General features: G+C 34.0%; 11 protein-coding genes and 2 long non-coding RNA genes across 36 annotated transcripts; 4 read left to right on the top strand and 9 right to left on the bottom strand.

The window, feature by feature from the left end:
* The first annotated feature begins 3,767 nt into the window (after positions 1 to 3,767).
* On the top strand, positions 3,768 to 58,546 carry anne (polyamine-transporting ATPase anne boleyn). Of its 3 annotated transcripts, none has more exons than XM_089710198.1 (20): positions 3,768 to 3,880; positions 32,698 to 32,759; positions 39,193 to 39,360; positions 39,460 to 39,530; positions 39,641 to 39,750; positions 42,790 to 42,952; positions 43,248 to 43,452; positions 43,724 to 43,910; positions 44,446 to 44,581; positions 44,777 to 44,942; positions 45,283 to 45,483; positions 45,923 to 46,123; positions 47,151 to 47,276; positions 48,102 to 48,255; positions 48,586 to 48,707; positions 49,881 to 49,998; positions 52,511 to 52,644; positions 53,980 to 54,141; positions 54,690 to 54,816; positions 55,221 to 56,627. In XM_089710198.1, exons 2-20 carry the CDS (start codon positions 32,712 to 32,714, stop codon positions 56,183 to 56,185), a joined length of 3,564 nt encoding a protein of 1,187 aa, XP_089566324.1. In that variant the 5' UTR covers positions 3,768 to 3,880; positions 32,698 to 32,711; the 3' UTR covers positions 56,186 to 56,627. The 3 variants fall into 3 exon arrangements, 2 of the variants coding, with proteins under 2 accessions (XP_089566324.1, XP_089566323.1); XR_016317542.1 differs by lacking the exons at positions 3,768 to 3,880; positions 32,698 to 32,759 and adding exons at positions 34,219 to 34,823; positions 57,414 to 58,546 and having other exon boundaries at positions 55,221 to 57,092; XM_089710197.1 differs by lacking the exons at positions 3,768 to 3,880; positions 32,698 to 32,759 and adding exons at positions 34,219 to 34,452; positions 34,619 to 34,823.
* Polr2L (DNA-directed RNA polymerases I, II, and III subunit Rpb10) lies at positions 28,906 to 32,515 on the bottom strand. Its single transcript, XM_089710124.1, has 3 exons — positions 32,347 to 32,515; positions 31,249 to 31,349; positions 28,906 to 29,159 (listed from the first exon to the last, which is right to left on the bottom strand). Exons 2-3 carry the CDS (start codon positions 31,341 to 31,343, stop codon positions 29,051 to 29,053), a joined length of 204 nt encoding a protein of 67 aa, XP_089566250.1. The 5' UTR covers positions 31,344 to 31,349; positions 32,347 to 32,515; the 3' UTR covers positions 28,906 to 29,050.
* Positions 58,547 to 59,350: 804 nt separating the features above from the next.
* On the top strand, positions 59,351 to 79,972 carry LOC149477687 (uncharacterized). Of its 3 annotated transcripts, none has more exons than XM_089710403.1 (9): positions 59,351 to 59,485; positions 59,927 to 60,029; positions 60,318 to 60,487; positions 71,942 to 72,201; positions 74,991 to 75,197; positions 75,583 to 75,901; positions 76,497 to 76,635; positions 78,445 to 78,640; positions 78,920 to 79,972. In XM_089710403.1, the coding sequence occupies exons 3-9, from the start codon at positions 60,442 to 60,444 to the stop codon at positions 79,889 to 79,891; spliced, it is 2,139 nt and encodes a 712-aa protein (XP_089566529.1). In that variant the 5' UTR covers positions 59,351 to 59,485; positions 59,927 to 60,029; positions 60,318 to 60,441; the 3' UTR covers positions 79,892 to 79,972. The 3 variants fall into 3 exon arrangements, with proteins under 3 accessions (XP_089566529.1, XP_089566530.1, XP_089566528.1); XM_089710404.1 differs by lacking the exon at positions 59,351 to 59,485 and adding an exon at positions 59,551 to 59,730; XM_089710402.1 differs by lacking the exon at positions 59,351 to 59,485 and having other exon boundaries at positions 59,551 to 60,029.
* Positions 77,650 to 78,373, bottom strand: LOC149477688 (uncharacterized). Its single transcript, XR_016317568.1, has 2 exons — positions 78,138 to 78,373; positions 77,650 to 77,834 (listed from the first exon to the last, which is right to left on the bottom strand). It is a non-coding gene; the product is annotated as an uncharacterized LOC149477688 (long non-coding RNA).
* Positions 79,973 to 83,865: 3,893 nt separating the features above from the next.
* On the bottom strand, positions 83,866 to 100,647 carry LOC149477686 (uncharacterized). Of its 2 annotated transcripts, none has more exons than XM_089710450.1 (24): positions 100,322 to 100,647; positions 96,777 to 96,957; positions 96,597 to 96,675; positions 96,348 to 96,482; positions 95,830 to 96,010; positions 95,303 to 95,467; positions 92,638 to 92,847; positions 92,213 to 92,362; positions 91,617 to 91,722; positions 91,317 to 91,381; positions 90,549 to 90,677; positions 90,206 to 90,359; positions 89,414 to 90,036; positions 88,867 to 89,109; positions 88,305 to 88,406; positions 87,824 to 87,940; positions 87,196 to 87,360; positions 86,752 to 86,900; positions 86,207 to 86,421; positions 85,777 to 85,928; positions 85,356 to 85,485; positions 84,927 to 85,047; positions 84,621 to 84,739; positions 83,866 to 84,071 (listed from the first exon to the last, which is right to left on the bottom strand). In XM_089710450.1, exons 1-24 carry the CDS (start codon positions 100,383 to 100,385, stop codon positions 83,909 to 83,911), a joined length of 3,918 nt encoding a protein of 1,305 aa, XP_089566576.1. In that variant the 5' UTR covers positions 100,386 to 100,647; the 3' UTR covers positions 83,866 to 83,908. The 2 variants fall into 2 exon arrangements, with proteins under 2 accessions (XP_089566576.1, XP_089566577.1); XM_089710451.1 differs by having other exon boundaries at positions 95,935 to 96,010.
* A 3,111-nt stretch (positions 100,648 to 103,758) lies between these two features.
* LOC149477685 (uncharacterized) lies at positions 103,759 to 105,735 on the bottom strand. Its single transcript, XM_089710280.1, has 2 exons — positions 104,347 to 105,735; positions 103,759 to 103,854 (listed from the first exon to the last, which is right to left on the bottom strand). The coding sequence occupies exon 1, from the start codon at positions 105,541 to 105,543 to the stop codon at positions 104,383 to 104,385; it is 1,161 nt and encodes a 386-aa protein (XP_089566406.1). The 5' UTR covers positions 105,544 to 105,735; the 3' UTR covers positions 103,759 to 103,854; positions 104,347 to 104,382.
* An 8,113-nt stretch (positions 105,736 to 113,848) lies between these two features.
* LOC149477684 (uncharacterized) lies at positions 113,849 to 114,861 on the bottom strand. Its single transcript, XR_016317560.1, has 3 exons — positions 114,705 to 114,861; positions 114,256 to 114,433; positions 113,849 to 113,979 (listed from the first exon to the last, which is right to left on the bottom strand). It is a non-coding gene; the product is annotated as an uncharacterized LOC149477684 (long non-coding RNA).
* A 1,263-nt stretch (positions 114,862 to 116,124) lies between these two features.
* Positions 116,125 to 121,022, bottom strand: LOC149477683 (delta(24)-sterol reductase-like). Of its 3 annotated transcripts, XM_089710265.1 has the most exons (10): positions 120,985 to 121,022; positions 120,481 to 120,682; positions 119,403 to 119,558; positions 118,504 to 118,728; positions 118,279 to 118,373; positions 118,027 to 118,201; positions 117,805 to 117,954; positions 117,144 to 117,341; positions 116,737 to 116,868; positions 116,125 to 116,460 (listed from the first exon to the last, which is right to left on the bottom strand). In XM_089710265.1, the coding sequence occupies exons 2-10, from the start codon at positions 120,670 to 120,672 to the stop codon at positions 116,257 to 116,259; spliced, it is 1,527 nt and encodes a 508-aa protein (XP_089566391.1). In that variant the 5' UTR covers positions 120,673 to 120,682; positions 120,985 to 121,022; the 3' UTR covers positions 116,125 to 116,256. The 3 variants fall into 3 exon arrangements, with proteins under 3 accessions (XP_089566391.1, XP_089566393.1, XP_089566392.1); XM_089710267.1 differs by lacking the exon at positions 119,403 to 119,558; XM_089710266.1 differs by lacking the exon at positions 120,985 to 121,022 and having other exon boundaries at positions 120,481 to 120,969.
* A 768-nt stretch (positions 121,023 to 121,790) lies between these two features.
* LOC149477682 (alpha-crystallin B chain-like) lies at positions 121,791 to 122,566 on the bottom strand. Its single transcript, XM_089710301.1, has one exon. It carries the CDS (start codon positions 122,405 to 122,407, stop codon positions 121,997 to 121,999), a length of 411 nt encoding a protein of 136 aa, XP_089566427.1. The 5' UTR covers positions 122,408 to 122,566; the 3' UTR covers positions 121,791 to 121,996.
* A 41-nt stretch (positions 122,567 to 122,607) lies between these two features.
* On the top strand, positions 122,608 to 124,879 carry LOC149477681 (carbonyl reductase [NADPH] 3-like). Its single transcript, XM_089710288.1, has 3 exons — positions 122,608 to 122,670; positions 123,547 to 124,189; positions 124,627 to 124,879. Exons 2-3 carry the CDS (start codon positions 123,556 to 123,558, stop codon positions 124,830 to 124,832), a joined length of 840 nt encoding a protein of 279 aa, XP_089566414.1. The 5' UTR covers positions 122,608 to 122,670; positions 123,547 to 123,555; the 3' UTR covers positions 124,833 to 124,879.
* A 392-nt stretch (positions 124,880 to 125,271) lies between these two features.
* Cnot4 (CCR4-NOT transcription complex subunit 4) lies at positions 125,272 to 145,745 on the bottom strand. Of its 4 annotated transcripts, none has more exons than XM_089710207.1 (17): positions 145,496 to 145,745; positions 137,333 to 137,449; positions 136,748 to 136,822; positions 134,634 to 134,747; positions 133,264 to 133,413; positions 132,469 to 132,564; positions 131,337 to 131,526; positions 130,842 to 130,952; positions 130,532 to 130,573; positions 130,262 to 130,331; positions 129,595 to 129,764; positions 128,715 to 129,437; positions 127,800 to 128,392; positions 127,074 to 127,237; positions 126,615 to 126,767; positions 126,234 to 126,325; positions 125,272 to 126,023 (listed from the first exon to the last, which is right to left on the bottom strand). In XM_089710207.1, exons 2-17 carry the CDS (start codon positions 137,363 to 137,365, stop codon positions 125,719 to 125,721), a joined length of 3,081 nt encoding a protein of 1,026 aa, XP_089566333.1. In that variant the 5' UTR covers positions 137,366 to 137,449; positions 145,496 to 145,745; the 3' UTR covers positions 125,272 to 125,718. The 4 variants fall into 4 exon arrangements, with proteins under 4 accessions (XP_089566333.1, XP_089566336.1, XP_089566334.1 ...); XM_089710210.1 differs by having other exon boundaries at positions 125,272 to 125,993; XM_089710208.1 differs by having other exon boundaries at positions 126,615 to 126,764.
* Positions 145,746 to 148,347: 2,602 nt separating this feature from the next.
* On the bottom strand, positions 148,348 to 173,166 carry lgs (BCL9 domain-containing protein legless). 10 transcript variants are annotated; one of them, XM_089710192.1, is made up of 20 exons: positions 172,928 to 173,166; positions 170,142 to 170,237; positions 168,729 to 168,911; positions 167,579 to 167,709; positions 167,116 to 167,274; positions 166,576 to 166,704; positions 165,751 to 166,134; positions 165,189 to 165,312; positions 163,833 to 164,440; positions 163,019 to 163,127; positions 162,146 to 162,246; positions 161,273 to 161,414; positions 155,834 to 155,932; positions 155,368 to 155,475; positions 154,162 to 154,308; positions 153,597 to 153,711; positions 153,074 to 153,195; positions 152,364 to 152,545; positions 151,429 to 151,756; positions 148,348 to 150,885 (listed from the first exon to the last, which is right to left on the bottom strand). In XM_089710192.1, exons 2-20 carry the CDS (start codon positions 170,209 to 170,211, stop codon positions 150,116 to 150,118), a joined length of 4,011 nt encoding a protein of 1,336 aa, XP_089566318.1. In that variant the 5' UTR covers positions 170,212 to 170,237; positions 172,928 to 173,166; the 3' UTR covers positions 148,348 to 150,115. The 10 variants fall into 10 exon arrangements, with proteins under 10 accessions (XP_089566318.1, XP_089566321.1, XP_089566319.1 ...); XM_089710195.1 differs by lacking the exon at positions 172,928 to 173,166 and adding an exon at positions 172,658 to 172,854; XM_089710193.1 differs by lacking the exon at positions 172,928 to 173,166 and adding an exon at positions 172,377 to 172,642.
* A 1,646-nt stretch (positions 173,167 to 174,812) lies between these two features.
* p120ctn (adherens junction protein p120) lies at positions 174,813 to 233,275 on the top strand. 5 transcript variants are annotated; one of them, XM_089710224.1, is made up of 20 exons: positions 174,813 to 175,011; positions 181,426 to 181,563; positions 215,314 to 215,434; positions 215,656 to 215,778; positions 216,318 to 216,455; positions 216,703 to 216,791; positions 217,006 to 217,150; positions 217,855 to 217,951; positions 218,644 to 218,832; positions 219,558 to 219,739; positions 224,099 to 224,258; positions 224,811 to 225,000; positions 225,613 to 225,704; positions 225,941 to 226,113; positions 226,456 to 226,597; positions 227,025 to 227,197; positions 227,571 to 227,736; positions 228,123 to 228,251; positions 229,650 to 229,783; positions 230,538 to 233,275. In XM_089710224.1, exons 2-20 carry the CDS (start codon positions 181,523 to 181,525, stop codon positions 230,661 to 230,663), a joined length of 2,610 nt encoding a protein of 869 aa, XP_089566350.1. In that variant the 5' UTR covers positions 174,813 to 175,011; positions 181,426 to 181,522; the 3' UTR covers positions 230,664 to 233,275. The 5 variants fall into 5 exon arrangements, with proteins under 5 accessions (XP_089566350.1, XP_089566347.1, XP_089566352.1 ...); XM_089710221.1 differs by having other exon boundaries at positions 225,926 to 226,113; XM_089710223.1 differs by lacking the exon at positions 174,813 to 175,011 and adding an exon at positions 175,065 to 175,360 and having other exon boundaries at positions 225,926 to 226,113.
* The last annotated feature ends 1,255 nt before the right edge of the window (positions 233,276 to 234,530 follow it).

The raw sequence follows: 234,530 nt of genomic DNA, 5'->3' as shown, positions 1-234,530 counted from the left end.
ACTTGTAGCGACAATGTGAATACTATACAATTTAAATAAATGAATTATATAATGAATTTGGTTGTTTTATTGATGATATATATAGATATGAATATAACTTATACAGGAACATGCCTGTTAGTGCTACACCTAGTTTCACCCGCGTCCCCAAAGAATATTTCTATTAGAATAAGTTATATCACTCACTAGCCTTTTAAGTTTTAACTATCTCTAGGCAAAAAATCATCTTATAGAATAGCTTCGTTGCGATAGGGAAGAAAGATAAACAGACCAAAATCCGCTTAAAAAGACGTCTTGCAAAAAACGACCGGCTTCTTTTGATGATCATTAAAAAATACAAAGAAAATTGAAACATGTAATTGTATAGGGAAAATAGTAAATTTGTAGTCAGTATCTATTTTTTTTTCTTCAGTTTGGCCAAGAGAGTAAATTATTTTCATTTTTTTTAATTTGCCACAAAATCAACAACAGTTCTAGGCAAAAACCGGTTCTTTAGTTAATAATAATAAATAATAAATATTATAGGACATTATTACACAAATCGACCTAGTCCCACAGTAAGCTACAGTTGCAGTTACTTTACCACTGCGCCAACGGCATCGTCCGTCGTAAGTTAATGTTTTCAATTTAAGTTTTATTTAGTATGGATCGTGAAATTATATATCTAGAATATTAATTCTAAGCTTACGGTCGTTATTATTAAGATGCAGTCCTTCATAATACTGAATTATAATATTATTAAGGTCGATCTGTATTTCCTATATATATGCTTTCCTGTCTTTCTCGTAGCTAACAGGCTTATCAACATACAATGCAATATATTTATATTGAGTATTTTATCGTTATTTTACGATAATAATATGAAGTGATAGAAATATGATGCAAACAGCTGTTGTGAAGATGTGGACAATGGGCATTACTAGAGAGAGAAAAAATAATAATATAGAGATAGAGGGACTCTCCCCTTAAGTTTCTAAACTCGGTGCATATACATTATAATATTACACCTCCTACTTCATAACATTCTGAAATTCTGTTTGTTTAAATATAATAAAAATATGTTATAGTTTATACAGTGAATGTTCACTATATAATTAAGGCAACAAAAGAATCTCCTAGATTCCTGGATATCCATCACAGATACTACTCACTAATAGATAACTAGGTATATACATACTGTCATTAAATTCTGGTATTGATTAATACCGGAAAATTGTCACCGTCATCGTCCAATTTGGTTCACTGTAGGGACACGTATAATATAATACTATACTAGTAAGAATAGGGCAGAATGTACATATATTTTACATTTTTTTTTTACAATTTCGTTTAACTCATCATAACTAATACGCACGATTTCCACCAAAACGTTGGTGTTTGGTTCATCTCGAAATCGCATTACGTAAGCAAATAATTACAATAATTTTTAATATGCAAAGACTACTTCATGTTATCAGTTAATCAAAGTGTTGTAACTTGTACATTGATTACTTTCGTGAGCAATAAAATAGTTTCGCAATGTACACTGACATCAATACATGAACATCTATCTAACAATAATAATATGATATTGTGTTCAATAAAAGGTATGCTAAAGCGTTAGTCACGATTCCTTTTATTTCTAGTTTTATGCATGTTGAAAACTAGTTATTTTAATAAATTAAGCTACCGTGCTTGTGAACTAAAACTATCATCCTGCTTATTATTAAAAATAAACCCATGAAAGCCTACCATGAAAGTTTGTCATTATGGATGGAATAATGGGTTGAAAAATGTGTGTTACTCTTTCAAGCAAAAATTACTGAACAGATTTTGATGACACTTGGTAAAACATTTTGAATCAAACTCAAACATTTATTAATTCAAAGACTTCTTTGAACAGTCATAACATAGTAGGTAGAGTAGATTTACCACCGGTTCGAAATGCAGAATAGGCTGTAGAAAAAAAATGTCTAAGCCATAAGCTCGTGTTTTCGTCTTCGAGAGAAACCGCGCTGCACTATTTTAAGATTTATTATTTTTTAATTAAGATATTATAAACATACCATCTTGTACCAGCTATATGTATTTACATATTTTTATAGCTAGTCCTTAGTCAACATAATATATATTAACAATGTTATTGTTTTCAGGGAATTTGGTTACTTAGATACATTTTTGAAATAACCGTAGCTAACATGCTTAGATCATTAAGTAAAAATGTATTATCTTTTAATTATTATTAGCCACACTCGTGGAGGAGGTGACTGATTTTGTTTCAGACGAAACATTATGCATACAAATTATTTATATGCACAAACTGGTTAAATTTGTAACGGACTCGTAAAAATTTTTTGCAGGTCCTCTTGTGTCCTTTATTTAGTGATAAGTTACAAACATTGTAAAACGCTTATTTTCCTTACCTATTTTGAATTTTGAATTTGAACGGAATTTACAACAATAAAATTAAGCCATTTTTACTACCAACTGTTGATGGAAGGTGTAAACCACGCAAATAAATAATTAATAATTAAATTGTGTTTTATTTTACTCCAAAATATGAACGAGCAATAACACAGAACTAATATTTATGTAGGTAAGTAATAAATAAGTAATGTCTAACCCCTGTAATTTTATAAATGCGAAAATGCTCTATAAGTCTGTCGGTTTGTCTCTGTGTATTTCACTTCTTCACGCCTAAACTATTGAATCGATTTCCATGAATTTTGGTAAAAAGATAGTTTGAGATGTAACCGCGGGCCGAAAGCTAGTACCTATTATATTATGTTCTTATACAAACCGCTAGAACAAAAGAGCCTTTTGAAGTTCGAACATGCAAGAACGCTCTTATGTAACTTCGTACGCTCTAGTTCCGTTCTTCAGATGAACAAACAATCTAATTCTATAAAAGTTTTGCGAACTTTTGTGGATAGAACGAAATAACTCTTTGGGTTTTTACACTAAAATCATTAATCATAGTGGGTGCAGGGTGATAGTGGAGATAGAAAACTCGTCTGATGTAGGTATATCTGCTTTAATAAATAACTAAAGAGTGCTTCTTTATTTCTATTTGCTCTCTATCTTCGTAGTATCTGAGATACGAGTAAATGTAGGCAACGTCAAGTAGGTTTAGAATGCTCCTTATACCTATATATCATACATATACTTAACCTGAAGGATTAAATAGATTACTCTTAGTGTTCACGAATTGTAGAGTCACTTATTAACAGTGAAAAATTATACAGTAAATTAATAAATACCCTATGCTTTCACTGCGTTAAATCTTGAGATTCAGTGCTACAAATTTGTAGAGTTTAGTAGAGTTAATCAAGCTTAAAAAACATCATTTAGGATGCAAAAAACCGGTCTTTTAAATTAAAAATTAAAATGAAAATCATGTAGGTCAACCTTAAAAAACAACAATCACCAAATATGGGTGTAATACAAGTTTGTATCTTCTTTGTTTACATAATTTACAATAAGAGATTATAAATGTTTTGTAGATGTTATATCACAGAATAATAATAGTACTATGTAGTTATATCTAATTTAGTTATATATAGTTTTTTTCTATTAATATGCAAATTTCCTATTCCATAGTAAAGAATTTGAGGTAAAATCTGTGCATTGCAAAATCTGAATCCAGTGTAGGAAGAGGAACATAAAAGCAGACAAAAAAGGAGACAATTACTAAACCTCTGTTGGAATCGTAAGCAGGCAAAAGGTCCGCTGCTTTAATTAAAATGCTTTATCACCTGAATGGCTCAGCTCAAAAGGTAACACAATTCAGTTGCAAGCTGTACGCTATCATTGACGCTTGTGAATGTTACGCGAATCGTTCGCGACGTGACAATGGTTCTGTGATTGTGATTGTATTGTGACGGTATAGACAAACATACAGGTAATCTTGTTTGTTTATTATGTTGTAATCAGTAATCTAAATTAAGTGTAACTAACGAAGGTTAAACGATAGTACAGAAATATTTTCCAAAATTTGATTGCATTTTTGTTTATTGAAGTTATTGGGCGGACGGAAAATACACCTTATCGAAGTTTTATTCTGTAAATACAAAAGTTACTTGCCGAGAAATTTTACTGTTATACCTCTATCTATAAGTACCGTTTTGCACTTAGGCTACTGCAATAGACGGAGACAGTGTTTTGAAAATAATATATTTTCAAACAAGACAGAAAATAACTAAAGCTGTTAAATTTTACGATAACACTATTTTACGATAACACATTCACAAGTGAACCAAAGGTACTAATTTAGTTTAATTACAGTTATAATTAGCCGATATTTTAATACTGAGAAAGTAGAGCTCAATGCTCATTTAACGACTCTTATAATTATCACTTATATTTTACAAAAGGTACTTTACATTTACTTATTACATAGTTAAATAAATAACAGACACTACAGATTAGGTCAAATAAATCGGTACATCCCAGTTCGCACGCTGTATCTAGGTTTGATAATCAGTCGAGTTGATCTCTCCCATACTTTTCTATATGTTGACTACTAGCTGCCCGGCTTCGCCCGTGGTACATATTTACGTTTTCTCTCGATAAGAACCATCCTCGTACTTCAGGGAATATTACAAAAAATGAAACGAAACGAAATCGGTTCAGCCGTTCTCGAGTTATGCGCTTACCAACACATTGTGCGATTTATTTTTATATGTACATATAATGTTGACTATTAACTCTTGATAATTTCTATTTAATGTATAAAAAAAAGATATCTTGAAAGATTGTTCTAAAAATTTCCAAAACGTAAACATACAAGAGATTCATTTGTCATTAATAGGTATCCTCTACATTTGGGAAATTTCTGGTTTGCGTGCATTGGGATACACATTATTATATGTGTCGAGTGTATAACCGATTAGGATTAATTTGCATACAAAAGATCGTGACTTAGATCAAAAGTCAAAACATAGAATAATTACCTACCGGTTTCTGCGCAGACGCTGCCCAAATACCGGAAAAGCTAGCTAGAAAAACATCCTATTTTCTAATGTCTATCATTTATATGTAGGTAATTGATGACACCAATATAATGAGAATTTCCATTAGTAACTATTTAGGTTCCCACTCATCGATTATTAAATCATTAATTAATTATTAATTCTCTACTCATAGAGCAGCGCAGACAAGCATACTCACGAAATAAGATTCATTTTTGGTTTCGTTGACGCACAGTCTAAAGTCATTAAGTTACCTGGGTCAAACATATCTTGTGGTTACGATTAAATATATTGAGGTCATCGGACTAACGAACCTACATAGGTTTTACTAATGAATATTGTTATAAGATTTGTTATTTAAAACTTGGAGGATATTATTTTATATTCTAATGCTTACATATTCTCCCTTTTAGATTTTTATATTCCTTTTGCAACATTTACAAAAGTCCATTTTTTATAGAAGCATAGGATAAGAAGCTTAATTGTTAAATTACTTATCTTAAAAAAACGTATAATTGTCGGTTAAAATAATTATGGTTTATTTGGTTTATTTTTAGAATACCATACTGTATATATATTAAATTTATTTCATGCCTGAAATAAACGAGAATTTCGTCCAATATCAACACAATCCATTGTTGTGTAAACAGTGCAGTGATAAATAATTCGTCAGCTTTGTTGTTGATTTTTTTAATTCCAATTTCGATAGCAGACATTTTGATTGCGACAATCGAGAATACACATTTTCATTTTTCTGTAGTAAATATGTACTAGGAAATAATGTTAATTAATTAAGATTCTAAAAAGTATTTTAATTTTTTACTTAAAACGAGGTTATTTATTTAGAAAATAATTGATTGTTTCATAGATTGTTTGTTTAGAAATACCTACACGTGATATTTGCACTTCACCCAATTATCCAATTATGTGACACCAAAATCTGGTATTCTATAGCATACCTAACCTCTCAATACCTCGTTTATAACTAGCGAATGCAACAAAAACTTAATATTCAAAATTTATACTTTTAGTCTTTAGATTAGTAAGATGTAGAAAAAATTTATTTTCAGTCTTTGCATGTCTGTGAGTATGAGTGTAAATAAATATTTTTTAAAGAAAAAATTAACATCCTAGAGTGATCAATTGGTGATAAATTGGTCGAAAAAAATGGTGTAAAATAATTTAATAGACAGTTTTTTTAATAGTTTTTAAAACATTATTATTTTATTATCTATGCTATAATGAAGAATGCTACAAGCACGCTGCAATATCATGTTTAACTCGAGTTTTAATAAACTCCCATCATAATTGATCCCAAAAATGGCATAAAGTACAACTTCAATGCTGTGAATAAAGAAATTGGTAGGATTAGGGGAGATGGGCCCAAAGGGGGCACCTTACGGGAAAATTAAAAAAAATGAAGTTTGAAAAGAAGTTAATCCATTTATTTTTTTGTCAAAAGTTCCATTAATTAATACTTTTGAATGCTAAGTGGTTAAATTTGTCAAACGTTAAAGTATATAATAATTATTAACAGATTACTAAAAGCCTACGATTGCCCGCTTTGCCCGAAGGGGAGGCCTAAAGCGGGCTTTCGTTTAGGGCAAAACGGGCAGTAGTTGGGTAAAGCGGGCAGGCCTGGATTTAAACAGTAGATTTCAAAATATACAGCCACAAATAATATATACAATAATAAATACAGTAAAAGACACAAAAATATTTTATAAGTTATGTATTTCAAACAGTCATGCAATTATTTTTAAATGAATATATGAAACAAAGGAACTTCTTAGGAGCTTTAAACTTTTAGGTACAATATTTCCAGATATATCTGAAATAATATTTAAAAAAAATAACGCCCTATTTACAGTCTATCATTATTTAGTCTCTAATAAGCGATACAATTATTTCATATATATTTTTTTTATAAATCCTAAAATAATGTAATAGGTAGGTATACAATTTCCAAAAATTCTTGTTTAGACAGCCCGTAAAATAGAGAGTCCATGTGGAATACGTATTCCAAAAGCTCCATTTCTTGTTCCGTAGAAAAGACAGTAAATAGTAAACCTACCAAGCTTTACATTACACGAACCCAATTTAAGATGTCTGCAATGTCGTTCTTGGAATCCCATATTTAGTTGTTACTTTTTTGACAGGTTTTCCTAACTCTTGCACTTCTCGTTTTGCTTGCTGCATAGTTGAGCGTTGCCATGAGGCTTGTGAAGTTTTACGCTTATATTTACGCCGGTTATAAGCGGTCATCTGAAAGGAAAAAGCAAATTAACAAAATAATGTAACATTTTAGCGGACGGGGCAAAACGGGCGCGTGCCCGCTTTACCCTGCCCGCTTTGCCTTTTTCGACATTTGAAAGGTTCAGATGAAATTCTACCTCAAAATTTTTAGACACGTGGATTTTTATGGAACCAAAATATGGCCATAGCCACTTAATAACTAACAAGTTTTGGTTAAAGGATTGTAAACACCAAAATAAAAAGAACACATATTACATACCTTGCAATATTTTTCAAAAATCGTCGAAAAACATTTATTTGTTGCAGCTTGTAAATGCGTGCTCGCAAGCGAATCCAACGACTGCCGCGAGGTGGGAGGGGTGTGGGGATCGTGCTCACGAGTCGCGCGCGCGCCATTATTTAAAATTCCGATACTATACCACAGATTAGAGAATAGTTACTTCGTAACAGATACATCACTCCCATACAAAAGCTAAAATACCTACGCTATATTTACCTACAAAATGCGCCGCAACTCGGCTGCAGTAAGAAATGTACTCTACGAACACGCACCGAGAAGTGAGTTTCCCGCGCACGCCGCGTGATTGCGTCATCAAACGAAAACTTTAGGGTTGTACCACAGGTTGTACCGAGCGCGTAAATTAAACACAGAGTTGCTGAAACACTGAATTTTTTATTGTTTACATTATACAATAAAAAAAATGAAATCTTATTGATAGTAGTTGTTTCCTTCGGTTTCACCCGCGTGGACTCGCTATATGTGTCTCGTGGATAAAAAGTAGCCTGGTTACTGGTAGGTTTGTGAGTTTCTTTGTTACTGCGTGGCTCCGACTCCGTACTCCGAACTCCCGACACCCGTCCACATCGCAATAACCGGGCATCTTGGTAGCGAGAGCGGGAAACGTGACGCGGGTGCGCAGTCTCGCGTGTGCCAACCAACTGCCGCTTGGGTCGGTACCGACCTACTGTGCGGTAGGCGCTTATAGCGCGACCTTGAGCGAGTGACGGAGGCCTGACTATACTGAGTGCCCTCTTTAGGCTCTGTGCCCACTTTAGGCCCCTTTCCCCTACAGTAATTATGATGTTAAATACACAATATGTGCTCATCGCGATGAATACATGTACAATAAAGATTGTATCTTGTTTGATGTTTTGTAATATCTGTAGCAGTTATTTTTGCATACATATGGAGAATACCTACATAAAATATAAATATTTATATATATTTTAATTTCTTAAATAGTAAGTTAAGTAGCCATTGACGATAGTCTGTACCCTGCCTATTACTAGCTGACCGTTATGCTCCCAGAAGGTATTTTTTTTTAAATTTTTGCATTTTTTCATCCATCTACGACATCTATAGGTCAGTGCCACCATAGGTAGTGTGGCGATATACAGCCTTCCTTGATCATTACACTATCCGATACAAAAATAATTTTCTATGAGAATCAGAAATTCCAGAGATTAGCTCGTTTTTAACAAACTCTTTAGATTTCAACTGGTAATATTATGTTAGTACAGATGTTTTTGCTATGAACAATATGATAAAACCTGTTCATATGAATAGGCCTTCGATAAGCCGCACTTTAAACTTTCACTTGTTCTGTCACAAATATAATCCATACTCATATTATAAATGCGAAAGTAACTCTGTCTGTCTGTCTGTTACTCAATCACGCCTTAACTACTGAACCAATTTGCATGAAATTTGGTATAGAGGTATTTTGATACGTGGGATTTCCGGGATAGGTTTTATCCCGGAAATCCCACGGGAACGGGAATTATGCGGGTTTTTCTTTGACTGCGCGGGCGATGCTGCGGGTGGAAAGCTAGTTCTATATAATATTGCATAATTTTATGAAGAAACTAGCTTCATCCCGAGTCGTTAGGTACACCTACTGCACCAATTTACTCTTCATTTAACACAACTGAACGATTAAATTGGCTCGTATATCCTACTAATATTATAAATGCGAAAGTTTGTGAGGATGGATGTATGGATGTTTGTCACTCTTTCATGCAAATACTACTGAACCGATTACTTACCTACCTACAATTAAATTTGGTCTGTAGGTAGGTAGCTGAAGACCCAGAATATGACATAGGCAAGTTTTTATAATGAAACCGTGGGCGGAAATCTAGTTTGAAATATTTCTGTTTTTCTTTCTACTTCATTACATTGTAAGTAAATTGCATACAATCTAATGCTTTCAAAGAGATATAGGCAGTAAAATAAATGGGAATTCAAAATTAGAAGTATTTTGTTTTTATTTACAAACACCTATTTTTCGGTTTCCGATTATCATTACCAAAACGAATGGTGTTGAGGTCAAACTGACGATACGAGGTTGAATTTTTAATAAGCTTGTAAATCTTACCTGTCTACCGAGTGGGTGGAGTCCTTAAATGTGAAAAATAAAATACGTAACCAAGTTTCGAAAGCGAAGACTTTCAAAGATAAATGACGTACATATAATAATATTTATTATTTGTATGCACTGTTGTGCTGCAACTCGCAAGAGGTAAATGACCTGTCTTTAGTAACAACTCGTTTATGCAAGAAAATCATACGTGGGTATGAAATAATAATGAACAGCTGTTGTTTCCATATGCAATAATTGGCCAGCTTCTCCATATAATTCTTAATTTCAATTATTAACCAAGTTTCTACTTGGACGACATCAGTGAAAATTTCCTCCTGGAAACGTGTCACGTGAAGCTTTTTTAAATTAAAACACATACAAAACTTGTAAACTTATACATATTACTTGCGAAAGTTGTAAGAAAGAAACAAAAAAGAAACTCCAGTACCATGTAAATTGCATTTTTTATTCTAGAGGTACTTAAATCCTAATACATTTTAAAAGAAAAACACTTTTATTATGCGACTGAACATAATAAGAAAAATGTATTTACTTCGTTGACTTGAAACAAGTAAACAAACACGGATACTCGATATTCTAAACGTGATGTTTAATTTAAAACTCTATCAATATTTACTGTGAAGACTAACCGGCCAGTTTATAGCAGCCTGGGTATTTATTTTTTGAGATGATTAGGTACTTTGATAATATGTAATAGATCTGAGTTCTGACTGTATTGTTATATATGTATAATAAAGCTAAAGGCTTTATTATACATATATAACAATACAGTCAGTAAACATAATATTTTGCAACTTCCGGTTTCTTACTCATAAACATATTCTGTAATACGCTACTTATCAGCATGGCACATTGTAATATATTTTTCATAAGTACTTATTTACAAAATTATTTTACTTAGTTATATCAATATACAGAAAGAAAAAAAGAAAAAAGACCATTTCCGTTACCAATTCGATTAAATTATCACCGTAGAAGTGTGTATAACGAATTCACACATATTCACCTTGTATGAAGGTCTTCGACCCATCTCAGTATTGAACTTGACACAGTTAGAGCAGCCCCTGCCTGCCAATTATATCACATGACAGACAAGTACCCATAATCGTGTACCATTTATTGTAACCACTCATATACTTACCTGGGTAGGTACCATTTAGGGCGGCCGTACACGGACCGCTTCAAGCAGTTGAGACCGAAGGCTTGAAGCTGCGACCGCACGGTGAACTATGGTCATTCATTCACTGCCGTACGCGGACTTCTCGAGCCGTCGCGACCACTTCAAGCCGTCAACTGCTTGGCTTGTAGCGACAGCTCGAGCAGTCAATGACCGACAACTCGAGCAGTCCGTGTACGTCGCTCAGCCGTTAACTGCTCGAGCCGCCCGTATACGGCCGCTTACTGTTTGTACCCAACATCACAAGTAGCACCCATACACATGTACCATTTATTGTCACCATAAACCACCCAATTTATTGTAGCACCCATACTCATGTACCATTTATTGTAACCCCGTAAAAATTCTTGATTATCTTATTTACCAACGGCACTCGTTCAGTGCTATGATTAAAAAAAATGAACTAGTTTCTCCATAATACTTCTCAGACAATACAATTCCTTTCGCACAACATATAAATCACGGGAAATCTAGACATAAGGGTCATCTCAGTCATATTAGTTTCAGCTATTTCTGATCATCGTTTATATGTATTAGACAGACATTTCACGTCAACATTTAATTGGAAGGGGACCTTGTGCCCCCCTCGATATGATATTATGTCGTGTATATGTCGGAGGCAAATTGTATAATTTCGCCATTTACAAACGGTATCATAGTTTACAAACGCTAGGCATTTTATAAGTTTGGGATCATACATTTTGTTTAGGTTCATTATATGAACAGCACGCGAAACGGTGCTCCGACAGCTCGCAACAGGCTCCTTATAGACGTTCTGAAAAAGTAAATCCTCGGTTCGTTTGTAATCAGCGAAATTATCAGTTTGCCTGTAACATTTAAATAGCAAACTGTTGCCATCGTGTGACCAACATTCTCGTTGGTATGGTACTATCGCTGACCCGATTATTTGCAATATTACAAAAGCAGGATTTAAAAGAAAATAGTAGGTACCTACTTACCTAATACATAGTAGGTACCTAATACTATTATCATTGACTATGAACAATCAACAAACCAACATGCCTTCGTAACTTACAAAACAAAGTGCATAACTATATTAATTAGTTACTTAGGTACAATTTGAAAATAAATAAAAAAATAAAAAATAAGCAGAAGTGAACTTACCCAGTTGGAGAGAGTGTGAATGTATGGTGTGAATGTTTTTGAGTGTGTTCGGTTTATATTATGATTGATTCAGGTAAATGAATCAAGTAAGGTCACGTCCAATTAAAAGTCCCATATGTCAGTTATTAACTACCGTTTTCAGTAGATGATAATATAATGAATGAACAAATAAAATGTATTGATGTTTATCATTATATTATGTAAAGGGAAATCAAAAGAATCTGTGACCGGTAGAGGTGTTTAATCTTATAGTAAGAGCCACTATATAGTTTCTTCGCTCAGTTAGATGATTAATCATTTAAGAGTTATGTACTTACATTGTACTTAGAAGTATAATTTTAAGTGGTTATGATGAAGAAATTATGTCGTATTTACACATACTTAATATCAATGAATGTTGTTATCTATCAAGTACTAATTAAAAACCTATCACCACAGACTAATAATAATATACTGCTATCACGCATTCATTCATCCTTGAGTGCTTTTCACCTATAGTAGGTAGGTATAGGTATGTAGGAACTTATATTCTCATAATTTCGTATTACCCTTAACACAGTATTACAATAGTGCCCTTAATTCCTATTACACGTAGTAGGTATATTATTATTAGTCTGTGCTATTACATGTTTAAATATAATAAACCTAACAATGTACTGATAATTATACCGTTACAAGTTTAAAAATTATATTATAACTAAGTATATCTTGTCACTTATTAACCGACTTCTTTTATTATCTATACCATTTGTAAATATTGGGTCACTTTCCAATGCTCAAGTCATTGTATAAAACTTGTTTGAAACCCATCAAAACTGGTTGGCTTGGTCATTAAATTTTTACTTTTTTGGATAATTTGCTTTTTATTTTTATATTAATTAGCTTAAATAGTTAATAATAATCATAACCGTAGAATGTATAAGAACTCACTGTTTGGGCCAATTCAATAAAAAATTGCAAGGTCATATCTATACATATAATAAAATCGTAGGAAAGTCAAAACTGTACATTGAATATTCTTTTAAAAGAATACATAATCCATGATCTATAATCGATATAGAAGCCAAAAACATAGTTTTTAGAATTTTTGTCTGTTTGTCTGTTTGTCTGTTTGTCTGTATGTTTGTCCAGGCTAATCTCGAAAAGTACTGCATAGATTGACTTCAAATTTTGCATGAATATTACTAACAGGTCGGGTGAGGCTTTTTTAAACATATTATCATGCTATCACCTCCGGGGGAGGAGCTGTGAACCTTTTTTTTTTCTTACGTATTCCATGTATTACGACAGCGTACAATCTAAAGACTCATGTTTAAATGTTGGTTTCGGGTAAGCCATGCTATTATCTAGCTTTACACAATAAAAACTATGTCATTTACGTAATTTGGGCAGAGAATCAGTTTAATGAATTTATTAGTATACAAATTTGAAACAGCGCCATCTATGAGATTTCGTAAAAATCAAATCAATTTACATGTTAACACTACTGAACACAATGTTAAAAATTAATAATTTAAATATAATTATGTTATTTATTTATTTAACTCTTTAACCCATATCTTCCCTTCCCTATAAGGTGCGCTTATAATTCGTGTGAATATACTACATTTTTAAAAGTGAGGGTAGATGTTTATTATTTTAAGTCAAACTAGACACCATTTCAGTTAATCTAATATTGATTGTGTTCATTGGTTACATTTTTAAAAATCTTCGTGTTTTAAAAATTCGATAACGAGGCGGGACTCGAACCAGCATTCTTTAGTGGTCGAATTTTATCTATTCTTTATAATACAAAAAGGTTAGTTCGTTGATAATTATTATTCCTTCATCATTTACATGTTGTAAGTAAAAATATACTTTGACTGTTAATACTTTTGTTCAGTATTTACCTGTATGATTATTGCTTGGTAATTAATATAATATTTTCATGTCGTATACCTAATTAAAAACATAAGTTTGATGTGAAACTAGCTGGATTTATTTTTACACACTCACAGTCTTATATTTTGTGTTAATGTTAAAATAGTATTAATAGTGTAAATCATAATATTTTTTCACAATTAAAAATATTTCCTTTTTTTTGATGGTGTTGGCATCGAATTAAACCGCGCTGTCGTTTCGTTCACAAAAAGTGAAGTTATGAGGACCGAATATGTAGCCACCTCAACTTACGGAAACGAGTAGTGTTGCCGCTCGATAGTCCACTATCGATAGTCTATCGATTAACTATCGATAGTTGGGGAAAAGCAATAGTATCGATAGCACTATCGATACTATCGATAGTGTCGATACTATCGATAGTATCGATAGTCCTATAAGCGTAAATACTATCGACACATAGCAATACCATCGATAGTATCGATACTATCGAAGCGCAATATCGAACGAACTATCGATACTATCGATAGTGTCGATACTATCGAAGCTCAATATCGAACGAACTATCGATACTATCGATAGTGTCGATACTATCGATAATATCGTCCCATCGATAGTGACCTTTTTCTCGATAGTATTGCTTTATCAATAATATTATAGTGGATGACAGAGAACTAGATGTTTGGTTATAATACTTTTCAAGTTATCTATTGGCGCTTTGTACAATCCATTTTTTTTAGTTCGTTAATTCGTAATCCAATAAGCCCATTGACTGACCCATTATACCAAGAAATCGTGAACAATACTATTGCACAATTTACTACTATCGATAGCTCAAAACTATCGATAGTATCAGTACTATCGATAGTATCGATTGTAGTTGCAATATTCAGTAGCAATAGTATCGATACTATCGACAGTATCGATAGTATAGCAACTATTGGCAATCAATACTATCGATTTTATCCATACTATTGCAGTTCATCAATAGTATTCCATGATTAACGCTATCGATAGTATCGATAGTATCGATAATATCGATAGTATCGATAGTTCGTTCGATATTGAGCTTCGATAGTATCGACACTATCGATAGTATCGATAGTTCGTTCGATATTGCGCTTCGATAGTATCGATACTATCGATGGTATTGCTATGTGTCGATAGTATTTACGCTTATAGGACTATCGATACTATCGATAGTATCGACACTATCGATAGTATCGATAGTGCTATCGATACTATTGCTTTTCCCCAACTATCGATAGTTAATCGATAGACTATCGATAGTGGACTATCGAGCGGCAACACTACTCGTTTCCGTAAGTTGAGGTGGCTACATATCGATAGTGCTATCGATATTCTGACTTATTTTCAAGGTCAACTATCGATAGTCAAACTATCGATAGTTCGGCAACACTAGAAACGAGAGTAACCTGCGTTGTCTGTTAGTTATTGTATAGTCGAATTTAACGTTACATGGAAATTGGAATCTAATTATATGTATACTTATATACTTATATTAAATCTGTAGAGGTCAATTCTGTACATGAAATATATTTCCTAAATAACTATCACGAGGTGATTAGGGATCGACACTGACGCCAAAAATTTTTGTCCGTCTGTCTGTCTGTATAACCGTTATAGAAACAAAAACTACTCGACGGATTTAAACGAAACTTGGTACAATTATTTTTCATATTCGTCAGCAGAGCAGTAACTCCATTTTTAAGCTTTAGTCGCGTGTGCAACCTTAAGGGTTAAAGCTACACAGAAATCAAGTATGAAAGAAATGTTCTCCATATTATATAAAAAATATCTCCCGACATCATAAATGTCTATCTTTTATGGTTGAGCTTAGGAGTTCAAAGCTTTCTGATTATATTTGTCTACTAGCTGTGCCCGCGACTTCGTCCGCGTGGAATAGTGACTATGGGACCTATGACCATGGGCTCAGGGTGGGGCAACAATAATTGTTTTTATTTTCATGCTTCCACTCCCACGCCCACTCCCCTTCACAATTGGTACCTACCAGATCAAAGCCAGGGTAAGCGCCCCACCCAGCCCCACCGTGGCTACGCCCATGCTGAATTACTAGGTACTTAACATACAATTATTGAGTAAATACGTACTACCATAAATAATTAAAAGAATTGTTATTAAAATTTCTTACTAAACTGAGCTAAAAAAACTTACGTACCAACCAACTTATTAAAGAAAATCAAGAAATGAAATGCCTAACCTATACCAAATAGTTACTACATAATATTGTAATTAAAAATTATGATTAGTATATAATATCGAAAATCAAAAAAGAAATGCCTAACTAATTCTACGTAAAATTTCTTTTAAATTATGTCATATTATTTTTTAGGAACCAGGGGGGGAGAGGAGCAAATTCTATTTCCTTCCTTTCTTAAATGGATGTTTTTAATAATGTATGGTGTAGCCACTGATCAGCTTAATCGATACTCAATTTTTATCAAATCCAGGAACAAATCCAAATTAGATGTTTCCTGTCTCACGCACGTAACTAAAGGCTGAAGAGAGAGAGAGGGAGCACGTAACTAAACCGTCTAGACCAAGAAAAGTGTATAGAAAAAGGAATAAATAATTTCATAAACTTCCCGACGATCTTTAAAAATAAATTATTATATCATTTTTTTCATTCCCACTTTTACCCCTATGTAGGTATAATAAGTGGATGAACCGATTTTGGTACAATTTATCTAAGAACCAGCGTCGGAAAATATGCTGCCTAACAAAAAAAAAAGCCGCATCTAATTCGGTTTACCTGTTAGCCAGCTACGGTGCCATAGACAGACACACACACACACACATAAATACATAGCAGTCAAACACATAACACCCGTCTTTTTGCGCCGGGGGTTAAAAATATAATACGACATAATTTAAAGGACATTTTATGTGGAAAATTTACCTATTAGAAGTAACCATAATGTTAATTTGACCCCCCCCTCCTACCTCAGCTTACCCCCAAACCCTTGGGGAATTTTGATATGATCATCTGGACATGTAAAGGAATAACTGTAGCGTATAACAGATAAATTGCGTTTTATCGTACACTGTACAGTGTACAATAGAATGCCTTAGCAAATGTTCGCCGTGATTACTTATAAATTGTCATAACTTTTTTATTTATGAACCGATTGACATGAATTAAACACTAAATGTTAAATGAAGATTACCACAATACATTAGTGAAAATCGCATCTAAATCGGATAAGCCGTTTCTGAGATTAGCGTGCACAAACATACAGAGAAACAGACAAAAAATTTTTTAACTACAGTTTTGGGTTCAAGATCGATTTAATAATAACACCTGCTAATTTTTTTCTACATATTTTCATTGTACAGACATCGCTTTTCCACAATTTTATTATATGTATTGATGATGATGATGATTGATGATTATAACACTCTCAGTCCGTTTTAACTTAATTTTTATTCACTCGCATCAGTGCCACCTAAAAAATCTTTATATCGAAATTCGAGCAAAGCTAAGAAAATGGGAAATAAGAGCTCTCAAGGATCGTTAGAGGTAAGAGGCTTACTATTGACCGAAAACAACATGTGTTATGCCGAGAACCTGAAACCGCTTCACAACGAGAATTGCGGCTCACAGCTGACCGCGAACGGCATGTACTATCCTGTGAGACCGAAACCTTCACTGAGAGGGTATAACGTCTCACAGCTGATCGCAAATGGCATATTTTATCTCGATAATCTGAAACTTTTACTCAATATGAAGACCGTTTGACAAATGATAGGGTGCACCATAATATTATTCGATCTCTTGAAGATGAACATGAGCATAAGCAATGACTAGAGTAGGGACGCGAATATTACCATTATTTGAGACAAGATTATTTGAGACAAGTACGATTAATAAGTTTGTTTAATGAAAGATCAAGAATTAAAACTATTTGGTCTCTTGAAACGGACGAATAGCGAGAGGCCCGTCTTACTGTAGACAGATTTCGACAGTCTTAATGACTTAGAGGTAAACATAGAAGATCAATCTACGAGTTCGGTGGTGTGGTCCGACAAATATAAAAGTGGGTTTGCTTATAACCTCACAATTGATTACAGATCATCTTCTGTATAGGCGATATTAACGTAGTATGTTCTTTTTGTAATGCTTTAAAGAGGAGTAAGGAGTCGGCTTTCGTTTGAAGATACACCAGAACCTTTGAAATCACTACTTTTAGAGGAACATGTGCAATCTAAACAGTTCTTAGACAATATTCGCTCTTATAGTAGTGCGTTTTAAATGATCCTTTGGTGCTCAACAATTATCAGAGGATCCTTTCATGCTTACTTTTAAGATACAAGGTCAAGTTTATAATTTGATAGGATCCCTTTTGCCTGAAGGCCAACATAAGTTTCTTCAAACATATTTTGTATTCGACTACAACGAATAGTCGAATACAAGAAATCAATATTTCTCGAATTTAAAATATTACAATTTTTCCTACAGTAGGGCGACGAATGTATTTTCGCATAGTAACGGAGGGGAACTCACGGGGGGTCGAGTGACGCAGGCCACGTACCACAAACATGCTTAGTTTGTTGTACCGAGCGCGAAAGAAAGTCATCGTGTTTTTAGTAAAATTACTATGTAAACTATAACGTAATTTAATACTTAGGTACATATTATATAATGATGCGCTCAAACTGTTAATCTACATTTAATTTAGATTATTATTTGAATTACTAAGTAATGTAGAATTTAAATCAAATTCACTCATGTTTTCCTCAGATTTTCGATGTCCTCCGATTTTAAGATTTTCTTATCAGAGTATTCAATTTTAATGTAGTTAATTTTTATAAGATACAATTAAGAACATTAAAAAATAAAGTGTCACGTATTTTTTTTAAACGACGAATGACGAAAAACGACGTAATCGCGGACGAAGTCGCGGGCAACAGCTAGTTCTTACATATTATTATACCTCAGTTAGGTATGTGTCAAAAATATTGTAAGTTTTTTAATACATTAGCTTAGCTACTTCCGCATTTATTCGATACCATATTCAAATTAAAATAGATTTGATAATGTGTAGATAATTATAAAATGTCTATGTTAAATGGATCCGTCACAAAAATTTTCACAGAAAATTAGTTAGCTTTCGCTAATTTATGTTCTTTCAACTATAATTGTTATTTCCGAGTAGACATATTTGTAGGAATAATAAAGAACATTCAAATTAAATTTACATGTAATAATCCTTCGCTAATTTCCATTCGCATCCCTGTCTGTTTTGATCTGGTTTTGACTTTCAGCTTGTAGGTATATACGCGACTCTACCACACATAAGCATACATATTTATGGAACAATTAAGGTAACGGCACCAGTCGTGGACAAGCATCCAGTAATGGACAAAATAAATATTAAATTTAAATATTAAGACCAAAATTAACGTTACATAATTTGGCAATACTTAAAATAAAAGCTTGGTTCATAAGCTATCAAAATACGACACTTCATCTTAATCGGCCAAAATGTTTGAAGATGGCAGAACGTTATTTTTAGTTGCTGCGACTCGTTTCGAAGAAATCCGTTTTTACTAAGGAAATCCTTAAGGAAGTGAGGACACAATTTTGGTTATAAGAATTTTTGTATAAATGCCAGCAGAATTTGATATGACTTTTATTTATAGTAGTTAAGTGTACGAAATATTACACGATTTAGTATCATGATAGGTTATGTTGTTTAAATAAAATTCTTCAGTGTCCATAACTGGATTTAATTCTATGGATATATCCATTTATGGACATATGTCGAAAATAAACTTTTTTTAAAGGTTTTAATTACATGCGCTTTTCTGTATTGTCTCTTCTTTCTGATTAATAATATACCTATCACGACCATTACAAACAAAGGGTTCCAATATTGTACAACAATTGTCCATGACTGGATTTGCTTTGGTTCCTATAATGGACATTGATATTTTTTGTTAAAATTACACTAATGGGTCCAACAACATAATATCTATCTAAATATGAAGAATATATTTTAGAACAATGGGTGATTATGTGCTGTGCGACTCGTTCTCGGCTTCATTCTCTATCACTGCATAGAGAAGTCGCATACTTATGCGTATTGTAACGCATCTATCATAGAGAGTTCTCTGATGAACTGTTTGGATCGCTGTCTGCTGCTAAATTCCACCACAATTTCATCCACACCATCTTGACAACAGTTTAAAAAAAGCTTTTTGCCTCGTGCTACAATTTGGAATCCATATTGATGGACCGATCAGATTAAGGCTGCTGGCGGATTCAGATTGGTGATTCACTTCACGAGTGTAGCGGAATGCCAGGAAACAGAGAGATATGGCGGAACATCGTGAAGCGGGTAACATCTACCCCCCCCCCCCAAACCTCATGTTGACCACGTTCGCTCTGACTAGAGTGATATGACGAAGAAGAAGAAGTCAGGAATGGCAGTAGTTTTTTTAGTTAAAAAGTTTTTTTAGTTGCCTAGAAAATGGAAATTAAGACTGTTTTAAATATTACAAGTATGCAAAATAATTAATAAGTACTATTTTTTATAAATACATCGCCGATTTATTGTATTCCAATCTTCATTTTCAAGATTCTATTGATAACTATAAGTCTTCTCCAAGTGTAAATAACTGGAGAAACAACATTAGGTACAGTCCATAAATGGGTGTTCATAACTGGATGTTGTCCAAAACTGGGTGACCATCATTAGATTTTTCACTGTCCATCACTGGTGCAAAAAAGTGGTTTTTTAATTTATAAATAACTTCATTATTTATGCATTGTAATCGGTTTTCTAACATTGGTTACGTTAAACTAACATTGCACTAAAGGTATAACTAAACAATATCCAATAAAGTTAAAAAACCTACGAGAAATTTGCAAAAAACTTCAATTTTTTCCTTAATCTGTACAAGACTGGTGCCGTTACGTTATGAATGCACATAATTTGAGGTGGATTTTTTTTTATTTTATGGTAAAATTCTTATCGTGTTAAATTATTTCATTTTACATCTCTATTATAATGTTCATACAAGGACCTACTTCTCATATTGGTACTTAGTTAGTTATTTTTTTTTAATGTTAAAAATTAAAATGTGTTTAAAGGTACATATTTGGATTTTGGTGGAAATGCTGGTGTCTTTTGACCAATTTTTATGTGTTAATAATAATATATATCTAGCAATAGCACCATGATATTACAGTGATAATTTAAAGTAATTGTTAAGACTTTTAATTACTTTTAGGGTTCCGTAGCCAAAATGGCAAAAACGGAACCCTTATAGTTTCGTCATGTCCGTCTGTCCGTCTGTCCGTCTGTCCGTCTGTCACAGCCGATTTACTCGGAAACTATAAGTACTACAGTGATGAAATTTGATGGGAATATGTGTTGTATGAACCGCTACAAAAATATGACACTAAATAGTAAAAAAAAGAATTGGGGGTGGGGCCCCCCATACATGTAACTGAGGGATGAAATTTTTTTTTTCGATGTACATACCCGTGTGGGGTATCAATGGAAAGGTCTTTTAAAATGATATAAAGTTTTCTAAAAAACATTTTTCTTAAAGTGAACGGTTTTTGAGATATCAGCTCTCAAAGTCGTAAAAAGTATGTCCCCCCCCCTCTATTTTTATAACTACGGGGTATAAAATTCTAAAAAAAATAGAGGTGATGCATGCTAATTAACTCTTTCAACGATTTTTGGTTTGATCAAAGTATCTCTTATAGTTTTTGAGATAGGTTGATTTAACTGTAATTTATTATATTTGCTGCTACGGAACCCTTTGTGCGCGAGCCCGACTCGCACTTGGCCGGTTTTATTTAATGAATATTTTGAATATAAAACGTGAGTTTTAAACTATATTATTGTAAGGTTTTTGTGCACAAAATTGCATCGTAAAATATTTATCATTAAGCAAAGCCGTTGACAAACCTTGCAGAATTTACCTGTTGCGATATTTACAAGGTTTCGTTTATTTAATACTTACTCTGTTAAATGTTTTTTTTTTATCTTCATCCAAGGGATTTACCTTTTTACCGTCAGGGACATCCCACCGGCATGAATCAGTCACCTATATCAAGTAAAAATATTACCGGGAAAGTAACAATGATAAATTTATATGTATTGCAGTCCTGGCTCCTTGTAGATACATATTTCGATTTTCAATGGTCACTTGCTGAAGTCTCAAATAAAAAATATAAATGCCGACAATCGTCACTGATAAGAAGTTAAATTAATTGTATTTTGAATAAAATAATTTAAATGTTCAATTTAAATTTTTGTTTTTGTTTCTAACATAACTAAGTAACTACACTGAACCATTTCTTTTTTTATTTACTTCCATATTGAGTATAGACTATAGACAATGCCATGAGTCACTTCAGGATTAGACTTGTATACGTAGTATATTATTATTAGTCTGTGATTAGACATAGTTGCCTGTAACTTGTAACCACTTGTAACTTTAGTGAAAACCAGCGCTATGTTGACTATGTTATCAACCATAATAATGAATAAGTACTTAGGTTTTATGCCTCAGAAGGTCTCTACATTTCGGTTTTACTTAGGTACATATATGTATTATATACAGGGTTAATATTAATTACATAGGTATATATTTCAAAAATAACTATATAAAAGTATCGTTTTCCTAATTATTTGAGACCCATCACAATTATTTTAAACATGTTGCGTGACCGGATATACTCACCATAAACGTTACCATGAAAATATAATTTGTTTTGTAATGAGGTACATATTATGAAATTTAAATAGTATTCAAAATATGGGTAAGTAGTTACTTACAAAAAATATGTTGCATAGCTATATTTTATTATAAATAATAATTTACCTAATAACAACAACAAATTCTATGTCATATGTCAGTGTAAAGATGACTAAATTACTTACATTTTTTTAAAAATGTGTGGATAAATTTCGTAGTATAAATTGAATGGTCCGGGAGCCAGCAGCAGATTTTATGACCAAGTTCCTCTCAAGCGGTAATTAGTAAAATGCATCAAAGTATAGTATTATGAAGCCTCGTGAACGTCAGCTGGAGCTCGGTTGGGGGGAAGAGCGGTTGTAGCCTCCCGTATCAGCTGACGGTTTTTCCACCAAGATACAGCCAGCTGACATATATATTTATCCACAGTTACATATAAGCTATCATCAGGTAAATTTTTGTTTGAGAGGAAATAACGGAAAATAAATTTTTCTTTAAATTTAACTTTCATGTTCGAGACACCAGCTGACGTATAATACACCATGTTGTAACCAGCTGACTATTTTTTTTCGTTGAGATATTGGGTTAGCTACAATTTGACAAATTTTTAGCTGAGAGGAAATGAATGAATGAATGTATTTTTTTTCCTATGTGCGTGGGAGGCTACAACCACTCACCCCCCCAACCGAGCGCCGGCTGACGTTCACGAGGCTTTATAATACTATACTCTCATGCGTCTGACGAATTATCTCTTGAGAGGAAATAGTTAACCAAATTTGCACCTGGCTCCCTAACCAGAACTGCTGTGTCGGGATCACGAGTGAATTTTAGCATAGCTTGCGACCCCTTCACTGAACTCTGAAGGCTCGAAAACATGCCCCGAGTACCGACCGATGCGTAAACACGTTCTCCATATAAAAAAATATAAATAGGATTTATGATTTTCAGCAACCCACGAAGGCTCTCCGCATTTGACGTTTGGTACCTGTAACAAACGCCGCGCCTAATCTCCTAACTTTAGATATCATTATGGAGGAGATTAGGAAAAAGAGCTATATAATTTATAATCTCAACAAACATAACGTTTATTTAAGTATTAACTCGCTGTTTTTCCAACTAAAAACGCAAAAACAAATACTCCATGTAAATGTCGCTGTTCACATAAACTGCATGTAGATTTTATGGTCAATCATGAAACATTACCGAGGTGTGTTCGTTCCGGTCGTTTAACTTGGATATTAACCACATTTTCTGACCTTCGCGATTTGTACTGCACTAGTGGGGCATGACTGATGTCAATTGATGTAACAAACATTACAAATGATGACCCAGTTCTAAAACAATGATTGTATGTTATCTTTATTATTCCTTCACCTTCAGTGAAGAGGAATAAAATCTAATTATTCGTTATGGCCATTAACTGAAACGCAATGAAATTAAAATTTTCTGCATTTTATTATAGAGCGCAATGAGAACGCAATTTTCCGTGATAATTAGGTGGTAGTAATATTGTTTATGTACTTACCTTATCAGTTGCCTTCAATCAAAACAAATAAAATGTCTAGATTTATACTAAACTTTTTAAGCATAATAAATAAACAGACGAAATGAGAAATACCTTTTTCTGTTGTCGTCAACTGAACCAATCATATCATCATCATATTTTACTTGCATCATAGTATTGCATTTGTAGTCCTGTAGATCTTATTCTGAACAGTTAAATGCAAAGATGATGGATAAGGTTTGAAGTAGGTACCTACCAACACTCCCGTAGGCCGTAATCATATTTCAATAAGTACGTATGTAGTTAGTTATGACTTTGCATCTTTTGCAACATTTCCGTGTCCTCAATAAACAAATAATCTTGCGCAGTTCAGTCCGTTCTCAGGCACGTTGTAAGATTGCAAAATTTTATGAGTTGTACAAAGTAGAACCTATTACTTATTAGTAGTAAAAACGACGATAACCAAGAGTATGTTTGCGTATTAAATCCAATGATAAGGTACCTAATGAGCCGAGTAATTATAGCACTAACCTTTTTTCACTGCAGTAGATTTGAACGTACTGAAAAATGTATCTAGAAAAATTTGACGGTAGATCAATTTTAAAGATACCTTACCGACATGAGGGAGGCAATTTTTTTATTATTTACTTGATATCTAGTCCATTGAATGAGTCCCTCCAAGGGGGGTCTAGAGTGCGTGAGTTAGTAACGTAAGATGTTTCTTCGGAAACATGTCAAGAGTCCCTAGGTAATAAACATACTAAAACCCCGGGCCACTAAGAGGAGCCCCGGAGTGGGGGGAGGGGGGAAATGGGTCCATTTTTTCATTTTTCGCTTAAATCTCAAAAACGGTACATGTTAGAGAAAAACTTTCAAGGAAAAGTTGAAAGGCCATAAAATTATCTACAAGTTGTACCTCAATCATTTTTTCCTATATCCTACCGTTTCTGAGTTATACGCAGTAAAACATGATTTTGGCTCAAACAATTTCCACATCAATCGATCAAAAAATATTTCTTTCTTCCAAAAAACTCAAATGTGCAACTTGTGACCAGTACTGATAGATTGCTCTTAATTAGGTCTATAATTGGTAAAATAAACACATTCATCCATGGAAGCCTTTAGGAGGAATCGATTGTCATAATATTATATTAGGGCAGTTTGAGTTACTGAACTTGATCTTTTTATTTTTTTCTTCCAAAAAACTCAAAAGTGCAACTTGTGACCGGTACAGATAAATTGCTCATAATTAGGTCTATCATTGCTAAAAATACCAGATTCCACCACGGAGGCGTTTATGTGGAATTGAATTTTATCAGGGTAGTTACGATACATGAACTTTTTAATTTTTTTCTTCAAAAAAGCTCAAAAGTGCAACTTGTGACCGGTACAGATAGATTGCTCATAATTAGGTCTATCATTGATAAAAATACCAGATTCCACCATGGAGGCGTTTACGGGGAATTGAATTTTATTAGGTTAGTTAGTTAAAAAGTTCATGTATCGTAACTACCCTAATAAAATTCAATACCTCCTAAACGCCTCCATGGTGGAATCTGGTTTTTTTATCAATGATAGACCTAATTATGAGCAATCTATCGGTACCGGTCACAAGTTGCACTTTTGAGTTTTTTTGGAAGAAAAAAAATAAAAAGTTCAAGTATCGTATCTACCCTAATAAAATTCAATTCCCGTAAACGCCTCCGTGGTGGAATCTAGTATTTTTATCAATGATAGACCTTATTATGAGCAATCTATCCGTACCGATCACAAGTTGCACTTTTGAATTTTTTGGAAGAAAAAAATAAAAAGATCAAGTTCAGTAACTCAAACTACCCTAATATAGTATTTTGACAATCGATTCCTCCTAAAGGCTTCCATGGAGGAATGTGTTTATTTTACCAATTATAGACCTAATTAAGAGCAATCTAACAGTACCGGTCACAAGTTGCACTTTTGAGTTTTTTGGAAGAAAAAAATAAAAAGATCAAGTTCAGTAACTCAAACTACCCTAATATAGTATTTTGACAATCGATTCCTCCTAAAGGCTTCCATGGAGGAATGTGTTTATTTTACGAATTATAGACCTAATTAAGAGCAATCTATCAGTATCGGTCACAAGTTGCACTTTTGAGTTTTTTTGGAGAAAATAAATAAAAAGTTCAAGTATCGTAACTACCCTAATAAAATTCAATTCCCCGTAAACGCCTCCGTGATGGAATCTGGTATTTTCATCAATGATAGACCCAATTATGAGCAATATATCTGTCCCGGTCACAAGTTGCACTTTTGAGTTTTTTGGAAGAAAAAAATAAAAAGATCAAGTTCAGTAACTCAAACTACCATTATATAATATTTTGACAATCGATTCCTCCTAAAGGCTTCCATGGAGGAATGTGTTTATTTTACCAATTATAGACCTAATTAAGAGCAATCTATCAGTACCGGTCACAAGTTGCACATTTGAGTTTTTTGGAAGAAAGAAATATTTTTTGATCGATTGATGTGGAAATTGTTTGAGCCAAAATCATGTTTTACTGCGTATAACTCAGAAACGGTAGGATATAGGAAAAAATGATTGAGGTACAACTTGTAGATAATTTTATGGCCTTTCAACTTTTCATTGAAAGTTTTTCTCTAACATGTACCGTTTTTGAGATTTAAGCGAAAAATGAAAAAATGGACCCATTTCCCCCCTCCCCCCACTCCGGGGCTCCTCCTAGTGGCCCGGGGTTTTAGTATGTTTATTACCTAGGGACTCTTGACATGTTTCCGAAGAAACATCTTACGTTACTAACTCACGCACTCTAGAACTTTTTATTCAATGGACTAATCGAAGTCTGTGTTTTAGACGTCCAATGTTAAAATATAAACGTTGTTTTAAAGTAGAAAAACATTGTAAAACTCAGAAACACTAAATTGTACAGTGTACACTGACTTAAAACGTCCGTTAAAAAGTTACATATATAAAAGCACAGATAAAAGCGACAAAAAGAGATGGCGCCACCGTAGCAGAACGATTTTATGTACTGAATTTTTTTTTAACTGTGTCAGCAGATGAGGTTCCTTTATGGTTCATTTTAGTGCAGATTAATCACCTCAGTCAAATGAATATCATTTATTTTTATCTCAAGACACTTCCTTCCCTTTACAACTGTTATATTCCTGATTCATGTATTTACTTTCAGCGTGGCGTTATCAATTTGAGTTATAGTTTACACTTTTTAGCATAGTTACAGCATGTCTATGCTTAGTAAAAAATAAATTCTTAAGTAATACAGTTTACAGATAAACAATGTTTCGGAAACAGATATGATTCCTAATTTCGGAAATTGACTGGGGTATTTTGCCAAACATTAAAATTGGTGACGTTGCTTTGCCTTACAAAACGGTAGTCAGAAATTTAGGTGTGTTGCTTGACCAAACTTTATCTTGGTCTTTCCATATCCAGGAACTAAGCCGTAGGATATATGCTGCTTCTGCTACGCTCCGGCGGCTTCGTAACTTCTTGCCTATTCCTACTAAAATTACGCTAGCGCAATCCCTTCTCCTTCCCATACTTGATTACGCTGATGCATGTTTTCCTGATTTAACAGCCGAGAATCTTGATAAACTTGAGCGTCTTCAAAATTTCTGTATTAGATTTATTTTCGGCCTTCGAAAATATGACCATGTTTCTTCTTTCAGGAAAAAGCTCAAGTGGCTTCCTATCCGACTTCGCCGGGATCTACACTATTTGCAACTACTGTTCCGTATCCTTTTTAATCCCTCTGCTCCTTCCTACCTCAAGTCCAATTTTTCCTTCTTGCACAATGAAAGCTATTCACTTCGCTCTGAGGACAGACTTATCTTGCGTGTTCCATGCCGACGCACAAATTTCTATGGCAAGTCATTCGCAGCAATTTCCGTGAAGTTATGGAATTCTCTGCCGTTAAACATTCGACAAGCCAGGACCGCTTCGGGGTTTAAAAATCTTGTGAGACGACACTTTCTCTCCGCTGTTGATCCGGATCAGTAACATTCTTTTATTATTTTACATGTATGTAGTAGTATATGTGGTATTTATGTATAGATATGCATGGCATTTATATATATATATATATATATATATATATATATATATATATATATATATATATATATATATAGGTATTTTATTTAATATCGGTGTGTTTCCTTCAGAATATGATATATAATATTTATGTATATATGTATATAATTTGTATGTATACCTATTTATTTTGTTTATGTATGCGTCTATGTAGATTTATATTTATTATCTTTGTACATGTATGTAAGTATATGATATTATATATATTTAGATATGTATTAATTTATGTAGACACATGTTTGTATGATAAAAAACTCTTCTTTTTCTTGGTTTTTCGTGTTATTATTATTATTATTTTATTTTTTTCCTGTTCTCGTCCCGCGTACCTTTTTGCTCGTTACCTTTTACCGTGGTTGCCTGGAAGAAGCTACGTAGTGATAAGGCCGCCAAGTTAGTTGTACTCTGTTTTTTAGCTGTAAGTAATTTTAAGGTTTTCCTGATTGTACAACTAATAAAGTGTTAAATAAATAAATAAATAAATATGAGTGTGTTTTTATCTCTACCTATAAGCTTTTTTTTTCATTGGAGGATGCGTTTTCATACCCTTCAGGTTTCTTACTTTTGGTAAACGAAAAAAGTAAAAACACTATCTACTATACTAATATGTTAACTACTACTATGCTACTTCGAAGTATATAAAAGCGGTCGGTAGTCTTCGTAATATTTTATACAATTATACAATACGTCATGTATTAAGGTAAAAATCTAAATATATAATACTCATGCAACATCATCAATTCCTATAAATAAATATATCACGATTAGGTTTTTATATTTACTATTTATTATAAAAAATTATGTACAAATTAATCAAACCTTTGTTTTCGGCATGTTTTGCATACATTGGGATCGCAGCAATTACAAAACCAGTTCATCAGTAATTTATTACAAAAACTAAACTTAAATCTACTTTTCTAAAGGAGCGTAATTGAGAAGTTTTTCAATCAAATCCACGTGACCCAGCAACATTCGCCTGCAGCAGTACCTCTTAAGACCAAGGGCGTCTAATGCGTCACTGAAACAATAAAATTTACGTAAATCTCCTTTAAATATGTCACTGAATAGTCCAATAAAACAATTGCTATAAAATGGGTTATTTTATTTTACTTGATGTGTTTACCTACGTTGTATAAATTTTATCTAATGCTAAGGGGGTTTACCACTATGTTTTAAAGCAGTACTTTTTCCAGTGTAGGAAAGTGAAGGAAATAGACAGGTCGGCTAGTGTTGTCACTTTCTCGCACTGCAATAAGTACTGCTATAAAACATAGCGGTAACCAGTAACTACCTTAGTAGTTAGAAAAATTAATATTTGCTACAACCTAGAGGTCACTGCATTCTGTACTATAATATGTATTTATAGATCAAGTAATAAACAGAAGTATTTTTCATAATGACTGATTTTAAATTCTTATGACTCTTTTTATAATTCAAATTAGATCTTGAATTTTATTCCGACTGCTAAATCTCAGTAATTTATTTATTTATTACATTTAATTCAGGTGACACACAATACTAATAATGAGAATATGAGATGTAAATAATCATTAAGATGTTACCTTAACATTTATATCTTTTTCTTAGTAAATAAGTTCGTGTGAAAACATAACTTTAGAGCATTTTATAGAATTATATATTCTTTAAGATAAATGGAACATGTGAAACAGTATTGTGAAGAGAATAACAACTCGTCACGCACGTAAATTATCTTCAGTGACTGGTTATTGTCATGAAAATTGCTGCTAATCTTATGCTTACATAGACGATAACAGTTTACAACTTGATGGTTAAAGACGGCATTAAATTATATGAGTTCCGTTTTACAAGGTGGTTTAGTAAATTTTTCATTTGTTTAAATAAAGGCTAAAAATAAAGTTTAATCTTAAGTTGTTTGGGAATTCACGCTAGAGATAATTTCTACTTTTTTTTTAATAAAATGGACTAATCTTTGAGATGTATCATGAATGTTCTGTAAATAGTATACTCTTCACTATTTATAGGTATATTGCACATATTTAGGTATCTTTAAGTGGTCTCCTACAGAGAGGATGAGATTATATGAAGTGAAATAACTAAATAAATAAGAAATTGTTGCACTATATTAGTACAAATAGCTGTGCCACACCGTTTTTTCCTCGGATGAACCAATGTATATAAGCAAGTACATATTTCTATGTACATCATGTAATGTTCTACTGCATAAGCACATGATTACCAATCGCCAATCATCAAAATCTATTCAGCAATTTTCATGTGAATAAGATATAACTAGCTGCCAACTCCACTCGGGTTGACCTGGCATAAAAACATCATTAAATAACCAATGTTCATCAGGGATGATGCAGGATTCTAATGGTAAAAGAATTTTTTAAATTGGTTCATTACTTTTGGGAGCCTATTCAATTCAAACAAACAAACCTTTAAAATGTATCGTCTTTATAATATTAGTCTAGATTCATAATCCATATATTCTTACAAACTTAAATTCCATCATAAACTAGCATCATAATAAAAAAAGAAACATCGAAATCGGTCCAGCCCGTTCACGCGTGATGCCGTGACCAAGGAAAATGGGTTTCATCTAATATCTAATATTCTAATATCTTTCTTAATACTATTATAAAGGCGAAAGTTTGTAAGGATGTATGGATGTATGGATGTATGGATGTATGGATGTTTGTTACTCTTTCACGTAAAAACTACTGAACCGATTACAATGAAATTTAGCACACATAGAGAGGGTAACTTGGATTAACACATAGGATAGGTTTCATCCCGGAAATCCCACGGGAACGGGAACTATGCGGGTTTTCCTTTGAAAACGCGGGCGAAGCCGCGGGCGGAAATCTAGTATATTATAAAGGCGAAAGTTTGTAAGGATGTATGGATGTTTGTTACTCTTTCACGTAAAAACTACAGAACCGATTACAATGAAATTTAGCACACATATAGAGGGTAACTTGGATTAACACATAGAATAGGTTTTATCCCGGAAATCCCACGGGAACGGGAAATATGCGGGTTTTACTTTGAAAACGCGGGCGAAGCCGCGGGCGGAAATCTAGTTTTTATATATATAGATTAGTAATAGTTTTAACACTTACCCCTCTGTATATTCAGCTTGAAGCAAACCCAGATATGCCTCCCATTTATTCCCAATAACTTTTCCACATGTGAAACAACGCACAGGTATAATCATTGTTGCCTGTAACAATAGAATATTTATAGAAAATATTCTCACACTCTTTTTAAGAGAAACATTGCCTATCATTAAGTGCTGGTTCTATTTACTTTTTCATTACTTTTGCATAAAATTGTTGGTCACAGTATTAGTAAGGAATCTCTTCAAAATATGTAGACCGATTTTTATTCTAATCACAATAATAGCATCTTAAAAACACATACTTTCGGGTTTTCGCAGGAAGGCTAAAGGCTGTCTGGAAAATGTACAAAGATACCAAACTAATATTTATGGCATCAATATTGAATTCATTATATTTTAATTCAATAGATGTCATTTTCATAATGTAAAAGTTATCATGTATGGATTTGCACTTATAGGTATGAATAACTAAGAAAAATGCATTGGCAAAACTAAAGTTAGGAACACAAACCAAATTGATTAATTGATTAAGTTTTTTAATAACTTAAAGTTCAGGTATACATTTAATAGACTAATCTACACTATCTACACTAATCTACACTAATATTATAAAGAGGAAAACTTTGTTTGTTTGTTTGTTTGTTTGTTTGTTCGTTTGATTGTAATGAATAGGCTCATAAACTACTGGACCGATTTTAAAAATTCTTTCACCATTCGAAAGCTACATTATCCACGAGTAACATAGGCTAGGTTTTATCCCGGAAATCCCACGGGAACGGGAACTATGCGGGTTTTTCTTTGAAAACGCGGGCGAAGCCGCAGGCGGAAAGCTAGTAAATAATATAGGTATGCAAAACAAAGAAATTTCAAAGTTGCAATAAGTAGAGATTGAGGTTAGAATAGTAGTGTATTACATATTTCGTAGTTATATATATGTATCCTAAGCATATTACATTTCAATTCAATTTCTTATTTTATCGTGTTTCTAGTAAGTTAGTAAGTTGTTATAGTAAGTTGAAATATGCCACTTATAATCTTGTAATCAAGAAATAATCAAAACAAAAAATATGTTTAAACGTTTGGAGAATCAAAATCTTACCTTTAATAGTGGTCAAATGGTTGTCAAATGGACAGGTGTTAGAAATTTGCGACTTATATGATATTAAATACACTCAGGGTTACTGAAATACTTTAATTATTTATTAAACACAATAAAACAACAAACCACATGAACCGCTTGATATTTCCTGATATTTCCATTTGTTTTTTGTCAATGTCAGACTGTCAAGTGTCAGTGCGAGTTGCGACCACAGGTTGCGACTGTGACGTATAGTATAACGTTTCGTCTTTCGATTTTGCCGTTTGCGTTACGTCGAATATGTTCCATTCTACGAACAACTATTTGTATCTATATTTTATATTATATTAACTGTTTTTCCTTTTGTTTCAGATTCCGGCCAAATCATGAGGTTGAGCATGGAACAATATCTGAATTATGACGATAGTCAAATGGTACGTTATGATTATACACACCGTTGTTATTATACACCGGTGGTTTGCAGTTTGCACTGTGGTTTTCACTGTGGCCAGTGCACTGTGCGATTCTTAAACCTTCTACTTTGATACGTATATTAATACGTGATATTTTAAAATTATTATATGTACAAACCTTAGATTTAAGGTACAAACAATATAAATATTTTACGTTGCGGTTTATAGCCGTACTAATACGCGGATTGAAATCAATTAAAATCAATACGGAAGTTTTATGATATGAGGTTCGTTGCGAATAGTTTGCATTGCAATTGAAATCTTGTGTATATGATAACTTCACTGTTCTGTGATAACTTCCTATTAAAAATATTAATTTTAATTTGATTTTAATAAACGTACTGAATTACGGGTGTATTCCGTTATGCACTGCGACCACTGTAAGGTGTGACGTCAATTCAGTATACTGTGAAGCCGTTCCTTTATAGCCAGTTATACTGGTTACGATTTAAAACGGAACGCAATCCAGTATACTGTCAGCCGAATTTTTTGACGCAGCATTCAAATGAGTGTATTAAAGTTTTCTAGAACATAAAAATAAACTGTTTTGGAGTACTGTCCAATTAAAAATATTTTAATTAATATTAATTGTAAATTGAATTTATAATATAATAAAAGTAAGTACTTTTTCATAAAAAAGAATAAAAAAGAACTTTCAGCTCGTATTGAACATTTTCAACACAGTCTAATAAAGTTAATTTTTGCAATTCTTCCATTGTTTTATTTATTAATTCTAACTAATTACAGAACTTTAAAATTTTCTGATTATACTGTAGCTTTGTTTATAAGACGTTAGGCACTCGAGTGGTTTTGACTGATCATATTACTTGCTCTGTGGACTGATCACGTGATCAAAGTACTGCGAGTACCTTACCTCGAAAACGCCTGTGCTCACAGTAGAATATGGCGGCGATTAATGACGTCATAAATTTCCCTAGGGTACTGCGGCAGTATACTGGCAGTCCATAACGGAACGAATTTTTCTACAGTGATAGCACTGTGCAGTGGTTGCAGTGCATAACGGAAGACACCCTTAGGGTGTCTTCCGTTATTATTATTATATTATAAATTCAATTTACAATTAATATTAATTCAAATATTTTTAATTGGACAGTACTCCAAAACAGTTTATTTTTATGTTCTAGAAAACTTTAATACACTCATTTGAATGTTGCGTCAAAAAATGCGGCTGACAGTATGCTGGATTGCGTTCCGTTTTAAATCGTAACCAGTATAAAGGAACGGCTTCACAGTATACTGAATTGACGTCACACCTTACAGTGGTCGCAGTGCATAACGGAATACACCCTTAATAGTTCACCCGTAGACCATGGCTATTTCATATTTCAAGATTGACAAATGTAAAATGTCATGTGACTGTCAAGTTGACTTGCTATTGACAGTTCACTTTTGTCAATTTGCGTGTTTACAATGCTATACAAAGAATAGATTTCTATTTTCTAGTTATAAATACATACAAATACAATGAATTATGTATAATAATTAAATTCAATTAGTAACGAACTCTTCTCATATTCTGTTACTAATTGAAATTAAAAGTCTCACGAGAACACGCATTTAGTAATATACCATAGTGTCTTCGAATTTCGAGGTCTCAACGCCCCTGTTACTAGTCCTTTATATTTTCTAGTGGGTAATTATACGTCTGCAGTTCTATATTCATTAGTTAATTACTCAATATCGTTCTTCAAGTTTTAATTTATTGCTATTTCATTACACAAACAATCATAAAACTCCATTCAAAATAAACAAAGAAAAATCTTAAATTTACCTAAATATCTAATCGCGTTGAAAACCAGACATCGATCCCATAATCTAAATATGGAAATATGAATTGAAATGGCTAGTGATAAAAAATAAAGCAAAAATAAATAAGAAGACCAATAAAAAATGGACTCCGGTGAAGATATTCAGCCACTTATTCAGTATGGATCAATTGAGAGGACCGATTTATTATTGGGAATTAATAAACAAAATTTGAACATAGATCCTGATTTTGAACAGGTAATAAATATTATTTTATTTGTTTAAAAGCCTTAGTTGGTGGATATGAAGATGTTATTTTTGAAGATGATTAGTTTTTTATTTAGTGTGAATTTAATTATACGAACATTAGTTGAATTTTAGTAGACTATTAACAAGCTAAAATAAAATTTAATTTTTCACTGTGCAAGTGAGCTTATTATTATTCTTAAAATATATTGAAATATTTTTTCTTAAATTACGGGATGTGTCCTACGGTTTTACCCGTATTGTTCTGCTCCTGTTGGTCTTAACATGATGGTATATAGCCAGAAGGCTCTGTGATAAATGGGCTATCTAACACCGTAAGAATGTTTGAAATCAGACCAGTAGTTCCTGAGATTATATCTTTGTCCTACATATGGTCTATGTAGAACATGTTATCTAGAGACTAGAACATAAAACAAGACCTAAATACGTAAATTATCTTGTTTATGATGTTTATTATTATAATTAATTAAACAAAGCTATTTATTTATATGTATAGCTCATTAGATAGATGCATGGTTTTATTCTTATTGTTTAAATGTGTAAAGGAAATCCAAAACTATAAACATATATATTTTTTTTTATAAAATTGCATCAATATTCATTTAAACATAAATATCTAAACAGTCGTCATATAATAAATGATTACAAGTTATGAAAAAATTACTATTATACTAATTCTCTTATCACTAAATATTTCTGGCATTATCTTGAATAATAAAATGTAACAACTGGCCATTTGTTTGGAAACAATGAGATTATTATGTAACAAATATCATATCATATTTTGTAAAGCTACATATAACATGTCATATGAAATGTTAACATATTTTCATGATAACATTAATTGCAAGTTATGTTTTAATTAAAATACCTACCTAAATTTGTGATGTAATAGTGAGGATACAATAAAAAAATCACTCAAAAAAAATTAAAATAGACTTGCTTAAATAAAAAATTATATTTTAATATTAATGTATGCTTAAAAAATTCACAGCTGTATCAGATATTAAAGGATAACGGTTAATGAAAATATATTTATCTATGTATACTAATATTATAAAGCTGAAGAGTTTGTTTGTTTGAATGCGCTAATCTCGGAAACTACTAGACCGATTTGAAACATTCTTTCGGTGTTTGATAGCTCATTTATCGAGGAAGGGTATATATCATCACGTTACAACCAACAGGAGTGGAGCCACGGGGGTGAAACCGCGCGGAGCAGCTAGTATTTAATATTTTTAAGTCAATAAAAGAAAATAAAAATAATATAAAGTATAAGTTTATATTTACTGTGGCACTTGCCTGTAAAAAGAAATACAATAAAAACATAGGTAATTTAACTAAAATGGATATAATTTCTACTTATTTGTAAGCCTTTTCTAGCAGAAGTGGGCTTAGAGGATGAAAGCCTATAATTAAATAAAGTAGTGTTATTAGATTAGTATTTTAAAGGAAATAATATTTATTTCTTTCTTCTACTGATGAAAATTGTATTGTTGTATGTTATTTAAGATAAAATATATTAAAATCAATAATTATTTAAGTTTCACAGTACATATTTCAAACAAATACTATAAACAAAGCTGGAAAAAATAGCAATTATGTATTTTTAAAAGATAATACATCTCTTACCTTATATCATTCTCAAATTACATTTAAGCAGGTAGGTGACATTTTTCCAAGTAGGATAATATTATTGCAACTTTATTTCTATTCATTTTTAACTTATGCTATGTATTGAAATAACATAATATGAATCATTTTTAGCTAAATTAGTCTCATTTTACTTTATATAACACCTGTACATCATAAAAGAAAATAATTTATTCATGTTTAATGTTCTAACGAAACATTTACTAGCAATAAATACTAAGTCCTATATTTTATATAAAACAATGCTATGATGGAAAATACTTTTCTATTGCAGTAGTTTTTAGTATAGGTAATATGTTAATATAAATTATGTTACTCCATTATTACTATTGCGAGGTTTGATTGAAATCTGGAGATTTAAAGATCCTTAGTTAGCTTGAGCACAGAATATAAATCCCATTAAAGAATCGAAAAGTTAAGGTAGCATTCGGATCTGGGCGGTCGCGACCCGGCAGCCGCTGCCCCGCAGCCGCGACCGTGGTCGCGCCGCACCGCTTCGTAGGGAATTGTATGCGATAGTTACCGACGCAAGCGACCGAGCCGCGCGGCCGAGGGGCGTGGCCTGCTCGCGACTTTGGCAGCGCCGCCGGGCCGCTCCGGAGGCAGTACGGTCGCGCTGCTCGTACGCGAAGTGCCGTTTTATCAGGATTTGATAGCTGCCTTCATCAATTCTAGACGTATATAATGAATCGATTTTATTCCTCTTTGATGATAGTAAGACCAACATTATTTGATCATCCTCTTCTTCGTCCTCTATCAGTCTCTTCACGAGTTCTCGCTTTCGTATATTTAAACTGTCAGACATAGTTAATGTTCGATACACGACTGGAATGCACAAACGTTCACACTGACTGAGTGCTGTTTGACTACTGCGCGTGGCAGTCGCTGCCCGGGTCGCGGACGCTGCTATCCGAAAGCTTCTGGCAGCGCCGCACAGCAGCGACAATGGGTCCTGGCTGCAGGGCCGCGGCTGCCAGGTCGCGACCGCCCAGATCCGAATGCTACCTTAAGAGACACGAAAATGATGCTGCAAGTCATGACTTGCTGCATCATTTTCGTCTCATGAGACCTCATAAATCCTACTAATATTATAAATGCGAAAGTTTGTGAGGATGTGTATGTGTGTGTTTGTTACTCTTTCACGCGGTAACCTATTAAAAACTCGAATTTCTATTACCCGAATCTTAAAACCCCGAAAACGGTTGTTAGAACTTTTAAAAGACAGATGTAATGAATGACAAATTTTTAAAATACCTTTTTTAATTTCCCAGATGAATCAATTTCCAGATGCACCAAAACCAGATTTTTAAAAAGTATTTTTTTGTTTCTCGTATTCTCATAATCCAGATCTCATTAAACCAGATTCTCAGAATACTTTTTTTTGTTTCCCATCGTACCATTTTCCAAATAAACTATTGCCAAATTTTCATAATCTTTTTATTTGGTTCCCATATAATCGTATAACAGATAAACTATTGCCAGATTTTCATAATCTTTTTATTTGATTTCCATACAATCGTGATTATACCTTTACTATCGACTGAAAATAAATATTGTCAGTAAGTAAATTTATTGTTTTACTTGTCCATTACAGACCGGTTTTAGTGTCAAAGTCGACTCAGTAGGTTAGGTTTGAACTACGACCCCCACGCCAGAACCGACTCGCTTTTGTTTTACTTGCCCATTACAGAAAGGTTTAAGTGTCAAATTCGACTCAGTAGGTTAGGTTAGGTTTGAACTGTGTCCCCCCATGCACGAGCCGAGCGAGCGAAGCGAGCGTGCCGCGGCAGCGGCCGGCGAGTGCTAGAACCGACTCGCTTTTGTTTGACTTGCCCATTACAGAAAGGTTTAAGTGTCAAATTCGACTCAGTAGGTTAGGTTAGGTTTGAACTGTGTTCCCCCATGCCAGAACCGACTCGCTTTTGTTTTACTTGCCCATTACAGAAAGGTTTAAGTGTCAAATTCGACTCAGTAGGTTAGGTTAGGTTTGAACTGTGACCCCCCATGCACGAGCCGAGCGAGCGAAGCGAGCGTGCCGCGGCAGCGGCCGGCGAGTGCCAGAACCGACTCGCTATTGTTTTACTTGCCCATTACAGAAAGGTTAAAGTGTTAAAATCTATTCAGAAGGTTAGGTTAGGTTCGTGCGGCGTCCCCCTGGAAGGATTACGTTTTGCTGGATATTGTTTATTTGAATTTCAAAAATCTGGACATTGTTTGTCTGGATATCAATTAACTGTATTTCAAAAATTTGTGTTTTAAAAATCTGGCTTTCGTGCATATGAATTACGGTCATCTGGATTTTGTACATTTAGATTTCGTATGTCTGGAACTCATTCGTCTGGATTGTAAAACGTCGTACAAATAAAGAAATAGGCAAATGAAATTCGGAGTTGCGATTATATGGCAAACAAAACTTCTAAATTTTAAAATTCGGGGTTATGAAAAAATGTCCAAACGTTTTCTGGATTATGATATTCGGAATATTAAAATTCGAGATTAAGATAGGTAACCCTTTCACGCAAATACTACTGAACCGATTACAATGATATTTAGCACACATATTGAGGGTAACTTGGATTAACACAGGATAGGTTTTATCCCGGAAATCCCACGGGAACGGGAACTATGCGGGTTTTTCTTTGAAAACGCGGGCGAAGCCGCGGACGGAAAGCTAGTATTAAATATATTAAAAAAATCATGTTTTCAGGTCGTCTATGGTTATCGCAAGAGTCGATGGAGGACTTACATAACATATTTCCTGTCAGTACTAACATGTGGGATTCCGTTTCTGGTGTTCCACTGGGTGCCGAGACTGTTGCTATATGCATCTTCAGTTAGATCCAGCTTTCAAGAAGCTGATCAGGTTTTAGTCATTGTAAGTGTTTGCAAATTTTCGACTCATAATAAATTCTGTTTAAATTTTCTTTTTGGACATGAAAAGACTTGGAGACTATAATTATTTTTTCTTTTTCAGGAAACATATCAGAAAAAATGTAAAACTCATTATATACACAAGATATTAGTTAAAAATATAGCAGATCCTAGGTATGTATGGTAAAAAAATTGAATGAAACATTAAAAAATGATTTGGTATATTATTGGCCATAATGATGATACTTATTTCTAACTAAAGTTAATTTTGTTTTATGTTTTAGTGGCCTTTTAAATGAAGGCTTTGAAGACGAATTTGGAAGTGAAAAAGTTCCTATAGACAGTGCTGATGATCTCTATACTCCTATACATTTGGACGATGGCACTACTTTAAGTAAGTCATTAGTTTATTACTTCATGTATTTGCAATTAATTTTATTACATATGCTTACAATTTAACAAGAAATACGTACATAAACTAGTCTTTGGTTAATATTCTGATAATGATTATTTAATAGTTGGTCTCTACGAGTAATCTATATTTAATTGCTTCAAAAGTTTCGTAGCAGAGTTTAAATATTATAGAAATAATATTATAATATCTAGTTTTTACTATCATTTATTTATTCAGAAATTGTTTTATGCTATTACATATATTATATTTCTTATTCAGATCCAAAAAGTAATAATTTATTGCTCCTAATGTTCAGTCAATACCAATAGCTATTTGAGATACATCATCACTACATAGTATAAAACAAAGTCGCTTTCTCTGTCCCTATTTCCCTATGTCCCTATGTCCCTTTGTACGCTTAAATCTTTGAAACTACGCAACGGATTTTGATGCGGTTTTTTTTAATAGATAGAGTGATTCAAGAGGAAGGTTAATATGTATAATAACATCCATTAAATAGTGGAGAAGTACTGTTATTTTTGAGGTTTCTAATGTGATGTCGTAAAAAATTATTTTTTTTCCGCTTACTTTGCAAACGCAGGCTGAACCCTACGAGTTTTATCAAAATAATGTACTAAGTATTATACACATTGAAAAGGTCAACAGAAAAGTCCGCGATGGTATATGTCTATCTCTTATGGATAACCCACAATAATTTTTTTTTGTCATTTACTTTTTACGATAAATAATGGCTAATTTTCGAAGCGATTTTAACCAATACAGCATTAATCCTTAACCCATTAAATACCTTGAATACATTGTTCATTTAATATAGATCTATATGGCCCTTTACACTGTATGATTTAAGTGAATATTTTCGAAGATATTACAGATTTAAAAATTGCGGGACGTAGCGTTTGCGGCCGGCGGTACCGGCCGGCCGCCCGGCTATATATTTTATACCCGTGCGAAGCCAGGGCGGGTCGCTAGTTAGTTTATATATTACTAGCGACCCGCCCCGGCTTCGCACGGGTGCAATGGCGGCCGGCCGGTACCGCCGCAAACGCTACGCCCCGCAATTTTTAAATCTGTAATATTTTCGTAAATATTCACTTAAATCATACGGTGTAAAGGGCCATATAGATCTATATTAAATGAACAATGTATTCAAGGTATTTAATTGGTTAAGGATTAATGCTGTATTGGTTAAAATCGCATCTAAAATTAGTGATCCATTGAAATGTTACATTTTTTAGGCCTGACCTTGCGTTTTTTAGAGGACGCAATTTTATTTTTTTGATGTGTAGGGGGGGTCAGTGTGAAGCTAAAACCAAGTTTGTGGGGTCGCCACCCTTGTCCCATGGCCGCCATCTTGAAAATAGCGGTTGAAATGGTTTTAACGATATATCTCTTAAACTATTTATCTGATAATAAAACAATGTTAACATTATTTGTTGCAAATTAAATTCTCTACAACTTTGATTCAGTATCTTTTTGTCGTAGAACTATAAATAAAAAAGTTATAAGCGAAAATGTTCAGAAATTAGAGCTATTTATATTTTTCAATAAAACTTTTTTTTATCATTTTACGAAGAAATGATATAAGACTATTTTTGTAGATTGTTTTTCGAGGAACAACTTTTATATACAACATTTTTTCATTACGTCAATAGCTAAGGTTTTACAGCGCTCAGAAGTGAGTACTATTTTTCAGTAGTAACTATACATAATAAATTGGCTATTGGCTCTTTTCCCAGACTCCACAAGAATGGAAGCACACTGCAGAACATTTCAGCCCTGCTTTTCGACGTAAAAAAAAAACGCACTTCAAGACTCTACCTCCTGGGTTGTGGGGAAAAGATTCAATATATAATTATTAATAATATTGTAAAATTAATTAATAAAAATATTATTATAACAAAAATAAAATAATTACTGGTGACAAATTATTATTAGTACACACATAATAAATCGTATTCGGTATAGTAAAGAGTACTTAAAATAGTACTCACTTCGGAGGGCTGTAAAACCTTAGCTATTTACTTAATGAAAAAATGTTGTAAATAAAAGTTGTTCTACGAAAAACAATCTACAAAAATGGTCTGATATAATTTCTTCGTAAACTTATAAAAAAAAATTAATTGAAAAATATAAACATCTCTAATTTCTGAACATTTTCGCTTATAACTTTTTTGTTTATAGTTCTACGACAAAAAGTTACTGAACCTAAGTTGTAGAGAATTTAATTTGCAACGAATAATGTTAACATTGTTTTATTATCAGATAAATAGTTTAAGAGATATATCGTAAAAACCATTTCAACCGCTATTTTCAAGATGGCGGCCGTGGGACAAGGGTGGCGACCCCACAAACTTGGTGATAGCTTCACACTGACCCCCCCTATACATCAAAAAAATAAAATTGCGTCCTCTAAAAAATGCGACCCCAAATGTAACTTTTCAATGGACCATAGCCATTATTTGTCGTAAAAAGTAAATGACAAAAAAAAGTTATTGTGGGTTATCCATAAGAGATAGACATATACCATCGCGGACTTTTCTGTAGACCTTTTCAATGTGTACAATACTTAGTACATTATTTTGATAAAACTCGTAGGGTTCGTTTGCAATGTAAGCGGAAAAAATGTAATTATTTACGACAACACATTAGAAACCTCAAAAATAACAGTACATCTCCACTATTTAATGGATGTTATTATACATATAAACCTTCCTCTTGAATCACTCTATCTATTAAAAAAAACCGCATCAAAATCCGTTGCGTAGTTTCAAAGATTTAAGCGTACAAAGGGACATAGGGACAGAGAAAGCGACTTTGTTTTATACTATGTAGTGATAGTGATGATGATATTGTTTATGCCCTTTCCGAAAGTGCACAGTATATTCATGTATACAAGGTTTCCAAATTGTTAAGCAATTCATATGTTAAAATAACTTAATATTAATCCAATTTACAAAGCGACTGCACATTAAACTTTACCTGTCTTTGTAAATACATTTTATTATATTTTAATCCTAGATGTACAGCAATTCCAATACTTCCGACACAAGAAACAGTGCATAGTATGGGATCCGGCTAGATCGAAATGGATAAGACTCGCGGGTGTGGAGCGCGGGGCCACGTGCGCTCAACTACATTCGCTGGCTGCAAGACCGCCGTGCACGGAACGACGGCTTCGCATGTACGATAATTTATTTTAATATGCCTAAATATTAATATACAACAAAAAACAAGACTCACAATTGCCTAAAAGATCACCAAAAAGTGTCCAAAAGGCTATGTATAAAAAATTTATTGAAATTAACAACTTATTTCTCGGCAGTAATGTTCAAAGTCGCTAAATACGCTAATTGGAAAACTATGCCCAATATGCGACTAGGCAGAGTTTTGCTTCGGACAATTTGATTGAATGTGAATTTAGTTGTTTATTGTTAATCTATGCACATCACAAATTTAATCTAAATAACCTTTTGCAGGTTGAACATCTATGGCCTGAATGAAATCAAAGTTCCAGTACAAACAATATTGACTCTAATCCTTCTAGAAGTTTTCAATCCCTTCTATGTGTTCCAATTGTTCACAATAGGAGTCTGGTTAGCTGAGCCTTATTACTATTATTGTATTGCTGTTGTATTGATGTCGACTTTTGGTGTAGCCACTTCAGTTATACAAACTAAAAAGGTTAGTGCTAATTAATGTTTTATATCTATAACATTTACTGAATTCATCCAATTCGATCTATAAAATTCAAAGAAAATATATTGAAACAGTGTTCTGGCAAGATTTACCTTGTGGTAGTTTTATGTGATACATATTTTATTATCACGTAACATTTACTAACCTAAACTTTGTTCATTTTGCAGCTTCATGTTCATTTTTGCTTTATAAAAAGTATTTATTTGAGAGATATTTATAGTGTTTTGATAATTTCATTGTTTTTTCCAACTTTTAGAATCAGCAAAGTCTCCGAGCGACCGTGGAAGCCCATGACACAGTGGAACTATGGGGCGGAAGACGTGTGGATAGCAAGGCCTTGTGTCCAGGAGACGTTCTGGTGCTACCAGCTCATGGCTGCCTGCTGCACTGTGATGCGGCACTGCTTACTGGCTCCGCTATTTTGAATGAGAGCATGCTCACAGGTATAACGCGAATCATGTAAAAAGAACGCTGGATGAAAGTGATGGGGTGTGTTTTGGCATGTATCGAGTTTAGCACGAAAGTTATTTGTTGCTTATTTTATTGTTGAAGTAGGCTCTCGAGTCGTGGCTTCGCAACTACATATTTGTTATTCTTACACCTCATAACACCAAATAGACCAATAAATCGCCAATGCGCAGCTTAACCGTCAGCGTTCTTTTTACATGACGCGACCTATAAGGTGGTAGTTTTGATGGTCGGGTCTGGGGATGTCTTGATGCAAGTTTTCTTACGTTTATTTTCGATGCCAATAAATCATTTCCATTAAGGTTGGATTATACATTTTTGTCCCATGTTCCACGTGTCTGGATTTGTGATTTGATGATTTAATCAATAAATAAATAAAACTGTTCCACTAAATTTTCTCCGCGATTTGATAGATGACATATGCCTTACGAAATTTTTAATTTATTCGACTTAAATTTCGTCAATTCAAAATAGTTAATATATCGTACAATAATTACAATATTTTCCCAGGTGAATCGGTTCCCGTAACGAAAACAGCGTTACAGCGAATTGACAAAGAGTTTAACTTGAAGGAACATAACTCAAGCGTTTTATTCTGTGGCACTAAAGTTATTCAGACACGTTACTATAACAACGAACCGGTAAAGTAAGTATATAATTTAATACACTTCTACTAGCTAAAACTTCAATTTATTTATTTATTTATTGATAGAAAAATAAATTATGTCATACAATTATCAGGTGTGCCCCAAGGATATGTTTTTGGTCATTTTTCTTTTAATATTGATAAGTTCTTTTCAAATTTATTTCTTGCATCGTAAATTATTGATTTTTGTTTTAGAGCACTCGTATTACGTACAGGATACAATACAAGTAAAGGCCAGCTAGTTCGCAGTATATTATACCCGGTTCCAGCTGACTTCAAATTTGACAGAGATTCATACAAGTTTATATTTATTTTGGCTTGTATCGCCGTATTGGGACTTGCGTATACAGTCGCACTAAAGGTTGGAATGTTATGATAATTAAATATTTTTTTATGTTTATAACACTTTTATATTTTACTGATTCGATAATTTAGTCAATATTGATTAAATTAATTGAAATATTGAGGGCAGTTTTAATTGGAAATAATCGTAAATATTGATTTTTAGCATGAATATTTTAGATAATATTGTTACAATGCTTTAATTAAGTTAATCAATATTTTATAGATGTTTCATTAACTTTAATTTTAACGTTAATGTTAGGTATTTACTTATCATTAATATTTTTTCTTTCGCATTTAACTATTTAATGTTAACGTTTACCCATACTTTCTCTTATATTTAATGTTTTATTTCACAGGCAGCCAGATCGCTAACAGCCCGCGACATAGTGATCAAAGCGCTAGACATAATAACTATAGTAGTTCCCCCGGCGTTGCCCGCGGCCATGACAGTTGGACGTCTGTACGCAGTAGCGCGGTTACGACGCGCGCGTATCACTTGCCTTAATACTAGAGCGGTTAATGTTAGCGGCTCGCTGGATTGTATCTGTTTTGATAAGGTGACGATATTTTTTAATAATAAGTATATTTTTATGAAGTGAAACTTCTTTTGGCGCGTTGAAAGTATATTCTTGATGTCAATTTATTAGTAGATAATAAAGTATGCGAAAATGTTGGTATTTAAAACGCATATCGAATATCGTTAGACACTGAGCAATTATGCAAACTGAATTGCACTTTGTTGCTTAACAGTTAGAGTCGCTATTTCTATAAATTGTTCAGCGAAGTGTTGCTTCTCTACCTATTTATTCTGTGCCTTTACTATTTTAATATTATAATTAAAAAAAGGGGTAGATTGATTACATTTTACTTTCCATTCTACTTTGACGTTTAATCGTGTTTGGTGTGCCGTTTTTGAAGATCGAATGTTAAGTTGGTAATTTATCTACACCTTTTAACTCATAACATAATGGTTATATGACTAATTCTGGTTATTAGACGGGCACATTAACAGAGGACGGTCTAGACATGTGGGGGGTGGTGGCCGTCAGTACCGCGACCTCCCCCCCACTGCTGGGCCAGGCTCAGCGGGACCCGAGGCAGATGAATGATCTACACGAGCTGAAGATCGGTATGGCCTCCTGTCATAGCTTGACGGTCCTACATGGAGAACTGGCTGGTGATCCACTTGATTTGAAGGTAAAGTGAGGGTAGTTTCGGAAATGTTATTTATTTATTTATTTATATGGTGGTAGCCGTTAGTACTGCGACCTCCCCACTGTTGGGCCAGGCTCAGCGGGACCCGAGGCAGATGAATGATCTACACGAACTGAAGATCGGAATGGCCTCCTGTCATAGCTTGACGGTCCTGCATGGTGAACTGGCTGGTGATCCACTTGATTTGAAGGTAAAGTGAGGGTAGTTTCGGAAATGTTATTTATTTATTTATTTATATGTGGGGGGTGGTAGCCGTCAGTACCGCGACCCCCCCACTTCTGGGCCAGGCTCAGCGGGACCCGAGGCAGATGAATGATCTACACGAACTGAAGATCGGTATGGCCTCCTGTCATAGCTTGACGGTATTACATGGGGAACTGGCTGGCGATCCACTTGATTTGAAGGTGGGTAAAGTGAGGGTAGTTTCGGAAATGTTGCAAGGTTTTGTGATGGCTAAGAAGTGTGAAAATAAATATTCAGTGATGCAATGCTCTACTTCTTACTTCAACTCAGGTATAATATTGTTGTGAAGGACACTTTTAAATGTAATTTTAAAAGTGACGATGAAAAGTACATTGTATTTTGGTTAGCTATATTATTTTGTAACAATGTTGTCATGAACTAAGATTATTATAAATGTTATCCATATGTCTATCTGCTTTATTATAATTTTGAGACGATTTTTTTTTATGACAGAACAAGCAAAGGGGCAGGTGGGCCACCTGATGTTAAGTGGTCACCACCGCCCATATACACTTGTAACACTAGAAGTGTTGCAGGTGCTTTGCCGGCCTTTTATGGACAAATAAGCTCTTTTCTTGAAGGCCCCAATGTCGTAGTTGTTCGGGAACACCGCAGGTGGCAAATCGTAGACGATGCATACATTTCTACGTTTACATATTATAATATGTATATTGATTTCTGCGATTACATACCATTTTTTTTATATAATAAAAATAATTTAAAATGTACTATAACTATTAACTACATTACTGGATGTTTTCAACAGATGTTCGAATCAACCGGCTGGTTACTGGAAGAGCCAGATGTTCCAGAATTATCTAACTATGAAATATTGACGCCTACCATTGTGAAACCAAAGGGATCTGCTAATATTAACGTAGATGATATGCATGTAAGTCGAATTTAACTTTGAAATGGCAAATGTGTTTTTATTAGGTAAACAATTTGTGTATTATCCTACTAATATTATAAATGCGAAAGTTTGTGAGGATGTGTATGTGTGTGTTTGTTACTCTTTCACGCAAATACTACTGAACCGATTACAATGAAATTTAGCACACATATAGTGGGTAATTTGGATTAACACATAGGATAGGTTTTATCCCGTAAATACCACGGATACGGGAACTATGCGGGTTTTTCTTTAATGTTATAATTACAATATTACAGAGTTATGTTTTTGATAGTATGCTGATTTTATCTTTAAAATCATTTTAAGGTTTCACTAATAAACCAGTGAAAATAGATTCTGTGTTTTATAAATTGATTTTATTATACCCTGTGAGAAAATTATAACAGAGAAGTTGTTATGTGGCTATACCTTCCTGTTACAATGTACTCTATGGTGTACAACATAATGTCGATATTGAATTGATATGAAATGCACGTATATAATCTTCAAAATACCTAATACAATCAATTTTAAGATTTCTCTTTCTTACTTTTGGGCATTTTATGACAAATGTTGCCATTTTTTTTTTTTTTTTGTGTGGTGTCTCTCAATGTTAGCCAGAAGGGCTTCTACATTTTAACGCGGACGCGGGGGTGAACTGAAGGTTCACCCTGGTAGCGACATGCACAAGGGCGTCCCCCCTTGACGGGGACCACGAACCTCGGCTTGAGCTGTCGCTTGAGTGGAGGAGGCCAGAAGGGCCCTAATCGGACGGGAAATGTTGCCATGTACCACTATTATATGTATATTTATTACCTATTTCAGATGCCTCTAGAAATAGGGATAGTGCAGCAGTACCAATTCGTGTCATCACTGCAAAGATCTTCAGTGGTGGTGAGGTTACTGGGTGAAGATGTGCTAAGGGTGTACTGTAAGGGTGCCCCTGAAATGTTGAGGGGTTTGTGCAAACCGGAAACTGGTAAGCATTTGTTTTTAATAGGAATTGTTAGGAAATGTTTTATAAATATTTTTATATGGGTAATAATGTACAACTGAAACTGTGTAAATTTTTTTTATCCTGATTTCCTTTTGGTTATTTTCGGTTGGATTTGTCTGTTTTATTCCTCTGTTATAAAAATAATATAAAATATTATTGGGAATTAATTATAATAGATGATAAGAAACCGAAACTTTATTCTGTTTTAAGTAGGTATATAAAGGACAAAGTTACACTAAACTCGATAAAATTATTATGACATGTAAATACATACTTAAAAAAGTTATTAAAGAAAAAATCTTTTATTTGTAGTTCCGAATAATTTAAATGAAGTGTTGAGTTCATACGCCGAGAAGGGATACAGAGTAATAGCAATGTCGACTCGCATTATGGAAACTACATACAAACAATTGCAAAAAATGGATAGGGAAGAGGTAAGGAAAAAAAATGTGTGCGTGTACTAGTGTACACTCGTAAGAAGTGAAACTTCTTTATGACCTTATTTTTCAAAAAATAATTTATTATATGCAACTTTACAGAAATACGTCAATCACGCGTGTAAGGGATAAAAACAAGATGGCGCGTAACGGAAAAATGTCACGCGTAACGAAAAAATGTTACACTAAATTTTTTTCCAACCCCGATAAATAAGTTTCACTTCAAAATAATATTAAACATTTGATATTTTGGTTTTATGGCATTCAAAGGTTTTATAAATATTTTTTTAAAGAATAGAAAAAGGGTGACCGATTTGGTCATGTGTCGCCCCGGAATGGCGGAAAGACGCGGGTTCGAATCCCGCCTCATGATCGAATTATTTCTATTCTTTAAAATTTTATAATACATATAATATAACATTTTCAGTTTTTTTGCGTCGATTCAGTGAAAAAACCTGAATAAGAATATTTGTTAAATAATTAATTATGTATGTGAGTAACAGAGTATAAAATATGTAATAGATCTTTGTATGTATTAAGTCATATTAAGTTGCAATCTTATCTCTTTAGAGAATGTTTCTCTGAATACATAAATAGATCCTAAACGTGACAGACACAAAGTAATTTCTTTATTATATAATCATATGTGGAAACTGAAGAATTTATAAAATGAACAGATGATTATATTGCGTAAGAATTGAAATTTAATGAGACTAATGTATTGAAAAGATAATAATCTATATAAAGCCCTCATTTCACGCATACTTATCCATTTAAACTCACGCACAATCTTATACCTATAAACTCAACCACACACATAAACACACACACACACACACACACACACACTAACACACACACACACACAAACTTTAATACACGTTATAATGCTGGCACTATGTCTTAAAGAGAGGTAAGCGTCGATCGACTATAGCACAGGTCTAGTACCTAGTTTAGTCGATCGTCGTGTCCTTAATTTATTGTGTAACAATTTTATAATGTGTGTATAAATAAACGTTTTTCATTTTCATTTTCATTCATAATTTTAAAATTGTGTTTTTGTCACGCCCTTCAAATATCTTACAATGCTAAAATTGTACAAAATATTGCAAAGTAAAATAGACAAAGTATTGTATTGATAAAATAACATATTTTATAATTTAAATTCAGGTAGAATGCGAGTTAGAATTCCTAGGATTAGTAATAATGGAAAACCGACTAAAAGCCGCTACGACAGGAATCATAAGGGAGCTGAAGGAGGCAAATATACACATAGTCATGATTACAGGTATTTATTGTTTAGTTAAGCTTCTAGATTTTTCTTCAAAAATATGCCCAATAGTCCATTGAATGAGTCCCTCCAAGGGGGGTCTAGAGTGCGTGAGTTAGTAACGTAAGATGTTTCTTCGGAAACATGTCAAGAGTCCCTAGGTAATAAACATACTAAAACCCCGGGCCACTAGGAGGAGCCCCGGAGTGGGGGGAGGGGGGAAATGGGTCCATTTTTTCATTTTTCGCTTAAATCTCAAAAACGGTACATGTTAGAGAAAAACTTTCAAGGAAAAATTGAAAGGCCATAAAATTATCTACAAGTTGTACCTGAATCATTTTTTCCTATATCCTACCGTTTCTGAGTTATACGCAGTAAAACATGATTTTGGCTCAAACAATTTCAACATCAATCGATCAAAAAATATTTCTTTCTTCCAAAAAACTCAAAAGTGCAACTTGTGACCAGTACTGATAGATTGCTCTTAATTAGTTCTATAATTGGTAAAATAAACACATTCCTCCATGGAAGCCTTTAGGAGGAATCGATTGTCAAAATATTATATTAGGGCAGTTTGAGTTACTGAACTTGATCTTTTTATTTTTTTCTTCCAAAAAACTCAAAAGTGCAACTTGTGACCGGTACAGATAGATTGCTCATAATTAGGTCTATCATTGATAAAAATACCAGATTCCACCATGGAGGCGTTTACGGGGAATTGAATTTTATTAGGGTAGTTAGTTAAAAAGTTCATGTATCGTAACTACCCTAATAAAATTCAATACCTCCTAAAGGCCTCCATGGTGGAATCTGGTTTTTTTATCAATGATAGACCTAATTATGAGCAATCTATCGGTACCGGTCACAAGTTGCACTTTTGAGTTTTTTTGGAAGAAAAAAAATAAAAAGTTCAAGTATCGTATCTACCCTAATAAAATTTAATTCCCCGTAAACGCCTCCATGGTGGAATCTAGTATTTTTATCAATGATAGACCTAATTATGAGCAATCTATCTGTACCGGTCACAAGTTGCACTTTTGAGTTTTTTGGAAGAAAAAAATAAAAAGATCAAGTTCAGTAACTCAAACTACCCTAATATAGTATTTTGACAATCGATTCCTCCTAAAGGCTTCCATGGAGGAATGTGTTTATTTAACCAATTATAGACCTAATTAAGAGCAATCTAACAGTACCAGTCACAAGTTGCACTTTTGAGTTTTTTGGAAGAAAAAAATAAAAAGATCAAGTTCAGTAACTCAAACTACCCTAATATAGTATTTTGAAAATCGATTCCTCCTAAAGGCTTCCATGGAGGAATGTGTTTATTTTACTAATTATAGACCTAATTAAGAGCAATCTATCAGTATCGGTCACAAGTTGCACTTTTGAGTTTTTTTGGAGAAAAAAAATAAAAATTTCAAGTATCGTAACTACCCTAATAAAATTCAATTCCCCGTAAACGCCTCCGTGTTGGAATCTGGTATTTTTATCAATGATAGACCCAATTATGAGCAATCTATCTGTACCGGTCACAAGTTGCACTTATGAGTTTTTTGGAAGAAAAAAATAAAAAGATCAAGTTCAGTAACTCAAACTACCATAATATAATATTTTGACAATCGATTCCTCCTAAAGGCTTCCATGGAGGAATGTGTTTATTTTACCAATTATAGACCTAATTAAGAGCAATCTATCAGTACCGGTCACAAGTTGCACTTTTGAGTTTTTTGGAAGAAAGAAATATTTTTTGATCGATTGATGTGGAAATTGTTTGAGCCAAAATCATGTTTTACTGCGTATAACTCAGAAACGGTAGGATATAGGAAAAAATGATTCAGTTACAACTTGTAGATAATTTTATGGCCTTTCAACTTTTCCTTGAAAGTTTTTCTCTAACATGTACCGTTTTTGAGATTTAAGCGAAAAATGAAAAAATGGACCCATTTTCCCCCTCCCCCCACTCCGGGGCTCCTCCTAGTGGCCCGGGGTTTTAGTATGTTTATTACCTAGGGACTCTTGACATGTTTCCGAAGAAACATCTTACGTTACTAACTCACGCACTCTAGAACTTTTTATTCAATGGACTACAAACGTAGTAGAATAATAAAATAATTGTGATTTGCATTATATATTTAAAGGATATATACAGGGTGTCCCATAAAGTAGTGATATACTGAAGCTGGGAGGTAGATGACCCAGAGGGCTATTAAAATCACCCACATGTATGTTATGCGTAACACCCTGTATATAGATAGATATAGTCGAACAATTGTTATACTGGTACAACTAGATTGTTAATACTTATAAACTTAACTGGATCTATCATTAAACTCAATTTTAGCGTATAATAATGGACAAAAATAATAACTAAAATTATTTTGGTAGTCTTAAAATTCGATAGAAAATTACATTTTTCACTATATTTTTCTTCTAATGTTCTTTGACGTTAAGTGATTTAGGAATATTATACTTACCACGATTTTTTCTTCTATTTTTTTTTATGTTAAAATATATGAATATTAACTTACAGGTGATAATATACATACAGCAGTGAGTGTGGCGAAAGAATGTGGTATATTAGCGAGCGGAGAACGAGTGGTCCACCTCACTTTACATCACGAGAATGACGGACCCGTTCTATACTGCCAAAGCACGCTGCATGGGGTAAGTTTATAATAAAAAAAGACTTGAGAGATGAATTTGATATTTTTGGTTTGTATGGCATTCAAATGCTTTTTATAAAGAACTAGCAATGCCCTGCGGTTTCTCCCGCATAGATAGCGATATCGTGACAGTGAAAAGTCTACTATAGGTCGGACTATAGGTTTAATTTTTAATCACATGAAAATCACCTTTACTCCGTCCCGCACTACGGCCTGCTTCTTGTATTGAACAGTATACCTACTATTTTCTGTAGATTGACACTTTTGAAAATTCGTTATATCTTTTGAATGGAATATCCAATTTTTTTCATTTAAAAAGTATTTTGCTGGTATTGAAACAGTCTATAATAAAACATCATTTAATGGGATAAGGATTAATATATGTATATGGATAACATGGTTTGATTACTGTCGGCACTTTTATTTACTTTGAAAACGTAAAAAAGTTGTTTTAGTAACATAACTACTGAAGATGGACATATGGTATCGCGGACTTTCTTGTAGATATTGATCCATTCTATAATACCGTAGAACATTTTTTTGTTCTATCTTCAATAGATTTCGCAGCGCACGCGATGACAGAAGTTTTTATTAAGGAATTTTTTACACCTTGGGTTACATTATTGCATTTTTGGTAAGGATCTCTAATTTTTTTGAAAATATAATATAGCCTATGTTGCTCAGTAAAGAAGCAGCTTTCTAATGGTGAAAGAATTTTTGAAATCGGTCCAGTAGTTTATGCGTGAAAACCATACATACATACATAATTACATAATTACAAACCTTTCCTCTTTATAATCTATACATATAATAAATATTAGTATATATATGAGAGAGAGACAGACTGAAAAACGCGCGCGCGCCGCACGGCTTACAACAAATATCGTTACAACTTTTCGTCTTAATTTTTTCCGTCTACCCCCTTTCATTATTTTTTTATTCATTGAAAATCATAGGTCTACTTGTTAATAACAATATTCTTATAACTGTGTTTGTAATATTCTAAGTTTTATACATAGTTAAATAAGTTAAAAGGCGGTTGGATGGAAAAGCTTCAAACTATGAGCCTTAGTGACTAGTGTATTATAAAAATGCGTAATAGTATGAAGTAGATAATAATAATCTGTAAAACCATTCAGAAAGAACGATTTTTTTTGTTTACATATTTTTTACAAAATATAGCACATCTCAAGTGATTTACATATCTTTTAGCAACCAATATGATTCAATATCATATGATGCAAATATTTTATATACAAATGTGTATTCTACGAACTTATCTAGTAATTAATTTTGGTCCTTCGAGCCGGATCTTATAAATTTTTCATTATTCTAGGTACCTATAGGCAAGCGTGTGCCGTTCACGGGGGCCAGTAAGACGGAGGACAGCGGGGTGGGGTCGTGGGGCGCGGGGGGAGAGGTGGCGAGTGGGAGGGGGGACGTGGAGGCCCCGCGGGGGGTGGGGTACAAGTTTGTGATGAGCGGGGACGCTTGGAGGGTGAGTTTGTTGTATTTATTTTATTTTTAAAAACATTTTTTAATAGATGCATAACATATTTATTTCACGAAAAATAAATGTATTATAGAATATATGTACACTTATCTTTCGGTCAGTTTCGTGAATTCGTTAAATATTTACAAAACACTGTAAGTCATTGCGCAATTTGCGCGTTGAATGCGCGTATTCTATTGCTAACAGCGCCATTCGTTCAATAAATAAATTAAATTAAATAAGTAATGGAATACGCGCTCTCAACGGATAGGTGCATACTGAATATCCATAAGTTATGAAGCTGGCTAATGAAATGGTATTTTTTAAGCATATGTTTGTTTTGACGTGACAACGTCTTATAATTCGATAGAGATGGCTGCACGCACGAAAAAACATGATTCATGCGGCGTTACCTCGCTCTGAGGCGTTCCTTGTTAGGCTTGAAGTGCAAGTGAGAGCGCGGAACGAGCGACAAAGAAGCACAATCGGACGTTGTCACGTTCAACTATCGTCAGTAAACCGACTTTACAGACAACCTTTTTTTTTTTAATAAGGCTCTCCGTGAACACCACCCGTCCAGTGTGGGTCGTGTGATAGAAAGAGGCGCGGTGTTCGCAAGAATGTCGCCGGATCAAAAGCAACAATTGATAACTGATTATCAGGCCCTTGGCTATTATGTTGGTGAGTTATTTGCTTGCTAAGTACTTATTATGTATAAAGATACTGCTTTCCGAATCGGTGGTAATTGTAAAAAATATGTAATGACGATTCGAAAGTGCTGCGAAAGTCTAATTGAATAAATAAATGTTTGAGTTTGAGTTTGAATTATTCATCATTATTGAAGCTATAAAAGTTTCTTGTTTGTCATCGATGAACGTGAAGACGCGATTTGCGTCAGATACTATAATATTTTACGGAATTAAATCCTAAAAAAATGTTATACTTAGCAATAAATTAAATTTATTTGTACACACAGGACGAAATGAGTAAAGTTCATTCGAAATAACCTAACTTATGTTTAAACGCTTGCAAATGTTTTAATCTCGATAATTTTTTTTAACTAGATTTGCAATATTCACTTACAGGTATGTGCGGTGACGGTGCGAACGACTGCGGAGCCCTACGGGCCGCTCATACGGGCATATCACTATCAGAACTTGAGAGCAGTGTGGCCGCGCCCTTCACTAGCTCGCACCCCGACATCGTCTGCGTTTCCCGAGTACTACGGGAAGGAAGAGCGGCTTTAACTACCAGCTTTGGCGTCTTTAAATTCATGATTGCGTATTCCCTTACAGAATTCCTCTCCGTCGCTTTTCTGTACTATTTCGATTCGAACTTAACAGACTTCCAATTTCTGTTCATAGATGTCGCTCTGATCGTCAATTTCGCCTTCTTCTTTGGTATGACCGAAGCTCATACGGGCAAGTTGTCCAAAATACCACCGTTGACTTCTTTACTGGGTATTGTTCCCCTCGTATCGCTGATTGGACAAATGTTTCTTATAACAATCGCTCAATATTTAAGTTATCTAGCAATAACGTACTTCCCGTGGTACGTGCGTCATACTTTCGAAGGTGAAGAGGCCAATAAGTGTTGGGAGAACTACGCTATTTACACCATTTCTATGTTCCAGTACATTATTCTGGCTATCGTTTTCAGCCATGGAGCCCCATATCGAAAATCTGTAGTGACAAATAAGCAATTGATGATTAGCATTCTCGTCATGTTAGCGATTTGTATTTATATCACCGTGTCTCCCGCGCAATGGTTAGCTGACTTCTTAGAATTACAGATGCCAAAAGATACTTTAATGGCGTACATTGTTTTGGCTCTAGCGTGCCTCAACTTCGTCTTTGCCCTGTTCTTTGAAAGGGTCATCGTTCAGTATTTAATGGAGATTAAGCAAATGGTGCCGAGCTTTATAAAGGAACAGCACGTTAGGAAAACTCCGCATTTATTATTGAAAAGGCAGTTAAATAACATGGACTATTTGGAAGGAAATAGCTCCGTTGATTTTGTCGGCGAAGACACCTCAGTGGAGGGTAGATGAAAATTATTTTCGCCGTGTATACGGTATACTTTTAGACGCGTTTTAATATGTTACCTCGATTTGAAATTCGCTTTTAAGCGTTCGAAACGAACGAAATTATTTCTACATTTCGTAAATGCTTTTTTATTATTGTTTTTGTTTTTATTAATAATTTACATGATCGCGTATTATTTATGAGTATTAAAACAGATTGATATGTTTTTGATATTATTTGCTTAACATATTCTAGTTAAAGAATGTATTTTATATTATTATTTTTGTTGTGAATATTTGTCACAATTTGTTTATTTATACGTAAGGTTTTTGAATGCAAGATTTCTATGCATTATTTGTTTAATATAAGTATAATACGCATGTTAAAATCTCATATAACACTATAAATATTTAAGGGATATTATATTATGATAAACTTCGTAATATTGCATTACGCATATCTTTCTTTTTATTAATAAAAAATTCTTATAAAATAATATCTGTATGAGAAAAAAATCTATAATTTTATAAGTAATTATTGTATTATGGTTAAATTCACTCTTCTCTTTGGTTTTATAATTGTTTAATATTTTATGAACATTTCTTATGCATTATCTTATGAATAGTGTTGCTAAAGCACAGTGTGATAATTAGTTTTATTATAAGTGCCTTAATAGTTTTAAGATTTCGAACTGTGTTCAATTTTAGACCTTATCGTCTAGATTATAAAAGTAAAGTCACATTAATACAATTTTTTTGAAAAATAATATTCCTGTCTGTTATGTATCTAACTAAATAGTATCTAATGCTAAGGGTGCTTTTCCACCAATAATGAGCTAGGATGTGCAGCCACAGATTAAGTTACTATAAGTGTAGCCAGGAATGTGTTTGTAAAAACGTTGCATTTAGTTTGAAGTTTGAAGCAATACTATTGGTTAGAGTCTGGCCAGCCAAAGCTGAACCCAGTAAAGGGCGGCAAAAAAAAGCCGATGTTACCAGGTCCATATTTAAAAAAAAATATGGACCTGGTAACATCGGCTTTAGTAGGAAAAAACATTTTACTTTTGATATTCTTAAAGGTGATCATAGTATATAGGTTCATTAGGTACACAACATAGCAGGATTTAAACATTATTAAAGCAAATGATTTGAACCGTTTTCAACAAAACTGACAACTAACTACGCAGAAACGCCATCACGACATTTCATAGTGCGGCCGCTACAAAAAACACTGGGTTCAGCTTTGGCTGGCCAGACTCTATTTACAAACACAATCCTCGCTACACATCCTCGCACATTATTGGTGGAAAGCACCCTAATAATGATACATATTTCACAATCCTAAAATTTTAGTATGTTTTTTTGTAAATTCAATTCACAATCATATTGTGTTATATTTTCTTTAATATTTGAATGCATTTATATCATGGTGCTATGTTACGTATGCTTATTCAATTCGTTATTATAATTGCATTACATTCTTTGTAATAGCCGTCCTTACTTACTATATACAGACTTTACTTTTATAACTCTTAAAAACTAAAACACAAAGCATTTGAAACTGTAATATGCATAAGTTAATTTTTAAAAATTAACTTGCAATTGTAGTTAATTTTGTATGTTGGTGCTTAAATTAATATATTTGAAATAGAATGCGATTGTTACCATCAACTGTTAGTCAAAATATAAATCAGCTTGATCCTAGCGCAGCGTATACAAATATCGTAAGTTTATAAAATGGATATAGGTAAGTATGTGATAAAAGTATGATACATTGTTGATAACATTTGAAATATATTTATTAGTAATAGTGATTACAAGGTGTGTCAGTTTTCACAAATCGTGATAAAATGTAACTATATAATTGTGTGTGTGAGTAAATTTACCCAATAAAATTAAGTTACGAATTCATCTATCTCAATTTTATAAAAATTGGAGACAGAATCTGCCACAATTTAAGTATAGATCCTGAGTGTAATTTAAACTACAAAAATTAGTTTGCACCGCATGTCAGTATTGTAATAAATTATTGAGTGTAGATAGAGGAGTACAATCTCTATGAAAGAAAAGTGTCCGTTAAAATGTACGAAATACGGATGACGCTACGAGAAATGGCAATGGAAATGGCGCGCTTTTTCCAATAAAGACTATGTAGTGTATAAGATATAACTACATTATACATTATTACTAAAGAAATAATTATTAAAGTTTTTCTCACTCTAACGCTTGTTGATTCTTTGTAACATGTTTTTGCCGTCTCTTCACTTATTATATGTATGATGGATTGTACTCTTTGATCTACCCTCCTTAATTACAATATAATTGTAATCGATTTTATGAAAAACCTAGATAGTGTGTAGGTGTAATATTAAAAATGAATTCACAATATTTAGCGTTTTTTATTGTGCCCCATGACCTTGAATAATGCACTGCATTACCTTGTTTTATATCAATACTAGAGGTCCGCCCCGGCTTCGCCCGTGGTACATATTTCGCAATAAAAGGTAGCCTATGTCCTTTCTCGGGTATCAAAATATCTCCATACCAAATTTCATGCAAATTGGTTCAGTAGTTTAGGCGTGATTGAGTAACAGACAGACAGACAGAGTTACTTTCGCATTTATAATATTAGTATGTATTTTTATTACTATTTTTGAACCTTAAAATAAGTTTCTAATGGATGGAGCCTTGGAGGTCAAATAGGTACAAAATTATTTACTGACTATTAAAATATAAACTAATATCAAATTGTCTGTTAATTATTTTCTTCTTGTTTAGTTAAACAAATAGTTTCCGAATTTTTTATTTTAGAATAACAAACATACAAGCTAAACTGTACATTATAGGGCGTGGAGTTGAGAGTCGTAAATTTTTTTGTGGTTAGCTATTGTCCTATGGAACCTAAATCTGAAATTTCACTTTGAGGAAACTTTTAGTTTTTGAGTGACGAATTTTTGAAAATCGGAAAATTACCATAGTAAGTTACTCCATCTTATTTTTGTTACGCATAACGGCATAATATTTAATATTTAATTCCAATTTATTCAATATTTTAATTTATGGCTACCTTGTTTCATAGATAATTCACAGATACAAAAAATATTAATACATCGGATCTGACATTTATTTAGTCCATAGACAATCTAAATTATAGACCAATGAAGAATGTCAAAGTCTCCCCTGACGCCCCTGAGTATATATGTTCTGTGGTCAAAATGCTGAATACAGATTTTTAAAACCTATTACAAAATTTGGTTTTGTAGTTCGATTTGTCTACATTGACGGCTGGCTTTTTATTTGATTATCGGCTTCGGCAAATAAAATAAAGTACGTACTGGTGACTTTATATATAATACAAATTAAACAACATTTTGCGACCTTGCAAATTGTGATGCTACGTCTACTATTTTGATTTGTTGTTACGCCCGGTTTTTTGCCAGTAGACATCCGAGTGCTGAACGAGTTATACGGTCCCTAGTTTGCTAATAAAGCGGTTTATGAATGAAATTATCAATTATTTTCGTAGGAAGCCTCCGCAGTTCCTATTTGGTCAGTTCTGACCTTAGTTTTAAGTAAGAAATAACGTCCCACGCCGCGTAATAAAGCTTCCTACGCGCCGCCAATGAAACTAACTACGTTGCGACAAAAAAAACGATGAAATACATTCGAAACTATACGAATTGAAAATACTTTCCAATCATTAACCATACACATTCATTATTACGAAGTAAAAGTGCAGTTTGAAGTGGTGTCTTGTGTTTTTTGCAGTGATTCTAAATTGGCGGACTTGTCCTATTAGCAGGTGATTTTCGTAACTTGTCAAGGTTAAAACGCATTAAAAGGAGCTGGCTTCTTTTTATCGGAACAGATGGTAAGAAATATAAATGTCTATTTTACTTAACTTTAAAAAGGTTTTCTAGACTTCGATTTGGTAAAAGATTAAACTTGCAACAATACATAGGCAAATTTACTGAAAATGTAATATTATAATGAGGTATAAAATATTGAGTGTATTACTTATTTATTTTGGAGGAACACCAATATCTGAGCAACATCACTCACTAGACTGGTATCTTTATTGTTTTATTGATCACATTGACAATAATGTTATAAATTATAATAAAAGCACATTACACAATTGTAGAATATTTCTTTACAGATGCATCAAAAAATTAAATCAAAATGGATTCCAATAAGATGACTTACGGATAAACTGTAAATAGAACTAAGATATCAACGGATTGGAAGATAAAATAAATTACTTTTTATGTTACAAAGTGAGAATGGATGAGAATGATGTCATCATATCTTCCACTGAGATTATAAAAGGTAATATATCTAAGCATTTTATTTAGATTTTGATTTGTGACAAATGTAGGTGTAACTATGATGTGCGCTTCCATCTATTGTTTATCAAAATAACTATCATGTGGAATATAAGTTACTTTTTGCAGCATAATATAAGGTGGTATATAAGGTGTTTGATTATATGCAAAAGTATAAAAATATTATATGGAGACGCCACTGGGCGTTTGCCATGCATGCCAACATTAAAACTTTTAACCACCAGCTTAATGCTTAATAAGGCAGATTGCAGGTTTAGAGGAGATTTAAAAAAAAAAACTTTACTTACCCAATAATAATGAATTACAAGATTTATCACATTGGTAAGAATAACGGAATGAAAAATTTCTTCTTCATTAATATATACAAAGGCTCTGCAATACAGTTGTTTTGCAAAGCATTTCTGAATTCTATATCTTAACATTTACCTTCTATGTAATGAAAATATATAAAATGTAGCGAAGGAATTTGTAGGCAACTCAATTTTTGTTAAAATCTTACTGTCTTCTTGTATGTATGTTTGTCAAGTATTCAGACAGTTAATTGCTGTAAATGTACTGTAAAAATTGTACTATTAATAATAAGCACTTCTAATTGGTAAAGCTGAGATTTTTACACAATATTAATAAGGTTCCTTCCTTTATTCATTCATTCATTCATTCCTTTATGTAGCACTCTCAGAGCGCTATGCACTATGGTATATATAGTGTCTATATTGTGTGTATATGTATTAGCATTCCTTTACTTAATTCATTTGTCATTTAACTCCTTAATATTTTAAATTTGTTTAATTATACCTCCTATAATACTTATTTCAAAATGAATCCAATTGGGTGTCCCAAATGCAACATATATGACATTTTTGATTATAAAAAGACAGTATGTTTAACAAAGAATGCTCACGAATATACTGAGCTATAATATTTGGTTCATCAATCTAATTCTATTAGTCTATAAATTGTGGTTTGAATAAAAAATATAAACCAATAATGCAATACACATAGAAATCAAACAATTTATTGTTTGATTTATTATCCTTCACTAGCTGTGCCCTGCCGTTTTACCCGCCTTGTTCTCGCCTTGCACTCCTATTGAACTTAGCGCCTATAGCTTTCCTCGATAAATGGTCTAACTAACACTGATAGAATTTTTCTAATCGGACCAGTAGTTCCTGAGATTAGCGTGTTTCAACAAACAAACAAACTCTTCAGCTATAAGTATACAGGGTGACTGGTAATTCGATATGATCCTTCAAAGGGGTTATACTAGAGGTCATTTGCAACAAATTAAGTCCAGTTAACCAGGGGTCAAAAATGGATGGTCTTGTTGTTGATGATCTTATATTTGTATAAGATCATCAACAACAATAAGAGTAATCTTTCGAAATATGATCGAGTTTAGTACATAATAAAAACATCCTTGGCAATGTATGCACTTGCACCATATACATATCATAACATATAATGCAATATTTAACTGTGACATCAACATAAACAAAGTGAATTACATCACTCCAACACTTTACAGTTACACAGTTTCTAGTTAGCCTTCGTTTTCTAGTTAATCTGTCACAAATCGTAATGGTCAGGGTCAGGCAAATGGGATTAAAATTGAAATACGAGACAAATATAATATAGGTATATTGTTTAGTTTTTGTTATTTTATAAAGTACCCCCTTTTTACTTTAACTTCTTCGGGGTAACTCTGGTCACAAGAATCTTGTTACGGTTAGAAATAAAATATATATATATATATATATATATTACCTATGTTCATCAATTCCCTACGAAGTAAACTACATAGTTTGGGTCAATTTCTACAAGATCTTAATAATAGCTGGAAAAGTTAACTTATCGCGATCAGCAAAAGCTGTTAATAATGCTGTGAGGCATAGTAAGCATAATTCAAAAACTATTAATGTTGATGTAATATCAAAAATATAACTTCCATCCATTATATTGAAAACTACTCAATTCAAAGTCAGAAACTTCCAAGTTTCACCTATCAAAACTTTGTTATTAGAAGCTCAAGTTTATCAATTATCACGCAACCGCGAAGGTCTATTCCCTTACAAGGAGCTACTAAAAGTTTATCGAAGGTTTTCAATGTTTTTTAAACTTCATATATTACCTACTTTTAATAAATCACGAATGATTTCGATGACTTGATTAATAAAAAATAAAAATAAATATAAACAATTTTCTAAAGATAACATCTTGTTGTATTTTCATTCAAAAACCGTCATTAAAAAAAGAGCGTGTGTGTCGAGCACACGTGTCATAACTCATAAGTGAAACTTCTTTGACAAGATTCAAATATACCAAAATTGTCGCCTTAGAGCGAGCGCGCACGAGCAACTTTGTCTCCGCAACTATTTTGTCTCTCCCATCAGTTTGTATGGGGAGTTGCGTCGCTACGTGCGCGCACTTTCATACTAGCCCATGGGTGAAGAGACAAAATAGTTGCGGAGACAAAGTTGCTCGTGCGCGCTCGCTCTTACTACATGACGTGAACTTGAAATTTTACTCTCAATGCACCTAAAGAAGTTTCACTTCAAAATATTAAAGTTTAAAACCTATAGCTACTTCTCGATCGCGATTTACTTATTCATGTTTCTGCACTTGGGTATTATTTGCAAGCGCATTAACCATAGCAATTGCATAGGTACTAAACCTAGTCGTAAAATGCAACTAGGTACACACGAAATTAGAGTTCTACATTATTCACAAAATTATCGTGGTCTGAGTAATGTGGTATAAAACTTGGTACATAACAATTTTATTCGACTACATTAATTTATGTTGTACTTTCTTTCTGAATGATTATACTGACAGACAATATACTAGCCAACTTTTTTGAAATTTTCTTTTTTAGCACGCTTATTATTAGTTTCAGTTGTATGTTTGTATGCTTGTATGTAACCGACTCTTTTAGATTTATTTCAATTTAATTCAAACTTTGTACACTCATCCAGGATCAGTGACAATACAATAAACGTAAATAGTTAATCTTATTATATCATGATTTTTGTTTTTAACTATATTTACCTTTAATTAAATTGTATCACAAACATCGCAGATAAATTTTAGATAAGCCTGTAACCTTTAGGTTCTATTTAAATAAGGTAAAGTGAGTCGCATACTATTCAAAATCAAATATTTACTCGTACCTATACATACATACACTACAGTGTGGCTCAAGTAAACATCCTAAACAAACTAGAAATAAATTTGGCTAGAGTTTGGACGCTACGGGCATTGTCGAACTAGGTATGAACTTTTTATTTATTTTTGAATAACCGCACGCTCTATGAACGGAACGGATCCATTTGTTATAAAAACACATATTTATAGACGAAGTATTATTTTGATCGCTGACTTCGCTCGTTTGAACGGGGTTAAAATAAATCAATCTATACTTTATATTATAAAGCTGAAGAGTTTGTTTGTTTGAACGCGCTAATCTCAGGAACTACAAGTCATAGTTGAAAAATTATTTCGGTGTTAGATGTTAGGCAAACATGCTCCATCCTAGACCACGCTTGTCGCTTTCCATCAGGCGAAGCGATGGTCAAATGCTTGCCTAATCCTAACATAAAAAAAAAAAAGATTGCCCATTTATCGAGGAAGGTTGTAGGCTATATATATTAAAACCAACAGGAGCGAAGCAATGCGAGTAAAACCGCGGGGCACAGCTAGTGTGGTAGTAAAACGAGTAAAATGTGTAAAACCTTTTTTAATCTAATCCCATCCTGGTATTGCTGTAACTAAATCACATAATAAATCTTAAACCTAGAGATAGAAAATGTACATGTACATAATATAATAGTAGGATTACGATTGCATGTTGCATAAATAATGAGAGCGTGTAACTGAAATACGTAATAGTTAGTACAACTATAACATACCTTTAGTTATATATAACCATACCCTTTAAAGCTTTTTAGTAAATAATTATTATAAATGACACGAGAAATACTTTAACTTCACTTTAAAAGATTTCACGTTTTATTGTTGCTCTTGTTTATGTAGGTAATACTAGCTACGCTCCGCGGTTTCATCCGCGTGGCTCCGCTTACTGTTGGTCTTAGCGTGATGATATTATATAGCCTTCCCCGTTAAATGGGCTATCAAACACCGAAAGAATTTTTCAAATCGGACCAGTAGTTCTGATTAGCGCGTTCGCTCTTCAGCTTTATAATACACACACCGGCACAATTAGCGGAACAGAAACCGATACGCGAGAACATCGTCTGGGATTTGAACGAATGGCAGCAGGTTCTCTTTACTGATGAGTGCAGAGTTCTTTTAAAACAGATCAATGGGAGACAACGAATATGGAGACACAGAGGAGAACGCCAAATATAGTCTAATTTTGAACACACAGTGGCTTATGGTGGCGGCTCGATTATGGTTTGGGGAGGGATATGTTTGAGAGGTCGCACGGAGTTAGCGATAGTCACAGGAGGGACCATGACAGCAGATAGATACATCAGAGACATTTAAGAAGAACATTTTGTACCATTTGCCCCATTTATTGGTGACGACTTTATTCTAATGGAAAGTAATGCTTGTGCTCATAGTGCACAATCGTTACAGGCATATCTGAGCCACGTAGGTATACTTGTGATGCATTGGCCAGCAAATTCCCCCGATATGAATCCGATAAAGCATGTCTGGGACTTGCTAAAAAGAAGGGTTAAATCCAGAATGCCACCCCCCAACAATCTGAATGAACTTGGAAACAAATTTCTTGAGAAGTGGGAGCGGTTGCCTCAAGAAATCATCGATAACATAATCTGTAGCAAGCCCAGGCGAATGAAAACCGTAATCAGAGCAAGAGGGGGAAACACTCGTTATTAGTTTTGCTTTAATTTTATTGCCAAATCATTTAATGCTTACTTTTTTTATTTTTTTGTGATGGTTCATAATCATCTAAAAATTTCACTTATTTCAAATTTCTTTATTTTTCAATAAAAAATAACGAAGACTTTTCAAAGTCGTTGTTAAAAGATGTTAATCAACTTGTTATTTTGTATCTAATTACACTTTCGTCAAATATATGCGTTATTATCTCATAGTCTCACTTTTTTTTCTGTTCCGCTAATTGTGCCGGTGTGTATATTATAGTATATATACATAGTATAGATTTTATTTCAAATGCTGATATTGTATCGGCATAATTAATTTACTAAATGGTAATTAAGATAAAAAACGTAATTTACAAGTTAATTTGCTTTCACGAGTTCCGATAATTGACTATTCATTCAGAACAATGATTGCTCAGTGATAAATGCATACCGGTTTATGAGTTAATTCATTGATGATTTTCAGATCATCAAACGTGTTATTTGTTTGTAAGCTAATCAAGCTCAAATTAACAGTGGCCTGAATTAATTTCCATAACTGATTTTAGAATACTATTTATTATAAAAGACTATCTTTTATAATTTCTGTAATATTTACTTTAAAATAAATCTGTTTGTCTTTATAAAATGCCGCTATTATAAACATGAAGCTCAACAAGCTCAACAACAAGATCGATGCCGCATTCTTGCAAAGTTGCAAATGTTATTCGATACTTTATATTCTAGACTCCGCCCTCGATGACCTGTAGTGATTAAAAATTTAAATAAGCTACCCTTACGGCGTATAGAAATAGCCATAATTTCCTACCCGCTACACAATATACATGCAATAAGGGTGGGGTGCAGGTGACAGTGTGGCCTTGACGTTACATAAGTGGTATGGCCCAAGAAAGAATTATTTACATATTATCTTTTCCGAATTCATTATAGGAATCGATAAGATCGATGTATGCCGGTTCGCTCGTCAAGTTTGACGTGATGTTAGGAAATAAAGTATTATTTGAGTTTTGCACAAACATCTCTGGCAATGAAGAATGTTGGCCATGTTATGTCATGCTGCTATTTTTGTAATATTTGGATGGTATTCTAACTTCTAAGTTGTTATAATGCAATTGTTTGACATGCATAATAGTGTTATTTAATACAATAAAGAAGAATTAAAACTCTTAAATAAATATTCCGGAAAATCTACTACTTATTTTAGTGTTGAATGAAATTGTCTTTTGATGCATGCCTTTTAATATGTTGAAGATGTTGTTGTAGTTGTTTCAACGATAGCTGACTTACATCAGAATTCATATAAAATTTTCCAAATAAAATATGCTTTTTTCTAAAAGGTAAATAATTTAATACACTTAGAATCCAAATACCAAGAACTTAACGCTCTTGGTATTTGTATAGGTTGACTAGAAAATTCACAAATTTGTGTGACATTTTGATATTCCAGAAGTTACTTTAAAATCTTCTATTTAAAAATGGCTGTTGCTAGTTGCTATTTATACAGCAAATCGCCTTCAGTTCATACCTTCCACTTTTACTGCATCTTCCGTTTCAAGTTAATAATAGTGTAAGGTAAAGTAATCGCCACTTAACGATGCAGGGTTACCCGTCAGTGCCTGAACAACCACTTGGCCGCTATAATTAAAAATTGATCTAATTTCCAAGCTCACCTTGAAATTCAAAGTATCGGATAACTTTGGCGTGCTTTCTTTTGGTATTCAAGGTGATTGCGATTTCATTTTCAGCGTTCCTGACATAAATGGGTTGGAAATGTTCGTTGTAATATTGCTTTGCTTGGTTTCTTTCTTTGTAAAGTTTTTATTCATTCATCCGTCGATAGAACGTTAGTATTTTATATTTATGTTGAATTTAAAATTCAACATTCCGCCCACGGAAAAATAAAAGACAATTCCCTTAGGGATGAGGTGTTTCACAGCGGGAAAAAGTAGCCTTTATCACTCTCAAGCCTTAATATCTCCAGACAAAAATCTAATCTTTTAGTCGTATTTCTCGTTCCTATGCCAGTGGAATGTTTTTTAAACGTTTTAATTTAGAAGTAAGTACTTACGTACAACTTTTTGCGCTCACGTGCTCATTCCCCACATAATTGAGCAAAATATCTGATTGGTCATTTAATAGTAATGGACCCAATTCGGAGTAGTTTTATATGCATGTCCCAATTAAGCGAATCAGCGCTTGCCGCATATTGATGAAGAATTCGGAGTCAAAAGAATAGCTTCAATTAAAATGAAGCCGCGGATGCAAGACCAGATTTCCAATGTTTGGTTTCAATTAGCAGAGACTATTGATACCTGTGAAAGTTCAGTTTTGAATTGGAAATATCGAAGTATACAGTTGTGCATATCGTATCTATCATAACGTATCTATATATTGTATTATAACGATCTGCAGTTTTGTTTGTTTTGCACGCCTCATAAGCGAAGCGTTGAGGTGGGTACTACTGTCACTTCGCGCAAAACATCTGATTTTTCAAACTTAAAATGTCTTTATGTATCATACATTGCACTTGTAAGATAATACATACACACACATATTAAGAAAAAACACTATTTTTAACGTTCATGATATTTTTGATGTCATTTTTGTTATTTAAACTAGTTAAAAAACAGTTTAAAAAAGTTCTGTCTTGGACGTCCGTGTGTCTGTATGTGCGGATCCTTTTTCTTGTTAACACGATAGCGACCGAAATACTTTACTAATCGAGTCTTTTTTTTTCTCTTACGCTTGAGTATGCTCAGGAATAGAACCCTTTCATTTTTCAGGGTCTGATTCGATGTGGTTTAATTGTTATTAAATAAACAAAAATAATAATTAATAAATATTTATTAAAAAAAAATTATGAGGCGTGCACTTTTGGATTTTCCAAATTTTTTTAAGATTCTAATCTGATAAAATTCAACATGCTCTCTGCTATATTGAACGTACAACCACGTAACGAATAATTTTAAAAGCATAAAATGTTTTTAAAAGCTTGAAGTCGAGCAAAGCTCTACATCAGGATTATCGCGCCAATAAATAATCCTTGCTGGAATAAAATGGAGAACCTAGAATGGCCAAGGCATTAAAACAGTTCCTTGCACAATTGTACGCTAAAGAAAACATTAAGGTTTTATGCCGTCTAGGTGAGTTAGAAACTGCCGGGAAGCATGCAATAGCAATGTTGTATTTCAATTGTCTACGTATTATCATACAGATGTATAGGAGCAGATAATTGAATGTCTTATGTCTGATGTTCGCGATATTTTCAACTTTTCGCCTTAGTTTTGAAGTAAAATGAAGGCTTATTTCATTCATACTGGATGTGTTTGTAATGTTTAGTCTGTCTGTAGTGTGGGAGCTTTAAATTAAAATGGACTAAACCATTGTGATATTTCATGTTACTATAATGATTACTGATAGATTCAGGATCTTTTTATTAGAGCTTCTTATATTTTCCCACTATATCCTTGTATTATCTAGTTATTATTTTTTCTTCGTTTCTTTGGGAGGAGTATCAACTGGCCAATGACTGCAAGTATTTGAAAATTATTGTATTTATATATGATATGGTAAAAATATACAATATAGGTACATGCCTCCTACACATATTGCATACAACGCACGAGGCATGTGGCACGGTAATTGGCTTATTCTCGTATACATAAGGTTTTAAATTACATAAGCAATTGACTAATAAAAACTGTTTAAAACGTACCAACGGAATCACCATGATTTCATCCAACAATAAGTGTTATATATTGAGACAGGAATCTATACCTAATATTATAAAGATATTTAGAGTTTGTTTGCTTAAACACGCTAATCTAAGGAACCACTTGCCCGATTTGAAATATTATTTCACTATTAGTTAGTCCCAGGAGGAAGGCTACAGACTATGTATCATATCAGGCTAAGACCAATAGGAGCGGAGAAATGCGGGTAAAACCCCGGAGCACAGCTAGTCTAAGATATTCAGTCTCAACAATATCTTTTGTAAGAATAATAGTATGTACATAAAATCCTTGGAAGATAATCGATAACCTCGTACGGGAATTTTAATGATATCAGCTTAATATGTCCCACAATGTCTTCTGCTTTTCAAATATGGCATCTTACATAAAAACAGATTCGTCTGTCCGTACGAGGATTCACTTTGACTGTTTTTTTTTTTGTTGGTGAACAAAGATATAACTATATGAATATTCAAAATTAGCAATATCCATTACTAGTTCTATTTAAGTAGGTAATTAACGATTTAGCACTACAGAGTACAGATATGCGAGTAAAAGTAGATTGAATAAATTTTAACCAACTTTAACATTACGGAATCTCTAAATCTGCGGCCGAAGCGTGTCTCTTTAAACATACCTACTTTTAAAATAAAACTGCAGTCGCATTACATGTTTGAATAGAAATGTACAGTTTGCACACTATCTGAATTGAGCTTAGATCATTAAGTAATGGATGGAGCACGCTGGCAAATGTTCTAACTAAACTTTCTGCCGGTTTTGGTGCGGGGAGGGTAACTCACACTTTGAAACACTATCACACATTCACAAAAATAATTTGTGTCTTTACAAACTCAAACTATTACAAAATGGACAGACTAGCATGTTTTTGCACACATACATCGATTACACAGAAAAATCTCTATACATATACGTAATAATACAATCGCTCTAAAGGGATGTAACCATATCGATATTACAAAAATAATAATTTTGTTGAAATTAGAAATAACATTAATATTATATTCATAAAAAATACTACACAGGTCATTTGTAACGTTTTCATCATTATTATATGCATACGAAAAAACAATAAAACGCCATTTTATTTGTATTTGAATATGTATTTATTCAACACATCACATATTATATTCAATAAAATAAATATCGGTCCAGAAATTTTTATTATTTCTGTACCGAGGTGTCCATTCTGATTTTCTCCCACAGCATTCAATCCACCTTAGCCTTAAAGCAGGATTTTTTATAAATCTGAAATATACGCAATATTCGTACATACATATAAATAAAGTAGCTGCTCCGCGCGGTTTCACCCCCGTGGCTCCACTCCTGTTGGTCGTAGCGTGATGATATATACCTTCCTCGATAAATGGGCTATCTAACACCGAAAGAATTTTTCAAATCGGACCAGTAGTTCCCGAGAATAGCGCGTTCAAACAAACAAACAAACAAACTCTTCAGCTTTATAATATTAGTATAGATTACATAATAGAATAATTACAAGATTAACATTACAAAAAAAACGGCTAAATGCGAGTCGGACTCGCGCACGAAGGGTTCCGTACCATTAAAATGTTCTGCCAGTTAAAAGTAACCGAGCGTAAATTTTAATAAATATATACAAGACTTACAAAATAAACATTATACTCCTTTTTATGCAGTTGTGTAAAATTTTAATATAATAAAGATTAATTCTCATCTCATTTCAAATTATACTTAGAAAAATATTTTTTTATCGACGTTCAAGTTAAAAGCAGTCCGTCACTAAGAAAGTCGTAAAAATTAACGATCTTTTAAGCGACGAGTTTTTAAATTCAACTCTATCACTAAGTTCATAAAGATTAAATTTGAATTTCTCTTCAAGATAGTCTCGCTACATCACTTTATAGTCTCGTGGGGAGTGCGGTTCAATATCGCTTTCTAAATTCAACTTTATCGCTTAGTTCATAAAGTTTAAATTTGTATATTTTCTCTTCAAGATAGTCTCGCTACATCACTTTATAGTCTCGTGGGGAGTGCGGTTCAATATCGCGTTCTAAATTCAACTTTATCGCTTAGTTCATAAAGATTAAATTTGTATATTTTCTTTCCATGATAGTCTCGTGAGGCCGCATCAATGATCGAGTACACACATGACTCGATTATTTGTCTTGATCATATCGCTAAACGATACATCGACGATTATTAGAAATTGCATTTAATTAGAAATGTACGTTAAAAAAATAAAAAAATATACACAAATGAAAGGTTATTCCATCTTTTTTAATATTCGACATGTTTGAATTGCTTCTGCAAGACTTGACAGTGCAAAACGGCATTTTTAGCGGAGCACTCGCTGACGTCCTTTCGATGTTTTACGAATACGCAGAGTGTTCGTAATCGATTACGCAAGTAGTTTTTATGAAAGCATAAGATTTTTCGATTCGAATAATCTTATACCTCGGCAAAAGGGGAAACGCCTGCGTGTGTTATCCATTACTTAATGATCTAAGGAATTGAGGCACTTTCTCATAGCGTTAAATTCTTTTTAATTTTCTTTCTATGTATTTACATTATAGCTCTATGTAATCGTTCATCGGTAAATAATTATTCGACATTATTCTAAAAAGGATCTCATTATTAAGCCATTATGGGGGTATTGATTATTTTATTTCTACAGTACCTAATTACATTCTGTCCCTTTAATTTCCAAATTATTTAAAAACATGTAGGAATGACCGAATTATTAAATAAAGTTTTGATTGAAATAGTCGTTATTAAAGACGCTGTATACATTGTCGCCCATTCAAGTAATTATAGATGACAGTAACACTATCTTTCTTTCAGACAGATTATACTTCGCAACCCTCAAAACCGGATATAAGCCGAAGCCGACTCGAAACAGTAAATACTTCCACATCGAGGATGAGATCGTTTACGAGAACTTCTACTTCGACTTTGGACCTTATCACCTGTGCCATTTGTACCAGTTTTGCAATAAGCTCAACGAGGAACTGGAGAAAAATCCAAAGAAGAAGATCGTATTCTACACGAGTAACAATGAAACGCTCAGACTCAATGCCGCCTATCTTATTGGGAGTTATCAGGTTAGATATTTAATATTTTTCATATAAATAAACTCAATTAGTTGCCCTTAATCACTACAATATAAAGTCCTCCGTCGAGCCTAGCTGTTTGTTCGCTAATCTCAAAAACTACTGCACCAACTTTCATTCGGTTTTGCGGACAAAACCGCGGACAGAAAACTCAATCTAATCTATGTTAGATTGTATTAATGTCATGCAAAAAGGTTATATTACTAAAGCAAAAACTTCATCCGGTGGACGTCAATTCTTCATGATTGGGGTAAATATACTTTCGCATTTATGATATTAGAGAAATAAAATTGACGACCGACAGTTAAGGTTCACTTATCCATATTGCTTTAGTACAGTTTTGATTTTATGTACTACATTATAATGTTTATGTATTATGAAGTTACTTAAAATATAAAAAAAATGTATGTTTAGACAGAGAACTTAGAGTTTTGTTATGGCATTTGCAATCTAAAAATACTTTTTTAAATCATCAGTTACGTTTGTTCAACCGACATTAGGTCACGCACGCACCACACCCTTCAAGATCGACAAAGTGGTCCCTTACCATAATACCACATAAGTACTCGCATAATTACTATGAAAACGCGTGTTACGAATTTACGATGCACGTGGTTGACTATCCCTTTCGGATTTTAAATTATTTATTTATTTATTTACAAAATAAAGTATAACAAAAATAATATTACAAAACAGGCATTGTTTGTACAAGAGGCCTTATTGCTAAGCAGCAATCTCTACCAGGCAACCTGATAGAAAAAGAAATGTATAAGGTTCATGGGATAGCGCAAAATATCAAAATTATCTGTGCCTCGCGGAAAATCCACGCGTTAAACTTCATCCCCATGATTAGGGTTGAATTATGAAAAATAAGTAATTATTTTACCCTGACCTTCCCTATTTTCAGATCAAATTTCATCGATATCCGTGCTGTCAAACTTTTACATTTGTAATGCATATTCTCTCAAACCAACTCAAACCTTGATTTGTTATCTGCCACTAAAGACGTTGATTTTCTAATTGTTGTGAATATTTAAGCGTTTAATTTTCCGAAAAAATAGCCATCCAACTTCCACAAATATACGAATATAGGTTTTATGTAGTTTATCTCTATTCATTGGATAATCGCCTTGCGTGGGAACAAATTGTACACCTACAAAGAAATAAACCAGTCGCTTTTATAATTTAACACGTACCACAGACGTAATAGAAAATGGCGTAACTGCCTTAAATTATTTCTATATATACGTGACATTATAACAAATTTTTATTCATGTTTTCAACTTCCGTACATTTTAAGAGTTAATGCGTATTTTTTAATTAATATTCTTCATAATTTGTTATTATTAGCATTCGCACCTTAACTATCGTACCTAGAGTTACTGTAATATTGACTTCGGAAAAAAACAAACACGTCATTTTATCACAGGAGTAAATATAGTTAAAAATAAAAATTACGATTAAATAAAATTAAAATATGGTGTTGGTGACCTCCAAAAGCATATATACCTATATTAAAACACATTTAATTCATCACCATTAAACCAATAACAAAATTAAACAACACATTGTCTCTTCATTGTAAACGAACATCAGTTAAAATAATTTACAAACAGCAAAAATCTATCTATGACGCTTCAAGAACAATAACTGAGCTACACAAATAGTATATCAGTGTTTGCGACGCGCAATCCAAGGATGAAATAACTCCTTACAATTATAATTAGTAAAGTAAACATTAAGACCCCATTTAATAACGGTGCATTTACATCAAACGAACATAGAGCTAGAGAAGAGCATTCTTTCGTGATCTTTTAGTGTACAAACGAAAACTCGTATTCCGTATTCAGTGTTGTTCAGTATTAGAACATTGCATAAAATCTTTTCGAACGCACTAAAAACAACGAAATAATTATCTACGCCTGTTTACACTAAAACAATTTGACATAGTCGGGTTAGAATGAGCATTCGCTCGTTTGATTTCAATGCACCGTAAGAAAACCGCCAGTTATTAGTTTCAACAATTTTGAAGTTAGAGATAACGCTCAGTCGAAAAGCCAGGTTTTCGACTGAGCGTTAGCGTTATTTTGCATTGTAGGTAACTCTGAGCTCTGTAGCACGGATTGTTTCCATTCCTTATTAATTAAACAATATCTCAACGTAAGCTCCAACTATTGAGATTTTAATAATTAAAGCGGTGGATTGTCACGTTGTTGACGAGGTTACTTCTATTTGAATAAGTTTCTACAAAGTCAAAGGAATTTAGAATATATTTATAAATGCTTTACCTCACAATATGATCTAAGTATATCAATCTAATTTATCTTTTAAACATTAAAATATTCATAACAAACATCTAGGTACCCATAATTCGCGGAAATTTTAGTAAAATCTACCTATAAGAATGTGTGTGTTTATTATCCTGTAAATTATCCTTGAGGTTTCCTCGCTTATTCTACTGATAAACAGTAGATATTAGAAAGAAAAAAATGTGTGCGTGTACTAGTGTACACACGTAAGAAGTGAAACTTCTTTATGACCTTATTTTTCAAAAAATAATTTACTATATGCAACTTTACAGAAATACGTCGAATCACGCGTGGTAGGGATAAGAAGAAGATGGCGCGTAACGGAAAAATGTCACGCGTAACAAAAAAAATGTTACACTAAATTTTTTTCCAACCCCGATAAAGAAGTTTCACTTCAAAAAATTACCAGAGTCGTATCTGATTTATTAGTTTTAGTTGTCTTAAACAGTAACATTAAAAATTATCTTCTAGATAATATATCTAGGCAGTTCACCGGGCGCGGTGTACAAGCAGCTAACGGAGGGCACGTGGTCCCTCCTGAACTTTCGAGATGCCTCCGGAGGTCCGCCGCTCTTCGATATATCCCTGTTGGATGTCCTGCAGGGTATCAAAGTGGCGCACGATGCCAGGTTCTTTGATTTCGAGCATTTCGACGCTGATCAGTATTTGTTTTATGAGGTATGTTGATTTAATTATGGCAAAATGTTTTTAAGTAAGGTAATCAATATCAATGTTCATATAAAAAGATGGCTAACCTCACTTTAACCAGGATTATATTTATTGCAATTTAAACTTTGTATAATGAGATGGTTTAACTATTACAAATAAATGGTCATAAAGTATTATCATAATAAATAACTAATCAGTCAACTGTAAGATCGTAAGATAAGTGGCAAAATAAGATTGATTATAAATTATACATATATAATCAATCTAATTTTGCCTCTTATAACTGAACTGATAGAAGGAAAGATTCTAGGATATTTGAAGCATTTTCAAAACCAATTCAATTTAAAATAGAACAATATTTCACCATTTAAAACTTCACCTGCCAACCTTCCAGAAAGTCGAGAACGGCGACCTAAACTGGATCATCCCGAGCAAAATGCTCGCGTTCTCTGGTCCGCACCACCGCTCGCGGCTCGACCGCGGCTACCCGCTCCACAGCCCCGAACATTACCACGAGTACTTCAAGAAGCACCACGTGACCACCATAGTACGACTCAATAAGAAGTCATATGACGCAAGACAGTTCACAACGCACGGCTTTGAGCATAGGGAACTGTTCTTCGTTGATGGTTCAGTGCCGTCAGATTTGATCGTGAACAGGTTTATACGGATCTCGGAGATGGCGAAGGGCGCGGTGGCTGTGCATTGTAAAGGTTTGTACGATTGTTTTGTTGGAAAAACTTAAATTTGTCTACTGGCTGAGAGAAAATAGTCACTCTTTTACCTTAGCAAATTGCTAATCTTTTCATAATTTTTTTACGCATGAATATATTTTTTTCAATTATTTACCTCGATATCTTAAGCTACCTTTAAAGCCACATATTAAAATAAACACTCATTGATATCGCTCCACATCTATTACAGGATATTCCTTACTCGGAAGTCAGATGCTTTTTGAATTGAACCATATAACCATCACAATAAAGCTCTATTTCACTTACATTTCCTGCTAATCTCGGCTTTTTAAATTAAACCTTATTGCCATTACAATAAAGCTCTATTTCACTTCCAGCGGGTCTCGGTCGTACGGGCACGGTGAACTAACTATGAAAACGATGACTTTTTAAATTGAACCGTATTACCATCACAATAAAGCTCTATTTTACATTTCCAGCTAGTGTTGGGCTTTTTTGAATTGAACCATATTGCCATCACAATAAAGCTCTATTTCACTTACATTTCCTGCTAATCTCGGCTTTTTAAATTGAACCGTATTACTATCACAATAAATCTCTATTTCACTTGCAGCGGGTCTCGGTCGTACAGGTACCTTAATAGCGTGCTACATGATGAAGCACCACGGGTTCACGGCGCGCGAGGCGATCGCTTGGCTGCGCGTGTGCAGACCGGGATCTGTGATTGGACACCAGCAGTGGTTTCTTGAGAAGTTAGTGTTTTGTTGTTGAATGTATTGTTGGAGACTAATTTGTAGTGAATTAAAATATTTTAAATATAATTGTTGTGTTATGTGTGTATGTAATTTGAAATGGTGAGAAATTTATTCATATTTATTAATTTATTAATTTGGAGAGCACACAGGTAAAATTACAAAAATAATAAAATAATTATCGTAACACATATGGTTTTTAAATCTAAATTGTACCCTAAACGTCTCACTGTGTACATATTAAATACATAAAAAATAAAAATATAATTTATAATTATGCGAGAAAGTACTTACGTATGTAATGTAAGTACTTACGTATGATATGTTGCAATAAGGTTTTCCATTTCAAATGTTATTTTAGACATTGAAATACATATGTAGTGTAATTTTCTCTATTGTTTCACCAGATGGGCCATATTCACAGAACAATAAAAACAAATAGAAGTGCGATAATGTCATAATTAGTATGAAAACCAGTGTCGCCAAACCCACACATTTAAACCGATAGTTATACAGTACACTACAAGTAAACTATGCCTTTGATTGGACAGCTTAATTTGAGTAAAAACTGACTTAGGTTATAAATTCAGCATTTCAATATGTACCCTAACGCACCATGTTACGGTTTATTTTAGTATAACATCTCTAGGTATATTAGCTGTTTTGTTTCTCATTGCACAGAAATTCCAAATTCGAAAAACATTCAGCTACTCCACAACAGAGGGCGTTAGTTTTCGATAGATATAACTTTGAACCTCAACACATAGAGATAAGGTTGAAATTTGTGTCACTCAACATTAATGACATTAACTTGATATTTATCTGATGCTATGCCCTGAGGGATGTCAGCCTTGTTATCGATATCGAGATATCGATAATTCAAAAATAAATATTTTTTGTGTATTTTTTTTTCTTTCTATTATACGAGTATAGTATAATGTGTCACATTTTGGAGTATGTTTATTACTACTAAGTACGTCTTTTTATATTATTATTATTAAATAAAAAACGGAATAGAATAGTATTAATCTATATTTACAAAATACAAACAGAAAATATGCATTATTTTAAATCTTGGAACTGCCGTAGGTTTGCTGTATCGATGGCCTTTGTTAGACTGCTTAGTGCTGTTCGGCATTCAGTTAACTCGTCACGTTGCATTTATCCATTTCTCTTTTAAATTAGCCTCTTTGGGAAATCTGTAAATAAATTGGACAAATGAAAGCTAAGGAAAAATAAAATAAAATTTAATATTTATAATGTTTGTCTTTTCTAAAGTATCGATACTGTCGATATGCGCCACAAGCATCACTAAAGCGACATTCGTTTGTTTATTGCAATAATATTCCAGAAATTCTTCTTTGCTGTTCAATCTATAATAGTACTAATTTCTTACGGATTAAGGTTCATTTTGACTAGATATTTGTATACAATTTTGACAAATTACAAGCGAAGATATAACATAAAATATTATATGTAAAATAAATAAAAATAAGACTTACCGATGGTATGAAATGCCTCCATTGCTGATATTATTTCGTCTGCTATCATTTTTGCACTCTTATACCGAACAACACGTCCTAATTAATGAATAAATACGGAAAAAAGGTTTGACAGCTGACAACCGACTCGAATATTTTTCTGCGCACAACTGAGAGCAAGTTAGGTGATCTTACCTTACAAGTGACACGTGGGCCACGCCCACATCACACTTCTATCTACTTTACTGTTCTGTGGCCATATTCAAGCAGGATATTCTAGCTTCATTCGAATTTTTATATTATATAATATATTTTATATTAATTGCAGCATCCAGCCGCGCATGCACGCGGAGGGCGAGTCGTACCGTCGGCGCAACAACATTACTGCGCTTCCTGTGTTCACGCGTGGGATATACTCGACGGCGCCCCACGCCCCCGCGCCCTCCGCGCCCCACACCGGCGCCCCCGCGCCCGAGCGGCCCGTGTCGCTGCATGCTATACTGGGCAAGGGCGCCGCTAGCAAGGTGCGTGTGTGAGTGTGTGTGTGTGTGTGTCCCCGTGCATTTGTACGTGTATATGTACGTGTGCGTGTGTTCTTGCCGTGCGCACGCGTTTACTGCAGACCATATTGGAGAACAAGTATGATTGTAATCGACAAGATTTTTAATGGTATTATTACCAAAACGTACTTAATTTTTTAGTTGTTATGTCCAATTTAATTAAAATTAATCTTATTCTAGGAATCAACCTATAATATACCGGTAACTTGTATGCATTTTATAATAATTATTTTTTGTTTACAGTTGGATAATGCTAACGCACTAAACGCGAACGAAACAGACACAGAGAACAACATAACATCAGTGATAGGAAAGTATAAAATAACCGCGTCCACGATGTTGCCGGCAAAAGTGTTCACGCCGAAAATGAATTACATGATGCCGACCAATAACATACGGAACGCGAACAACACGAATCTAAAACCGCAGCCGAGATTGATCAACTCGACTCTAAAGTCTCACTACGCGGCCAAAACGTCCACTTTCCCGCCAACAAGAGGTGCCAACTCGCAAGCCAATAAACTGACCGGTGTAAAATCACCCTTCACAGGGAAAAGTGGCTTCCACGGACAACGTGCCAACCTCGCCCGACCGGCCAACTACACGCACGGAACTAGTCCCATCAAAACCTTCACCAGAAAAGCACTAAGTGTCACCAAAATGACCACAAACGACACAAACACGGTCACCACCGTCAGTGTAACTTCAACCTTATCGGCTATGACGGAGAACTGCCATTTGAACGGCAAAAATCGCCTGCCCTCCGAACCGAATCTCAAAGCGGCGCAGAACAAAGTTCCAGTGGTCAATAACACGAGGAAGAAGCTGATAGTTCGGTCGAATTCCAGTTCGAGGAAAAAATTGCCAAAGAGCGTTCCGAAAGGCAACCTAGAAGCCACACAGGATCTTTCGTCCAGTGATACCAACATTACGAACATTTCAGTCGACTCGTTGGACGCTCCGTTTAGGTTTAGACGAAAACGGGATAAATCTAGCAGCCCCGAGCCGATGGACACCTTATCAAACTCGATAATAACGGCCGACGTGACGCCAGAAAATTACGAAGAATCGAACAATTCTCAAGGGAATAAACTGTATAAAATAAAAGCGTTGCGCAAGAAGTGTCCCGCGTTCGGTGTTAGTTTGTTGAAGAAAGACGGCGTTCAAACTCGCTCGAGTAGTTGCGCCAGTAGCTCGACCGTTAAAAAGAAATGATCTCTATGAGTGTTAGTTACGCACGTTCTAAGTTTACGAGTTAGTACTTGTCGTGTAATTAGCGTCTTAGTGGACATTTTATAATATATATTTTAGAGTCGAGCGTGTAGACTGAAATATGAACTGTTTCGTTTTTACTTTATACCAACGCAAAGAGAAGTGTCAAACATTTAATTTAAAATCTTGCCTAATTTGTAATTAATCTATATTAACCCATAAACAATATTTTGTAATACTTACTTGCTTATCATTTGATAATTTATTGACACTAAAAACATAACTATTGACAAGTACTAAAACTCGCGTAAACTAGGCTTTAGTTATAGTTAGACGTGCATAGCACATGTAACGTATAGGTCTATTTAGATTCGTGCCGACTGACTTAATAACCCATATCACAACGTTCCCTATTAAATTAATAGTTGTCTAAAAGAATATTGTATAGAGATCGTTCGCTGATTAGACCCCAAAAGACAAGCCTAAATGTTTATAATCATTTTAATGTTTATATCTTAGGTCTTCGTTGGGGTGGTTGAATGTTCAATATTTTTTTTGGTATGTTTATTTTTTGCATTTTTTTTTTGATACAAGATTCTATGTTGTAACGACAACTAGAAATAGGCTGAAAAGTCTTTGTTGTACGATTTTTTTGAAGTGAAACTTCTTTATCGGGGTTGGAAAAAAATTTAGTGTAACATTTTTTCGTTACGCGCCATCTTGTTTTTTAACCGACTTCAAAAAAAACGAGGAGGTTATCAATTCGGCCGGTATATTTTATCCCTACCACGCGTGATTGACGTATTTCTGTAAAGTTGCATATTATAGTAAATTATTTTTTGAAAAATAAGGTCATAAAGAAGTTTTACTTCTTACGTGTGTACACTAGTACACGCACACATTTTTTATATATTTCTTGTATTTTTGTAATCTTTTTAAGTTTGGAAATAATTTATATTTTTTATGCATTTATTTTTGTGACCTTAAAAAGGATGACATGATTTTTTCAGACACCTTATTGGATATTCAATCACTCTTTTTAGTTTTAAGAGGAAATATTTTTGTAATTTAAAATACTTATTATAGATCTATAAAACGCCATTTTATTAGGCTTCCTTGTTATTTACATAACATATGATTTATTGTGTTGATAATATGTTGTTGTATTTTTGATTATTTCTCGCAATAGATAGCTTATAGATTATATTGATACATTATTAGGTTTAAATTAGTTTTATTATATACAAATGTGTTATACATTACTGGACATTTACTGGACAGAGAATACTGACAGCTTTTTTATATAATATATAATATTATAGTACATATTATATCATATATGACATAAAGTGCACTTTATTTCAATGCAAGTTTTCATTTACGATTGTTATATTTTCCATATTCAATATGAGAATCAATGCAATTGCTATTTAATAAGTTGCAACAATCTTGGAATTTTATAATTGTTTCATTTTTTTTTTTATTTAATAAGAGACATGGCTTATTATTTGATTGTATAGTTTCGAGTTATCATCGATTAAAATTCTATGTGAAAAAGAGATAATACTATTTCTAACTAAATCTATTGAGTGTGGAGACTTAAAAATCAATTTAACTTCTTCCATATTCATTTTTATTGTGTCATGATTCTGTTATTGGCAGAAAGAGGCACTAGATATAACAAAATTTTTTAACATTTATACAAAATTTCGAGTTAAACCAATTTTGTTTATTAAAGTCGTGCTTAATAAAAATGTTCAAAGAAAAAAGATTTAGTTTTTCAATAACAAATGTTTATTGAAAAGGATTTGTTTACAGAATAACTAAAAACAGAAAAATAACAGAATATGTATAATGTATATCAGCTAGTGTCTTTAACTGAGATCATATAACTTATTGAAAATAATATGTTTGATCACTTTAATATTAAAATGTTACTATGCCCGATTTAACGTACATAGTTTTAGATAGCTGTTTTATAAGACTGTTGTCTTCGCCATTTTTATTAAATAGTTTACTGTCAGGAGAACTGTACTTACAGTGAGGCGTCATTGAATACGTTAGAAAATAAATATTTTCTAAAAGAACTATTTTGAGCACATAATTATATTGGTATATAATGTTGATTCTACGCAATAATATTATAAGTAAACTAGCAAACCGGGCGAACTCCGTTTCGCCACCAGAGACACCTTTTCTTTGCTATAAACCTCACGGAGCCCGAGACCTTTCCAACGAATGCAAAACCGTGGAAATTGGTTCGTGCGATATTCACCTCAATGTTATATCCATAGAAATCTAAATAACAATACACTAGAAGTCGTAAGCGCGCGTGTACTTGTCGCCACTCAGGTGACTTCCAAGCCACAAATAATTGTGTAAATGTGTACTCATTTACACAATATAGAGAATATCCTGATTTTCAATTAAAAATAAATGTTAAAAATCATCCTTATTGTAAGTACAGTTTTGTCGGTTGTTGATAATTAGGCAGCTGTTAAGAGTGACTAATAGATAGATTCTGGGAAAGAATGTTGGTTGTGCATTTAGCGATGTTATATTTGAATATTTCTTCATAACATTGATGATTATCAAATCATTAAAAATAATAATTGAAACTATAATATAGTATTTATTCTAACTAAACTAACGTAAATTTTGAAAATAATAACATAATTTGTTATCAAGATTTGTCAGTCTTTCGAGGAAAATCTATAGATTTACATTTTATATAAAAAAAAACAAGCGTGTGTGCCGAGCACACCTGTCAGAAGTGAAACTTCTTTGGCAAGATTGAAAGAAACCAAAATCGTCGCGTTACTCCATGACGTGACAGTATTGACATGACGCAACCTTGAAATTTTACTCTCAACGCGCCTAATGAAGTTTCACTTCAATACAAGAAGAAATATTCAAATATCGTCGTGTGAAAATGGTGCAAGATTGAATAATAGTTTTGTTAAATATTATATTTGTATTATACTTACCATTGTTTGTACGGCTTAGATATTCGATTTATTTACATATATTTTGATTGCATATTCATTTGATGAGACATTATAATTAATTATTATAGTATTTAATGTTAAACGATATTGAATGTAAGTGTATATGAACCATTTATATTGAAGTAACAAAGTTTTGATCGTCAAATAATAATAGGGACGTACCTATCTAAGTAAAAACGTATCTTTTTTTTTATTTAGTATTTAAATAAACAAGGAAAATATCATATTTTTTTCAATATATAGGACGTGGTATGATATAATACTTCTCTCAATACTTTCGTTCTTTATTTCTTTCGATGATGAGACGAAAAAGCAAAACCTTGTTAGGTAAGTATTTAATTTAAAACTATATTTGTTCAGTAACTTTCTTTAAATTTGCACATAAATAAATACTTCGAAATTTTGAACAAAACAAAAGTAACACTAGTATTAATGATGATTACTTAAAAAAAATGACATGACGGAAAAAACTGTATTTTTTTTTAAATAAATATTACCCCAGTATATTTCAAATATATTCTTTTATATAAATGGTTCATAAAAACGGTGCGTATTAAGATGGATTCGGGACCAGAGTATAGGGTATGAAAGTTTCCCCAATATGTTTAGATAATTTGAATTATTACATCTATTAAATGTTTTGTTGTGGTTGAGAGCTAATCGTTTACTAATGCACCATTACATAGGTATGTATATAATCAAGTGACACCTAATGAATGTGGTGTAATGCTTGCGCTTAATAAAAAGATATATTACTATTTATTTTGTGTTTTATTTTACAAAGACTACTAAGATTACTTTGGTTTCAGGTTTCAACTATTATTTGAGCACGATTTACCATCCACCAGGTTAAAACTTAAAAGTAAATGAACCAATAGATTTTTTTTTAACATTAGCAACACCAGTATTGCATTTTCCTAGCAAGACAACGGGAAATCTTACCCAATCAGATTAAAATAAAGAACCAAATACATATAAAAAGTTTTATTTAATCTACTAATAACTTAATAAGCTAAAAGTCATATTCCGACACGATAACGACCAATCGTGCCACAGCGCTGCCCGCGAAAAGCGCGCGTTGGTATAAAGACATGGTGAGCTCCAGCTCGGCCACCTGCGGCCCGCCCAGCGAGCACACTAGCGACACCACGCAGATGTTGCCTGATGGACGCATGCTGCAAACATTCGTGGGTTAGTACATCACTACATAGTATAAACAAAGTCGCTTTCTCTAACCGTATATTATTATGTGTGCTTAAATCTTTAAAACTACGCAACGGATTTTGATGGGATTTTTTTTGATAAAGGGATGCAAGAGAAAGGTAGGTATATAATTTATATTGTCCGCGGCCCGAAAGCTAGTTATTATATTTCAGGAAATGGGATAGCGAAGCGGTTACTTACTTTTTAGTTTATTATAAATTTTTAGATATTGTAACTTACCGTAATAAGTAATAACACATAAGCTATTAAAGAACACGTGTTTATAAATAAGAATTAAATATTGGAATTATTAAGCATTTGGAGCAAAGCCATAATTAAAACTTTGATTGCAGGGCGCTGACGTAAAGAGGGCGCAGAATTTCCATTTAGCTTCATAAATATTTAATTAAAATATGAGATATAGTTACTGAGTTATTGTTAACAACAACTTAATTAAGTTTTTACTCTTAACATTTTAAAATAAAAAGTAATAAACTAATCAATTCTTAAAAAAAACTTACTCGAAACATGACAAGTCAGCAGGTTTGACTCCCGGTGAAGCCTGCACCTCGATCATCCGCATTTCGAAGCTCACCACAGAGTCTTGCCATGAAGGGCCGTGCATTGTGAACAGGTCCACCTTTAAATAAATAATATTTTGAATAAGGTTAGTGTTCTTTTAAATTATTTTATAAAAAAACTCTGTGTAAAAACATATTTTGATGATAGTAAAATCGTTTTAGGTATTATAACTAATCTGACTTAAAAGACTTAAAAATATAATCCTCAGATCTAGAAGCTTTGGAAATAAAATAATGGCCACTCACACTTCCCATAGGTAGATATATATTAGACACGAATGTAATGAAGTTGTAGCTGTACGTGCTCGGCTGCTGCAGGCAGTTCCAGTCTGACACTAGGCACGAACGCTGGATGCGGCTGCATTTGCTGAAATTTACAAATAGCTAGGATGAGCAATTTCAAAGGAAGATGAATCATACTGTATAATCAGCCTGTGGTCAATAATTCAGTTTTTAGTTATTAGTCTATAACAGATATATAGAATTATATTCCGCTTTTGCAAAAAAATGCGTTACTGCTTCGTTCTATTTGTCGTGGCGTGTTATGTATTCTTTCTCAACAAATGGGCTAGCAGTAGTGTTGAATACACACAAAATTCAAGTCAAATCAGTGGTTCGTGAGATTAACACGTTCCCTTTTTATAATACTAGCGTAGATTAGAGAGCGCTGCATACTGTTTCCCCTCGAGGCGGTATCCTGGTGGGCAGCGGATGTGGTGACAGTGGAAGCCACCTCGCGTGTTCTGGCACACGGCGCCGGGCTCAGCGCCGCAACCAGCCTCGCCGGTCTCGCACTCGTCGATGTCTGAAACGAGTACAATATGTTTGTTGGTATGTAATTGAGATTTTTATATTTGTAGAAGAAATGTGTGCTTATTTGTTACCGTATACATATTTGTATGAAATCTTTTTGCGTTTTAGTAACTACATAGATGAAGTAGTTCGGTGTTGACTTGCCTGCTATAATATCGAAGCCGCTCATGGCATTTAATTTTAAGTTTTTGATTTTGTGTGTTTAAAAATATATTTTTTTTTCAGTAGATTTGGAAACCATCATAACCTAATGTTCAGGGCAAAATTATGAAGTTTATCTCACCAATACAGCTCCTCTCATCATCAGCAAGCCGGTAGCCAGCTGGGCAGGCGCAGCGGAAGCTCCCCGCAGTATTCACGCAGCGGCCGCCGCAAAGCCGTCCGCGAGTGCGTGAGTTACCCCATTCAGAGCACTCGTCTATGTCTTCGCAAGTTCTGTGGAATTAAGTAAGTACATATATCATTTGCATTGATTTATTGATAAACTTTAGAGTATTATTTTATTATAATTTTTATTTGTATCTGGTAGTAGTGTTATTTACAGACTACAGAGATAATATTATATTACACCGCAAAGTCTGTTTTACATCAGTATATCTAAGTTTTAATATACACTTTTCATTCCATGTCTATTTATTTTGTTTGATATTTCCCCAATAATATAATACTTGAAAATGTACAATATGTATGATAGTATATTGCATAATACGTACCTATTATCACTCCTCAGCCTGTACCCTCTATTACAGAAGCACCGATACCCTCCCCACACGTTAGAGCACCCATGTTCGCACGCTACAGGTGTCTCCGCGCACTCGTCCACGTCGACGCACACCTTGTCGTTGGAGGGCGCGTTGCGGAAACCGCTGCCGCAGGAACAGCGGTACGAGCCAGGCGTGTTGATGCATCGTGCGTTGTAGGAACATGGCTGGGGAGATAGTTCAGTTAAATAAGAATTGCTATAGCGCTTATTTACGCTTTATGTTGTAGGTACATATTATAGCTAACTACAACTGTCTATAGTAATTAAATATCGATAAAAAGTAAATCTTCACAGTATCGATCTAGTTACCTCGACAAATAGTAGAAGTAAATTGTATAATTAATCATTATTTAAAATAAATTTCATGTTTCAAACCACTACTTACAGGAGCAAAACAATGGTTATTGCGCAGTAATCTTAGGCCTTAACAGGAGAATGGTTTTCCCAGCAATGTAGTTAAAATAAACAAATAAAAGAAGATGAAATCACACTTACATTGCCAAAGTTGCACTCGTCAATATCATCACACTGTTTGCCGTTGAGTCTATGGCCACTTGGACACTGGCACGAGTAGCCACCGAAGAAGTTCTCACATTTCTGTTGTGGGCCACACTCGGACACGTTGCGCGCACATTCGTCGATATCTGTGTGTATAAAATAGTGTTTTATTGGTTGATATTGATAGCTATAGAACTGCAACTTTTCATCGTCATCATGATAATAATAAATTATTTTAAACGTATGTTTAAACGTTTATTTTAAATTGAATTGATTCGCTTATTCTAATTTTTAAAGGAATTTTATTTACTTTAATGAAAAGCAGTGTCATGACACTCCTATGTGTTAATATGCAATACATATAAATAAATAATAACACAGTATATACCACAAATGCTATGAAAAAACCATTTTAAATAAAATTTTCAACTCAAATCATACCCAAACAGTGTTTATCTGGGGTGAGCTTGTACCCCCAGGGGCAGGTGGTCACAATGGCCCCAGTGCCGGGAAGGCGTGCGCGTGACGGGCGCAGGTAGCGCGGCCCGCGGCGCCCGTACTGCGCGCCCACCGTTATCACGTTCGAGTCTGGCCCTGGTTGGGACTCTGAAATTATAATAATTATTGTGTAATTTGAACTACAGTAACTATGTATGTATTTTTTACTGAATGTTTGCTTGTTTATTTTTGTTAATAAATATCAAAATAAAAAAAATTAACTAAAACATATTGCGAAATGATGCATTTTAGATTCATATTTGAAATTATTAGTCAGATTTTAAAACTCGTGCAAGATTTTAATTTTTAATCGACTTCAAAAAAGGAGGAGGTTATCAATTCGGCCGGTATAATTTTATTTTTTCAATTAAATAACTAATGTACAGTAAAATAAATGTAAAACTTGAAGTATGTAAACTATACATTAGTACATTATAATAGTACTACATCTGCCATATATAATTATAAATAACATAACATTCAGAAAATACTAAACTAAACATTAAAATAATATTATGTATACTGAATCACAGAACTGAATACACAAAACAATATTATAGGTAGGTATTACCATAGGTAGTGTCCCCGCGACAGGCCCGGCCGCACACGCAGCGGTAGCCGCCCTCCGTATTGATGCAGTCCTCTTTGGGCGAACAGTTAGCTCGGTTCGTGGCACACTCGTCCACGTCTGGAGTTTAATTTCGTTTCATTTTAAATACTATATAAGTTTTTAATATAAGTAATTTGTTATTTTTATAAAATGTAATACCTATATGTACTTAATTTGTTAAAAGTTTGAATTTCATTTTGTTAAAGCTGTTTGCCAAAAAAGTATTGAACAGAAGTGAACTCATCATTAATGTTATTAACGCAAAATTAAACGAGGAATATGATATTTTGTAAGGAATCAACTGGACAGAAAACAAATAGTAGGTATAGGGGTAATTTTATCAGATTTTGTCGAAGCATATTTTCACACGTTATTTACCTAAGAACTAACTAAACGGTAATAAAACAATGATAAAATTTTCTAACATTTCACTCAAACTTACCAACACATCTGCCCTGGGACGAGCTGAAGGTATATCCCTGATCACACGGCTGCGGGGGAACCCACCGGGAGGGAGGGTAACCCCACTCAGGAGTTGTGGATGCTGTGATAATATCGATTTGAATTTAGTGGAAATGTGTTTTTAATTTAATCGTCTGTGTCCAATGCAGTTCGTATAAAGGTTCACTTCAATATTTTCAGTATTTCGTACATACATAAAACATTATTTCCAAAAAGCTTTCTGGTGAATTCTGGTATGTGCGTGCAGTCGAAGAAAAAGGAAAATAAATAAAAAATTTTGTGTGGTTTTATGAAACCACGGTAAAAGTGAAACTGTTCGAACGGTTCCGAACACTGCTTTGTGTAGCGCATGTCGCGTGACGGTCGGCTGCCGAGTAGGTATACCTACTCGGCAGCCGCGATACACGCGACATGCGCTACACAGACCAAAAAGTTTGAGACGATGTAATAAAAGTTTCACTTAAAATACTTAACTATAATAATTTACGTGTAACGGAAAACTTTACTGTCCACTATATTTTTAAAAACTAAAATAAACTTACCCGTGGTACTCTCAGTTTCGTAAGTATAAACCACAGTGCTAGTGGTAGGTCTAGCAGTGGTGGTAGAAGTGGTAGTGGTAGAAGAGGTAGTGGGAGTGGTTCTCGTGGGTGTTATGGCCGCGCACCACCCGGACTCGTCCCGGGTGTAACCGGGGACACAGACGCACTCGTAACCACCCGGTCTGTTCTTGCAGTACTCTAATGTATTGCAAATGTGGCGGCCTTCGTCGCACTCGTTTATATCTGAATTTAAAAAGTAATTATTAAACAATTACTCTATCATACTGTAGTTTTGAAGTGCTGAAAGAAATGTAAAGTTTTGAAAGAATCTTTACGGTCAAGGTGTACGTTCAATGTTCCAATTTCGGCGCATTGTTTTACTCATAAGAAAAGTTGAAAGTACCATAAACATGTGTGCTTTATTTCTTATATTGCATTTAATTTAAAAATATTATAATTCAATTCGTTTGACCTGGAATAATTAGATCCTTAAGAAGATCGAAATGATTACTTTGACTAAAGATAAAAATAACAAATACAGTCTTACCAACACATTCGCCCCTTTCGTTCCTCTCAAACCCGTTTAAACAATGCACCAATTTCGGATCAAATTCAGGCTCATTTTCCTTCTCAATAACATTCGTCCATTTATCCTTAGGAATATCTCCAGTATCAATTGCATAACTGCCATCTGGGGCTCGATCTCTTTCTATTGTGTTTATATCCGTGGTAGTCACTGTAGTTTCGACTGGAGTAGTATACGTAGTAGATGTAGAAGTGATCGGTCTTCTGGGATAGAACTGTGGCCTTCTATTGTATACTCTTCTGTCCGTATTGGTAGGTGCATCTGGTTTGTCTTCTGGTTGTCTGGGATAACCCGGTGGTCCGGGGTAAGTACGTGGGTCTGGGGTTGTGGTACTGGATGAAGTTCTCGGTCTTGGTCGTAAGTTGTGGTATCGGCGCGGTGGCTGGTAAGGTCTGGGTCGTGGTGTTGTGGTGGAAGTAGTGGTTGTACTGGTAGAGGTTGTTGGTGGAGGTGTTGTCGTTGTTGATGTGGTTGTCGACGTTGTTGTTGAAGTTGTTGAAGTAGTTGAAGTGGTTGAAGAAGTTGTTTCTGGTGCAGGCGCTGGTGCTGGTGCGCGTGCTGGATCAGGTGGGCTATCATCTTCACTAGGTATAGAAAATAAATAAAGTCAATAAATTACTAATAGAAGTAATAAACATACAAGTTAGTTGTGTAAGTTATTTTTAATTAATTGGAATTATAGTGTAGCTACCTATAATGAGGAAGTTCCTGAATCTTCAAAAATTGAAACCAAACAAAATTATAGTGACTTACCCGGATTCATAATACTCATAATAGTAATCTGGCGATAGAGTGGTACTGGTAGAGGTGGTGACAGCGCGCTGAGTGCACGTGAACGAACCCAAAATGTTGAGACAATGCTGACCAGCTTGACAGTTGTCTAGTTTTAACGCACATTCGTCGATATCTGAAAGAAAAATGGTTAGTTATAAAATTATAGGTACAAGAACAAGGTTTAGATACTGAATATGATATAGTTTGGTAGAAATTATATGTACATATATACTTATTATGAAGCAAAATAACGTTGGCAAAGTGCTTTAATTGACAAATGGAAACGTAGTAAAGTCTCATAAATAATCAACTAATTACAAACCGACACACGAGCTCGACGAAGAGTCCAATTCAAAGCCATTCTTGCACCGACACTCATGTCCACCAAAAGTGTTGATACAATTCTGGAATTGGTCGCACAAATGAGTGCCTTCACGACACTCGTCTATGTCTGAAATAGAAAGATAATAATACACATGATGTTGAATCACAGAATACATAATAGTAGCTAAACGCTACAGAACGGACACTCTCCGCCTCCCGCCAAAATTAAACTTACCTCACCCCCGCGCGATCAGACATAAAATGGGCCATATTTTTCTGCAAGGACGATACGCAACGAAGATTGACAACATTAATCAAATTGACTTAAAGTAATTTTATTATTTTGGATTTGTGATTATCGTTTTTCGTAGAAAATGGATAGATATTGTGCTGTTTACGGATATATTTCATCAGAAAAACGCGAATTTTTTTTTACGCTAGTCACAAATGTGCCAACCATAAAGCGTTAACACACACATTTGCAGTCTCTACAGTGTGACTGTCAAAACGATCATTTTGTATGGAGTGTCCGGGGTGTGGTTGAATTTAAATGGATGAATGAATGAATGAACGAATGAATGAATGATTATGATTTGTGATTCTTTTTCATTATGAAATCGGATAGAGGAACATTTAAATAAGTCATACTGACTAACAAAATTAAATTTTATCCTATTATAATGTAATAAACATTCTTTATTCTTTCAGGGGATTATAACTTCTGCCGTTTTTGTTTCTTCTTAATTATTAAATGAACCCTTCATACCTTCACAAGTTGTCCCACCGGGGCGCAATCTGGTTCCTTCCTGACACTTCTTTGATGGTGCTAATCTGAAAAAAAAACGTTTAAAACATAATTTAGCATACCTTCTTTTCCATTTGCATGGGATATAGATAATAAAGTAAGTACATAATCACTGAATAATTCTATATATCGTTTCCAGTAGCAAGAAATGTTCTAATATTGCAAAGATATTAAAAAAATACATGCAAACATCGTACGAATACTTCTAACAAAGCACTAGACTTGAAGCTAGAAATTTAGGTACTCTTGCACATCTCTTACTTAGGTAAAGTGCTGATCTTGGATTTGCAGTTGTAAGCGCCGGGCAGGTTGACGCAGACCTCAGTGCGTTTACATACTTCCAGACTTTCTACGCACTCATCGATATCTACAAAAAAAGCGTAATGTAAAACGGACTTGAAAATTCAAACAAAAGCTCTTTTTCAACAATCATACTGTTTTGTCTCAAAGTCTAAAGCGCGTCACATACGGTGAAGATACTATAATATTTTATCTTAAGATACTGTTATATTTTATATTACAGTATCTTTACGCATCCGGTATCAGCGTTCGGACCATCATTTTTCTTTTTGTCATTACGTACTAAGACCCCTGTAGAACCGCCATCCTGTTACAAGTGACGCGATATTTTGTGGGTCATTTGTAACAGGATGGCGGTTCTACAGGAGTCTTAGTACGCAATGACAAAAAGAAAAATGATGGTCCGAACGCTGATACCGGATGCGTTAAGATACTGTAATATAAAATATAACAGTATCTTAAGATAAAATATTATAGTATCTTCACCGTGTGTGACGCGCTTTATGATTAGAAAATACAACAATATTAGAAAATTTCGTCATTATCCATCATCATACCTTCACAAATCCCAGTAGCAGAGTTAACTTTGAACCCTGGAGAACACCGCTTGGACACGTGGTCCTGGCAGAAGTAGCTGCCGTGTGTGTTTATACAATACTGGGACAGACGCTGGCAATCGTCTACTCTTTCCTCACATTCATCAATATCTATAAAAAGCAAGTTATTTTGAACGGTAATAATACTAGGCAGATAATTAGTACCTAATTAATTAAATACTTTAAAACGTAAGGAACGCGATGAGCGGTAACGACAGGCAATTTTTGACAAGCGAAAGGCAATTTTTAGTTTTAACACTAGTCATATAGTTAGTAGTAATTTTTATTAAGTTTAAATAATTAATTTGGTCCTGATAAAATGTAATTAGTTAGTAAATAGTAAAATGAGCAAAAAAGGAGTTTTGAATTTTCCAAATCTTGCATACCCAAACATTCATCATCCTCCCCAGCTCTGAAGCCAGGAGGACATATATCGTTCTTCACTTCTGGTACATCATCAGGTTTAGCAGTGGTGGCACTTGGGGCATCTTCAGAAAACGGCTTCCCAGGTTTGCCAGCACACTTGTACCCTCCTATCGTGTTCTCGCAAAGGTACTTTGGACACGGAGGCCGGGGTAACTGGCATTCGTTGATATCTATGAATTTTAGAATTTATTTATTGCAGGATAGAGTATTTTTTGATATGTATTAGTAAAATTATAGCAACAAAATGTTTTTTTTTTTTAATTTGTATTGCAAGAAGAATTAATGATATTGTAAGCGAAGGTTAGAGATTTTTTCCAAATCTATAATCCAATATAGTCCATTGAATAAAAAGTTCTAGAGTGCGTGAGTTAGTAACGTAAGATGTTTCTTCGGAAACATGTCAAGAGTCCCTAGGTAATAAACATACTAAAACCCCGGGCCACTAGGAGGAGCCCCGGAGTGGGGGGAGGGGGGAAATGGGTCCATTTTTTCATTTTTCGCTTAAATCTCAAAAACGGTACATGTTAGAGAAAAACTTTCAAGGAAAAGTTGAAAGGCCATAAAATTATCTACAAGTTGTACCTGAATCATTTTTTCCTATATCCTACCGTTTCTGAGTTATACGCAGTAAAACATGATTTTGGCTCAAACAATTTCCACATCAATCGATCAAAAAATATTTCTTTCTTCCAAAAAACTCAAATGTGCAACTTGTGACCGGTACTGATAGATTGCTCTTAATTAGGTCTATAATTGGTAAAATAAACAAATTCCTCCATGGAAGCCTTTAGGAGGAATCGATTGTCAAAATATTATATTATGGTAGTTTGAGTTACTGAACTTGATCTTTTTATTTTTTTCTTCCAAAAAACTCAAAAGTGCACCTTGTGACCGGTACAGATAGATTGCTCATAATTAGGTCTATCATTGATAAAAATACCAGATTCCACCACGGAGGCGTTTACGGGGAATTGAATTTTATCAGGGTAGTTACGATACTTGAACTTTTTATTTTTTTTCTTCCAAAAAACTCAAAAGTGCAACTTGTGACCGGTACAGATATATTGCTCTTAATTAGGTCTATAATTGGTAAAATAAACACATCCCTCCATGGAAGCCTTTAGGAGGAATCGATTGTCAAAATATTATATTAGGGTAGTTTGAGTTACTGAACTTGATCTTTTTATTTTTTTCTTCCAAAAAACTCAAAAGTGCAACTTGTGACCGGTACTGATAGATTGCTCTTAACTAGGTCTATGATTGGTAAAATAAACACATTCCTCCATGGAAGCCTTTAGGAGGAATTGATTGTCAAAATATTATATTAGGGTAGTTTGAGTTACTGAACTTGATTTTTTATTTTTTTCTTCCAAAAAACTCAAAAGTGCAACTTGTGACCGATACAGATAGATTGCTCATAATTAGGTCTATCATTGATAAAAATACTAGATTCCACCACGGAGGCGTTTACGGGGAATTGAATTTTATTAGGGTAGTTACGATACTTGAACTTTTTATTTTTTTTCTTCCAAAAAACTCAAAAGTGCAACTTGTGACCGGTACCGATAGATTGCTCATAATTAGGTCTATCATTGATAAAAAAACCAGATTCCACCATGGAGGCGTTTAGGAGGTATTGAATTTTATTAGGGTAGGTACGATACTTGAACTTTTTAACTAGCTAACTTAATAAAATTCAATTCCCCGTAAACGCCTCCATGATGGAATCTGGTAATTTTATCAATGATAGACCTAATTATGAGCAATCTATCTGTAATGGTCACAAGTTGCACTTTTGAGTTTTTTGGAAGAAAAAAAATAAAAAGTTCAAGTATCGTAACTACCCTGATAAAATTCAATTCCCCGTAAACACCTCCGTGGTGGAATCTGGTATTTTTATCAATGATAGACCTAATTATGAGCAATCTATCTGTACCGGTCACAAGTTGCCCTTTTGAGTTTTTTGGAAGAAAAAAATAAAAAGATCAAGTTCAGTAACTCAACCTGCCCTAATATAATATTTTGACAATCGATTCCTCCTAAAGGCTTCCATGGAGGAATTTGTTTATTTTACCAATTATAGACCTAATTAAGAGCAATCTATCAGTACCGGTCACAAGTTGCACATTTGAGTTTTTTGGAAGAAAGAAATATTTTTGATCGATTGATGTGGAAATTGTTTGAGCCAAAATCATGTTTTACTGCGTATAACTCAGAAACGGTAGGATATAGGAAAAAATGATTCAGGTACAACTTGTAGATAATTTTATGGCCTTTCAACTTTTCCTTGAAAGTTTTTCTCTAACATGTACCGTTTTTGAGATTTAAGCGAAAAATGAAAAAATGGACCCATTTCCCCCCTCCCCCCACTCCGGGGCTCCTCCTAGTGGCCCGGGGTTTTAGTATGTTTATTACCTAGGGACTCTTGACATGTTTCCGAAGAAACATCTTACGTTACTAACTCACGCACTCTAGACCCCCCTTGGAGGGATTCATTCAATGGACTAATAAGGAGAGGACATCTAAAATTTTCAATAACATAGAGATTTTAAATCGAAAACAGTATTTCACTGTTATAATATCAGAAATACAATTTCTTCTCTACTTTCTACAATAAGTTCTCACCATCACAAACTTGGTTGATGACGTTCTTCTTAAACCCTGGCGGGCAACCAGAGCCAGCTTCTCTCTTCTTGATGGGAACACATTTGTAGGAGCCATTCGTGTTGTGGCACACTGTATCCTCCGCAGTGCACAAATCATCGGTTGATTCGGCACATTCGTTTATATCTGGGAAAGAAATTAATTTCGTTGCATGATAGAATACTTATTTCTGTTTACTTTTCATCTCGTGGAGTAAAATAATATAACTAATATTTTTCTCTAGACATATTTTAGTGCGTTAAAACCTTTTGTCTACAGTAGTCCAGTTATATATCGATTTGTTTTCAATACCTATATCATAAAAAGACGGTTTGGGTACCTACTTAAACACAAAACAAATTAAGGCAGAGGCTGAAAGCAAAAGCTGTAATTGATAACATACACAATAAGCAAAAACAACAAGCAAGCAAACAAAAATGGTGACCAACCCAAAAAATCCAGACCACATCTCACAATGGACAGACACAATAAACTATCTCAAGTGGTACCTTTACACGATCTCTTATCAGGCTGAAGCCTGTACCCTTCGTTGCATTGACATTGTACCTTCCCATCTTGCTCGCTACAAACATGCTCACAAGTGTTCTCCTTACATTTCTCTTTTTCTTCCACCTTCGCTGTTGTCGTTCCTTTCTTTTCTGTTGTTGTCTCTTCTTCTTTTCTTGAGTCCTGAAATGTATGGGTTTTGACTTAGAGCATTAGAAAATATTACGAGAAGTATTTAATGTAGGTCATCTATAGTTTATACGAACACAATGTTTAGAGTTGTGTCGTTTTGAAGAGACATTTAAAAAATATTATGCAGGATATCGTTTCAACTATAATTGAAATCCGATATGTACCTATCATACAATTAAAATCGTTTGGAGATCTTATACAAGTGGATTGTTCACTGAATTCTACATTATGAAAAATGGGAGAAGAAGCCGAATCAGGCAACTAGTATAGCTAGTTATATAAGTTAATAAATTATACTATATATAACTTGTTAATAAATTATAATTACCATGCAGCATTGGTAAAAAGCATGCCTCCTTAGTGAAGATGAAGACGAGTAAAACTCTTCTGTAGGCTCTCCGCACCCCGCCTCGCCTTCCAAGCCGCCGGTTAGACGACCAAATGTACATTCGTTGCAGCAAGTCTGTTCAGTATTATTAAGTATCAATTAAAATAACTATCGACAATGAAAAATATTGGAGCTTCAAAAAACGGGAGATTAAATTTTAAGCCTTTGCAAATACACTGAAAAACCTACCTTCCCAATATCACTTTTTGGACTGTTACATTGCTTTGAGTCAGCAAGTTTTATGCCGGCTTCACATTCTTCTTTATCTCTGTAATAACAATCAATTTAAAAGATGCATTATAAATATCATTAACTTCGCCTTAACTGTTAATTTACTATTATTTATCTTGAAACAGCTAAATTACTAACTTGAATTGTTCCTCACAGCAACTGCTCAATGCAGTCACACACGCGTTCCTCGCTTCATCCTCTATACCTTCCGGAAGATCAGCCTTTGAACATGACGCTACTGAAGATTGTGTCATGGCATATGCCTGCCCGTGGGTGCAACATGATTCTTGCACATCAGCTATTTCATCCGAAGAAAGACCTGGAACATGAAATAGCAAGATTTAGATAATAAGGAAGTATCCTTTCATAGTATTTCGTACTTATTTAGGAAATACACAGTCAGTGGTGCAGTTCAGACCTTCATTAAGATGTAAAGACAATCATTTTAATGAAGGTCTGAAGGTCCCTAGTCGTACGAGATTTAGATGACAGAATATAATATCCTTAATCCTATTGTACGTACGTGTACCTATATTAATGTAGCATTTATCTATATGTAAGAGAGTGTGTGTTTAATAGATTCTTCGTACGGTATTCTACTCAAAAATATATTTGCAACATTTTCATTGCTGCTCCACTCCTGTATACGTAGCTCCTATTACAGCCTTCCTCGTTCAAAATTCAACAAACAAACTTTTTTCCACTATAATATTATATTACTCTGTAGATACAAACCGAATTGGCACCAATGCCACAGCCCACATTGCTTTAAACATCTCTACTATAATTCCCAGGATTCAGTAAATTGATGCGTTACGATGCGGATGATGCATTTTAAATTGTACCGAAGATAAGTCCATATTCTACAACAATTTTGTAGTTCTATATTCCTTTGGTCGTAGGATTATGAATTACATAAGCTTTCAGTGAGATTTATAAATTGATAACATATATTATGATTAATAAGAAAAGGACCTAAAACGAGGTATGTCTTCGCCAATATCTTATATATTATGTATAGAGCCACTAATGCCACTATCTTATCTATGTTGTTTATCAGAAAGTATTCTAATATTGAAGAAGAAGCTAACTACAATGACCCTTGTTTACATATTTTATAAATATTATATTGAGAGAACAAAAATATGTACATATAGGTACCTACCTTGGACAAACCGAATCTAGGTCATTCTTTCAATTCAGTCCATCCATAAAAATCACTTCCATAAAACTTATATAGGTTAAATGCCAGAAGCAGCATTAAGATAGTATCAATAAAAAGGCTAACCTAAATATTTTTATTTTTTGCAAAATCACCACGGTAAGAGTACCTAAGTATCTAATACTGTGCGTGAAAAAAATCATGAAAGTAGTCCAAAATATTGAAAACGAAGGTTTCATATTATAATGATTTCATAACACATACAATTTATTATTAGATTCATAGATTACGTCAACAATTCAAATCATCATGATCAACATGATTCTTCTAATTCTATTTTAATATTGATTTGTATTATTTTATCCCGGTATAATTCCTAGAGTTATCAATAAAATCATGAAGTCATCAAGTGGTTGGATAATAATTAATAATGAACTTCTAAACAGCATAGATTTCCGTCTGTTTACAATTCATAATTGCTACTTGAGATAATTCCGCTGACCCGAGATGCAGTCACCGTCAGATACGCAATTTAGATAAACAAGAAGTAAGTAAGTATCATATATTTTATAATATGTAGATACTTATCGGTAATGAAAGAGTATATTTTCCTGCCTACATATTTTTTACTAAAAGTGTTCTTCCAGGAACTTTTGTAGAGACAAAGATTTTTCTGTCTCTACCAAATATTGTTTCATTCCGTTCTAATATTAATGTAAATCAATCTATTACAAAGAGTGTGGTCTGCTTCTGGGATTCCCTACATAAATATGAATGACGACACCTCACACTATTTAAATATTTATTGAAAACATTCTCGGTATCCAAATTAAGTTAAGTTTTACATGATTAAAGATTATTTTAATTTTCATTTGTCGTTATCATGTTTCGGAGTTATTTGTAACGATTTCAAGAACCTTCCCTTACGCTAGTTTCTGAGTATGTCATTATCTTTAGCTGATCACAATAGAATGTGGATTAGACACGCGATACCAGATAATCGCCTGTATGGGTTCTCAATACGTGGACCTAATTAACCGATAAATTTTATATTTTAAACGCCTTTTACGGGAATCTAATTTCTTAGAAGTAACATAATTTAATTAAGAAATCTACCTGACTGTTCTCTGGATTAATAAAGGATATTAACCAGCTGTAATATGACATACCAAGACTTTAAATTCATAATAAAGAATAAGAGAGAGAGAGATTATAAGTCATTTTCTAACGAAGTTCGATACCTACGAGCTTCGCTCAAACTTTTACTATTGTAATACCTACATATATACGAGGCTTTTCTTGAAGACACATTATTTTGATCATAAGTATTTTAACTATCTTTGGATTTTCCATGATATTATCATGACGCATAATTACGTGCATCTGTTTAAATATTGGATTATTTAAATTCTCTAATAAACAGCAGGAAGGTTCGTCAGCCATAAATATGGCTGACGAACCTTCCTGCTGTTTATTCATCTGCATTTGCAGATGAATAAACAAATATATGACAATACAACAGCCTTGGGTAATGGGTTTATTATATTACTGTCCTTGTAACTGTAAACATTGTTTTGCCTTACTCTTATCATTTAGGGGTATGAAAAATAGAGAAATATTTCAGTAGGCCTACAAAATTTCCATGAGAATTGGTCCAGCCGTTTCGGAAGAGTATGGTAACTAACATTGTGACACGAGAATTTTATATACCTACAGAGAAACGAGAAGAAAATAATAACCAGTAGTAACATTAATTAATTGATCAAAATAACATACTAGGTCTATCTAAAATATAGGAACTATTCTAATATTAAGAAAATAGATATTCTAAACGGCACAAACAGCCACATTAAATTCAATACTAATACAAAAGTTTACTGTTAAGATCTTGTTCTTCACACTGTTTTCCTTCACCCAGTAAAGCAATGTTGATAGTGATAGTAATTAATATGCAGATAAATTGATAGATAATTTAATTTTTGCACGCTTCTCTCTTGAACCCTCGACCTTATAGTCAGAACAACTGAGTCATTTCTATTCTACTTGCTTAGATATCATTGGATTATTATTATGGAAAAAACTTCAGAAATATATCTAAACATATAATATATGTACCTACCTAGTTGATCCTTGAGGCGAGATCGTCGAGTTTGTATTATTTTCTGTCTGTATTAGTGGTTACTCAATAAATGATTTTTATTATATTTACATCACTTTTTGACTTTTTTAGTAGTTAGTTATAAAAATGATTGTTTGGTTACTACCAATTATTTCTATATACCGGGTCGTTTTTCGACACAAGTAACTATGTAGTAGGAAAGCTTTTAAATTAAAACTCAAATCATACTATGCGATAAATTACTTTTAAAAATCCTGAACAAAAATAAAACCCCCCAAATAAAATAAAAATAATTATGAATTCATATTGCTTGGCTTTACTTCCTCTTACGAACTTTTCCAACAAAATAGATACGTTATTTCAAAGTATTTACTTTTCAAATTGTACCAACAGTAAACTTACCAAAAACATTCCTATCCAAAACTGCACACAGCACTGTACACACAATAGAAAATCTCATTTTCATGAATAAATAACTTAACACTAAACTAAGTTTGTTACGAATTTACACACGACATGACCGCGGCTTGCTGACAAGTGTTATGGGTCAAATGATAACGTTCCGCGACGTACTATGTAGAGCGTGGTCTATTTATAACAGACGTCTTATTTTATCTATCATTTATGTATTGATTTTTAATGAGCTTCCAGCAGCCAAACATGCACAATACAGTACCACAGAGTGCTATAGAATTAGTAAATACGCGGGAGGCTTATTTCCAGTAGTAGAGGATTGTAATGAGAGGAATGTTCTTCGAGCATTGATATTCATCGATGCAGGAAGCTTCACGATACAGTATCGTGTAGGTATACGTATTTACAAAGAACTATTTAATGTTTATCACTACATAGTATAAAACAGTAGTCTGTCTGTCTGCTTAGAACAACTTGCAACCGATTTAGATGTGGTATTTTAGAACTTATTACTTACTAGCTGCTCCGCGCGGTTTCACCCCCGTGACTCCACCCCTGTTGGTCGTAGCGTGATGATATGTAGCCTTCCTCGATAAATGGGCTATCTAACACCGAAAGAATTTTTCAAATCGGCCCAGTAGTTCCCGAGATTAGCGCGTTCAAACAAACAAACAAACAAACTCTTCAGCTTAATAATATTAGTATAGATTAGTCTGAAATAGAGCTTAGTTATATTTATCTATTATAATAATTGCATATCTAAATAGCCTTCCAGATCCAGGATCATGTGTAAAAATGTATGACATACCTACCTAATGTGAAAAGTAATTTTAAAAGAACATTTTCTTTCTTAATTTCATGGCTGTAGTGCTGAACAGAATTGTATGAGTTTATTTGCTCTGCCATAAACCCTATTGTTAAGTAAATTTAAGTTTATTATTCACTGATATATTTTGTAGTATCTTATATATAAAATTCTCGAGTCACAATGTTAGTCTGCATACTCCTCCGAAACGGGTGAACCGATTCTCATGAAATTTTCTGTGCATATCGGGTAAGTCTGAGAATCGGCCAACATCTATTTTTCATATGTACCACGGGCGAAGCCGGGGCGGACCGCTAGTTATTATATAATGTAAGCATGAAGCGAACATTTTCCCATCATTGTGTAGAGACTCGGAAAAATGAAGCGCGTAATATACGGAATTCAATTTACATATTACGACGTTAGGTAAAGTAAAATATGTTGCTTCCGATACGACACTTGTGTTTATCGAAATAGACGCATTTTCGTACATGGACTAGAATAGCAATACTTCAATAAATAAACATAAAATTAAGAAATAAATGCAAGGAATATACTAACATATATTTTTTGCGTTTCATAACATCCGCAGGTTTCTTGTGAAAAATCGGTCAGATTTTTATGATGTGAAATGTGAATCTGATACTTGAATTTCTTATTTCTTCATTATGTCTAAATTATTTTGTACGCTTGTATCTAAGGCTTGTATGACATTTTCTTTTCAGATATTGTTTTCTGTGAAATGCAACTTGGTGACGAATACATTCAACAAGGTCATTTTAAGTAGGTATTTAGGGCATGATACAATTTTGTTGGTACCTATTAACTATTTTTCCTGGAAGACAATTCGCTTCTCTGGAATTACTTATTCGTCAATAGTAAGCTTGATTGTAATTATTAGTACCTAGTGAATAAAAGAGAAGTGCCTTGTTGAAGAGGATAGGTACAGTAGATATTTAAAATGATTAAATTGGTGTCCGAGCCTTGCTGGAAAATTAGGACATTTTCAGGTAGGATTTATTGTAATGTTGAATTCTTGTAAATTACGACATATAGGTAAATATATACCTACATTCATGACACAAAAATAGGATTTATCGAGGAAAAAAAATATATTAAGTAACTATAGGTAACTATATCTAAGCTGAAGAGTTTTTTTTGTTTGAACGCGCTAATCTCAGGAACTACTGATCCGATTTGAAAAATTATTTCGGTGTTAGATAGCCCATTTATCGAGGAAAGCTATAGGTGGTCTCTAATAAAACGTTGGGATTTGGACCGAAACTTTACGATGCGGGTGACATTTCATGAACACTAACAGGTATAAAAATCATGCTCGTTCCACGCTATTGCCTTTTATTTCCCTTTTTAATATAAATTGGACAAATATAATATAATATGTACTGCAGTACCTACATTGAACAAATATTTTATCAATAATTCTTGACCTGTGGGCTACGTGTTATCCTACGATTCAAATAGATAACTAAAGCAAACATACCTAACTACATTCATAAATTAGAAAATTAATAAGTCTTATATAGGTACTTACTTATGAAAAGACACATATATTCTACTAACTGTAAAATGATATTCTTTATTCTTTATTTTTCCAATCAAGTAATTTACAGGATATGTTATATTACTAATTGGTTCCACAAATAATATTATATACCTAATATTATAACATTCATCATCGGGTTTCACATTTTAAAATTTCTTCCCATCTTATACAAATAATATAAAAATGAATCGCAAAATGTGTTGGTAAGCGCATAACTCGAGAACGGCTGAACCGATTTCGATAATTCTTTTTTTATTATATTCCTTGAAGTACGAGGATGGTTCTTATGTAGAGAAAACGTAAACATGTACCACGGGCGAAGCCGGGGCGGACCGCTAGTTCATAATTAAAATAGCTTAAGCGCGAGTTGGATCTGCGTATTTTTTTAGTGTATGTTGTAAATTATAAGTTTTTGCGCAATGTTTACTTTATACGTTCTATAAAACATTGCTGTGTACAAACTGAACCTATTTCAAAATTCTGACTTCAGGGGAAGTACCCTGTAAGATTAGCAAGCGACGGTAAACCGCAGTAAACGGTATTTGATATGAATTGATACCTCCACGCGTTCCCGAGATAAAGGGTCTTAATCATGTCTTAATAAACGGACAAAAATACCATGTTTCCTTTTGTGGTTCGGTGACCTAACAATGGGTACAATGTTTCACGATTCTCTAGATCGCTTTGAAAATATCTGCATTCTATTCGTACCTATTTGGTCTCCGCAAATACGATCGTTTCCAAATTCCACAAAAAAAAATATAAGGGGCTTCTATGTGTTGCATTGCAAGTGAGTCTTAATATATTATGATGTATTTGGTGTTTAATTAAATCCTAAGACTCCCTCTTTTTAAAAGAAAAATCATATATTGGTATTGGATATATTTTACTTCCATGGCCGGGTAGGTATAACATAAAAACGAAAGAAACTTGACATATTTAAGACTGCAGAACAAAAGCAGAATTAAAATAAAGCTACTCCAAAGTATCGATAAGGTTAAACATAAGTAGGTGTAAAAATAGGTAGGTACTTAAAAAAAATAACATTTAGGATAAAATTTTTAATTAGGTACATATAATATATTTTGTCACATCAATACTGAATGAATACATTGCAAATTTTTTATAATAAAATTCTTAATATAGTTAACACTAGGGATGTAACGATACCGATACCGATACCGATATATCGGCCGATATAATCGGCAAGCCGATATATCGGTATCGCCGATTATAAAACAACCGATACCGATATCAAACAATTCAAAAAACCGCGCCCAATGAACGATGCGGGAGGCCGCCCGCGCGTGCGCACTTTGTTTTTTGAAAAAACTCTACCAATAGTAAACTTTTATTAGGAACTGATTGTATGTGTATAACTTAAAGTTTAACTGACTTTGCAAAATAATAATACCAAAATAAATGGTTCTCTTGTTTTTTGATTTGGCATTGTTATTTAAAAGAATACGATTTACAGTTGAGTCACTGTTAAATGTTGGTAACTTTTATGCATAATTCACTATTTATTTTTCTACCAAGCCATTGATATCGGTATCGGTATCGGTATCGCCGATATTTTATTACAAATATCGGTATCGGTATCGTATCGGCAAAATCATGTATCGTTACATCCCTAGTTAACACCTTATATGAATTAAAGCTGTTGTTATTTATAGCTTATCAATGTTGTGATATAAGGACAACATGAGGTTCTAATTCATTGCCAAGTTTTTTGAATGTTATATAAAATTCATTACCAAGATGTAAAAGTTTATGTAATTGATTCTGCCAAATTTGACTTTCAATGGTACAACAACGCATGCTTATCGGAGGATATAGAAGTCTCTCCGAGATTTGTTTTAATTTCAAAATCGACAATTCCATTGATTTTCCTAAATCTACTAACTCAATCAGTGCTTTAGATTCTGGTACAGTCACTTTCTTAATTAATCCTCTTTCATAATTCACATGGTCCAGTGTAACCAGAACCGGCATATTTTCTGTTAACTCTTCACTTATTAAAGCTTTCGAAAGTTTAGCATTTCTTGATATTTCTTCTTTATGTTTTAAATATTTTGCAAAATCACACTTTTCGGCAACAAAAAATTCTTGTAAAGTTTTCCCAAATTGAACTCTTACATGAAGTTTATCATCAACCTTCAGATTCTTTTGGGAATAATATATTTTCTTTGGTGAAGGATGCCCAAGTCTGCTAACAGCTGGTTTGACATATCCAAAAGTGGAGAAGCCAGTTATTGCAAGCATTGTTGCTATGTCATCAGGGCATGTATTAATCAGTTCTACAGTCAGCTTATTGTTATTTTTTCCTTTGATTATTATCTTTGCTCGTTCCCTGCCTACACATGACTTCATGGCTTCAATAGTTTTTTTCGTCCATGCACTGTCTTTTACAGGTTGACAGTGTTCCAGCTCACAGCACATAGATAATGGTGGAACTTGCAAGCAAATATTACTGCTTGTCCATATATTTTTCGATTTTACTTTAGTGTCAATAAAACCATAGTCTACTGCAAATATGTCGTACAAACAAGTATCTTCTTGTTCAACGATACCAATTATTTTACCCCTTATATACTGTTCACATTGCCTTTTAGTATTTTTGTATACAACTAAGTCTCCCTGATATATTTTATCAGGCTTCTTTAGTGCGCCGGCTAGATTAGTACAAATCTTCTCAGTTAATAATTCACTTAAACACGTCAATCGTACGTAAAAGTTATGTGGATCATTTATATGGGTTACATGAACCCAATGCATTGATCCTAAAGAAAAATTTTTAGGAGATAATTGACGAAAAACATCACTTAAAACTTCATCCATAGTTTTAATAGGAAAATTAAACAAAAACTTATCTTATTATATCATGTATTATATCTTATTTTTAAAGTGATGAATGAAAAATATATTTATTTAATTAAACTCAATTGTCCTTAAAATCTTGGATTGTTATTTCTTCATTATTAAGAAGACTTAAATAAAAACAACAAACATGTAAATATTTTTGGTAAAATATCAAATGACAATTTGACAGATTATAACTATTGTCTGAAATCTCTGAACAACGATCATATGGAACTGCCATATGCATGTACTTTTCCTGCATACCTAAGTAAACAAATCGGGGTACAAACATGGCGGGCTAGGGACGTTCACTTGTTCGTCTAGTCGATAATATTGTATCGATTGATGATAGAGTTAAGAATGGGTAATTCAGGTAATTTAAGAATTTTGTCTTTTTGAATGATAAGTATGCAGTAGGTGCTTACCTAGTAAGAGGTACTTCTTTCAACAAAATAAAAAAAGATAACTACTTCTATCGGGCAATCGTTACTCGGTAATTCGTGATTCGGATTAACCATTTTGCAATTGTACCTACCTACTAGGGATAGCTGTAGTGTGTAATCAATACATTTTGATATTTTCGTTCTGCAGTTTTATATGAAACAGCCGATTTTTTTCGCGATTGACAGGGTTTTTTTATATACCTATGTATCCTCACTAATCCTATCCTATCATACTTCCTACTGTGTTCCTAATAATATTATAAATGCGAAAGTTTGTGAAGATGGATGTGTAAGTTTGTTACTCTTTCACGTTAATACTACTGAACCGATCACAATGAAATTTAGCACACATATTGAGGGTAACTTGAATTAACACATAAGATAGGTTTTATAATATTATAAATGCGAAAGTGTGTATGTATGTATATTCCGTTTTCACGCTAAAACGGACAAGCCAATTTTGATGAAATTTAACATCGGGTTTTATTTGACCATGGAGCCATCCATAGGGTACTTTATTTATTTATTTATAAGCTTTATTGCACACAAACAGAAAATACAAATTTTACTTAATAGGACATATTTAGTCAAAAGGCGGCTTTATTGCTCCAAGCATTTTCTTCCAAGCAACCCATTCGATCATAAGAGCATTCTTTACCCGCGACTTCGTTCGCATGTCCGAAAATAAAAAAGAGCAGAGCCGCTGGCTAAAATACATGTGAGTGACTCAAGCAGATGTCAAGGGCAAGTATAGTTAAATAACAAACACAATTTTTTCATAAAATAATTTATTTAAGTTATAGTGGTTACTATATATGTTTAGGTACATGCGACAGTAGTCACAGATGCTGCAAATGAGCTTGGCCATATACAGTGTGGAAATTTGTTGACGGACCACTTCATTTAAACATTTAATTTTCTTTTTCTGTTTCTCCACTTTTTCTCCTATTTTTTTAATTATTCGAGTGCTGAAGCCTAAAACATTAAATAAATTTTAATTATTGATAACAGTTCTCATAATTATGTAGAGTGCGGGTTGCGGGGTAATGAAACACGTGTATCTTCCTCGAGTGATTTATTATAACTGAACTTATAATACACTACAGTACAAGACAAGAAGCTTATATCTAATACACTACACCACAGGGGTAGGAGATAAAAAAAAATTGTTATACTAATTTTTTTTTGTTAAGTAAGAAACAAATTAAAAGAAAATTCCTAATTTTTATACAATTTTGTTCGATTTTTGTGTACAATTTCTTCTTTATTGTTCTTAAAAATTATAACATTAGGTTCCTTATCTTCAATAACAATAAATGGACCATTATACAAAGTATCTAATTTATTTGCAGTTTCATTTTTTAACAATATTAAATCACCTTTCTTATATCGGACTTGATTTATGTTTTTATCATATACAGATTTTCGCACTTGTTTACTTTTTAACAAATTGTTTTGTGCGTTTCTATGTGCTACTTGCAAACGATATCTTAATTCTAAACTATAATTATCTGGGTTATATAAAGGTTCTATGCTAGTACTTAGTCTACTCGGAATTTCACTTGGTTTTCCAAAAACTAATTCATACGGGGTATATTTTGTAGAGGAATGTACAGTATTATTAAAATTAAAACACCAAAAGGGTAGCCAATGGCTCCACGTTTCAGGGTAATTATTGCATTGTATTCTTAAGAATGAACCTAAATGTTTATGTGCATTTTCGAGTGATCCAATCGACTCGTGATGGTAGGAGGTTGAGTTTAATTTTTCAATTTCTAAAAGTTTACAGACCTCTATCATAGTAGATGACATAAACTCAGTGCCTCTATCTGTTGCTATAATTTTTGGGATTCCGAACCTTAAAATAAATTGATTAACAAATGCTCTAGCAACGGTGACCGTTTCCTTATTTTTAAGAGGATAAGCCTCAACAAACTTACTTAATTCACACTGTAACGTAAGTATATAACTATTACCGTCTACATCTTGATCCAAAGGACCAACTAAGTCTAAAAATACTTTCTCGAAAGCAAACGAGGCTGTGGTTGTTATAACCATCGGCTCTTTGGTATTGCGGGAATACTTAGATTTTTGACATTTTTCGCATTTAGTTACAAAATCTCTTATGTCTTTTTCCATTTCTGGCCAGAAATATTTTTTCTTAATATTATTTATCATTCTACGAATGCCTGCGTGGCCACTAGTGGGCAGTAAGTGATAGTCATTAATAATAAATTGTTTATCATTTTCATTATCAATTCTTTCTACACCTCGTAATATACATATCCGTGGACCGGTCCATATATCTTTACTTTTAATTTCTTCTATTAGTTCTTTTATAAATAACGCGTCATTATTTGTTTTTATTATACATATTTCGTCGACATTAATATTTTTACTTAATTCACTTAATTTCTTCACAAAAACGGCTCGCGTGTATTGTGCTTTGAAATCAAGATTAATGTATAAAATTTTCTTATTTTGGGAGAAAGCAAAACACTCGGTTTCTACATCTATACCCATTCGATTTCGAATCCTATTTAACTCTTTTCCTTCTATTAAAATCATCTCTATCGCACCACTCGGAACTCGCAATAATTCCACGATTCTCGGTTGATCAGGCCGATAGTCTGTGTCATTATTGGTAGTTGGAGTGTCACTCTTTTCTTTAACTTCTTCTAGTTTCTTTTTCTGTGCTCTAGTCATTACGTTAATTATTTTATCGTTGATACATTTCAATTCGTTTGAGTTTATTGTAATTCTAGACAACGCGTCTGCTACGGCGTTTTCTTTGCCTTTAATATACACAACGTTAAAATCATATTCTTCTAATGTTAACCTAAATTTTAATAATCTACTCGATGGATCTTTAATTCCGAATAAATACAATAATGGTTTATGGTCCGTCATGATTGTGAACTTTTTACCTAAGAGATACGGCCTAAAATATTTAACTCCCCACACTATCGCAAGTAATTCTTTTTGTATAGTTGGGTAATTTTTTTCAGCTTTGTTTAAAGGCCGACTTGCATAAGCGACTGGTCTTTTATCTTTATTGCAAAGTACTGCTCCTACTGCAATGCCAGAAGCATCAGTTTGTAAGATGAACTCGTTTTCGTCTGAAAAGTCTGGATATTGTAAAATGGGGGGTGATACTAACGCTTTTTTTATGATTTTAAACGAGTTTTCACATTGTTCAGACCATATAAAAGGGACATCTTTACGACACAAATTATTTAAAGGGATAGTTATTTCCGCGAAATTCTTTATAAATTTTCGGTAATAGTTACAAAATGCAACAAAACGTTTTACTTCTTCTGTATTTTTTGGTGTTGGGTAATTTTCAACAATTTTTATTTTAGTTTTATCTGGACTAATTCCATCTGCTGACACTGTGTGTCCTAAATATAATAATTCCTTTTTCAAAAAATTACATTTGATGGGATTTAATTTTAAGTTAACTTTTCTAAGTCTCTCAAAAACATCTATTAAATTTTTATTATGACCTTCTAAGTTACGTCCAAAAATTACAAGGTCATCAAGATAAACAAAACATTTCTCATACGTTAGACCTGACATGGCTATAGTCATTAACCTTGAAAAAGAACTTGGACTGGTTTTAAGACCCATTGGCATTCGTTTCATCTGGTATTGTCCAGTATTGGTTGTAAAGGCAGTAATCTTACGTGATTCGGGGTTCAAGGTCGTTTGGTAATAAGATTGACTAAGGTCTAAATGGGTAAAATACACGGCACCAGCAAGGGACTCTAAGATATCAGTGATATTCGGTAGCGGAAATTTATCATCTTGTATAACTTCATTTAATTTACGGTAATCTATCACTAATCTCCACTTTTTGCTATCATCATTTGACTTTTTAGGAACAAGTAAAATGGGGCTAGACCACTCACTTTGAGCTTCTTCTATAATATCATCCTGTAACATTTTCTCAATTTGCTTATTTATTTCAGGTTTTTGACTATGTGGTAACCTGTATGGTTTTGTATAAACGGGGCTAGCATTCGGTTTTAAATAAATATTATGTTCATATGAATTAGTAGTTGTAAGCTTATCACCCGGTAAGTGAAAGATATCATTGTATTTAGTACAAATTGCTTGTATAGTCTCACGCTCGGTAGGATGTAAGTGATCCAATTTTAATAATTCTAACAAAATATTAGCTCTCTCTGCGTTTGATTTACATTTATTAAACTGACATATTTGGTAATCGTTTAACGAGTGTAGGTCTGGTTGAAAGGTCGGTATAGTAATTGATTCTTCTTGAGTATTTAATATTTTAATGGGAATAACGTTATTTACTGGCTTCACTATTAGAGCTGCTAAAAATAGACCCTCTTGTAATTGTTGTGGTAAAACAACACAGTCATTATTTAATTTATTATTCATAATTGGTATGTAGTGAATGGACTCGCTTCTCGCAGGAATAGTTAAGTAGTTATGTGAAGTAGTAGGTGACGCATATAGTGGTATAATATTTTTGCATTGGTTATGTAGAATTAATGTATCGTTTTCTAGATTAATATGTGTATTAAATTTCGATAAGAAATCTAAACCGAGGATTCCATCTGATTTACACGGTAAATGATCGAACAAATAAAATTTATGATTAAATCTACTATTTTGAGTACGCAAAGTAAGATAAACATATCCTTTTGAGCATATTTTTCCACCGATACCATTTATTATAATGTTATCTTCATACAAAGTAGTATGTTCTAATAAGGCGTTCTTAGTAACAGCAGAAATGGACGCGCCGGTATCAAGTAACCATGAATACTTAGAATTGTTTATGTCGAAATGGACGTACCTAACATTTTTATTGCAGGTTAAAATGTTATAACATTTAGGACCGAAAAAACTGGTTTTTGGTCTCTATTTCTTCGTTATTTGCTTGACGGTTCTCGCTCTCTTCGGCTGAGAAAATTTTGTGTTGGTTGTTCCTACCTCGACTACCTCTACCACGATAATATCCTGAAGCATTATGATTATTGCCAAATTTTGGAAAATTATTACCTCTTCCGCGTATATATCCACCACGGGGATTGCCATTATAATTCTGCCGATAATAATTATTATTATAAACTTGACTTCGAGAATTGCCACGGAAATTGAAACCTTTATTATAATAATTATTCTGCCCTCTTCTAGTGAAATTATTATTATATCTGTTGTTTGACTTACCCCTGGCGCTGAAAATACCTCCGGAAGTCGAGAGCTGCCCCAGCTCCTCGTCCTCCGCCGCACGCACCGCATCTTTCAACTCGGAAAAGTTCCGCGCTGAAATGATAGTGCTCAAGCGTTTATTTCTTAATCCATCAGAGAATCTTTTAATAGCAATTTTTTCGTTTATAGGTCTCAGTATTTCGCAGGTCTTTTCGTTACCGTTAGCCTGTGCAATAGTGAGGTCTATAAATAATTCTGATAGTTTATTTCCATAATCACAAATTGACATATCATTTTGACTCAAATTATTTAATTGATATAGTATTGCATTGGCGGACTTTTTTGTAAGTAAATAAGTTTTTAAATCTTGTAAAAGGCTTGCTACATCATCATATTTGCATTTTAGTTTTAATTTAGCGGTTTTAGTTAATCTAGTTTTCAAAACAAAAGATATTAACATTTTTTCTTGGTCTGTGTCCTTTAGGCAATCGCTATATAATTCTACCGCGTCTATGATTTTTTCTGTCGTACTTTCTGAACCATCCATAACAGGTATCAAGGATGTTGCAGTTTTGATTTCGAACTTCTCCATGTTTGAAGTAGTTGTTTCTACGTAACCTTGAAAATCATATGATAGAATCTTATCGTAAATAACGTTTATTCTCTCCTTCAAGACTTCATAAACATATTCAGCTAATTCTAACGAGGTTTTTCGCTCAGAAAATATACTAATAATAGTTTTATAAGATGAATATAATTCCTTAGCTCTTAATATATTATCCTTAACTTTACTTTTATATTGTAACCTTCTAGATGGGCCTAACTTCCTCAAAGTAATTTGAATATCAGATAATTCATTAAAAATCCCTTCTAAATCTTTTTCCATATAAAACGAAATTAAAACATACTTACATAAAAATGATTTACCTAGTAGTTTGGTCCTTACATGAATGCATTATGGCCAATATATTTTCCATGTGACATTCCGAAATACTTAGGCTGTAAGATACAAGAAACATAAAATTATGACAAAAGTAACAATTACATTGGCATTGTAATATACATAGTTATTAATTATTTTTCATCCGACACTTATAGTTCCTATTATGTCGATAGTAGATGACGCAACACAGTTCGTTGTTTTTATTACTTTTGTTCACTAAATGATTACAAAAAGAAAGCACAGTTTAATATACGATATATGTTTTTCACTAGGGCTCACTAACACGGAAATCACTTTTTTTTTTTTTTACACGGACTCGTTTCCTTCTTCACATTCTCGCTTTCCCGACAACCGCAAACGCATTCTTCTTATAAATTGTGATTCAATTTGTTTCTCGATCCATTTCTTTTGTCTGTCCTTCAGCTTTTTCCATATAAATATGACAATTATAACAGCGAAAATTGTCAAAGCCGTCGCCAATAATATATTATTTATCTGGATATGGGATTCGACCGCAGAATTACTTCCTTGAGATGCATTTTGTGCAATTATCACCTCCTTGTCTCCCGTTTTAGAGTAACTTTTGCCCATTTTAGAAGCGACGTACGTGACTGGTTATGGAGAATGTTCCTTGCGTTATCTCCATTTTCATTACTTCAATATTATAAACGCTCTAACTTAGAGCACTGAGGCACACAGGAATCCGCTGAATTGCATAATTCGCCCGATACGCGACACCCGGTAACTTACACCGCGGCGCTCGCGCATGGCAGGGTCGCCATGTAGAGTGCGGGTTGCGGGGTAATGAAACACGTGTATCTTCCTCGAGTGATTTATTATAACTGAACTTATAATACACTACAGTACAAGACAAGAAGCTTATATCTAATACACTACAATTATACACATGAATCTCAGCATGTATGACTAAGACTATGAAAAAGTTACGTACATTGAAGTTCCCTTTTTTTTAAACAAGAATAGGCATGACGAAAGATTTTGAAATCCTCTTCCATAATGTGTGTATACGTTTACTATACAAGAAAAACCCTATATTTCGGTAATATACTTAAATTTAACGAAGATAAAAGCCATTTTTCAAAAAATATTTATTAACTGTGCCAAAACAGCTCGCAGGTGTCATGGCGTAGGCGTGACGTCACTCTTCAGTAAAAACGTAATTATTTGTACACACTGCGAAGAAAATTAAAAAAATATTTATTTAGTATGTGTTATAGAAACGAATTTCAAAGTTTATAAGTGGTGTGCAGTATTGCAGTGTGAATCCACATAAAAATAATGCTCAAAAATGTGTTAGTAATTATTTCAAGCGAGAAAATAATAAGAAATGATTGTATAAAGTTGGCGCGGAGAACCCCGAACCATATTCGTGAATTCGCAATTATATTTCTGCTCTGAGTCGATAAAGCATACGTGAAACAATAGAAAATAAATAAAAATGCGTATTCTCAACATATTCCTATCAACAAAACACATCTGACGTGAGTTGTTTACTTAAGCGTGACGTCACGCGTGTTTTAGTCAAAATGGCCAACTGCAGAATTTCAATGTTTTATTTTATTGATAATCTCATTAATCTTAATGTTTTTAAGATTTCTAAGTCACTATATTTAATTTATTTATTATACATTTTCCCTTAAAAACACTAATACGATCATTTATGGATACTGTCGTCATGCCTATTATTTCATATAGGTTTTATTCAAGAACTGCTCTTACCAATTCAAGATCCTTGGCATCTTGTGGATGTGGATAACCTGAGCATGATGGTTGATCAGTAGTATTTGATATGTCAATTAAAGCAAATTGAGATGGATGGTCTGCCTGAAAGAGATAAAAATGTTACATTAGATATGGTCCCAAGTAATAATAAATAGATTGCTACAGAAACATGGACTCAATGTTTGGTAAATTGTAAAACTTTTAGTATTTTTTTTATTAAAATAATTTATTGAACAAACATAGTGTATTATATACTTATGGAAAGTGTAGCTTTCCAACAACGAAAGAATTAAAAAAATTGGACCAGTAGTTTTGAGGTCTTTTTGTGCATACACAATCAAAGTTGTTGTTTAATAAAAAGATTGATGAATTATTTACCTTTGCAAATACTGTTGGGATAGCATCATCTCTCAATCAAACAATGTTTAAAGTCTTATTAAATGCGCTCTCTTCAAAGTGCAATGAGCACACATTAATGTTTTTAGTTCCTGGCCGGATATTTTCTATGCCAATCTTTTCCAACCATGCCTTTCGCCGGGATTCGTTACTTGGTAAACTAAAACGAGAAAATATACAACAATATATAACTTAGCACGTAATTAATAAACAAATTAATAATTTATCGATAAGGTGTTTATGCGATGATGTTCGACACTAGCACTCATGTTTATGTTTTCGATGCAAATGAAATAAGGAGAATATTGCGGGTTTCTACAGCTCATAATAACTAAGATGATTAAATGTAAAATGATTAAAAGATTTCTATACACTTGATAATAAATACACTTTAATATGAGCAACAATTTAACAAAATGTTAGCCACTTACCATTGAAAGGTTAGATTGGCCTGTTTTTGCTTTGGCATAAGCCACAACCTACTATAGAACACTTCATGGTACCTATTATTATTTTCAATTATACTTATTACACTCGATTATGGTCGAAAAACACTGGAAAATCATAAAAATTTCACAATGACATCTTCTCACAAGTAAACAAAACCGTATACTAAGATGGCGTCCGTGGCAGCAAAGGATATCGATGCCAATGAAGAGGGCGCTAATAAAAAGAGTGTAGATGCTTTTTCTAAGGTAAAACCACTGTTGTGAGAAAGAGATGGGTATATCATTATTATTTCCGCGTCAAATTGAACAATTACGGCAGTTCCATAGGATTCTTTGTTCTGAGTCTGAAATGTCCGCTGCCTGTCATAGAAATAAGAAATTGACATGTACGTATTTGCATTTCAAGTGTGGCATTTCAAATACTTGCCTATTGGCCACTTCAACTTCAATAAAGGTCATAAAACTCGGAGCAACAACGTCGTCGTCAATCATCGAATACTATGAAGAACAGAAGAACCAGCTACGAAGGCGTTCACTCAGTGTGCATAGTCACACACGTAGCGTATCGGCCGTGTATAAACATTCGCGTGAACTGCGTACGGGCACGCTCGTACTGCGCCTACCGCCGCGATATACACGGTCGCATATTATATTGTTTCCACGCTACAACATTTTTTGGATCACTTGAACATCCTTTCAAATTCGTAGAGAATTCCTCTCAAATAATCAGATGAAAAAAAAGCGAACATTGTACATATTAACTTTTTCATGAACATTATAAAGCCAAGTCTTAGAGCCAAGTTTACGTACTTTTAAAGAGTTTTTGGTGGACATATCCGATGTGTCTAATGGCAAAAATTGTATATTATTTAGCTGTTAGGGGTGCTATACGCTATACACGGGTAGAGTGAACTAGCATACTACCAGTCTACCAGTTCTCAGTACTGTACGGTGTACTTTTAGTAGAAATTTTAGTACTCTACTCTACCAAGGGTGTCTACATTAGTATATTTAGTACTCTACCGCTACGTAAGAAGGATAGTTAGTACTCTACCGCTCTGCTGTACCGTTTACTCTACAGCGGCCCATAATCTTATATATAAAAATCTTATATATAAAAATGAATCGAAAAATGTGTTGGTAAGCGCATAACTCGAGAACGGCTGAACCGATTTCGATAATTCTTTTTTTATTATATTCCTTGAAGTACGAGGATGGTTCTTATGTAGAGAAAACGTAAACATGTACCACGGGCGAAGCCGGGGCGGACCGCTAGTTATGTAATATTTAAGTGTAGTTACCTATATTAAAATACTTACATAAAAAACAAACCTCTTCATTTTTTAATTCAGTAAATAAAACACAATAAATACTTTATAATATTTTTATTTAGATCAATAAGTCAATTTTATTTATATTCATTAATTACTACTTATCTATAAGTTCAAGTGAAACAAAGCATGGTTACACAGTACAAAGACGAATAATAATAATAAAATTAGTATATGTCTCGGACACTCATACAGTATAAATATTATTTCCTAACATGTCTATTAACTTTGCCATATATTTCTGGAAAAGCATCTTTACAGTACGGCAGTGCATCTCGCATCTTGTCGTATAGCGTGTGATCAAACATATCTCTGAACTCGTCTCGGGTAGTATACGTGTCTGCATATAGCATTTGGTAACCATTTTGCTGAGTGACGAATTTTTCGATTCGCCTCGTCGATGATACCTTCAACAAATATATTAACATTTAATTACAATAAGTACAGCTCTAAAATAAATAACTAAGTCACAGTATTACAATATTTCCTAGGAAATATAAAATATTGTAAGTAGGTAATACTGTGACTAAGTTGTGTAAATGTTAAAAAATACCGATTCGGGCAGTCAATTCATAAATTTTTACGTTGAAGAAAACATGATATTAATTTTATACAGTTTAGATAAGTTTACCATGTACTTGCATACTCTTTTGCTGTCTAAGATTACAATAAGTTCGACTTACCGTTTCAAAGCCATCAGCTTTAGGAACTCCATAAACGCCGATATCTACGAACATTTCCCACTCCCCAGAACGGATTTTTAGCTGTCCTGGATTATTAAATAATTTAAAGGGACACAACCATATTGGATATACCTGAAAATAAACATCACGTGCTTAAAGATGAATAAGGTCTATGCAAAATAAACTTTATTTCATGTATTTTTGAAGTGAAAACTTCTTTAGCGGCGTTGGGTATAAAATCTTAAACTCGCATCAGGACACGTGACCTGATCGAAAAAGCGTAAGACGGATGGATATCAAACATGCTCAACGTTAATAAATAATAATCAAGTTTTCACTTCTGCCGGCACTCCCGGAGTGCAACCCGTCTTTTTTTTTTTAAGAAAATCGATGAAGAATATTCTTACTTCAAACTCTTTATGGAATAGTTGTACCGCGCTTTCTAAGGATTGAATTGGCACTAGCATGTCTTGTATAACGTGCGCTTTATTATAAAGCTTAGTGACGGATTCTGGTTGAGTAAGCTTCAGTAGAGATACCTCTGGAGGCATCAACCAACCGAATAGGAGACGGAACAACGGGTGATTGCCGAATGGGATTATATCCTGTAAATAAAATAAGTATTACGTTATCTTTACAATTAATATCCATTCTAAAGCGCGTCACACACGGTGAAGTACTATATATATATAGATAGATACAAATGACCCGAAATTTTGTGGGTCATTTGTAACAGGATGGCGGTTCTACAGGGGTCTTAGTACGCAATGACAATAAGAAAAATGATGGTCAGAACGCTGATACCGGATACCTTAAGATACTGTATCTTCACCGTGTGTGACGCGCTAGTAATTACTTATTTTATCCGATTAATTTCGGTGTTTATACAAGCAGAAACATCTTGTAACACATTTTGATGAAGTTATGTTTCATTTATTGTTAAAGATTTTCCATTCTATAATATTGTTCGCTATGATCTTAGGCTCGGCCCAAACGGGTCATCGACCACAGCCATCGATGGCCACTTGACACATTCTACATACAAGTGATATAGATTTAAATACTGACCCGCAATTCCCAAAAGAAGCTGCGAGTGTGTCTATGATAGTAGTCCCGAAGAGGAATGTACTCCACATTGCTTTTCTGGTTCTTTCTAATCAAATATTTCTCTACTTGCGTGAAAAACCATTCAGAATACCACTTGCCAATAGGGTTAAACTAGAAATAGTATTAAGTATTAATATAGATTAACTTTTACACTTTAAATAAAATGCTGCGTTTTGGCCATACCTGTCCATCACTCCCAATTTCATCTACCATATCACCTGTCATCACAACACCACTATCTCTATCGTAAAGAAGAGCTTCAATAAACTGGTGAGGACTATCTTTAAGAGACTCCTGTCTAAACTTATTTGCCAGATCTGATAAATTGTGGTAGGGATGGTATTCCAGACGAACGTACCTGAGAGAAATAATAATGTTAAAGAAGAGAGAATATAGTTATTTAGAGTAAAATTTAAGCTTTCGTGCTGTGCTTACTTCTTTGCCGGAACCACTTTTATAGTCGCAGACGTTAAGAAGCCTAAAGTTCCATATGACCATGGTACAGCATAAAATAAGTCAGCGTTTTCATCCTGAAGTATGAACACGCTTGTAGATTATTATAAAAAGTAATACTCAAATAAATATAACGACTTTTAAGGATTCAATGTGAATGTTTTCATTATATTATGTACTTAGTATAAACATTACAGTACAACTAACCTTACTGCACGTTACCACAGACCCATCAGCTAAAACGAGCTCATACTGGACACAAATGTGCTGGAACAATCCATGAACGTGTGACGACGTTTCCACCCCTGTTCCCATCACCAGCCCCCCCACTGTGAGTTGGTCCAACTCTGGGACCACGGCTAACGCAAGACCCAGTGGTTCTAATGTTTTCGAAACTTGACCCATCGTGACTAAAGGCTCGCATCTTACCATCTAAAACAAATACATAAGCATTGAGGTATTATTACTAGAGAGGACACCACGAACAAAATCTGTGCGACAAGCGCGGCGGCGCGGGCCGGCTAGGCTAGTGAGTTACTTTGTAGATATTCTGCCTCTTATTACTTATAAATTAAAACCAATCAATGTAACAAATAAATTTTGTTTATCTTATTAAAAAAATATGAATAAACTTATCAACTAAAACCAATCAATGTAACAAAAAAAACTGAGTTTGAGACGATTGACTCTAACTCGTGTTACAAATAGTCTAGTAGCGATGTACATGTAACTCAATGTACATAAGTTTATTTGAAACTAGCGGTCCGCCCCGGCCGCGGCTTCGCCCTTGGTATATTTTAAAGTTTTCTCTCCATAAGAACCATCCTCGTACTTCAAGGAATATTATAAAAAAAAGTATTAACGAAATCGGTGCGGCCGAAATCGTTTTCGAGTTTTGCGCTGAGCATCACATTCATTTTTATTATTTTTATCATACAGAATAAAAATAATAAAAATGAAACATTATAAAATGATCTAAACCCGTCTAAACCCATCAGTATATTAGTTATGATTTGTGCAAAAAAAAGCTCATTCTGAAGACTGAAATGAGTGGTGAAAACTTTTTTTTGCGGTCTCTCGTCTTCCAAGTATATTATCGTACAAACCATATTCTCAGTATCCACTTCCAGTATATCTACGAGATCAATATGTATATTCGTGAAAGTTTTCTTATACAGTCCTTGTCTGAAAGACATGGCCTGCCATGATGGTCGAGCGGTACATAGTCGCGTGCTGCGGTCACCAGTTAACCAGCTTTTTACCTGAAAGTTTTCAGAGGAATTTCCTATTTAGGTTCTATTTTCTACATGACGTTCTAATGTGCCGAATTAGTATTATAGACATTTTCTTGGAGTCCATTCTGGATGAATTAAACTTATACACGGTAACTTAGTGTATAATATATAATATAATAACAAAAAAATTAAGCATGAAGCTATCGACATAATCGAGGCGACTATAAATCTATTCAAGAAACCTTTTGGCTTCACGGTGAATACCCTGAATACCTCTGAATAAATAAATAAATTTTGAATTGATGCTGTAAAATTGCTTTTCCAAAAAAGAATATCTAGAGGCACGATTTAGTTTTGACCTAAGAATTTAAATTCTGAATATTGTATATTGATACCCAATTTGAGATTGTAATCTGAAGTTCCCGTGTTGGAGTTTTTTTGCGCTATGAAATAAAAATATTGTTCATGATTTCAACTGCCTTTGTCGATACATTTTTTTTAGCTGTAGGCATTCACATATCTACATCACGTAATACGTTCTTGGTGCCGTAGCATAGAATATAGTGATCCTCAGTAAAATGGGACAGAATCGGATACAGTTAGACAGATAGATCATTACTATAATTAATTAAAAACACAATGTTAAATATCTGAATTCTTCTACTGAACAATACTTGTCCAGAATGTACAGAACTAGACGACCTAGGTACTAAGATGTGTGGGCGTACCTACTACCATACACCAATTCACACCAATTATAAAATCAAGTCAATATCATGCTAGACAATATTTGCAATATAGAATAGCTACATAGGTAGTCATATGTAATAGTAGATTTTAGATATAATTAAGTATTTCATTTAGAATTTGTTCAAAAAGAAATGAAAAAATAGAGTCGAAGTTGGTGTTCCATGTTTTTATTTAGTTTGAGGTCATTTTTTTTGCTTACCTGCCTTTGAACATCCTTAACTTTTTTCTCGTGTGCTCGAGGAGCTGTGTTCAGTTTGAAAACCACATAGTTTCTTGCAAATGACCAGATCTTCCACAGGAATGAAAGGGGCATCAAAACTGTTACAGCAAGGAGCCATCTGTACTCAATTACGAGATATTCAACTAATGATTCTGGCTGCACTGCAGTCATGGTCTAGGGACTGAGAAAATATTTATTTAATTTTATTCAATATGTATACTTACTTACACCGAGAATTTTTTGTACTCAAGTTAAAGATTTAACTTCTATAGAGTATCTCAGGAGACGAAAAAATGCTAACACTAACGAAAATCTATAGTTATGAACATCTCAAGAACCGTTTAGAGCGTTTTAAGAGGTGCTCTGGAAAAATTTGTGATAACATAAATATAAACAATTGCTCGTTAATTGCAATAATCAAAGCGAGTATACAATTTTGATAATATTGCAGCACTGCGAAAAAAATAAAGAAATAAATCAAACCTAATTTTAACTACACGTTACGACAAGGTCGCGGCCACGCGAGATGTGAAGATCTCGGGTCGGAAGCTGTAATGAGTAAAAATCTTCTACACGCAATTCTCGACTTTAGTCCCTTACATTAAAGTTCTATAACACAGTTTGTGTCTGGTTAAGATGGTAATTGATCTTAAAATTATGTACAATCATTACATGTATGGTGTGAGTTTTAAAAAACGTATATTATATCATTGATTATAATAATTTTAGGTAGCAATGTAATATCATCGTGCAAAATTGCGAACTTTGTACTGATAACTCTTGACCTTTTTCGTAGCCTTTTTCATATGTTCAGCGTTTTATTGTGGTTTTATCCATTCAGTTGTCAAGTAATAAAATGTATGAAACTTGCAAAAATATACTCTCTAATTATTTATTATAGATCTAATAATAAAACCAGGAATTATTAACTTGAATATGAACCTTTATGAATGGCATGTTAAGGTATGAACTTTGATTGTGATGATACATTTTATATATTATGTATATGCATATGTGTATACCAAGTGTATACATTGACAAAATTTATACCTGAATAGGTATTTATTTTATATCTATAATAACTGACAGGTACATAATTTTATTAATAAATATAATATAATATAAAGTGACTAGTGAGTAATGTTTATAATGTAAAGAACATAATATTATTATTATTAAGTCTATAGAATTTGGAACTATTATTTTGTGTAGTATGAGTAAAGGCAGATCTCAGAATAAATTTCTAAATTGTCAATACATTATGAATAAAATAAATAAAACAACAGGTATACAATGGAATGATATTTATTGAAAAAAATAACATATAACTACTAACATAAAATGCTCATGACCCTTTATAAAAGACCCATAAATTTAAACACAATAAATCAGACACCCTTAACTACTTATACAATTATTATATAAAAAATTAAAAAAAAAACACATCATTTTTCCTTTAACACACATTTTCGTCGATATTTCATTCTTCTTCATCTTATAGTTTAGATTTAACACCTTCATGGGTAACTGGTATGATAGTGTCACGCTTATTTTTTTCTTTACGTGGAATGGCTATAACCAATACGCCATCCACAGTAAGTCTAGACTCAACATTTTCTGCTTTAACACCTTCGGGTATAGCGTACTTTCGAACGAAATGTCTAGAAACATAGCCATGCTCATCTTTTTTTTCTTCTTGCTTACCTTCAACAACGATAAATCCGTCCGTTGTTTTGATTGTTATCTCTTCGGGTTTGAAGTCCTTAAGATTCATTCGAATTTCATATTTACTATTTTCTGACCTCATAGAGCTTTCGTTTCTCCAAGGGAAATTTTCCAGCCAATCGATAGATCTTAGAACAACTTCATCCCCAAATAATGGTCTTGCCGCCGGCCACAGAGACATCCTTATGCTTTTATTGTTTGCTTTATAATGACGATTGACTAGTGACTACAGAATTCTAGAAATCTAGATCGTTCTTTATAGTAAATAAACAGGTTAACTGTAATCAATGCGAAATGATAACATATTGTCATATTCACATAATATGTTATTATCAAAATATGTCAATTCAGAGTTGTCAATTTGACACTAGACAGTTGATACTGACAGTCAGCTGGTGTGTGTTTCTTTTGAGATTTGTTTACACGCTGCTCTCTGCTGAAAAAGTAAGTAATTTCACAAGTGTCGTTTTAATATTTAGCTATTTTGTTACTTAATTATTTTAAACTTATTAGTCATTAGTCAGTAAGTCATAAACTGAAACTAGGATTACAAAAATGCAAATATTCAATCACTAATATTTAATTATGGAAAGTGGAACGTTCCATTAGGAAGTTATGTATTATTTAATTATTATTATTCCAAAGAACAAGAAGCTCCAAAGACCCATTGTTAATGATAAATATACCGATAACCCTATATGTATAGATAAGAGAAAAAAAAACAATTAGGTTTAAAGTAGGTATCAAAATTAATCTTTATCTTGGTTCTCTGTATATTCAACAATGTTAAGTACAGATAAAGTAGGCACGTGCGTTCTTTTAATAATTTTTAACTCGTGTATGTAGTTCACCCTATGAACCTAAGATGTTTTTAAAGTAATAAGTCAATGCCTTAGATTAAATTTAGAGAAGTTAGCTGATTAATCAGCTCTTTATAATAAACCCGCGAAATCTCCCAAATTTAAATTAAATTCGTTGAGGTTTTTGTTTCTAGCTAGTAACTTGCAAATCATTTGAAATTTGAACCTTATAATTTGTAAATAAATTCTCTTCTTGTTCGTTATACAACATATTAAGCAAACATACTTACCTCTACAGACTTACCTGTTGACTTTTCAGCACGGCACCATAACAATTTGAAAGTATGAACATAATCTAAAAGTAGTTTGAACAGCGATGTATCAATTTTTTTTACATAAATTTTTGAAGAATAGAAAAAAATCGATCATGAGGCGAGTTCGATCCCGCGTGGCCGAGTGGTCAGGCGTAGTGAATGCTATATAAAACTTAATATCAAAATATTTTTTTTTTTATTTTCAGTAAAATATTATGGAGAAGAAAATTGCTGTTGTGACTGGCGCAAATAAAGGGTTGGGCTTTGCTTTAGTAAAAGGGCTATGCGAGAAACTAAATGGAACTGTTTATTTAACTTCAAGAGATGAGAAAAGAGGCATTCAAGCGCGAAATGAATTAAATAAAATCGGGCTTAAACCTGAATATTGTCAACTGGATGTAACAGAAGAAAATAGCATTCAAAAATACATTACTAATATTAAAAGTAAACAGGAAAAAATAGACATATTAATAAACAATGCTGGAATACTGTTCCTTAAAGATGCGCCAGAACCCAAAGTCTTTCAAGCAGAACAAACAATCAAAGTTAACTTCTCTTCTTTGGTCAATTTTACTGAAGCCATATTGCCATTTTTAAATGATAACGGTTGTATCTTAAATATATCCAGTTCTTCTGGTCATTTATCGAGAATACCTTCCGAAGATATCCGAAAAAGATTAAGCGCGACTGATTTGAGTTTAGAGGAATTAAAAACGTTAATGCAAGAATATTTAGATGCTGTGAAACAAAATAAAGAGGTGGAACAATGGGGATCTTCACCATACGTCGTATCTAAAGTTGGTGTCAATGCATACACTTTCATGTTAAATAGAAGACTAAAGAATAGAGGTAGATACTATTTTTATTAAAAACATTAGTTATAATCTAAATTGTAAGTTATAATAATTTAGACCGGCAACCACAAAGCAAAGGTATGCTGTGGCCTGTGGGTCAGTAAATATCTTTTCTAGTAATATAAAGTTAATAATAATTTAAAGTTATTAATTTGGACAAGTTTTCGTTTCGTCTTCTCTTATTGTATCACAATTTGGTAAACTGCCAAATTGGTACTCTGCGATATAAGAATGGGATCGATTCGTCGCCATTTTGTGACGTCATAAATGCGTAAGTTTTTGAGTAAGTTTAATATGATGTATTACTACGGTATTTACTACTGGACGTATTTTGATGAAACTTTACAGTGATATAGGTAAACAGAAAAACTTGATTTTGCGGATGTAACCACGCGGCATTGCTAGTCAATAATTTATCATTTGAAATTGCAGGTATTCGCGTTAATTGCGTACATCCCGGCTATGTAATATCAGATATGACAAAGGGAGTCGGTTCTATAAGCCCTGATGACGCTGCAGTAGTTCCTTTGCAAATTGCTTTGAATCCTGAAGACGGAGGTCTGTTTGTATGGCATGATGGTTCGCGAGTCCCTTGGGATGGACCTGACCCTAGAGGCTATATTGATAAGATGATGTAACTGTAATCTCGGCTTATTCTTGTGATTATATGAAATCTAAAACATTAGACAGGCCTTTTTATTAAATTTATCTCTTACTTACCACTTTTCTTATTGAAATAGAGAAGTTTCTAATAATCTAATAATTCAATAAATGCTTGTATTTTTTTGTTTTGTAGAATAACTTCAGTCCATCCTTCTCTATCCTATTCATGCACTACAAAAATTAGAAGTCTTAGTATTTTGTTAATACACAATGCTTTGTGCATTTTATTGTTAGTTTCCATGCTTTCAAATAATATTATCGAGTTGTTGAATGTCGGCAATACTTACCATGCAAAAAAATAGGCTCAGACCACACATTAATTACTGTTAGTAAATATTTATATTTGAATATTTACAAAAAATAGACATGCATATGCAAAGTTGTTTGGATAAGGTGTCGCATTAAAAGAGCGAATGATAATTCTTTAAATTTAATAATTTTTATCATGAATAATGGCTCAATAAGGTACAAATTCAACCGAGTTGGCATCTCATTTAATATAGAAAAAAATAATTTCAAGTAACACGTAGACGATCCTAGCGCAATATATAATATATTAACAAATATACATATATCATCAGTCGCGAAACGAAAAGACTCAGAGAGGGAAGCGACAGCGAGACCGAGACAATAATAAAGAAAAAAAAAATTCATGATAATATAATAAAATATAAATCAAACTTTTTTAAATAAAACAAATAGGTTAATTTATTTTACAAATTCCTTTGTTATCATATTTCTCTCGTTAAAATATGCTCTCTTAATACAAAGATTTATCGATCACATCACCAACGGAAAGAGGCTAGGTATAAGAAAATATAATATCCAGTGTCGGGAGCGGAGGGGGTTCGGATTGCACGTTTACTTGGCGTCGATGCACTCGGCGGGGTGTTGGGAGGTCTTCGGGGGGGCGAAGCCGGGGGGCAGGGGCATGTTGTAGGCCCAGGGCTTCTGCGCAGTGGGCCAGGGCGTGGGCTGCTGGGCATGGGCGTGGGCGTGGGCGTGCAGCTTGACGCCGTTGGGCTGCACGGCCAGCGTGTTGAAGCGCGCGAACAGCTCGTGCTGGCTCAGCGCACTCTGCGCCTTGCCGAAGTTCACCGACGTCGACATGATCGCGGGGTCCATCTGCGTCCAGTCTGAGAACATCGCATTGCTATTCGTGAAACCTGCGGATCGGTACCGTCAATTATTTGCATCTATTCACTCGTGAATCCGAGTAAATATTCAAATAATATATTGTGAACGATGTACAGAATGTGTAGCAAGCTTGACATATTTTTTTGGAAATTTTAAACACAAACAAAAGTAATCATATAGCTACTGAATGTCTTTAAGAATAATTAATATACTATATCAGTTTTAAATACAATTGATACCTTGTTGTTGTGGTTGTTGTCTGCCGTAAACGCTCAAGTGACTGAAGCCGGGTGGGGGCAGGCGGGTGCGTCTGACACGGTCCATATTGTCTCTGTAACAGAAAAAATTTAATAAATAATATTGTATAATTATATAACTAAGTTGTAGAAAGTATTTTTTTATACAGTGATAATTTATCGTTTTGTGTATAGGTGACTTCCAAACATTTTTAAGTAAAAAGTGATAAACACTTGTATAAAAATTGGTCTACAATTTGGCGCGCTTCAGGCGCAGCAAAATTTCAAGATCATTGCAATACCGTAACGTCATGTAGTAAGGCGAGGATTTTTGTAAAAGTTTCACTTCTGAAACGTGTGCTCTTTTTTATACGTTCAACTCACCCGCTCGAGATATTGCTGAGCATCATTTCCGTCTCCATCATTTCGGCCAGCGCCTTCTGCGTCTCTTTGAAGGGATCGAAGTCGAGATCATCGTCCCCGTCGCCCGCCGCGCGACCGCCCGAGTTTTCTGACGCGCGGTAGTTGCTCATTCTGCTGTACGTAATTAATTAAATAAATAAATAAATATTATAGGACATTATTACACAAATCGACCTAGTCCCACAGTAAGCTCAATTAAGGCTTGTGTTTTGGGTACTAGGCGACGATAAATATAATATTTAATAAATACATATATAGATAACACCCAGACCCAAGAACAAATAATTGAGTTCATCACACAAATATTTGCCCTGACCGGGGATCGAACCCGGGACCGTCGGCTCAGTAGGCAGTTACTTTACCACTGCGCCAACCGCGTCGTCATTTATTAATGAAACATAAACATCGTCCATGTCCCACCTCTTGTGCTCCATCTCGAGGCGCTCCGCACTGAGCATGTTGTGCGGGTAGCGCGGGCGCTCCGCCCCCGGGCCTGCGCCCCCGGCCACCAGCCGCATCTGCTGCGCCTTGTGGAAGTCCGTGAAGAACTTGTCCATCGTGTCCGCTTGATATCGACCCTCGCTCTGCAATGCGGCAAAACGTTTTAATCCATCAGGCCCCGGAATCACAGACACAATAGAAAATCTATTGTGTCGCGGTCGGATCTGGCCTCTCGGTGGTTGAGAGGTTAAGGGTGCTTGTAAACCAGAGATGTGCGAGGATGCGTGGCGGGGGATGTATTTGTAAAAAATCAATCATATCGTTTCATTTAGCGTTTGAAACTATAAATGAAGCGATAGGAAAAGGATAGGAATAGGAACCAATAGTAATACAAACACATCCCTCGATCGCCCTAACTCGAATCAAAACAGAAGAAATAAAGAATAAACATTTTGTGTTCGATTGTTTTTAAATCACTTCAAAGTAGAAATAAAAACAAAATGACAAAGTTTTAAAACGATGCAACAGCTAGAGATAATTGTTAAAACATCAGAATAAAGCCCATAAGTAGCACACATAGAAAGTGAACAGTTTCTGCCCATCGAAACATGCTACACTTTCAGATGATCATAATTAAAAAGTGCTTCAATCTAAAATGTCTTTTCTTTATTAAAAAAATCATGTGTTGTAAAGAAATATACTCACAACACTCTGTGGCGAATCGAATCCGTTTACAAGTCCACTCTGCTGCATATGTTGCTGATTCTGCATCTGCATCTGTTGATTGTGTAACATGAAGCCGCCTATTGTGTTGCCCATTGCATTTGTCCCCATTGAATTTACGCCTAATGTGTTCACTCCCATAGAATTCGCGGCTAATGTGTTCACACCCATAGAATTTGTTCCTAACGTATTTGCCCCCATGGAATTTACACCTAACGAACTTGCCCCTAACGAATTTGCCCCCATTGTATTCGCGCCTAAAGAACTTGCCCCTAGTGTGTTTCCGCCTAACGAATTTGCCCCGAGTGTGTTTGCGCCTAACGAGCTTGTACCTAGTGTGTTTCCGCCTAACGAATTGACGCCCAGTGTATTCGCTCCTAACGAATTTGCCCCCAACGCGTTAGCCGACATAGAATTACCACCTAGCGAGTTAACTGACAACGTGTTCGATAAATTCATAGATAGGGAGTTAGCTAATGTGTTTGCCGTGTTGCCGAGGGAATTTGTTACTAAAGAATTGTCTACTCTCATTCCGAAGGGTGGAAGCATATTGGGGTTTGGATGATAATTAGCACCTGGAAAAGACAATTTCTTTGTTAATGTTACATTTTTTAATAAGAAATAATCTATAATATAAAAATGAATCGCAAAATGTGTTGGTAAGCGCATAACTCGAGAACGGCTGAACCGATTTCGATAATTCTTTTTTTATTATATTCCTTGAAGTACGAGGATGGTTTTTATGTAGAGAAAACGTAAATATGTACCACGGGCGAAGCCGGGGCGGACCGCTAGTAAGAAATAAAAAAATATTTGTTGAACATACTAGATATTTTAAAAGATCAATTTTTTACATTTTCTTTTGTAAGCCATAGTTCAAATATGCGCAATACATACCTAATAATTCACTAGCCGTCTCCATTCCTATACTAGACGAAGGCATATAATGTTTGAGGTCCACCATAACGTTGTGCTGTCGGGCCAGCAGCTCGTTCTGCCGCAACAGCATGCTACGGTTGCGTTCCCGCATCAACAATTCCTTCTGGTCCATGAGACCTTGGCTAATTTGACTAATCTGTCTATCGTTGGCTAGATAGCCCATAGTATCCCTGTCTAATAACCCGTAGCCGTTCATGAGCGGGGCCTTGCTGTGCATTCCGTTGTCCACTAGACCTGCGAGCATTTCCCTGTGCCTCTGCATCATTAATACTTCGTTGTTGGCGTCGTTCAGCAGGTTGTGTGTGTCGTCCTCGAGCAAACTGTGATCGCTGTTATCTAGTAAATCGTGGTTCTCCAGGAGGCTGTGTCTATCTGATTCTAATTCGTCCAACTCGTTCGTTAAGAATTGCGTGTCATTCTCGAAAACGGACGTGTGCGTTTCCGTGTCCGTCTTCTCTGTGGCCGAACTGGATTCACTGCTTTCGTTGCTAATACTATTCTTTGTTTTCGATTTGTCCGATTTACTCTTCTTGGCCTGTCCGTTTGTATTGCTATTGCTGTCTTTATTGCTTCTATTGCTTTTTTCCGTTTGATTATTATCTTTGCCGTTTTTGATCTGTGATTGCTGATTGTGTAGTGTTGGACTGGACGATTCTGATGTGCCGTTTTCTTGTGACTTTGCTGTGGAAAGATAGAAAAATATATTTAAATGTGTGTCGGTATCTCAGTTACTAGATGTTTAAGTTGTTGTCGACAAATAAAAAGAAAATAAACTAATTCAACATTTTTGGTCATTACTTATCGAAATCAATTTTCATAAAGATGAATATAATCTTACCCGTAGACTGTTGTGGTTTGGGACTGAGTTGTTTTCTCGCGGGACTATCGGAAGGTGGCGACGAGCCGAGGCTTGGCCACGCCTCTTTGCCATTGCCACTATTGCCATTATTGCCATTACTGCCATTGCTACTGTTGCCAACATTACTACCATTTGTGTCCTTTTTCGATCTAAAACAGCGCACATTTTTAAACCCTATGTATTAAGTCATAAGAGCGAATTTAAGTTGTCAACGACATGCTTGTTTGTAGGTTTTGTCAGTATTTATCCAAATATCAATCGTATATCTAATAGGTGATTAATATCAATAAAGCATTAAAAATATATATGTAGTAGATTTACAAAAATATTCCTTGTTGCAAGTGCATATTATGTTGTGTTTCATATAATAAGAATGGTTTCTTTTTCGACAACAGTTCTGTTGTTTAGAATGAATTACTAAAAACAACCATATCTCTGATCAAACCGTAATGCAATGCAAAACCGTAATTAAATTTTTATCGTATAAGTTTTCAAACAATATCAGTACATCTTTTATAAAATGTTACGACTCTAAAACTTTATATGAGAAATTTGCAAGAAAATAGTAAATATACCCTAAAGTATTTTAAAAGAGATGGCCACAAATCACGGGCTTTTATATTTGATGCATGTGAACAATACTCACTTAGATGTACTGACTGAATTAATTTGAGACGATGTGACCACTGTTGTCGGTATAAAGTTCGATTGATTACCTGAAAGAATACGAAATATTAAAATAACGAGTAAAAAAACTATTTATACTAATTCATAATAATTTAATGATTATTTATAACATTAGTATTTTACTAGAAATTACAAATGGAAAATATAATTACCATATTTCCATGTATTGTTACATTTATTATTATTTTGAACAAAATTAAATGTATATAGAAACAAGATAAGTACTCACCATCTTTTGTACTGCCTTTATCTGCATTCGTACTAGAATTACCTGCAATTTTAAAAGATTGTGTTATTACAATATGTTCATTTATATTGTTCCTACTATAATATTATAAATGCGAAAGTTTGTGAGGATTGATGTATGTGTAAGTGTTTGTATGTATGTTTGTTACTCTTTCGTGCAAATACTACTGAACCGATTACAATGAAATTTAGCACACATGTTTTATACCGGAAATCCCACAAGAACTATGCGGGTTTTTCTTTGAAAACGCAGGCGAAGCCGCGGGCGGTAAGCTAGTTAAGTATAATAGTACCTAGTTGCTTGTCGTCTGGCTTGGCGAGCAGCTGCTGGTGCAGGCGCCGCTCGTACACCTGGTGCAGCCCCGCGTGCATCTCCTCCTTCGTGAACGACGCCTTCGGATCACCTGCACATAAACATAATTACGTTCATTTAATGGGTAATCAAAACTACAATAGGCTATGGTAGTTGCAAAATCTTGTTTCATTTGTCATGGAAAATTTATAAGATTGGAAAGTCAGTAGTTTTAATGACACTCATAATATGTACACTGAAATTAAATGTAAATTTATCAAGCTTATTTAAGCTTGTAGTTTTGTTTGTTCTTGGTGCACTATGGACACTTAAATTTCAGATGAACATCTTCAACGATCTTCAACGTAACGTCACGTAACACAACGTCACGTCGCGGCACATCATTCAGCGTCACGCCACGTCACCCCACATCACATTATGCAACGTAACGTCACGTCACGTCACTCCACGTAACACGCCGCGTCCCGGCACTCACCCAGCTCGTGCAGGTACATGCAGTCGGGCTTCGGGCACGGCTGGTTCTTCATGAAGTTCGCGCAGTACTTGGTGGTGCCGAGCGAGCCCTTCAGCACGCGGCCGTCGAGCGTCACGTTGTTGACGCCCTGTATCGCGCGCAGGGCGTCCGCCGGCGACACGTACGTCACGTACGCGGACGCGGACGGGCTCTGTGTGACAATGCCAAATAGAACGTTTAGATATCCGTTATTGTAGCTAGAGCTCAGTTTTTAATGCTTGGTTAATAGAGCGCATGTGTCTAACATGCGTGTTAGATGTGAAACTTCTTTGACAAGATTTTTAAGATACCAAAATCGTCGCCGAGTAATTTTACTCTCAATGCACCTATAGAAGTTTCACTTCAAAAATTTCATCGAACACATCTTTTAGAGATATATCGTAGCTATTAAACAACTCTTTTAAAGACGTATGTGTGTTCTAATTGCCCGTCTTTTGACATTTTTATTGAATATTCATTCAGTTGACGTTTTAAGCAGTGGCATATTAAAAATGTCACATTAAGCAAGCATTGAAAAATGGGCCCTTAGTATAGTAAAAATGTATGACTTATAAATTGTACTTAAAAATTTCATTTAGTGCAATGTACAACCTTTGTATCAGCAAAAAACCTTGTGTTGTTGGTGTTGTATAACTATGTTCAAACCAATTGTGCATTGGATTTAAAATAGCAATGTCTTCTAAATGGCATTTAAAAAGTGCATTTAGTTGAGTTCAATGCACAACCTTTAACAGCAATAAACCTTGTGTTGATGATGATGGATAACTATATTCTGTAACTAATGAAACCACTCGAGTATATCTTACACTAACGGTAGAAAAAATTAAAGCCTTTTTATTGTATGTTAAGCAAATAAAACTCTTAGGGCCGATTTTTCAATGCTTGGATAAAACTTATCCGTCCGTCCGTCCGTCCAATAAAGTATTACACGATAATATTAAAATGTCACGTAAACTGTCAAAAACGGGCAATAAGAATACGTTTTTAAAATGGTAGTTTTATACGTTATTCGACGAATAAGTTTTATCCAAGCATTGAAAAATCGGCCCTTAATCTAACTTATATAATAAAAAATAATAAACAAAGTCCATACAGTGTGTACCTGTGACCCCGCATACGCTGGACTCTGATTTATGACTACTTTGTGAATTTTTCCGTATTTGCCAAAGTACTCTTGCCGTTTGAGAATCTGAAATATAAATAAAAATATGTTACACATAGCATTTGTGAAGTCTTTATATAAATGATTACATATAACTAGGTGAATTTCGTTTGACCACGGGGGAATAGCCACGGACAAAAACTGTAGTAGAGTTTGTTTGTGTGTTTGAACGCGCTTATCACAGAAACCACTGGTCCGATTTGAGAAATTCTTTCGGTGTTAGATAAGTGTATAGTGTATAGTGGCAAAAGGTTTCTCTCAAAAGGCTGAAGTGGACTATCATGAAACTTTTTCCCCTGTGCTGAGATATTTAGCAGCTAAATTAAATTTAGATGTCACCAATCTCGATGAAACCACCGCTTTTCTGACTGGTTTTTTTGAATGAAACTGTGTATATGAAAAAACCTGTAACTTTTGAGTGTAATGATGGTGAAAATAAAGTGTTAAAATTGAAAAGAGCGATATATGGCCCAAAGCAATCATCTAGAGCTTGGTATGAGAGTCAATGATTACTTGATTAGTTTAGTTCGTTTACGTCATCTGTCATTAATCATCACGCTAAGACCAACAGGAGCAGCCCCCCAGACAAGTGGCTTTCTATGAGATTGACGTTTGATTACGACGACGACGACGATTGATTACGTCAATCTCATACATTCATAATCTATTCTATTAGACTTTACGCTAATAGAAAGCCACTTGTCTAGCCCCACAGTATATAGTCACCTCGGGGTCCGCGAGCCGCACGGGCAGGCCGACCACGAACACGAGGTTGTTCTGCACGACGCGCACGTTGGCGAGCGCGCGCCGCGACTCCAGCGTCTTGTTGCGGCGCTTCTGCTCGCGCGCCTTCTTCTCCGTCTTTATTGCGGCTACCTGTACACACATTGAGGTTAGATAATTATTTATTGAAGTGAAAACTTCTTTAGCGGCATTGAGCACTTTTTCTGTAATGGGTATAAAATCTTAAACTCGCGTCAGGACACGTGACCTGATCGAAAAAGCGTAAGACGGATGGATATCAAACATGCTCAACGTTAATAATCAAGTTTTCACTTCTGCCGGCACTCCCGGAGTGCAAGCCGTCTTTTTTACTTTAAAGGCTTGGTAGTGACCCTGTCTTCCAAGCCAGAGGTCGTGGGATCGATTCCTACCCAGGGCAAATATTTGTACGATGAAAATCGATGTTTGCTCCGTGTCTGTGTGTTAATTATCTATATAAGTATTTATTTATAATTGTTTTTTATATTCTACAGTTAAATTTGTCCTTAAAATATTGTGCATTGGGCACATAATAATGTGCCCAATGCACTATAATTACCAGTTTGCCAGATAGGCGTCTGGCAATCTGAGAAGGAGATTCAAAAATTGTCAACAATTATCCACGACGCGTGGTATAAAACATACATTGAAATTTACACCTTATCTCAAGCCAGTAATGTTCAAAGTCAATTGTATCATTAAAAAACTGTCTAATTTTGAGCGTGATTTTAAGATATTGTAGTAGTATGTGCGTTGTATGTCAATAAAATATAATAATATTATTCTAATAATTCGTTAAAGTTATTTGCTATGTGTTTGTTATGTCAACAACAAATCGTATTGGAAGTTTTAACAATCAGTACATTTATTACGTATAGTTTAACATTATTTACAACATATTGTTTAAATCCCCATAAAAATAGACATATAATCTATACTTAATATTATTCATATTATAAAGCTGAAGAGTTTGTTTGTTTGAACGCGCTAATCACGGGAACGACTGGTCCGATTTGAAAAATTATTTCGTTAGATGGCCTATTTATCGAGGAAGGCTATAGGCTATATATCATCTTGCTAAGACCAACAGGAGCGGAGCACTGCGGGTAAAACCGCGGAGCGCAGCTAGTTCCCTACATATATAAATCTTAATATATATAAATCTCGTGTCACAATGTTTGTCCTCAATGGACTCCTAAACCACTTAACCAATTATAATAAAATTCACACACCATGTGCAAGTTGGATCGAACCAACTTGAGAGATATGATAGTTTAAACATGTAAGTACCACGGGCGAAGCCTGGGCGGACTACTAGTAGACATATATATTACCTGCTCTTGACTGAGTGGTGTGAAGTCTGCAGGGTTCTCCGGGTAGGCCTTCCGACACGCGGGACACAGGCCATTCTCTCCCTCCCTGATTCGATTCCAACAAAACCGACATATCTATCAACAAAAAATGGCAACTATTACAAATATGTTTTTATAATACACAAATAATCACGATTATTGGTGTCTATAATGTACATAAAAATAGATTTATATCAATTTATTTTAATAAAATGATATACATATTTGTAGCTTTTATTTATAATACATTAATTATAACACGATTCAGTCGGTAAAATATGATTAATAACAATATACATACATCGAAATAAGTGAATAATTTAATATCTATAAAAAATAAAACAATGTCGGTTATGCAATTTTGTATAAATTAAATCACTTCAATAAACTGCAATTACTTTTGTATGTTTATAAAAATACTGTTGTTATTTTACAAACGAGAAAATGCAAATATAAATAGGTCTTGCTTGACGCAATAATTGCCTTTTTTATCTTAAACTTAAAACGGCGCAATCTCAACGGAAATTATAAGTAAAACTAATCCGTTCTTAGCAAGAAAAATATATTTCAATGAGCGCACATACATTCCGCTCGTCTTAATTTATTTACAAAATAACACATGTATTTTACAATAATCTTGTCGACCTCAGAATCATTGTTCTGCCACAACATCATTAACACATAGGAGAATTAAAAATAGTTTAAGACCTATCAATTACCAGTATTTAATAAGTGAATACGAAAACAAAAAATCTATTTATTACCTCAAATTCTAACAAATACAAGAATATGTGTTTTGTTATGATGGTAGCGATCTAAAATATATGTCAAGCATGCTTATTTATTTTTAAAGAATATAACGTAACGCGATAAAGATAATAAATATTACAATACAGTCACACGGAAATATTATTAGTATAATAATATTATTGTGATGACGTCATACACGTAAATTCAAGTTATCTTGATAAACTTATCAATATGTCTTCAATTGATTCAAACGACATTTTGCACTGAGTTTAAATTACAATTAAAATTGATAAACTTTAAATAATTATAATTAAATTGATAATTTAAAATGTAAGTTTGTTAAGTACATGAGAAATTTTTTTAGACGTATTTACTTTTAACTTTAAGGTACTTACTCAAAATCTAATGTGTTTATTCAAATCCCATATCATAATACTTCCTTACTAATCCCTACTAATATTATAAATGCGAAAGTAACTCTGTCTGCCTGTCTGTCTGTTACGCTTTCCCGCTTAAACCGATTTTGATGAAATTTGGCACAGACAATCTTTAGACCCTGAGAAAGAACATAGGCTACCTTTTATCAAAACACCACGCGTTCGAAGCCGCGGGCGGAAGATAGTATATCATAACCTTAGATGGTAATTTAGAAATAAGATATATGTAAAATGATTTATTAAATATCAAAACCTAAGTTACGTCTATAATTCATAGAGTATTAGCTGCATAGCTAATGCAAGATGCAAATAAACATGCATTGGACTTAATGTCAATTGAACTATTTCAAATTACAACTTTATTGATCTCAATTACTATCTTCCATACATAAATGATATTTATTCAGTTGTGAATTTTTGAAATATAATTTTGTTTATGTAATTATGTTTTATTATTATGAGTTCATTGAACGTAAGATGCACTTATATTATAATTTTATTAACATTCACATTCTTCTCATAAATTCATTATTATTAAATGCAGCCAATGACACTAAATTAGAAATCTACTATATAAAAATAAGTCGGGTTTTCCTTCCTGACGCTATAACTCCAGAACGCACGAACCGATTTCCACGGTTTTGCATTCGTTGGAAAGGTCTCGGGCTCCGTGAGGTTTATAGCAAAGAAAAGGTGTCTCTGGTGGCGAAACGGAGTTCGCCCGGTTTGCTAGTTATTAATAAAATACAATACATTAAACCCAGTTTACAATCAACACTAGACTTATAATTGCTCACACTACTTCTATATAAGCACTATATGCATATATTATGTTCCTGTAAAGAACCTAAACATACTATTAAAAAAAAAAATAACCAAAAATTTGTGTTTTTTTTTTCATATACATACTTGATATCCACATGTGCAAGGATAGAAGTGGAGATCGTCCACCTCCAAGGGTTCCATACACAGGGGACATTCCACCTGCAAAATAGAATAAATTTTTAACACTACCTACATTTTTTAAATCCTATCTGTATAAAACACATTAATTTAATAATTTATATGAATACTTATCACCAAAACTTAGATTATCTCCTAAAAGTAATCCTATGGAAATGAATCATATAAAAGTTTGTCATGATATTTAACATGTTTATGCAAATAAATAAATGTTATGTAAATATAAACAATGGCACATAGTTGACCTACATAAATCTATTCACAAAAAGATACACTCTTACTATAAGTACTGATATAATTTTGTTGAATACAAGATACCAAAAGGAAGTAAATTGTTTTTTAATGATGAAATGATTTAGAAAGGTAAGCCACAAACAAAATTTCTTAGTCATCTTTCAGAAAGAAAGAAAGCATTTTGTAGGATTGAATCATATTTATTTTACCAACTCTCTTCACTCATGAAAATGCTTTATTAATTCAATATAATTTAATTCAATAAAAATAATTAATATTAATAATATGGTTTGTTACCTGTTCTTCGCCACTCTGGTTCAGAACTGACATCCTAGCCCCAACAGCGTATTGTTATGTACTTCACAGCAAATACAAACAAACGCCAGCCAAAACGAAATATTGCACCACCAACGTCTGTAAACATGAAATAATATTATTATTCAAAACAGAAACTCACAGTAAGAAATCATCTTTAATTATCCGTAGGCTATTTAATGTAAATTTTTCACAAAATAATTATTAGCAAATAAATAAATAATGTTTTCGTATTTCAGGGCAAAAAGAAATAAGACAATTTTCTGTCTACACTAATATTATAAAGAGGAAATATTTGATTGTTTGTTTGAATTGGATAGGCTCCAAAACTAATAGACCGAATTAAAAAAATATACTACTATAAGAATTATCCCTGATTTTGTTTTTATCCCGAGTCAACCGGCAGAGCCGGGAAGAGCGGCTATTCAGTTATATTGTTATGATTGGGTTAATCTTGTACAATTTGACAAACATTAATTTGGATATAATATTTATCTATAAACCTAGTAAATAATGTAAAGACATTAAAAAGTTTGTTTATTTTGATAGTGCCACCAATTAACCTTTAAATTAGGCAGATAAAAAAACTGCTACTTACTATATACAAATAAATAACATTGAACTAAATAAAGTCAGACTTAAAGACAGCATTTTACTAACATCATGAATAATTAGTATTAGAAATCTCTTACATTATGTTCTGATAGTATATTTAAGAATTAAAATGTATATAACTATCTTTAAGATGATGAAAACACATTTTTATCAAGAGATATACAATTGTTGTAAGAACATCACAAAATAGAAATATGCAACTAATATTGATTCATTTTTGTTTTAACATTTTTTATTGTTTCAAATATAATGTTTTACATAATAACTAATAAGTAGAACAAAAGTAATAGATTGATTATACATAATAATTTTAACGAGGAAACCTTTGTGTTTTTGTATGTTTGTATTGAATAGGCTAAAAAACTATTGGACCGAATTCAAAATTTCTTTTACCATTACTTAGAGGGATTTTTCCGAATCTGTATAGGCTATATTTTATCCCGCAAAACGTAAATATGTACCACGGGCGAAGCCGGGGCTGACCGCTAGTACATAATATTACAATTTAGGACATCCTAACTTTGTAAGTAAACAAAGAGTACTACAATATTATTATAAACTAAGATTTGTTAATGATATTTTAGTAAAATAGTACAAATTGCATCTCATTGAATATGCATATTTAAAGTACATATAATTCAATATTATTTATAGTTATATACTTGGTCTATGAAGGATAAAAAGGAAATCTATTGGTTTCGCATTAGGTATGGAATGTTATTTAATTATTTAGTTGTTCCACTAGTGGTATAATATTAAATATTGTGTATTTAAATTAACAACAAGAATAAATCAAGTTGTTCAAAAATAAACCCACAAATGTATGTTTTTTGATAATTTGGAGCTTCTTGTTTCCTATACATGTAATGCTTATTAAAAATATTTAAAACATATTATATTAACTGGACCTTACAGATGTTTATGATTAACATGTTATAAATACAAAAAATAATAGTAAAGGAAGTTAAAAATAAACATTTAATAACAATTCATTGAAAGTTTAGCCTTACTTTATTAATCTCAATGATATTAACAGAATAAATCATATATCTTAATATATATAAATCTCGTGTCACAATGTTTGTCCTCAATGGACTCCTAAACCACTTAACCGATTATAATAAAAATTCGCACACCATGTGCAGTTCGATCCAACTTGAGAGATAGGATAGTTTAAACATGTAGGTACAACGGGCGAAGCCGGGGCGGAAAGCTAGTATATATTATATATATAATTTAGTTACACACTTGTATAGTCATTCCATTTCACATACATATGATTGTATAGGTATATTAAGAAGAGCTGGAACGTCAACACATTTACACAATGCACATGTTAGGCCGGGAGATACTGACACAAAATTTCGGGCCATTTGTAACAGGATGGCGGTCTAGAGGGGTCTTAGTACGCAATGACAAAAAGAAAAATGATGGTCAGAACGCTGGTACCGGCGGACTAGTCGCGTGGGCGTTAGTCACACTCGTCGGATAAATAGCGAAAGTCCAACGATTTGTAACACAAAAATTTTAGAATTTACCGATAGCCCTTAAAAAAGATGTAGGCGGTAGTGTCATGCCATACAGTTACGATGTGACTTACAGTCCGCCATACCGACGTGAATGCGTTGATTAAAAAAAAAAACAATTCAACCATTTGTACCGAGCTCACTTTTGCACAGGTAACCATCGTCGTGCAGCCATTTACTAAAATTGCCATGCCATACTTTTCGGACGATTCCAAATGGTCGCCATAACGCGGAAAAGTCAAACGATTTGTAAATCGTTTGACTTTCGCTATTTATCCGACGAGTTCGACTAACGCCCACGCGACTATTCCGCCGGTACCAGCGTTCTGAGTTCTGACCATCATTTTTCTTTTAGTCATTGCGTAATAAGACCTCTGTAGAACCGCCATTCTGTTACAAATGACCCGAAATTTTGTGTCAGTATCTCCCGGCCTATGTATGTGTCATATTTTGCAATTGTTTATAAATACAGGGTGATGTAATTGGTGTAGTACGAATATCTAAAAATCTATGAAGAATTTTGTGATACAGTAAATGGAAGAATTATAGACTATTTTACAGTATTTAATAAAATCATTTAATTTTTTGTTCATTTTCATTAGAAATGTCAATTTTTCTCACCAAGGTGGAAATTTGGATGATAAGGATCTTGTTAGAAAAATATAAATTTTGACTAAAATCGGCATTTTTTTTTTCAAAAATCAAATAACTAATTAATAATCAGAGTTATCACATTATTAAAAAAATAAGCCAAACTATACACAATTTTTACCTACTTGATGCAATCCTCAAAGATCTCAACCCAATAGAGTTACTATGGGGCATAATTAAAGGGAAAGTAGCATCACAAAATGTGAACTTTAACTTGAAAACTGTGTAAGAATTATTTAGAAAGGAAGCAAATGCTATTAGTCTGGATATGTTTAGTGACGTTTGGAGAAAGACGCGAGAACATCAGGAAAAATATATTCAATTAGAACCAAAAGTAGATAATTACACTGACTCATTTATAATAACATTAAGAAATTCCGACAACGAAACATCGAGTTCTTCGAGCGATGAAAGTTACAGTGAAGTAGAAGATTACGATTATGATTAAATAGATTCTTCTTCTTCTCTATAGATACTGCTTTCTGAATTGGTGGTAAATGTTAAAACTGTTAAACTGTTATGACGATTCAAAAGTGCTTCTAGAAGAAGTCTAATTGTATAAATCTTTGAGTTTGAGTTTAAAACCAATAGTGTGAAAATTATACAATAAACATGTAACACATATTTGTTAGCGCGTATTGGTAGGTATTACGTACTTACTACAAATATAATATTTCTTAGATATCTTTACTCGACCAAAGTCAGGAATTTAATTATTATTTGATAATTGAATGATTATTAATACTTTTATCCAATTGATTATTATTAGAATAAATAATTAACTTCATCAATTGATTTACTTTTAAATTATAATTTTACAGGTAAATTATGAGAGCTTTCATAAGTAATTATATTTGCATATACATATCTACAACGCACCCATTTTACAATTCAAGTCTAAAATGAAACTAGAGTCGCATTTATTTTTGAACATACTGTAAGTGAAATTGCATAAGTGTGAGTACTGTGAACATGCCAGCTTTCCCTAATTGACCGATAAAGTGGATGGTATTTGATAGTAGTCAATGTAATGATGTATAGACTACAAGCCCGCATAGGACAAAAATATGGGTCAAATGAACCACCAGGGGACATATCTAGAACGATAGCAGAGCAAAAAATAATAAGATTCATCACTATGCCGTCACTTGTAAGCTGTCCAACTGAGTGCAGATGAGAATTGAAAAGTACAGGTAGACTCGGTAAATTTTGGTCATATATTTTTGTACGGCATTCTTAACCATCGATAGATCCATTAAAAATAATAAGAAACCGCTCAGTGCCGTACAAAAATGGTGGTCCACCAAGTCGGAATTTTTATTTAATTTCCGAGAGTTACCAGGGGTAAATTTGGTCATTTGACCATGTACGGCATCTGTGTCATACTATTGCTATACTGCTTTCAATCCATTATTCCGCAACGCCGTACAAAAATCATGGGGACAAGGGGAAAAAATCGAGAGTTGTAATCCCCTCTCTTTCCCCACTCCAGGGGGTCATTTGACACAACACGAAATAAATTTATTTTTAAAGTATTTTATGCATAGATAATATTTTTTCATGTGCCGTACATTTTCGTTGGTTCAAAGGGGAAAAATCTGAAAAAGAAAAAAATCCATATAACGAAATGTTTGCTTTATATTTTTATAATAAAATATAAATATACATTTATATTAAGAAGCTCGAGGTGGTTAATTATCACCTTGGAAAGTCGGAGTCAGGTGGAATGGACTCCGTTAAATTGATGAACTAATAAAAAAGCTATGAACGAAAAGATGTGAATTATATGCAATCAGTCCATGAATACAGGTAAAGTCACAAGCAAATGCTAGTAATATATACATATTCAAAATGTACAAGTAAAGCGCTTTCAAATGATACCAAACACTGCATATTTATCTTAACTTTATTTTTTTACTCTGTATGTTTTGTCCGCTAGAGGGCGCCACATTAGATTTTGTGAAACCCCATACTTATAGCCTTTAGCTAGCTGGTCGCTGGTTATCCAGTGAACAATTCAGACGCTTCTAATGATATGTCATTTGTCGAATTCTGATAAGTAGTTTAGAAGTTACGAGGGAATAGATGAACATACATACATGACCTGTAAACAACCATAACCCTCCTTTTGCTTTGCCGTAGTTGGGTAAAAATATGTTAATGCCGTACTGTATCAAATGGCCATAAAGCACCCTTAAAATTGTAGCTTTCGTCGCTTTCATCAGCCTAAAAGATGTGGTCTGCACAAAAATGTACGGCATCGTTTTTTCCTAATTTATCTATGTTAATACTATTTAAAACAAAGGATAAAGTGTAGAAAACTATTATATTTCATTAATCTACGATGTTTAAACTTTAACAAAATTTCTGGTTTTGTATTTCTCTATAACTTTTTTTAGAACGGTTTCTTTTGAACGGCAATACTATACAACAATTGAATTTTACAATATCATGTTAAAAAAAAAGTTCCCGTACAGGGTCAAATGACCTTACAGCTCTTTATATCAAGAATTCGATGAAATTAAGATGATTATTGGTATACATTTAAAAGAACAATTATTTTTTGACGGCATTGCTTTTAATAGTACTTTTGAGTGCTAGATAATGTTTTGGAACCGAAGCCGTACTTAGTCAAATGACCCCCTGGAGTGGGGAAAGAGAGGGGATTGCAACTCTCGATTTTTTCCCCTTGTCCCCATGATTTTTGTACGGCGTTGCGGAATAATGGATTAAAAGCAGTATAGCAATAGTATGACACAGATGCCGTACATGGTCAAATGACCAAATTTACCCCCGGTAACTCTCGGAAATTAAATAAAAATTCCGACTTGGTGGACCACCATTTTTGTACGGCACTGAGCGGTTTCTTATTATTTTTAATGGATCTATCGATGGTTAAGAATGCCGTACAAAAATATATGACCAAAATTTACCGAGTCTACCTGTACTTTTCAATTCTCATCTGCACTCAGTTGGACAGCTTACAAGTGACGGCATAGTGATGAATCTTATTATTTTTTGCTCTGCTATCGTTCTAGATATGTCCCCTGGTGGTTCATTTGACCCATATTTTTGTCCTATGCGGGCTTGTAGTCTATATTATATAATCTCTATTCAAAAGACAGGGGTCATCACAAATTTAATATGCAAAGTTACTTTTACATTAATCTTCATAAGATCATTAATAATCTAAATAACTTGAAAGTGAAATAATATACTATTGTCTGAATTAATTATTACACCGTAACCTGTGTAGACACAATATAATATAAGAAAAAAATATACATAGTTGAAAGATTTGATTTATAAATCGTTTTTAAAAATAGTATAGATTTCTCTATTAGGTGTAAACCCACCTGATTATTGTGGTAACTTAAACACCAACCAATTATAAATAAATTAAAAAATACACTCAATATACTTCTGTATTTTGAAAGAGCTTATAATGCATTGAGGTATAACAAATTAAACATGACTATTATGTTGTGACTTATATATTTTTTATGTAAGTTTTGTTTTTAAAGCCAACAATATATATATTTTAATGTTTCTAATTTTGCATTTAGTTCGGTTATTTTATGATAATATTGGCCAAATGTGAAGGGTTTGACGCACTTGGTGCACTTCTCAACTTGTACACCATGCTCAAATGGTGAACTTAGCAACTTGTACACTTCTCAAATGGTACACTTCGCGACTGGTACACGTCTCAAATGGTGCACTTCGCAAATGGTGCACTTTTTAAGATTAGTTGAGATTTGGAAAAATTGTGTAAAAATGAAAGAATTTTTAGTTTTGGATGTTTAATTTTTATAATTATGTCAACACAATAATAATAATTAAACTATACAGAATCACCTTAAACACTATAACATTTTGGGTCATTTTTATTTTTTCAAAAATAAAAATGTGACTCGGATATAATAAAAATAATATAATTATGTCAAAAAAAAGTAGATTTACAGTAAAAAAATATCATAATAAAGATATGATATAATATCATATTATATCAATAACCTTTGTAATATTATTATTTAACTTTTAACTATTACTAATTAAATAAAAGCTTTAAATTAAATCATAACCTGTTTCTTAAAAACAAATTAGTAAAAGTAATAATGATTTAATTTAAAGCTTTTATTTAATTAGTAATAGTTAAAAGTTAAATAATAATATTACAAAGGTTATTGATATAATATGATATTATATCATATCTTTATTATGATATTTTTTTACTGTAAATCTACTTTTTTTTTGACATAATTATATTATTTTTATTATATCCGAGTCACATTTTTATTTTTGAAAAAATAAAAATGACCCAAAATGTTATAGTGTTTAAGGTGATTCTGTATAGTTTAATTATTATTATTGTGTTGACATAATTATAAAAATTAAACATCCAAAACTAAAAATTCTTTCATTTTTACACAATTTTTCCAAATCTCAACTAATCTTAAAAAGTGCACCATTTGCGAAGTGCACCATTTGAGACGTGTACCAGTCGCGAAGTGTACCATTTGAGAAGTGTACAAGTTGCTAAGTTCACCATTTGAGCATGGTGTACAAGTTGAGAAGTGCACCAAGTGCGTCAAACCCAATGTGAATCTATGGGGAAAGTAAATATGCATTAGTAATAACTTTGCATATTAATGAGATTAGCAGAAAAGTATAGTTTGAAAACATAAAATATTAATTGTATTATTTCTAAGTGTGTTAATTGACAGTTTCCTATGAATTATAACATATGTAAATCAGCTGATTGATGAAACAATTTTATCTTTATGTTGTGTTCTACAATGCTAAACAATGAAGTCTAGTGAACAAAACAAGTTTTACTCTAAGATACAAGCTGACAAGAAAGCAAATTTTACTTTTGATAAAAGTAATTATTTAGCCAAAATATCTACTTTATACAATAGTTAATAGAGAGTGTTTATAATTTATTCCACCTAACAGTAAATTAGTGTGATAAAAGATTGTTCTAATGACTCAACCCAGCTTTGACAAGATCACATTTTGACATTTTACAAGGGAAAAACAATTCAAGCCCCTGTTTTCTATGCGAGTCTGGAAGGTTTCCAAAGTTCTTTACATTCGAGCGACATAAAAATAAAAACATATCCTAATCGGCGGACAGTTTACGTTGCATCGTAAGTACCTACTCCCGTGTTAAAGGTACGTCCGCCAGCTGCCATTCAGAATATGTGGCATAAGTCAAACTTTCATTTCGTACAAGGATGCACTAAAAATAATTATAAACACTCATAACGTTGAATAACAGAACTAAACATTTTTAAGCTTTAATTACCCACTATGATTTCACTTTTGAACAAAATAAATCGATGTTTACCTTACGTCTCCTTTCAATGCAAATCTTTTTTCTGTTGCAGAATCAAGACTGCTAACCCTTCCGCTAATGTCGCAGATGAATCCTTTCCAATAGACCTATAATACGGTTCACGATTCAATTTTAAGAAAATTACGAAGCTGAAATAAATATAACTGCCCCGAAGATATTTTCTGCGAGTTACTATACATTTGTTTTATGAAATGGCCTAATCTTTTACAAGATTCCGTTCTGTGATTCCATAGACAATCCCTATTATTTTTAATTTCAATTATTGAATGAGTAATTTTCCGCTTTCGTCAATAATATTTTTTTAAATATTTTTTTGTTAAAATCGTACCCTTTACTTTAAATTAAATATTAAATCAATTAATAAATACTGTTAAGAAACAAATTAAACTATTGTTACGTATTCGTACTTCGTTTTTTAATGTTAAAGATTATAAATTTTCTCTATGGAATTTATGACAGCTGACAGATCTACTCTCGGTTTTTTTCTTAAATTACTCTGTGGTTCTTTCCAAATTGGCTGTGGAAATTGGTCACCAAACCAAAGTGACTAAAGTTTAAAAAAATAATTTATTTATTTAATGTATTATATAGTAATGTCAGGTAGTTTTTTTTAACTATTTAATTACTACTAGATGAACTCCTAAACATTATATTTTCTTTAACAGTTATATACGAAGAACAAACTTTGTTTATCATCCACCAAAACAATAAAATAAAACGCCATTTTGAATTCAAATTTCAAACAACAAATCAACATCAAGACGTTGTCTATGCTTAAGTCTTAACCATTGACAAGAAATTGAAGAAAGAAAGAAATAATTTATTAATGTACTAGCTTAAAATTAAAATGTACAAAAATAAGGTTTAAAAAAAAGAAGAAATAATAATAAATAATTAAAACTAAAATATTAAATCTTTTATTATATGATTACATCGGAGAGGCCAACATTAGAAATATTTTTATTTTTTCTAAATGTTGGCAAGCCAGACTTGACCTTAGGTCTTGGAAAAGTACAAAATAATTTGAACTCTATGTCAATTGAATGAAGTTTAAAATTGCTTGATAATGGAAGCCTAACCAAAACGATGTTCTAAGTGTCGACCCACTGGACTTGTACTTTTTCTCCATAGTACACTTGAAGTGACCACAAATTATATTATTTGTGGACACTAAAGTATACTGTATAGTGCTACGAGGATCTTTTGGCACGTGGTGAAATTCGGAACTAATCGGTCATTATAATCTGTGATTTATTTTATAATATTTAAAACTCGGATTTAAAACGTCATTTGAATTTTGATGTCAGATCATTGAGTGATTGATGCGGATAATTTTCTTTATTTGAGATAAAAACATTTACACATTAAAATATACAATAAAATTCACAAATGCATAACCAACATTATCCATTAAATTATTAAGAATGAAATGTTATATCATAATAAAAAAAATGCCTTTTCCATCGCCTGGTTTATAATGTGTAAATATAACTAGCAAAAATATCTTGGCACTTGGATCACACGGTTATAGGTGCAAGATCACGGAAAGAGTGTGAAATAAGGACTGCCGATGCAAAAGATCTCCCATTTTCCAGGGAAATTAGGAACGAAGGTAGGTATTAATCTGATGTACTAATTTTTAGGACTCAATTTTTGTTAGATAGTGTACGTAAGTGTAAGTCACTGGATAGGGGATGGGATAGGTAGGTACAATCACGGTACAATTATTTGTAAAAAGGGAAACATCATATTTTTTGAATATTCTGTGTTTATATATATCGTAAATTTTGTTATTTACCTACTCAGTTAATGTACAGTACATTTTTTAATTTGTAATATTTCTGCCAAAAGTGAAAAAAGAAGAAAAAGTGTTATATTGTGTAAACAATTAACAATGTTAAAATCTTTGTGTGTAATAATTATTGTGATTTGTGACTAAATATTTGCAATATGTACCCAATTACTGTTCTTTATGGAAGATAAAACATAATAATTACATAACAATTTATGAGAAAACATCTCTAACACGTCATGTTCTGGCTGTAGAATCAATTGGAGGAGATAATATTATTATGTCCAAAGAAAACAACGGCTTCTTCATATATACAATTCCAATATGGCGATCCGAACGGCAACGATATATTGGTATCGAAATTCAGAACGAGATTTAATAGAAATCCCGCAAAATATTTCAAGGAAAAGTATAAAATGTGAATCTAGTTGTATTCACATAATATTTAAGCCGAATTCAGTCCTACATGCCTAAATAAAGATATTCAGTAAAATTAAAATGGAATTATCCATTTTTGCTGATAATAGTGAGTTTTAATATTATATAAAAATGTTATTATATAATTAATATGTATTATAATAAACTTATTGATCTACATTGTTGTTTTATTTGTAATTTCCTATAAATTTGAATATATGGATGAGTATTAGTAGTGTTGTTACCCAGCATCGATAATTTTATCGATATCGATATGAAGTTTATCGATACTAGCACTCATAAAGAGACATCACTAGCAACGTCTACTTTTTAAATGTTGGCAGCAATGTGGGTCATGTTTGACGTAAATTTTTCATAGGTTGGTATATAAGATTTGACCTAAGTAATACATGCATATGTGTGCGTGAGCTCGAAATCGAAGTACTGAGTGCCGTCTCTTACTATATTACTTGCTCTGTGGTACAAGTCTTTTTCTAGCCATAAAAGCGAATAGTGTGCTTTATACTTTTTGTTTTCCTATTTAATATGAAATAATAACATACCACAGAAAGTTTATGGAGGAATCTGATGGAAAATAATTTGAAAATGAAGGGTTAACACAAATGAAACATGATTTACAAGCATATTATATATTTTTTTTATAATAATTAAGAATAAATTCTTACATCACGAGTTATAAAATAAATACATTTATTGCCTTAAATTAAGTCCAAAAGTACTCTGTACAGTTATTGTTAGTGATGTACAAACGAGAACGACATATAAAAAAAATGTTCAAAAACATAAAAAGGGCCTTATCAAGAAAAATCAATAAGTTTTCACATTTAATAATCTGTGTGACATAACTACGAACAACTTAACAAATTGTGTCAGAATCACAACCAATAGTTTGCATCTTAATTTCATTTCTTATTTAATATTACACAAACTATATCATTGCTCTTCACTTATCCTAAAACAAGAACCATTCTTTACCTTATAATAATTAATTACATTTAAATTACAACTATCTAATTTCTAGCGGGTGTTTCCTTGAGAGCTTGTGTTATAGCCCTTCGTAATCTCAAATACATCTCATACGGTGAGCGATTTTTTACAAACATATAGATATACTATCCAACAAAGGTGTTTGAACCTTGAAATGTTTACTAGAGTGACACGTGCATTTATAATACGGAGTTGTTTCACCTGAATGCACTATCATTGAAACAAATTGCACTGTTCATCCACCTTGGTGAAATAAAATACTTATCCGTTGAGCGAAATTTTTACTAACACGTACGCACGTGCGGGGTTCGACGCTTCATAAAAAGGCATTTTTGTCAAAGGCCACTGTGTGTTTCCACAATGTGCTTCACTAAACTAACTAACACCTCTATTAAATACAAATTGCGGTTTTCAGGAAATAATATCGCTCGAAGAACAATAAATTAAAATAGTTCAATATATCACGAAAAATGTGGCAAATAATATGGCATCAGTATTTTTAAGTACTTTAAAAAGTATGACTAATGAAAATTGTTCAGCGAGTGTAAAGAATGCATTGAGACCTGTTTTGATGCATCGTTATATAGAATATGGAAGACAGAAACCATTGCTATCAGATCAAAAATAAGGAATAAAACTTTTCACTAAGAACTAAAACAGTTCCATGAGCTACTGGCCAATGAGCCAAAAAAAAAATCATTAGAATTAAAACCAATTTCCCTAATTAAAATAACTAAAACTAAAATGGACAAAAATATTGTTACATAATAATTATGTACTTCCGTGTCATCGTAAGTGACCAAACCGTGGACTCAATCGTTACACATACATAACACAGGGTCGGGCATTAATTTCAAAATTGACTAGATATCTGCGTGCATAGGAATCATATATAAAATAGCTAAGTAAAGGAACCGATACACTGAAATTCTGGCATGTCTGCATATAAAAATGATAAATTATCGCCATTAGCAAAAATATACTTAAACCTGTACTTTTTAAATTATGTATACTACGTGTAACACTTTAATTTGTACAATTTGTACAAATCTCACCGCCTAACGTAAAACTCGTTCAGTCAGAAATCTAGAACAGACTACGCAAAATCGATACGCTAATAGACGCAATAGAGGAACGCGACTCTCCGAACGTCGCCTTCCGAATCTCAATAATACGAGAGCAACTAAAAAAATCGCTAACGAAAATATTTGATCTCTCGTTCACTGGGGTATAATTAAGTACGTCCGCACACTCCCGTCGGAGTAACGTCCAACTCAACAGTAACAGGCCATATCGTAGCTGCGCTGGCGCGGCGGTCGCGCGGCGGGCGGGCCGGCGGGCGGGCCGGCGGGCGGCCCGGCGGCCTGCGCGGCGGGCGGCCCGGCGGGCGGTCATCACTTGGACGGCTGGTAGGGCGGGTAGCCCTGGTGCGGCTGCGCGGCGCGGCTGCCCGTCGCGTACAGCTGCTGCTGGAAGTTGTGGAACTGCGCCGCGTAGTTGGGGTCCGCCGTGGACGGCACCGCGAAGCCCTGCCCCTTGAAGCCCGGGTTGGGCCCGCCCATGGACGGCGGCAGCGGCTGCGCGGCGCCCATGCGCACGTTGCCGGGGCCCATGCCGCCCTTGACGCCGCGGAAGTTGGGCCCGCACATGGGGTTGGGCCCGCCGAACGGGTCGCCGGCCATCTTGGGCGGCGAGTTGAAGCCGGCCGGGTAGTGCGGCATGCGCAGCATCCCGGGCGCGCGCATGACGCCCCGCATGCCGCCCTCCATGTCCATGCCCCTCGCGCCCGGGAAGTACTGCACGCCGCCTTTACTGCTGTCCATTTGCATCGGATTCGTGACTCGTTGCAGGAAATCTAGACTGGGAGGCCCCCGGGGCCCCGTGTTGCACGGCATCTGCGGCCTCGTGGGCAAATACTGTATCGTGTTCGGTGCGCTCGCTTTGACTTGTACGTTTGCCCCGTTGAAGGGAGGCATTTTCCCGCCACCTGACATGCGAGGCCCTAACATTGACGAGTCGGGTCCCATGGGCCCCATCGGCCCTCCCATAGGTCCGCCGCCCATCTTCGGACTGAGGTTCATATCTGGTGGGAAATCTCCACCGCCCATCATTCCTTCCATGGGACCACCTAATCCTGGCCCACCCATGCCTTCCATATGGCAACCTGTGCATAATAACATTATGTCATGAATAAATATTAAATAAAGTATTTTATCAACGAAGTTAAGTCTAAAATTCTTTTCATTTGTGAAAACACAGAATGTTTTAAAGTGAAACTTTTATTACATTGTCTCAAACTTTTTGGTCTGTGTAGCGCATGTCGCGTGTATCGCGGCTGCCGAGTAGGTATACCTACTCGGCAGCCGACCGTCACGCGACATGCGCTACACAAAGCAGTGTTCGGAACCGTTCGAACAGTTTCACTTTTACCGTGGTTTCATAAAACCACACAACATTTTTTTATTTACATATATTATGCATTATATTTATGGTTATGTCGTCATTAATTTAAAATGGCTGAATAATAGTTGATAAAAAATTTAGCATCTATAATACTGATTTATATGAATGATTTAATAACTATGTTTTTAAAATGAATGATGGGAAACCGCGACCTATAGAAATTTGGATATAATACGTACTTCTCTATTTGTTATATTTTGCGGACCAAACTTCCTTCAATAATGTTTATGTGAAAATCACTTACCCAAATCATTCATCATCATATGCGGGTGTCCATGCGGATGCATAGAATGGTGATGTTGCATGTGATGGGGCCCGGACCCAAAGGGCCCCATGCCAGACCCGTTGGGCCCCATGGGGCCTGAGGAGCCGGGGCCCCCGCCGACCGTGTTCGTTAGTTGCTGCGACATTTGCGCTAACGATGAGATCGGGTCGAACGATGACGTGGCGGTCATAGGGCCGTTGGGGCCCTGGTTCGGGTTGATGGGAATGTTGTCCGGCCTGTTCATACTGCAGGGCCCCGGGAACGGGCCCGGTAGGCTCGTGCTGTTTGGACCGCCTGATAACGTCGTCTGGAAGAGAAAAACATTTATAAAGAACTGCGTGGTTTATTACGCTATGTATTATGTGAATATAAAAAATTACAATTCATAATTTAATTTGTTCAATATTAAATAATGATAAGCAAGCGAAATAAACAAATATTAACGTATCGCCAAACTTAGGAAGTTGTTTATAGGAAAGTAAATTACTGGACAATACTAATAGTGAATTAGGCCGGGCATAAACGAACGGTTTTCGAATTATGTCTAGGTAGGAATTATCAGCTTATATACAAAATGAAAGCTTATTATTTTCGGAAATAACCTTACTTTCGCTGGTTTAAATATTTTCAACGTCTATTTATTGAATTTTATCTATCACATGAAATAGCAATCTGCCAATGACGTTATCTATAGTATGTCGATGTCCATAGCAAACTTTTTGTCTTTTCTTTGTGGACCGATCAATGATTTTTTGTGTCCCCAAGTGGATTCTCCTCTTGTTTAGTGTTATCTAAATATCCATATAATTACGTACCTATACCCTATTTATCGGGGTTGGAAAAAAATTTAGTCTAACATTTTTTCGTTACGCGTGACATTTTTCCGTTACGCGCCATCTTTTTCTTATCCCTACCTCTGTGCTAGACGCCATGGTGTCGTCAGCATGCGCCTGCGACATAGTGGTAACCGCACAGCTGCTCTTCGCACAAGACACCGCGTACCCCTGGCTGTGCGCAACCGACTCGCGTTGCGGCGTTTTCGACGCGCCGTCACTGTTCGACCTGTTCGACGACGGGCTCGGCCGGGATTTCTCATCTGTGGATTTATTTATAATACTTCATTGTACAAACATGAATGGGCAAAGCAGAAAAAAAAGAACAAAATTACATGGATGTGTAATTTTAAAGGATAGAGGACATGTTTAGGGTTATAATTGAATATTTAAAGTAAAAATTTTGAACAATAGCCAAAAAAATTACTATCCGACAAACAAAGTTATGTCTCGCCATCTGCAGCGATGAAAATTTATAACAATGTTAATAATTATTTATTTCAAAAAGCTAATCGAGTTTCACTTATTTATTTAAAGATGTACCAACACTAGTTTAATTTGTAACATTTTATTTGAATTTGTACATAAAATCATATTCTAAATTGGCTATTAATTACAGGTACATAGAGCATTATACATATTCACTTTATTTACAAGGCCAAGAAAAATAGGCAACCAGTTGCAATTTTTTTATCAACTATAACTATTGTAATAACTAAAAACGCAACAAATTACCGTCTTACTTATTACAGATTTTTATTTAATAAGTTTTTTTTTCAATAAACACATACCCTGCGAACACTTAGACGTGGGCGTTTGCGGGTTGTTGAAGCCGGGGCTCTGCTCGAGCGAGAATCGGCCCGAGCGCTGCTCCGCTAACGAGCCGTGCGGCTCCGGGGTGCCCGGCATCATACTAATAAATAAATAATAAATAAATATTATAGGACATTATTATTTATTACACAAATCGTACTAATCCTAATAATAAAATATAAAAAATCATTCTAATGCATATAAACACGTTATTTTAGGAAAAATGTTCTTTTTTAACAGAAAAATTGAAAAAATAATGCTCAGAATACATGTGGGATTTGGAAAAAATAAGCAATATTTGAAAATGATAAATTTCGAAAAGAAAGAATTGTCAAATGCTTATTTTAAGGTGGATAGTTTAAAAACACAGAGTAGATATGTTTGACAACAATACAAGTAGATTATACACGATAACATAAGGCAAATATTAAGAATGATTGAAAAAAGAGGGTACATTAACATTCTTACAAATAGCGGAAAATAAGATCAAAATTTACATACCCAGCAGGTGATTTTTGATTCGAATTTGACTGAGGCGTTTGTCCACCACTGTTCGAAGGCGGACCGTTGTCTTTTAACGATGTGTTCGGCTGCTTTTGTATCGTTAACTCTTGTCCTATTTGAAAAAAATGCACAAATAAAAATCTCGCCACGCCTCAAAAATAAACCCTATGTCTAAAGCATAAAGTTTAAATTCCAAAGATGACATGTTTTGTACTAATAGATGGCGTCGTACACATTTACGTATAAGTGATAGAACGAATTAGCCATAGATTATGAAAATTATGTTAGCACATTTTCACCAACCACCACCAATGAAAACATAACGGAAAACACACACACAAACAAAACAAAACAATATCCAAAAACAAAAAACCTTAAAAAGAAGGTGAAATGAGGGTATATTACAGCACCATGTATTGACCGAGAAAATATTCGAAGGGAAATAATACGGCATGAGTATTTAACCCTCTTTCTAAGGATGCAAGCGTTGTTTTAGCGTAAAACGAAACGATTACCCGGCAAGCGTTTAGGATTACTGTCAGCGACATACAAAGCGTGTTACCTTCGAACTGGTTGAGATAGGATATTTGTTGCGGCGACGGTACGGGCATCAAACTTGGCTCCTTGCTCTGTTGGTTCTTCTGCCGCTGCGCCGCCAGACATTGGAGCGTTCGAACAAACACACCGTCGTCCAATTTCTCTAATATCTCTATTTCGTGTGATCCGAACGAATCGATCCATATTTTTACACATTTGTCCGGCCGTTACGATTTAAGGCGTTGTTATTTCGTCACACGGTGGGATTTCAAGCGTCAAGCGTTTGCGGAGGGGAGGGGGAAAACAAAAAATTCGCATTACAACTACAGAAAAAAAAACGAAAATAATAACGGAATGCATTTTCAAAAACAAGCTGTGTTGAACGTAAATTAAAAAACGTGGTTGGGGAAAATGTCTAACAACAAAAACATCATGCATTCTACTTCTATGGCTATTTTAAAATGGTTGTTATTTATTCATCGTCGATACAATTTAAAGAAATTCAATTAGCATTTATTGAGGCTGGCCAGTAAAATTGCTTGCTTGCCAGGTTAATTACTATGGTACTTTTTGTAAAGGCATAAAAATTCACTTTGGTTCAGAGACAAAAATATAAGCAGTATTTGTGTTTGTACGAAAAAGTAAATGTTTTTTTTATTTTATAAATGGTAGTAAAGTAAATGTTGTAAATGACTGATGGATGTCGATTAAAGTATGACTGTGAGATAGCATCTCACAATCATACTGAGTGAAAACTTAGCTTACAGAAGCTAATTTCATGAAAACTTTGAACAGACTTGTTTATTAAAATAAGTAATTAATACAAAACAAATCCGTACATCATCTAAATAGCGTAAAATTTAAATTAAAAAATATGCCAAAAACATCTAATAGTGCATGACTGTTAACCAAACTGTATCACACTGAACACATTTACTAACTACAAACATTAATGTGTAGGTATGATGCAGTTTGTGCGTATTCGTATCCGCGTACGTGTGTCTATGTTTGCATTTGTGTATGCCTATGTCTGTAAATTTTGCGAGCGCACACATTTGTAGACCTGTGGGTGCGTATCTGCGTGTAAGTATTTACGTGTACGCGTGTACCGAGAGCATTGTACGTGTCTGTGTGTGTACTAACGTGCCTATGTATGAAATGTGTACTATGTTTCTACGTGTGTATACATTGTGCGTGTATATGTACGTGCGATATAAGGGCGGTCACACACCTGGCGGGTCGTGTTTGTGCTGCGGCTTGCAGTGCGCGGGGCTGCTGAGCGCTGAGCCCGCTCTCGGCGCTTCTGACGAGTTGCCGCCTTGTGACGGGGATTGTGTTGCTGTATGGATAAATAATTAGTATGTGGAGTAATGTTTACTTTTTTCAATAAGATATATTACTACTACTTTTAATACTATAATAGTAAAATAGAGCGGCCATAGCCGTATCAGTACTGAAGCGACGACGAGTATAATGAAATAATTTGAAAACTTTTCCTTTAAATGTTTATGCCTTAATTTTTACAAACTTATCATCTTACAATCGTTTTGAACAATCACATCATCCCTTCAACAACTACACAGACCATTACAAACTTTACTACTCAATATTATAAACAATACCTAACGTTACTTTCTAGTATTTTTTTACACGTTTACTTCATTCTATTTAGTTTATTTTTATACCAATAATGTTACCTATAGGCACTGAAGCAGATCTGTGTAAAGGTGACGCTCCATAGGGCGGCGGCGGCAGGCAACCACCTCGCTCTGAACACGGCGATTTTACTTGTGTACCTAGTAATAAAATATATTTAGTAAATAACCAATATATTTTGAAGTAATGTTTGATATTATTGTTTATCTTTAAATTAGACGAAATCGCGGTTGAAAATAAGCTTTTTCTGTTTTCTATCTACTCTAAACACATGTATCAGCTTGTGCCTTGTACATTTAGAAAATCAATCGTTTGTTTGTGAGCAATGTAAAGAACTAGTTATCGATTACCAAGCACCATAAAAGAAGACACAAGCAAACTTCAAATGCACTTTTTGACATTTCCATATAAAAGAAATTAACAGTAGAATTTTTACAAAAGCAAAGTCACACATAAAAAAGAGAGTGTGTGCCGAACACACGTGTCAGAAGTGAAACTTCTTTGGCAAGATTTAAACATACCAAAAACGTCGCCTTACTCCATGACGTGACGGAATTGCTATGACGCGACCTTGAAATTTTACTCTCAACCCACCTAAAGAAGTTTCACTTCAATATCACAGTAAGTAGAATTTTGCCAAAAGCAAATATCTTAACATAAAAAAAGACGGGTTGCACTGGGGGAGTGCCGGCAGAAGTGAAAACTTGATTATTAACGTTGAGCATGTTTGATATTTTGGAATGGTATCCGTCTTACGCTTTTTCGATCAGGTCACGTGTCCTGACGCGAGTTTAAGATTTTATACCCATTACAGAAAAAGTGCTCAAAGCCGCTATAGACTGGGGTAGAAGCCTTTGAAAATAATGAAAAGATAAAAAAAATCGCAGTCGGATGAAACCCATTAGAAAAGGAGGGGAATATGATAAAAATGTAAGGAAAAATAAATTACGGTCAATCCGAGTTCGGGAAGCGGGAGGGGGGAGCTTTATAGAGAAAAAAATGGTTTCTCTCGATTTCCGACAAAACTACAAGTCCTATAGAAAAAAGTACAATGGCAAAGTTGTAGGTAATTAAAAGTTCTACAACTTTTGTATTCACAATTTTTTCACATAACCTAAAAATTTAGGTGAAAAATTCAAAAAACCAAGTTTTTGGTCTTTTATTTCTATCTACTTCAAAATTTTTTTTTTTCTACGAAATTTGGTGGAAACTTACTTTATTATGTCCCAAATACACTGTAATTTATTTGATTGAAAATATTTATTTTTTTCGCCTTATTTTGAATTAATACCAAAAAAATAACCTAATTTTCAATCGAAAAGTCACCCGTCAAAATATCAGCTTTTTTCAAAAACTTGGGGTGCCTTTTATTCATTGAAATCTCTATAGGTAAATTAGGGAAAGCTGGCATGTTCACAGTACTCACACTTATGCAATTTCACTTACAGTATGTTCAAAAATAAATGCGACTCTAGTTTCATTTTAGACTTGAATTGTAAAATGGGTGCGTTGTAGATATATATATATATATATATATGCAAATATAATTACTTATGAAAGCTCTCATAATTTACCTGTAAAATTATAATTTAAAAGTAAATCAATTGATGAAGTTAATTATTTATTCTAATAATAATCAATTGGATAAAAGTATTAATAATCATTCAATTATCAAATAATAATTAAATTCCTGACTTTGGTCGAGTAAAGATATCTAAGAAATATCACAGAATACATAATAGTAGCTAAACGCTACAGAACGGACACTCTCCGCCTCCCGCCAAAATTAAACTTACCTCACCCCCGCGCGATTAGACATAAAATGGGCCATATTTTTCTGCAAGGACGATACGCAACGAAGATTGACAACATTAATCAAATTGACTTATAGTAATTTTATTATTTTGGATTTGTGATTATCGTTTTTCGTAGAAAATGGTTAGATGTTGTGCTTTTTACGGATGTATTTCATCAGAAAAACGCGAATTTTTTTTTACGCTAGTCACAAATGTGCCAACCATAAAGCGTTAACACACACATTTGCATTCTCTACAGTGTGACTGTCAAAACAATCATTTTGTATGGAGTGTCCGGGGTGTGGAAATATTATATTTGTAGTAAGTACGTAATACCTAATTACCTACCAATACGCGCTAACAAATATGTGTTACATGTTTATTGTATAATTTTCACACTATTGGTTTTAAACTCAAACTCAAACATTTATACAATTAGACTTCTTCTAGAAGCACTTTTGAATCGTCATAACAGTTTAACAGTTTTAACAATTACCACCAATTCAGAAAGCAGTATCTATAGAGAAGAAGAAGAATCTATTTAATCATAATCGTAATCTTCTACTTCACTGTAACTTTCATCGCTCGAAGAACTCGATGTTTCGTTGTCGGAATTTCTTAATGTTATTATAAATGAGTCAGTGTAATTATTATCTACTTTTGGTTCTAATTGAATATATTTTTCCTCATGTTCTCGCGTCTTTCTCCAAACGTCACTAAACATGTCCAGACTAATAGCATTTGCTTCCTTTCTAAATAATTCTTCCACAGTTTTCAAGTTAAAGTTCACATTTTGTGATGCTACTTTCCCTTTAATTATGCCCCATAGTAACTCTATTGGGTTGAGTTCTGGATGGTATGGGGGAAGGCGCAATACACTATGTCCATGATCTTTGAGGATTGCATCAAGTAGGTAAAAATTGTGTATAGTTTGGCTTATTTTTTTTAATAATGTGATAACTCTGATTATTAATTAGTAATTTGATTTTTGAAAAAAAAAAATGCCGATTTTAGTCAAAATTTATATTTTTCTAACAAGATCCTTATCATCCAAATTTCCACCTTGGTGAGAAAAATTGACATTTCTAATGAAAATGAACAAAAAATTAAATGATTTTATTAAATACTGTAAAATAGTCTATAATTCTTCCATTTACTGTATCACAAAATTCTTCATAGATTTTTAGATATTCGTACTACACCAATTACATCACCCTGTATTTATAAACAATTGCAAAATATGACACATACATAGGCCGGGAGATACTGACACAAAATTTCGGGTCATTTGTAACAGAATGGCGGTTCTACAGAGGTCTTATTACGCAATGACTAAAAGAAAAATGATGGTCAGAACTCAGAACGCTGGTACCGGCGGACTAGTCGCGTGGGCGTTAGTCGAACTCGTCGGATAAATAGCGAAAGTCAAACAATTTGTAACACAAAAATTTTACACAGATAGCCCATAAAAAAGATGTAGGCGGTAGTGTCATGCCATACTTTTCCGGTGTAACTTACAGCCCCCCATACCGACGCGATGCGTTGATTAAAAAAAAACAATTCAAACATTTGTACCAGGCTAACTTTTGCACAGGTAATCATCATCGTGCAGACATTTACGAAAATCACCATGCCATACTTTTCGGACGATTCCAAATGGCCACCATACCGCCGAAAATCTGCAATAAAAATTTTTTTTCGCCAAACAATTTGTACCAGTATTGCATTTGGATTTTTGGAGAGTATTTGATAAAATGTGACCATTATTATATTTGCCATACTTCTAGTAGGGGGAAAAAGTGCTGCCATACTTGAAAATTAATTTATTCGTCACGTTTCAAAAATACGACTGTACAATACGTAAAATAATTTTTTACAGTATGGGATCATTATATTCTGTTTGTTTGTATACAATTCTACCTAGAAAAAAATATCGCAGATTGCAAACATGGGGCGGATGATTGTAAGACTTAAGCCAAGACGTAAAAAAAAATGAAAAGAATTGGCGATTTGTACCAGTACGGCATTTTTGGAAAGTATATGATGCAACGTGACCATTATTATATTTGCCATACTTTTAATAGAGGGAAAAATTAGTGCCATACTGCTACAAATCGTTCAAACTACGAATAAAATCTTACAATAAGAAAAAAATCTTATACACATTCGCCACCTCCCACAGGTATGGCATTATCACACTTCTATTTATAATCATTCAGGAGTTGTTGAAAAAAAAATGTAGGGTGGTACAAATCGTTTGGCGAGAAAAAAAAATTCAAAAATTTGCAGATTTTCCGCGGTATGTCGACCATTTGGAATCGTCCGAAAAGTATGGCATGGCGATTTTAGTAAATGGCTGCACGACGATGGTTACCTGTGCAAAAGTGAGCCCGGTACAAATGTTTGAATTGTTTTTTTTAAATCAACGCATTCACGTCGGTATGGCGGACTGTAAGTCACATCGTAACTGTATGGCATGACACTACCGCCTACATCTTTTTTAAGGGCTATCGGTAAATTCTAAAATTTTTGTGTTACAAATCGTTGGACTTTCGCTATTTATCCGACGAGTGTGACTAACGCCCACGCGACTAGTCCGCCGGTACCAGCGTTCTGACCATCATTTTTCTTTTTGTCATTGCGTACTAAGACCCCTCTAGACCGCCATCCTGTTACAAATGACCCGAAATTTTGTGTCAGTATCTCCCGGCCTAACATGTGCAATGTGTAAATGTGTTGACGTTCCAGCTCTTCTTAATATACCTATACTTTCATATGGTGTAAAAAAAATAAACACCACCATAGTAAATGTTCTCAGGAAATGCATACAAACAGTCTGAAAATTAGCTTTTACTAAATCAGGCACACTTCTTGAACTCTATATCTTCTCTTGTATCGGCTTTTCGGTAATATTTCAAAAGAAAAATAATTATCTGTTCTAAGTTTAATATTTTACAGCATATTCAAAAGCAAAATGATGTCGATAAAAACATTTCAGGTAGTTCGAGAAGTGTGCCTGATTTAGTAAAAGCTAATTTTCAGACTGTTTGTATGCATTTCCTGAGAACATTTACTATGGTGGTGTTTATTTTTTTTACACCATATGAAAGTAGAGATTTCAATGAATAAAAGGCACCCCAAGTTTTTGAAAAAAGCTGATATTTTGATGGGTAACTTTTCGATTGAAAATTAGGTTGTTTTTTTGGTATTAATTCAAAATAAGGCGAAAAAATAAATATTTTCAATCAAATAAATTACAGTGTATTTGGGACATAATAAAGTAAGTTTCCACCAAATTTCGTAGAAAAAAAATACATTTTGAAGTAGATAGAAATAAAAGACCAAAAACTTGGTTTTTTGAATTTTTCACCTAAATTTTTAGGTTATGTGAAAAAATTGTGAATACAAAAGTTGTAGAACTTTTAATTACCTACAACTTTGCCATTGAACTTTTTTCTATAGGACTTGTAGTTTTGTCGGAAATCGAGAGAAACCATTTTTTTCTCTTAAAAGCTCCCCCCTCCCGCTTCCCGAACTCGGATTGACCGTAATTTATTTTTCCTTACATTTTTATCATATTCCCCTCCTTTTCTAATGGGTTTCATCCGACTGCGATTTTTTTTTTGTTTCAAAAATTATCTACTCTAGTCTACTAAAGAAGTTTTCATTTCAATAAACACTTACTTAATTCCGGGTCCATGCTTTTGTTGTCGTCGAAGAACTGATGGTGTAACTTCTGCCAATCGATATCAGCGTGCGCGTGCGCAGGACTCTTCGGACTGCGCAGCGAGTTCTTGTGGTCGTTGCCGCCCATCTGCAATTTGTACTTTTACATGTTTTTTGTATTTAATTATTTGTCAAATTAGAATTAAATAGGATGCAAAAGGGTTTGGTTTTAATGTGGTATATGTTTTTAATTTTATCAAGTCTGGAATGTCAGGATAGTTCAATACTATTACATGTTTTTTACTTATCCGAGAACAGATATAAATGTTCCATGCTATTTAAGTATAAGTAATGGTTCAAATTAATATTTTATTTATTAATTAGCTTCATCTTTAGCATCACCAACGCATAGCATAAAAAACGTAGTCTTTTTTAGTCGAAAAAGCTTCCCAATACTAAAATACTTTATGTAATTCTTCGATTAGTAGTTCGAACAACATTTTAACAAACAAAGCATGAAATCGTTCTTCTCACTATACATATAGATATTAGATACACAATATATTACTAGCTTTTTGCCCGCAGAAAATAACGCCCTATCTACGATCCTATGTTTTAATAAAAGTTACCATGTATGCGTGTGCTAAATTTCATGAAAATGGCTTCAGCAGTTTTCGTGTGAAGGAGTAACCAACAAACAAACATACAAACTTTCGAATTTATAATATAAGTAGGATGACATAAATTTTCACGGGTAGCCGAGTTGGACAAGGCCTAGCCCTGGATTAGTGGAGGACGTGGGTTCGATTTTTTTTTTATTACTATAAATGAATATTTAGAAAGCATTTGAATGCCATAAAACGAAAATAAAAATTAATATTATATACATACATTCCTCCCCCGGCCGTAGTCGTCGCACATGCCGTGGTGGTCGGGCCCGCAGTCGCCGTGCACCATGCCGCCCATCATGCCGCTTTCCATCATCATGCCGCCTGCAATTTGTTACCGTATTTTAATTACATTTCATTTTTTTTGACGTGACAACGTCTTATAATTCTGCACGCACGAAAAAACATGACTCATGCGGCGTTACCTCGCTCTGAGGCGTTCCATGTAAGGCTTGAAGTGCAAGCGAGAGCGCGGAACGAGCGACAAAGAAGCACAATCGGACGTTGTCACGTTCAACTATCGTCAGTAAACCGACTTTACATACAACCAATTTTTTTGTATGTAACAGGTTATACAAAAAAACCTGACGATATTATCGTTAGATTTGATTTTTTTGTAAGCTGTTCAGTGAAATTTGAAGTAAATTATGATGCAATATTTTTGTAATTTATAAGGAAACTAGCTTACTGCCCGCGGCTTCGCCCGCTTTGTCTAAAACCTAATAAATTATATACTAAAACCTTCCTCTTTAACCACTCTATTAAAAAAAACCGCATCAAAATCCGTTGCGTAGTTTTAAAGATTTAAGCATACAAAGGGACAAAGGGACAGAGAAAGCGACTTTGTTTTATACTATGTAATGATAGTGATGCAGTTTTTATGATTTATAGATACGGATTGAATAAATACTGATATTTTGAATAATAATAATAATTAGTTGATATATAACTTATTTCTCTCATATCTTATCTTTCTGATTAAAATATCTGAAGTAACACAAAACATATTGATTCATAGCTCTTATATTGAATATATATATTATTTCTTTTCAGCTTTTATGTGACAAAATTAAAGCAAATAATTTAAAATAAATACCGTTCATAGCCGATAAGTTAGGTCCGGGCATCATCCTAGGTCCCATGTGAGGTCCACCCATCATACACGGTTTAGGACCTCCCATACCACCCATGGGATTCGGCATACGCTGTAATATGTTTCAATTGTTATTACTTATATATACACGATCAGGGACAAAGTCCAAAGACATGATTTGTAAACGTAACTTTATTCCATCTGAATAAGGTTGAATTTATTATGGTATATCACCAACTTTTTGCGTATAAACTTTAAAGTAATGCTAATAAGCTTGTAGCGTACTGGTCTCTGGATTTTAGGTGGCGAAAGAAGACGAAATTAAACTTGCGCGTATAAAGTTTATTAATCAAAATTACAGAGTGCGTTTAGACAATTAATTTTAGTGAGGGAGTGTCCTGCTCAGCGGTTGCGTGGCGAGTTGAAGTAGTAGAGGACAGTGGGGTCAATCCGCGGCCAATCGCACGGCGCGGCGACGTGACGCCGCGATGACGCAGTCGCAACGCTCCGTTCCGCACGATTTTGTTGCGGCAACAAAGCTTCATTTTGATTTAATATTCGTCTAGACTTTCGACTAGAATTTTACAATCGCATTTTTATGTGCGTTTTGACAGACTTGCAAAAAATTTAAAAAGGTAAAATGTAATTATATTTTTTTTCTTACTAAATCATAACGGTGTTTTTTTCTATGTACTTAAGTACCAAGGATATATTATATAAGATTTCACATTATGCAATTTCAAGGCACTATAAATGTTAAATAACGACAAAATAGTGGTGAAATTGACTTGAATTATTATTAAAGCTGAATACTTACACCCATAGGACCTCCGCATCCTCTGCCCATATGCATATCTGTACACATGCCGGATTTCATATCCGGCCCGCCGCACGCTCCCCTAATGCCTTTCATGCCACACGGCCCCATAGGGCCCATCGGCCCGTTGGGTCCCATACCCGACATGATCGGCCCGTTCGGTCCCATCATGCCGTTAGGTCCCATCGACCCGTGGCCACCCATGTTCATGCCCGACCCCATGTTGCCCATCGGCCCGCCCATCGGGCCGTTCGGACCCATCGGGCCGGGTCCCATGGGCCCGCCTATCGGCCCGTTCGGTCCCATAGGTCCCGCCATGGTGCAGCTCGGACCCGAGTTCATGCCGCTCTGCATGGACACCATGGGGCCGTTGGGGCCGGAGACCATGGGCCCGTGGGAGGACATGGGCGGGTAGATGTTCATGTTGGCGCTGGAGTTGGGCGGGTTGATCTCCTGCCCCTGGCCGTCCTGGTTGGAGTTGGAGCCGCTCTCGGGGAATAGGATCTGCTGCATCTTGCGGATGGTGGCCAGCTGCTCCTCGCGGTGTGCGCGCTGCTGCGGCGTCAGGTTCTCGTCCGGGATCTTCACGCCTACGGACGAGACTGAAGCTAAACATTTAATATTGGCTCATTGCGGTAACATAACACAAAATAATAAATATATTAGAATATTTGACTGTTTATAACACGTTGATAAAGTACATATTTAAAACTTAACTTGATCAAAAAATCTTAATGATAAGTTTAACATAATACGATTTGTACCGAAATACACCGACTAACTTCCATAGCTTATTTTGTGTTGAATTAACACAGATTACTAATTTCAATAAAGAAAAATGGCACAAAATGGTTTGTCTATTGTTATTTTTATTTATCACTAGCTTTCCGCCCGCGGCTTCGCCCGCGCAGTCAAAGAAAAACCTGCATAGTTCCCGTTCCCGTGGGATTTCCGGGATTGCGTCATTTTCCTAGAAGTAGCCTATGTCCTTTCTCGGGTATCAAAATATCTCCATACCAAATTTCATGAAAATTGGTTCAGTAGTTTAGGCGTGATTGAGTAACAGACAGACAGAGTTACTTTCGCATTTATAATATTACTAGCTTTCCGCCCGCGGCTTCGCCCGGGTTTTCAAAGAAAAACCCGTTCCCGTAGGATTTCCGGGATAAAACCTATCCTATGTCCTTTCTCGGGTATCAAAATATCTCTATACCAAATTTCATGCAAATTGGTTCAGTAGTTAAGGCGTGATTGAGTAACAGACAGACAGACAGACAGAGTTACTTTCGCATTTATAATATTAGTATGGATAGTATGGATTAACTAGTTAAAATAAACTTAATCATGTGAACAGACCTTTAGAACCGGGCTGGCAGGATATATTATCGCCGCTATTGTTGTCTCCCGAGCCCGCTTCCGAGCAGGGCGGCATTTGGGAGGGCCCATTTGCCATGCCGTTCGACATTACGGAGGGGTTTTTCTGTGAAAAAACAAAAAGTTTGTAACATGTTTACAAACGCAAATATACATATTAACTTACAATAGAACTTTTCTATTTTGCATCCTGTAATTATGATTGATAAGCACGCATAATCGTTTGGATAGGTTCATGTCATGCAAAAGCTTGCATTGTTTCGCGCATTATACTCAGGCTGGATGTGATTTGATTTTTTTTTATCATTTCAAGTAAACGCATGTCATGCTTACTTTATAGTAAGTATATTGACTAGGTAATTTTCATGTTTTGTGATGTTCGTTTTGAACTGCATATAAAGCGAACAAATAAATGATCAAAATAGTTTGTTATGAATACATTTAACAACTTTTCATTATTTTTTTACGTATATGCATACTGCCACTCACAAAGTTAAAAATTAGCTATTTTTTTAATTTAAAAAATACTGTACGAATTACTCACGGTGTCCCAGGGCATTTCACCATCAGCACCGAGGCCGTCCATGACACCGCAGGACGGGGTGCCCCCTGGAAACCCATCCATGGGGCCCATGCCGGGGCCCATCTGCCCCATCTGGCCGGGCCCGCCCTTCATCATCATCATCTGGTTGCCGGGGCCCCCCATGCGGCTGGGCCCCATCATGTTGGGGCCGCCCATGTGCCCCATGCCATGCCCCATCGGCCCCATGTTGGGCCCCATGGGGCCGCCCATCATGTGCCCCATTTGGTTGGGCCCGCCCATCATGTTGGGCCCGCCGCGCATTCCACCTCGCTTTGCCATGGCGAGATTGTTCAACCATTGCGCAGGGTTTTGTTTGTTGAACTGACCGATTTTTAGTGGATGTTTCTGAAAATACAAGCGGTACGTTCTCATTTGCAATTGCAATAGTTTTTATTTATATTAAGGCAGTTAAATCTCTTGTTTCATTTATTTATTAAACATTAAATCAAAACAGCCTTTAACTTATCTGTTATGGAATTGAAAATGTTACAAATAATCTTGGTAAGATTAAAAATGAATTGTCTTATTTTCACATAATTTGCTGTTAATTTTGATACTGGTTATTTTTTGTATATCTGTGTAATGAAATGGCTAATAATATTTGCATGGAAAGTTCTATCGAAAAACGTTAAGACCGTGTAATGTGTGCGTCTCGATACCTATCTTTTTTGAGAACGCGTCCTAAGTAATTTAATTTTAATTAATATGACAATTACTTCTGTATATTTCTTCTATTCCTCTACTATTGTATACCACTATCAAGCAAAATAAACAATTTAAACTTACCTCAAGATACTTCTTCGTGTTAGGCTGTGCACAATGATAGGCGATAATGGAATGATTCTGTCCCGATATCACCGCCTCCGCCGCTTTGTTCGCGAGCATCGTCGAGAACACGAATATTTGACTTTGCTGCTGGGAAATAAATTTGTTAATAAGCCTTCCAAATTAAAACACAAAAAAAAAATTGTAAGTCTATAAATGTCATGTGCTATGTTATAAAAATTATATTAAACAATAGGTTATCAATTTGGCATGTATTGATGTAATATTGAAGAACGTTGCATAATTTTCTATAACAACTTCCAAACACGTGTACCAAGATATGTAATATGTTTGTTTGATAAGGATCAGTGCAAGTTTCATGAAAATCGGCTAAATAGTATTTGAGAAAGAGTTAAATAGTAAATATATAGGATCTACAAGTAAAACAGTGTCGCAACGGCTTTTACCCGCTTCAAGCGCTTTCAAACGAGACAATATGTATTGTCAGTTTAATTTTCTAAATTACTATTTGTACAAAACAAAGTCTAAACCACATATTACCTCCATGCTCCCCGACTGCTTGCTAATAACGTTGGAGGGCAAAGTCTGGGCCTCACTCGACATAGGGCCCATGGACACACCGGGCCCCATGGGGCCTCCGCCCATGCGACATGATCCCATGTCGGGCCCGTTCGGGTTGCGGCAATTTTGATTGCCATCCTTAAAAATTATTTTTAATGTGTTATTTGTGAAGGTAGTAAGGCAATAAATAAGTCTTGTTTATACAAAATCAGTCAGCAAGAGCAATAATTCTTATAAATAAATTTTACACAATGTTTTAAATATATATAATTGTTTCAGAGCTAGTTTGACATCTTCATATAATGTTCTGTTTAGCTTAATTATGCATCAATTAAACAACAAATAAATTTCACTTAAGTGAAATAAGATATCAGTAAGTTTAACAGCAAGTAGTTAAACTGTCTTTTAGGTTTAGAAATTAATCTTAAAAATGTATTATTACTTGTATGTTTCCAGGGTTATTCCTGAGGCCAGTTTGTGGGTCTATAATATCATTGGAGTCTGAAGACAGACGCTCTGACTTTAGAGAGCCTGGGCCCCCCAGCTCGCACTGCGGGGATTTTGTGGGGTCACCTGCAATTTAAATAATAAAACGGAGATATTAACGCCTACAAATATTGTTTTTGGAACAATTTATAAACCTTTAGCCTACTGCTTCGTAGAGGGCGCTATTTTCGTTCAGTATTTGATAATGCATATGCAATAATAAGTTTATTAGATTTAAAGCAGTATTAATTCTAGTGTGGGAACATGACAAAGCTAAATAAGCAGTCTAGATTCGATCTTCATTACATGGTTCACTCTGTAGCTGTCCACATTCCTTAAAAATATGATTAAATAAAAAAAAAACCTAAGTAATATGCATATATTTGTTAACATGCGATTAGATTTAGCGAAGCGTTTTTTTATACGTAAGTCAGTCCAAAATAAATAAATCATTTATTAAAGACGAAATTTTGATTACATTAGGTATTTAATAATATAATAAATTTTAAATGTGGGGCATAATCATAATAACATGTGCATAAAAGTTATATTATTTCATCATACTATTATTCGAGCATGTAATTTAAATTTTTGTAATACAGTTAATCTTTGAAGAAGCAATTTTTTATGCAAAATTTTTCCAAACCATGTTATGTTAAACTCTTTTATCTTAATTGTATCATAAAATATTCATACATTTTTCTTTTGTAACAAATTCTAATAAACTTTGCTCTTATTCTCTTTGCTTATACATTTTAATAAATTATATTTAATTGTAATAGATTTAAATTGTCAGAAAGAAATATTTCATATTTTAAAATTATATACAAAAAAATGTGGTGAAAGATGACTTGCTTATATCTAACACTAGCGGTCCGTCCTCTATTCGCCTGTGGTACATGTTTACGATTCTTTCCATATGAACCGTCCTCGTACCTACTTAATAATTAACGAAATCGGTTCAGCCGTTCTCAAGTTATGCTTACAATGCGCACACTTATTTGCATATGTGTGCATATTGAATCATCATACATACATCCCATGTCATAAGTCTATATACATATCCAGGAATCTCATTGGTCCATTTCCTCAAAGATTGCACTTACCATCGCTATCCATGAGGCCATCAATTTCAGTTTTAATCCCGTCCACACCGAGGTCACCGGCGGAGTCCTCCGCGCTTCCCTGACTGTGGGGCTCCAATTTGACCCTGTGTGGTGCTTCATCCGGCTCCTTTTTTAGGGCTGCCGGTGTAGGCAACGACGCGGACGGCGGTCTGGAGCCATGCCCTGAAGATATATAAAAATTAACTGTGTTTTATTGCAATTAATTTAAGAGGATAAATTATTTATCGAAACTTTTGAACACAAACATAACATTCACTAGAGACATAGTCAAAATTATGGCAATACAGTATTGCCATAAATTTAAACATTGAATTGAATTTTTAAGTAAAATAAATAAATATAGTGTCTTTGTGTAAAGATATTTTTATATAGAGATTCACTTTAATGAGTTGTTTATTTTGATACTTGTTCACTGAAATAGGAGACTTTTCTATGCTGATACAATATTTTTGACACAGTGTTAGTAACTCAATAGGTATATCAATGATATGCAAACAGCAAAAGAATATATTAACGCACACACACTCAAGAATCAAGACTTATATTAACTTTGATTTGAACATAATATTGGTACAATATTTTTATTACATTTAACCATACACAGTTTTTATTTTTATTAGTAAGATATCATTTTTTGTTTAATTAATTTGATTCCAAAAATACATAATTCTTGTTTAATTTAAGTAAAGCATTTTATTCTACTTAAAAAAATCCATTAAAAGTTAAACTTGAAAAATTGGTATCTACTTCATAAAAAATATACAAACTACATTTAAAGAATTACAGCTTAGCCTTTAAATTATGTTTTTTTAATTATTCAGTTACAACATCCGCTGTATTTATTAAATGCTCCATTGAATTCACTACTTTCATTTTGTACCTGTTTTATGTATTATAAATTTATAATTATTTTTTATAACTAGATACAAGACAACAAGGTTTTTATTATATGTGGTACTGTTAAATTCTTGATTACCACCATAATGTTTTTATCTACATTTGGCAAAACCTACCTTTCTTTATAAAAACGAATTAATGCTTTTTTTCATCACACATACATACTCAAATGATTTTCTTTTTTTAATAATAAACAAACAAAAATAATGACTGGTCTAATTTTTGAAATGTTAGTAGTACCTTTATTTTACATTCTTGTTTAATTAATCCATCAGGCCCCGGAATCACAGACACAATAGAAAATCTATTCTGTCGCGGTCGGATCTGGCCGTTCGGGGCTCAATGGGTTAATTGCAATTTTTCAAATTGGCCCAGTAGATCCTGAGATTAGCGTGTTCAAACATACAAACAAACTCTTCAGCTTTATAATATTAGTATAGATGATTTTCAACATTATGGGAACGTTTGAAAACAATAATAATACAACAAATCTACCTGGTTCTGTGGGATCATTGGGCTCATCTTTCAGGCGGGCACCTCCGCCCTTCTCCTTCTCCTTAATCATACCCCTACGTGCCTTCGCCAACTTGACTGTGTGCAGACAGGAATCGGTTAATAATAAATAATAAAAAGACGTGTGGCACTCGGGGACTGCCGCGGTAAAGCTATTGCATGCTATGCCTTCAAGCCACACCTCCGTGCCCGTCGGAGTGGGGAGCGTGAGGTTTTTTCGTTACGGAATTTCTGGATTCGGTCCCCGCGCTCAAGGCCCGCGATAGAAGCTATACAATAGCTAAATAAAAGTATTGCAAATCTATAAAAATTTTAGTAATTGGACCTTGTTTTTTATGTAAGCGCAATAAAAATTAATTCTAAGTAAAAATGAATAAAATTACAATGGATTATTGAATTTGCTAATTTACTTATAAATTGATTGTATTTTAAATTATGATTGATACCTACAACAATTTGGTTTTTAAGTTTTAACTGTCCCAATTGGTTGTTACTTTCTATATTGTTATTTCAAATGTACAACAAATAAGTACAATACAAAAATACCGTCCAACTAGTCAAAATATACCTAAACTAATGTTTCAAGAGAATATATTATATATTTTAGGACTTAATTCATTTAAATACAATTTTGAAGAAATACATAACTGTATCACAAACATGGAATTACTTTCAATATGTTATAATTTAAAAAATAAAAATTTAACATTGGTTCCACTGCTGTTTTCAATATCATTAATCATTATTATTAAAATTTTCTTTGAAATCAGTGTTTGAATATTAAAAAAAGTGAAGTCCCATGTCCCCTAGTGGGGTAAGGGGCAGATGCATTATACATCTGTTTCACTGATCGATTTTCTTTAGGGACAAGTAGGTGATCAGCCTTCTGTGTCCTACCAGACCAAGACATTTTTTTTTTTCTTTGTCTCCACCGGGAATCGAACCCAGGACCCCTCGGTGTTACGCTCACACGTCAATCACTGTACCGAGGAGGCGGTCAGTTTGAATATTACATACTCCAAAAAATACAACATGGACTTTCCCTAAATAAATTAAATCAAAAATCTTTAATTTGTAAATTAAATCATTTTTTTAAATATGGCTATTAATAAAGGATTTAAATAACGTTTAATATAAAAATTATTCTTAGGAGACTTGCATCAAGGAATCACTATAAAATGTAGAGTACATGTATAGGAATACCTTTTTCAATAAATAAATACTTAGTGGTATTGTTTCATGTGCATCCCTTATCCCTACTAATATTATAAATGCGAAAGTAACTCTGTCTGTCTGTTACCCTTTCCCGCTTAAACCTCTCAACCGATTTTGATGAAATTTAGCACAGAAAATCTTTAGACCCCGAGAAACAACATATGCTATTATATCAAAACACCATGCGGATGAAGCCGCGGGTGGAAGCTAGTGTCAAATAAATTTGTGTTTCATTAATTTTACTGTATTTTTATACATTTAAAGGCTTGTATTTATATATTACTTGTTTCATAGTACCTACCTAATTAAAAATATGAATGATATAAAAAATGGAACATCCTTGACATTAATGTAACTATTTACATAATAAATTTTATTCAATGGTTTTAATCTATTCAAATTCTTATGCAGTTTTATAGCAATAGTACTAAATATGAATTAACATTTTATTTATAGGTGTATCATCTGCAAATGTTGTTTTGTTTTGTCAATACAACACAACTTCACTTATTCCTCGCTATTACTATCAAAACTGCACTTTAGTGGCGAAAATACTAATATTATAGTAATATATTATAAACATACACATAACCATATCTATTACAGTGATAATTCTTCATAGATTTGATAAAAAAGTTTATATGTAGTAATAGTACATACAACTGGTATAAAAACAAATATAAGAAAAAAATCACCTCAGGTAATCATCAACATTGAATAACATTAATTACACATATTTTTTATAATAACAAATGAATTCAAGGTTATGTGACATTATAATTTTATATTGGATTTTTTTATATAGAGTAGTTATTTTATCCTACAAAACTTTATCACACAAATCTGAGAAGCAGTTAATTAACCTGTGTAAATGTTACAATAATACAAATTAAGTATTATCGATATTGTATTGTGTTAAAGAGGAATATTTTCACTTTATAGCAAAGAGATCACTGTATGGATTCATTTGTAAACAGCACTAAATAACTATTGTATACATACAAATTTTTCGCGGACCTGTCGTCACTGGCGTAATAATTGGCACATATCCCACAAATTAACCAAGTGGCACTTCACCTCAAGAATATCATTTTACTGCAGCGTACGATCGAAAGATTATTATTAATAGAGAATCTAATGAAACCTTGGCGACAGCTAGACGCGCGACAATTCTCGGTACCTTTCCAACCGGCCAAGCGATATGCTTGTTATATCTGAGTTATTTGTTTTAAATAATATTACTCCGCATTACGCTATTAAAATTCCAGGTTTACTCTCCATACATAAACAATGAGATAGATCGGGTGTAGACAGGCGCGAAGCACATTAAACGCACGTTTATTATGGCCGATTTATTGCTATGGGCACGCCGTTTCGACAATATAACACCTCCGGAGAAAGCGTCTTACTTTAATTAATATCATTCAAGTGATCTAATTAAGGTTTATCGAGGGGTATGCAGCGCGAAACAAAAAATCGGGATCGCTGACATTTTTGTTTATGGTACATCGACGAGACGAGATCCAGAATCCACAAATAGCCAATAAACGTACATGATTACCGCCTCCTGACGGACTCACTGCCACTTGATAACACAAATCACAACGTTTCTTCACATTTATGCAAGTTTATCATCAAAATATCTTCATATAACTATTTTCTTTCTATAAGCATTTAACACAAATCACCACGCACACACAACACAACATACATAATATATGTACACCAATACACATGGGATGAATACTTCTCACTCACAAATTTCCTTTTCTACACAAAAACAACAAAAGTGCGAGACTGTAAGATCTTCGTTCGATTCCTCGTAACAGCATCGTTCGTTGCAAATTGCACTATTCTATAAAGTAAAAACGATATTGTTTCTGTTTTGTTGGTATACAATAAATACAGAAAAATATAGAATAATAAGTTTTAAATGAGCAGTATTGTTAAAATAAAGTTGAATGTATATGAAAGCTAACAAAAAATGGTTTTAATAACAAAAGGCATGTTCATAATAATATAAGAAAAGCTGTTTATTTTAAAACAGTATTTAATTAGATTTTTTGATACTATTTCTTTAAATTATTGAATTTTAGATGCGTTGAGAACTTGGTTGAGAATAAAATGTCAAGGTCACGTCATGGCAATACCGTCACGTCATGGAGTAAGGCGACGATTTTGGTGTCAAGTTTCAAGCTTTCTTTCTGAATACGCCCTTAGAAACTTGCCAAAGAAGTTTCACTTCTGAAACACGTATGCTCAGCACACATTTTCTTTTTCTTTACTAACCTATGACGTTAAATATTTTTCGGCTGTTATAAAGGTAAAAAAATATAATAATAAAACAAAAAATATAGTGTCACTTTGTCTAAGTCACTTTGCCTATAAAATTAAATGAATTCGTTAAATGTTTAACCATTTATTTCATCTTTAAATTATTAAAAGCCTCGAAATTAGCGGTCAGAAGTAATGTAAATTAATTATTCTTTTTTGATATGCATAATACAATACAACGAGTATCAGAATAGTCATCCCAAACCAAGCGTTGCTTATTATTACATATTTTTGGAATAATATATGTATAAAAAATAAGACGAAAACTTGATAATTTTTATATGCTGTATGCTGCATTGATATGCCCCGTTTTCCAATTACAAAGCATAATGCGACTCAGTGCCGCACAATGCCGAATTATGCTGATGCTTAATTGGAACATGAAACGCACTGGAACAGGTTGCGCTAAGTTCAGTGTTGAAAAAAAAATATTCATAGAATTAGCAATAACCTCATTAATGTGTAAATAAAGTGGTATACTTAATAATTGGTTGAAAAATATTTACGGTTATTTTAAGTAATTTGGATTTTGATTATTTCATTAAAATTTTTTTCAATGTTTGTACCTTCATCCATACTTATATTTATTTTTTTAACGCAATTTGAATTAACTTTGATTATTTCGAAAAAACTACAATGAAACGAAAGCTTTAAATTTTTTTCCAACAATTAATAATTACTAACGATAAATCGATTGCACGCATCAAATCACGCGCATTACTTTTTCTAGTGCTCGATTGTGCGAAGCGTTGCTGTAGTTGGAACATTCAACGTTAAGCATTATGCCGCATAATGCGCTCTAGTGCTGTAATTGGAAAACGGGGATGGTTTGCAAATCATCTAATCGAAATATAGTTCCCAGATTAGAATAAATCTCATAAAGTAACTTGCGCTTCAATGAATATTTTTCTTTGAAAAAGGACTATATTATTTCAAGTTAAGATTAAATTTTTTATATACAAATGATGTTAATTTTATTAAATTAATTTACGCGCAAAGAATTTATTTTATCCACTTCATAGATTGAAATTAAATAAATTATTAATAGTATTGCCAGTGCTGAAAAATCATTCAAACATGAAGCAAATATTGTCTACGGTAATTTTAAGGTGAAGGGAGGAGGGATTACGCTAAGTTTCGCTTCGTTGTCGTGTATTGAAATTTTTGTGTGATTTGTGATAAAATAATCTTCAATTGAAAACTATTGAACATTATAAATTAGTGTTTTATTATTGTTTCGGACGTCTATGCTGCTTCATTTACATCATTGCTGACTACATTTCGACCGCTCCCAGTGCGTAAAGTACGTACGTCAATCTTCAGATATTTTTCATACTGTTTGTAGTACTTGCGTATAGTAGGGGCCGTGTGATAGTAAAAGCTGTTGGAAAGTGCATTCATACGGGAAATCGTCGCCGTAAAAACCTATCTCACGTTCTATTTAAATTAAAACGTTATGAGCTATCGGCAGTGTTAGTACGATTTTGATGTTTGAAGCCATTTTCAAGGAGTTCTCAATTTCGTTGTATTTACGTGTCAGTGGGAGATAATGCTTAATTTTGTGTTAAAATGACTGTATCAAAGGTTCATGGACCTGGTATTTACATATTCATACCTAAACGTGTGTATGTGCAGACATCACTTGTGTAGAAGTAAGGTATCAATTCAATTTGTGTATCACATTACTTACTGTGAGCTTTTTGAGTTATAAAATACAATTATAAGTTCGGTTAATATAATTAATCATACAGATCAAGATCAATTTAAGTTCACTAGTATACTATATATCATTTCATAGATTTGCAGAATGGTCTTATTGGAACATCTATGTGTTAATGCTTAACTAATAAATAAATTGAATGGCACTTTATTGACTTGATAAACGACTCCCTACTTACTAAGTTTATTAGATATAAAGAAAGTATAAAAACAATTTGACACATTGTTAATCTTTAAAGTACTTATTTAGTTAGGCAACATTTTTGATTGCTCTTCTTTTTATCAACTTAACCTTCACACTACTACATTTTGCCTTACCTTATCTATTTATTCAAAGTTTTCTTATAACTTTTTGCACTTTTAAATATATCACGAAGATAACTCTTAAATTTATGTTTTGATAAGGTTTTGATGATCATCGATCATTAATATGTTAAGCAAACAATATAATTACCAACATAACTTAAATTATAAATCTTGGCGCTTCTTATATGCTTCGCACATGGTACATTTATCCAAAAGGGATTTTTTTAAAGTAGTACCATATTTCCTGTGATAAGTTTGTATTGCGATTTCACAAGATTAGTTAAACAAGACAATTCAACAGCTTTATATCAATAGTGTAGTATAGGATAGATTGTTTTGCACCATGTTCAAGGGCCGTATTATGACCTCTTATTCCCAGTCAGTTAATGCCCTGAATTGAACTGACTGGCAAATCCATATTATTATATGGAATAATATAATAAACATAATTAATCTATCAGGCCCCGGAATCACAGACACAAAATCTATTGTGTCGCAGTCGGATCTGGCCGCTCGGTGGTTGAGAGGTTAACCATGGTTGGGTATTGCGATCATAATATGCATTTGCTAGTCAGTTCAATTCACGCCATAATCTGTCCGGAAATTATAGCTCATAATACGGTTTAGATTTCAACAAAGGTGCTGGAAATAGATTTGGAAAATTTATTTATTGGGCATTTATATTTTTATATTTTGCTATAATTTATAGTTGTTTACTCTTAATGTATTTTTTTCTGATTACATATTGCATAGCAGTGATTCTTTGAGTACAGACTAAAAGAATCACTGCTATTAAGGCTCGGCTCTTGGTTTACCATTGATTCATATTCTAGTTTGGGAAGCCTTCATCTCGCAGGCCTACTTGTAGTGGACTGAGTGGCGGACTATATGTTATATTTTATTGTCAGATATATAAAATGCAAGGTTCATGCACATCGTTGAAATTTATTGACGACGATTTATTTTATGACGACGCGGTTGGCGCAGTGGTAAAGTAACTGCCTACTGAGCCGACGGTCCCGGGTTCGATCCCCGGTCAGGGCAAATATTTGTGTGATGAACTCAATTATTTGTTCTTGGGTCTGGGTGTTATTATCTATATATGTATTTATTAAATATTATATTTATCGTCGCCTAGTACCCACAACACAAGCCTTAATTGAGCTTACTGTGGGACTAGGTCGATTTGTGTAATAATGTCCTATAATATTTATTTATTTATTATTTATTTATTATTGGATTTTTAAAAATTTGCGTGCATTTTAATGCCCAATATGTCTTCCCTAAACCTATATTCTTAAATTAATACTTACCACATCACATTATTTCACATTATTATACAGCATAGCCTATGGATTGTTTTTCATAAAAATAGTGGCCCACAGGCGTTAGGAACATCATTCATTGCTGCATGGATTTATCAGCTACAAATATTTACAATACTTGTACCAATAAGTAATTATTAATATATTTCAATTCTATAGGTTTAAATATTTTTTACTAATTATAAATATTTTTTCTCAATTTTGATACATTTTTCAATCGAGATTCCATCATATAGGACATAGGTCGTAGCACAATGTTACATAGCCATCCTCAATTAATCGTTCAATTCTGAACAGTTTTTTTTTGTTTCATTAGCTTTTCCATGTTAATTGTTAACAATAATGAAAATCTCTTCAACACTGTGTATGTATGATAGTAGGATGATATAAACAACACGATTTTATGTGTTAAAGGTGATTTGAACGAACGTTTTATTTTTACAATTAGGCAATTTTTGCAATAGTATTTTATTAAACAATATTCGCGATATGTGCTATAACAAAATGAGAGATCAAACAAGTTCCTATAAAGCATAAAGTTATAAACATTTGTACCACGAAATCACCACCTAATTTTGACTCATACAAATGGAATGCGTTTCGAGAATAAGGCTAACAGTTACCGAGATAGACGATTTATTTATTTTTTCCGATTGTTCCTTCACTTAGTTGGATTGCATCCAAAAATATAATTCCGTCTTGTATCTCCCCATGCATTTCAAATATTGGACCGTTAATAATGTTCATGTGTCGTCGGTTAATTGTTAAGAATTTCGTTAGATTACATTTTGTTAGTTTTATTTACCTACGAAGTAGGTATCGTATCATAAAGTTATTTTACGATTACCGTAGTAAATGCAATTAGAATGAAACAAGCCCTCAAAATTGTGATAAAGTACTTCATAACAGAAACATTTCACAACCGTAACCCTAATACAATTACAACCATATAAAACATTATATTTTCACTTTTAATACCAAGAGTATTACATAAAGTACGCCGTATGCTTTGCGGTCATATCGATTTTCGTTGATCGAAGTTCGTACAATGTTGTACAATGTACAATCGTCACATTATTCTTATCACATAGTTACCTACTCTGATAAAGGTATTCGTTTGTATGCGCGTATGCATACTATTTGACCTTTGATTGTGTCTTAAAGGTATAAGTCATCCGTCTTTGTTTTGTTGTGTATATGATAGGAGAAATGACTACATATAAATGTAAAATGATATTTTAGTGTTTATTTTGAGTAGGTAACTAGGTAATTTATTTTGTATATAGTCGTCTGATTTTTCGCAAGTTCCCATAAGCATTTTCTAAATCAGTACTATGTAATCCTATAGCGGTAAATTGTTATTTTGAATAAGATATTCTTCATCTGCGTGTCAAAAATCAAAATCCATATGTGTACCAAAATCGATCATCAATCAATCAGATCGATCGGAGGTATGGGCTAAACTGAAGTATACCCGTATTTTCTTTGTATAGTAAGCATACATAGAAAATACGCACTATTTTAAATTACCCTTTTTACAGCATAATAACATAAAACATATTATGCCTATCTATAAACTAACAGGAAGAAAAATTGTTTAAATTAAATATGAGTCAACAGCTATTAGCTTTGCGAAGTACAAATAAGGAAACATTAGAACTATATCGATATGATAATATAAAAATAGGCGCAATCAAGACCGTCTTCGCGAAACGACGTCCCTAGCGAGGGAGGAATCCGAAAATATCTTGACTTATCCTTAAATCCGTTCAATTTATTGAACAAAGATACGATGGAAAACGGTATTTTGTACTTGTTAAAGCTAGACGACCATTGTTTTAAGATGTTGTAGATTTTTCTTACACTTTCAATATAACTTTATAAGGTAAAGGTATACAGAAATCAGAATATCTTATTAAGTCCAAGAAGTGTAGCTTCAACAATGCTCATTAGTCATTACCATAAAGTATAAATTGATACCTCATTTTTGTACATTATGTAATTATGTGTACAATGATAAATTAATTTTGCCATTAAAAAATTCTGGTTAAATATCAACTACAAAATTACATGAATTTTTGAATAGCACCCGTAGCTCCATTATGCCTGCAGGAACGGCTCCGTCATTACAATTGTTCGAGCTAACGATGTTAATTTGATTAAACACAAGTCTACATAGAACGTGAAAATTGCCGGTATTTTTTAGCCTTATATTCGCTACTCGCTAGGTACGTGATTAGTTTTCGTGTACTACCTATAAGGAGAACAATACGAAATGCCAATCCAATATATGTGTTATAGGCAAACTCCGAAGCTCCGGCGCTCCTAGTTTGGACTGGTCAATCCTCAGGTCAGACTGAATGACTTAGTCAAAGCCCAAACAAATGTAAATTTTCGGCCTTTGACTAAACAATTTTCGTCAAACCTGGGAGAGACTAATTTGGTCAGGCAAACGTCAAAACACAATTTTATTAAATCGGGGTTTGACGAGTCAAACTCCGATATAGGTATGAAGTGTCTTATCTTCGTATATTTGGAAGAATTTTATCATTTAAGCAGCTTTCAAGTCTTAAGAACCGCTTAACTCTGCCAGTTCTGACACCTGATTGGTCAGCTTGCGTGATTTTCACTTTTATATTTGAGATGCTTTGAGAGAATGCCGTGTGGCATTAGGCCCGCCTTTTGTACGATGTGCAATAAAGTATAAAATAAATAAATAAATGCTTTGGAATATACGGAGGTTAGTTTGTATAAGATTAAGTATAAAAAAATAACATTTTTAAAATTTTGATGTTTATTGTTTTAATAATTTCTTAAGTAATTAAAATGAAAAATTAATCATTATTCTGACATGGTGAGGCATTAACTTTAATGTTAATTGTTTTAATAATTTCTTAGGTAATTAAAGTGACAAATTAATCATTTTTCTGACATGGTGAGGCATTAATGTTAATTGTTTTAATAATTTCTTAGGTAATTAAAATGAAAAATTAATCTTTATTCTGGCATGGTGAGGCATTATGACATTTAGAATTGCACAATACATTAGACCTTTTACATTTGCATAATTTTGAAGAGCAAGAGGAACACCGCGGTCCGCGAGAGACATTATGAACCTGTTTAAACATGTTCAGATCAACGTTTGACCGAGAATTGCAGTCGCTTCTAGGATTGACTAGGCCAAAACCGAAACAGAATAATTTACCTTCGACGTTTGACTGAAAAGTTAGGAGCTCCTGGGTTTGACTAAAAATACTTCAGGCAAAGGGCGAAATTGAAATGTATTTCGGGGATTGCCTGATGGTTTTGGCCAAACCTAGGATAAACCAGTCCTTCCGCGAAGAGACTGTGTATCGGACTTTGACTATAACATATGAATATACGTAATGTTAAAAATTTTCTTCAATCTTGGCCATAAATCGATTTGTTTTCAGTTTGATTTTCCGTATTCTGTAGTTGCTAGTTAAGTTAAAAAGACGTAACTTGTTGCTGTGTCACTGCTCTTCTTTCTGTGTAGTCAGGTTGTATCTTTCTTTACGCTATTAGAACCTGGATGGAATACTTACTCTGCTATCTATCTATGTAACGCAAAATTAATTCTCTCCACGTCTATTTGTTGATTGCGCAATTTAGCTAAATTAATTTTGATGCTGTAGGTTCCGATTGTAATAACAGTGTTCATTGATCGCATTAAGCGTGCTAATATAGCAAACAACCGTCCAATTTAGGCGGATACACGTTACTAGGAACCTTTGTCAAGCTTACTCCAATATACAATAGTGAAATTAATGATTCGGATTTGTATTACAATGTTTTATTAGGCGGGGAGGACTGTACCCTGGGTGTCCTAAAGGTTGAATTGACTGTAGAGGTTTTTTAATTTATGCTTTCCTTAGTAAATCTCAAGTTTTAACAATAATGGCTACCTTTCACAGTAACAATAATATCTCTTTTATTAAAAGAGAATACAAATTTCGTATATCAAGAGTATTTCTTACAATCCGATCCTAATAACCAAGTGACATATGCCTGCCAAATTATTGTGGATCCTTACAGGCTGCGTCGATTATAGGCAATTGCTTCTCCTCACAGTCCAATAAATATGTATCATACTGTATATTGTGTAGGCAATAGATAATGGTTTAGTAAATTAAGGTCATTTATTGTACACAATTAAGACATTATGATAAACGTAATAATATAAGTCTGATGAAGCATTTTTATTGTCCTTTTACTAAGCGATTGATGTACTTAATGATTCGAATAACTATTGATTTACCGGGTGATATTGTCTTCTCACTTAAACAATAGTTATAGTTAAAGATTTCGCGCGAAGTTTGGTCATGAACCTGTTAATTTTTCTCCAGAAAAGCCACTGCAGAGCGCACAATGATGTTGAATTGCGTACCAATACCGGCTTGCTAAGCGACCCGACCAGGCGATGGTAAGGACACCACGGCAGACATGGATGGCGTGAAGAAAATACACTCGGGAACATTGTACCGGTGAGTTTTCTTCAAATATTATATTGCTCTATAGCTAATTATGTGTTTCTTTAACCACACATACGAAAGAATCTGGAATTTTTAAAAGGAGATACTTCATGTTGATAGCTTATTTATGCTGAAGAAACGGTTCGTTTGTAAATTGTTGAAATGCATATTTATGATGTCGAATAAAGAGAACTCGAAATAACGAAATGCATTTTAAATACAATTTATTAGTTGACTCGTATGAGTTCAAAGTAACAATTAGTTAATTATCCTCTATAGGTAACTCGTGGTAACTTTGACTAAAATTTAAATGTATTAATGAACTTTTCCGGTGTTGTAGTTAGCAAATTCGCGCTCGCACTTCATCGTGGAACTTTAGAATTTGAATAAACTAGAAACTACGCATTTGGTCTATTTTTATAAGTTGTGAAGTTAATAAATGGGTACGGGAATGAGGTTAATCTGCCCACTTTTTGTCATTGGCAGGTGTGTGTTATAAATAGCTGCTTATGTATCACCGTGCGCATATTGTTTATGAATAGATAATTATTTCGTATCTTGAGCATTGTCCTATATTTATGTCTCATTCTTATGCTTATTATTTTTCTGTCCTTGGAACTGTACAGTCTCGAGTTTTTTGGTCCCGTTTTAAAATACAAATTGTAACGAAATCTGAATGACGTCTCATTTGTTTAAGGTTATAATGGCTTAGAAGTCCATTTCGTAAATTTCAGCATCAATCAAATTTTTGTAAAGAAATATCTAGCTTGTTAAGTTAAAGAAATAAAACATTTCAGTAATTTTAATCCATATTCCATAAATCTGGATGATTTCACTACAGGTTTTCTGAGAAGGAAATGTGCTAGTGAAGGAAATGAAATGATGTCGAGGAAAATTTGATACTTACAATATATTTTTCTATTTTTTGTTCCTTCATTTGTTTTTTTTTCTATTAATAACCATCATTCAATAAATATTTCTATACCAAATTTCTATGAAGTATTTTCACTTACATTCAGACAAACATTAGCTGAGGATTTTTAGTTCTTATTTAAGGTGAAAATCTGTTGCGTATTTGGGCTAAAGTTTAACTTTGCGGATTTGGTTGGTACCTGTTGAACATCCCGATCACGTTTACCACAAAATAAATTACTTTGAAATTCACGGTACCTACACGCCGGCAAATCGAAGTCTTTGCAATAAGCCTTTTTACGGGACATTTCTTTACTATTCAGGACTAGTTATAGTCAGACATTTTCTGCTTTTAAATGTGTTGAGCGTGAAGAGAAGTATTGTATATTTTGCGTATATTTTTTCGGGTACTTTGGACAAAATATTTGAAAATAAAATATCTCAGATCCATTTATAGAGGCTATTGCAAATGATCATGGGTTGTAGCTTATCATTTATATTACTACCATCAGGCGCCCCACCGACTTAGCAGATAACAGAAAAAACTTTTTTTTTCAAGGTTTTATAATTTAACTCAAATTTTTTAATGTACATTATTATAAGTAAAAATACAAATGACCATTTCTCGCACTATTTTAAGTGTATTTACCTGCTTAAAATTCTAAAACATTTGCATAAAAAAATAAAGTACTTCCATAATTTCACACGAAGTTCTTTTGAACTTTTTGTGAATAAGTTAAGAAAAAGTTAGACGGCATTTTGCATGTTTTGGAATGGGTATGGGGACTTCGTGTATTGTTAATTTTGCCGATGTGTGATTACATAAACAATTTCATCGAGAAACATTCTGAATCACTATTATCGACTTTATCGCAACTGTGATAGTAAAGATGATATATTATATTACTAGCGACCCGCCCCGGCTTCGCACGGGTACAATGCTGATACTAAATACACTACAGAAAAACTGTGAACGTTGTAGGTATATAAAATCATAGCGGCCCGCTCCGGCTTCGCACGGGTATAAAATAGATAGCCGGGCGGCCGGCCGGTACCGCCGCGCGCAAACGCTACGTGATTACGTCCCGCAATTTTTAAATCTGTAATATCTTCGAAAATATTCACTTAAATCATACGGTGTAAAGGGCCATATAGATCTATATTAAATTAACAATGTATTCAAGGTATTTAATTGGTTAAGGATTAATGCTGTATTGGTTAAAATCGCATCGAAAATTAGCCATTATTTGTCGTAAAAAGTAAATGACAAAAAAAGTTATTGTGGGTTATCCATAAGAGATAGACATATACCATCGCGGACTTTTCTGTAGACCTTTTCAATGTGTATACTTAGTACATTATTTTGATAAAACTCGTAGGGTTCAGCCTGCGTTTGCAATGTAAGCGGAAAAAATGTAATTTTTTACGACATCACATTAGAAACCTCAAAAATAACAGTACTTCTCTACTATTTAATGGATGTTATTATACATATAAACCTTCCTCTTGAATCACTCTATCTATTAAAAAAAACCGCATCAAAATCCGTTGCGTTGTTTCAAAGATTTAAGCGTACAAAGGGACATAGGGACATAGGGACATAAGGACATAGGGACAGGGAAAGCGACTTTGTTTTATACATACTATGTAGTGATAGTAACAATTAGGAATGGCAAAAGGTGATGATGTGATACATTTAAAAAATAATCCTCGTTATACTGCTGTGTCGAGGCACGATTTATAAACGGAATTATGACGGTTATTGGCGGTCATGAGGTGAATAAAGCCCGCTTGAAATTCCGTAGCGTACTCTAAGAAACCCCAGTATAATTTCATTGAAATTCAGTATCTAAAGTGCGGTTGCGGTGCACGTTGAATGCTACATTTCAATGGACGGTATGACATATTCATAGTGTCGCTACTGGGTACCGAATTATGCTGAGATTTCGCTTTGAAATTATTATGTTATAATAAGGAACTTGCGCGTTAGTGCTGGTTATTATAGTGGTGTTTTGAGTGAAAATAGTTTAGTCGTTAGTGAAATTTCTTGCGATTTAAATGAAATATTATAGATGTGGTTCAAAATATTAATACAATGAGTGAATGCTTTTATTGTTTGTCCCAAAATGATTACGGGATATCCTTTGTGTTCACACAATCTATTTGATCAGTACATAATTAATCCATACTAATATTATAAATGTCACTCTGTAGTAACTCTGTCTGTCTGTCTGTTACTCAATCACGCCTAAACTACTGAACCAATTTCATGCAAAATTTGGTATGGAGATATTTTGATACCCGAGAAAGGACATAGGCTACCTTTTATTGCGAAATATGTACCACGGGCGAAGCCGGGGCGGACCTCTAGTTATTAATAAATTTTATGTGGGAGGTGCGTCTATTGACATTTCTAGAAACGTTGAGCTTCATCTAAAGACTGAATGCTGAATGAAAAATAAACCTAATACTACCCAATTTAATCAATTTCAATCGATCAGTACAATAACGTATTGCCAAACATTTTAATTTCTCATCAACAAGTATATTCAATTTCTAAAGTGTATTAAACACTGTTGAGAAGAATAGATCAAATGCTTTGCCCTCGTCGGCTCGAAAAGTCAAACAATGTCAAGTAGCCGTGAACATATAATGTTGAACGTTTGTTAAGCCGCTTAGCGAGCGGAACGGTGTGACACCACTCGTTTAATACCTTTTGATTGATATCGATTCGATGTATCGACGCTGTTCCCTTCTGGCCCGCTTTAATGTCCCATATGGCTTATTTACATTTGTATTTGGTGCGTGAAACGAAATTCCAACAGCTCTTTATTGTTGGTTGTTCGTACTCTACTGGATATTACTTCGTTAAAAACAACGATTTCAAAACTTTCTTTTCTTCCTGCTACCGATCATTTTTCAAAACGATATTCATGTGAAATTTCATTCAGTTCATGTGAAAATACAGTTTTGGGTGGATTTTTTCTTACGTAGATTCTTGTGGAGGACCTAGAGGTCAACGTTTACCACTTTGAGAATTGCTGGTTTAAAGGATTGTCTCAATGTCATGGACATTGTCGTAATAAGCTCCGGTGACGGCAGCTCGGCTCGGCAGTCGCGTGAATAGGCCGTTTTAGATCTCAGTAGGATTATCTAGCCACAGAATTGCCTCGTCATGTAATAGGCATTGTGGTGTATGAAATGGTCGCTGTGTTTAGTGAGCAGAGTGTTAGTAACAAAGCCCTTATTTCTATTACCAAATGTAAGAGATTAGTAAGGGTTGATTAATGAAGTAATATTGTTTTCCATTCGACACCCATCTGTGATCAATTGGGGCAGATGTTTAGTTTCTTCAGTGTTGCTTTTACACGATGTTTTGGCGATTTTGTTTTCCGGAAGCAGAAACACATAAGCTTCTTATAGTCTTCTTATAGTAGTAGTGGCATATTAGATGCCAGCATTTTACAAGTCTTTCAATGGCATATAACATTTTATACATTGTGATTTGTGATATTACATGTACACTTTACCTTGAAAACCTAGATAGAGTTTGCACACGTAAGCTTCCCAACGCCAAAATTATCACGTTGAAATTTATTAAAGCAAACCTCGTTAATATGTAGATCGTATGTACATTGGTTTAAATATATCATAACTATTCCGTGGAGTGCATTCGTAGGTAGGCATGTATTTGATGTAACGCTTCACACGTGAAATTGAATTCTGTCGTGCAGCAATTTAATTAGCCCGTTTGAAATAATAAAGCGTTTTTACATTTTTTGATGAACTATTGTTGTTTTTTTTGTAATCAGAGTTAATCAAATATAGTTCGTATGTTTGTACGTTGTAGATGAGTCTATCGCGTAAATGATATCGCAGTTTTGATGGTATTATGTGAGATTATTACCAAAGACCGTTCTGACTTCTGTGTCAATGCAGTAGCATTGAATATTCAGGATGATCTTTGGTGATAATCTGTAGTGCAAATCCTTGATACCAGGGAAGGTATACGAGCGTACATGTCACTAGATTCTGAACATACTGCTGTCTCGCCGCAATTATTGGTAGTAAATACCTTATGCAATTGGCCATATCATTTATGATGATTATTGCCTATATGGTTATTAATGGCAAATGGATGTGGCATTCAATGTCTCGTAAAATCTCTCGACATGTGAACTATATTCCATTCCTTCAACTCGGATATTATATGAAGGCATAACCTAAATCTTGTATGCACTGTATGTCACATATCGTCGAACTATTGTACATGTTCATTTCCTGGATAGGCTTCCTTCCGATTGAAGCTCTAGAATATAAATTATAAATGCCAATATTATTTTCAATTTTAAGGTAAAGTGTCTTGTTATTCAAATTTAGAATATCTCTAAATTTGAATAACAGCCTATTCAGTCAATCTATTTATTGACTTATTCAAATATTTGTGAATTCAATCGACTACACTGAAAGTCGATTTTTATGCAAATTGTTCAGCGGATATGGAGGGGAAGGGAAGAAATCTAATTGCTTTTATGTATTTTCCGATGAGTCAGGGAAGTATAATTATATAGCCTTCCACTTATGTCGTTCGTTTTACTACAAGATTGAAAATGTAAAGTCATAATATTGATTGTACACTTATTATTCAACAAAACGTAATTTTCAGTTTCGTTTTCAGCTTAGAGGTATTTAAAGCGTACTAAAAAGTTTATTCCAATGAAGAACTAATGTCTTTATGATATAAATATGAGCAAATTTTCATCAGACAAAGATACTGTATACATTTTTCTTTCCAAACTGCTCCATAATCCATCGAGTACCATAGTGAATATTACGCAAGAATTATGACTTATGATCCTCAGGAACGTCGGTTTCTTAGCAAACAAAAGGTAGCTTAGTTCTGCACACATATTATACATAGTTATATATGTGGACATATGAAGTGTCAGTTTGTTTAGGTCGTGTCCCATTTCTAGTGACCCATTCGCGAGTGAGATCATTGTTTGGTGACACAACACCACGCGGTCACTGAATTACCTCTGCGAATAATTTAAACTTTAACGAACTCATTTAAATTAGATGGAGGGAGTTGGCGAAATTATAGTTGTGGATAGTAGATACGTTTCAGTTGGTGGAACGTTGTTCTAGCGTAGCATCAGCGAAACGGGGATTCTGGGCTAGGATTTAAGTTTGGATAATAATGTTAATGGTAGTTACTAGTTACTGATCCGTACAAGTGTGATTTAGATTCTCTCTCTTATTTTCCCCAAAACGTCATGGTTTTTTATTAAAAAAGTTGAGCTTTTTTGTATCTGAGATGATGCGCCGAATCTCTATGATGTTTATTTTATTTTATTTTTGATGTGATAATATTAACTCAATTATATAAAAACCTTTGTCACAAAGATTTCTCCATATAGCTGGTCATCGTGGAACCATTAAATAAGGAATGGCACGGAAAATGCTGAACTAGAATGACTTAATACTTAATATAAATAAAAAAATACTCTTGATACAATTGCTTCTATTTCCAATCAACGAAGCTCAGAAGTAAGAGCCATTTTATCATACAGGACTCGGTAAAGAATCAAATTGGACCCTTCGTTTCCGACCAACTACACATACCGATAGGTACATACGTCAAACTGATAAAATCTTGCAGTCTGGAGATTAAAGTAGTGACTAACAAGAGGAGAAGATACAATTATTATTATTAGCTATTGGATATGCATTTAAAAACATAAGTCACAGATAGTACAGGCTACAGAGCATTTCCATTCTCGCCAACTAACTTATTACCATGACATCATGCTAATTTGCAGAAGTAATCAAAGTCATTAAAACCAATTCTCACTAATTTATCGTATGCAATCTTGCCTTTGGCGGTTCTGTCGTGTGCTCTAGGTATGTGACTGTCTATACAATATAATATCTACAATAGATTGATTGGAAGAAATCGCTATTTATTGATAAGACCGCTATTTGTCTCAAATTGTAATTTTGCTCAGAGGAATAAAGGATGTATAAATAAATAATATACACGTGCCGATTATGTTAACCGAATAAATATTCATTACACTACATATCTATTATACCAAGTAAATTGATAGTCTTGTTTTTATTTAATTGTTGTTCCTAGTTTTCTGATTGTTGTGGTTGCGATCAGACAGGATATTTATTATTAGAGATAAAATATCATATGACAGTCCCAAGTTCGAAACAATTAGTTACTTTTATAAGACAATTTTAATATCACAAATGAATATTCTTCTCTTTTATTTATGTTATCAAAAGTATAGGAGGTGATAACAATTTTATTATACTGTAATATTCTGTATATACAACCTATCAATATTCGTAGAATTTCAGTACAAAAGCAAACATCGATCTTGTAATTTCTAAGCCGGTATAGAAGTTTCTGAAGCTTTAAGTTCAAATCTGAAACAAGTTTAACAATGGTCTTTTGTTCGTTTATTTTTAAAAGTTGGCATACATGCTTAAAATATTTATCGAAAGAGGTGGTTAGAAATTTCGTCGTACTGTGATTGTATCTTAACTTTTAATATGTGAATAACTGAAATGAATGATGTCTTAACTCACCCTGAACTGTATATAATAATAAGTAAAGTAAATAATAATAATCTCTTCAATATTAAATTTAAACATTGTTTAAACAATAAACATTATTCTACGAACTGCGATATTGAATTAAATTTACAAACAAAATATTATGTTTTGGAAAACATTTATAAATGTTGCAATTTTATATCACTACAATATTCGTACATTCAAAGTTGAGACGCACAATTGAAGTGTTCAAACAGTTGGCACAATAATAAAAACTTGGTAAAGAATACAGATCACGTTCTCCTATTGTTATAGTATTATAGTATACGGTACATGGCCTGCACTTCGCAGTCTAGCCAGGAATTCAAAGGATCTACGCTGCGAATCCGTTATTGTCAAGAGATATTTTCAAATGGGATTTTGGGCAATGTCATTTTGAGCCTCTGGCATAGAGTTCTGTTATGTAACCATCGTATGTTTATGGTCGTAACGTGTTCAACTGTATAGTGTGATTATAAGTTATATGAGTAATGCCTATTTTCGAGGTATAATTGCGTTCTCTATTACAAATGCAATGTTATGCGCATTTATAATGGGAGTATCGATGTATGCTTAATGTAGCCTGTGTGTACGGTAGCCTTCAAAATATAAAGTTGATTTATTTTTTAATGATTATTTTATAAAGTTGTTAATATATTATTCACACGCATATTCTATATTTCGTTAATTATCTTTTTATTCTCATGTAAATGAGTTCTAGCTACTTGACTTCGGACGGAAACGTAGAATGGAATAGACGTTCCGCTTTATCATTAATCAAAAATTGGTATGTTTTGAGTATTTCCTGATATACTATTCTATATTTACTATGGAAAAGTACCTAGATATCGTATAGTTTAATAAGTAGAGCGGAGGGTTTATATCGGTGTATTCCCCGTGGTCCATCCGCTATGACCCACTGGTGGGTCTGCGGGGTTGTTTTTTTCCCGTATACTGCTACTGCTGCTATAATAGAATGGTATGATATAGCTGTGGGTACACCATGATCCAACTTTTCTAGGCTTTAAAATTATTCAAAAGACATTTTCTAGTACAATTTGCATTTAAAAAGCCAACACAGGACGATCAATATGTCTATATCTGTAGTATAATATGTTTGGTACAGCAGTATGTGTGCTATAAAGCTCTTTGAAGCCTATCAATATTGATGGTTTACGCAAAACACAAGAATTCAATATACCAAGTACCAAGGTGTTTACTGTTTAGTACATTTTACTAAAAGCAAATATGTGTACAACTATTGAGTTTAGTTAAACACTGATAAAGATTCAATACATACCTAAAAGTGAATCCTTCGATGATTGTAATATGGATGTGACGGGATTCGCTATAGGCATAGTATAAATAGGTTTCCAGGATTTAATTAAAACAGAAGACAATAGTTTCTAGTGTAGGTACATTCATAGTGCGACGTGTTTCATAGACGTTACAACGTGCGGCTCGTGAATGGGATCCTACAATCAATGTCCATTGTGAAGTTGTATAATTGTACTCGTATTAATGTATGCTAGAAGGATTTCAGAATCATTTATTGTGCAGGACATCTGTTTATATGCTCCCAGGCGCCTAGAAGATCTAAATACAGTTATAAATATATGAGTTAACATTTTGCGATAGGGATTTGCAAACAAAGATGATATAACGTTAATAAAATATTCAGTTTTAGGTGGCTTGAAAGGTTTGTCTCTGAACACAGAATAATCGACGCCTAAATAAAATTGTAGTAGGGATTTTTACGCTTTTACTTTGGTGTGTACCAGGAATTCGATTCGCAAGTTGATTGAAAAATCAATACGCTGCCTAAAAATCGGTGGCTTTTGAAAGTAGCGATACAGCAGATTAGTTTTTTATAGCTCCATAAAATTTATACATCCCATATGAACATACAGGATGAAAACTTTTTGAGCATTGCTGTACGCGTATTCTGGTTTAAAATGAATAAAAATTTAATTGAATTATATTTGCACCATGAATATGTAGTACTTGCGAATAAGTTTAAACGTAGTTATTGCAGTTTTCCGTCTAATGCTATTCTCAGCGTAGGACTGCATAAAAAAGTTTACGAGATGTCACTTGCAGTGTGGTGCTCGTTCGTTTCTCTTTTTTTATCTCAGTGTTTTTGTCGCTCTGCAAACTTACCAAGATGAAACGTTGCCGTTCCTTTTTCTTAATTAGAAAATTTTATAAAGAACGGACCCATTTAATTTCTTAAATTGGGTATTTCTGAGAAACAATAAGTATTTGAAACAGTGCAAGTGTTATAAGTATTGTTCTTGGTTATTTATTACTTTTTTTAAAACTATGCCATGTATTATAAAATTTTTAAATAGTTGGTGTAATTCGAAAATGCACGGAAACATTTCGTTTCGTGAAAAACCTCTCTTCATGTTAATGCAATTAGTGTTATGTTAAAACGTTAATAGGTTGGAATTAAAGCGTCGACAGTTTTCCCATAAATCAGAAGTGTTCGATAGTTGTTGCGCTCATGAGTTAAGTAGAAGAAAGTTTGGTGCAATTAATACCCAATAGTTTTACATTGACGTAGTGCTTGTATCGATTCGATGTACCGCGGCCTTGTCTCTATCACGCTATTGAAGAAGTTTTGTGGATTCATGAGTAAATTGTCGTATAATAATAATGTGTAGTGTAGAATGAACTCTAGGCTCCGTTCCAAATATGTTAAAGGGTGGGTGGTCCTCTATAGCGTTTCCTGTTATGCACATCGGATAGTGTGCAGTGAATTCTTATCAGAATAACTTCAAGTTTAAAGATGATTCAAATTTCAATGTGACTATATAAAAGAAACGCAAACGAAAGAACAATGCACAGATAGTATTTCGGTTGAATCTGCAAATTTATTCAGAAACTGAGTTGTAGAATTTAGTCGATCACATTCTCTATTGGATGGTTTTTTCAATTTCCGCAGATATATGCCGTTAGTTTTTTCAATAAAAATGCAGGAAAGAAGAAATATATAGACTAGTACAATTTTTGAATTATTTGGATAAATTTGAAAGCGGTGTGGCTCTCTCTTGGGTACATTTGCCAAGAGTGAATTGCTTGATTTCGTAAAGGTATCTTGGTTTCTCGAGAGAGCTGAATAGTAACATTCTAAGTGACATGCTCGGTTGCTTGGACACTTTACCCAAATTAGGTTTATCTGTCCGAATTCAGACATATTTGTCTGGTATTTTGGCAATTTCTACAGATTTTAAACAAGGTTACACACTTAGGCTATTCTTTACATTTCTAACATATGAATTAGATATTGCACGAACCGTGAGCTTGAACTCAATAAATGCTTATTGATTAATAATTAATTAATAATATGACAAATCAGTGGAAAACATTAGGCGTCAACAGTGAAGCACACCCTGCCCGGCGGTTATTCGTAGATTGCAATATAATTTTTGTAAAGCAATCGTAGCCAATATTAATTAGGTCCCCTTAACTTTTAATTAGCTTGACCAATGAAACGTTAAATTTATGTAATGGTTATATTTTTTAACGTTATGGGATGTTGCGTAGGGTGAAACGTACATTAAAGTGCATATATGGCCATTTGGCATTGGCACAAGCAGTTTGTCCAATATGCGATAAAACTAAAATGTAGGCTCTTATCGGGAACGTATTCGACACTCTGTAAAAATATTACGCGATGTGAAAAGGAATTTCTATCAACTATACAATTGGTTGAGCTTACATTGTCTTTTACAGCAGCACATAGGAGCTCTGAAGTAATAGCGAACTTCTGATTAGCATCAATGCTGGAAATTGTATGTTTTTATCTGTCCTGTGTTCGTCTCTGTTGCTTTATTCTTAAATAAAATATGTTTAAAATTGTCATGTCTCTTGCGTAGTAGTATAAAAGTTTTCCCAGGAACCTAAATACCAAACTTAACCTAGTACTTTTTTATTGTCAGGTTCACGACGAGATTTGAGGTGTTTGTACCTCCCGTTAGAAGTCACATGATAAATTTGCAATTTGAAAGATCAGCTTTAAAATCGTAAGGTGCTCGTGTTGCACGTTCTCGCTGTTTACCTTGACTTCGTTCTAATGGAATAGTAATTATCTTCATAAGACTTGTCTTACCTTAAAAGTGGTTATGGCGCGTCTCCAAAACTATTTATACTTTACGCAAATATTGTACATTTGATACTACGATTCGTATGTTTGTTCTATGAATACTTATAATATAAAATATTTATTTTTATTCAATTATACAGATGATTGTGTTTTACGAAAGTTATTAATTGAAAAAAATAATGAATATCCAAATGTGTTTTGTACTTTTTTACCAAATCACGTTCCGTCAGAAGCAAACAAGATTTACTTTATATAATTCGTGAATTGTAGTACGAAATAAGTAACATGTTTTTATCGTCATCCTTCACGTGTAAAAAGTTTTCTTATTATGAAGCTAGCGCCACTAACAAATTGGATAAATTGCCGGCGACCACCTGCGGTATTTTAACTGCAGATTAAGGATTTGAACATGGACTATATTAATCTTTATAAACCGTTGAATTTCTCAGCATGATGCTTTGTAATTTATCGGGCTTATTAAATTTAAGCTAATTATACTCTGCCTGTATATTCTATACTTCCATAATCATATTGTAAAGTTGTATTTTTTGGTTTGTTGAAATTATTTTCACCTTAGAAAGTTATATCCTTACCGAATATCGTTCGGTATAATATTATAATTTATAACCATGGAATACATAGCTTTAGTTGAGTCCGATCTAAGTTATTCAATCCTATATACCTGTGGTTGTGTTTATTTCTTTATATCGTATCCTACGATCCCGATTAGAGCGCAAGCACTTATTGAAAGTGCACAGGACACTGGATAAATATACATTAATGCTTATCTTTACGTGTATTTTATTTTTGAGAAATAAAATTACCTTATCGAAAATAGTGGAGAGAGTCTACAATAATCGTAATAAGAGCAGAGTGTACAAGAGAATAACGAAATATTTATTCAAATACATACACAATGTTGAAACTGCTTCAATTCAAGCATTTAATATTACCCGTTAAATATACAGAGACCACACTTAAAAGGAGCAGGAGATACATTTACGTGGCATAAGAGAAATACGTGACAATAAAAACAAGAGGTGGGACTAAATTAAGTGCTCCGTGCGGAAACGTGCGGTGTCGTAAATCTCCGACACGGAAAGCTTCCTCAATTTTCAACTGCATCCAGGTACAATGCAAACACTTATATTAACAATTCAATTTATCGTGATACAATGTGTACGATTATTCAGTAATTTATTTTTCCAAAGGTTGCCTGCAAGAAAACGCGTCTAAGCGATAAGGCCGACAAATTGCACATTTCGCAACAATTTCGCATTTAGCAGTAGCTCTTAACAAGTTTGTTTGCAAATTGACACAAATAAAATCAAAGTTTTTATTAAAATAATATTTGTATTATAATTTGTAAAAGTTATACGCGAATGATATACGAGGGCGCCGCGGATCCGTCCAGTTTCAAATTAGATTGCTTAGTTTGGATTCGTATGAGAAAGTTTCCGAGCGAGGAGTAAATTAAATGTGTTTGGATATTGGCTCGATATTGATATGGATACGAAGATATTATTTTATTGAACCTTAATGTTTACATTAATGCTTAACAATTGGGTAATAGATGGTATAACAGCGTTCCTTTTAAACTAAATAACATCTTCATAATACATATGAAAGTTCACATAAAATGAATGTCAATAAGTCGAAAGTATAAAGGTAATTATTTAAAGTTTGTGTTACGTGAGCTTGTAAAAATGTAAAAGCATGTATGTTAAAATTTTGCCTAGTCATATCAATGTGAGATTCATTATTGAACAGAACATTATAATTTGTTCGACACTACGAATGTTGAGACTCGGAAATTATGTGGGTTAATGTCGTAGAAAGTGATGGCGAAATTACACATGTAAAAGGGGAATTTAGACATTTTAATTACATTTATTGCTTGATAAACGCGTAGAAACGGTAAAATTTCCTTGAATATACCGGTATAATGTCGCCGAAAAACCGCTCTGTAAAGTTAATATCTCATTCAAAACGTCGAGAAAAATGTTTAAACAGCTAAAATTTAATGCAACTCAAACATTTGGCGACGAAAAGCATTGGTATAATGTTCATTGCATTTTTTGCGATCGTCTGATGTTTGAAAATTGGTGTTTTAACTTTATACTGCACTATAAACGTTTTAAAAATCATTATGTTTATCGTAGAATCCTTTCGCATTGCCTAAAAGGAGTGAAAATAACTATCTTTAAGAAAATTCGAAACTTACTGTTTGTTAAATCTTAATTGACGTAGCCCTAAGGAAGTACCTGTTTTCGGGATTCTTCAAATAAAGAATTATAATTTATCACTATTATATGACTGACATCGTTCAATATCATTTTGTTTAAACAATTTATTTATATTAATGTGTAGTAAGTGAAATCCAATACAATACAAAAATAAATAAAACGAGCATGAACAAATTGAGATACAGTAAATCCCTTATAACGTAAAGGGCTACTTATATTTACCCTGGTAATACATTAGCAGAAATATACGTATATCGTATAACAGAGTTCTTTGTTCAAGCGACCAAAGCAATTACTCCTTTCTTCAATATTTTCATCCGTTTCTATTCACGTTGGTAAAAAGGAAACGTGAAAAATACGTTTCTACTAGCTAGTCGGTCAAGTGGCATTGCTTCGGAACTCGCAAAATGCTTCAGAGAATTTTCTTATAGCTCCATTTGTACAATATTGGTTTTTAATTTTCATTTATTGAGATCTCGATTTGAGTAACAATCGATTAAATAGCTATCGGAGTAGATAGCTTGAAAGATTTCATTTTAATAAGGAACTGAAGGGTGTTTAATATCGAATGATATTATTCAAAGGAGAAATGAATTATGATTGGAATTATCGGAAATATGTACAAGGTGTACATTAAAAGCAGTCAAGATATTAATTTTATCTTTAGCTGTAAATCTCTCGAGAATTTCATTAAACTTGTATAAGTTGTATCCATGATGCACATTTATAATGACTCTGCTTCTAGATTTACCTTCTTGCCTCGATTGTCCAAAGATCCGTAGTTGTATGGCTATATTTTAATTACATACTGGGGTTATAAACTCTATAACACAATGTCATTTGATGGATAGAGTAACAGGCTATTACCACATCGTCGTTCGACAATGGACCCCCAATGTAATGAGCGCTCGGAGCGTAACCAACCATGCCCGAAACGAGTCATGGTTGTCTTTTCATATATGTGGACAAAGAATTGACCGCTATTTAGTGGTTGCAGGGTTCCGTTTTACACTATTATAGTTTGCAGTACAATTAGTGTGGTGCTCTGTCCGAAGGTTGATTGACATTAAAGCGTTACTAGCAATTGCAGCAATAATGAAAAGTGGTCTTGAGAAAATAGGAAAAGCCGGATTGTAAACATCTATCTAATATTCCGAGAGGCGTTTCTTCATTTTGAGACACAATTATCAGTATGACATAAATCCCTACTGTGTATATAATCTTTACACTTGAAATAGAGGATAATATTTATGATGATACCAAAAAACAATGACATGATATAAAGGTAATAAAAGCCAGTTACTAATTAATTAGCTGGCAAGTGAAACAAATTATGTAGTTTGATGGTGTTGCACATGAAGCTGTTTCAATGATTGCAAATCAATGTTTGAGGGCTGAAAACGAGAACACTTGATGAAGCAATTCAAGTTTATGCCATCGAGAAAATGTATGCAAACGATCGAACTGGGACAAACGTGCGAAAATATTTTTCCTCATTGCTCTGTGAATATACATGGAAGTGTGTGACGGAATAATGGCTAATTGGGATATTGTTTTTGTGTGTGTGAGTGTAACACAACACGGGGTTAATTTAAAACGAAACCGAATTACTGTAAAAGTTATTCGCGAATGATAAAGGGGATAATTAATGGACAATTTAAAGAACAGTGGTTAAAATTTCGTTTTAGTTCTCTTGTGAATAGAAAGGTTAGGGTAGCAATATTTACCTTATTTTGATGTCATCAAGCTTTTTGTTAGGAATTAGTCCATTGAATGAGTCCCTCCAAGGGGGGTCTAGAGTGCGTGAGTTAGTAACGTAAGATGTTTTTTCGGAAACATGTCAAGAGTCCCTAGGTAATAAACATACTAAAACCCCGGGCCACTAGGAGGAGCCCCAGAGTGGGGGGAGGGGGGAAATGGGTCCATTTTTTCGTTTTTCGCTTAAATCTCAAAAACGGTACATATTAGAGAAAAACTTTCAAGGAAAAGTTGAAAGGCCATAAAATTATCTACAAGTTGTACCTGAATCATTTTTTCCTATATCCTACCGTTTCTGAGTTATACGCAGTAAAACATGATTTTGGCTCAAACAATTTCCACATCAATCGATCAAAAAATATTTCTTTCTTCCAAAAAACTCAAATGCGCAACTTGTGACCAGTACTGATAGATTGCTCTTAATTAGTTCTATAATTGGTAAAATAAACTCATTCCTCCATGGAAGCCTTTAGGCGGAATCGATTGTCAAAATATTATATTAGGGCAGTTTGAGTTACTGAACTTGATCTTTTTATTTTTTTCTTCCAAAAAACTCAAAAGTGCAACTTGTGACCGGTACAGATAGATTGCTCATAATTAGGTCTATCATTGCTAAAAATACCAGATTCCACCACGGAGGCGTTTACGGGGAATTTAATTTTATCAGGGTAGTTACGATACATGAACTTTTTATTTTTTTTCTTCCAAAAAGCTCAAAAGTGCAACTTGTGACCGGTACAAATAGATTGCTCATAATTAGGTCCATCATTGATAAAAATACCAGATTCCACCATGGAGGCGTTTACGGGGAATTTAATTTTATTAGGGTAGTTAGTTAAAAAGTTCAGGTATCGTAACTACCCTAATAAAATTCAATACCTCCTAAACGCCTCCATGGTGGAATTTGATTTTTTTATCAATGATAGACCTAATTATGAGCAATCTATCGGTACCGGTCACAAGTTGCACTTTTGAGTTTTTTTGGAAGAAAAAAAATAAAAAGTTCAAGTATCGTATCTACCCTAATAAAATTCAATTCCCCGTAAACGCCTCCGTGGTGGAATCTAGTATTTTTTATCAATGATAGACCTAATTATGAGCAATCTATCTGTACCAGTCACAAGTTGCACTTTTGAGTTTTTTGGAAGAAAAAAATAAAAAGATCAAGTTCAGTAACTCAAACTACCCTAATATAATATTTTGACAATCGATTCCTCCTAAAGGCTTCCATGGAGGAATGTGTTTATTTTACCAATTATAGACCTAATTAAGAGCAATCTATCAGTACCGGTCACAAGTTGCACTTTTGAGTTTTTTGGAAGAAAAAAATAAAAAGATAAAGTTCAGTAACTCAAACTACCCTAATATAGTATTTTGACAATCGATTCCTCCTAAAGGCTTCCATGGAGGAATGTGTTTATTTTACCAATTATAGACCTAATTAAGAGCAATCTATCAGTACCGGTCACAAGTTGCACTTTTGAGTTTTTTTGGAGAAAAAAAATAAAAAGTTCAAGTATCGTAACTACCCTAATAAAATTCAATTCCCCGTAAACGCCTCCGTGGTGGAATCTGGTATTTTTATCAATGATAGACCCAATTATGAGCAATCTATCTGTACCGGTCACAAGTTGCACTTTTGAGTTTTTTGGAAGAAAAAAATGAAAAGATCAAGTTCAGTAACTCAAACTACCATAATATAATATTTTGACAATCGATTCCGCCTAAAGCCTTCCATGGAGGAATGTGTTTATTTTACCAATTATAGACCTAATTAAGAGCAATCTATCAGTATGGGTCACAAGTTGCACATTTGAGTTTTTTGGAAGAAAGAAATATTTTTTGATCGATTGATGTGGAAATTGTTTGAGCCAAAATCATGTTTTACTGCGTATAACTCAGAAACGGTAGGATATAGGAAAAAATGATTCAGGTACAACTTGTAGATAATTTTATGGCCTTTCAACTTTTCCTTGAAAGTTTTTCTCTAACATGTACCGTTTTTTAGATTTAAGCGAAAAATGAAAAAATGGACCCATTTCCCCCCTCCCCCCACTCCGGGGCTCCTCCTAGTGGCCCGGGGTTTTAGTATGTTTATTACCTAGGGACTCTTGACATGTTTCCGAAGAAACATCTTACGTTACTAACTCACGCACTCTAGAACTTTTTATTCAATGGACTAAATACTTCAAGACAAGTTAGAATAACGATTCGGTCGATTCGCATGCATGAATTATAATTTTATGGATTTTATTTTGTGTGTGGCTTTTATCGAGTATATTCGTAAAACATTTTAGTATTTATTTTATTCACCCATTGAAAAATATTCTCCCTCGCGGTAAACCTTAATGGTAGACGGTTTTAACATTAAATATTACAAAATAAATGATATTTCCTTTTTACATTTCTGTTCTTGTGACATTTAGCGGATTATATGCGAAGTATTGTTATTACTTATTAGATATTAGTTACTACTATGTGATACAAACATAAATTATAATATCTCCATAGAGCCGGTGTTGATCATTTGGAAATGCCGTAACATCACCCAGTTTGACAGTTTGCAGAATAGTTAATAATTTGGTGCTGTGATAAACGTTGAAATGTTTAGCTGGCTCCTGAAACTAGTTGGGAAGTGTATAATGAATATTGGAGTCGAGTCAGGTTTCAGTGTACCACCATTCGAGCGTCTCTTGTTCAGCTCAATCGATATTCCTGTCCCGAGTCCTCAAGTCGTCTTGATGAAGTTATTACGTAATTGTATGGGATTATTTTTGCAAGGCTTTAGTTGGAATTGCATTTTTTAATATCATTCTAATTAAATGCTGGATTGGTTGTTCAAGGATGTCTTATAAAGCTTCGATGAGATATCAATGTTGTAAAGAAAACGTTATTGAATGGTATTGGCATGATCGTTTAGTAGTACATTTTATTACTAGCTAACTATTTGCATTTTTTAAAGAAAACATCTAAGAGCTTCTTTAATAATGTTCTTCGTAACGTAGGACATGTAAAATTTTACGGAAAATTACCTTACAAAGGAACAGCAAATAAATATTTAATTTAAAAGGCAAACGTTTAGTTTCTCTCTAATGTCGCTAAACACTTTGCCGTAAATATTTAGACATAAGTTTGTTCCAATAAAACTGGACTACTTATCTCAAGCGGAAATCTCAATTAACAAAATGTTCGAGTAAATTAATCTTTAAAACGTGCAATCCGCACATGTTTTTCAGTGGGAAAAGTGTTGAGTTAGCACGCCTCACAGTTTTGTTTGCGAAAATGATCGATATCCTATACGCTCGTATGAAAATGAAAGGTACAGTCACGAGCAATAATATATGCCTAGGGGGCGATGTGCAAAAATATCTGTCACTAGAACTAATTCAATAATATCTGTCTGCCCGTATACAGCAAAAATATCTGACATTAGTAGGCAGCATAATAAAGTGGCATCAAAATTATCTGACGAAAATGTTACAGCAAATAATTGTGACAACCTCTCACGGCATAAATATGTGACATCAACTAGGAAGCAATAATATCTGACACAATTTCATATTTCTGTATTTTGCATCGATTCCTCATACAAATCTATACTAATATTATAAAGAGGAAAGGTTTGTATGTATGTATGTATGTATGGTTTTCACGCATAAACTACTGGACCGATTTTGATTAAATTTGGCACAGATAATCTTTAGACCCTGAGAAAGAACATAGGCTACCTTTTATTTCGAAATATGTACCACGGGCGAAGCCGGGGCGGACCGCTAGTCATAAATATGTGACATCAACTAGTTGGCAATAATATCTGACACAAAATTTCATATTTCTATATTTTGCATAGATTCCTCACAAAAAGCATCAATATGTGACATCAACTAGGAAGCAATAATATCTGACACAATTTCATATTTCTATATTTTGCATAGATTCCTCACAAAAAGCATCAATATGTGACATCAACTAGGAAGCAATAATATCTGACACAATTTCATATTTCTATATTTTGCATCGATTCCTCACAAAAAGCATAAATATGTGACATCAACTAGGAAGCAATAATATCTGACACAATTTCATATTTCTATATTTTGCATCGATTCCTCACAAAAAGCATAAATATGTGACATCAACTAGGAAGCAATAATATCTGACACAATTTCATATTTATATATTTTGCATCGATTCCTCACACAAAGCATAAATATGTGACATCAACTAGGAAGCAATAATATCTGACACAATTTCATATTTATATATTTTGCATCGATTCCTCACAAAAAGCATAAATATGTGACATCAACTAGGAAGCAATAATATCTGACACAATTTCATATTTCTATATTTTGCATCGATTCCTCACACAAAGCATAAATATGTGACACCAACTAGGTGGCAATAATATCTGACACAATTTTATATTTCTGTATTTTGCGTTGATTCCACACTAAAAGCTTTAAATTTTATTTTTAATTTAATATTGAATTAATACAAAATAAATAAATTTTATTTTAACTACGTTGTTTTAAAACATTATTACCATATTAATTAACTAGCTGTGCCCGCGACTTCGTCCGCGTGGAATAGTGACTGCATAGTAGTTACTACTTAACACACAATTATTGAGTAAACACGTCTTGAAACACGTACTATCATATACAACTAAATTATAAGTAGGTACTTACACATTATTATAAAGTAAATAAATAAAATAAATAATAACACAAAAGAACTGTTAGTAAAATTTATTACTAAACTGAGCTATAAAACTTAGGTACAGAAGAGTTCAAAATTTCCAGGATGTGGTTATTCTCCCGCTCCCATATTCCTTCTACTTTCACAGACTTTCAACTTTTCCCTTTCACCCCTAGTAAATGGCAGAACCGATTTTGATCTAAACCATGTCTAATCATACCTATATATTATGTACATGTCATATCCTTTCGTTTGGTACTCCATTTGGATTATTTATCCCCACTATCACCCCTAAGGTGCCCTATATGTAATAAACAGATTAACCAATTTTGATAAAACATGACTAATTGTAATTAACACGTCATTTGATATGCCGCTTGATTATATTATTTGACCACATTCGATTATTCATTCCCACTTTTACCGCTATAAATCAATAAATAAATGAATGAACCGATTTTGATTAAATATGCCTCATCATACTTCTCACGTCAGGTCATGCCCTTTCATTTGATATGCCACTTGGGTATATTATTTGACAACTTTTATTCCCACTTTTATACCTAGTATATCCAATAAATGGATGAACCAATTTTGATAAAATATGTCTTATTGTACTTTACACGTCATGTCTTTCATTAAATAAGTCACTTGAGTATATTTGATAAAATTTATTTATTTATTCCCACTTTTACCCCTATATCAAATAAATGGATGAACCGATTTTGATAACATTGGACTACTTAATTGTTTCTGACAGGTCGTCTTTTTTCATTTGATATATCACTTGGGTATAACAGACAGCATTCGTTTTTCTCATTCCCACTTTTGCCCTACATATAATTATTGGATGAACCGATTTTGATTAAATATGCCTCATTATACTTCTCACGTCAGGTCATGCCCTTTCATTTGATATGCCACTTGGGTATATTTGACAACTTTTATTGCCACTTTTATCCAATAAATGGATGAACCAATTTTGATAAAATATGTCTTATTGTACTTTACACGTCATGTCTTTCATTAGATACGTCACTTGAGTATATTTGATAAAATTCATTTATTTATTCCCACTTTTACCCCTATATCAAATAAATGGATGAACCGATTTTGATAATATTTGACTAATTGTTTCTGACATGTCGTCTATTTTCATTTGATATATCACTTGGGTATAACCTGCATTAACAACTAACATTCGTTTTTTTCACCCCTATATAATATAATAAACAACTAATGTAACAAAAAAACGCATCTAATTCGTATTACCCGTTAGCGAGCTACGGTGGCACAGGCAGACACGCAATACACACATAGCGGTCATAACACCCCTCTTTTTGCGTCGGGGGTTAAAAATATAATACCTACGACATAATTTCAAAGACCTTTTATAAAAAATTTACCTAGAAGTAACCATAATGCTATTAATTTGTGCAGGTTTTAGACTTATGAGCAAAAATCTAAATAAAGGTCCTTTGACCCCCCCTACTACCCCCTCAGCATAACCACCCCCCCGCCCACGCTTGGGTACTTTCGATATGATCATCTGGACATGTCAAGGAATAACTTTAGCGTATAATTTACGTAATAAAGTAATTCATGTATAGAATGCCTTAGCAAATGTTCGCTGTGATTACTTAAATGGTCATAACTTTTTTATTTATGAACCGATTGACATGAAATAAACACTAAATGTTAAATGAAGCTTACCACAATATATTAGTGAAAACCGCATCTAAATCGGATAAGCCGTTTCTGAGATTAGCGTGTTCAAACATACAGACAAACAGACAAACCGACAAACAGACAAACAGACAAAAATTTTTTTAACAACAGTTTTGGGTTTATGATCGATTTAGTAATAACCCCTGCTAATTTTTTTTTACATATTTTCATTGTACAGACACCACTTTTCTAGAATTTTATTATATGTACGTGTTCAAACATACAGACAAACAGACAAACCGACAAACAGACAAACAGACAAAAATTTTTTTAACAACAGTTTTGGGTTTATGATCGATTTAGTAATAACCCCTGCTAATTTTTTTTTACATATTTTCATTGTACAGACACCACTTTTCTAGAATTTTATTATATGTATTGATGATATGTGCCGTCGTTGTATACTACATATTGTATGTCTAGATATTACATATATCCTACTAGTTTAACACCCGCGGCTTCGCCCGCGTTTTCAAAGAAAAACCCGCATAGTTTCCGTTCCTGTGGGATTTCCAGGATAAAAGCTCTCATAAGCGTTAATCCAAGTTACCTTCTATGTGTGTGCTAAATTCCATTTTCTCTTTTATTTGTGTGAAAGAGTAACAAACATCCTTACATGATACTCACGAACTTTCGCATTTATAATATTAGAAGGATAAGATATCATGACAAAATTAAAGTATTCATATACTTATATGAATGCCCACTTGGGTAGATCCTTGGGTAGATCTATTTTATTTGAAGGTTCAGTGTAACCTTCATGTATTATTTAGAAATTGTTTTGTCACATGTTTTGTTATATTTGACATGTATTTGACGTTAGCGGCGTTTGACACGATTGCTCCGTTATTCATTTTCATTTACCTATAATAATTATTATTAGCCTATAATATTGCTATTATTTTATTGAGTATCGAAAATTATGGCAAGTTATCATATTATCGTAATTTTATTAAAAAAAAATATTTACAAAATATAATGTGTCTTTTGTTCATATTCTTACCCCAGCAAAATTCATAACACTAATTCAATAAATAACGTTTTGCCTTTTTAAAATCCTATCCTATCTTATCCTACTAGTCCTACTATAATCCTACTTCCTATCCTACTAATCTAGTATTATTAATGCGAAAGTTTGTGAGGATGTGTATGTGTGTGTGTGTGTGTTTGTTACTCTTTCACGCAAATACTACTGAACCGATTACAATAAAATTTAGCAGACAAATAAAGGGTAACTTGGGTTAACACTTAGGATAGGTTTTATCCCAAAATTCCCACGGGATCGGGAACTATGCGGTATTTCTGTGAAAACGCAGGCGAAGCCGCGAGCGGAAAGCTAGTGTCACATATTTATGCTTTTTGTGAGGAATCAATTATATTTTACAATACAGAAATATAAAATTGTGTCAGATATTTTTGCCTCCTAGGTGACGTCACATATTTATGCTTCGAGAGGTTGTCACAATTATTTGCTGTAACATTTTCGTCACATAATTTTGATGCCACTTTATTATGCTGCCTACTAATGTCAGATATTTTTGCTGTATACGGGCAGACAGATATTATTGAACCCGTTCTTATGACAGATATTATTGCTAATCTGCAAATGGTAATATATTTATGCTTCTGACTGTACAGTCACGAGCAATAATATATGCCTAGGGGGCGATGTACAAAAATATCTGTCACTAGAACAAATTCAATAATATCTGTCTGCCCGTATACAGCAAAAATATCTGACATTATTAGGCAGCATAATAAAGTGGCATCAAAATTATATGACGAAAATGTAGAGCAAATAATTGTGACAACCTCTCGAAGCATAAATATGTGACGTCACCTAGGAGGCAATAATATCTGACACAATTTTATATTTCTGTATTGTAAAATATAATTGATTCCTCACAAAAAGCATAAATATGTGACACTAGCTTTCCGCCCGCGGCTTCGCCTGCGTTTTCACAGAAATACCGCATAGTTCCCGTTCACGGCATAAATAAAATGTAATGTAATAAAACATAAATATGTTACATCAACTAGGTGGCAATAATATCTGACACAATTTCATATTTCTGTATTTTGCATCGATTCCTCACAAAAAGCATAAATATGTGACATCAACTAGGAAGCAACAATATCTGACACAATTTCATATTTCTGTATTTTGTATCGATTCCTCACACAAAGCATAAATATTATGTGACACCAACTAGGTGGCATTCATATTTCTGTATTTTGCATCGATTCCTCACACAAAGCATAAATATGTGTCACCGACTAGGTGGCAATAATATCTGACACAATTTCATATTTCTGTATTTTGCATCGATTCCTCACAAAAAGCATAAATATGTGACATCAACTAGGAAGCAATAATATCTGACACAATTTCATATTTCTGTATTTTGCTTCGATTCCTCACACAAAGCATAAGAGGCCATATCGATTTTAGAGTGATTTTGACTTGTTTCTGTAATTCTTTAGGCGCTCGTTTAACAAAACTAAATTAGTAACAATGTGTTTTATTATCTTAAATTAAAGATTCATTCAATATCTAAAATATGCTCGAGACAATTTATTGATATTCATTGTCCAGTTTGTTTAATAGCCAATAACCTGAGGCGTGTTTCAATTTTTTCCATGCGGGACGTTCGTGTCTTTGTAGTTTACCATCGAGATATATTACTAGAGGGGTTATTCCAAACAAAAACATTGCGCGCGGCCGATGTGGTGGGGTACGTGTGGAACGAGCGAGGCGTGGCTTCAAGTTCAAAGATTAAGCAATGCGTGCAGATGCGACACATTGTGCAATCTGTTTACTCGGTACTATCTGGTGGTACTGATACTAGGGAATTAATAAAACGAGGATTTTATATTAAACTATGTATTTTAATTTCCTTTAAATAATATCAATTTATTAAGCTTTTGTCGTTTTGTGTAGTAATCAATAGTTTTATCAGTTTTTGCTTCATGATGTAATTTAAATGGATACGATGATTCAATGTTGATGGCGTTTACGTATAAGAAACTCACATTTTGAAAAATCTCACGCGAGATTCGAGGATGGGGGAGGGGTTGAATAAATTCTCACGACATCTCACCAGGGGGGGAGGGAGGTGCAGAAAATTTTAAAAAACACCTCACGTAATTTATGGACGCCCCCTTACTCGATCACAATTTTTGTAACTTTACTATAAACGGAACTACATTTAAAAATATACTTTATTTATTGAGTTATAAGGTTGCTTCCATTCTGTTTATTTACATTCTCAAAAACATCAATCGCTGCAGAGGTGGCTTGCGACAAAGGCGGCTTGTGTCAAAGGCCTCGGCGATATCATTTAAGAACATAATATTATGTACTTTAGGCAAACTTGTTATAAGATCTATTTTACTTTCTTATTAGTCCATTTGACAAGGATATTGGGTAAGATACCTATTGGAATAATTTTATTATTATGTATGTACTTATTAAATCCGCGAATAAAAAAAATTTTTAGTCGTGAATATAGAAATTGGGTCGCATTTTTTTAATCCGCGAATAGTAAAAACACGAATAAAGGAAGCGCGATTAAGGAACTTTTACTGTATTAGTTTCTGTGAATGTTGTGTTTATTTGTAATTGTTGTGCATAATAATTTATAAATCCTATTGGAACAACTATTGATTAGGCTTTTTTTAATAAATAAAAATAGGTAAATAAATAAATATTACTTAATATAACCTACCGTTTTACTTTGCGTAGTCGGGTAAAAGTATAAATATTTAGGTACTACACCACGGTAATCTTTCCTAGTAGATATTGTATATACATAGTTAAAAAAATCCAGTTACATTTTTTTAACAGACTCATCGATAGTGTCACGTCTGTGCTGTTAGTCTATGAAAAATGGCGCGAAACGCAGAACGCGTGGTGATTTTTCGCAAAATGATAACAATATTAGTAAAATGCATGACTTACTCATAATAAGGAAACTTACTGGTGAAAAGTCACTCCTCGGGCTTTGTTTGTATTATGGGAACTGTTAAAACAATATCTAAGCAAACACGAAGGCATTTTGAACAGAGCAATAACACGTGTTGACGCGGCAAGCGGGGGGCACAGTCCGACACAGACTAAAGAGACTTGTGATTCTTACCTCTAGCTCGTGTTAAAGAGAGTGTAGTAGCGATCGCCTCTCTAGTACGTAGTACATTCTATCTCTATGTAGTTTACACGGAATTTAAAAGAAGAAGTTTTCATATAAAATATACAACAGTAAAGACACTGAGACATCCTAAAATATGCTCGAGGCAATTTAAGTACTTTTATTCAAAAATTCAAAGAAAATCTAAGTTAAAATAGCCTTACTTTGATGAAATTTTATGTGTATTTGGCGTCGAATTTCTAAAACATACAACAGAGTAAAAAATAAATAAAAAATACACATTAAATGATAGATTTATGCTTAAAAATTTGCAATAAAAAAAATACATATTATATGATTTATGAAAGTAATGGAATATTTTAAAGTTCTCTAGAATTTTCGATTATATACGGGAGCGCAAACGCTGTTACGGCAGACCGCGCTCCGCGCTTTAGGGAGTAGGACGTGTTGCGCTGCTCCGTCAGACACAAAATTACAAAAGTACGTTTTTCCCGCGCGTAGTAGTCGGGAAGCCCACGATACTAGATTAGAATTGGTGGAGTAGACGATACCGAGATAATAAGGTCCTATAATGTTTCCACTTTGAGCGCTTTCAGCCTTTGCTACTCGACTACACGATGATCGCGTTAAAACGTAAAAATACTAGCTTTCGTCCAGCGCAATTTTGTATTAGGACTCATAAATATGTGACACCAACTAGGTGGCAATAATATCTGACACAATTTTATATTTCTGTATTTTGCGTTGATTCCACACAAAAAGCATAAATATGTGACATCAACTACGAAGCAATAATATCTGACACTATTTTATTTAATTTAATATTGAATTAATATAAAATAAATAAAATGTATTTTTAACTACGTTGTTTTAAAACATGATTACCATATTAATTAATATGTACCGTCGTTGTATACTACATATTGTATATCTAGATATTATATCCTACTAGCTTAACACCCGCGGCTTCGCCCGCGTTTTCAAATAAAAACACGCATAGTTTCCGTTCCTGTGGGATTTCCAGGATAAAAGCTCTCATAAGCGTTAATCCAAGTTATCTTCTATGTGTGTGCCAAATTCCATTGTTTTGTCTTTTATTTGTGTGAAATAGTAACAAACATCCTTACATGATACGAACTTTCGCATTTATAATATTAGAAGGATATCATATCATGACAAAATTAAAGTATTCATATACTTGTATGAATACCCACTTGGGTAGATCTATTTTATTTGAAGGTTCAGTGTAACCTTCGTGTATTATTTAGAAATTGTTTTGTTATATTTGACGTTAGCGGCGTTTGACACGATTGCTCCGTTATTCATTTTCATTTACCTATAATATTGCTATTATTTTATTGAGTATCGAAAATTATGGCAAGTTATCATATTATCGTAATTTCATTTAAATAAAAAATATTTACAAAATATAATGTATCTTTTGTTCATATTCTTACCCCAGCAAAATACAAAACACTAATTCAATAAAAAACGTTTGGCCTTTTTAAAATCCTATCCTATCTTATCCTACTAGTCCTACTATAATCCTACTTCCTATCCTACTAATCTAGTATTATAAATGCGAAAGTTTGTGAAGATGTGTATGTGTGTGTTTGTTACTCTTTCACGCAAATACTACTAAACCGATTACAATGAAATTTAGCAGACATATAAAGGGAAACTTGGGTTAACACTTAGGATAGGTTTTATCCCAAAATTCCCACGGGAACGGGAACTATGCGGTATTTCTGTGAAAACGCAGGCGAAGCCGCGGGCGGAAAGCTAGTGTCACATATTTATGCTTTTTGTGAGGAATCAATTATATTTTACAATACAGAAATATAAAATTGTGTCAGATATTATTGCCTCCTAGGTGACGTCACATATTTATGCTTCGAGAGGTTGTCACAATTATTTGCTCTACATTTTCGTCATATAATTATGATGCCACTTTATTATGCTGCCTACTAATGTCAGATATTTTTGCTGTATACGGGCAGACAGATATTATTGAACTCGTTCTTATGACAGATATTTTTGCTAATCTGCAAATGGTAATATATTTATGCTTCTGACTGTACAATTCTATATCGCCTCATTTAATACGCCTGAAAGGGAGTTTTATTGATGTATTGAAAACTACTTCAACTAGTAATAAATATGGGGCGAAAATTTTATGTGTAATGTCGAATAAAATGTTTTGGGTGAATGTTATAGTAAGTAATGTAATTGTTATTTATGATTTCAATAGATTATATATTTACCTATACTTTTTTCACCTTTTATTACCTATACCTATTAAATTCAGAAAATAACTGGGTGCACAAAAGTGCTCCTGCACAGAACGGGCTGCACAAGTGGAAATTAATTAAAACGACTAATTGCTTTTACAAACGCTGATAGTATAACTATTTGCGGAAATCTCCATTACTGGCGAGGTGTAAACAGTTGCGTGGATTAACGAGAGATGTTTACACGGCTGGTGGTGTGCAGCGGCCGTGTGTGATTACAGGAATGTTTTGTTTGCGCTCGTGTCTATGTGGCTTTGTGTTCGATTGGATTTTATACAAATAGGTGTTTAAGATTGATACGCTAGCTAGGTCGTAGGATTGCAAGTACTGTAGTACATGCCTCTATATTTCATCGGGTATGTTCTAGGTTCAGGTTGTAAGCCTTTTGCCGTTGTACAAAGTACATACCAAGCAGCTACTGATTTTTTTAAGTATTAAGAAACAGGACAAATCCCAGTGATTTTGATTTAAGGCTATTCCTCAAATTAAGGTTTGGAGAGGAAGATTTTGTAATTTTAGGACATTATAATATATTTAAACTAGTGAAACATGGTTTGGCGGTGTGTGCAGAGGTCGTGTATGATTACAGGAATGTTTTGTTTGCGCTCGTGTCGATGTGGCTTTGTGTTCGATTGGAGTGAGTCGAAGGAGTGTTACCTGAACTTGCTTATTTAGTAATTGTACGGTTTATCACGTTTTATGTGTTAGGTTGTTAGTTACATAAGAAGCCTTTTGCCGTTAGGGGATGCAGGAACATGCCAATGCCTTGTAATTGAACCAGGTAAATTAATAAAAAAATGTAGCATTGAAAGATATAGGTATTCCCAAAATGGATTTCGAATTGTGAGTTGTAATTTCAGGACATGATATATTTAAACAAGTAAAACACGGTTCATATTGTATTATATTATGTCCCAAATTCCCAACGTAAATGATGAGCAGCTTCGTAGAACAAATTTATATAACGAAGGTATCTCGTCTAGATTATAATCTTGGTTCGTCTTAAAGAATTAAGAAGCTCAGGTGAGCCTTGGTTGTCTGTTAAATATTTAATTAAAGGCATAATGCCCGTGGTTTATAGCTAATTAGAGCTTTTCTTTGGTATTTAAAAGAGTTGAAAATCCAAGATCGATTGAGAGAAATAAATCCAATTAGAAACGACACTTTCTCGGCCGTTTGTCGGATGTGAGTCCGTTGCGCGTCCTGCCTCGATACTCTATTTTCTATTTCATTTTCCACGTGTACGTAAATATCTAAATGTGTTTGATCATTTTAGGAACGGTTCATCCGCTAAATGGTCAGTGTTATATACTTTGCGAAAAGTATAATAAACCTAAATCTAATATGGTAAAAATATAACAGTTTGAACTATCAACTTCCTCATTTAGTTACTATACGAAACGCAATATATAGTGAAGTCCCATGTCCCCTATAGGGGTAAGGGGCAGATGCATTATACATCTGTTTCACTGATCGATTTTCTTTAGGGATAAGTAGGTGATCAGCCTTCTGTGTCCTGCCAGACCGAGACATTTTTTTTCTTCGTCTTCACCGGGAATCGAACCCAGGACCGGTGTTACGCTCACGCGTCAACCACTGTGCCAAGGAGGCGGTCTACATACGAAACGCAATACTATATTGTAATATAGTTTTAGATACATAAATGCCGCTATAACATTATAATTACAATGTAAGTGCGATTTACGAGCGTGACGTAAGCAACTTTTCACGTTATCTGTTTAATTAGAAATGCTCCGAAATTAAAAATGTATATTGAACCTAACGATACTGAAAACGATAATTTTTAGCTTTCGATTATTCTTAAATTTATATCTAGATAAGTACTCTATTTTATCATATGATGCTACTGATACACGTAATAACGTTCAGCTAAAGCAGTTTTTAAATAGAATTTACCGCACAAGAGCATTGTCGCAAGAATCCTTTGAGCGAACCTTTTACTGAACGCTTATTGTACTTACTTGCATGTTTGAATAAATGCACTCGAGGTTTAAGTGGAAATTAGGTCGTTGCATGCGGATATCTAAAAATAATTGCAAATACGCAGTATTATCGACTCCACCTTTCAATTGATACGTGAAATCGATGATAATAATAGATAATTCATATTGGAAAAAGATTAAGTGATCGTTCAAATTTACACTGTGTTTTACTTACGTGAGACGATATTACATACTTTTAGACTGCATCTAATTTGTTTCTTTTATGAGATGAAAGAGTATATGCAATCAAGCTTAGTTATCATAGACATACAAATAAATTATTGAGTGAAATTGTAATCACTGCGATAATTCTGATTCTTTGGCGAATCGAAAACAATTTTCTAGGTTTACAGTTCGTTAAAACCTTGAAACTGAAAATGTTACGATTCGGCAAATTGCGTGCCGTAGGCGGATGCTAACAAAACAGAGTTGAATATAGATTGATTCCAAAATATACTTCACGAATTAATGCTGATGATTTCATAATAAAACTGGAGTCTCGTATATATACGAATATATAATACTAGTTGTGCCGCGCGGTTTCACCCGCGTGGCTCCGCTCCTGTTGGTCTTAGCGTGATGACTGATGATATATAGCCTATAGCCTTCCTCGGTAAATGGGCTATCTAACACCGAATGAATTTTTCAAATCGGACCAGTAGTTCCCGAGATTAGCGCGTTCAAACAAACAAACAAACTCTTTAGATAGATTATTGTTGGGTATGAGCAAGATACGTTTCACATCTGTTTCACGGATCGCTTTTCTTTGTATAAGAACGTGAGCCTTCTTGCTTTGATAATAATTATTATTGTTGAAATATATTAAACTAGACACTAAAATAATTGGTTTTAGATAAACGCTATTCCCACTTTACAGTGTCAATTATTTTGCAATTTGAAAACACTTTCTGTAAACTGAGAACGGATCGATTTCCAATAACCTTTATTCTATTAAAATTTTAATTAAGTTTAGGTATACTTTGGGAGCTGTTAAGTTTACAGTCGTTTATTTTGTGTAGTTTTTGAATTGCCAATTAACAAGCTTTGTCGTTGACCCATTTTATAATATTTTACATTTTTAGTAATGCTGTAAAGTGCAGTTTTTATGGTCTTATCGTTGCTTACCTTAAAAAAATCAGGCTTTTGTAAGAGAAATATGCGACAAGTATGCGACTTTTTGGCATTCTGTTGGTAATATTATAAGCATAGTTACTAGCTGACTCGCAAACCATATGCCAGGACAACCTTATCACTTAGGTATATAAATAATTTCAATCTATGCTCTACATAGATGAGACTATTGATTACCAAATTTGGTCCAATTTTTTTATTGAACAATAAGAATACACACATTCAAATCACTGAACACAACACGTGTTAAAACCGCGTACGAGTCATATGTAAACAAACTCTTTGAATAGCTGACGCGTTGTTTATTTAAAATAAACAAAGTTTTTTCTAAACCATTTGTGGTTTCGCTGATACATGCTGTCTGTGAACAAATAAGATTACTATTTGTTTGTATCGATTTATCCTATTGTTAAGGGTTATTAGAGCCAGATGTTGATGGGAGTTACATTTTGCTTGTTTATGTATTTATTAGATTTGCGTATTTGAAAGATAATGATCCAAGATAGATAAGGATAGTATTTCATAACTAGCTGCGTTTCGCGGTTTCAAGTTTCAACCGCGTGACTCCGCTCTTAGCCTAATGATATATAGCCTTCCTCGATAAATGGGCTATCTAACACCGAAAGAACAAACAAACAAACTCTTCAGCTTTATAATATTAAGTATAGATTCTCATGATTTTGAGAAAAAAATAATAGCATACCTACCACAGATAATAGATTATTATTTGTTTAATATCGTTAAATAAATACATCCCACACTATTCTGAGATGATTTATTTGCTTCCCTCTAAACTAAATACATCTATTGAAGCGTGATTAAGAAAATATTTATAGCATAATGAAAATAATAAAATTATAGTATGTTCTTAGTTCTGAAATTCAACTAAAAAATATATTAAATGATAGTAATGTTTACGTTTAAGATATATGGTCCATAATCTTTAATGGCTTCCGCGCGGTCGTTCATCATTACACTTTTATTAGCACTTTTGATCTATAAAGTAATTGGAGTTCCATAAAACAGCCACATGGGCAATATCAAGCGGCGCTCTACAGAATTGACTCGGATTAAAAATTAAATAATTTTTTTTCAACATGAATTGACTTCGTTTTTTATATTTATTGAATAGTTAAATGAGACGGTTTTCTGTCTATTTCTCCGACACTAAGAATATATTGATGTAAAGTAACGACGCTATATTTGAGACGAATAAACATCAAGATGAAAACCTGCTCTGCATTGATAATGTTGTGCTAACTTCTAAAATTTCTTGCTCAACGCGATCAACTAAGTCCCTTTGATACATAGGTACCCTAAATGTTTTTGCGCGCTGATTTATTACAACAGTAACACAGAATGAAGGCTTAAACTTGGCACATCTAGAAAATCTCGCTTCCAGTATTTGACTTATCGTATTACCTCATTACTCGAGTCGTTGGCGTAGTCGTATCGTAAGCGTATCCTACTACGCGTGGAGTACGATAGCCAACACCACGTTCATTGTTAAAATCCGCACATGTTAGAGACTTATCTTGTTTATAGGAATTCTTACGATACGCTTACAAGATGACTTATACCTCGTGTGCGAAGGGGGTTACTCAGCTAGCTCTTACACTATACCCGACGCACGGCTAGACGCGCTGACTCCCGCGACCGCGTAGGTAATTGATTCATTAAACTTGTGACGCGAATTGGTTTTAATCGATCGAGTTGTTCGAGAGCTACGTCAACGTTAATTGAATTTCCCCGTGATATGGAGGCTCGATAAATGATTTATGGTGTGGCCGTTTCGTGTTCCATTATTTATACTGGCTGTCACTATTCTTTGATTTCAATTGGTCAATCAAATTGGAATTAGCTTCAATGTTTGGGTTTCGTCTTTTAGTAGACATTCTTCCTCATGATTTATGGGTTTATAAACGGTGATCATCACTTGGAATGTCTAATGGCTTGCTGCTAATATGACTTTTTAAAGTTATTGACCATAATAATTATCACCTGACATATTAGGAATAAATGCCATTGACCTATACTTCTCTTTGATGATTCTTGTACCTATATTTCTCTTCTCTCCCTTATTAGTTTGAAATATCTTATTGACAATAATGTTTATATGTATTGTTACAGTAACGGACCCGTGGAAGGCGCGTATGGTCCACAACACAGCCCCGTGTCGCGGTCGGACGCCTCGACCGAGGACGCGGAGCTCTCTGCTGCGCTCGCGCATCAACACCATCTCGCTATGCAGGTCTGTATGACAATATGACCATCATTGAAAGCAGATTAAATTCGCTGATGGCAGTGGTTCCTTTAGTGCAAGTCAGAAATCGATCTAAAGTCCACTTGCAATGTGATTGCCTTGCAAAACTTTATTTTTTCTTATATCTGTCGCTTAAGAGCGATAGAAAGGTAGCCAAAACAGTAGGTTCTTTATACAAGGTTATATTTATTTGAAGATTTCTCTTGTAGGCCGGAGAGTACCCAGTGGGCGGAGGCGTGGAGGCGGAGTACAGCCAGTACGTATCGTCGCCGGCGGCCCACTACAATCATATGGGACACCTTACAATGGCGCCTTCGCAGAAGTACCCTCATGTAATTATTATTTTAGCTCAAACGTTATTAATATTTATGTGTCTCTTGTATCACAAAATCTTTCACAATCACAGTATTTAATTAAATTGTGTACAGATATAGCAAATCAACATTTGTTCATCTGTGTAAGACGTTTAATGGAAACCTAGCTATGCATTTTTAAATAATTAACAACTGGAAAATAAGATTTTACACGCAATTTATTCATAATATTATTTTGCCAGCGACCGTGGTCCGTTATCTGTTAAAAATCTTTAATTTCTAAATATATAATACTCGCGTAAAATCAAACACTAGAAAATACTAATAAACAACTACAAAACACTTCCCTACCAACTTTTACATACTTCTGGCGAAAAAATTCACTTTCGATCGACTTGATGCATGTTTTTGTGAATAAAGCTTGCGTATGCATGCCATCTCAATAGTTTTACACATTACAAACATTGAATTAAAATAAATATAAACATTCTATTTCCCCACAAATGACAAACATTGAATTAAAAATTAAAATAAATAAACTTGTTTTCTTTCCCCAGGTGATGGAAGCGGTGTCTGTGGGCGGCGGGTACGCGGGCGCGGGCGGCGCGCACTACGGCACGTACGCGCACTACGGCGCCGCGTACCCGGCGCAGCCATACCTCGTCGATACGCAGATGCCGCCGTATATGACGCAGGTATAAAGGGTTTTGGCTATAGACTGTGTATTTTTTGGGGAATAATATCTTTGTACAAAAATTTTTCCTTTAAAAACTTAATAAGTGTGTGTATTGATATTAGGTTTTATTTTTGTAAATCTAAGTATTAAATGAATTTCAATTGCAAATAGTAAAACACAAAATAACATCGAAAAAGGCCATTCTTATTTTTTTGATAAAAGTGTAAAATATCTTAATAGAAACTTTCATATTCCATTTATTTCAGGAATATGTCGAAGGCGGCGGTAGCGCATCGCCCCGCAGCGCGTCGCCTGGAGCCCTACCACCTCAACACAATTTACATCTACAACAGAGGTATATTTCGTTATACCAATTTTTTTATTATCTGTAAAAATTTATCCTTTCTACTTTCTAAAAAATGATGAATAAAAAAAAATGTTTTTCTATATTATATTAATGCGAACACAATCTTTTTTAAACTCTATTATGCAATAAGTCTTAAATTTATTTATTTATATTATTAAATTCATTATAAAATATTAACAATAAATTGTGATTATTTCACCAGATACGACTCGTCATCCCTCGAGCAACTGGGGCGGCACTACTGCGTGACGTCACCGCGCGGCGAGTACGCGGCGGACGCGTACTCGTACCAGCACTACCCGCCCGCCATCGACCCGCACCACCCGCACCCCGCGCAGCCCTTCAAGGTATACATACATACAAATACATTATACCCACCTGTGCGCACACGTATATAGGTCGCGTCATGTAAAAAGAACGCTGACGGTTAAGCTGCGCATTGGCGATTTATTGGTCTATTTGATGTTATGAGGTGGTATAAGAATAATAAATATGTAGTTGAGAAGCCACGACTCGAGAGCCTACTTCAAAAATAAAATAAGCAGCAAATAACTTTCGTGCTAAACTCGATACATGCCAGAACACACCCCATCACTTTCATCCAGCGTTCTTTTTACATGAAGCGTATTATACGTACATGTGCACGCACACATATACGCTAAAGTACACGCACACGTATGCACGTACGTACGAGCGTGTGTGTGCGTGCACGCACACTTTAATACTCAACTAAACATTTAAGTTAGTAGCACATACTTGTACGTGCTGCGATAAGTAACTTTATGTAATACGACCATAAGATCTAGGTTTTATGTTGCGTAAGAGTGTTTTCTTATCCACTACCAAAATTTAAACATATTTTTTTAAATGAAATTTGTTTCTTTTATGTGTGCTTACTTGTAAATAATATAATAATGTAACTATTGGTTGCTAATTAAGTACTACAAGTGTCCCAATTTCAATTTGAATTATATTTTTCATACACAAAAGTTGCTATTTCAAAGTTTCATTACCAACTTGTATTTTAATTGATATAATATATTTGTTACAGGATTCCCAAAATGGCCTAAGTTTAGGTAGTACCGGGGGTCAATCTATGTACGGCGATGAGGAAGAACTACAGAAACAAATGGCGGGGATGGCGTTAGGTGTGTACCTTATTTCTTTTTCTTTCTTACATAATACAAATTAAATTTAAATGCTTGTTATAAATTCGCCAGAAATTCAAAATAGCATGCAATGGGTTTAAAAATAATTTTATAATAACTGCCTTGTTTTTACGGCGAGTATGTACTCTCGCTATATGATTTTTTATATGTGTTTAATTTATTTAATTGTAACTATAGTATCTTATTACCAGATGTCCACTACGATTTTTCAACAATAATCTGTACGAAAATTTTAAAACGCACATTCTGGCCTGATTTTTCAATCCTTGGTTAATACTTATTCGTCGAATAACGTATTAAACTACCGTTTCAAAAATGTATTCTTTTCCCGTATTTGACAGTTTACGGGTGACATTTTTAATGTTATCGTGTAATACTTTATTGGACGAATAAGTTTTCACCATGGATTGAAAAATCGGCCCTCTGTCGTACAAATATAATAATAATAGTTTAAAAAAAACTAAAAAACACGCTTTTTATAGAAAACCGAACTAAAAAATAGAAAATTTTATCATATTAGTGTATTGTCATCGGTCCTCAATAAGTCTACAAAGTTTGAACGAAATCTGGCCGTTTAAAGTGGGTCAAAATCGCGCCCAAAGAAGTCGGTTACAAACAAACATACAGGTGAAGCTAATATAAAGCGTGTAAAAACAAACAATTTCCTCCAGTCCACGGCGGTGTAGGCGTGGGCGTGGGGCGGGAGGAGGGCGGAGGCCTACAGTGGCGCGACCCCAACCTGCCCGAGGTGATCGGCTTTCTCAACTCGCCCTCCGACGTCGTGAAGGCCAACGCGGCGGCCTATCTGCAGCACCTCACGTATATGGACGACCCTAATAAGCAGAAGACTAGGAGCTTGGGTATGTTAATAACCTGTTTAATAAATTAAATTTACAATGCTAAATTAAAAAATGAAATTTACAGTTTTAGAAATTTGTTTATGCCATAAATACAATATTCCATTGTAATTATCAATTTTAAAATTCACTTAAATCTCTCTATATAACTCGCTAGTTAACATGAATGTAAAAAAATATATTTTTCTGTAAGTGACTATTCCATCAACTTAACGTAACGCATGCGGCGCGTTACGCAACCTCTACTTAACTTCATTCTCGACCCCATATTAATTAAACACATACTTCTATGTAATTACATACTTTAATATGTTTGTATATCACTCAATATATTTCCGTCATCCGCAGGCGGCATACGGCCCTTAGTGCGTCTAGTGTCCCACGAGAACCCGGAGGTATCGCGTAACGCATGCGGTGCGTTACGCGACCTCTCCTTAACTTCATTCTCGACCCCTTATTAATTAATGAAACACATCTATTTAATTACATACTTTAATATGTTTGTATATCACTCATAATATATTCCCGTCATCCACAGGCGGCATACCGCCCCTAGTGCGTTTAGTGTCCCACGAAAACCCGGAAGTATTGCGTAACGCATGCGGTGCGTTACGCAACCTCTCCTTAACTTCATTCTCGACCCCTTATTAATTAAACACATATTTCTATTTAATTACATACTTTAATATGTTTGTATATCACTCATAATATATTTCCGTCATCCGCAGGCGGCATACCGCCCTTAGTGCGTCTAGTGTCCCACGAGAACCCGGAGGTATCGCGTAACGCATGCGGTGCGTTACGCAACCTCTCGTACGGGCGTCAGAACGACGAGAACAAGCGGGCGATACGCGACGCCGGCGGTATACCGTCGCTGATGGCGCTGCTCTGCCGCACTTCGGATATGGAGGTGATATATTCATACGTTATACGTGATACATGACACTAGACATTTGGCATTTGGCACATAGTAAATAATACTTGGCACTTTACACTTTTCATTTGTAACTTGGCACATTTTACACTTCATATGACATCAGACACTATATATGACACTTTAATATTAACACTTGACACTTGACACATCATACTTGACTCTACGCGAAACACCTAACTCTTAGCACTCAACACTTGGCATTCGACACTTGACACTTAACCCTTAGCACATTTATATGAATCTAAAATATATTGTACGAAAGGTTGTTTTTTTTCGTTACAACGGAGTGATTTTATTAATACTAGGGATGTAACGATACATGATTTTGCCGATACGATACCGATACCGATATTTGTAGTAATGTATCGGCGATACCGATACCGATACCGATATCGATGGCTTGGTAGAAAAATAAATAGTGAATTATGCATAAAAAGTTACCAACATTTAACAGAGACTCAACTGTTAATCGTATTCTTTTAAATAAAAATGCCAAATCAAAAAACAACAAAACCATTTATTTTAGTATTATTATTTTACAAAGTCAGTTAAACTTTAAGTAATACACATACAATCAGTACCTAATAAAAGTTTACTATTGGTAGTTTTTTCAGAAAACTAAGTGCGCACGCGCGGGCGGCCTTCCGCATCGTTCATTGGGCGCGGTTTTTTTAATTGTTTGATATCGGTATCGGTTGTTTTATTATCGGCGATACCGATATATCGGCTTGCCGATTAATCGGCCGATATATCGGTATCGGTATCGGTATCGTTACATCCCTAATTAATACCTTCTTTATGTTGCATTATTCGCATAGCATCACAGATTTGTCTTTTTCCATAATTTTTTTATATACTAAACACCTTAGTCCGTTTTCTTATGGGAAAAGGTATACATTTTTGAGTAAAGCAATGCCATTAGCTGGGTCCACACCGGCCGATCCAGTGATCCCGCGATCCGCGATCCAGGATCGCGGAGCATGGATCGTGGATCATGTTAGGCCGATCCACTTTAAAAACTTGCGATCCAAAATATGCGCTCCAAGTGATCCTAAGGCGATCCGTGATTCAGCCAGTCTAACTCTTGTACGATATGGAGTCACACGTACAACGGCGGCGTCTTGCCGTTGCAGCAGTAACTTTTATTATACTGAAATGTTTGCGCAAAAAATCAAAAAAAAAAAATCGACGGTTTTGGGTGAAACAACTTTACAAAAATCGATTGGAATCTGGGACTCAGCTGTACGCAGAGTTAGTTTCAGATGAAGTGGAACACAATTTTGCAAGAATGAATGCTATTCAATTTGAGATATTCGACTTTCTGAGATGTCCATGGTGAGGTGGATCGCGCGATCCAACACAACCGTCCACACCGCGCGCATCACGTAACTGAGGCACCTTTGAAGCGGGTACAAAAACCGCCCGCTAACGGATCGCACGAGGTAGGGATCGCGCGCGGCAAAACGCGTGCATGGATCGCGCGCGGCACGTCCACACCGCCCGCATCTTTGGATCGCGCGCCTGCCGCGCGCGATCGGATCGCGGTGGATCGGCCGGTGTGGACCCAGCTATTTGGTACGAATGTTGTACTCGTCCACCTAAGCCCAAATCGCCCGGTAGCCAGTCTTTACTCCCCTGCAGAAAGGAGGGAGGGGGGGTTATAGAAAAGAGCGCCCGGCGCTCCGAAAATAAATTCTGGCGGAGCCATTTGGACCTTTGAGTCGAGTTTGGTATCGTTTTCAGGTAACTAGATGATGCCTGATTCATTCCCCATACCAGTTTTTTAGGTTTCCCTAGCAAAATATGTCACAATCCTTAAAATAATGAACTTTTGGTAGTGGCAAAATCCAAACAAACCAGTATATTTTCATATTTTTGTATTAAACCTGGTTTATAAAAAAATACTGTCTGAAAGGCCATTTAATGCAGATTATAAAAACATTAACATGTAATATATATTTTTCCATTGTCAATGTAAAATTAATTATAGAAAGTATAGTAACGCTCGTTAGCGCAGCATAGGGGACGGCTAATAGACCCGAAAAATAAGCGATACTAACATACAAAAACCAGCCAAGTGCAAGTCTGACTTGTTCATCGAGTGTTTCGTACTTATTTGTCCCATACTATGTTAACTTGTCTGGTGGAACCTCGTTAACTGATACACACACACTTTCGTCTTTATAATATTAGTGTGATTTTAAATCATCTTTAAATTATAAATGAAGTCAGGTAACATTGTTAAAAATAAAGATATATAATAATAGAACGTTTTTGTATTAATAATAATGACAACCACCTCCACAATTACATAATTCGGTACATTTGAGCTGGCATATTCAATCCGGAACTACAAGATTTCACGTACCAACATCTTATCAATTCAAAGCTTCTCTTTTCTTTTTATTACAGATGGGCAAGGAATATTTTGATTTTTTTAGGCCCCCAAATATATACACTATACAGCCTGTAAAACTGCCCTTGAGGTGTGTTGTTTAAGGGCAGCTTCTGTGGGAGGCAAATTTTCGATCTGCCTATCTGTGTTTGTTTAAAATTTGTTTGCAACTCTCATTTACTGTCACAGCGGGGTAAGATGTGAAAAACAAACATGTACTTATAATTCTTATAAAAAAATATAAGTTCTGGATAAGAGCATCTTTAAATTAATATTGTGACCATCCTTACGCTGTCATGCATTGTAATAACAAACTTTTCAATTTCACTGTCTGTATATTTGCCACTGTAAAGTGTTTCAAATCCTCGTGTGACATTCGGATATGTATTCCATACCTTAAATGCATGTGTACCTATAGTTCTTTTAGACCTTCTAGCTTTGGAACACACGATATAGTAGTAGTAGCCAAATTAGTGTTAATAAGAATTATTGTTTATAAGAACAGTCGAAAGATATGGCTAGTACAAAATATCGTGTGTTCCAAAGCTAGAAGGTCTAAAAGAACTATAGGTACACATGCATTTAAGGTATGGAATACATATCCGAATGTCACACGAGGATTTGAAACACTTTACAGTGGCAAATATACAGACAGTGAAATTGAAAAGTTTGTTATTACAATGCATGACAGCGTAAGGATGGTCACAATATTAATTTAAAGATGCTCTTATCCAGAACTTATATTTTTTTATAAGAATTATAAGTACATGTTTGTTTTTCACATCTTACCCCGCTGTGACAGTAAATGAGAGTTGCAAACAAATTTTAAACAAACACAGATAGGCAGATCGAAAATTTGCCTCCCACAGAAGCTGCCCTTAAACAACACACCTCAAGGGCAGTTTTACAGGCTGTATAGTGTATATATTTGGCGGCCTAAAAAAATCAAAATATTCCTTGCCCATCTGTAATAAAAAGAAAAGAGAAGCTTTGAATTGATAAGATGTTGGTACGTGAAATCTTGTAGTTCCGGATTGAATATGCCAGCTCAAATGTACCGAATTATGTAATTGTGGAGGTGGTTGTCATTATTATTAATACAAAAACGTTCTATTATTATATATCTTTATTTTTAACAATGTTACCTGACTTCATTTATAATTTAAAGATGATTTAAAATCACACTAATATTATAAAGACGAAAGTGTGTGTGTATCAGTTAACGAGGTTCCACCAGACAAGTTAACATAGTATGGGACAAATAAGTACGAAACACTCGATGAACAAGTCAGACTTGCACTTGGCTGGTTTTTGTATGTTAGTATCGCTTATTTTTCGGGTCTATTAGCCGTCCCCTATGCTGCGCTAACGAGCGTTACTATACTTTCTATAATTAATTTTACATTGACAATGGAAAAATATATATTACATGTTAATGTTTTTATAATCTGCATTAAATGGCCTTTCAGACAGTATTTTTTTATAAACCAGGTTTAATACAAAAATATGAAAATATACTGGTTTGTTTGGATTTTGCCACTACCAAAAGTTCATTATTTTAAGGATTGTGACATATTTTGCTAGGGAAACCTAAAAAACTGGTATGGGGAATGAATCAGGCATCATCTAGTTACCTGAAAACGATACCAAACTCGACTCAAAGGTCCAAATGGCTCCGCCAGAATTTATTTTCGGAGCGCCGGGCGCTCTTTTCTATAACCCCCCCTCCCTCCTTTCTGCAGGGGAGTAAAGACTGGCTACCGGGCGATTTGGGCTTAGGTGGACGAGTACAACATTCGTACCAAATGGCATTGCTTTACTCAAAAATGTATACCTTTCCATACAAGCATGCCCATAAGAAAACGGACTACCTTAAACAAACAATAGCACATGTTGTATCATTACATTACATTAGCAATATAACTTTTCATTTACAGGTTAAAGAATTAGTAACAGGAGTGATATGGAATATGTCATCGTGCGAGGATCTCAAGCAGTCGATAATTGATGACGCGGCGCAAGTGATAGTGAACAAAGTGATCATACCGCACTCTGGATGGCATCCAACCAACCCGGGGGACACGTATTGGTCTACGGGTATGTTTGAATGAAAGTATATTTTTTGTGTATAAAATATCAGTACCTAAAAAAATTTGCAACCTTTGTATTTATAAAGAACATTTAAAAATGAGCTGTTAGTGTTCAATGTTAATGTTGAATTTTTATTTAAATCGTCGTTTAAATATTATTTGAATTTATATTATATTTTTAATTAATTGTCCACAAAACAGAATGTAAAATAATAAATACCAGAGTTACAATAATAAAATCAAATTCAATAATCTGCATTGCGTTTGTATGACATTCCGTCAGTTTTGAAGCTAAAATGTTAGAAATTTTCGAAAAATTCGATCACCAAGCGAGATTCGAAATTGTGTCTTTTGCCTTACCGGGTGATGCCTGACTGCTCCGTCATTCGTAATCTCGCCAGAGCAATCGAATTTATTCCGTTCTTTTGGTTTGATGTGTCTAAGGGACATCTAAAATGTGTACAAAATCGGTCTTTATATGTTTCTATTATAATATATTGTGTTGTAGTGTTCCGCAATCGATGTAATACAATTTACATTCAAATATATTTTGTCGCAGTGTTCCGCAACGCATCGGGCGTGTTGCGTAACGCGTCATCAGCGGGCGAGTACGCGCGGCGGCGGCTGCGCTCGCTGGGCGGGCTGGCGGAGGCGCTGCTGCACGCGGTGCGCGCCGCGCTCAGCGCCAACGCGATCGGCACCAAGATCGTCGAGAACTGCGTGTGCGTGCTGCGCAACCTGTCCTACCGGTCAGTGTGTACACATACACATACATATACACACATGTACACACACACACGCAACGCACGCGTTTGCGGGCTAGCATAAAATAATAGAGTACGGCTGCGTGCTGTGCACATACCGCTGCGCAAACATACACACTTATTATGTACATAATATACTTGTAAATTATATACATAATATATTTGTAATGTAATGTACAATGTACATATATACACACGGACACTTGGAGCGTGCACATACGCGTTCTGAACACATACTCGCCCACACGCACATGTACATATGCACAAGCACACGTGTAGCGTGCACATACGTGTTCGTGTGGGAAAGCACGCATAAACTGCGTCTGCGTATTGCGTAACCGATGAATGTGAAAAATAGACACGTATGTAATAATGTACGCATACACAAAAACATTTGCGTGCAGACAAACATCAGACACAGCCACACGAATGCGGTAACTCACACACGTGTGATTTAACATGACAAATCATTTATGTTTAATTAATTTTGAAAGGGATTACAAAAATATGTAATTTGTTTGCAATAACTCAAGTATCTAAAAATCCTACCGATAGACCCACCTAGATACCTAAATATTATATATTTTTTAATTCTAGGTGTCAAGAGATAGAAGATCCACTGTACGACACGAGAGCACCGCCCACACAGTCCACGGGACAGGCGCGGATACAGGCGAGCGCTTCCAAAGGTATATAAAACTTATGAGAAGCATAAAATACGTTGATTTAACAAATAATACTTTTCACGCTTATCTTTGAAAATCCTAGTTATTAACTTATTGGAATAATTACAAAAAATAAATGTGAAAAGCACTATAAATTCAACCTAATACAATGTGTATAAAATATCTAAAGTAACACAGATACATTTTAATTGAAATAACAGCAATATGATTTCGTTGTATATAAGTTTGTTTCACCCTAGGCGAGAATTTAGGATGTTTCGGCGGCAGTAAGAAGAAGAAAGAGGGCTCCTCGTCCAACTCTACGAGTCCACTCGGCAAAAATGATTCGGATACACAGCCTATAGAGACGGGGACTAATTCACAGTTGGGGTACAGTGTACCGAAGGGAACTGAAATGCTATGGTCGCCTGAGGTTTGTTAAATATAATTTTCCTATGAAAAATAAGTTTTAATTTTCAAATAAGGTTATAAATCGTGTATTGAATTGTTACATGTTTGATAAATATTGTTTTCATCGCTTAAACTTAACATAATTGAAAAAATATTTGAAATTCAATATAATTATGTAATAATATTATTGTTTTGAGTGTCATAATAATCCAAAATATGATTCATAAGTTCTTGTAAAAGTGTGAATGAATAAAAAAGTTCTGGCGTTGACTTTGAGAATATATGAATATCATGTGTTTTTATATGCCAAATCAGATATTACAATTAATTCGGTTCTTTTTTTTAACCTAATCTATTTCTACAGGTGGTACCTTTATACATGGCGTTGTTACAAACGTGTTCGAATCCGGAGACGCTAGAAGCGGCGGCCGGCGCGTTACAGAACTTAGCAGCTTGTTATTGGCAACCCTCTATCGATATACGGGCCGCTGTTAGGAAAGAGAAAGGTATATAATACCATTGGATACGTATTTTTTATTTATTTGTTTCTGAATAAATACAATTGTGCTAAACGTGTGCGTGACAAATCTAGCCACCGCGCAATGGCCTAACAAGTTTGACTTTAGTCATGCAAATGAAATTGGACCTAATATTATAAATATTGCATTTGCACTGTCGCTCATCTTATATAGAACCTTATCTTAATACTGAAAGGGCTTAATTTATATTGTCTTCTTTTTGATTATCTTTATAAGATTTGCTGCAGATACTGTCATTTGACATTAAACTTTAATCAAATACTGTTATGGCTTAATTTTTATTCGTACAAACGTCGTACTAGTGTTACGTTCTAAAGAACTTTCTTTAGCACTTTCTTTCTTTTTTTTATTTACTGTCATTGTCAATAGATTTAATTATGTCCCCCGTCCCCAGGTCTACCGATCCTCGTGGAACTGCTCCGCATGGAAGTAGACCGCGTGGTGTGCGCGGTGGCGACTGCGCTGCGCAACCTCGCCATCGACCAGCGGAACAAGGAGCTCATCGGCAAGTACGCGATGCGCGATCTCGTGCAGAAGCTGCCCAGTGGCAACCAGCAGCACGATCAGGTGTGTGCGTAGCTTAAGTCGAGAGTGTGGACGTAGCTTAAGTGGAGAGTGTGAACATAGTGCAAGTGGAGTATGTGAGTGCTGCTTTATGAGTAAAGTGCATAAAGTGATGTATGGATTATGACTTTTTATAGTGTATAGATTTATAGTGTTTGTGAACATAGTTTAAGTGGTGATGTAAGTGTTGCACTAAGACTAATGTGCGTAACACATTAAATAGGCATGTATTTTTATAGTGTATTGATTTTTAATATTTTTGTAATTTTTAAGGTGTTATTACAATTTGATGAAGCAAATATCACTGTGTCAAATGATTTTGAAATTTCGAATTTTTTAATTTCGGTTATTTTTATAATTTGTTATGCGGTTACAGGGCACGTCGGACGACACGATAGCCGCGGTGCTGGCAACACTGAATGAGGTGATCAAGAAGAGCGCCGAGTTCTCGCGCTCGCTGCTCGAAGCCGGCGGCGTGGAGCGGCTGCTGGCGCTCACCAAGCAGCGCCACCGCCACACGCCGCGCGTGCTCAAGTTCGCGGGTGAGTACACGCCACGTGACGTTACGCCACGCCACGCCACGTGACGCCACGCCACGTGAGGACACGACACGGCTCGTGACGCCATGCCACGCCACGCCACGCCACGTCACGCCACATACAAACAGACAAAATTTTAAAAAACTATATTTTTGGCTTCGAAATCGATAGTAGATCACGCCTCAAGTATTCTTTTAAAAAACATGCAATGTACAATTTTAATTTTCTTACGATTTTATTATATGTATAGATTTTATTACATGTAGAGACGAATGATATCTCCAAACGTTGCAGGTCAAAGTGTGTATAAATGATTCACATTGAAATGTTGCAGGTCAAGTGCTAATGACGATGTGTATAAAATAATTATTCGTATTGAAATGTCGCAGGTCAAGTGCTAATGACGATGTGGTCGCACGCGGAGCTGCGTGAAGTGTACCGCAAGCACGGGTGGCGCGAACCGGACTTTTTGACGCCCGCACGGGCCGCACAGCCAGCACGGTCTTCTAGTGCTAGTGGTAAATATTCATTTATATTATTATGGATTTTATATGAAAAAAATGTTATAATATATGTGTTGTAAAGAGAAAATGATGTGTGAGTGGAGGGTAGTTGTGTGGATGTAGTGTGTATGTGGTATTTTTATGCGATAAGGCTTGGATTTGTTCTCATATAAAATAAATCATACATTAAAAGTGTCAACACTAAAATACTTAGTGCGTTGTGCAAGTGCTACGCACTAATACTAAAAAATAGCAAGAAATACTAACACAAAAAACAAATAATTTGGAAAATCCAAAAGTGCACGCCTCATAATTTTTTTTAATAAATATTTATTAATTATTATTTTTGTTTATTTAATAACAATTAAACCACATCGAATCAGACCCTGAAAAATGAAAGGGTTCTATTCCTGAGCATACTCCAGCGTAAGAGAAAAAAAAGACTCGATTAGTAAAGTATTTCGGTCGCTATCGTGTTAACAAGAAAAAGGATCCGCACATACAGACACACGGACGTCCAAGACAGAACTTTTTTAAACTGTTTTTTAACTAGTTTAAATAACAAAAATGACATCAAAAATATCATGAACGTTAAAAATAGTGTTATTTCTTAATATGTGTGTGTATGTATTATCTTACAAGTGCAATGTATGATACATAAAGACATTTTAAGTTTGAAAAATCAGATGTTTTGCGCGAAGTGACAGTAGTACCCACCTCAACGCTTCGCTTATGAGGCGTGCAATAAGGTTCAAATTTCATTTAAAAATTTCCATTGTAAAATCACACTAAATTTGTATGAAAATAGAACTAGCCTTTCTCTCCCTTTCTAAACAATATTTAACATAAAAATGTGCACGTGTTAATCATTACCTGAAAAGTTAAAAAAAGTCAAATACCGCAAAAAATATCCTATTTGTAACATTGTCAATGTCCACCCACTTAACACATTGTAAGTACACAGAACTAAATCTCATTTAACATTGAATGACTGCCTAACTGGATGTGTATGTAAATAACTGTATTGTTTACGTCTGTCCGACCTTGCTATTGTGTACAAATGTGTATATGCGTACTCGCCGCTGCCACGTGGATCTTACGCTTTGTTAACGATATTGAGTCATGCTATTGTTATGTAATCGATATAGGAACTTGTTTGGAGATATGAAATTTTTCGAAATATTTTTTTTAGTCATATACTCGATTTTGGGGGTAAGTGTGGAATGAAAAAATAATATTAAAGAGGTTTTCGTTGTTTAGGGGGAGGATAAAAAAAAAAAAAACAATTTTCTAATATCAGTTTATTCCATTAACATTTTAACGATCATTTGGAGCTTTTGGTACGCAAAATTGACACGTATCACGTAAAGCGTAAGAGCCACAATGGCGTGTACATATTCACCGGCGCTACAGGTCAGGGCACGCCGTCGTCGAACACGAGCGGCGCACCGCACTCGCCGAGCAACGCGAACAGCACGCTCAGCCGGCCCATGGCCTCTACGGGCGGCACGCGCTACGAGGACCGCACCATACGCAGGCATCGAGAGGTAACCGTGACCGTAGTAGCGACCAACCGTAGCAGTGACCAACCGTAGCAGTGTCCAACCGTAGCAGTGACCAACCGTAGCAGTGTCCAACCGTAGCAGTGTCCAACCGTAGCAGTGACAAAACTAGCACATGAGTAAGAAACAACGCGAACAGCACGCTCAGCCGGCCCATGGCCTCTACGGGGGGCACACGCTACGAGGACCGCATTATACGCAGGCATCGAGAGGTAACCGTAACCGTGACCGTGACCGTGACGTGATCGTGACCGTGACGTGATCGTGATCATGACCAAACTGGGTCTACAGCCGTTAACAGCAACGCGAACAGCACGTTCGGCCAGCGCGTGGCCGCACTACGTAACTACATTGGCTCTTAGATTGCAGTATACACAGAGCTACAGTTAGGTAACTACATATTATTTTAACTACTACTCCCAAGCTGTGATGGACACAACAATCAAATAATAAGATGGTAAATCTGGCAAGTATTGTATTCATAAAAACTTATCGTCCGCTTATGCATCAATGTTCTTGGTAACGGTCACATGTTCATTTGTGCACCTCACGTTAAATGTACAAAATCAAAATCCATTGATAATAAATAACAATAACAAAGAACATGATAATTTTCTATCGTGTCTCGTGTAAAGCATTTTTTCCCATTTGTAATATAATTAAATATAACAATAAATTTCTGACCAAAACGTTTGTAAATTATGTTGTTATCTAAACTTTTATGTTTGACGTATTCCAGAACGATGACATGCCAACAATGGACGTGAACAACTACTCGGAAGGGCTCGGCATGGGCAACCCCAACGGGCGGCCAATGAACTTGCAAGGTGTGCAAGCGCAGATGCCACCTCCGAACACACGTTGAATTGCTCCATGTCACATTTTTTTGTTGATTTTCTCTTCACAATGCAAGGAGAATGGATGGCAACACCTTGGAAGTTATTGTGTGACGTTCTGTTCGCTCGCGTATTCGTCACGTGCTGTTCTTACTCTGTGACATTCGTCCTAACTCGACTCTGACCTAGCAATGAACAATTGCTGAAAAATGGATTCGTTTTCGATACACAGCGGTTCCATTTTCACAATCACGTGGTTGTTTCGTTCCCTCAATACACCAATTACGATAAATTTAACAAATAATCGATAAGTAACTCATGGAAACTTTTGATATTTAAATAATTTACGAATTAGGATTGTTACAGTAATCTATGCATTTATATTCGCGATTAAATACGTGTTAATGTAAGATAAATATGATATAATCATTAAATAATGAATTACCATTTACAGTGCTAATATTTAATGATGACAAATTGTTTATATGGATTTTATTTAAAACGATGACACACTAGATAAGTAAAAATACGTCAGTTTTTAAGGTATTTAAATCATTCGATCATTAGTCGGTTATGAATTGTTTTTGTAATGTCAATTCCCCTTGTAATATATTCGTGCCATTATTGATGTTTGAAAAGGGGCTTCGTAGGCGTTGTCTGATTGTGAATAAATCATTTTATTAATTTACATTGTTCATTATTAACTCCCCTTGAGTTTTGTCGCGAGTTTTTATTTCTATTCATATGTGTATCATGTGACTCAAAGTAATTTTATTTGAAATTGAAACCCTTTTCACGACATTACATTTATAGATACGCAGACGTATCAGTTTTAAAGCATTTTTTCAATCAGCTTGCTAGCCGCAGCTAGGAACATAAGTTGTCAACTTAAATTACTTAAACATGATAGTAATAACTGTGAAAAGTATATTAATTCACTTGGAAAAAGGCATATGAATTGGATAATCGCGAAATACATATTGATTCCAGAGATCCGACTCGAAGGACCATAACCGTAGTTGATGTATATGTACCCAATTTTTTTCAAGTGAATGAATATATTTTAACAAGAGAAAGCGTCATAGTGGAATACTGTTATGATAAAACCCTAATAATACATACAGTTTTAAATTAAACAATGTCTGTAATTAAAGTGAGAGTCTTACGAAAGTACTAAACGGTTTTTATATAACATTTTGTATTCATTCCATAAAGAAAGTGTTTGTCCCGGAGTTAATGATATTCGTTAGTTTAAGAATATGTCGAATTGCTTTAGTTTGTCGATTTTTTTGCCCCAGAGTTTTGCCATTTGTTCACAGTAAAGAATAACAAAAAACAAAAAAAAAAAAAACATGCAAAAGATGTTTGGTCCTTTAAAAGATTGTGGTGACACAGAACTTAGCGGGATGCTGATTTTTTGGTCATCGATTAATAAGTCTGACTTTAAGTAGGAAAAAATAGAGGCAAATATTTCATCATAATGAGACGATTACATTTTTACCGCACGATCTTATTATTTAAGATATCCGCGCAACGTGCAACTTAAATTAATTTTCCCTCCGTCTTTTAGATTATTAGTGATAATTATTTATTTTTTATTAACAAATTATAATTTGTTATATTTGATTTCGAGGTTCGTTAGTTGTGAGTAATGTAACGTTTGATATTAGGTAATATTAGTTGGCTAAATACATTGGTCACACGTTTTGAAGCTATTGTATGCACAAGTATAGAGCATTTACATGTCCGCGTCGCTTCGACTGAACTGGTACAAAACTACCCTCATCCAGTGCATTATAATTTAAGTAAATAAGTTTGTATGATAATTTTATTGTAAACGAATACAAACGATTGTAGGTACAACAGTTGAATGCTTGCCAGGGCGACGTCGCTTCTATGAAGCGCTTATAAATTCCACATATTATATTTTTATTTGCGTAGGAGTAAGAGAAGTTTATTTAATCATTTATTATCTATTTATGGTTTCCAGTTGTGAGAGTTTTAGATAAATTTAGACGTTAGAGTATTGTTTTTATTGTATTTTTATCGATAAATAATGTAATGTGAATTTATGTACCACAGTCGTGTAAGTCCTGTATAGATTACTTTTTTACTATGTACATTTATTCCTGTCTCTCTTCCGATATAGGCTGAGTGATAATGGGCTTCATTGCATTCCATGAACGCAAGTTTCAATGCCTCAATATCGTTTGGTTATTGAAGACAAACCTACACACATAACTAATAATGTTATTTATATACATGAAGCCCATTTTCGCTGAATTATACAGATCTCTTTTAAAATTTAATCTAATCTACGACTTGGTATCACGGTATTATTGGGAATGTAACTTAGAGTTACGTAACGTTTTATATTATATCGGTGTCTATGGTATGTGATAGCCATAGATATGGAGTTGTTGCAACAGTAATACTCGATTATTTATATTTTATTTAAAGAAAAGATTATGGGAATTATTTAACAAATGTATTCTTCATTTGTCGTTGCGACATCGTAGTTGTAATAAAATAGTTTTGTCTTACGTCATGTTGTATGTAGTTTATTAGAGAATATTCTTCGTGCGTAAATAAATTATATTATATCTGTACTTCACAAAAATTAAAGAATGATTTTTTATTATTTTATTCTTTTTATTTTCCTTTTAGTTTTCCTTTTTTAGTGGTTATTTGAAGTTTTCGATTGTTTTGTGGGTATTTTTATAAAATGTCTCAAGCTTCTTTTTTTTTCAACTATTTTTTGGTCAATGTACGCACATTTAGATAGTATGTACAAGCACGACTACTAGATGGGTTGTCCTTGTGGTGTTTATATGATTTATTTGTAATAATAACGGGCCTATATGATATAGGTATTTGTTTTAGCTCAGAATTTTCTAAATAATTAAATGGATTTGCATGTAAGACTCGGTAACTATAAGACTCAAATGTTTTTATGACTTATACATTTCTCTTCTGTTAGGTAGTCGGCTGTTCTGTTGTTTTCTTAGTGAAATATTTGAAAGATGTTTTACTTGATACCATTTTCTACATTAAATCTTTTCAACGTTACATGTAAAAATTAAAAGGGTCTTTTTACAAATGGCAACATTGTTAAAACTCAACGTACGATTAAATGTAGAAACTGGCATGGCATGTATGAACATCGTTAGTTAATTCCATAGTTTTAATGCAATAGGCCGAATTTGATTATGTTCAACCATTGGAGAGACCCTTTCGGTGTGAATGTGTGGACGTTTGAGATGTTTGTCGGAGTGAAATGCCGGTCCATAGCAAGAATTGAATGTTATCGGAACATAAGTCGGGACAAAAATCAATCACTGGATTGATGGCAATAATCTCTCATCTCTCATCAACCACAGCCACCGGTGACCAGCGATAGTCACTTGACACTCACTACAGAAGTGTCAAATATATGAAAAAATGTGTCAAGTGGCTGTCAGCCACCTGTGGCTGTGGTCGGTGTCCCGTTTGCGCTAAGCTTAAATTGTAATATGGCAGTGCTCACACACACTAAACGAATTGTAATAAATTAACATGAATTTTAAGCAAAATCCTAACCTTTCCGTCTTAATAACGATAGTCTGAATCTCTATCAAATTAGTTGATGTAGTTAGACACTTCTCATCATTACATATGAATGATTGAACGAATGAAGAATACAGAATTTTACTTATTATTTGTAGATGAGTCAAAATGTGGCTACACCATTTTTTATTTTAGTAGCTCGCTATAAGGTGTTGGTACATATGGGTGTATAACAGTGCAGTTAGTTTTATTACCATTCGAATGATTTTACAATTAAAAATATCACGGCAATAAATCATTTTCCCAAATGTACTAGCGCCTTAAACTTTTCTGCCTTTTTGTTTTGTAGA

Source organism: Colias philodice, chromosome 24 (genome assembly GCF_061535455.1).
Source record: "Colias philodice isolate Cphi_HAF_F1 chromosome 24, ilColPhil1 Martin Lab GWU primary, whole genome shotgun sequence".
NCBI classification, from domain to species: domain Eukaryota; kingdom Metazoa; phylum Arthropoda; class Insecta; order Lepidoptera; family Pieridae; genus Colias; species Colias philodice.
This window is presented reverse-complemented; position numbering and strand designations above follow the sequence as displayed.

What these genes read in the sequence shown, in the direction of transcription:
- Polr2L (XM_089710124.1), bottom strand. Translation starts at nt 31,343, where the DNA reads ATGATTATACCTGTGCGTTGTTTCACATGTGGAAAAGTTATTGGGAAT. An exon ending in CAAGCTGAATATACAGAGGG is followed by an intron (nt 29,160 to 31,248) that starts GTAAGTGTTAAA and finishes TTATTGTTTCAG; the next exon opens with TGACGCATTAGACGCCCTTG.
- anne (XM_089710197.1), top strand. Translation starts at nt 34,710, where the DNA reads ATGGACTCCGGTGAAGATATTCAGCCACTTATTCAGTATGGATCAATT. An exon ending in AAAAATATAGCAGATCCTAG is followed by an intron (nt 39,531 to 39,640) that starts GTATGTATGGTA and finishes TTTATGTTTTAG; the next exon opens with TGGCCTTTTAAATGAAGGCT. An exon ending in GGCCCTTGGCTATTATGTTG is followed by an intron (nt 54,817 to 55,220) that starts GTGAGTTATTTG and finishes ATTCACTTACAG; the next exon opens with GTATGTGCGGTGACGGTGCG.
- LOC149477687 (XM_089710403.1), top strand. Translation starts at nt 60,442, where the DNA reads ATGGATGAGAATGATGTCATCATATCTTCCACTGAGATTATAAAAG. An exon ending in TTCCACTGAGATTATAAAAG is followed by an intron (nt 60,488 to 71,941) that starts GTAATATATCTA and finishes TCTTTCTTTCAG; the next exon opens with ACAGATTATACTTCGCAACC. An exon ending in ATCTTATTGGGAGTTATCAG is followed by an intron (nt 72,202 to 74,990) that starts GTTAGATATTTA and finishes ATTATCTTCTAG; the next exon opens with ATAATATATCTAGGCAGTTC.
- LOC149477686 (XM_089710450.1), bottom strand. Translation starts at nt 100,385, where the DNA reads ATGAAAATGAGATTTTCTATTGTGTGTACAGTGCTGTGTGCAGTTTTG. An exon ending in CTTTTTACCAATGCTGCATG is followed by an intron (nt 96,011 to 96,347) that starts GTAATTATAATT and finishes CATACATTTCAG; the next exon opens with GACTCAAGAAAAGAAGAAGA. An exon ending in AGGCTGAGGAGTGATAATAG is followed by an intron (nt 85,929 to 86,206) that starts GTACGTATTATG and finishes TTAATTCCACAG; the next exon opens with AACTTGCGAAGACATAGACG.
- LOC149477685 (XM_089710280.1), bottom strand. Translation starts at nt 105,543, where the DNA reads ATGGATGAAGTTTTAAGTGATGTTTTTCGTCAATTATCTCCTAAAAAT.
- LOC149477683 (XM_089710265.1), bottom strand. Translation starts at nt 120,672, where the DNA reads ATGACTGCAGTGCAGCCAGAATCATTAGTTGAATATCTCGTAATTGAG. An exon ending in AAAGTGGTTCCGGCAAAGAA is followed by an intron (nt 118,202 to 118,278) that starts GTAAGCACAGCA and finishes TATTTCTCTCAG; the next exon opens with GTACGTTCGTCTGGAATACC. An exon ending in GCTTCTTTTGGGAATTGCGG is followed by an intron (nt 117,342 to 117,804) that starts GTCAGTATTTAA and finishes TTTTATTTACAG; the next exon opens with GATATAATCCCATTCGGCAA.
- LOC149477682 (XM_089710301.1), bottom strand. Translation starts at nt 122,407, where the DNA reads ATGTCTCTGTGGCCGGCGGCAAGACCATTATTTGGGGATGAAGTTGTT.
- LOC149477681 (XM_089710288.1), top strand. Translation starts at nt 123,556, where the DNA reads ATGGAGAAGAAAATTGCTGTTGTGACTGGCGCAAATAAAGGGTTGGGC. An exon ending in TAGAAGACTAAAGAATAGAG is followed by an intron (nt 124,190 to 124,626) that starts GTAGATACTATT and finishes TTGAAATTGCAG; the next exon opens with GTATTCGCGTTAATTGCGTA.
- Cnot4 (XM_089710207.1), bottom strand. Translation starts at nt 137,365, where the DNA reads ATGTCAGTTCTGAACCAGAGTGGCGAAGAACAG. An exon ending in TGCGGCTCGCGGACCCCGAG is followed by an intron (nt 132,565 to 133,263) that starts GTGACTATATAC and finishes TTTATATTTCAG; the next exon opens with ATTCTCAAACGGCAAGAGTA. An exon ending in CGGGGTCACAGGTACACACT is followed by an intron (nt 131,527 to 132,468) that starts GTATGGACTTTG and finishes ATTGTCACACAG; the next exon opens with AGCCCGTCCGCGTCCGCGTA.
- lgs (XM_089710192.1), bottom strand. Translation starts at nt 170,211, where the DNA reads ATGATTAAGGAGAAGGAGAAGGGCGGAGGTGCCCGCCTGAAAGATGAG. An exon ending in TGGCCTCATGGATAGCGATG is followed by an intron (nt 167,710 to 168,728) that starts GTAAGTGCAATC and finishes TTTAAATTGCAG; the next exon opens with GTGACCCCACAAAATCCCCG. An exon ending in ACTACGGCCGGGGGAGGAAT is followed by an intron (nt 161,415 to 162,145) that starts GTATGTATATAA and finishes AACATGTAAAAG; the next exon opens with TACAAATTGCAGATGGGCGG.
- p120ctn (XM_089710221.1), top strand. Translation starts at nt 181,523, where the DNA reads ATGGATGGCGTGAAGAAAATACACTCGGGAACATTGTACCG. An exon ending in AACACCATCTCGCTATGCAG is followed by an intron (nt 215,435 to 215,655) that starts GTCTGTATGACA and finishes TTTCTCTTGTAG; the next exon opens with GCCGGAGAGTACCCAGTGGG. An exon ending in CGCTGTTAGGAAAGAGAAAG is followed by an intron (nt 226,598 to 227,024) that starts GTATATAATACC and finishes CCCCGTCCCCAG; the next exon opens with GTCTACCGATCCTCGTGGAA.